Here is a 249,000-nt window from a genome sequence, read left to right on the forward strand (position 1 = left end):
TTTTACAAAAATGAGTTTGAACTTGTAGTTTGTATGTCTTTGGGTTTTTTTTTTTGTCTGCTTTGTTTTTCTAGCAATTCATGTTTATGGTATTTTACAACAACAAATATAACAAATTGGAGAAAGAGGTGGTCTCTCACCACAAATAGTTTAAGAAGCACTGATCTAAGGAAAGACAGGTAATTAAATCAAGATTATAGACTCAGTAAATGTAACCTCTATTCTGGCCTGTGAGTCCTTTGAGATGATAGAAAATATGTTTTGAAAATAAATGCATCTACCAAAGCACTGAAGAATAAGAGTCTCATCAGTGGGCCACAACATTTTATGAATTCTTGGAGACAAAAAAAGTAGGTGAATTTAGAATAACAAAGAAAAACAAAAGTACAAAGGAAAATCCCACAGGAGGAAGGCTTTTGTAGAGAACAGTTCTTCTCCCCAGGGAGTCCAAAGAATATCTAGGCTCTAGGTTAACAAAAGCAAGAAGGCTACAGAAGCCTTAGGACTACATGTGGGACACCTGGTCTCTTTCAGAGAACTGGTTCCTCTTACCTTTTCCCCATACCACTATCAGCAGGGTTTTTTGCCATCAGGCTAAAATCCAAACATTTATTAGGACTGTGTATATATCTCAGCAGTAGTGTGCTTGTTTAGCATTCATAAGGCCCTGGGTTCAATCTCCAACACTGAAAAAGAAAGTAATTAAATAGACAACTTTTAAAACAAATAGCAATGGACTAAATGTTTGTGTCATCCCCAAAATCATATGTTGAAACTCTAACCCCCAATGTGACCCTATAAGGAGGTGAAGCTTTTGGGTAATTTGGTCATAAAAGAGGGACTCCCATAATGGAAAATTAGTGCCCTTATGTTGAGAGCCACAGTTTAGTCTGAATGACGCCTGGCATTTTGCTAGAGGGAATGGTTGAAAGGTGACCCTGCTCCGGGATTAGGGTGGATCTTGCTGGGATTAGGGCAGATCCTGCTGCCTGGGGCACCCGCTACTTTGGAGTTCATGTTGAGGGGTTCTGGGAGAATTGGGATGCGGAGCCTGGTGGAGGGAGTGTGTTCCCGGGAAGTGTGTATAGAGTGCCGGTGAGAGTTTGGGAATAAAGAGTTGCTGTTTGAACCTACAAGGCTTTGTGAAGGCTTGGTTATTTGTGCCCAGCCAGACTAAGGCACTCTTAGAAGATACAATGAGGGCAGCTGTTAGGGTAGCTTTGTGATAGTGTGTGCTTAGTCTGTGTGAGGCACCTGGGCCCCTGGTTTCCATCCCCAGTGCGTGCACACCCACAGAGAGACAGACAGACAGACAGATAGGCAGACTAAAGAGCTCATTTATTCCCACCCACTCTGTTCTCCATCCTGTGAGGGTACAATTAGAGGATGCCATCTGCAAAGCAGGAAGAAGGCCCTCACCAGACCATACATCAGACAATTTAAAGGCACAAGTTAATGGCCTATATATCTCATCACACCATCCTCAGAGGAACTACATTCATCAACATATAAAAATGGGTATAATTATTTGGAGGGAAATTTAATGGAATCTATCAAAGTATTAATTGCATACTTTCTTTGACCTTATCACTCCATGTCTAAATATCTATGGAGTTGCATATGTGTTATAGGTATATGTTCAAAGATATTTATCGCAGCATTATTTTAATAATTATAAAATTTGGGGAAAATCTGTAATTGTCCATCAGTAGGGAAATGGCTAAGTAAGATGCATCTGTAAAACAAGTATAAGCAATAATTTAAAACAATGAGGAATATATTTGGAAACTAATACAAAAGCACTCTGAAGCATGTTAAACAAAATTATGTTACTAAACATTACATAGGGTGTATACATGTGCATTTATACTATTAAGTACATAAAAGCATAGAAAAAGATCTGAATGGAAGATAAGTTAATAATATTAGTTATTTCTGGAGAAAGAAATATGTTTCTAGGAAAATAGAAAGTGGATATTATGTTATTATAAACTCAATGTTATATATATATAAGGAATGTATATATTTATGGAATACATATATACACATACATATACACACATATATGTGTATGTATGTGTGTATATATATATATATATATATATATATATACACACACACATACATATATACATACATATATATTCCATAAAGTACCTGGAACTGTGTTATGACTTCTTCCATAAATAGATGAATCTATTGAATGAAAACAGATATACATTATTACTCTGTATAAAGTACAATTTCCAGATGGGTAAAAGTATAAATTTGATACAAATATAAAATAAACACATGACAAAGATTTTATTTAATTCATTAGTTAATGAGGGAACCAGAGAGATATTAATATTAGCTCAGAAAGGACTGTGATTTAAAATGATTTATATTCTCTATAAAACAAAAATCACTTACATTGCTATTAACAAGAACCATATGTGTGGTTATTAGTCTTTCAGAAACTAACTTTGAAACTAACCCTTATTTTATGTACTGCTAAAAGAATAAATAAATACTTATGCTTGTAAGCTTTCCATCACTGTGACAAAATACCTGAGAAAATCAACTAAAAAGGAGGACAGATTTATTCTGGTTCATAGTTTCAGGATCTCAGTCCATGATTGCTTGGCCCCGTACCTTCGGCCTAAGGTGAGGCAGAACATCAGGATAGGAAGCAGATTTGGCAAAGATTTTCACCTTGTGGTGGCTGGAGAGCAAGGTTGGGGGGAGGTCCCTAGTATCTCCTTGAAGACACACTTTTAATGACCTTTCTTCTACTAGATTCCATAACATCCCAACAGTGCCACAGGATGGGGACCAAGCCTTTAAACAAGGGCCCTTGGGGGACATTTGAGATCTAAACTATAGTAATCAAACTATGTTGCAACGTTTTCTTATCACAATCAGCCATGATGTTTCTCTTTCTGTATCTAAGAACCTTGACCATTACCTCTGGATTTCAGCAATTTGTTAAACCAGATAATTGGTATGATTGGAAGAAACTCAGTGATCCAACCTTCCAAGGACAGTTACCAATCTGTTCCACTTCAAAAAGTACATAAATCCAGCCATAGTCAATAACAAAATACATGAATGCAGTATCAAAGGTGCACATATACCCATATCTTTTTATGTATTTTAAACTATAACACTTCTATTTTTGCTAAAATTATGCACCTTATATCAATCACACTTAGGTACACCATTCTTTGACATGATTTGTGAATTTACAGATAGATTATGCTGCCTATTTTCCATAGGAATTTAGTGGCCAAAATATAACTTGCCTAGAGTTATCAGGATTTGGTAAAGAAGCTAGAAATGTAAGGAATTCCACACTCGTTATCTATATACATATTAGTAACTCATTCCAGTTGACAATGGGAAATGCCAATTTTATTGATTCCAAGGATAAGACACAAATTATTTTGGTGGACTGGTGATTTCTTTGTTCTTATTTGTAAAGTTACCCTACCCCGTTCCTAATTTCTACCCTCTTCCCCAAAGCAATAATCAAATATCCGTTTTTTTTTCTTTAAGGTTTTCTAGGGTATTTCAGTGAGTTTGGAGGTCTAATATTGTTCTCCTTGGGGAATTCAGTTTTCAATAATATGAATAATTATTACAAGTAACATTTGTATAGCCCTCCACTATGCAGATGCTGTTCTCAGTATTTTACATATTCTAACCAATTTCATCATCATAAGTATGCTAGAAGGATTGTATTATTACCTTTATTCTCATTTTACTACACATGAGGACACTGATACACAGAGCGGGTTTTGAAACTTGACCAAGGCCAGTATGCAGCAGAGCTGGGATTTGAACTCGGGCTGACTCCAGAATCCATGTACTTTATAAAAACCCCTCAGATGTTAGTAATTTCTGTTACTGTTCATTTACATCATGGACCAGGCAGAATTTGAGGTATTCAAACTTACATTTCAATCCCATATTTGCTTTGTAAACTTGTATATCATTCTGGGTCTCAGTTCTTTTTCTTGTAAAATGGGAATAATATTTGCAATGGCTATCTTATGTTGAGTGAAACAAATGAAATGCTGTATATGAAGGTGCTTTGTGAAGAGTTATTACTTCAGCTTTGGGCATGTCATTTAGGATGTAGCTTCAGCTGCCTTTGATGAGAATGCTGCATGAGCTAAATTATTTCAAAGCTAGAAGATGGCAGAACTATGGCCTAAACCCAGAATTGTCAGCATATAAATCCCATGTTTTTAACTATACCATTGCACTTTCCTCCGATGCCCTCTCAGTATAAAACTTGATAGTATACTATTGTTCTTCTGTATAGTTTTTGTAAAGATAAGAATATACACATAAATGGTCCCTCAAGTTTTCCCCACAAAATGTCTCTCTGGTAGACCTAAATTGGCTATACCTCTAACTTATATGCAGAGTTGACAGAGGGCAACAGAGGAAAAATAGGCCAAGCAACAAAAGCTATAATGTGGGTATCCAAGTAACTGGAAATGGTTGGCTGAGGAAGATTCTTCTTCCCTTGGCAAACTGGGGACACTCCAGCCAGGCGCCTGTGCGCCTCTGATGTGAAAAGCAGCTTGGGTGCCCATATGAGAGGGGAATGATTATCAGTCTGGCAAACTTCTTAGGGTACTCAGAGAGGAATGATAACAGGTCTCTCTAAAAGAGAAGGTTAAAAACAAAAAGTCTAGGGGCTGGGGTTGTGGCTCAGCGGTAGAGCACTCACCTAGCACATGTGAGGCGCTGGGTTCAAGCCTCAGCACCACATAAAAATAAATAAATAGATAGATAGATAGATAAATAAATAAAGGCATTTTAAAAAAAAGTCTAGCTAAAACAGACACCATACAAATAACCATGTTAGCACTCTCTTACCCCTCTGGCAAATCCTCTGCTAAGAGTTATAAATAATTCCAAGACCACCAAAGTGTAAATCTTTAAATCACTCAAGAAATATGTAATGGCTAAATATTTCCTGTCATTAAACTCATGCTTGTGCTTGGGGTTTCCTAGAAGCCCTTTACTAGGTTAAATTCTAGTAAAATGAATAGGTGAGACCTTAGAAACTATTGCATCCCAGATTTTGTATCATGGAAACACAAATGCAATACATTTGGAGATCTTAAATTCTCTGAATGAAAAAAAAGTGGGGGGAGGGGAAAAGGAAAAGAAGAAGAGAAAAAAGACATTGGAAAAGTATGAAAACATTTCAGCAAGGCCAGTTGTGCTTGAATATAGTGTAATAGAGCTTAAATAAAATGCAGAAGTCATAACTAGAACCCCTTTAATATATATCAAAATTCTTTTTCTTTTTTTATATAAACTATGAAGAAAATTAAGTACCTTTGTAAGTCTAACATAGATCCTTTTATTAAAAATGTAAATACTAAATATATTTCCCTTTTTATGCTACATCTCTGCTGCTCATTCATTTCTTCATTCACTTCTTTAGCAAACATCTCTGACCACTTAAGCTTGGTGGGGCTGGCCATTGGGTAAGAGCTTCAATTGTGGTTCTTGCTGCCTGGGCTCAGTTTAATTGCTCAACAGAGGCAATAACTATAATGAAGACTGAAAGAAAATGCTATCTCAGCTAAAATACAGGAAGTGGTGGAGCTTAAGGAAGGGGTGAGGTAAAGGAGTAAAGCACTCTATTTGGTGTTCTTTGCACTGGTTCTGTTTCCTGGGTGGAGAAATATTATTTCTCTTCCATTTTGAGCTACTGTCCTCTGTTCTTCCCTCCTCCCAGGATTCTATTTCTCTTGCTAAAAAGGAAGAAGAAAACCAAAGGAGCTAAGGGGTCGACAGGGTAAAAGGGAAAGAGGAAGGTGTTCAGTTCAGGTAGCTTGCTATGCTGGGTCTCCTTCTCTTGAAGTACTAGGGAAAGGAAGGGCTGAATTCTGATAATGTGAGAGTTGGAAGGGACCATGGAAGTCATTCTTCTTGTTTTATAGCTGGAACCATATTGCCTAACCATTTACCAGAGGACACCTAGCCAATTAGGTGCATCAGTGGAACTAGAACCCCACACTTGACTTCCAGGGAGGTTAGAATGGAACACTTTTCATCCTTTGTGCTGCGGGGTAGCCAGAGATGGAAACCTCACTACTGCCTTTAGTATTCTCTGTAGCTATTACTTTGGTTATCTTCCTATTAGGCAGTCCTTCATTTCTGGTCCTCCAAAAAAAAAAAAAAAAAAAAGAACAATTGATTAATCTAGTCACCCATAATCTTCTGTTCCTAATGACAATTACATCATGTTCACAGCTCATAGCATTTTTCATCTTGTCATTTTTGTTACTCTTCCTGTAAGTTAATAAGCTATAGTTTCCCTATATTCTTTTGAAAAAGTAGCAACCTAAACTGAACTCACAGCTTTAAAAAGTCTGTTTGGTGAAGTATAATGGTGTCCCTATGTTCTGCTTTTTAACGCATCCTACTTTGTGACTTTTGGTTTTCTTCTCTCTCTCTCTTTAATTTTTTTTTTTTTTTTTTTTTTTTTTGGTGCTGGAGATGGAACCCGCAGCGCTTTACCACTGACTTACACCCACACCCACTTTTTAAATTTTGAGACAGTCTCACGAAATTGCTGAGGCTGGTCTTGAACTTACAACCCTCTTGTACAATCTTCTTGCCTCCGTCTCCTGAGTCGCTGGGATTTCAGCCTTGCACCACTGCACTCAAGTAAGGGCATTCTTCTTGAATGCTGTCCTGTGTATGTGAAGCACCCCCCCCCCCTTTTTGTCATTTTTGTCATGATAACCAGGTGTCAGATACATGTCAATAAAACTAATCACCTTGTAACAGGGTTTGGACTGGAATTAATGCGGGTGTTATGCTCCCTGTTTCAACTTTAGCAGCCCAAGGTCCATAACTGCTGAGTCTAGCTGGTTGGCAACTGCACCCTAGGCATTTAAGGCTTTCTCAGGACCCTACGTGGTGAAATTTTGTGAGACTCAGAACTGAATTTCTCGAAGACAGGACTTATGTTTGTGATTAAAACTCTTGACCGACCCAGACCCACAAGCCCAGCAAGGCGACTGTATCTCCTCTTTTCAAGGTGATGAAACAGGGCAGGAATGTAGCGGAGCCAACGAGTTTGTCCTGCCAGACAAGTTTTTGCTTCTGGACGCCTCTGAGCCTCCGAAACACCGCAGTGTGTCAGGCTGAGTCGGCCGCGGAGTCCCTTGAAGGGAACACTGCTGCGCGCGGCCACTGTTTACCAGATTTACCGTGCGTCTTGGAGTAGTTCTTCCAGCTCTCACAGGAACTCCGGGACGAGGCTCCAAGTTCGCACTCTTGGTGGCACGCACCGAGCTGATGCCTCCTCGCACTCCCGGACCCTTTCCGAGTCCCGCAGCCTCTCGCACCTTTTTCAAAGCCCCCACCGGTGCGCGCGGAGACGGGGGCGGGGCCGCGGGGGGGAAAAACTCGAAACCGTGACGTCACCGCCGCGAGGGAGGCGGGGCTGTGGGAACCGCAGTGCAGCGCAGAGGGGCGGGGCGGGGCGGGGCCTACGGCGCGTGACCTGGCTGCGGGTGGCAGGAACCCGAGAAAGGTGTTGGGGGAGCCGGGACCTGCCGACTCCGGAGTCCGGCTCCGGGAAGGCGGGGCGGGGAGTGGCCCTGCCCAGGCTGCGGGTGCCGGGCGAAGCGCTAAAGCGGGTCAGGCTTCCTTCTTCTCTCCTCGCCTTTCCTCCCCTGCCACCTGGGCCTCTGCGTGGAGACGCGCACCTGGCAACGGGCGGCGCGCTGCGTCCCCGCCTTCTCCTCTGGGCCGGGTGCCCCGAGCCTACCCAGCACCCCGAGGCGGTCGTCTGCGCCGCGCTCCCAGGAGACGGCCTTGAGCGCTCGCTCGTTGATGCCGTTTTGGGGGTGACCCGGCGCCGCACGGCTGCGGCTCTATGGTGGGGGGGTGTTAGGGGTCGCGGCTCGGCTGGGCGTCTAGTGCGCGGCTGCAGGGTGGCCAGGCGGCCAGCGAGCAAGACCCCGCGCGCGGCTCGGATTTCGGGGCTCTGGAGGAGGCCGCCACGGCTGCGCGGGAGCGGGAGATGTTGGAGCTGAGGCACCGGGGAAGTTGCCCCGGCCCCGGGGGAGCGGTGGCGCCGCCACCCCGCGAGGGAGAGGCGGCTGGTGGGGACCACGAAACCGAGAGCACCAGCGACAAAGTAAGTAGAGCCGCGAGAGGCACTCGACCGCGTCCCGGCTTGGTCCTGGTTGGGGCTGGGACACTTGGGAGGGAGGATGGTGTCCACACAATGTCAGGTGAAGGTGCGGGCCATTTGCTGCACCTTCCTCTCTGTCTGATTTTCTTTTCTCCTTTCCCCTGTGGGTCGAGAACCCAGTCCCCGGTGACGGTGTGTTTCCCGGGATGAAAGCCACGCTGCCCGTATAGCTTGATACATAAACTTGGCCACAATTATCTTCATCCCTATTCCAACTCCCTTATTTGAGGTCTGGGACCGACGCTGAACTCAGGATGGAGCCTGTCACCCTATGAGCTGCAGTTTTCTGATACCTGCCACTTCACTTCTTTTTCTAGTTAGAGGGGGCAAAGTTGGGCTAAACTTAAAGACTTGCATCTAACATGTCATTGGATCTTGACGGTGGAGGATTAGCTTCTTGAGCTAACTTGGCGCTTTCATTTCCTATGCCCTTTCTTAGTAGTAATAGATTTTGGAGGTTTGAGACTATCGTACACGTGATATACTTGTAAACTTCCAGCCTCTTTTGAGTTCACCAGCAGATAGTGCAGATCTTCTGTCAATAGATTTCATTACCGGACATGGTAATTCATGAGGAATTTTCACTCCCTTTTCTGTAGATTAACTTGCTTCACATTTAAGAGTAAGTAGAGATAGGACTACTATTCTATTTAAGCTAGAAAAAGACTTCCAGTGTATTTGGTAATATAGTGGTACAAGTAAGAACTTTGGAAGAAGTGCAGTTTTATGATCTTTTGGACTGGATAATTTGGGAAGTTGAACCCGAGAATAGATTGTTTTATAAAACCTTCTGTTTGTAAAATTCTGTTTTGTTTGAGAAGCACAAAACATGAAACTATTCTAGAAGTATTCCTATTTTGGAAGCAGGTATCTGTATTGCAGTTTGAATTACAGAAGTGAAGAGGATTGCCCAGGGTCAAATTCAATGTCTTTTGGAACTAGAACCTAAGTTTCCTGATTCCTTTTCTTTTGGTTTGTACCATTACTTAGACTCCCTGGCAGTTCTGATTTGGGAAAGGTTCCACCTGAAAGTTAATATTGATGAACTTGATATAACTCAAGTTACAAAGCACTGATAAGAAAATATCACATAATATCATGAAGCAATAAATGTAACAGTGATTTTAGGACTGAAACTTCAGAATCAATGTGATGACATCTTATTTTCTATCCTTTAATAGGGGGGTGGAATAAAATGAGAATCAATGGTAGAACACATGTGTCAAGGAATTACACAAAATATAACAGTTTCCAGGTACTGAAAGTTGAAGTTATAAAGCTAGAAATCATGATCCCAGAATAGTTTTTATGAAAGCTGCCTTGCAAGGCCAACCAAAAATAGAATTAATTAGGTTGGGATTTATTTTGTTTTAGCACTGGTATACTTTATTTTTAAAATTTTTTATCTATTCTTTTTAGATATATATGACAGTAGAGTATATTTTGACATACATACATGGAGTATAACTTCTCATTCTTGTGATCACACATGATGAGGAGTTGTACTGGTAGTGTATTCATATATGAAAGTTATGACTGGTATACTTTAAAAAAGAGGAAATAGCAGTTTACACATGTTGACCTTCATAACTGGAGAAGCTAGCAAGCTTTTATTAAAACATGTTCTGGGAGCCATGTGTAAAATAACTTTTGAATTAGTTTTATCTTTTAACAATATAATGTATTTAAAATGGAAGCTATTTCTGTGGTGTGATTTGACTCATTAGAACTGTTTTTTTCTAGCAGTGACTGGGTACCTCACAGCTTATTTAGTTATTTATGAATGCTCAACTGTTGGCTTTCATTAATACATGCTCACCTGGATTTTGTTTTTTGAGAATAAATGTTACCTGTTTTGTTAAGCTTTCTTAGACAGTGTAACTCTACCTCATGTAGAATCATAAGGACGAACATATTCAAGGTGTGTTAAAATATTGCTGTACTTTTAGATTCATCATAAGAAACTCTTGACCTGGCAAGCTTTGAGACATTGAACTCTTATCCTCTATCTGTCTTTTATTATCAGGGTGTGTATTTGAATATACCTATATTTTCAGGTCAAGGGCTATTTTAAAATCAGTTTGCACATTGGAGGCTGGTTAATATTTGGTCCATTTAAACTCTTTAAGTGCCTTTTCTGTTTAAGTTCCAGTAAAAGCAAAACTCTTAGGGAATTAATGAAAGGAGTGGAGGAGGTGTATTGTATTCTGCTATTATTGCAAAGTCCCATGCATTGCCATTTTGTAGACTTTATAGTGCTGTTATTAACATGACATTCTCAATTGTTTAGTCCTGTAGATTTAGGCTGAGAGAAGGCTTTATGCTCCAGAGAATTAGCAAGTAAAAAAAGTGCTTCTTACCTGCAGGGTAATGTTCCCAGTCCTTAAATGCTGGATTGGTACTTGAAGATGACAGGGACCACCCCCTCAAGGAAACCTCCCCCACAAGACATATATGAGTTAAATTTATTAGACATCTATACAAAGCTCATTGTTAACGTGGAAGGCCTGGCTGGCCTCAGCATGGTGGCTTATAGGAAGAGCTTTAAAGATGAAATAAGGATGGATTGGGAATTAAAAGATGCCTGGTTGCCATGACTTGAGAGACTGAGACAGGAAGATCACAAATTCAAGGCCAGCTGCAGTAACCTGACGAGGCCATAAGCAACTTAAAGAGACCCTGTCTCAAAATAAAAGTAAAAAGAGCTGGGCAAAGCACCACTGGGTTCAATCCCCAGTATGAGAGAGAGAGAGAGAGAGAGAGAGAGAGAGAGAGAGAGAGAGAGAGAGGAGAGAAAGCCCTGGGACTCAACCAGGTAGAAACAAGGGTTGAGGCAGGGTGTTCTAGACAAAGGGCCTGTGGAACTGTTCCTTGAATTGGCATTCTAGGCATGGAAAACTAAAAGTAGATGGGAAATCCTGGAGCCTAAACTGCATGTTTGGGAGGTGGGTTCAGAAGCTGAGAGTCTTGTGAGGATATTGGGCTTTATTCATGGACTCTGGGAAGCCTCTAAAAGTTTTGCAGAGATAATAGGAAAAAAGTGCTTATTACCTGAGGGGAAATGTCCACAGTCCTTAAATACTGGATTGGTACTTTTCTGTGGCAGTGATCTGAGGAAAGTCCTGGAAGGAAGAATGATCTACCAGAAAGAAACTAAATAGAAGGGTATTAAAAATGCTATAGATGTGAGTTGTTGGGGGCTGATAAAAAGTCTAGTAGGGTGGTGGAATTGGGGTTGAGAGAGAGGATATTTCAAATACTGATGATAGGACTTAGGCAAAGGTGACCATAATAAGACTAATAAAAGGACTTACTGGGAGACATATTTTGATAGGTAAGAGACTTTCAGGAAAGAAGTAACAAGTATTGGGAAGTTGTTTGAATTAAGAGTGAGTTTGGAAGAACTGCCTTGGGCTGGGTGAGTCATTCTCCAAACCAGGGAGGTTGAGAAATGGCCCCTAAGTGAAGGGTAGGTGGTTCAGTGTGTGCTGGAAGCTGAAATGAAAGGTCCAGGTGTGCGGATGCCAGTTCTTTATTAGAGAGGGTGAGAGAACTGAAGATGGAGCCTTGGGGGATGTCCATGTTTAGAGGAAGGTTGGAGATACAGGGAAGTAACCAAGATAATGAGGGTCCTGGGTGCAAAAGGAGGAAGGATTGCTAGGAGAATATTATTAATAATAGTACCTAGGGGTAAGGGGCTGAGACACAGAACAATGAGGTTAGCCAGCAATCTTAGTAGAAGCCAGGTTTCAGATTGAGGAAAATGAGAGGAGAAATGTTGGTAGTTACTGGTAGAAAGTGATAGTGAAAAGGAATACAGGATAGCAGAGAAGACAGGAGGATCAAGTGAAGATTTTTTTCCCCTAATGGAAAGGAGATATGTTTGTTTGAAAGACATCAAATGAGGGTGAAGGTGCTCATGAGAATGGTGAGGCCCCAGAAGAAAGAAGGCAGATGTGGGGTAGAGAATAGAGTTGATAGTGATATGCAAGGAAAGGAGAGGTTGCATGCTCATACCTTAAGAAAAAAGAGCAGGAATGGAGGGTGAGCATAGAAACATTTGAAATCCAGAAGAGGAAAAAATCCAAGTGTTGGACTGGGCCCTCAATTTTCTCTGTAAAGTAGGTACTCAGAACCAATGAGCTTCAAGGGGTCTTGGAAATGATTTAGTTTAAACTGTAATACCTTTTTAGTGTAATTTTTAGGGAGTATGATATGAAATGACCAAGTAGCAATTAATAGAATTATCAAACTGAGTGAGATTCAGTTGAACACAAACTTGTTGTGTGCTAAATTAGCATAATTCTTACTTAACCCAGCAGTAGGTCCTAATATATGATGCTTGTGGGGTGATTTAGAATTCCCAGAGTACTTCTTTTATTATTTGTTTCTCACAACAAGCATACATGTTAGAAATAACCCAAGTTAATCACTGAGAAGATGGATACTGGGAGCCATTTAGGCCTGGCAATGCCTGAAGGTCAAGGATACCTTAAGCCTATCCTTGCATAGCCAGGATTGAAGGGTTTGACCACAGGTTTGCGTGGATGGGGAAGTGGGCTCCTGAAGTGCTGAATGGATTGAGGGGGGTTGAGCATTGGAAGGGCACTCTGTGACCTGAGTTAGTAGACTGAGAAGTGGAAGAGAAGGGTGTTCACCTTGAAGTTGTGGTGCTTTCAGACTAGGACCTTGGGGGTGCTTGTAGTAGATTTGGGTTTATAAAGTTGAGGGGGAAATGATCTGGAGATTAGTTCCCTTCTGTCTTTCCCCATTTGAGATTGTGCAACTTCTTTTATAATTATGCTAATAGTATTTAAATAAACTATACATTTTGGAACAATTTAGAGTTACAGAAAAGTTACAAAGAAAGCAGTATTTTTGTGTATTTTTCACCTGGTTTTCCCTAATGTGATTATATCTTATGTAACTGTGATACATTTGTCAAAATTTTAGCAAGTTACCACAGGTGAAACATTGTTAACTAGACTACAGAGTTCATTCAGTTCTACCAGTTGTTTCATGAACATCCATCTCACATTGCATTTCATCTTGTTGTTTTGACTAAGCCTTATTTTGTTTTCATAAATAATTTCTTGATTTTGGCACACTTCACTTGTCCTAGTGTCACATGTAAGTGTAATGAACATTCTTCTATATTTTTCTTCTAGATCTAGGCCATTCTCAACCTGGATGCTCCCTAATTATTGATCATTTTTAGTCAGTATTACCACCTAAATAATTTTCCATGATTTAGCTTTTATTACTTGTAGCTTTAGGGATAAGGGGAGTTTCCTTACCACTGAAGATTTGACAATTTTGAGCCTTTGAAAAACTGACAATTATGATGAATATGATGACATAAAATTTTGTATTGTGCATAGGGTTATCAGGTGAAGGAAAAGTAATAATGCCCAAATCTAGTGCAACTTAAAGGTTTCCATATATTCTCCATATGAGGAGGGGAAATGTGCAGACAACCTAGGGAGAGTGAATGATTTTGGAAAGAGGAATGGGCCCTCAGATGACTAAGTAACACCCTGTCTGAGACAGATGTAAAGTTCAAGTCTCTTCCTCCAATTGGTGTGTAGATTGTCCCTGGTAGGCTTGAATTCCAGGGAGGGTTTTCATGCAATTGGGTTGTGATCTGGAGGATCCCTTTTTAATCACACAGGAGAAATTCATGGAAAGCCCTCCCGACCCCCCATACCCACTCAATATGCTGTTCCCTTCAGTTTGAAAAAATACCGTTGCCGCATATTTTGAAATGACATTTTTTAACTATCTCATAGCAGATTCATTTTATTTAGTATAAGCATTTGAGTGCTTGTTTCTCATATATCACCAACTTAACCAAGTTGACAAGACAGTGGGAATTTATGGCTTACCATGGTGAGGAAGAACACCCACCTTCTGCAAAGCCTTGATAGTGTCTTGAGAGTGAGAAAGCCAAGAGGTATTTAATTGAGAATTGGAACTTTGGCTTCAGGTACACCTTTCAATATGGGGACCTGAGTAGATTGGGTAAAAAAAAAAAGAAATCACAATTTAACAGCTTTGGATTTATGAAAATAGCCAGGCAAGAATTTTGAGGAAATAGGTTTGATGAGTCCTAGGATAAAATCAGTACTTCCCCTTGAAGAGTTGATAATGTCTTTCAGAAATTCTTTCCTTGTTCATCAGAAAAACAGTGACCTTCTAGGTAGTAGTCACTTGGATAGTAAAGTTATGTGACGAAAATCAAATTCTAAAGTCACCCTAACATAGACAGTAAGCTATATGGAGATAGAGGTGGTAGTTCTCACATTTTAAAGTATATTTTATGTTATATTTATGATTTCTAAGGAATAACCTAGTGTTACTGTATGGATTTTTATATATCACTTATGATCTTGATTTTGAACATTTTTTTTTTTATAATTCAGAGAATTTTTCTGTAGGATGTCATCAAGTGTATCAGACTTAGGATGTGCACTGCACTGGACTGTTAGGTACAAACAAATTTTGTCTGTCATGAAACAAAAGTGAAACAGTTTGGCTGGGGTCGTGACTCAGTGGTAGAACACTTGCTTGGCATGTGTGAGGCACTGGGTTCGATCTTCAGCACCACATAAAAATAAATAAATAAAGGAATTGTGTCCATCTACAACTAAAAATAATAAATAAATAAAAAGTAAAACAATTTTAAGTAGCCCTGGAAAATTTTTGTAGAGAACATTATATACATAACAGTTTACTCTTTATATTTGTTTATGCATATTCATTTTTGTAAAGTAGATTTTCACATGTTATTTCATAGATGATGTGGTTAAATATAAGAATCTAGTGTATTTGTCTTCTTTTATTCTGTATTTGGAGATATCTTTTTATTCAAATATGGATTTTAATTTAGTACAAGTAAAACAGGTAATTTAGGAACATATGAACATATTTCCTAAGGCTTGATTTGTTTTTATGCTCTCTCTTTTTTTTTTTTCTTTTTTGTACTGGGGATTGAACTGAGGGGCACTCAACCACTGAGCCAAATCCCCAGCCCTGTTTATGTATTTTATTTGAAGACACAGTCTCACTGAGTTGTTTAGCGCCTCGTCATTGCTGAGGCTGGGTTTGAACTCGAAATCCTCCTATTTCAGCCTCCAAGCAGCTGGGATTACATGCATGAGCCCCTGAGCCTGGCTGCTTTTTGTGCATTTTGTAAATGGTTTTTGGATGCCTGCTCTAAGCGAGGCTTTACTTCAATGTCACCTCTTTTGTGGCTGTTTATATTTTCTACCTTTGAGAAGGGTGGAACTGTGTTTTGCTTATTGCTCAACAACTAATTTTAGAATTTAGTGATTCTTGGATTGTGGACTTTCATTGCATGGAATAATGATTATAAAGTATTTATCAGTATAAAATAAATTTTCTTTGCAAAATACTTGCTTATACAGAATACCAGTTTTAAGTTCTCAACAATTGTATAGATAAAGGAGATAGTCATAGTTTACATGGATGAAAACTAAAATTTGAAAGCCTTAAAAGCCCTGTACAGTATCAGATTGTATTTAAAGCTGGGATTTATTCTAAATTTTCTGACTAAAACCTATAAAAGATCCTATCATTGGAAAAGGGTCCCAGAGAGTTCCTGAAAGTGTGTGTGGGGTGGGTAACTCTACTCAGGGCAAGTGGGATCACTGACTTACATTACAGAAAAGAATTCTAGCACATGTCAGTAGAAGCACAAAAAATTATTTAGGAAAGCAAGGAATACACATTCAAGGGGGAATGGGGGCCATCTCAAGAGTGAGAGACCCTTTGGTGTTCTCAGGTTCCTTTTTTATTTTTTTAATATTTTAATATTTATTTTTTAGTTTTCAGTGGACACAACATCTTTGTTTGTATGTGGTGCTGAGGATCGAACCCGAGCGGCACGCATGCCAGGCGAGCCACTTGAGCCACATCCCCAGCCCCCTCAGGTTCCTTTTTTAAAGGAGAGTTGGTGAGGGGTGGGTATGGGAAGGTATGTGAAGGTGACATCAGTCTGATCATTTTCAGGATCTTTAAGTCCACTGAGCCAAAGTGACTGTGAGAATCCACACAGTGGATAATAGAGCATTTACTTTAATTAGTTCTTTTTAAATATACATGACAGTAGGGTTTATTTTGACAATAAGCTGTAGGTTCTTATGATCCCACGGTTTATTTTGACAATAAGCTGTAGGTTCTTATGATCCCACAGGAAGGATTTCAGACAAGTTGCACAGAGTAACAAGTAAGAATTCTTAGAAACTGAGAGTATAGCTGTTCAGGACAGGCACTGAATAGTCTGCCTCTAGGGAGGATGGTGTGGCCCTTTTGTTATTTTTAGGTCCTTTTGTTTTTGCCTTAGTTTCCCTTTCCCCTGTAGGTGTTTACCCCTTTGTTTAGCCCTCAGCAACCTCTTTTTTTTTTGGTGAGGGTCACATGACCTAGGGTTGGAGGTGAACCCATCTTGAAACAATAGTTTCCTTAAAGGGTTGTAATTAGGTCTGGCTGGGGAAGGTTTGGCACTCCAGTTTCCATTTTCTAGATGCTTGTCTGTTTTGATAAGGTTGTCTAAGGTTTCCTTCTTTGACCTTTGACTTTCTTTGAGGTGTGTCTGTTACCACCCTTCATTTTCTTTCCTACTCAGTTGCTTGTGGCTGACGAGTTAATTGATAGTCTCCATTATCTGACTTAGTAGGTAATGTTGAAAAGTCCCCTAAATTTGTAAATTTCTTAAAATGTCATATTTCCTAACCTATTTATTGGTTGGCTAATTAATAGATAATTTTTATAGGTGGATGACTTATAGGAACTTTTAAGATTTGTAGGTTTCCCAGAAATTTGAGAGTAACAGTCCTGGGTAAGAGACTGAGTTGATGAGTGACAGCCCTGGAAAGGTATAAAGAACCCCAGATTAAGGTTATATTTCTGTATCCTTCCTTTATGTCTCATTTCTACCTGTTAAGTTTTAAGTTTTTTTTCTATCCTATCTCAGTTTAATGTTTTAAAATTAATTAAAACATTTGCTTTACTCTGATGATTTTGTTTGATTTTGGACTAATTTGGCCTTTCTGAACTTATGAAATATTGGCATTGAACTAGAAACTTAATAGAAAACCTATAATTTTGTGATTTTTAGGCAGCTGGATTTAAATCAAACAAAACTGTTTTTAGTATTTTCTCAAAGATTGATTAGGAGAAGAAATCATTAGCTTTTATTTTGTTTTGTAGTTGTTTATACTTTGACTCATTTATTTGGGAAGTGTTTCAGAACTTAATGAGAATGACATTGCAATTTGAAGTGATTTCAGATATGGAGAAGAATTAATTAATCACTATATGGGAAGCAGATAAATAGCTTCCCTCTACCCTTCTGGGTTCTTTGGTTGGGATACAAATTAAATGACAATAAGACATATTAAGAGCAGAAAAGCCATAGTTAAGTACATATATCCACATGGGAGTTTCATAGAATCTGAGACTTGACAAAGGGTGAGATGATTGATGTTTTCATAGCATCCTGAGCTACAAAAAAGAATGGGGGCTTGGGCTTCCTAGGGAAGAGTGGAGACCAGTCCAGGTCCGAAGGCTGAGAGGAGGAAATGCAGGGTCGGTTGCTGGTGGCTAAAACTTGTCTTGGTAGGCAGATAAAGTGTCCAGCACTGTTGTCTGGGAGCTTCTCTTCTTCACTAATGTAAGTATCCTTAATAGATGTCAGGGTCTTTTATGACAGGACAGCTTTTCACAGCCACTACTGTGTCTGCAGTTTCTTAGAATAAGCAGCTCAAGATAAGGGCATAGAAGCATATTTTGGGGTGTTATCTTTTGGTCTCCTGCAGTCATATTGTAGAGTTATATGCCCCAAGCCCCAATATGACCATCAAATGGTTATTGACCATTCCTGTGGTTTGTCAGACTTAGTAATGTGTCCAAATGTTTACTTATTTTCTTTTCCACAAAAAAGTCAGTTATTTTTTTCATCATTATCATTGATTGCTTGTCTGCTAAAGTCTTTGTCAGCACTACAAGATTTTTAATTTTCTTTTAAACACAAAAGCAAAGGGCACAGGATGGGAGAAACAGGGTCCTGCAGGAAGAACTCACTCTTATGGAAATTTAAGCACCTTTTTGTAAACATTGAAGGCTAGGAAAGCAGTGTTGCTGTCTCCTTCTTGCCTAAGGTTGCCATTCCTTTTATTGGCCAGGACCCTTGGCTAGCTATTTTAAGATCTCAATGTGAGGCTGCTGAAACCAATCTGACTTCATCATATGTTTGGCCCAGGTGGGACCAAACACCATGGCAGTTATGGCTAGGCTCATTGCCATGTTCCTGTCCGAGCAGGCCATTTCAAATATGAGGTGGCATTGTAGGACAGTAAATATTTATATTAAGCCCATCGGAGATTTAATATTTCACCCTAATATACAAAACCCAGATCCGGGAAACAGGATTAGACTATTATCTCTTTCAAGATTGTGTTTTTAATTTTCAGTCTACTCACTATGCTCACTGTTAAACTGTCTCAGGGTACAGATTTGAAACAACTCTGTGGGCCACTATTCATGTAGAACCCAATGTAGACAGTGTCTCCTGGCATTCTACATGTGATAATCTTATTTACAATAAAGTATAATTGCATTTAATAAATTTGGTGTTGATAACAAAGGATCATATTTAAGGAACACCTAGGCCCCTATCCACTACTCACCTTGGTGACTAATCTTGCCAGAGGTAATCAGAATTTCAATGTTATATTCACTCTTTCCTTCCTTCTCTTGATAGGTTTATAACATGTTAGTATCCTGAAATATTATATTGTTTAGTTTTGAATTTTTTCTTAGCATTTAATATACATAAATGATCATTAGCACTTAGATTTAGCAATTAAGATTTTGCTAAATTTGCTTTATCCTATCATATGTATTTTTAGTAAATATTTTGTTGGTGAGCATTTGAAAATAAATTGCAGACATCTTAGCCATTCACTTTTAGTGGTAATGCATGCATGTCTTAAAATAAAGACATTCTTATAAATAGCCACAATACTGTTATCATATCTCTAAATTAGCAGTGTGTATAGCTGGGAATAGTGGTATGTGCCTGTAATCCCAGAACTCAGGCAAGGGATCACTTGAACCCAGGAGTTCAAGACAATACCAATACCCCATTCTGAAGAAAAAAAAGTCCATTTTCTTATTTTCCTAGTGGCTATCAAATGTCTTTCATTTTTCCTCCTAAGTCAAGATCCCAGCAAGGTTTACACATTACAGAAAATATTTGGGAACAGGTTTAATTATTCTTCGTTTGTATACTTGTTTTCCTGTCTGATGGAGGCAAACATTGGCATTGATATTATTGAAGAACTATTGGTATTATCCTTGTTGGCCCTGAAAAAGTGATAATGCTTATAGCAAGTGAGCATTAATAAGTTCTCAGGTAAAGTACAAATTTATGATCATAATAATAATTCACATTTGAAGAAAGCTCTTGATTTTCTCAGTGTTTCTGTTTTTCCATGGCTTTTTTCCTTTAGGTATCTTTATTCCTAATTTGGAATTTAAACTTATATAAATGATGCAATAATACATAGTTTAATTTTATATGTACTAGAATGATCTATGAGTAATAGAGAGATCAGAATGAGCCAAAAATTTAGGAAAAGTCTGAAATCAGGCCTTGAAATTAGATAGGATTTGAACATTGAAATAGCCTTTAAGAAATGGCAAAAGTAGTAAAAACAGTGATGTTGCTGACTGGCAGACATGGCCTGATTTCATTTGAGAAAACAGATGATGGTTATCGCTCCTTCAGCATGTGGGGTAAGACTGTGGATGCACAACCCACTACACTGTGCTGTGCAGACTGTGGCAGAGAGTTAGGTTGCTGGAGGGGCATATGGGAGCAGCATGAACTGGTCTGGGAGCTCTGTTCACTAGTTTCTTATAACTGCTGTAATAAATCATCACAAACTTATTGTCTTCAAACAACACACACTTTGACTGTCTTATAGTTCTAGAGCTCAGTTGTCTGTCACCAGCATGAAATCAAAGTGTTAGTAGGACGGTATTTCTTGTAGGCACACAACTCCAAAATATGACTGCAGGAGACCAAAAAATAACACCCCAAAATATGCTTCTTCCATTTATAAGAACTCTTGTAATTATATTTAACCTACCTGGATAATCCAGGATAATCTCTCCATCTCAAGGTCAGTTATTAGCAAACTTGATCCTGTTATATTAATTCTCCTTTTCATTGTAACTTTGTAGGGTTTGGGACTAAGACATATACCTCTTAAGTGAAAGGGCAATTAGTATGTCTTTTAGAGGTTCCCTGAAGAAATGATACCTAAGTTGGTATATTGTCCCCCCTTGCTTTTTCTTCTCCTCCTCCTTATTTTTCTACTTCTTCTTCTTCTTCCTCTTCTCCTCTCCTTCTTCCTCCTCACCCCTCCTTTCTCCTCCTCTCTCTCCTCTTCTCCCTACCCTCTTCTCCTCTTTCTCCTCCTCCTCCTCCTCCTTTTCTTTCAGAAATTCATTAAGGAAAACATACATACATTTAGGAGAGAACATGGGCTATCTCAAGGGAGAGCTATCTTTTGGGATAAAGTAAGAAATACATATTCAAAGGGGGAATGCAGGCCATCTTCAGAGGGAGAGAGACAGCTAGAAGTTCAGTTCTGCAGAGCATGAAATGGCAGATGGTATGGCCATAGCCCTAACTGGAGAGTAGGAGGAAGTTGGGTTTAAATCCCAGAGGTGAAGACTGGACTTGTTCTTAAGTAGTGGGGAGCTACTGTGAAATTTTAAATGGGGGGTTGGCATAATCAGATTTGCCTTTTGCTCATGCATTTTATGTCTTGTGAGACACATCTGGTTTTCTTTTTTCCAGGCATTGGGGTCTACCATTTAGCATGATGACTGTTCAGAATATTGTGTGGTATGCTGGATGATCCAAACCTCTCTTTTTTGTGGGTCATAGACCAGGGCTGCAGAGAAGGATTTGGAACACCAATTCTTTTCAGTTAAATTTGGAAAAATAAGGAGGCTTTATCCATTTTAATTAATAAGTGTATGATAGGACTATAGATGTGCTAGTTGATGAAGTAGTCAGATTTTTATAAAATATAATGTTACTAGGTTCTTTGACCCTTCCTCATCCTCAAAGAGGTTTCAGAACCACCTCCCCACCCAGTCCCACTCATGGTTCACAGAACTGCTAATTCACTAGAAAATACATCAAGCACAAAGAGGAGCAATTCTCTCCTGGGAAAAAAAAAGGAATCCACACCTGCATGGAAACAACAAAGAAATGACAGAAAATACTGAAATCAGGAGCACAGCCTAATGTTCTTTCAAGGAAGAACTGTTTGAAGATTTTTAAAAGGCGCCTCTGTAAAGCACAGACCTCTGTGGTGCTTGCAAGTTTCCTTTTGCTTGATTGTAAATTCTAATGTTGAGATACAGGGAATAGCGTGGACTTCAAGGGACCCACAATGGAGAATTTAACTGGTTTTCCAACTCACTTTTTGCGGGGGGCAGGGAGAACCACGCATAAAAGGGGTGGGAAAGTTTGTGTGATTTAATATATTTTCCTTGGTTTCATTCCAAACTGGTACTTACCTTCATTGTTGCAGAGACTTGTCTTTGGAGTCTTTGTCTTGAATGAACTGGATCCTTGGCTGCCTGACCCCTGTGCTTTCAATCCTGTTCTTTTAGTCTTCGGCATTAGGAGCTACCTCAGCCCCTTTTCCTGGACCACTCTTTAAGAATCATCACTAGCTATGACTTTGTAACAAATATCACAATGACATTCACTAAATTAAACACACTTAAAGTGCTAAGTTTGTTCAGGCTGTTATAACAAAACACTATGGTATAGGTAGCTTAAATAACAGAAATTCATTTCTCATAGTTTTGAAGGTGAGAAGTCCAAGATGAAGGTACTAGTCAATTGGTTCCTGGTGAGAAGCCTCTTCCTGATTTGCCATTGAATACTTACTTGCTGGGTCTTCCTGTGGTAGAGAGAGATTATCTCTTTTGTGTTTTACAAGGGCACTAATTTCATTCTGGAGGTTCCCACCTTTGTGACTTAATTACTGGCCATTCCACATCCTTGTCACATTGGGAATTAGGAAATTAGCATATGACTTTTGAAGGGACAGAAATAGTCAATCCATAGCAAGTACAATTTGATGGGTTTTGACATATGTATACCCATGAAACCATCACCATAATCAAGATGATGAATATCATCTTTGAGCACCAAAAGTTGTCTCCCTTTCATAATTCTCCCTACATTCCTAGGTACACACTGATTTGCTTTTTGGCACTAGAGATGGAATTTACTTTTTTTCTGGAATTTTTTTATCAATGGAATATTATATACATACATGTATTTACATATCTCTACATATACATATCACATATCCTTTTATTCATTTTTTTTTTCATTTGACATAATTATTTTGAGAGTCATCCATGTGTTCATTTCTGCTGCAAGAGAGAGTAGTCCATTATACGGAAGTAGCATAATTTGTTACTCCATTTCTTCGTTGGACATTTGGTTTGTCTCTAGTTTTTTGGCTATTGTAAATACAACTGCCATAAACATTTGCATACAATTGTACACAAAGGGATATATATTGCTGGGAGTGGTGGCACATTCCTGTAATCACCTACTTGGGAGAGTAAGGCAGGAGTGTTGCAAATTTGAGACCATCCTGGATAATTTAAACAACAGGTTCATGGTGTATAATGAGTTGAAAAGAGAAGCTATAAGGAAGTTATGGGCCTAAAGAAGGAAGGGAAGTTTGAGGATCATCTTTAAATTATGACATAATAGATGTGACAGAAAACAGCTCCAAATTTGGTTCTCATAATATACCTTCAGTACGCACAGTGCATGTGACCTTGTTTAATTGAGCATTTAAAGTACAATTTCTTCTTCTTCTGATTTTCCTTTCTAAGTCTGGCATCATTATAACAGAGTATCCATACATGAAGTGGGGTCGGGGAGGGTGAGGGAGAGAGAAAGAATTCTTACTGCTATCCTAATTCTGGTAGTTAAATAATATTGCTTTAAAATGTCACTAATTAGAATTTATCTTTTATTCTTCAGTTATTAGAATGTAATTGAAGAAACCTAGTTTAATCTTTTTTCAGGGGGGTGTATCAGGGATTGATGAACTCAGGGGCACTCAACCACTGAGCCACATCCCCAGACCTATGTTGTATTTTATTTAGAGATAGGGTCTCACTGAGTTGCTAAGCATCTCACTGTTGCTGAGGCTGCCTTTGAACTCGTGATTGTAAGTGTGTGCCACCACGCTCAGCCCTAGTTTAATCTTAATTTTTTTTTTAAATTTATGTTTCTAAAGGACATAAAGCAGAACTCAGAAGCTTAAATAATACAACTAAGTGCAGGACAGCTAACAGAGGCAGTGGAGGGGAGGATCATGGTCCAGGATCATTATTGCCAAGTGAATTTTGAAGTGGTTTGTGAATATTTTTAGTTTTTCCGAGGACCTCAATTTAAATTGTAGTCCTTTGCTTTCATTTTACATATGTGAAAATTGAAGGCTGAGTTTTCTGGGGGCTCAGCAACATGCCTTTTGTCACACTCATACGGTATAGGTAGAATGAACACTGGTAACTCCCAGTTCCTAGTTTTGTACTCTTTGTAACGTTGCAAGGTGAGGTAGAAAATCACTTCCATTAGTCACCACCTCCACTACCACTCACACCACACCTCTCAGCACTGGGAGTTACTGAAGGCGAAAAGGAGGCGGGCGGGGTGGGGGGGAAGGAGTATTGTGCCCCATTGCTGTAGCTGTGATAGACCTCCTAGTGTGGCTCACTGACATGAGGGACTGACAGGTTCTAAAAGATGTTCTGTTTGGTTGCTTATTAGTCAACATCTCTCTGTTGAAGTTGCTTTGGGTCCAGCTGATGCTCAGTGGCCCAATGGGTATTCAGCATATCTGTTTCATTTGTCAGCTTTGGTATAATAACACATTCAATTTCATAATTACTTAATGAAAAGTTGCAGCTGGTAAACTAAAGTTTATTGTTGCTTTATGAAAACTGAAAATACTCCCAAAGGCTAAATTTTTTTATTTGGTAAGCTAAAATTTCAGTTGGTAAGCTACTCAGTGAGGCATTAGAAGACTGGATTTAATCATAATAATAGCTTACCACTTATTTGAATTGACTAAATCCTTGGCATTATACTATTTTTTTCCCTTGGCATTATAGTAAAGGCTTTGTTTTATAAACCAGCAGTTATAAGTGGTGAAAAAATTTCCCAAAGCTTTGGAGCTTATTTATCTGGGGCTGAGTTTGGATTGAGACTCCCCAATGTTCTGAATTCCAGCCACTTTTATCCAGGATTGTTTGTGGCCCAACATTCTATTCAGTGCCCCATCTTCTCCTCTTTGCTTCCTATGAATATTCTCCTACTATTCTATCTCAGTTCTGTGCCCTTGCTCTGATTTTCCCCTTCATAAACCACTGTCTTTACTGAAAGCTGTTGGGTGGGGGAGCATATGGTGAAGGGAAGATGGTGTGGAAGAGGGGAGGACATGGGAGTGGTGTTCACCTTCAAAACAGAAACTTAGATGACATCTTTGTTTTTAAACTTGTTTTGAAATTTGTCAATTACAAAATGTCATATTTACATCCTTGAAATTGTACAGTGACCACTTTTGTGTAAAGGCTCGGAGCTGCTGCTCTCAGCACACACTCACAGCTCCTGTATATGCTTGCTTAGATGTCAGTTTGGGTTTCAGATAACTTCCAAAAAAATCTTTCCATTAAAGAAAACGCTTTTGATCATTGTTTACCTGCCACTAAAACAGAATAATAATGTCTCTTTGATCTACTTCATTGGAATTATCTCTTTAAGATCTAATAAAAATGATGGAAGTTAAAATGCTTAAATATGTGTAAAAGTCTATGCCTGTATAAGATATTCTTCCTACTGTTGATGCTTTGATTGCCATAAAATGAAAAAAAGGGACTATGAACAGCTGATTAAAATCTGTATGAAAATAACACTTTGTTTCCTTAATAAAGCAGCAAAACAATACATATTTGATTCTTTCAATAAATTTCTGCTTTAGAGAATATATGAGCTTTTTTATTTCTTTCATTTATGTTAATTCCTTTATATTGAGATTTTAAGAAAGATAAACTTTCCTAATAATAAAGTATAATGGCACTTGAATATTTAAGATAATTTAGGAGTTGTTTGTTTCAGATTATGTAACACTGAGCAATAAATGAATGCATTGGCAGGCATGTGCTTTAAAACAACAACTATTTTGCAAACTGATTTTCATATTTATTTACTTTTAGGAAACAGATATTGATGACAGATATGGAGATTTGGATTCCAGAGCAGATTCTGATATTCCAGAAATTCCACCATCCTTAGATTAGAACCCCTGAGATCCTGAAGAAAGCTTTGTCTGGTTTGTCTTCAAGGTATGATTACAGGAAGACAAATATGCCTTGGTACAGAAAATTAGCTTTGTTTACCATTGTCTGTGTAATAAATATGACATTTTGTAAGTTGGGGAACTATAAGAGAAAAGCCCTTCCTTATAACCACTTAATATGTGAGGCAGTCCTAAGTGCTTGATGTACATTTTTTTTCTTTTTGCTGAATGTAAAGTTACCATATAAAACTCCATAACACTTTTATTTAAAAATGTTATTGAGGGTTGGGGATGTGGCTCAAGCGGTAGCGAGCTCACCTGGCATGTGAGGCCTGGGTTCGATCCTCAGCACCACATGCAAACAAAGATGTTGTGTCTGCCGAAAACTGAAAAATAAATATTAAAAAATTCTCTCTCTCTCTCTCTATCTCTCTGTGTCTAAAAAAAGTATAAAAATGTTATTGACTACAAAATTTCAGATAATTTTATATTGCCTTCCAATATATGCTTTAGTGATATGAATTATAAAACTTATAAAAGCAAACCCCAGCAACTTGGGAGGACAAGACAGGAGTATTGCAAATTTGAGGTCAGCATGGGCAACTTAGCAAAACCTTTCTCAAAATAGAAAATAAAAAGGGATGGGTATATAGCTCACTTGTAGAGCCTCTGTGACTTCAATCCCTGGAAAAAAAATTTAAAAATCAAAATAAGTATAAGATTTATCCAAATTAAAATATGAAATGTTACATAGAGACATAGACCAGTGTTTCACCAACATTTTTGACTGTGACACACAGAAATGCATACCATATTCCAAGAGACACATAAGCTTGTATTTTACCTGCAGCAAAAATGTAATGAAGTATTTCTTTCTGGTACTGTGTGTGATGCCCTGTTATTTCTGTTTGATTGTGTGTGTGTGTGTGTGTTTGTTTTACCAAAAAGTGTTGGATACAACCTACTTGATTTTAGTACCCGTAGGTCATAATTTGCTGTTTGAAAACCACTGGTTTTATCATTTTTTCTAAATGTAATAAGAGTTTTTCTCTTTCTTGCTTTTGTGGGTAGCCATTCTGAGTCTGACACAGACTCACAACACAGATTATTTCTTTGATCTCAGAAGGTGTCAGGGCTTCTCCCCACCAGCAAGCAAGCAACGAGTTCTTCTGTGGACCCCAGCAACGTATCTCTTGATCCTGTTCAACTCTGACATTGTCTGCCTGGAGAGAGCAGCAGATCCCATAGGTTGAGATCTCAGTTCCACAAGATTGGCCCTATTTCAGACACTAGTCATTAAATCTGAGCCTCTGGAACTGAAGACCAATCAGCTACATATTGTGGTTCCCTTTTCAGGCTGAAATTAAAAAGCTCACAGAACTCAGGAAGACACTTACTTACCTGTGCCAGTTTATCATAAAGGCCATTTAAAAGGATTTTAAAATAAGCATCTAGATGAAGAAATGCAGTATGCAGTCTGGAAGGATCCCATGCACAGGAGCTTCCATGGCCCTGGAGTGGGGGTGCACCACTCTCCCGGCATGTGGATGCATTGTTGTTTACCTTCCTGCTGTGCAGAAGCCCTCCAGACCCTGTCCTCTTGGGGTTTTATGGAGTCTTTGTACAGGCATGACTGAAACACAGACAATTGCAAAGAAATGTAAGCAGGTAAAAAGGGTCTAACACTCACAGACTGATTGGGGAAACCTAGCAAGGCCCTTCTGTTCAGGTGATTCTTGACTTTCCCATGTAGTATTCATTCTTCCCAGGTACGGGTCAGGACCCCTTCTGAAATGGGGGTCTTGTCATCTGCTATTGGACAAGATAGGTCAGGGAATTTCTTTATGGCCAGCTCCAAGACAGATAGGTGAAGGAAAATTAGAGCATATTTTTAGTTTCTGTGACCTGCTTTCAGGAAAAGATATTTTAATTTCTATGGCTTGCCTTAGGAAAAAAGGAACAGGTGAAAGGAAGGCAGAAGAAGGCCCAGTGTGGGGATGGATTTGACTTTCTGAAGCCTGCTTTCGAGTACTAAACTGCCCTGGCATTATTCTCTTCTGTGGGAGTATGAGCTTGGAACTGTGGTCAAAAGCCAAAATATATATATCATAATGTCCTAGCCATATTAGAATAAAGTAATTGAATGCATAATTTTTATATTTTTAAACCAGTAGTCCAAATCTATGGTCTTTATTAAAAACACGAGTATGATATTTATAGTTTTTGTTCCCAGTTGTTTCCATGATATAGTTCAGATGTACCTTTGCTTTAAAATCTCATCAGAGCTATCTCAGATGTGAACACTTATAGTTGACGTTTTGTAAGAATGATGCTGGATTTCTCTGTGTCATTAATAAAATTATATCTTCCTTAGTAATTATTTTTTTCTGTTATAAAATACCAGTAACAAATAATAGCAGCTAATTTTTAAAAAATATTTTTTAGTTGTAGATGGACACAATACCTTTATTTTATTTGTTTATTTATATGTGGTGCTGAGGATTGAACCTGGAGCCTCACACATTCATGGCAAGCACTCTCCACTGAGCCACAACTCCAGTCCTATAGCAGCTAATTTTTATTGAACATATATAATTTGCTAGGCAATGCTCCATTCACTTTACACATACTGACTAATTCATTCTCATGCCTACCCTGTAACACAGGGGTAGTCTTACAGCTAATTTGTACATGAGGAACCTGAGATTCAGAGATCATAAATATATCAAGGGTCTTGTGGCTTGTAAGTGGTAGAGCTTCATTCTGAGCTCAGGCAGTGTGGCTTTTATGCCTTTGTTTTTACCTGTGCTAATTATGAGAGGATTAGTTCTTAAAGAAATGAACAATAGATAATACAATAATTTCAATCTCAAGAAACTTCTGTACAAAGATTATATGAATGTTTTAAAATATTTTCTATACACTTTTTAGTCTCTTTTAAATCTAATGACTAAAAAGAGACTGCCATGCAGAAAATTAGAATTTGTAGATACATAGGATTATAAATCACAATTATGTGAGAAATTTACATGAATTCTAAGGAGGAAAAAGCCCTATAATCCTCCTATCATTACTTGGAGTTATATTACTTTGGTATATACCCTTTGAAACTTTTTCTTGTGCATCAAGTGTATGTGTGTATAATGTAGAAATGAGCTCATACTGTTTTCTGCCTTGCTGTTCTCATTTTAATTTGTAGTATTATTAGGAGCAACATTTAATATTTTTAAATATACTTCAGGATCTTCACTTCTTTTTGTGTAGTGCTAGAGATAGAGCCCAGGGCCTTGCTCAGGCTAGGCAAGTGCTTTCCCACTAAGCCACATTCCCAACCCACTTCAGAAACATTTTTAGTGGCTTCGTGACACATTCCATCGTATGGCTGTTGTCCAGTTTATCCAGCTAAGCACCGAGTGCTGGGCATTTAGTTTGCTTTTGAATTTTCATGATTAAAAACATCTCTGCATTAAACATTTTGCTTTGTAACTAACTCTTTTTAGAATCCATAATTATTGCCTGAGGATAAAATTTTTTAAAAATGAAATTACTGGGGCTAGAGTTGTAGCTCAGGGGTAGAGCACTTGCCTAGCACATGTGAGGCCCTGGGTTTGGTTCTCAGCACCACATATAAATAATAAAAATGAATAAAAATTTAAAAAAGGTCCATCAACATCTATCTGTATCTATATCTATCTATCTATCTATCTGTCTATCTATGTAATGAAATTGCTTAGCCAAGGTTTGTGCTCATTTTTAAGGCTTTGTTGTATAATGCCAGGAAGGTCTAAGTGGTCTTCATGCACTTGGCAAGTTGCCTCAGTCCATTTCGTGACCTGTGTGTAGGTCTGTGCACAGGCCAATTAGGTTTTTCGCTCTATCCCTTAGTGGATGTCTTCTCTGGCCAATGTTTGGTAGTATATGGAAATACTTTAGGTTGTCACAAGGTAAAGCCCTACCTTCTTGGCAGCTGGTGGGTAGAGCCCAGAGATGCTGCTAAGTGTCATACGGTAGACTCTCTTGACAAAGAGTGATCTGTCCCACAACATTGCTAGAGCTAAGGTTGAGAAACCCTAGAAACATCCAGTTGTAGCCTTACTCATGCTTCTAAACTTTCTAATACCATCTTCTTTCTCTGCCTACTTACTGTCCACTTTGGCCAGAGGTTAGTGGTAGACTTTCTCCAAATTCCTACTCTTTGTCTGATGGCCCACCTGTTGGATACTGTTCATTCCTCAGGCTGCCTCTGGGTTCTGAACATTGTGAACTGCCTTCCCAACACAGGTTCTCAATGACTCATGATGCTTGTGTCTTTACTAAAGTAATTAAAAAAAAACCTTTCATTAACTTTTGAAATAAAAGCCAACTACTAGTTATAATAACAATAAGAATGAACAATGTGTGTAACTACTTGAGATTATTACTTTTGTTTGTTTGTTTTGTGGTGCTGGGGATTGAATCCTTGGTCTTGAGCATGCAAGCACATTCTCTTCCACTGAGCAAACCCCCATCCCTAAGATGATAACTGTTAAGGAAGATACTTAATTATGTACTCATTTCTAGTTCATATGGGTCCTGAGGACGTGGAATCAGAATGAGATCCTCAGAAACAGTCCATGGGTGGTGGTTTGGTGTGATGACTTGAACTTAAAATTTAGGCTTCCCCTGATGTGATCATTGTAATATGGAAAAGGAAATGGAGAATTTAAAATTCTGAGCCAGACTATACTTTTTTTAAAATAGGAGTGATTCCTGCCTTCCACATAATTACACTTTATTGTGAATCCAGTGCTTCTCCTTGAAAGGTGACTTTTGGTTTGTACTGTGGTCTGGTTTGAATGTGATTCTCAAAGTTCACATATAGAAAACATAATCACAAATGAAATAGTGCTGGGAAGTGAGGCATAATAAGTGGTGAAAAGCCCTCATGAATATATTAATGTCATTATCATAGGTCTGGGTTATTTATCACAAGTGAGCTTATAAAAGTGGGTTTGACCCTCTCTTGGCCTCTTGCCCTTCTACCTTCCATCATGGGTCAATGTGGTAACCTCACTAGATGCTACACCTTGATATTAGACTTTCTAACCTCCAGACTATAAGAAGCAAAATAATCTGTTCTTTATAAATTACCCAGTTTTAGATATTCTGTTATAGTATCCCAAAATGGACTAAGATACATTGTCAATGAATGTTTAAGTATGTGTTAATCTTTTATGTGTTTAACCTTATATTAGATATTCTTGGGAAATTTAAGGCAGAGTCATTTAAATTAAAATAAGAGAATTAAATCTTTGTTCTTATTGAAAGAGAGGAATTTGGGGGGGGGCGCGGAGGAGATATGTCCACATTAAAAAATACAACCAGATAGAATGTATTCCTTAAGGGCTTAGGTTTTCGGTTCATTTTGGCATGATGTGAATAGAGTAGGTTTCCTATTTAAAATCTCTGGTTCTTATCACCTGCCATTCTCTGAAGCTCAGAGCTGGACATAAGAGCTACCTGGACTGAGCAGCACCCTTCCAGCGGCTGATTGCTGCTGCTTCTGCTACGTCCTTTTCTCTAGAAGATAGTCTTGCTAATTCCACATCTGAGATTCAGTCATAAGGAGGGCTAAACATGCTTCCAGGCTTCATACAAACAAGAAGGATTATACCAGTGGCTGGCTTATTTTTCCCTGTTTATCTCTGACTAGCTTTGTGACTTAGCCCAGTTTCTAATCCATTCATTAATCCACAGTTATGACTATAAAACTAAACGGAACCTTTCTGCTATTGCACTTTTGACTCTGTACCCATTTTTAGTTCAGCCCCAAACTTATATCTCATGAGAAATGTATGAATCTCTATAGTTTGTTAAACAGCAGAGGGAAATAAAGTGTGTTAAGTTAAATTTGAGTCCCTTGTGAAGCTGGAATAAAAGTACATGGATTTAATGTTGTTGGCATTTTACATCTTTGAGTTTAGCAATGATGCAGTGAAAGGGTTATTTGAAAAAGAAGTTTTTAAACTACATAGGAGAGTGATAGAGAGCAAGGAATGTAATCAGTATCTTATAAATGGATGAAATAAGCTAATATTTCTGTTATGAAAAGGGAACGAGAATCCATGCTTTAAAGTACATGTTACTATTACTGTATGAATCAAAATGTTTTATAACAATTTAAATGCTCTTATCAGTAATTTAAAAAAATCATAAAAATCTTAAAAAAAAACACCAACAATTTTAGGTTCAGAAATATAGGTACATTCAGATTTTTTTTTGTTGTTGAGACAGGATCTCACTATTTTGTCCATACGATCTTTGGACTCCTGGGTTAAAGGGATTTTCCCACCTCAGCCTTTCCAGTAGCTGGCACTGCAGGTGTATACCATCATGCCAGGTTTTAGAGATCATAAGATGATTCAGATACCATCATCCATGAATTAGACTCATTCTGGGTTTTACATATAGCAGCTACTACATTTTTTATGACATGATCATGTAAGGAGTGATATTATTTGTAGAGTACACTGGAGATAAAGCCTGAGGCTCCTGGTGGTGGTGGTAGGAGGTGGGCAATTGGGCATCCCTGGGCCAATAGCACAGGGTTGAGGGAGAACAGTTCTCAGCACAGCAGGAGCCTGTGCCATACCAGCAGTAATACTCTTCCATGAGGAACAAAGAAAGGCTCAGGGATAAGAAAATACTTTTCCCCAACTCCCATAAATCAAAGGCATTTCTGTAAATCAGTGACAAATTCTCAGAAAGGGAAATGAGGAAAACTACCCATTTACAATAGCCTCAAAAAAAAAAAAAAAAACAACTTTGGAATCAACTTAACAAAAGAGTGAAAGATCTATATAATGAAAATTACAGAACCCTAAAGAAGTCAAAGAAGACCTTAGAAGATGAAAAGATCTACCTTGCTCTTGGATAGGCAGAATTAATATTATCAAAATAACCGTACTTCCAAAAGCACTATACAGATTTAATGCAATTCTGATCAAAATCCCAATGACATTCCTCATAGAAATAGAAAAAGCCATCATGAAATTCATCTGGAAAAAATAAGATATCCAGAATAGCTCAAGCAATCCTTAGCAGGAGAAGTGAAGTAGGTAGCATCACTATACCAGACCTTAAACTATACTACAGAGCAATAGTAACAAAAACAGCATGGTATTGGCACCAAAACAGACTGGTAGGCCAATGGTATCATAAACATGCACTGGAGAAAAGATAGATAGACTCTTCAACAAATGGTGTTGGGAAAACTGGAAATCCATATGCAACATAATGAAATTAAACCTCTTTCTCTCACCATATACAAAACTCAACTCAAAATGGATCAAAGACTTAGGAATAAAACCAGAGACCCTGCATCTAATAGAAGAAAAGTAGGCCCTAATCTCCATCATGTGGGATTAGGCCCCAACTTCCTTAATAAGACTCCTTTGGTGCAAGAATTAAAATCAAGAATCAATAAATGGGATGAACTCAAACTAAAGTGAAAAGTTTCTTCTCAGCAAAAGAAACAATCAGTGAGGTGAATAGAGAGCCTACATCTTGGGAGCAAATCTTTACCCCTCACACATCAGATAGAGCACTAATCTCTAGGGTATATAAAGAACTCAAAAAGCTAAACACTAAAAAAACAAACAAATAAAAAACAAATAACCCAATCAATAAATGGTCCAAGGACCTGAACAGACACTTCTCAGAAGATGATATACAATCAGTCTACAAATGTATGAAAAAATGTTCATCATCACTAGCAATTAGAGAAATGAACATCTACTCTAAGATTTCATCTCACTCCAGTCAAGATGGCAGCTATTATGAAGACAAAACAATAAGTGTTGGGGAAGATGTGGGGGAAAAGGTACACTCATACACTGCTGGTGGGACTGCAAATTGGTACAACCACGATGGAAAGCAGTATGGAGATTTCTTGGAAAATTTGGAATGGAACCACCATTTGACCCAGCTCTCTCTCTCCTTGGTCTATACCCAAAAGACTTAAAAACAGCATACTACAGTGACATAGCCACATCAATGTTTATAGCAGCACAATTCACTATAGCTAAACTGTGGAACCAACCTAGATGCCCTTCAATAGATGAATGGATAAAAAAATGTGGCATATATACACAATGGAATATTACTCAGCAATAAAAGAGAATAAATCATGGCATTTGCAGGTAAATGGATGGAGTTAGAGAAGATAATGCTAAGTGAAATTAGTCAATCCCAAAAAACCAAATGCCAAACGTTTTCTCTGATATAAGGAGGCTGATTCATAGTGCAGTAGGGAGAGGGAGCATGGGAGGAATAGAAGAACTCTAGATAGGGGACAGGGGTGGGAGGGGAAGGGAGGGGGCATGGGATTAGAAATGATGGTGGAATGTGATGGACATTATTATCCAAAGTACATGTATGAAGACACAAATTGGTGTGAATATACTTTATATATAGCCAGAGATATGAAAAATTGTGCTCTGTATGTGTAATAAGAATTGTAATGCATTCCACTGTCACTTATAAATAAAAATAATTAATTAAAAAGGAAAATACTTTTCCTCTTATCACAAAAAGCAGACAGCACACTTTAAGCATGAGAAGGAAGTGTGTTTGGTCTGTCCTTATCCTCAGTGATCAACCTGTTAGATCACAGGAACCTTCATTTCACCAAAATCACTGTACTTTCCAGTTTCATTTCTGTATTATCCTTTCATTACTTTTTCTCTTTGGTAGACCATGCTCTCTACACCATATTCTTAAATAGCTACTGATTTTTTTTTTTTAACCTACTATCCCAAAGGACTGAGCGTCATCTTTTCCTAGGGCTTTTGAACCTGACTGGTCTCTCCCTTCATGTGATCTCTGGTAGGATGTATGACTTTCACAGCCAGATTGACCACCTAACTCTCTAACCTCATGACTCATCCCCATTCACATTTAACAAAAATTTCTTTCTTTCTCTGGCTAACATAATCTCAAATTTTAATTTAGCTCTTAGACAGTGGCTATTGTTAGTACATAAAGTGAAGTAGGGTATCTTAAGGAATAATTAAGAAAAATTCTTAAGTTTAGCAACTCTATACTGAAACCACACTAAAAAACTTTTAAGATATCATTAAATACTTTAAACGATATCATTACATATTTTAAAAGATATCATTAAATACTAACTTTATTAACATTTTCTTTGTAGGTGGAAAAATTGGTGGATTCGTGGAATTCTTACTCTAACTATGATTTCAATGTTTTTCCTGATCATCTAATCTATATGGGATCCTTTATGCTGATGCTTCTTGTAAGTGTTTGACATTTTCTTAAGTGTCTCTTGCTCTGTTTTTCAGCATTTATATATGATTGACATAATTCCAGTATTTCATAAAAAAGAAGGTAATCCATGCTTTGTTAACAGCAAATTTAGCTCCTTTAAGCATCTTCTAGGTCATGAATAGATTTGGGCTAATCATTTCTGCCTGTAAATAGCCAGTGTGTTCAATCAGAAGAGACAAAGTGTATTTCCATGTGTTCAACATTGTGCTGAGTGTTAGACCTGTGGGCTAATCATTTCTGCCTGTAAATAGCCAGTGTGTTCAATCAGAAGAGACCAAGTGTATTTCCATGTGTTCAACATTGTGCTGAGTGTTAGACCTGACAGAAATACACACACAGCTTCAGCATATATATGATTATAGCTAGATCCTTGTCTCCAAGGAACTTAGTGCAATGGCCGAGACCTTTAGATAACCATTGACTAAGTACTGTGGTAAATAAGTGGGATAAGTCCAATGAGAACACTATTAGAAAAGCACAGTAAAAAAGCATGTAGTGCAGTCTGAGGGGAGGGATGAAAGGAGGACTTCCAGAGTCCTGGAGACTAGACAGGGAATGTGTTATGGTTTGGATACTAGGTATCCTCCCAAAAGCTCAGGTGGTGATACAGGGATGTTCAGAGGTGAGGTCATTAGATTATGAAAACTGTGTCCCAAATGGTGGCTTGATCATGTGGTAGATTTACTGGGTGGTAACTGTAGGCAGATAGGGTGTGGCTGGAAGTAGTTCCCTGGTGGTGTGCCTGTGGGGTTTATATGTTGTCTCTGGTACCTTGATCTCTCTTTGCTTTCTGCTTCCATGAGCTGAGCAGCTTTCCTCTGCTATACCCTTCTGCCACAATGTTCTTCTGCCTTAGCTCTGGCCCAGAGCAATGGAGTCTGACTGTAGATTGAACCTCTGAAACCATGAGCCAAAATAAACTTTTCTTTGAGTTGTTTTTGTCAGGCATTTTGGTCACAGTGACAAAAAAGGTGACTAAACAAGAAGACTTTCCAAGGTGGGGACTTTATGGACAAGGTGTGGAGGTAGTGGGAGAACATGGTGTGTTGCAGGATCTGAGCTTGTACATGTGGAGGGAGCTAGGGATGGGACTGCAGAGGCCAGGAGAAGCCATTCTAGGAGTCTGGGTTTTCGCTGTGTATGAGAATCCCAATGGTTGAAGACAAACAGGTATTTTGAGCTCATAATTTGTTTAATAAATGCTTCCATGATGCCTGCTGTGTGCCAGGTTTTGTGCTGGTTCTGGGGTATAATGAAAAAGGTGATTATCTCTGCCTTCATGGAGCTTGCTACCTACACTTTAAAGAATTGGTTGTAGATATATGTCTCTATCTATATCTGGTTGAAAACTATGATGAGCATTTGAAATAAAGAATAATACTATAAGAACAGAGAAGGAGCTAGGAGACTCTACGGAAGCATTGTGCCAAACACAGAAAACTGTGATATACATGTTGAATAGGAGTAATCAGTGAGGTGAAAGGAGGACCCTAGAGGAAGATCCTCATATACAGAGGATTGCTGTGTATCTCATTGTGGTGGGAGTGAGGAAAAAAGCATTTGTTCAACTAATTTATTATGTACTTTCAGGGTGCTGAGCATGGTTTGGCAGTGAATAGTGAGAGTATGCTCTTGGGATTGTGCACTGTGTACCTCTTCATTATTATTGTTGTTGTTATTTAAGGTCTGCCCTCCCAGTGCATGCCTACCTGCACACAATCCCAGGTATGCGAGCCCCCTCCTTCCCTTTTATTATTTTCTTTATCCATTTCTTAGCTAATTTGACCTCTTCCTGTATACTCACCTCTATTCTTTCAATGATCTTGCCTACTTAAAAATGCATGTACCCATCTCCCTTGTCTTCCCAACTCCATGCTCTATCCTATTTGTAGATGATAAGTTTATGGGCAACATGATAAAAGAGTTTTCCTTTTATATTATAAAAAATAAGTCTTCAAGTGAAAGCAGAAACAACAACAACAACAACAAAAACCTCATGAAACAATGTGAATTGGCTCTTCAAGGGCTATAACACCTCTTTTACACTTTCTTCCCTCATTAATTTTGTACTTCCTTGGGGATATCAAGGAAATGAAAATGAGTAAGAAATTACTTTCATAGTTCTATTAATTTGCTGGCATCTTAAAGAAAACACTTTTTCTAACAAAGGAAAAAGTATAATGGATAATTAAGAGGCCAGAATTAATGTGAGGGTAGAGAATGCCAGTTTGAAAGCCAGATAGGCATGTATGGGTGTCTGGTGTGATTGCTGGAGGGGACCTCTAATTCCTAGTTTTCTGAGTCTTTGAATCTTTGAATCCAGCAGTAAGTAACAGGACCCCCCTCAGGCTTGAAGACTCAGGCATTTAATTAGCAAGTCTGTGGAGAACAGTTGGCTGTATGATGGATGTATTGGACTGGGGAAGAAGGGACCTGGGACCAAGTGATGTCAGGGGCTCAGTAGGGCTTGGAGGCTTAAAGGAACCTTTGGGAAACCAGCATTCTGCCAGAGTGGAGAGAGTACTATGAGCAAAGTTCTCTATGGCTGGGTACCTTAGAGAAAGGTGCTTTTCCTTGAGCATTGGGCCTTTGAACCTGGAAAAATGAATAGGGATCAGATCCTGGAAAGGCCTTGAAATGATATGTGAAGACGTTTGGATTTTATTTGGAAAGCACTGAGGAGCTACTGAAAATATTGGAGATGGTTTGGCCCATTAGAGGATCTATAGAAGAAAATTTTGATATGAGATATTGCAAAGGTATCCTTGATGCATTGACTTAGGCTGATTTGGTGGGCACCCCTGGGAATAACTTACGTTTTTCCCAAACTATCCAGTTGACTGGATGAAGACTACTTTTTAGCCACAATACAGCAATATAATTAGGCCAGTATTAGCCCACATCATATGAAGAAGCGCATAGGCACAAACAGCATCAAATTGAAGCTAGCCTTTCTTAGTTTGTATACCAACTGACCATGTAGCCACTCTTTTATGAAATTCAAAATCCTCTTTTTAAAAACATTCATGCCAATTTAGATTGTGATTTTTAAAAAGAGAATCATAAACCTGCCAAAATGACTTGAGCTTTCTTTGTTTATTTTTTCTATCCTGAAAGGAAAATGTAGTTTTATTACAAGTTGTTTGCTTTGATTGGTGAGTTTAATCAGAAAAAATACAAGAGGATCAGAGGTCATGGCTCAGTGGTAGAGTACTTGCCTAGCACATGTGAGACGCTGGGCTCAATCCTCAGCACCACATAAAAATAAATAAATAAAAACAAAGGTATTATGAAAAAAGAAAAGAATATTGAAGTTTTTTTTTTTAAAGAGAGAGTGAGAGAGGGGAGAGAGAGAGAGAGAGAGAGAGAGAGAGAGAGAGAGAGAGAGAGAATTTTTTAATATTTATTTTTTAGTTCTCGGCGGACACAACATCTTTGTTTGTATGTGGTGCTGAGGATCGAACCCGGGCCGCACGCATGCCAGGCGAGCACGCTACCACTTGAGCCACATCCCCAGCCCCAATATTGGAGTGTTAAAGATGTAGTTAAAGTAGATTTGAACTCTTGTTGCATATTTAAGTTTATTGAATATATATACATAGGTTACTTTTATTCTATGTTTATGTCAAGGGAATATGAATGACATACATAGTTGTTTCTCAGTTGATGTTTTTAATGTATTTTATTTTTTATTTTTATTTTTTTAATATTCATTTTTTTAGTTTTAGGTGGACATAATATCTTTATTTTACATTATGTGGTTCTGAGGATCGAACCCAGTGCCTCATGCATGCCAGGCGAGCACTCTACCACTGAGCCACAACCCCAGCCTTTAATGTGTTTTAAAGTCTTTATATTCTTATTTCTAACGGGATAATTTATAATTTTGAAAAGTATAGAATATACCTGTTTGTATTTGCTTTATAATGTCAGTACTCAGTAATGACTAATTCGACATAGTTTTATTAAAAACTTAATACTGGGGCTGGGGATGTGGCTCAAGCGGTAATGTGCTAGCCTGGCATGTGCGGGCCGCTGGGTTTGATCCTCAGCACCACATAAAAATAAAATAAAGATGTTTTGTCCACCAAAAACTGAAAAGTAAATATTAAAAAGATCTCTCTCTCTCTCTCTTCTCTCTCTTTAAAAAAAACAAACAATACTAGGAAATGATAGCTACTATCAGATGGAATTCATACTACTGTTATTTAAAATAAAAGGAGCTTTGTCCTTCAGTTTTTAATTTCTAGTTTATGTTGTGTTCATGCAGTCTAAGTATGTAGTTACTAAAGCATATTTTAATTTAAGGGTAAATATGAATATACATTCTAAGAGGTTTTTCCCTTTTTGAAAATTACTGTAACAATTGTTAATTCATTGAGTATAATTTACTTTCAAATAGAGTGTTTACTTTTTTCCATTGTGAGAGTTGAAAAAGTATATTAAAATTATTTTCAAAAATAATTTTTAAAAAATCACCCTACCCCTACTCAAAGCTACTCAAAACTCAGATAACACAGCCATTTTATATAGTTTCTTATATCCTTTTTTTTCTTTTAATTTTCACTTTAAAAACCATGGTTGTAATAATGTTGTGACTAAAATTTTGTCTCCTGCTTTTTAAGCCAATCATGTCCAAAGTTTTGTTTTGTTAAGTGGTCTTTATCATTGTCAGCTTTGATAGATTCAAGATAATGCATCATAATTTATTTAAGTTATTATGTGATGTTTAAACACTTAGGTTATGTTCTGGTTATTTTTTTATCATGAATAACAATATCTTGAACTACTCGAGTATAAGTTCTAATTTCACATATAAGATTATTTTCTTGGAATAGATTTTCAAAGTGAAAATAGCATTCATTGGTATAATCCGTAAGTACCAGGGTTCACTCAGCATTTCCAGATCTGAACTTCATTCCTTCCCCCAGCCATCCTGTGTAAATCTGTGTTCCTTCCCAAATCTTGTTTGGTGTTGTTGCATGTTCCTGCCTTCTCTTGGCCCTCCAGCTTCCTCAACAGTCAAATCCAGTTTGTTCCAGTTCCTCGAGGTGTCCTGTATCTCTTCCTCCATTCCTCTGCTACTGTCCTGTTAGATGCTCATTCATGTGCAGTGCGATCACGTCCTCTGACCTGTGTACTCTTGCCACCTCCTTTGTCCCAGATCCTCACATCTGTTCCTGTTATTCCACTCCTTTGTGCAGGCTTGAGCTGTTTTCTAGTGCTTTTCCACCAGGCTCCTGGTCTCCCCTCATCCTCACCTTCATGTTCCAGCACCTCTGAGCAACTTGTAGTTTCCTTATCAAGTGACTGCACATTCCCCTCCTTTGGCCCAGCCCACCACCACCCACTGCTACGGGTTTGTGGACCTGTACATACACACATTTGACTCCTTCCACATGGTAGTGTAATTGAGTGCTTCTTCCCTGCTAGACTATAACTCTCTGAGAATGATGCCCTGTGTTATTTTTGAGTCCTTAGTAACTGTAAAGTAGTCAATGAAGTATTGATTGTTGTTTTTAAGACTCTTAACAAATTAATAGGATCAACAGAATTCTACCCCTCCAGTCCTACAATAAACGGCTCCCACTCCTGCTGTATCAATCTACACCAGTTGTTCGTCACCCCCCGGCTATTTTGCTGCAGCCAGACTGCAGCATGTGACTATCATTTTCTTCAGCTCACTCTACCAGAGAAAATTTAATAAACAAAAGATAATTGATTAGAAAGTACAATTTCTAGTGGTAGACAGGACTGCCGTCTTTTTCCTCTTCTCTTCATAGAAATCAGAGGGACATTGAAGCTTTCTGAAAGAGGGGGAACCTCAAGCTCTACAACCTTTCTGCACATTTACTGTACTATGGAAGTGCTGCTTGGGCTCTGGAGAATACTGAAGCTGAGTGTTGAGAGAATTTCTGTGAGACTTCTCCCCTGGGGATTGAAATGTGGAGCCTGGTAGTTTTCTTCCCTCTGGTGAATCTGAAGGGCAGTAGGCTGACTGAAGTACCAAGGTGAAAGAAATAAACAACAGTTGGTAGAAAAAGCATTTGACAGGACAAAGTTCTGGGAGTTTCCAATAGGTCAACTGGATGTAATAGGGGGAGCATGAGGGGGTCCCAGGTGTATGCTCTGCATGAAGTAGACCTCCCCCAGGGAATGAGCTTGGGGGGATTTACTAAAGATCAGTGGTGTGTGTGTCGGGGGGTGCTGTCTCTTTGGAGCTAATGCAGTACAGAGATCTCTGCATCCCATGAAACACCCAGCATTTGAACATTCTCCATAATGGACAGCAAAATACCTAGCCAGTCAGCCAAGGGAGAACTGTGAGCACACCTGCCAACAGGAAGTCCTTTGCCCTGTCTTTTAATCTCTCCTTTCTTATTGCTGACCTTGGAGAAACCTGAAGGGATAGAGAGAAAATTGAGTAGGAAGAATTAATAAAATAATAGGAAACAACTCCCTCCTCATTGCAGGCCCAAGAGGCTTGACCTGGGAAGAGAAAAGAAATTGAGAATGGATGTAATTAACTCATTTCTTTGATGAACATATATCAATTATTTATTTTATGCTCAGTACTATTCTAGATTCAGGGAACACAAGAGTGAACAAAATATATAAAGATCTTTGGCATTATTGATCTTATTATCTATAGGGTGGAAAAATGAATGAAGTTAACAGAAAAAATAAATATGTAGAAAGTGTTATGTGATAAGGAAAAAAATGAAGTAGGAGAGAAGAAATGACAAATGGGCAGGGGTAGGGTATTACAAGTGTAAGATATGAAAAATGTTTCCTGACAAAGACATCCAGGTTTGCTGATGGATTGGATGGGGGTATGACAGGGAAGACTAGTATGATTTTAAGCCTGAGTGACTTAAAGGATAAAACTATTATTAACTGAGAATTGTTTTGCTGTAGAAGAATCATGTTGGACTAGGTTAATGTTGAGATAGCTATTAGACTCTGAGTGCAGATGTCATGCATGTCAAAGGGGAGGTTAGGTCTAGAATCAGAAATGAGTATGTTTTGAGGCATTTAAAGCTACAAAGCTGGATGAAATTATATTTTTCATTTATATGGCATGGAATTTTTGATATCTGAAATCAAAATTATATTTGGCACTGTAAATGACTGAACAAGTGTGGCTTTGGCCCAGGGTGGCAGTAAGATTCTGGGGCCAGAGGATCCAATGTAACTAGTTAAACCCAACCACAGGAGAAAAATCATATGCTTCCTGTTTGTGCCTCACCAAATGCAGTTCATCCAGCAAACCACTTACACCCTAAGTGTACTTTGCTCTCCCTAATCTTCCCACATTTATATGTGAGTTTCCCTGCCTAGGTTTTCCCCATACTATATCTACTTATCTTTTTGCTTGGAGAGCTCCTGTGACATTTTCCAGTGGTCATTTTGTGGGACCATTATTCTTTTTTTTTTTTTTAATTTTTAATATTTATTTTTTAGTTCTCGGCGGACACAACATCTTGGTTTGTATGTGGTGCTGAGGATCGAACCCGGGCCGCACGCATGCCAGGCGAGCGCGCTACCACTTGAGCCACATCCCCAGCCCAGGGACCATTATTCTTTTGCATCAGTTCCCTTCCATGAGTTCTCCAGTCCTTTCTTCTCCTGATACTGTTTAAGTGTTCCATGTCAGACCTTTTCTAACAGTAAGTTCCCTAAGAGCAGGGGGTCTCTCTTGTTAGCTCCTTTATCTAGTAGAAGACACATGCATAGCAAATGCCCAATAAAAAATTACGTGCCTTTTAAACATTTTTAGCTTTTAGTTATAGGTGGACACAATATCTTTATTTTATTTTTATGTGGTGCTGAGGATCAAACCTAGTGCTTCACGCATGCTAGGTGAGAGCCCTACCTCTGAGCCACAACCCCCCAAATTACATGCTTTTGACTTTGTGCTTCCTTTGGTTTGAGGGTAACGTGTGATACCTAGGAATAAATCTATAAACATCAGTATTGCATAGGAGTGCTGCTTATGTGTTTTTGCTCACTATGGGCATCAAACACTTGATGGTATTAAATAGAGTCCCAGTCCCTATAAATACCAGTGAGTTTTTTTTTTTTTTTTTTTTGTGGTGGGTATTGAACCCAGGGTTTGCAACATGTTGAGCATGCTCTCTACTACTGTTCTCTCACTGGTGAGTTTCTTTATCTCTAAACTTTTTGAAGGTGACAGAAGGATTTTTTGAGAATAGCTAAACTTAAATTCTGGAATGAACATGGTATAATTTACCTTAGGTATGGACATTTATCTTATGCATGGAGTACAATGGCTTATAATTATAAACTTAGATATTTCTCTAAGTTTACCATTAACCAAGTTAACAGACATCTTACTGGTTTATCTGCCTCTTTTCCTTCACTTTTCCCAATTATGCTGATGTTCACCTGTGTGTCTTCTGACATTACTGTCCTAGGGGGTTCTGTGCTGGGTGGTGGTTATGTTGTTCAATTTCTATCTTTTTGTTTTAAGTTGTAGTTAAATGGAATTTATTATCTTAATTCATTTAAAAATATACAGTACAGTATTGTTAACTCTACTCATGTTAGGATTTGCATATAAGGTGTCCCCAAAAGCTCACCTGTGAGACAATGCAAGAAGGTTTAGAGGAGAAATGATTGGTTTATGAGAGCCTTAACTCAATCAGTGAATTAATTACCTGATGGGAATTAGTGGTAATTGAAGGCAGGTGGGGCTTGGCTTTGGGGTATATATTTTATATCTGGTGAGTGGAGTTTCTCACTCTGCTTCCTAAACATCATGTGAGCTACTTCCCTTGGCTACACTCTTCTATGGTATTCTGCCTCATATATTGTGAATATTAATGCATTCCTAGCCCCAGGAATACAGTCTGCTGTCCATAGACTGACACCTCTGGAACCATGAGTCCTCAAATACACTTTTCATCCTCTCAAATTGTTCTTTGTCAGGTCTTTTTGTACCAGCAGTGAAAAAGCTAACTAAAACAAGCAGAGTGTTGGACAGCAGACCTGTGGAACGTTTTGTTTTTAACCTGCCTGATTAAAACATTATTGAATAGCAACTTCCAAATTCCTCCTCCCTCAGCCCCTGGTGGCAACTGCCATTTTACTGTCTGTTTCTATGTTTGAGTACTACAGGTGTTTCATGTAAATGGAATCATTCAGAATTTGTCCTTCTTACACTGCCTTATTTCATAATTTCCTTTTGTCCATGTTGTGACAGATGATGAAATTTTCTTCTTTATGATATACTACTACTTTTGTGTGTGTGAGTGTGTGTGTTTGTGAGAGAGAGTGTAGGGGGTACTGGGGATTGAACCCAGGCCTCACACATGCTAGGCAAGTGCTCTACAACCTGAACTACATCCCCAGCAAAGATTTTCTTCTTTATGGCTGCATAAAATTTTGTTATATGCATTATCACATTTTCTTTAGTCTTTCATTTGGGATGTTTCCACCTCTTGGCTATGTTGAGTAATGCTGCAATAAACATGGAAGTACACATGTCTCTTCAACTGGTTTTAGTTCTCTTGGATAAATACACAGAAGTGGGATTGCTAAATCATATCATGAATGTATTTTTAATTTATTGAGGAAGCTTCATATGATTTTCCATAGATGATTGCATCATTTTACATTTCCTCCAAGAGTACATAATGTCTCCAATTTACCTATAGACTCACTAACACTTGTTATTTTTCATTTATAAACTTAATTTTATAGTGGCTATCCTAAAGGTGTGAGGTGAAACTTAATGTGGTTTTTTGAATTTCCCTGATGAGCTCTTTTTTTAGACTAGTTGGTCATCTGTCTTTTTTTTTTTCTTTTAAAAAAAATTCAAGTACTTTGCATAGTTTTAAAATCCAGTTTCTCATCCTCCTCCTTTTCCTCCTCCTCCTCCTCCTCTTTTGCAATTGAATTGTGGAAGTTCCTCATATATTGTGAATATTAACCCATTAGCAGATATATGGTTTATATATATTTTCTCTCAATCTCTAGGTCACCTTTTCACTCTGTTATTTATTTCTTTTGCTATACAAAAGCTTTTCAGTTTGGTACATTGTCCCACTTGTCTGTTTCTGCTTTAGAATGTACTAAGAAGTTGTTGACAAGACTAATGTCATTAAAATTTTTCTGTTTTCTTCTAGGCATTTTATAATTTTGGCTTATGTATTTTGTGTGTGTGTGTGTGTGTGTGTGTGTGTGTGTGTGTACACGCTCGAATGCGCGCTAAACCCAGGGCCTTTTGCATGTGTGGCGAACACCGTACCAACTGAGCTATATCCCCAACCCTTATGTTTATGTCTTTAACTCAGTATGAGTTGATGTGTGTGTGTGTGTGTGTGTTTAGGAATATTTTTGTATGTGTTTATATAGTTTTTCCCAGCACTATTCTTTAAAAGACCCTTGTAGATCAGTTGAGCATATGTGCATAGGTTTATTTCTGGCCTATTTCAAATTCTTTATTAGTCTGTATGTCTGTTATTATGCCAGTCCCACACTGTTTTCATTGCTGTAGACTTGTAATATGTTTTGAAATCAGAGTGCATTGCCTCTGATTTTGTTCTTATTTCTCAAGGTTGTTTTGGCTACTAGGGTTCTTTGTGGTTTCAAATGAACTTTAGGACTGCTTTTTCAAAAATTTCTGTAAAGAAGACCATTGGAATTTTACAGGGGTTCCACTGAATTTGTAGATTGCTTTGGTAGGTTTTATGATATTCAGCCTTCCACTCCACAACATTAGATATCTTTCTGTTTGTGTTTCCTTGAACTTCTTTCAACAATATTTTGTAGTTTTCAGTGTACAAGTCTTTTGTCTTCTTGGTGAAGTTTATTCATAGTATTTTGTTCTTTTTGATACTATTATAAATGGAATTGTTTTTGTGATTTTTCAGATTTTTTAGTGTAAAGAAACAAGTGATTCTTATATGTTGATTTTATATTTTGCAACTTCACTAAATTTGTTTATTACATCCAACAGGTTTTATTTGTGATTTCTGTAGGGTTTTACAACTATAATGGCATGCCATATACAAGAAGAGATAATTTTATTTCTTCTTTTCTGATTTGCCCACTTCTTGTTTCGTTTTGCTTTTTAAGTTTTTTTTTTATTTTATATTTATTGTACAGGGACACATACCTTTAATTAATTAATTTATTTTTATGTGGTGCTGAGGATTGAACACAGTGCCTCATATGTGCAAGGCCAGTGCTCTACCACTGAGCTACAACTCCAGCCCCCGTATTTCTTTTCTTGCCTAATTGCTCTAAAACTACCAGAAATATGTCAGATAGAAGTGGCAAGAGTGAGTATTCCTACCTTACTCTTGATCCTAGGAAAAAAAAGAATCTTTTAGGATTTTACCATTGAATAGGGAGGATAACATTAGCCACAGGCTTTTCACATATGACATTGATTATATTGATTAAATTATCTTTTATTATCGATTTATAGAAATGTTTATACTAAAATAGTTTTGAGTTTTGTTAAAAGCTTTTTCTGCTTCCATTGAGTGATCATATGGTTTTTATTCTTTGCTCTGCTAATATGGTATATCTATGGCAGGTTTTGACTAAAAGTTTTTATGTAAATTTGGTCAGTCCTGCTTCCTTTTGGTAAACATTTGAGTGGAATTTTTTTTTCTGTCTTCATCTTTTTTTTTTTTTAATACTTTCTCTTTTAGTCAATGTGTGTACTTAAATCTAAAGTATCTTGCAGATGGCAAAATGTTTGGTCTGCTTTTGTTTCTCTTTAAAATCCATTCAGTTACTTCATATTTTGAATGCAGTTAATCTATTTACATTTAAATGAATTCTTGATAGGCAAAGATTTACTATTAATATTTTGATAATTGTTTTCTGACTTGTAATCTTTTGTCTGCGTTTCTCTCTTCCTTTGTATTTCTTCGATTTATTGTAATGACTTTTTTGTTACAGTGATTGAATTCAGGGGAACGCTACCTCTACCACTGAGCCACATCCCCAGCCCTATTTTGTATTTTATTTAGAGACACGACAGGGTCTCACTGAGTTGTTTAGCATCTCACTTTTTGCTGAGGTTGGCCTTGAACTTGTGATCCTCCTGCTTTAGCCTCCTGAGTCGCTGGGATTACAGGCATGTGCCACTGCACCCGGCTTGTAATGACATGTTTTTATTCCTTTCTGATAGTCATTGCTCACCTGTATATTTTCTTTGTAGTTACCATCATGCTTACAAAAAATATACATATATCAATTCCCAGTTTTGGGGTTTCAGAACTTTGAATATATCTTTTACTCCCTTTTGGCTTGCAAAGACTCTGCTGAGAAATCAGCTGATAGTCTTATGGATGTTCCTTCATATGTCCTGAGTCACTTTTCTGTTGCTTTTGAAATTCTCTTTTGCTTTAATTTTTGACAATTTGATTGTGATTATTTCAGTTTTTATATTTGGGATTCTTTTTGATTCTTGAACATGAAAGTCTGTTTCTTCCCTAGATTTGAGAAGTTTTCACCATTATTTCTTTAAATAAGTTTTCTGCCTGTTCTTTTCTCCCCATAATGTAGATATTTATTTGTTTGCTGCTATCCCATAAATCTTTTAATTTTCATTATACTTTTAATTTTTTCTTATTATTTCCTATTACTGGATATTTTCAAATGTCCAGTCTTCAATTTTGCTGATTCTTTTGCTTGATCAAGTCTATTGTTAAACTCTGTTAGTAAATTTTTCAGTTCAGCTTTTGTATTATTCAGCTTCAAAATTTCTGTTTGGTTCTTTTCTATATTTTTGGTTCTTTTCTATATTTTATACCTCTTTGGTAATAATCTCATTTGTTTATGCATAGTTTTTCAAAGCTCTCTGGACATCTTTGTGACAGTTATTTTAAATATTTTGTTAGAGAATTCTTATAGTTCATTTTCTTTGGGGTCCATTTCTGGAGATTTATTTTTTTCTTTTATTTTGGTCATGTCCCCCTGCAGTATTTTGTTAATAATCATGCATGAAAACAACACAAAAAACAAACAATGACAACAACAAAATACTAGCCAACTCTCCCACATACAGGAAAATATATTTCTACTCATTCTTGCTAGAGATTCTGGATCCCCTGAAATATTTTTTGTGACTGTATCTCCTGGACTTGTGTGTTTAAATTTCTAATTAAAGAAATTTGTATTTCTTTTCTTTTCCTCCCTCTTTTTCTTTTTTAGGGAGCTCAATCTCTTGTTCCTTCTGGTGTCTGTGGGTTGTACTGTGAGTCTTCTGAAAGAGAAGTATGTTATGTTACTCTTTTTGTTCTCAATGACAGAAGACATCTAGAATATACTAAGTTTCATCTTTTATTGAATTAGATCTGACAAAAACCAGTTGCTTGGTCAGCCCATGAAAAACTGCAGTGTTGGATACATGCTCTGCTCTACTCTTTCCCTGCCTAGGGAGAACCCCATGAACTGTATTGACTTCTGTCCCCTATACTGCAGACCCTCGTCTCAGTTTCCAGGCATTTAGAGTATGCTGGTTCCTGTCAGTGCTCTATAATACATGAGACAAATGCCAGTCCCCCAGGCAAAAGAGAAAACCAGTAAGAATGTTGGATGTGCAGTCCCGTTTTCTATTTCCTTCTTCTGGAAAGGGAAAGATGAGGAGAACCAGGAGTTCCCTTCTGATCATGTGTTGCTGTATTGGGGGAAGGGACTGTGTTGAGGAGATGCTACAAATTTTTCTTTTGGCTTGGTTTCATACCTACCTGGGTACATAAGCCTCTTAATAGTTTCGTATTTCTCACAAGTTGAATTTGTTCATGTATTGTTGTGGAACCACTGTTTACATAGGAGGATAGGCTGTCTGGGGTTTCCTATATACAATCTTGCTGAAATCACTGCTTATGTTTTGAAAAACAGTCCCTCCCCTCCCCCACCATTATTTTAAATTAAGTGTGCTGGACATTATGTATAAAACAGTAGAGACACAGATTAATAGTATTTGTGCCTGGAAATCTGCATGTTATTTTTCACAGAACTGTTAGTATGAGGGTTTGAGTTAAGCTAGTGAGGATTTGAGCTGGGTTTAGTGTTTGTCATTACTGTCATCTTCAGTGTACTGCAGACTTCAAATTTCTCTAGAATTGCACTACTTTTGCCATTAGCTTAGTGTGGGGGTTAGAGTGTCAATGGATTTTCTGTTTCCGCTCCACCTTCAACTTTCAGCTGTCCCTGTGTTCCTGTATTGTAGAAGGATTCTCTCCAAGCTCTTGCTGGTGATAAAATACAGCATGTGAGGTGATCTTGGAATGTTCTATTTTGCCCTATTCAGCCACAGTCTTATGCAGAGCTTATATACCCGGATCATAGAGGTGGGCTTTCTAGCATTCTTGTCCCTCCTTTGGGTGATAGATAACCACAGTCTTCGACCTGCATTCCTATCTGGTAGGAGTTCCCTCCCTAACCCCAGCAGTAGCCGACCTCTACTCATTATTGATATAGATTCCTTGAAGCAGGATGTTTCTTGCCCTCCTCAGTGAGTAGGGCTTTTCTTTCTACCCTTTTCCCAGATGCAAAGGGTCATTGCCTAGGCTCTGGAAACTTGTAATATTGCCCCATTTCCATATATTTAACGTTTTTGTTTCTTAGACAAGAAAGGTCCCAGGGAAACAGGAAAGCATTTTTATCTCTTTTCCCCAGCAGTATCTGACTATGCCCTGAAGTCCTGTGTCATTGAGGTTGGTTATTTCTGGTCTCCTAAGTTGCACTATTCTTTCTGGAGAGTACCCAGAGGAAGTACAAGGAAAAGGCTCAAAATCAGTGTGGACTGCCCAGCTATTCCAGTCTGACGTGGTAGTTCACACTTGCCATTGAATCATTAAACATTTATTTGATTTCTTCTTACACATTTGATCAGTGGCCAGCTATTATTCTTATTTCCTTCTCAAAGGAGAGATACTTTGGGATTCTGTTTTGTAGAGACTAATCTCCGTTTTGAGTTCAACTTGTCTGGTTGACTTGTGAGTTTGTTTTTTTTTATAGCTTATCTGAATTTTTCTCGTTGTTAAGTTGGGAGTAATTTCTCCAGTTTTGTACATTTTTAGACCAGTGGATTTTAATATAAGAGATCATGAAAAATTATTGATATAATTTCAATTTAACATTGCAGCTTACTTTTAAGGCCTAGTATCTGTTCAATATTGAGAATATTCACATTATCTGTAAAAGGCTGTTCAAGTACTCTTCCCCTTTTAACCTACTTATCTGTGTGAAACTGAATTTTCTTCCATGTTCTTCAACAACAACAACAAAAAAAACATATCACAACAAATTTAATTAAGCAGATAGGAGAACCCAGATGTTTTTTTATTAAGCTAGACATCAAACACATTTGCAAAATAGTAAAAGAGTGTCCTTCTTCTCATTATTTTTATTTTTTAAAATGTAGTTTAAATAAATAAAAACATTATTTATGCTAGTATACAATAGGTTTATTATTTTCTAGTAAATTAATATTTAATCAAACACTTAATAAAAATAATAGTATTTTAAAACATTTAATAAAATAATATTTCAAAATAGTAAAGATTTTGAAATTGTTTTTATTTGAATTTTCTAACATGGTAAATATATATAGATATAACCTATATAAATAATAGCTCTTTGAGAGTCTCAATAATTTTAAAGAATATAAAGGGCTCTGGGAATGGGAATATTTGAGAAACATTGACACAGATAAATTCAATAGCAGCACATATAGAGCTCAGGAGAAGATATGAGGTAGCAATATTGCTCAGAAGTCAAAGGTGCCATGGTTTATAGAGATGATTGTGGATATGGGTAGGTAAAAGGAAAGAATAATCAGGAGAATCGAGGCAGTAGAATTTGAAAAGAAAAGAATGGTTTAACAACATCAGTAAATGCCTCTGGGAAGAAAATGTCTCTTGGATCTTCACTGTGACATATTTGACTGTGGTGAAGTCACAGGAATCAATAACTCCCTCCAAATCCCACAAACAATTTGATTCTTCCTATATGCTACATAATGAAGTTCTTCCCTCTTAATTTCATTTATTTTTGCCCAATGTAAAGTTCACATATTAAGGCAAAATCCTTTTGAAGTTTCTACTAAATGTCCAGTGAGGATTCTACTATTTGAATAATCAAAACTTAGATGTCCCTTGTTCTCTTTACGTAGTGCCTTCTTCTCTGGAACTTTGCCCATCAACTTTCAACCACCAGCCTGTGGCCCTCAGGTCTGTCTTCTAACTCAGTGAGATATCTATGCTCTACTTTGGCTTCTCCTCCTGGCACCAGGGCTTGGATAGTGCCTCTACTAGAAAATTGGGAAAATTATAGGGATTATCTTATTTATTTCCTTTTTCAGGGAACAGCATCTATGTTTTCTGTGGTCTAATGCCTGAACATAATTTAAAATGAGATTGGTCCAGTTTTCTAATTATTTACTGTGAGAGGGTGAACACTTTCTCTTTCCCCTTTCCTGGTCAGAAGCAGAATTCCTGAGCCTTACTTCTCCTTCATCACCAATTGAGTTAAGCACAGCATGTGATCCTGTACCCTTTGGTGGATTCAATGAAACACTGCATGAATGAACAAAGTGCTGTTATTCTTTTCTATTTGAATGGTAATATGTGCCATCTTATTTCAAAGAAGCCATAAATACCCATCTATTTATCAATTGAATAGTCACTGAATCTGAAACCAATTTGGCCAATGATTATTGTGCTGCAACCTGACATGCTGAGGATCCTTTATAAGCTGACTGTTTACTTAAAGATCTGTATATTATTTACAAATGATGAAAGTGTTTCTGACTCATATTTTTAAAAAATTGAATTAGATATTTAACCACTGTTTTCCACCCTCAGAAATAATACATGAATAAAAACAAAATAAAATTCTTAAGTTGTTTGAATACATGCAGCATGATTTTATTAATTTTAGCAGTAAGCTTAAGTTAGGAATAGAGAGAACTATAGTGAATATCTTATAGGACGGACACAATTTTTTTTTTATGGGATCAGAATACCAAAATTTAACCTGATCCAATCAAATGCTCTAAAGATGATACTGATGCTCAATATCAGGAGGATTTATATTTCACAAGTATGATTTTTGAATCATGATGAAAACTGTGCTACTCACCCACACTGTTTTGTCTATTGCCTTTGTAATATAAAAAATAAATAAGTAATAGAATAATTGCTCAAAGTTAGAGTTTAACCTGTAAATGCCATTACTGATGCAAACTCGTTATTTAATTTAAGGAATCAGACTGCTGACTTTGGCCTCTAATCCACAAAGCATACCAAGGAGTCATTTTGTGTATTCCTGACATTGAGGTATAATGGGAATATAGTTTGAAAATTATTAATGTGCTTTTCTCTTTTGCCTTTTTGAATATAAGACCTTTACCCTGGTTTCCCAAAGGTAGATGTTGCCTGGGACTATATTAGGCACACATAATGCAGAATACAAAGAGAAAGACTTAGTTAATATTCTGCTTCTGACACAAAAATAAAATTATGCCATGTTAGCCTTATGCATTTTATTATAGCTTTGAAAGGGGGTTGTCCAAATTTCTTTATTTTTTCCTTTAGTTTGAAGAACTATTTTCATCATTGTCTCCAACAGTGGAAAAAGAGACTCTTTTCTTCTATAGCATACATTCTCTAATAGCAGAAGGATATGACATATGAAGAATAAAAGAAAGCCAACTTCCTACTTAGTCTAGTCCAGAGATTTGCATGAAGAAGGTTGGAGAGCAAAGAAGGTACCAAAGCATATAGATACATATGTGCTAGTTTTGTTTTGGGGTCTTGGTCAGGATTAAATCAGAAGTTTCATGAATTTAGGGGGCTCATTAAAGTTGGGCTCTTGACTTAGTACTATTTATTGGGGTCTTTGGAGAGGAGACTACTCACATTAAAGTGGGTGATGCACCATGGAGCTGATGGATACCTTGAAGTTTACATTCCCTGAGAGGAGAGGAGGTAGTGCAAAGACAAGCCGATCCCAACAGCAAATGCTGGGGTGGACAGCTCAATGAGAATTTGAGTGGGACACAAGTTATAGATTTAGCAAGAGCTGAAAGCAAGCTGATGGTAACAGTGAGATGGCTGATGCTTCCTGTGTGGGATTCTAGAGCCAGAAGGCCAAGTCATGTCTTTTCAGCTCTAACCTGCAGCAAAGGAGGCAGAACCCATGATGACCACGTCAATAAAAGCCATTATCTTTTTAGAATGGGGGACAATAGAGTGTACATATCTGAAAATTTGTGAGGAGTTATTTCCACTAATGACATGAGGACAGTGAGGCCCACCAGGGCATCTGTACTGAACATTCTGGTCTCCTGCTCATGCAAATTCCATAGAGAAGAATTTGGAGAGAGGGAGAGACTACAAGAAACCCCTAGAATTTTGCTCCAAAGAAAATGAGCCATATTCACATTGGGCTAATCTTTAATCTGAACTGGATAATTAACTAATTTGTTCTTTCTCATTTACTGAGGCCCAAACAGTAAACATTATCTGAGGTTAGGAGTTTGCTAGAACAAAATAAAGAAGCTTCCTTTTCTCTTCATGTTTTACTTGAATTAAAATATATCATTTAAATTAATGATGTAAACATTTAATGTAAATTTTAGACAAATTATCTTATTTATTTTACTCTCATTGAAAACAAAAATTTAAAATATGGGAAGTACTATTTTAAGTTATGTTTATTCACATATGACTTAGCAAATTGATATGTGAGTACTATCATTTTTTGCCACTCAGCTACCCTCTGTTTTTTTTCTCATCTTCCAATCACACCCATCATACTATCACTAATCTTTCAAAGAATTGCTTTTTATAAAACTTATGCAGGGGGCTGGGGATGTGGCTCAAGTGGAAGTGCGCTCTTCTGGCATGCGTGCGGCCCGGGTTCGATCCTCAGTACCACATACAAACAAAGATGTTGTGTCCGCCGAGAACTAAAAAATAAATATTAAAAAATTTAAAAAAAACTTATGCAGGAAACAGACTTCCATTTTTTCAATGCACACTGAGCAATAATCAAGGTGGTAGGGGAGAAGAAATTTATTCTGCCATCCCTGTACAAGGAAGTACCAGAATATCTTTAAGATACAGTCTCTTCTCTCAAGTGCACCATTTAATCAAGAAGAGAAGTTAGGTGTACATATTGAATAGCAAACCAGGTGTCCTATGATGGGAGATATGTCAGTTAGTAGTGGAATACATGAATGCCACAGAATTTAACAAAAGGAAGAGGAAAGTGCAGCCTGAGCACCTAAGAAATGGTCATAAAAGATGAATTTTTGAGGTGCACTATGAAAGAAGTTTAGAAAGATGTAAAGGATAAGGGAGGAAATTCAAGGATCTCATGAGTGGGCCTCATATTTCCTGGTGTACTAGACCCAGTCAGGTATATGCTATAGAAGGCATGGAACAATCCATGGTCAAGACCTCACTCTATGACTTACTATGTGAACATCTATGAGGGACTCTGGCTCTTTGAGTCAGAATCATAGCACTTTAAATGAAATAACTTAGAAAGGGCTGATTCCATACCAGTTGCAAAGCTCAACTATGTAACCTAACTCTATGTCCTTCTGTTCATCATTGCCTTTCATCTCCTTGATGCAGCATCTCTTTTACAGATGATTTTGCTCTGGATAGAGTCTTCCCTTTCCATGATTATCTTGTATCACATCATTCCAATTCCAGTTTAAAAATTTGGAAAGTGATATTAAAACAAAAGTTTCTTAAAGGAATCACTAAATCAAGAGTACTTAACTGCCTCAGCCTTAAATAAAAGTAACATTTACCCTTTTCACAAGTTCCTCCTTAAACCCCAAATACTACATGCTATTTCTCATGAGTGTAATAGTTAAAATGATTGCATATACTACGGACTTTGTCTTACAGACATACCTTTATTATCATTTGTGAATATAGTCCTTTTATAGTGCTGGCTGTATTCTATTTAAACTGCATAGTGTATCAGGGGGAATTAGACACACAGTAATTTTGTCATGAGGCTTTTGTAACCCTGTCAGGTCAGAGAAACTTGAGCTTGGCTCTTCCAGTGTTTGCTTTACATCTCCCTAGCCCTAAGGTTAGGTTGGAAATGAGGAGTTAGGCACAGGTGGAATTAATAAATTTATTGAGTTCAGATTATAATTAATGAGATGAGGTAACCACTCATAATCAAGTTTTCTGCTAGAAATAAGAATTCACCTGCTTTCTGAATGCCTGTATGTTAATCCACAAGCCGGAAGAACATATTTCTTAAGAATTTTGTAGATTTGATATGGAACATGGGAACTTGCCAAGTACAGCAGGTGGGTTATGAATTGACAAGGAGGGATCAAAACACATACACACACACATCTTACTCACACTTGTTTTATCTCTCTCCCTCACTTTATAGAACATATAGAAAGTGGGGTAGCTAGAAAGAGCAGAAATGGAGTATTTTAATAGGCTTTCCTCTTGTCCTGGATTCTTTTTTGTTTCATTAATTTTTTTTTATTTAATTGATTTTATTTATTTTAAATACACAATAGTAGAATGCATTTCAATTCTTATTACACATATAAGCACAATTTTCCATATCTTTTTATATAAAGTATGTTCACGCCAATTCATGTCTTTATGCGTGTACTTTTTTTTGCAATTCTTACTATATATATATATTTATGGGGGCAAATATTTTGGATGTTCATGAAATCCCAAAGCCAGGAAATTATTACCTTATAGTCCACGAAGACAAATAAATAAAAAATAAAAAGATCCAATTGCATTTTAAACCACATATTGCAGTGGTCTAGAGACAACCAGGCAAATTCCGAAGTCAACAGCTGTTCTCTGTTCTTAGCACAGAGCAAGGAAGATATTCTTTTAAGTGTTAAGATTTAAAATACTGACTAGCAACATGGGACGTTGTGAGCTAGAAAGTGTGATGTGAGTAAATTAGATAATATTTTAGATTACACTTTTGTAAATAATAAAGATATGCCATTACTAACTACATTTTCAGAAATTATTTAGGAAGTTTACCTAGGGGAAGTGAATGCCAGAAAGGGTTTTATAACTAATTAATTGGGAGATTCAGATAATGTCATTATTGGATAATTAATTAAGATGCCTAACATTTATGCAGAATTCTGTCAGCTTTTATATTGCTGGTGATTCACTTACTCCATTACATATCAACCTGTGTGTAGCTATTGTGGTATGTCAGACAGACCTTGACATGTTACTGGATGTGACTAACAGCCAGGGAATCTATGACCTTTTTATGTAGCAAAAGCCTATGATCCTGAGCTTCAAGGATCCAAATGAAGTCCTTTTACTTAATTAAAAAAATTCTTTTGTAGTTATGGATGGACAGAATGCCTTTATTTGTTTATTTTTATATGGTGCTAAGAATCAGAACCTAGAGTCTCACACATGCTAGGCAAGCGCTCTGTCACTGAGCTACAGCCCCAGCCCCTTTTACTTAATTCTTAAAGATTATCACACATGTGCAGGCAGCAGCTACCCATTGTTTTAAGGACACAGTGCCTAGAGATTTTTTTCCCTTATTTTGAGAAATTTATACACACACACACACATATATCTATATATACATATAGATATGTATGTTCATATATGTATAATTTATAAATTTATATTTTATCAATATATAAATATTAGATTTATTTTCACAATGACAAGCAACCTCTGATGACTGTTATAGCTAAATTTAATTAAAACAAAAAACTTACATTTCCTTGCATGAAATGTCATTAAAGCCAATAGCACAGCTCTCAGTTGTCATTTTCCTTGACCTGTTGGCAGCATGGAAAGAATTTCTCAACTTGAAATTAAGGACACTGCCCATACCTGAATTTTATTTAATATATCTGAACACCTCTTCTCAGTGGTTTTGTGGTTTCTTCTCCATCTCTTGGACTTCTCCATGTTGGAGTACTTTAGGAAGCAGTAATGGGCTTTTTATTCTGTCTGTGCTCTCTCTCTAAGTTCATTGTTCTTTCTGCTTGTTGCTGTCAGATTTATAACTTAACCTTGGAAACCACATATGGACTCAATACTTGTGTCTTCAATTCTTATTATACATCATCATTTGTACTTCTTTATGCATTGATGATGTAGTGTGTTCTAAACTCATCTCAACCTTAGTCTTAGTCTTTACCATTTCAGTTAAGTGACAATTCTGCCCATATGTCCCAATCAAAATCATTTTAACCAATCTTGATTTCTTTCTTTCTTTCCCTCTGCACATCTATCTGATCCATCAGAAAACTCTGGTAGCTCAACCTTCAACATATTTATTTGACATGAACAAATAATTGACTACTTCCTACCAATTCCAATCTTGCCATGGAAATTGAAGCTACCATTGCCTCTCTGAAGGGTCATTATCATAGCCTCCTATCCAGGTTTCCTGTTCTGTTTTCAGTAGAGTAACAAAAATCTCTTCTCATTTCAGAGTAAAAGTCAAGTCATTGCATTGACTATAGTTAGACTGACCATAACACTTCCTACTTGGGACACTTTTGAGAATGAAAAAAGAACTAAAATAAGAAATAACAGGTATAAATGTGAATTTTATTGGGAAAACTTGGATATATAATCGCCCTACTAATAAGTCTCCTTGGTAACTTCCCCCCATTTTATTTGTTTACTTTTGTATTCCAATTTATACTTAGAGTTCTTTAAAATTATCTATCCTATTAGAATATGAATTCTAGAAAGACAGATTTCTTTTCTTTTTTTCCTTATCTGTAACGTCTAAAATGTGGTCAGTAAATAATTGAATGTGAGTAAATGAGATATGATCCTACTACTTCAATTCTACAAAATATTTCTTGAGTATTTTTCAAAGTACCTATGAAGGCCTAAATTAAGATATGTACGAAAGTTCTTTAATGAACTTATGGAATTATCAGGGGATGCTTTCCATTATTCAAGATACAAAGACTATTGTAAAAAAGAACTTATTGTATAGCAGACATTGGGATGGTTACCAGCTACAAGAGACAAGGCATGCATTCGTTCAATCCTGTGGCTTCAGTCTCTTGTGGGAAAAGTAGACACATACACACATCAAACTATGCAGCGTGCAACACCTCTGGAGTGGAATTTATGAGGTTGGGGTACTTGGTGTGCTAGAGGAAGGTGGGAGAATATCTGTGTAGCTAGTTAGAGAATATATATTGAGTCTTCACTGGGAGAGCCAGTCTATGCTCTGTATCTGAAGTAAGTCATAAAATCCTTATAAAATAAATATAAGGTAGACATTATTATTATTCTCATTTCATAGGATTGAAGCACTGAAGAGTAACTAGTAGGGCAAGGCTATGCAAATACTCAAGCATTGAACTTGAATTTGAATCGTGGCAGAGCTGGGCTTGGAGCTTTTTCATATGACTAGGATGCTATATTAGCTCATAAAGAAGTTTATCTGAGACAATTCCAGTTTATACCTGTGCTCCAGACATAATTAATGTAATTCACTTTTGCTTTCCAAAATATCTGTTTGGTTGAAAACTCATGTGGCTTCTTTTTTTATAGGTTGTAACTATTTATATTATGTTCTCAAGAGAGTATTTTTTTAGCAAATTTGACTTTCCACTTGTCATTTGCTGTTTTTAGAATTAAGTCATTTTAGTTTGTATTAAAATATTGATAATTACAAGCAAATATGTAATCTGCATTCAAAGAAAATTTCTGCCTTTGTGTGTGTGTGTGTGTGTGTGTGTGTGTGTGTGTGTGTGTATGTGCATGTGCATTCACATGCATTCACACCTTGTTGAAGGAGTTCAAAGTGAACAAGGATCCAGGTAAGGATGAGAGATGAACATCAGCCCAGTAATGTAGATGCTAGTATAGCAAAGTGAGATGTCATCAACTAACTGTCAACAAGATATATCTGTGAACTCCAAATCTTGTGATTGCATAACATGTATGTGAAATATTTTGAGCATGAGTCACAAACTCAAGTAACATATATTTATTCTAAAACATATACACAGAAATGAAGAAGGGTGTGATAGAAAAGAAAATGCATTTGAAGAAAATCAAATATAATTAAACTACTTTTTATTTGTGATTGATTAAATGGAAAGATATGGAGAACCCTTTTCTTTTACTGGTATAATAATAATTTAGCATAAGTAATATGATTGAGTATCCAATTATTTTTAAACTACTTGCTTACAGTTTTTCATGCAGAGATCTGAAATCTGGCTCAGTTTATCTGATTACTTGTTTTTATTTTCTGTCATATGCTAAAGAGGCACCTCACAAAGAAAACCAGATGCAAAAGCAAGGGATAAAGTTTTGGTTGTACTTCCCAAATTGTAACTATCATTTTGATACCAGCTACTAATCGTGCAAATGATTTTTATTAAAGTTTGATTAGTAAGTTTCCTGATATTCACAATTAGGTTTTCTTTCAATTAATTTAGAATATGCTGCATTTAACATATTTATTATACAAACATAAAACCTACTGTAACCATTTGCAAGATTGATAAACAGGTTGGAAAATTCTTTTTATAAGGTTCTTTTAAAAGTCTTTTTGTTTTAGAATAGATTTGGATTTACAGAAATGTTGCAAAGAGAGTATGGAGAGTTCTCACTTAGCCCATACCCGATCCATCCTATTGCCAACACCTTGTACTACCAGGGCACATATGTCACAACAAACAAATTACCGTCAATGCATCATTATTAACTGCAGCACAATCTTTTTTCAGGTTTCCTTGTTTCTTCCCTAATGTCCCTTTTCTCTTACAGAACAGGAAACTGAATCCTTATATTTGCTTAGACTTGATCCAGACTGACTGTATGCAGACTTGTCTTGTTTTGATGTCTTTGGCAGTTTTGAGGAATGATCTGGAGGTTCTAGTATGACAGCTTTCACAAATGTCTCAAATCACATTTAAATTGCTTTTTATAACACATATAGATATAGAAAAATTCAAAAACAGTCATTTTAAGCAACTGTCTTCTGATCACTTAAAAATGAAGCTTCTTTATCATGCATTATTAAAACTTCACCCTGAAGTAGAATGGACAGATTTTTTTTTTTTTTTACCATGTGAACCATGTTTTAAAATTCAAGGCATAATATTTGTACATCTTTATGGGTTACAAGTATGTTAACTCAGTACATGTACACAGTGTGTAATGATCAAATCAGAGTAAGAAACACTTTCTTCAAACACTAGGTCATTTCTGTGTGTTGGGAACTTTCATGTTCCTCTTTTTTAGTTAGTTTAAATATATCATAGATTTTGGAAACCAATAGTTGTCCAACTGTGCTACAGGAATGGAGAACTGATTTCTCCCATCTTACTGTGTCTTTGTGTCCCTTACATAATTTCATGAGTCCCTCCTCTGACTGCCATTGTCAGTCTCTAGTAACTACTATTCCACTTCATTCTTCTATGAGATCAATTTTTTCATTTTGACAAATGAGTGAGAATATGTGATATTTGTTTTTCATGTCTGGCTTATTTCACTTCATATAATGACCTCCAGCTTCATCCATGTTAATACAAGTGACAGGATTTCATTCTTTTTGTGGCTGAATAATATTCCATTGTATTTATACATACCACATTTTTCCTTAACACTCATTAGTCAATGGACACCTTGATTGATTCCCTATCTTGGCTTTTGTGGACAGTGATTCAGTTAGCAGAGTACAGGTATCTCTTTGGTACAATAATATAGTATCCTTTGGATATAAAACCAGTAGCAGGATTCCTGGAACATATGATAGTTCTAATTTTAGTTTTTTAGGGAATCTCCATACCTTTGCCACAGTGTTTGTACTAACTACATTCTTATAACCATTGCATAAAAGTGCTTCTCTACATACTTAACAGCTTTTATTATTTTTGGTCTTTTTGATTATTTTTTCTAACTGGAGTGAGATGATTAGTGATATTGAGAATCTTTTCATGCACTTGTTGGCCACTTGTTTGTCTTCAGAAATGTCTATTCTTATCTTTAGCCCACTTTTAATTGGATTATTGCTATTTTTACTTTTTGGGTGTTAACTCTTTTGAATTCCTCGTGTATTGTGGACACGAGTCTGTTGTTGCATGAGCAGTTTGCAAATACATTTTCCCATTCTGTAAGTTGTCTCTCCATTTTTGTTGATTATTTCCTTTGCTGGGCAGAAATTTCTTAGTTTGATATAATCCCTTTGGTCTATCTTCACTTTTGTGGCCTTTGCTTTTGAGGTTCTCTCCAAAAAATCTTTGCCTACAACAACAAATTGTTTTTAGCCTATGTTTTCTTGTAGTAATTCCATGGTTAGATCTTTGATATTTTAAGTTGGCATTTGTGTGTGGTAGTAAGTAGGGAACTAGTTTCATTCTTCTGAATATGTACATCCAGTTTTGCCAGCAACATTTATTAAAGATGATGTCCTTACTCCAGTGTGTGTTCTTTGTACTTTTGTAAACAATTGTTATAAGTTACATGTACATACATTTCTGGTTTCTCTAACTTTTTTTATTGGTGCGTATGTTGGTGTATATTCCACTACTATGTTTTTTTGGTAGGTTGGTTGGTTGGTTGTCATTATAGCTTTTTTTTTTTTTTTTAAAGAGAGAGTGAGAGAGGAGAGAGAGAGAGAGAGAGAGAGAGAGAGAGAGAGAGAGAGAGGATTTTTAATATTTATTTTTTAGTTCTTGGTGGACACAACATCTTTGTTGGTATGTGGTGCTGAGGATGGAACATGGAACCCGGGTCGCACGCATGCCAGGCGAGCGCACTACCACTTGAGCCACATCCCCAGCCCCGTCATTATAGCTTTGTGGTGAGTTTTGAAATCTGTATTGTTATGCCTCCAGCTATGTGTTTTGTTCAGGATTTTTAAGGCTATTCTGAGTCCATGTGGTTCCATATGTATCTTAGGATCATTTTTTAATTAAAGTGAAGTGCACCATTGTATTTTAATGGGAATTTCATTGAATCTATGGATAACTTCAGATACTGTGATTATTTTAATAATATTAGTTCTTCTGGACCATGAACATGGGGTATCATTCCATTTTTTATATCCTACTTAATTTCCTTCAGCAATGTTTTATAATTTTTATTATAGAGATTTTTTACTTTCTTTTTAAAATTCATTCCTAATTTATTTTTTATAGTTATTGTGGACAGGATTATTTTCTTGAAATTTTTTTAGCAAGTTCATTGTAATTATGAAAGAATGCTAGTTTTCTTGCATGTTGATTTTGTATCCTCCAATTTTACTAAATTTTCTATTAGTTATAACAACTTTTAGATGGAGTATTTAGGTTTTTCTGTGTATAAAGTCATGTCATTGGAAAACATGGATAATTTGACTTCCACTTTTCCAATTTGGATGCCCTTTGTTTCTTTTTCTTTTTTATTCAATATAATAATGGAAGTCTTAGAAAGACCAGTTAGATATGAAAGGATGTGAACCGTATTGAATGCTTTTCCTTCATCAATTGAGATGACCATGTGGGTTTTGGCCTTCGTTATGACAAGTGTTAATCCATCCTTATATCACTAGAATAATGCACTTTAGATAATGGTGTATTGTCTTTTTGATGGAGTGTTGGCTTTGGTTTATTAGTACTTTGTTGACAATGTTTGTATTTATTAGGGATATTGATTATATAGTTTTTTGTTGTTTTCTTGTTTTTTTATGGTTTTGCTATCAGGGTAATTTTGGCCTCTTAATATTTGGAAGAGTTTCTTCTTTTTTAAAAAATTTTAGAATAGTTTAAGAAAAATTAGAATTAGTTTTCTTTCTTTCTTTTTTTTTTTTTTTTGGTATTGGGGATTGAACTCAGGGGCACTTGACAATTGAGCCACATCCCCAGCCCTATCTTGTATTTTATTTAGAGATAGGTCTCACTGAGTTGCTTAGTGCCTCCTTTTGCTGAGGCTACCTTTCTGACTTTGAACTTGCAATCATCCTGCCTCAGTTTACTGATCCACTAAAAGCGTGAGCCACCGTACCTGGCAGAATTAATTCTTTTAAAAACATTTTGTAGAACTCACATGTAAAGTCTTCAATTTCTGGACTTTTATTTGATAGTTGACTTTCAATAGTACTTCATTATCATCATTAGTCTGTGGGCTACAGAGAAGACTTTTCCTGTGACTGTGGGGTGAGTGCAGGTGACTTCAGGCATATGTCACTGGTTTTCACAGTGCTAGAACTTCAGGATACAGATTGGACTGAGTGGACAGAATTTAAATAGTTATTGTTAATTTTTGAAATTATATTTTATGTTCCAAGGATCATGTTGGGAAGTCAACACATTGGGAAAATGTGTCTTCTTGTAAGACACATGCACCACTAATTTTTATTTCAACAGTTCTTTTAAGATCTTGATTGAAAATTTGATATTATTCTGGGTTATGCAAAAAATTTTCTTGCTTATTCCCCACATCATTACTGAGGTATTGTAAGAGTTGTATTGTTTTAAAGATCTTTTAAAAGTGAATTGTATCAGTGACTTCCAGAAACATTTTTTTAATACCAGGAATTGAACCCAGGGGTGCTTAAACACTAAGCCACATCCCAACCCCACTTTAAAAACATATTTAGAGACAGGGTCTCACTAAATTACTTAGGGCCCCTGTAAATTCCTGAGGTTGGCTTTGAACTTGCAATCCTTGTGCCTCAGTCTCCCAATCCCTGGGATTATAGGCATGTGCTACCGTGCTTGGATTCCAGCAACATTTTGTATACTTCTAACTTTGATTTCACCAGAATCAGCATGTTCATGATAAAGAAGTGAATGGATTACAAGTGTAGCACTATGTATATGCTTTTTCCTCAAAATTCTTTTTTTAAAATTTCAGTCAAAATACTTGCTTCATTAAAACCACTTAAAATTATAAAACTCCTTTATTATCAAAAATATATCTTTACATTCTTAAGTCTGTGGTGAAAAAAAATTAGTTTTGATGTATTTTATCTTTAAAATATAATATAACAAGTACATATGTTAAATGATTGTAGAAATATCTGTACTTTCATCCAACTCATCCCAGTAACAATCTCTTCAAATTTTCATCTGTATATGCTATACATTACATCTTCCATAAGTAGTTATTTCACCTTCAAAAGGGAATTTTAAGTCTGTCATGAAATTTAGTTTCTCTTGTAAAATTAATTTTTTAACAATACTGAAAAATTATAAAGCTGTGTATTCTTTTCTCAGACTTAGCTTTCATATATCTTATTAATTGTGATGACTTCAGACTAAAATTTAAAAATATCTCAAGGCACACTCTATGTAAGATTTATTATTAATGGTGATAAATATAAGGCTGTATTTCATATAGCTTTCTTGATAATTTGAAAGATTGATTCTACTTTTTGAGTATGATTATATCATTAGCACAGTTTTCTATAGTGGATAATGTGCTCACACTAAGGATGGAAGAAGTATTAGATTTTCCATTTCCTCATTATACTCTTTGGCTTGCATGATTCTTATGTACAATCTGTTGCTAATTTTACCTGAAAAAAAATTGATCCATTTGTCCATTTCATGAAGATGAATTTGGTAAAATTAGATTATAGGGTCTGACCTGTTAATCCACTTAATTTATGCATGTGCATTCTTAAAGCAAGATACTACTTTGTTGTAGGTTGAATAACAGCCCTCCAAAAGACATGTATGTGTACTTCTAGCCTCAGAATCTGGACTCATTTGGAATATGGATCTTTGTAAATGTAATTAAGATAAGGGTGTCAAGATGAAATCAGCTTGGGTTAAGTGAGACTTAAAACTAATGACTTACTTATAAAAGACAGGAAGGAAGGTAGAGAGAGAAAGAGACAGAGACATAGGAGAGGAAGAGAGACATACACAGGGAAGAAAGCCCTGGGGAGATAGAGATTGAAGTATTGTGACTACGAGGAAAGGAATACACAGAATTGACAGTAGTCATCAAAAATTTGAGTGAGGCAAGAGAGGATTCTTCCTTTGAGTTTTCAGAAGTAGTATGCTCCTGCTAACACCCTAGTTTGGAATTTACACCCTCCAGAACTGTAAACATATAAATTTATGTTGCTGTAAGCCACCAATTTTGTAGTCATTTGTTATGACAGATCTGGGGAACTAATATAGGCCCCATTGTCCTCTTATCTGTCCTGCGACTACCTCACTCTTTCCAGAGAATACTTACAAACTCATGCATACCTGACCTATAAAGTGAGTGAGCCTAAGAGTGCCAACCCATACATTAGTTATCAGTTACTGAATTAAAAGTAGAGAAATCTTCATATTGTCTTGCACAACACCTGGTGTGTAGGCACCCACTTTGGAGACTACCAAGAAAAGGCTTTTTAAAATTTCAAGATGTATCTATTTGATTGTTTGAAACTTACCTCCAGAATCTCATTAGACAATACACTAAGGCCACACAGCAGCATGTTGCAATTTTTTGAAGAGCTAAGAAAATATGATGTGAAGAAGAACATGGGATCAAACAAAGGGGCTGGGGATGCAGAGCAGGGAATCTGAATCCTGGCCCAGGAAGTAGCTCTTTCCCATTCACATAAACCACTAATACAGTTCTTCAGGGCCACACAATATTAATAAGTTGAAAAAATTTGAAAATGTTTCTATTTATTTTTAGATACAATTATGCCATTGTTGCATTTTAAATGATCATGATGGATCAAGTGCTTACTGTAAAATACAAATGATGATAAAGGAGATTGTGATGGCATTATATATTTCCTCCTACCTCCAAATGTTTGTGTTTTTAAACTTCAGTCTCAGTATATATAGATTTTTTGTTTCTTGATTCTTTCACTTGCCATTTTGTTGCATGAATATTAATATGCTTAGCAACTATTGTGTTGCAGGTTGACTAGCATTCCACCAATATTCATTTGATGAAGTCCTAACCCCCAGTATCTCAGAATTTAAAAGATAAATAGGACGAAGATTAAAGAAAAAATTGTTTATAAAAACTCTCACTGTTGTGAAGTGTGCGATTTTCCTGAGGATGCATCCTCTCGAAGCCCACGTTTGCATTCCTACCCCGGAAGAGGGACATGGGGGACACCTACTTTTCCTCCTTCACTCCGTGTCTCAACTCTGCCCCTTCCTTAGCCCTTTGGTTTCCCAGAAATCCCTCCTCTGACAAGTTTAGTTCACCCTTTTTGGGTTCAGGCACTTTGAAGACATTTGGCCAGCTCCCTCCCATCTGGACAACATGTATTTTCTCTTTCACCTTCTTAAAGGAAAATGCAGGCCATTCACAGGCCCCCTCTTTCTCTCTTTCTCTCCTTCTCCACTCATCTACTATCTCAGGCTGATCTAGCTTCAACATCTCAAACTGATCTTTAGGCTTCTCAAACTCCAGGGACACCTGTGAGGCTATCTGGTATTCATATAGCTCCTCTAAATTGGCAAGGGAGATGGGGAATGTGTATATGTGGTGGGGGAGAGGGCTCAACAGTACTCTCCAAACTCCAGGTAAATTCTAGCCTTTCTGGAGTTGAGTTACTCTAATTCTTGAAAAATAGCTTTTCCCAACTCATAGCACTTTCTCATAAGCAATTTAGCAGACTTACTTGGTATCTAGATAGGGGCTCCCATTTGCAGTAGTTCTCAGCCATTGGATTTGAGAATAAATTAAGATAATCACATTTGTCATCCAGTTAACTTAAAGAATTAAGTTAGGATATGGAAATACTTAATGCATTGATGAAAATCTAAGTCTATTCATTTCTATAAAAGCATATATATATATATATATATATATATATATATATATATATATATTTGGGATACTTCATCTAAAAAGAGGCCTGTCAAAAATTGTCAGCAGGGCCCTGGTATAAAGAACCCTTTGGATGTGTGAGACAGGATATGAGGAGAATATTATATGGGATAGGTAGAGCATATTGAAAACCTAAATCAAGGGAGCAAAAATACCAGGGATGAGGAAAGGATAAAAACATTTCCTGGATTGGAGGTTGATTAGATGCTTCCATGGAGTACATGGTATTCCTCCCCAAAGTCTCATGGTGAATCCCGAGCTCCAAGTACCTCAGAATGTGATATCATTTGGAAACACAAAATTAAGTAAAAATGAGTTCATTCAGGTGAGTCCTAATTCAATCTGTTCTTTTCCTATAAGGAATACATCTTAGGATGCATGAAAAATGCCAGGGTTGCTTAGACACAGAGGAAAGTCTGTGCGAGGACGCAGTAAAGGGGCCCATCTGCAAGCCAAGGAGAGAGACCTTGGAGAAACAAAGCCTGCTGACACTTTGGTCTTGGACTACCATCTTCCAGAACTGTGGAAGATGAATTTCTGTTGTGTCTAAGCCACCCAGTCTGCGGTAAATTGTGGTAGCTCTAGCAAACCAATACAGATGCCAAGTGTGGGAGAAAGAGAAGGGGTTAAGACCTTGATTCACTAAACTGAGAAGTGTGTAGTGGCTACAGGTAGTGACAGTCTTGGGAGGAGGAGTCCAGCCTTGTTTCTTCTCCCCTTACTTGCCAATCAATCGCTTGACAATTAAGTGTTCAGCTTAACAAGTACAGAGTCCTATGTTGACAGAAGATGAGGTCAGAGGGCAATAAATGTAGCAGCCCAAAGCAAGGGTTAATGTTTAACGAAAACTTGTGTTCAAATCTCAGCTGTTATTTTGGGCAGTTATGTAACCAGTCTTATGAACTGATCAAAACCAGCAGCTGTCACTTGGGCGATTCTTTGGTTAATGTTAACATTTTCCAATATTCTAATTAATAAAATCTCTGGTTTTGTTTAGAGATAAGGATAAAAAAAACATTTAGAGGATTGGTTTGTAGGCTGTGGATTTTGATTTGTTTTTCAAAATACTATCTCTGGTATGTTTTCCCAATGAGGTACTTCAGATGTTACTGACCACTCAAGGGACTAAAATAAAACTAACTATAGATCGAACTGCTTATGCTGAAGGATTTCAATATCCAATTCTCTGAAATTCACTCACCCTTTTGTAAAATGAAATAATTTCACCAAGGCCATATGCACAAAGTAAGGACTAAATTTAAAGATATCTATAAAGTACTGAAAACAATTTTGGGCATACAGCAGGAACTTAAAAGTAGTTATTTTTCAATACAAGGTGATATAAATTATGTGGCTCAACGAAGAAAATAGCCTCTATTTTGTTGTCAGACCACTAACTGGTAAATTGATGCAGAGATTTGCTGGTGAGTCTCAAGCATGCTGGTGCCCTGCAGAGTGTATCAATTAGGTGGACTGATGGAAATGACGTGAGGCTCTGGTTTTGCCAGCTGCTTTGCCAGCAGTGTCGATGGGGACTCATCATATATATTCTTTATTCTTGAGTTTTTAAATGGTGTTTTCTTAATCAACCAGTTATGAAGATTTTGTTATACTTCATCCTTTTGAATCCAGGGAAGCAATTTCCTTCTAACTTTGTCCATGTCTGTTAAAAAGTATATATTTCTATCAAAAAAAGGGGGAGGATTGGAGCCTGCTTTTGGAGGTTTGAATTGTGAACATTGTGCACAAGAAAGTTTGTCATCTTTGCGCAAGAAAGCTGAGAGCTGTGAAGAGAACATTTGAGATTCGATACGGTCCTGTGGTCACTGGACCAAGACACTCTAGAGCAGAACATTAAATTCCTTTTCAACCCTGTGGGCATATATGATTTAGGGTATTGTTTAAACTCTGAACATACCTTTTCAATTTGTTAAATTGCCTCTTTCCCCTCCATCATTACTATTCGTTGATGTCTTGCCATGTACCACTGGAAATATCCGGAGAAAATTCAGGGTAGTGACTTAAGAAAAACGGTGCCTATTATAAGAAGTCGACTATTGAAATGTAAACTGAGAAAGTCAGTCAGAATGTGAACATTTGGGCTGTGTGATAATCTTCTCCATATTTGGAAACATTCTAAGTGGACTAAGTTGAAAGAAGGAACCTATATTATTACAACTCAATTTATAAACAATGATTGATCTTTCTCTTTTCTAAAACTGTAATTTGAGCAAGAAAACATGTTGCCTTAGCTGTTGCCATATCCTTCAGAAATAAGAACAGCTGTTTTGCCAGCAGTGTGGATTCCTTTTTCTATAGTGTTAGTAGCATCAGAAAAAAAAAAAATTTCTTCTTCTGATTTCGAAAGGACCAGCTGCTCTGATGTTTTGGGAATATTCCCATATGTTCTGAACGGGAAAAATGAAATGAAGCCAAACCAGTGACTTTTGACTTCATAAAAGAGACAAAGCTTTTCAAAACTTCCTCAACCAGAAAGTTTATAATTAGAGTATTAATTTCCTGGAGGGATTTTTGCTTCTTTATGTAATTAAAGGACAAATTTTTTAACCATTCTCTCATAGGATTTTGTTGTGTAGTTGGAATTAGTAGTCCAATGAGCCAAAAATAGTTCCCAATGGTTGACTGAAAAACTAATTTGAGAGCCACTAGAAATGTATTAAAACATGAATTAGTACTCAAAATCAGAGTGTTGCAGCTCATCAGAGAAATATGTCAATATGCTTTTCGAATGACTAGCTTCATATTTGTATTTAAGCTCCCTGGCACTGCTTTGAAGACATCTGTTTTGTGAATGCAAACAGTTAAACTATCTAAAGAACAAACAAACTTCTCTCCCAAGAAACCCCGACTGGGACACTAAATGGCCTATAACTTGTGAATCAGCTGCAAGATGCTAGCTTAGAGATCAACCATGGTTTCTCACATCTGTGGTGATGGTCTTGCATTAACCTGTAGAGTCTCTCAAGGCTAGCTTTAGAAAAAGAAAAATTATAGTCCCTTTGTTCAGGCCTGGACAATTCACAAAGTAGGCTGAGAAATGGATCCATCGGCATGGGCATATATGAGATGTTTCCAGGAGGGCTGGGCCTGGATCTGACCTGTCCACCTGGAAATTACATATGGTTTTAGACATAAGAAATATGTATGTAAATTTTAAATTTAATGAGCTATTAAACTGAACTATTTGTTTGCATTAAAGGAAAAAACAGCACAGATAAATAGGCTATTGCATATCTTTATTGAGAAAATAGAAATGAAGGACTTCTGGTTTCTAAGACTCAACACGTGTTAAAGCATCATTTTAAAGCCAAAGTGCTCTGGCAGTTCTTTACCTTCTATAGACTCTCAATTTCTAAGATAATTTTGTCATACTTTAATGTCAATTGTTTTTGTTGTAAAATAATAGGTATATTAAACATATCTTTGTAAAATACACACATTTGTATTAATCAACTCTTAATTGTTGTGAGCAAAATATCTGACAAGAGCCACTCAGAGGAGGAAAAGTATATTTTGGCTCATAGCTTCAGCCCATAGTTGGCTCGACCCAAGACAGAAACATCATGGCAGAAGAATGTGGTGGAGCAAAGTTGTTCAGCTCATGGCAGAAGGAAAGCACTCAATGACCTTCTTCCCCAACTAGTACCATTCAGTAGTCCATTTGGCTTTCAATAGATTAATTCACTGATGAGATCAGAGTCCGTGAGTCAATCATTGTCTAAAGGTCCTGCCTCTGAAAATTGATGCATTCAAAAAATTTCAACATAGGAGCCTTTTGGGGGACATTTCAGATCCAACCCTTCATTGTGTGAGTGTGACAAGGACTGGCATCCTCACTTCAGCATTTCAGACAAGCCCATTTCCTCAGTGTTTGTTCTTTAGATAGTTTAACATTCTTCTCCTTCTCTACCATATTTTAATGCACAGACAAAGAAACTTCCCTATTGCTTTTATCCTCCTGAGAATCAAGATCCAAGTGTAAAGAAGCTGTTTTTTTAGTCAGACAAGTTTCTTAAGTTAGGTTCTGTTGGGGAAAATAGATATCTATATTGGTTGTTTTCTGGTTAATATAGCATAATGATTAATGATAGCAATAATAAGTAATAATGATACTATCAGCTGACACAGACTATTAACTGTATTCTACAAGCTGGTTGATTATATAATTTTATGTTTTCAATAATATTTATAGCAGTTATTTTTAAGTACAATCTAATTTTTAATGAATCAAGAAAGTAGATCCCAGATAGATTATCTTGGTTAATGTTGCATGACCTTAACTTTGCCGAACTCCACAAGCAGAACCTTTATTGTTTTTGTTACATTACACTGACTTCTAGATTAAGACCTCTCTAGACACTATAAGGAGGAATGTGCTATTTTTATTTCAACCACAGTCAAATCTTGAGAATATTAGGTTTATTTTCTTCCTTTGTATACTCATATCTTCCAACTCTTCCTCCCTTTGGCCACAGGTATATAGTGATGCTACCACATGCTTTCCCATGTATAACATTACTAGGATATTTTTCTTCAAAGATGGAACATTTTATGATAATATTATAAAAAAGAATATAGGAAGTATGCAAAGCTACACAGAGAGTGAATCATAAATTTCTGAATCCTCTTTTTTGTTTTAGGTTTGGGGACAATTGGGGTTTGGCCTAAAACAGTCTTAATCTCTTGGCTGATGTCTTTACTTGAGGGTGACACTGAGGAAATGGGCTTGTCCGAAAAGCTGAAGTGAGGTTGCCAGTCCTTGTCACACCCACACAATCCATTAACTCAACATCAAGCCGAATCTTTGCTGATTCTGATTGTTCAAAATTCAGAAAGCCTATGCTTGTAAACATGTTCTTAGAGAAGACAGCATGAGTTTTTGTTGCAAGTGCTTTTAAAGTGGTGTGTCAGAAGAATCAAAGGGTGGTAGTACTTTAAGAACTAAGTGCTCTGGATCAAGTAGGACTGAACATTCTTTGCATAAATGACACTCACAGCTTGTCCTTCTTATTAGGGATTCTCACAGCTAAGAACATTTTGCTGGGAGAAATGTCACATCTGCTGCTACTCTTTGAGGCTACTTAAAAATAGAAGATTTTTGTTTCCTTGGGTAATTAATCCCAAAACATAATCTGGCATGATAGACTATGTTTGCATGTGTCTGTGTAGCACATGTATATGCTCATATGTCTATGTATACACATGGATGTATATGTGTGTATCTGTGTCTGTGTGTGTGTCTCTGTGTGTGTTTGTGTGCATCACAGGATGAGACTTCTCAGTATACTGACTGGTTTTTCAGTCATCTATTTTTGCAGGTGCAACCAAAGGATCTGACCAGAACATTTTTAGAGAAGAAAAGGTATATTTGGCACACACAGTTTCAGAGGTCTCAGTTCATAGACGGGCAGCTCCATTGCTCTGGGCTCCAGCTGAGGCAAAACACCTTGGCAGAAAAGCATGAGGAAAGTAGTTCAGGACCTGGCACAAGGAAGTAGAGAAGGAGAGACAGCCTTCACTGTGGACAAAATATATACCCCAAAGACACACCCCCAGTGACCCACCATCTCCAGCCATACCCTACCTGCCTACAGTTTCCATTCAGTTAACCCTTATCAGAGGATTAATGCACTAATTAGATTAAGGCTAATAATCCAGTCCTCTTACATCTAAGCTTTTTTGCATTGTCTCACATATGAGCTTTTGGGGGACATATTATCTCAACCATAACATTCTGCCCCAGCTTCCCAAATCTCATGTTCATCCCACAATGCAAAACAAACAAACAAACAACAACAACAAAAAAAAAAACCAGTCCAGTTTCAAGAGTACACATAGTCTCAACAGTTACAAAATTTCCCAAAATCACAAGTCCAAAATATCCTCTAAGACTAAAAGCCCTATAAAAGCCCCTATAAAAATCAAAAGCAGGTTACATATATCCAATATATAAAGGCACAGAGTAAATATTTCCATTCCAAAATGAAGAAGTATGTACATAGAAAGCAGGGATGAAACCAAGGCAAGATCTAAATCCAACTGGTCAAACAAGTTTTATAGTGTCATATCCAGCATTTGGGGCGCATGGCATCTTGATGTTCTTTCTAAGTGGCTTACGTTGCTCTGCCCTATGGCTTTTCTGGTTGCGACCTACCTGGTCTCTCTGTTGGCTTGTTTTTGCTCAAGTCTTGTATATTTCCTTAGCAGACATTCTATGGCACTGCTATTCCTTAACCTTGGAGGTCTACATGCAGCTTCTTCCTTCTCACATTTCTATGCATTGCCCTTTCAGAGACTGCCTGCAGGGACTCCAAAGATATTATGTTTTGACTGGCCTCCAAGGCCTTCCTTTGAAATCTTGGAGGAAGTCTCTGTGACTCTCTTACTCAAGAATTCTTTATTACTGCAGAACCAGCACCACAAGATCTGTCACCATCTTAAGCAATAGCCAAGACTCCAGGGCTCATGGCTGCAGCAGCCTCTGAGTACCTGGGTGGCTGAGCATGGTAAACTGTGTACGCATGTTGTTCTCCTGTTCTCTTCTCAAAAGAAGTTTTACTTTTCTACCCTTGAGCCTGAGATGGGTGTGGTCTTGCCAATTCCTAAGATGCCCTCAAGACATCTTTTCTATTGTCTCTGGGTAAAGTATTTAGCATTTCTTTAGTGACTATAAGGTCTTTTTTTTTTTTTTTAAGAGAGAGAGAGAGAAGAGAGAATTTTTTTCAATATTTATTTTTCAGTTTTTTGCAGACACAACATTGTTGTTTGTATGTGGTGCTAAGGATCGAACCCGGCCGCATGCATGCCAGGCGTGCGCGCTACCACTTGAGCCACATCCCCAGCCCACTATAAGGTCTTTAACCACAACTTCCTTACCCCAGTTTTACACTTTCCTGAGCATGCTGCAAGTTTTTAAAATCTTTCTGTTTTGCTTTCTGCTGCTGATTATCACAATGAACTTGGCTAAAAGCTGCCAGCAATATCCATCTTCTACTTGAATGTTTATGCAGCCTAGGAATTTTCTTCACCAGTTTAAGAAGTACATCCCCTTTAAATTCAGCCTCATAGAAAGTCTCAGGACATGGAAAATATAGACAACTTCTTAGCTGGTACATAACATGAATGCTTTTTAGTCCAATTTCCAATAGTGTTCTCCTTCTTCTCTGAAATCTCATGAGCCCAGTCATTACTGTTCATAGCCCTATGAACATTCTGGTCTTCTGACCTCCCACCAGATTCACTCAATAAGCTCTACTTACAACAAGCTATGAGTTTTCCAGATTTCCTCTCTACACTTTAAAAAATCCCTTCCCCAAATTCCAAAAAGATCAAAAAGCTTCTGAACCACATGGTCAATCAGTCACAGGAATGACCTCATTCTCAGTATCAATTTCTTACAGTTTCAGACCCAGTCCATAGACAGTTCCATTGCTCTGGGCTCCAGGTGAGGCAGAACACCATGGCAGAAGAGCCTTTTGGAGTAAAGCAGCTCAGAACATAACACCAGGAAGTAGAGAAGGGAAGATGCTTCCCACATCATGGACAAAATATATACCCTCAAGGAACACCCCTGCCCTACCTGCCTACAATTACCATGCAGTTTATCCCTATTAGAGGATTAATGCACCAATAAGATTCTCATAACCCAATCCTTTTACATCTAAGCTTTCTTGTATTGTCTCACACATGAGCTTTTTGGGTACACCTCATCTAAACCACAACAATTGGAAATGCTACAATGTGTAAACCTAATTTTAAAAATCTCAATGGTGAAATAATCTCCAAATTATACAATTTATGTACAAATATTTTATATTTTTAAAAATTTGAAATTGTCAGAGTGGAACCGGTAAAACCTTAGAAAGAACCAACAGAATCTCTTGCAAGATAGTGCTTCCCACTTGCGTGGTTTCTGTACCAGCCATTATCTAAAGGAGTTTATATTTAAATTAAGCAGAAGTAAGAATTTAATATTTTTCCTTACTTGCAACCTAACAAGTTAGCCTGCTGCAGTCTCACTGATACTGTGTCTTAGTCAGTTCAGGATACTGTAACAAAAATACTATGGATCAAATAACTAAAAAACAGCAGAAGTTTATTTTTCACAGCTCTAGAAGTTGGAAGTCTAAGATCAAGGTGCCAGCTGGTTTGGTTCCTAGTGGGGAGTCTCTTCCTGATTTATAGATGGATACCTTACATCCTTTTACATCTAAACTTTCTTGCATTGTCTCGCACATGAGCTTTCGGGCTCTATCCTGAGTGAATTAATGTTGATTATAAAAAGCATGAGGCTTATGAGGTCCATTTATTTTTCTCACCTTCTCTTTGCCTTTCTGCCATGAACTCATCTTAAAAATTATCTCCCCAAAACTCCACCACCAGATATCACATTGAGGATGAGGGCTTCGACATGTGCAATTTGAGAGAACATAAACATTCAGTTTAGAGTGTTGGTAAAAGACAGAAGTCTTCTGGGTTAGAGACAAATCTCAGCTTATTACTCATTTTATTATTTCACCTATCACAGGCAATACCTGTAATCAGATAATCAAAATTTTTGTACCATTCCCACAAGCCCAAATTCCCACAAGGTGATGTGAAGGGGGCCATATGATATAACACACAGTGGATTTAGTAACACACAGTGAAATCCTGAACTCAGGGAAAGGAACATTTTATAATAGTCAGTAAACAAAGCTACCTTCTACTTTGGAGAAAACACTATCTCTATCTTCCAAGTCTATGCAAACGTTCTTGAAAATATAGTCTGGAACAAAGAGCAATCAGTGCCTTTGATTTTAAGACATGCAGAAATGCAAGTGACTTATGGCAAATTATCTCTCAAAAGTTTATTTTCCATTTCTTAGTCTCTATTTTTTTTTATTCCCTGTCCAATATTCCTGCCATCCTATCACCTTGCACTTATGACCAAAATTACACAGAGGAAAATGTCCAATGTATTATTTCTATGGTCAGTGTTACTTAATGGTCAATTTGGATCAGCTTTAAAGCTGACTGATCATTAGTGCAGAAACTGGTTATTAAGGCTGTCAAAACTAACAGTCATGTGAAAACAACCTACAGAAAAAATTTTCCCTTAGAACCATGGTTTGAGGGTCAATGAGTAAGGGCTGACTCAGGTGAAGCTGGCCCAGATGGTCAGGATCTGGAGACCTTAGGATTCAGTTCCAGAACAATGGACTGAGTTCGGAGTAGCAGCTGAGCAGCCATAAGAGCAGCAACTGAAACTATAATCTAAGGAGCTACATTAGAGAAAAAGCCCCTAAAAAACAGGCTTTTGGATTATTTTCTGCTTAGCCTGGCACCTAGATTCATTTTACACTCTTTTGGCCTCTCTATATCCTCTGAGTGGTCTGCTCCTAGGAATGCCATTGCATTCTCAATGGCACCAAGGGGATTGAAAGATTGAGGGGACAGAAAGATAGGGAATTTCTTTTCCATATTTTGCTTGGGCCATGCTTCTAATAGCAACTCTCTACTGCTAAAAGAGCAGCTCCAGCTCCTGCCAGCAAGCCTCTCCTGCCAGTTAGTCCCTCCTCCATGGCTCCAGGTCTCATTGAATTTGTTATTCAAGACTAGAGTGATGTTTGCAGCCACTGTTGGTGTTCAGTGCCTCAAATGTCTTTAGTGATTTTCAGCCCTCCTTGCATCTCTAGAAACTTATTGAATCTTTCAAGTCCCTTGATATTTTTGAGGTGTATTCTGTCTCATATTGAACTGGGGCTTTAACTGATACAGCTAGAGAAAGAAGAACCACCCTAGTTTTTAGTCAGCTTTTTCGTGGCTGTGACCAAAAGATCTGACAAGAACAATTAGAGGAGAAGGAGAGGTTTATTTGGGGGCTCATAGTTTCAAAGGTCTCAGTTCATACAAGGCTGACTCCATTCCTTGGGGCTGGATGTAAGGCAGAACATCATGGGGGAAGCATGTGGTGGAGGAAAGTGGCTCAGGCCATTGTACCAGGGAGTATAGAGAGAGCACCACTAAACCAGGGCAAAATATATACCCCAAAGGCATGCATGCCCCCAAGGACCCACCTCCTTCAATGACACTCTACCAGCTTTTAGTCACCACTTAATTCCTATCAGGGGATTAATTCACTGATTGGGTTAAAATTCTCATAACTTAATAATTTTATCTCTTACCTTTCTTGCATGGTCTCACACATGGGCTTTTGGGGGACTAACACATATCTAAACCGTAACACCTAGTCTCAAAGGATCTAAGATAACAATAAAAATTCAATTTTTATTTTTATGTGTCATTTTAAGCCTGATGCAAACCTATGAGGTATACACTGTTACTAGCTCCATCAGAGAAAGGAGAAAACTATAACACAGGAACTGAGCATAAGGGAGCAGACAGCTGGACACGGAAGCCTTTGCCCTTATCACCACACTGTAAGACCTCCCTTTAACATGGCGATCTACTTTTTACCTCTTTGAAAGACAGAGGCTTAATCATTGCTGTGAGAGGCAGAGGCAGACAGTCTTTTAGGGGGGAAAAGGCAAGAGGAAAATTATAACTGGTATAAAATCTCACACAGTTTTAGTATAAGACTGGTCCTGGGCTGGGGTTGTGGCTCAAGTGGTAGAGTGCTTGCCTAACACATGTGAGGCACTGGGTTCTATCCTCTGCACCACATAAAAATAAAAAAAAAATAAATAAAGATATTGTATCCACCTAAAACTAAAAAATAAATATTAAAAAAAGACTGGTTCTATATGCAGATCTAGATTGAATCAGGTTTTTTAGATTAAGACTCTCTGTAAGAATTCAGGGGCACAAGACAAAGAGTCAGGTTGTCATTACTATGTCAGGGTTTTAAGCTATAAAGTCATATGTCCTTTGTGAATTGATATATTAGTCTAATAAAGGGAAAAAACATTTCACAGTGAGAGCATTTAATGCTATTCAAAACTAATTAGAGTGTCAACATATTTTGAAAGAGAACTGTATATAATTAAAAAAAAAACTGAACTGAGTCCAACAGAATGAGAAAAATAAAAATAGCAAGTTGAGTGGTGATCTGACTTTCAGATGTCTGGCACTATTAACTTTCCAAAACAACAATGAACATGAAAATAAGGCTATTAATCCAGAACAATAAAAATAGCTCAAAACATATTTGAGATCATTTAATTGTTAAAAGGAAAAGCACTGTCTCATTGGCTTATGATTACATAAAACTCAATTCTGGACTTTGGCACTAAAGCCCAGAAGTCCTGGAGAAATAACAGGGTAAATAGTGAAAAAGTTGATGACAGAATATTTTGAAGTATCTGTATACCAGTTTATTTTAGAAAGACAACTGGCTGGTCTCATTGCAAATGCCATGTGGTCAGAAGAGAGAGAAAAAATGTAATGAACAGTCGTGAGAGACTGTAATGAGAAGTGACAGCCAGTAACAGATATCCCCAGTAGGCAGGAGGCTGAAGAAATACCAATTAGATGAGCCAAACACCCAGAGATCATTATTGTGTTGGCAAGCATAGCTCAACCTTCCCTGACACCTTCCCAGTGTCCTGCTTGAAACAGTCCAGCCAGTGAAGGGTGGGAGCCTGTGTTTACCTGCAGATTTTACTCCCCTCTAAGCCCTCCACATCTGCCACCTTCCTCACTCTGGTAAAGCCCTACCTTGATTCTGTTTTAGCAGCTGTTCTGGAGGTAAGATAAAATTTAGGAAATGCTGCTTACTACTTCCTCCTCTTGGAGGTTATCAGTGAACACGTACATCCCCCAAATACGTGAGATGTGAAAGTAAGAAATATTTAATTCTGCTTAACTTGGCCTGTGAGACTAATTTGACACTGATATTTTCTTACCTGAAAATTGGAATATTCTCAGGAATATCCTCTGGGAAATAATGCTGCTGTAGTCTATCACTCTAGAGCAGACACAGGTGTATCATGGAGTTACCTGTGTCGGAGAGGGAGAGGGAGAGGGAGAGGGAGAGGGAGAGGGAGAGGGAGAGGGAGAGGGAGAGGGAGAGGGAGAAGGAGAGGGAGAGGGAGAAGGAGAGGGAGAAGGAGAGGGACATAGAGAGACAGATAGAGACAGAAAGACATAGACAAAGACAGAAAGACAGAGAGATATAACTGTATACAGAGAGGTAGCCTCTGGGAGAAAGATGAAGTCAACATAAGTGACCCAGAAGGAAGGAGAGAAGTAAATAAGTGCCTGACCTAACTCTCCTCCCTCCCTTTTGTCTTACTCTTGCCTCAACTGTATGGCAGTGACAGTATCACTGAGGGCTAGAGGACAAGGTAGATCCCAAAACAATTCCTGCAGGTCAGCATTGCCAGGGTGAATAATGGTAGGGAGTGGCTATATAAGGGGCAAAAAGAAGATATTCAGCAGATCACCCTGAATTATCACATTGAAATTTCCTAAACCAAAGGAAAATAATCTGCTAAATGTGCATGAAATTTAAGAAGACAAGCATAGAGATCTCACCTGGACTCTAAGAATAGAAACATTTTGATGTATATAGTGTGATGTTGTTGACCCTTACTATGTAACACAACTCATAAGGGAGAGGTTCTGGCAGACTCTAAATTAAATAAAGCTGTGGCCTAATTTTGTGCATGCAAGTAGCTACATGAGAGTTTCGAGTTGTGTTTCATTAAAGTACTGCTCAGCAAAAAGGTCAGAAAATGAAGCTATGTTTTGTTCACTGCCTGCTGAAAAGCGCAGAAAGTCACCTGACTGGACTTGCAAAGTAAATGAGAATACAATGAGAAAACTTGATGCCATAGGCAAATATTTTGGAAAAGAACAATTTGCAGTTGTTTAGTGTATAACTATGGATTATGTTTGTACTATAAAGTACATATTTTGTCATTCCAGAAAAGCAGTATTTTAAACACAAGAATCTAGAATCAGAAGGATTTGAGTTAATCTTAGCTCCATCACATGGCTGTCCCCACCCTTCATGTTCATCCATCTCTGCAAAATGTGGTTTCTTTGTCTTTTAAAGAGGGTGTTGCTGTTTTGGTTAAATTACAACCTAATGGGAGCTAATTATTTTTTGAGCCCTTATTTAATGCCAGGCACTGTGCTAAGGATTTTATATGCAGTATACCAATAAACCTAGTGAAGTTGCAGTCATTATTCTAATCATTAAATGAAGAAGCTGAGTCCCCTGTCTTGGCCTCACACCTGCATGTAAACTTTCAATGCATGGTTTGGTAATAAATACTTCATAAATATTCAATGTTGAAGTTATCTATTTAAGGCCTTTTATTTTATTTTAAGACAAGTTCTGGCTAAGTTTCTGAAGATGGTCGTGAACATGTGATCCTTACTGAGCCTTCTGAGTAACTAGGATGACAGAGAAGGTGCGGGGTTTTAGAGTCCAGGAAAACACTGAAGATCATTTACTTATTTATTTACCATTTACTTATTCATGAAAAGTGATTAAACTCGTATTATACTCCGGGAAGATCAGAGATTATGACAAGATATTACCAACAACTTAGTCATAGAACTATTATATAAACTGTATTTCTAGACCAATTTTGCTGCTGGATCTTGCATATAGAAGTACCCTTAAAAAGAAAGCGAGAATATACTGTATATTTACAAGTTCTAGAATGGGTGAAAGTAATCTGTGAGGAAGGGCATGAAGAAGCCTTCTGGGTGAGTAACATGTTGCGTTTCTAGATAGAGGTGTGTGTTACACCTAGGATTTGCTTCATAAATTGTAGGCCCAGTGCAAAATGAAAGGATTGTTTTCTTCTTCAGAAGTTATTAAGACTTTTAAAATGGCAATATCAAAGTATTAAACCAAGTGCAGACCCCTTCTAAATGCAGGACTCTGTGCAGCTACCCAGGTCACATACCCATAAAGCTGGTCCTGGGCATATAGTGTATACACTTGCCAAGTATTGCACTGAATCCTTAAGATCCAGATGTAAATTATATCTCAATTTAAAACTGTAAAATTAAGAGTAAAATTGAAAAAAAAAATCAAGTGTGATAAGAGTAAGATTTGAGGTCTGGATTTTCAAGGATCATGCGAATGCATGATCCTTGAAAATGCATTAATTAAATGCATTAATTGAATGATGTATGAATGTGTGTGTGTGTGTGTGTAGTGTGTGTGTGTATATGTGTGTGTGTGCGTGCGCACACATGCATGCATATGCCTGGCCAGGCATTGCCCTTATATTCAAGTGGTTTACAGTTGGAGGAGTTTTCTCCTTACATGAAACTTTGGTTAAAGCAAAGCTTTTATTTTGGCTTCCATTCAGACTGTGCTTTGATCTAGCTTTCTCTTCTTCTGTCTGACCCTCAGCCATCCTGAAATGTGTTTGTTTTTCTACCAAAGCAGAAAGTTCTAAACCAGAGTTTCTGGGTTCCTAGCTTCTGACTGTAACCCCATGTCCCAAGGTTAGATGCCCTGGGTCTACTCTAGCTCATCTGTTCGTGACTCCAGAAATGCATCAGTTGTCTCCCAGTATCACTTCAGACTTCAGCCCCCTGTCCAAATCTAAAAATCAGGCAATACTTTCAATATTATGGTAATACTTAGTCTTCATTTTCAATAATACCGTTTATGCCTAAAATTCTATTAAAAGTCAAATATTAAAGATGACATGGGGAGAAACTAGCCTGTCTCTGGTTGTAAGGCGTGTCTCTACCAGTGCTATTGGAAGAAAAGAAATGATAACATATGGACTTCATGACAATATGTGGTCATAAATCAGATGTGGCTGAAATAATGGGTGATATTTCTCAATTTCAGTCAGGTAGAATAGTGAATAGTGTAGAAAGGTATCTACAAGTGGCCATTTCAATGAACACAGACAATAAGAAGGAAGGATGCAACTAGGCAACTCGGAATCAGTCTGCAACTGTGTCCTTGTAGCCAGTAAATTCTCCATTATAGTGGGATTCAATACATAGGAATTTTTATTTTTAATTGAATATTCAGAGTAGGCAAGTTAAAAAATTCTCTAATTCAGAAGTTCCATTGGTTTGTGATTTCTTGAGATGCAAACTAATTATTTGGGGAAAGGTTACTTTATTTTTTAAATTCAACAGCTGATTGTGATTTATAATACCTTGCCTACAACTATTTACATAAGCAAACTTATTTACCAGTTCTGAGTTACCTAAAAGGCAGCAGCCTTATTTGGGCTTATTTTGGTAATATTACCTAAATTCTCACTCCCTTTTTCTGTTTTTTTTTTCAATGAAAAATGTTTACCATTTTTATTATTAAGATATGTGGTCTTCAACAAGATCATGGGCCCATTATTGAATCTGAACTACAAAAATCAGCAAATGTTTAAGTATTTGTCTAAAAGGTATTTGTTTTTTACCATAAACACTGTTTTTTAAATGATTATCAATTTATCTTTTTTATATTATTGAATATATAAATTGTTTCAAGAATGCTCTCATTGTTTTTTTTTTTTTTAAATATTTATGTCCCAGTTCGGTGTACAGAGAATTCAGTAAAGTTTTTTTTCTACTCTTGATAATAATTCTAACTATATGTCAAAAACAATAAAAAAGTTGAGCATAAAAAAAGAATGCTCACAAGTGTGTTAAAGTATTTATGAGATTATATTGATCTTTCATAGAAAGAGAAAAACAAGATCCTGGAAATTGTAATTTTAACTTGTTACAGTTTGTATAATTTACTTTCTTGGCTGTATTTTGAAGTCTCAAAGAATTCAGCAGTATTTTGTGTGTGTGTGTGTGTGTGTGTGTGTGTTATTTTTTTTATTTGTATATGACAGCAGAATGCATTACAGTTCTTATCACACATACAGAGCATAATTTTTCATATCTTTGGTTTTATACAAAGTATATTCACACTAATTCATATCTTCATACATGTACTTTAAATAATGATGTCCATCACATTCCACCATCATTTCTTTACCCACAGCACTGCTTAGTGCAATGTCCAAAGAGTCCAAGGCAGTGCTGGATTCAATATACTCATAAAATGAAAGACTAATTCTGGAACTGATATTTTATAAGAACTGGGAAAGTAAATTGATTTTGAAGTTCATAAGGTAAATGTGTTTCACAATTAATCAATGTTAATTTTTCTTAAACTTTTTAAAAAGCTCCTAGAAAAGCTGATTGAGATGATTATTTCCATAGTATAGAGAAAAATTCTAATTCTTACTGAAATCACTATAAAATACTATAAAATTTTTTAGTCTTATAAAATTACTATGAAGTTTTTTAGTCTAGAATTCAAGTCAGCTAGACCAGGAAGTTTTAGTGAGCATTTGAAGTCTAGCTGGTGAATTTCTGCACTTCTTGTAAACCTGTGTAGTGTGGATGGACAAATATTACCCACCTGATAGGCCACCCTACTGTTATTATTCTTAATCATTTGTTCCTGTGAATAAGGGTTATTTTATTTTTTGGCAATTACTCTGTTGGCAAAGACATACCATGAATGCTTAATGCTCTTTTTATCAAAAACAGCTCTAGTGATTTCTGTTTGGGATTGCTTCAAGTGAAGTTACTCCCTTTGTATGAAATATAACTATCTAGAGATTTCACTGGTTTGTAACAATGTCATGATAACTGTTGAAGCAAAATTTCATTCACTAACAATTTGTTGTGGGACTGCAAAGTTCTTCCCCAAATACATATGAGATCCTTCAAGAATATTTTCCATGCATCCCAAATTAGCCTTTTTAATTTCTTTTTTTTTTTTTTTTGATTGCTGCTGCTGAAGACCTGCCATGGATAGTCTCTACATGCAGACACACACACAATCCACTGATTAAGGATTGAAAACATGACTGCTTCTGTTTTTACTACCAAGTCTAGGGATCTGCAGTCAGAGGTGCCATCTAACCAGAGGAGCATTTCCACTGATGTGGCTGCTAGGCAGGGCTATAACACTCCCTTCTGCCAAACAGGGTTTGCTGCCAAAATGGGCAGCCAAGCTGATGGCTTAGGTCATCAGGGGTTTCATTCCTCCTTGTTCTTCCAAAGTGGGCATGGGATTGACATCTCTCCTCTAGAATATGATCAGTTATAGGGATTCCATAGCAAGATAAATTAGACCCCAAAGTGTTAAGCTCCTTTAGTTAGCAAAAAATGTCCCTTTCCTCTTTAAAGTATATATAAGCCCAGAGTCTAAGCAGAGAGAGCTGGGAATTGTTAGCTGTGTGTCTGGAGCGCACATCTCATTTTGACACTCAAATTTATGCAAATTCTTCTCAAATTTGCTATATCCCTCTCTTGAGATTCTCTCTCAAGCCCCTGCTTACTCTACTTGAAACTCACTGTCAGTTTCTTTTTTGCTGGTATCCTTAATTTGCTAGATATTCTTACATAGTCAGCCCTTCTTCTCCATGATATCTGCAGCCATGGAGTCAACCAACCATGGACCAGAAATATTTGAAAAAATTGTGCCTGTGCTGAACATGTACAGACATTTTTTGTCACTAGTTTCTAAACAACACAGCATAACAGCAATTTATATAGCATTTATATTGTATTAAGTATTATAAGGAATTTAGAAATGTTTTAATATATATGGGAGGATGTGAGTAGTGTATATAAAAATACTATACTACTTTATGTAAGGGACTTTGAGCATCTGCAGATTTTGGTATCCATGGGGATTCTAGAATCAATACCTTTGTATATCAAGGGATGGATGATTGTGTAGAGCCATATCTAAGCTGCTCCTCAGCACCTGTATAAATTAATTAAATATGGAGGGTATTTTGCAAAGGTTTCACATAACTCAAAATTTCCAGTCATAACAATACTTCTCATCCAGATGGCCTTTAGATGTGATAATTGAGTATATACACTTGTTGATTGTTAGAAGTTCTGGGTGGACCTGTAAGTGCGAGATTTCTTCACATTATTTGGATCCACTTCTCAGTGAAGATAGAACGGAAGTAAAGGGCACCCTCCTACATACCATATAGCAAAAAATCATTGTCACTCAAAGAGTGTATTATTAATCTTAAGTTAGAAAATAATGTGCCTAACTTAATTTTTCTGAAATTAAAGTGGGTGTTATGGTTTAAATGTGAGGTGTCTCCCAAAAGCTCATGTGTGAGACAATGCAAGAAGATTCAGAGAAGAAAGGATTGGGTTACAAGAGCCTTAAGCCAATCAGTGAATTAATCACCTGATGGGAATAATTGAGTGGTAACTGAAGGCAGGTGAGGTGTGGCTGGAGGAGGTGGGGGCATTGTGGCCATGGCTTTGGTGTATATATTTTGTATTAGGCAAGTGAACTCTCTCTCTGCTTCCCAATCCTCTTGAACTATTTTCCTCTGCCATATTCTTCTGAAACAATATTCTGTCTCACCTCAAACCCCGGAGGAATGAAGCCTGCTGAGTGTGGATTGAGACTTCTGAAACTGTGAGCCCCCAAATAAATATTTCCTCCTCCACAATTGTGCTAGTTGGGTATTTAAGACACAGCCGCAAAAAAGCTGACTAAAACAGTGGGTACAACAGAATTCTCAGAGTGGATGTCAGGGACATGAAGAAAAACAGCCTGGGAAACTTCTGCTTATTGTTTCTCTAGGGTATTAGTTTATACTAATTTTATTGTGTTCTCCATTCTGGCTCCTCCAAACATCATGGTTTAATTATACACCCATCAGTTTTCTGAGATCATGTCTCAGGTGGGCTTGTCTATTTTATCTTATTTAATTGGAGCAGTTGGCATGAGGCATTTTTTGGCCTCTTTCTAAAAAGTCTTTTCTATCACTTTAGAGATTATAGCTGAGGCTCTAATGTCCAATTTTACCTCAACTTCGCTGGTCAGTGGAAAATACCAGCATCTGCTCACAAGAGAAGAGGCCACAGGAGATTGGGCAGTGACCTTCATAAATATAAGTAAATATTCTTCAGAATATGCTGATAATAGACACATCTGGTGTTTGAAGCTGTAGCAAAGCAGAAACAAATTTGGATTAGTTGGCATCATGTGGCAATTCCCAAGGTCAATAAAAGGTGAGGTAAAATCACAGAATTAGAGAATGTTAGAAATGGAAGGGAATCTTCTAAATTAGTGGTTTTTCAGTTTTGTTGACTAAGAAATTTGTTTTATATCCTGGTTCAGTAGCCTCAAGAGTCCTGCAAAACATGTTTGAAACAATAACTTTGCAGACATACATACAAAACTAATAATATTTATAGTCATACCAGGGAAATACATTCTCCATTTTCTTCTTGACTCACTAGATTAGTTCTATGTTCCATACATGATGGTGACCAGAGATTGTAAAGTACTGTTCTATATCACTTTGACCAGCATTTCACTCTATGGAGGAATGACATAGTCCTAGTAAGTAAGTGAATTTCACAATCACTATGGCTACGTAGGCCTAGAGTCCAAGAATTCTGATTCCTCTGACTGTGTTCTCTTTTCAGCACCCATGTATAATCAGTGGCCTAAGGCATTTTTTTAATGTTTCTGTTAAATACTATATATGTTGGGCTGCATCAAGATTATAACTGTAATTATTTAGTAATTTTGAATATGGATGGAAATTAAGATTCTATTGTCTAGAAAATGACACATGTAAAACCTCTTAGTATGCATGCAAATAGAATAGGCAGAAGCTCCATCATATGAAGAACAAAATTGGGAGCTACTACTGAGAACTAAGGATTTCTTGTTCCCTGTAAGAGTCGGATTTCTTTGGTTCTTGATGGGACCTCTTGATAATGAATCAGGGCCCTGTGTGGCCTCGAGAGAAATGAACTGGGAGGTGCGTCTTACATGAGTAACAGAAAGCTTCTATTTGTACAGGAGCATCAGTGTCCATCAGGTAACTTCTCTTGGTTAAAGTGCTGCTCTGACTCTCTTCCTTCCTTCCAGGAATCAACTGTCTGGCAAGTAGCACATATTTTGAATTGCTTTGCTAGTGGGTGGTATTGAGTTGTAATGAACTCCTGAAGGCACATTTTGACCCCAAGATCCATTTAAAACCAATGGTTGACTAGTTCTTTTGCAAAGTGTTGTCATCAGACCATTAGTATGAGGTACATGGTGTACATATTAAAAATGTAAAATCCCAAGTCTTGCTGCAGTTCAAACATTCCATACTTAAGGATAAGCATGAAATTCACACCTTTTTAAGCGTTTCTTTTGTGCATACTGGCTGAGGATGTAGGCAGACACAGTGTCTATTGGGCTCATAACTATGGTTTGAATAAGGGATGCTATTAAGATGTGTGGTTTTTAAAAGACAATTAGGTTATCAGGACTCCTTTCCTCCTAAGTCAGGGTAAACTCTTATAAAAGAGGCTCTATGTAGTGTTGGAACAGTTTGCCCTCAGTCTTCTGCCCTGTGAGAATGGAGCATTCTCCAGAAGATGCATTAATGAAGCAACATCTTGGAAGCCAAGAACAGCCCTCATCAGACAACTGAACCTGCCCTTGATCATTGATTCCTCAGCCTATGGAATTGTGAGGAAATAAATTTCTGTTCTTTCAATTACTTGGTCTGAAGTATTTTGTTGCAGCTGCATAAATAGACTCAGACACGTTCATCACTCCATCTCTAGTGACTAGTACCTAACAGACACTTAAGAATGATTTGCTGCCTGACTAGCCTGCCCCCTTGTTATGGTTTAGATGAGGTGGCCCCAAATAGATCAAGTGTGAGATAATGCAGGTACCTTCCGAGGTGAAATGATTAGGTTCTGAGAGAAGTAATCTACTCCATGGTTTAATCCACTGGTGTGGATTAACAGGGTGGAAACTGCAGGCAAGTAGGGTGTGGATGGAGAAGGGAGGTCTCTAGAAGCATGTGCTTATGGTATGTGTTTTGTCCTGGTGAGTGGAGCTCTCTCTCGCCCTGTGCTTCCTCGTTGCCATGTCCTGAACTGCTTTCCTCTGTCAGGTCCTTCTGCCTTGGTGTTCTGCTTCACCTCCAGCCCACATTCTATGGAGTCCATTGGTAACTGACTGAGATCTTTGAAGCTGTGAGACCCAAATAAGCTTCCCGTCTTCTACATTGTTCTTGTCAGGTTTTTTGTTTACAGTGACCATAAAACTGACTGAGACACCCCTGCTTCCTCACCATCAGTGTCTGGTGAGTCAGTGACTCATCAGTTGGACTCTGGAGCCAGGCTACCTTCACTTTGTACCAGTTGTTCAAAGTTGAACAAACTGATTAACATCTCTGTGCCTAACCTTGCTTCTCTGCTAAAAGGGAGATTAAACTACTACCTACCCCACTTTTGATTAAGACTGAGTGAGTTAATACATTAAAAGCGATGAGGACTTTAGACAAGGAGGAAGAGCTCCCTAAGTATATGCCACACAATTGTTGGTGTGTGCTAGACAAGTTCTTTTTTTTCCATTATAATTTAATTTTATTGGATTAATAGGCTAATATATAGCTTGATTTTTAATTGGAAAACAATGTAGAAGTTTTAACATTATTCAAACCAATGTTTTAAAAATGATCACTTCCTTTCCTCCCCACTTCCCTCATAAGATGAAGAAAAAATATACATTAGCATCTCTATTCACCACAGTTATAATATGGCTCATAGTTATGCCTCAGGCCTGGAGGATAACTGGGAGAAAAAAAAAGGAGTTTATTTGTATGTGAAATGAAAGTATCTGATATTTCCTTTTTTCCCTACACTTGCATTAACATCATTACTTATGATTTCTCAATATTTGAATGTAACCAAAATCGTGATTTTCTTATAAGTAAACCAGTATTTTTTTGTTTTATATTTTACTGCATTAACCAGAAATTCAAGAACATTATATTTAAAAGATGAAAACAGGCTAGGCAAGTTCTTTCTTGTTATCTTCTCTATTCCTAACTACCTTGTCAGGTTATTTTCATAAATGAGGAAACTAAGTGAATGATATTTTAGTGACTTGCTCAATTTGCAAAGTCTTGTAATTATAAACCTGAATTCAGGCTCAGGTATCTGAGGAACAGGCACACCATTGCCATCTCAAAAACAGCTGCTCTCTTCCCACCTCTCCAGTTCTAATGTCACCTCCTTTCTGTGGAGAGAATTTTACTGCTACAAGAACACTGACAGAATGTTATCAGGACTTGGCTCCTTATACACTTATGCTGGCCCAATTAATCATGTACAAGTTGTTATCTGATCATCCCTGCATTATATGTAAGGAAAATTAAAAACATTACCTATTCATTTTTCTAACCCAGGGTTCCTCAGTCTCAACAGCATTGACATTTGGGGGGCTGCATAAGTCCTTGTTGTTGGGGCTGTTCTGTGCATTGCAGAATGTTCAGCGTCATTCTTGCCCACTACCTACTACATGCCACCCACCCTGTGTCACAATCAAAAATGTCTCCAGACATCTTTAGCCCACAACCAGCACCAGCTTCATGAATGAAGGTTCGAAAAGTGAGAAATCTCTAGAGAGTTTTGAATTAAAGAGACAAGACTCTAATTACCAGTTCCAGGATGGCTCCTCCTAGCTCCAGTCTCCAGCTACCTATTATGGTAGCGAGGTTTACTGAAGAGGCTAGCGAGAGAGAGAGAGAGAGAGAGAGAGAGAGAGAGAGAGAGAGAGATAACATGCCAGGGAGTGGACTTTTATTGGGGAACAAAAAATTCTGGGGAAAATCCCATCCAATGAAAGTGGGGCAGCGTCCCAAGGTCAGGGGCGACAATTGAGTCTTTGGGGTAGTGGCCAGACATGCCTCTGCACGGACAAGCCCTCGGACCTGAGAAGGGTGGGGAAAGCTCTGGACACAAGATGTGCCTAAGTGCATCTCACCAAGCCAGGGAGGTAACTCAAATCACGTGCGAGGATGGCCTCCCACAGGTATCTCTAGATATGTCCTGGGGAACAAAGCACCCATGGTTTTGTCTGTTCTATCTTATTCTATCCCCCACTTTCAATCACCTCCATCTGACTTCCTGTCTACTGTTTAGCCTCTCCTCTAGTCTTCCAGTTAGCTGTAAGGACAGACAAGAGCAGTAGTCCCTTTCAAAATATATTCTTTCCTGATGTCTGAAATATCAGTAATAGAAGTTAAAGCATAGCCTCAAAGAGTCTTAAAACACACAAACCTATGGAAAAAAATGATATGTTACCTATATCAAAAATTATAATGGTTTAGTTTTATGGAATCACTTTTGTGTGGCAAGCAGATGATAGGATAAACATGGAACATGATAATTTTTATATACATATGCATAATATATACATATTATATATACATATTATATATACATATATATACATACTTCAACAGAATTTAATATAATGCTTTATATAGGCCATAATAAATATTTGTTGAATTAACAAGTGGATAGATGAATGAATGAATGAATGAATGAATGAATAATGGGTTAAAGAATGAGTAGATGTGGAGACACCAAGAATAGATTATTTTTCAAGAAATATTATTGAAAATCATTGTTGGAAATAATTTTACTTTTTTAAGCTGAAGAGAATATCTGGATATGTTCAAATTTGTTGTAAAGGTAGGAACCAGTGGAGAGGGAGATTTTATTGATTCAGCATGAATTGTAGTACTTAAAGGAATTAAGTCCTAAACAAATGGATAGGAATGAGATCAAGTTGCCAATTGGGAGGACTATATTTGAAAAAAAAATATTATTTCTGTCTTTACTTTTTTCTTTTAGAATTATTTATGTGGAAAGCAAAATATTTTTCAAATAGAAGTAGGAGAGCCGTAGTACACAAATTCATCTCTGTTGTTGCATTGAGCTTGGAGTGGCTTGAGTTAAACTGATCTACTCTTCTGCACTTGCCACTTGCAATTAAGGACTGTTCAACTTCAGCCATCAACACCTGCTATTTGTCTTAGATTTTTTTTTTAAACTTGACACTGTTTTCAAAGATTCTATTTCTAAATTACAGATTTCTGTTTAGAAAGCACACCCCCTAATTTGTAAAAGGAGATGGTGTGTAGTCAAATTTAAAATGCAAAAGCTGGCTTGTGAGTTTATATTTTAGTTTTTAAAATTCTGCATATAAAAACAAAACTCCTATGGAAAGAATCCAGTTTCTGTGCTGGATGAGGACATGTTGTACTGGATGCTGAAATCTGGATACTTGGAAAGCAATTTATAGATTTGTCTGTGAATAGCTAAATTTAATCTGTTTGACCCCAGTTACTTCTGCAGGATGAAGATGCTCACTGCTGGACACTGCCTGTTGTGGCTGCCCCTGCTTCTGAACTCTTATGGTGCCAACACCATTGTGCAGCACTCAAACTTCCAAACTCCAGATGGACTCCAACAGTGCCCACCAAGGCCCCAATGTCATTGTACTTTACACCACACCTGGTGCCCGACCCCTCTACTGAGGATGGACCCCTGATGCAGCTGCATGTTGCCCCCACCCCTGTCAGACTCTGGAGCTCCACCCTGCTGCTACCAGACTTTAACATGGATACTAGACAGTGACACTCAGTACTGGTGCCCACTTCATTGCAATTGCAGCCAAACCCTTGTCACTATGGCAGATGAAAACACTCATGGCTGGATGCATCTGTTGTTACAACCACTGTTTCTGGATTGTTTCACTGTCACTGCCACCATGAGTAGGAATCAAGGAACTCCCAAGTCACAGCTGCATGCTGACACCACCACAGTCACCCCCACCCCACGCCAATACTCAACTCCTGACTTTGATGCCTGTTGCCCTATGCCTAAAACAGCTGGATGCTGCTCTTGCCACCATATGCCACCATTTCATGATGGTGCCATTGCAGTGAATTGAGCCCAAGGATGCTTCTCTGCTCAAGATGTATAAGAGCTGGGAAACTGATCATTCTCCATTACAGTCACCTCACCAAGTTCCACTGCATGCTGCCTGCCTTTTGTCACCCAGGACCAGACACCAGTCCTCAGGACCCTTGAGGAGTTGTGGCTCTAACTCAGGGAACTCATCCAAATAAACAAGTGAGCACTCTAAATAAAGGTTGCAGTCCTCACAGCAGGTAGTGGGTGGGGCTAGGTGGGTCCAGCTCACTGGTGAGAGGGTGGGGTTAGAGCCTGGGAGCTGCTGGCAAGGTCTAGACCTGATCCTGTAGGGCAAGATAGAGAGGGATCTCTGGCTGCTCTGGGAGTCTAGCCCTGGAAGAACCTTCTGGTCCTTTCTCTTGAACTTTCCATGGTGTCTGTTTCCCCTACTCCTCGACTCTTCCCTGAGGAGACTCTGTGTCCTGGACATAGGGTCATCTGGGCACAGGGTCTGTGGGTAGTGGTGTGAGGCCCCAGTACATTGCAGCAGGCTGGGGGCAGCCAGACTGGCCATACCTGGACTTGTAGGAAAAATAGCCTATTGGGAAAATACCCTCCTAGATCTACCAAATTTAGCCTAACACTGGCTACTTCCAAGAGATTATCAAGAAAGGAAAAATAGAAGTAAGCAAGTTTGTCTGGCTAAGGGGTGGTGTGAGGAGAAGTAAAGACTTCAGATTGGGTAGAGCTGGATTTAAATCCCTCTTAACTGGGTGACCTTGACCAGGGTGCAGAACTAGGAACTTCAGAATCTCAGAGACTATTACTATTGCTGTGTAACAAACCACCTCAAAATTTAGTGGCATAAAACAGCTACTCCATTATGTTCATGGATTGTGTGGGTTAGGAATTCAGACAGGGCTTAATGAGATAGCTTTTCACTGTTTCAGGATGTCTGGACTCAGCTGCAAAGACTTGTCAGCTGGTATCTTGACAGGGGGGGGGGCAGACTCATCTGAAGGTGTCTTCACTCACATGTCTGTCACCCTGGGCACCTGCACATAGTCTCTCCATGTGGCTGGGTCTTCCTCTCTGCAGGACAGCCACAGGGTCATTGAACTCCTGATATGGCAGCTCAGGACTCCAAAGATAGATCATCTTTGCACAGATTTTTTTTGTAGGACAGGTAGCCAAATTCTTATGTTGTTTAACAGAGTGCTGAATGAGAGGAGATTGCTGCGCTCAGCATGTTGCCTCTGGGCTGATCTCTTAGGGATGAAGACAGTGGTAAAGAGGAAGAGCTGGATATTCTGCATTAAGCTAGATGACAAGGATTACCTTCTCACTTTGGCTGTGAGCAAGTCATGTGGTTAGCAAGTATTTTTCCCAATCTCTCTTACTTGCCCATCCCTGAGAGGTGAAGCAACCAAACATGCTTGTTGATTAATTAGAAGATGTATGTAAACTAGGACATATAACAATTCTTAAATTATTCAAAAACTTACCTGAACACAGATTTCCCAAGACCTTTCTCTCAGGTGCATTCTGGTGGGCCTTATCCATGACAAAAAAATGCAGTTTTTCCTTTAAGTGTAGAAATTATTCTTGATGTAAATTTTGGGTAAGTCTTTGATGATTGGAAGACTCCTGAGTTAGATGGTCCAGCCCTAAGGTAGATCCTTGATCTACAAAGGTAGATTTCGAGAAGGGAAGTACAGGCATCCAAGGAAGTGTGCAAGATGATCCATTGGGATAATGTAATGTCTACTTCAATCCCTTGGACATATTTTGAAATGCATATTTTGTGTGTATTTTATTGAATATTAAATATGATAACATAGTACTATATACATGAAAGTTACGAATGACTAGTTAAATCAATCTATGTATTTTTAATTTTTTTCTTTTGCTAATGGAGCAGACACTGCTTTAAGGCCTATGCCATAGTGTCACTATTATGCCTTGTAGCTAATGCTTTTCAAATGTCAATATGCATACCTTTTGCTAAGGGAAACAGTTTTTCTCAGGAAAATTTGGTGAGACTGATTTATGTACTAAAATGCCAAGTTTACTAATTTTCATTAGCTTGAAAACTGGACCTGTTATTGAATCATGTTATGCTTTTTTAATTCTTGAATGAAAGTAGTTTCCCTCAGAACACAAAATAGTATATAAGAATCGCCTTGATAAACCTTGAACTAGAAGGAGAAAAACTGGGGTTCCTAAAGGATATTTGCAAGGAGACCATACAGCCTCGTAGTGGGTTATTCATAGGATGCAATGTTTAGTGGCTAAGAACGTGAGCCTTGGTGGTCAGACTGCCTGGGTTCCATCTGGGGCTTTATACTGTCCACCAGCTATAGTGCGACCTTGGACTAGGTAGTTAACCTCTCTGTGCCTCCATTTTCTCATGTGCATAATGGGGATGTCATAGATCCTTCTCATTCTGAGAATAATCCATAGAAAATGCTTAGGGCAGACTCCTGCACATGTTAAGAACTCAATCAACGTTAATGATTCTTCTCTATTCCAGGGATGTTTCTTTCTAAAGAATTTAATTTTGGTCTAGACTCTGCAAACCTCAGTTCTCTAGATATAGTCTATGTATAATCCTGTTTTCAACATTCCTCACTTTCATTTGGTGCCTTTGTCATTTCAGTATCTGCTGTGTCACCTAGTGTTTCATGTGCTGGAAGCTTGATCCCCACTTGTGGTGGTGTCCAGGTGGTAGAACCTTTAAGAGGTGGGGCCAAGTGGGAGGTGAATTAGGTCATGGGGTTTCACCCTCATGAATGGACTAATGCTGTCTCACAGGAGTGGATTAGGTCTCATGTGACTGGATTAGTTATTACAAATTGTTGTTTTAAAGGGAGGCCATCTCGTGTGCTTGACTACTTCTGTAGTGCTTGGCTGCCTTTCTGCTTCTCCATCATGTCGTAATGTGACCAGATGTTGGCATAATGCTATTTGGACTTTCCAGCCACCAGAATCATGAACCAAATAAATCTCTTCTTTATAAAGTTCCCAGCCTCAGGTGTTTTGTTGTAAAAACACAAACCACACTAACACCGTATCTCAATCCCTTTTAGAACAGGGATTCTTACTCATTCATCTTTTATGCCTAGAAGTTATCACAGTGTCTGATTCTCAGAGCTGTCCCAACAATTTATGGCATTCCTTAGAGCTTGTCTTAGGAGAGCAATGTATTAAGTCCAAATTGCATTGCATTTGGCCAAAGGCATAAGCATACTTAAGAAAAATACAGATCTTACATGCCAGCTTTGGAAGTCCAGGAAATAGTTCCAGAGTATCAAGAATGTGTCAGGAAGTGGAGGGGACTGTGTTGTACTGGTGTGTTCAGGCCCCAATAGAGACATTCCAATTTAAATTTAAAAAACCTATGTGCCTGCCAAAGAGACCTGTAAACAGATTTGGGGTTCAATTTTTGAAACCTGGTATAGATTAAAACATGATTTTTGAACTTAAAAATTTATATTTGTTTGCTCTATTAAAGTATGAACTTAAGGGCAAGAAGAATATAATTTTTCTTTCTCTCCTCTTGCCTAGTTTCATTATGAAAATTATTAGAAAATCCTTCTGTTTGTTTCATAAAATGAATCAAACCATTTATATCATTGCTGTGTCATTTTAAAGTGTGTTATCTAAAAGAGGTCCAAATTTAAAAGCTGCATGTAAATACATGCTCATGGTTACTATGAAACACTGCTTTTATTGCTTAGCTTTCAGGGTGAATTATTCCCAATGCATTTCATCCATAATGCTCACACAAAATTTTTATTATCTATTTATTTATTTTTTTGGTACCAAGGATTGAACTCAGGGGCACTTGACCACTGAGCCATATCCCCAGCCCTATTTTGTATTTTATTTAGAAACAGGGTCTTGCTGATCTCCTTAGTGCCTCACTATTGCTGAGGCTGGCTTTGAACTAGCAATCCTCCTGCCTTAGCCTCCCGAGCCACTGGAATAACAGGTGTGCATCACCACACCCAGCATAAATTTTATTTTAATAGTGTTTGCTCTCAGGAAATCTTCAGCAGTTGAGACCAGTGTGTCCATTATCTTCTATGTGCAGAATAGCATTTTCTGAGCATCTCTAGTGATCAAAATGCCTCATGACTTTGGCCTCCTGGTTCCCCATCCCTCTTCCTCATGCTGCTCACTGTCAGGAAACCAGATACACCTCATGTGACTCATGCACAGTGGTCAGTGCTCACTCTACCTGTTTGTCACCTGAGTAATTGCAAGGGGCTATGGCTGTGGTTAGATGTTGTTCATTAAAGATGAAAGGCTTGTCCAATCAGCACCTGTGTCAGGTGACACTTCCCTTAGTGTCTGGAACAGTTCCATTTTGTTTTCTGATCCTATGTATCTTCAGTCATGGGATCTAATGCAGCGGATGTTTACTTGGCCCTTGGACATGTTTTTCTGCCTCCTATTTGGATGGTACCATCTTGATTACCCTGGAATTTAGGTGAGTCTAGGCAGGATGTCTCCTCATCCTTCCCTACCTCAATCTCCACTCCATTCCTTCTCACTTTTCCCATTAGCCAGCCAGAGGGGGCATGTTAGGAAAAGAGAGAAATCATGGATTAATCATAATAGACAACATTTGTTGAACGCTAACCATACAGTAGGAACTGGGCCAAGCGCTTTGTAAGCATCATTTCACCTCACAAATCCCCAGGAGGAAAATAATATTATCATCTTCATTTTCCAGACAAAAAAAAAAAAAAAAAAAAACCCAAAACCAGTGGCTTAGAGAAGGGTCCAGTAGCTCACCCGAGGTCATATGGCTCTTGGTGTCAGAGACAGGGTTTGAATCTGAGCTTTTGACTTCCAGAACCCACTAGGGTGTGTTGCCATCTTCAGAGGTGGCTAAAAGCCAAGGCAGAATAAGCTTAGTGCAAAGTCTAGAGGATTTGGAGGAAGGTCTGGAGGAGGGAGGTTTGAGGGCTGGGCCTCTAAAATAAACAAGACATTTTAGGAGTGTAGAAAATGAGGAGGAAGGCCTGACCTTACAAAGGCATGGTGGCAAAAAAGCAAGTGTGTGGGCCTAGGAGGGGTCCCATGACAGGGGTGGGGCATAATGGGAGGTGTGGGAATCCAAAAGTAGAAAATGGGCTGTGGTGTCCCAGCTGGGAGAGGAGGGCTTCCTCCCCACGCACACTCAGGGCTCAGTGTGGTGCAAAGCCTTTCTCTTTTCCTCACTGAAGAGGCAGTACTGTGGAGGAAGAGCTGAGGGCAGAGGGCTGCTCTTCAGCTGGTGGAAGCACATGACCTGCGTGACCCCACGGTACAGCGGCCCCCAGAGAACAGAGGGGGCCTCAGAGGGAAAGGGCTTCCGGTATCCAGCCCTCAGTGCTGCCTGGGAACACCAGCACAACAGCTGTGCTCCCTGCCTCTTCAGCCTGCCCTTCCCCACACCCTTGACCTTGTGCTGCTTCAGGAGAGGGGTCAAGAGCAGCAGAGCAGCAGCTACTAAGGGGTCCTGCTGCCCACTCACAGCTGGTAGTGTCTGAGGCCAGGCCTCCAGTGACCTGAGGAACATAGAAAGTCCACATTCGGTCTTGTTGGAAATAAGTAGCCTCTCACGCTCTGAATGGAGTTTCCCATGAACCTGGTCCTAGCCCAGTGACCTGGATGATCTGAGGTGTGGTTCTCCAAGCACACCTTGGCCTCCCTGTGAAGTCCATCCTTCTGGGAAATTCTTGAGGGACTGAGAAACGTTGGGACATTGTTTCCTTTTCTTCTTAATATATATTGTGAAGCACTTGGACCAAATCTCTCCCTCACTGCAATCTCTTCAACACTCTTCTTTTCAAAAACAGTATTGATGTTCTCCATCAGCATCACCCCCTTCCTAGCTCCTGGCCCACATTGCCCTGTTAATGGGCATCACCAGCCTGCTTTCTCTACTTTTCAAGTCTCTGTTCCAACATCCATATTTCTCCTGCCTGGAAATATTCCATATCAGTAGTTTCATTTTAATGAGAGCCTCTAATCATTTTATGTGCATGTGGGGGCTAGTCAGAGACAACTGTATACCTGTTTATACAGCTCTAAATAAAAAACCTAACTCTGTTGGTTTCCTCATTTGACAAATCATTGGGCTTCCAGGAACTGGAATTTTCAGATGCTCCCAATGTCACATGAAGTCAATCTCTAGGTGTTATATGTGAGGTTGCACAGAAACAAGCACTCCACAACAGGCAGACTTCACTGGAGGGCGGCGGGTAGGTGAGCATCATGGATAAGGAACACTAGCTGACCCCCATAGCTTCTGGTTACCACCTTCTGAGCAAACCTACTTTTCCTATCCATAGGATAAGAAAGATTTAAATCATGCATCCAGTTGAGGGCAACAAAATTGATAGGGAGGTTGAAGGGATAAACTCTAAAACAGCCCTCTTGTGATGGACTGAAGGGGTTGGTTGGTCTCTTCAGTCAAGTTTAGAGGTGGACAAGAGCCCCACCCCCAATAATGTGGTACCCAGTCCATTCAGACCCTTGTAGACAACCAGTTCTTTGTCTCATCCCAGATGCCTGCAGGTCACCCTCAGATCCTTTTCTTCCTGGGGAATAGTTTCAATAAACATAAGACAAATCAAGTCATTACTCCTTTTTTCCCTCCAAGACATACTGAAAACTAACTGTATGCCAGATATAGTGCTCCAAGACATACTGAAAACTAACTCTATGCCAGAGTTGAAGACTAAGCCTGCCCTGCATCCACAGTACAGTTAGTGGCAGGGGTCGGGGTGGGATGCAGAAGTAGCCAGGCCAGTAGTCAGATGTAATGAAAACTTCTCAAAAACCCCTAGTGTGGAGCAAGGGCAGTTCAGTGGACAGTTGGAAGAGGTTTCAGAAGAAAGGTCTTGAGCTGAGTGTGAAAAGACTCTTCCAAGTGACCCCAAACCACAAACCAAGGGCTCCCTGTTTTGCAGCTTTAAGGTAAAATATTGTTCTTATGTTTTATCAATGGGCCCTGCTTTTTCTCAAGAGAGAGTTGATCACTGCCAGCAGTCTTGGCTTTGGCAGGGAAAATGTAGAAGGAATCCATCAGGTTCACAGCAAATGGAAATACAGATTCTTAGAAATGTTGCTTAAGAAATAGACCAGGGGTCATAGAGTTTGGCTGGCTTTGTCCAGGGCATTCAAGGAATAAAGCCCAGACATTTTGTCAGTTTTAAGATGGGAAGAGAAGTCTGTGTTATAACACTGTGCTTAAAATCTAAGCAGATCATCTTGGGGTTGAAATCGGGGAATGATCTGAGATTAATACTGATTTAGGCATATAGGCAAATGCCACATGCCAGAACATACTGTAGGCTAAGGCATTTAGGCCAATGGATTACTAAAGGTAATGAAGCCTTCTGGGGGATTTCAGGATTAAACATAAAGCACATCAATGACTGTGGGGCTGGGTGAAGAAGGAAGTGATGGAAGAGTTACTTTTCTATGCCATGAGACTATGGCTTGGTGTAAGCTGACAAATTTCCTGTATTAGTCAGCTTTCCATTGCTATGACAAAAATACCTGAGATTAATCAACTCAAGTGAAGTAAGGTTTGTTTTGGCTCACAGTTTCGGATGTTTTGGTCTATGATCAGTTGGCTCTGTTGTTTCTGGGCCTGTGGTGAGGCAGAGCATTATGGTGGAGAGGATATGGCAGAACAAAACTTCTCACCTCAAGACAGCCAGGACGTAGAGTGTTGCAGGGGTGGGAAGGGACAAGGACAAGACATACCCTTCAAAGACATGTCCCCAGAGACCTGCTTCCTCCAACTAAGCCCTACCTCCTGAGGCTTCTACCACTCCCCAATAGCACCACCAGTTGGTACCAAGTCTTCAACACATGAGCCTTTGGGAGATATTCCAGATCCAAACTATAACAGTCCTTAGCCAAAGGAAACAGAAGGCTGATGTGCTAGGGAGATATACCTATATCCGTCCATCTGGAGGTCAGATTGCCCAGAGAGGTGTGGTAGACTTTAAATCTAGAGCAGCCAAGTGGTGCTGGACCCTCACTGATTGAACCTGTGTCCTGTTTTGTTTTCCAGTCATTATTTTATAATTCAATGGAAAAAACAATCTTACACAATTGAATATGTAGACCACTTTTAGAAATGCATATGGTATGGAAAGCAAGATACATTTAAGTTAAAAATCATTCATTTCCATAAATCCATAAGCTCAATAGAAAAACCAACAAGAAAACCATCCAAATATGTATTAATGTTTAATCCATCCATGGAATGCCATATTCCCATATCCTCTCTGGTGTTGAGACCAGGGTATTTGAGATTTTTGTAGAGAAAGACCCTATTCTTGCCTTCTTTGTGCTCTCAGAAGCCAGATTGTCAAGTGAGAATCCATCCCTAGGGGACTCTTAGCTCACATGAAGAAATGCCAGTCAGTCTTGAAATATAAGGACTTAAAGTTGGGTCAGGGAAAAATATACCCTAAAGTCCAGCTTTAAGAAGGGCACATGCATCTCAAGTGGCCATTTCTCCGATGGCAGGTCAAGGTTTGTTTGAGAGTGTCCTGGAGCTAGAGAGGTGCATCCCCCATATCCTTTGTCTGAGCAGTGCTCTGAGGTAACCACCTCTGGGTTCTGGGACCACTCGTATCAATATATAAATAAGGGGCTTGGATGCCTGCCATTTTGTACCTACTTTACTAAGTGGAAAGTATTGTGTGGGAAGCATTGTAGTATCCTTGGCTTTTTAGTCCACTGACTCAATTTAGAAAGAGAATAGGTGAATGCTTCCTTGCTTGGTGATACAGAAAATATACAAAGAGCCATACACATAAGCTGGTTATTTGCCTGAGGACCTTTTACCAGGCTGTAGTGAGTTTACTTCTAAGTGACCAAACGGGGGCTTTTTTGGACAGCAGAATTGTCTTGGGTTGCAAAATACTCTTCTCAAGGGTCAGAAGGATTTGGTGAGGATGTTTGGGGATGACGATTCACAGGTTTTAGCTTAGGGGAGAAGACAAGGGGCACAACATTGAACCACCAAAGCAGCTCCCCTCTGTCCAGGTGTTAACCAGAGCTGGATCTGCTGAGCTACTGATGGAACGAGAAAGGAGGCCTTCAGGGCAGTAGGGATATATTCTGAGCAGGGATTAGAATATTTTGATGTTTGAGGTGGTTCTTCTATGGGTCTCAGGAAATGAAGGTTGAAGAATGCGTGGACCAAGTCTAGAGTCGGAAAGAGGCTTCAGTTACCTGCAGGTTGAGGTCAGATAGTTCACAATGGCCAGGATACAGGGTATGATGGTTGACCACTTCAGTGGAAAAGAGAGGCAGGCAAAGCCCAGCAATGGGCTGGCTTTGGGCAGCGTCATTCCTTCTACTTGTAAAAACATAATTTCTTAACAAAATTGTTCCTCCAGAAGCTGTTCTGCATCCTTGTTTTCTTCTATAGTCACCATAGGAACTAAAAAACATCAAGATAAGCCACAAAGATGTCAATAATAATCACAATAATAGAAAGGCTAATATTTATCAGACATCTAGTCAGTAATGATGATCCTATTTTCATTTTATAGAAAAGGAAAATGAGTCTCAGGGAAATTGATTTATTTGCCCAAAGGCATAGAGCTCGTAAGGGGCAGAGGGGGGATTTCCAAGTCAGCTTGTTCTGACTCCAGAGTCTTCATTCTCCCTAAATGGAAGTGGGGGGTGGGTGCACATGTGTGCATGGCACTCCTGCTTATCCTACAGGTTACTTGCTAGAAAAGATCAGAGTAGGTAGGATCCAAGACTTCCACCGTGCTGTGAGGACAATGGAAACAGGTTCTTCCCTGGAGAGGAATCCTTACTGGTTAATTAACATCCCATGTAGTATTGTTGAGAGAACACAGAGAATGTTGTCAGGAAATCCAGGGTCACCAAATATTGGTGTGTCACTTTGGGAACATCACTTAACTCTCTGAGTCATCCTTGATTCCTGTCCAGTAAAATGGGAATAACAATTCCTACATGAACAGCCTTCCTGAATTTTCTGTAGGATCAGCCGATGCATTTAGTGCTTTGGCAACTTTAGGGTGCATCAGACAAATTATAGTTTTACCTTTTTAATCACAAATGTAATTCTTTTGTCATTTGCAGAGAAACACATTCACATATCATTTATTTAAAACCTACTGTAAGATAATGAAAGCTTTGGATAGGACATAATGTCTGGTGCTTTGCTGTTTATAGACTCGTTTTGTTGTTGTTTTTAAATAGGAAGCTCTTCTTATTTACAAAAGGAATTTGATTTTCTTGTTTCTAGACTACGAGACTTCAAACACAAAAAAGAAAGGGTAGAACATCCATAAAATTATTCACCCAGAGGCACTCACAGCTCACATGTTAGTGTGTTGGGCTGATCTGATGTCTTGGGTCCAGATAACTGCATTGGTGATTTTTATTATCAGTATTGTACATCCACTCTGATTCTAAAATATTTACATGGATGCTGAAAAAAATTGTAAAGGGCAACTATTCATTTTAGTTAAAACAGTTTTTCTATGGGCTATAGAAACTTTGTTTGAAACTTTTGCTTTTAATTCAGAGGAGGGGGGAGGCCCAATAACTAAGATTTATTGTTGTGTCCAGAGCTGACACCTTTCAGTGTTGCCTCCTTTCTTCATGGCACATCATTTCTTTCTCCAGTTGGTGTTTTCTAACACTGTGTGTGTCTTCTCTTTGCTGATGGGTGTGTTGAATATGAGTCTTCTGCAGAGGAAGCCTTCTATCTGCAGTCAAGAGAGCTCACTTCTTTCAGACTCCATGGAAGCAGAGCCCGTCTCCCAAATACTGACATATCCCCAGTTAAGCAGCACATGGTGTGCCCCGGGTTAACAATTGTGCCAATTTTATGAATGAAGGGGGGCACCACTGCCATTAAAAGTTGTGCGACCTTGGACAAAAAATGAGAGTTTGGATGTCTCCAGTTCAAATATTTCTACTTCAAATATTTTATGATTCTAGACTTCTTGAGATTTTCTTTCTAATACCATGTGGTCACTTAACTGGCAACAAATGTGTACCTTTGCCAGCCCCCTAGTATGTATGAAAAACTAGCAGTTATCTCTCTTTAACTTTTCATGAGTTTCCAGCTGATTATGCAATTTTCTTAATTATTTACCTTTCATGTTAGACATTTATGTTTGTTGAATAAATTAGTTAGTGAAGTAATTAAAAGAGACAGTGAGCCTGTGGTAGGGCCCTAACTGAAACTAGACTTCTTGCCTTGCTGGTGAGTGATTGGAACCAAGAGCAGTTCCTATCCACGGGCTCCCTTACTACACTTACCCGAAAGACGTGGCCACCATGGATTCAAGAATTAGTGTTCCTTTGTGGAAAATGATTTCACAAATGTATTACATTTAAAGACACCTCTATTCAACATGCTTGGGGTGCTGCAACAGAGCAGAAAATGGTTTTATTTGCGTACTTATATTACTTTATTAGCTTTCAGTCTATGGAGGAATGGCCTTGCTTTGAAGACCTGCTTTGTTTGTCACCAGAAGCTCCTGATGATTGTCCCTGCAGTGGGTGGATGTACTTAATATCACTGTTTCATTGATGACGAAGCAGAGTGTCTTGGCCAATATTTTGCTCTGTGGGACTTAGTGACTGGAACCCCTTTCCACATTCAGTTTCTACTGGCTCTCAAGCGATGTTCCTGGCCAAATGATATCAGGGCCTCACAGGTAGTTGGTATTCCAGCAGCTTTCCCAAGTGGAGACTGCTCTGAAAGGGCTTCTCTCACTTGTGGGTTTCTGGGCACAGTGAAATCTCAAGCGTCCTCTGGCTATCCAGTGCTGACATACTGCAGTGTGCCCACAGGTCAGGCATAGACCATTCATCTTTCCACTTGTACTTAATTTTCTAGATTTAGTTTCTACATCCTTCTTACTCAATACACATTTTCAGAGAATTCAGTTATCAAAACAAATAATTCTAAGGGATTTTGAAGAGAAAACTTATTTGTGCATATTTTAAAATCCATACACTTTAACTCACCAGGCCATCCTTTCCCAAGGACTTTACTTTTATGAGCAGGATATGACATGAGTTGACTCTAAATTAACTCATTATTGGTTGACTGGACTTTGGCATTTCTTCCTTCTTCATTAGCTGAGTTTATCCTGTTGTGTTGGTGTACTTTTTAATTTTTAAATATGCCTTTCTTGGTGGGGAAGGAGAAGGAAAGAGAACAGGAAGGCACTAGGGAATGAGATCAATCAAATTATGTTTTGAGCATATACAGATCTGTCAAACAAATCCCACTGTTATACATAATTATAATATACCAATAAATCATAAAAATAAACAAATACAACCTCTTTTTATGTGACATTAGAGTGAGAAAATGGTTTTATTTGTGTACTTATATATTTTTAAAACAGCTTTATGGACATACAATTGGAACACAACAAGCTACGCATATTTAAAATGTATAGTTTGTGAAGTTTTGACCTGTGTACACCCATGAAGCCATCAGTGTATCCATTGCCTCTAGAAGCATCCTTTTACCCTTGGTCATCCCTTCATCTAACCCTCCCCAATCTCTCCCTCAGCCTCCTCAGGCAGCCACTGATCTTTGTGTCCTTGTACTTTAGTTGGCATTTTTTAGAATTTTATGTAAATGGATTTTGCAGTGTCTATTCTTTTTTCCTGGCTTCTTTCATTTGGCACAACTCTTTTGATTCATCCATATTGTGACATATATCAATAGTTTATTCCTTTTAATTGCTCATCAGTGCTCCATTATATAGCAATACTGTCATTTGTCCATTTAGCTGTTACTGATAGAATTTTGGATTACTGCCAGTTTGGGGTTGGAAATAAAGCTGCTATGATTATGCTTGCACAAGTCTCTGTAAGGACATAGGCTTTTGTTTTTCTTGGGTAAAGACCCAGGAATAGAATACCTAGATCATATGGTAGATGTATATTTAAGAAATTGGCAAGTTGTTTTTCAAAGTGGTTGTGCCATTCTTCATTCCCAGCAGCAGCATATGAATGGTCCAGTTTCTCTACCACTTCACCAACACTTGGTGTCATTAGCCCTTCTAATTTTAGCAATTTTAGCAAGTATGTAATATGGCTTTAATTTGCCTTTTCTAATGTCTAATGATGTTGAATATTGTTTCATGTGCTTGTTAGCAGTATATCCCCTTTGGTGAAATTTCTGTTCACATCTTTTGTTTAATTTTGGTTGGATTGTTTGCTTTCATATTGTTGAGTTTTGAGTGTCTTTTTACATCCTACTTGGAAGTCCTTTATCCAGCATATGGAAATATTATAATATTTTCTCCATCTGCAGCTTGTCTTCATTCTCTTAACAATGTGTTTCAAAGATGTTATTAATTTTGATGAAATGTTATTTATCAATTTATTCTTTTATGGATTGTAGTTGGTGTCAGATCTAGGGGTCTGTTTTTCCTTTAAGTATTTTATAATTTTAAGATTTTTTTTATTATTAGCTACACATGACATTACAATGATCTTGGCAATTCATACATTTGAATCAATTGGGGTATAATTTCTCATTTTTCTGATTGTACAGATTGCAGAATCACATTGGTCATACAGTCACCTATATACATACAGCAATCATAAAGTCTATTCTATTCTGCTGCTATAATTTTAAGTTTTGCTTTTCATTCTAGGATCCATTTTTATTTCATATTTGTCTAGAGTGCAAGGTACAGATTTGTAACTGAAAGTTTGGTCTTTGTCCTCAACACCAATCTAATGATGAAGACAAGGCCTTGAGAAAAAGGAAAATGTTTTATTGCTTGCTAGCAAAGGAGAAACAGAGGGGACTCCTGTCCCAGAGCCTGTGATTCTGCCCATTATGGGGAACGGGGTTTTTAAAAAGGGGATTCAGAGAAAATGAGATTAGGGAGAGGAGATCAGGAAGGAAAAGATCAGGGAAAAGAAGGTCAGGAAAAAAGAAAAAAAACATGTAAGTTTTAGAGTGACAAGGGATATAGTCGAAGCATCAACCAAACCCCTGTTACAGGTTGATGTTCACCTTTTTTTTTGCATGTGAGCATCTAATTACTTCAGCACCTTTGTTGACAGGACCATCCTTTCACTGTGAGTTCTCTTTGTACCAATACCATATTGTCTTGATCACAGTAGCTTTATAAAATAAGTCTTAAAGTCAGGTAGTGTTAGTATTTTATTTTTTCTTGCTGATACTTTTCACATACAAGCTTTGACCTTGGGTCTCCAGTATTAGGACTAGAGTGCTGATTGTAGCCATTTGGAGACTCAGCAAAAATTTGATCAATGCAATCAAATATGCTCTTGAATTTGAGTTTTACATCTCACTAGCTCTGGGAAAGTTCCTTGTCATCTCAAAGTCTCAGGCTTCCCTCAGTAAAATGGGGACAATCATATTTACCTCACAGTACTATTTTAAGGATAAAATTTGAACAATAAAATGTGATATAATCTTGATTACTATACATAATTTTATTTTAAAAATTTAATGTAACAAAACATCCAGTATTAAGTTATGTAAGACAGGTAAGATATCTCTGGCATTCTCATTTCTCTCATTTTATCTTATATATTTTTGTAACAGTGGTCCACTCTGTGCTTTGAAGGTAGCCCTCGCTGCTCTGCCACTGCAATTTATTTTTAAAATGGACATGTTTCTTTCTCTTCCTCTCTCCCTGTTCCTTTCTAATCTCTCCCCCTCTCTAGTCTCAGGGAAACAGGATTACCTTTCTTCCCATTGTAGGCAGAGTGATCTGTCCCTAAAGTACACTCCCACCATAGGAATGAAGTAAGCCAGACTTTGGGGATGGTACCAGAAGATATCAGAAATGACTATCTCCCAAATTAGCCAATGAATTACAACTCCCAACAGACAACAGGAGGAATGTAGCCTTTGAATCATCTCCTTAAAAGCCTCCTTTTTCTGCTTATGTGCAGAATCACAGCCTTTGGAACAGGAGTCCCCTGTGTTTCTCCTTTGCTAGCAAACAATTAACATTCTTTTCCCCTTTTCTCAAAACCATGTCCTCATTGTTGGATTGGCATCGGGTTAAGGACTGAGCTTGCAGCAGTAGTTTCAAGAGTGAGATACAGCTTTGAGGCTTGAACCTGTAATTTAAACATTTTTTTTTTTTTAGTCAGAAAGATGTGCTGCTGTTTCTCATGCATCCATGTTACATTCAGATGGATGGATTAAAATACTAATCAAGTGATGGTTAAATACAATTGTGCCATAATGGGAACCTGCGGGAGCAGAGGTGTGCTGTCTCCTTTGAGGCGTAGAAGACTTTAGCCCAGGAAGATCCATCTGCCTGAGGTGATGCGCACATGAAGGATGAATGAGGATTACAACTTTAAATTTTTTCTTCTGGAGACTTACAGAAGACATCGATCCATCTCTGTTGTGTCTAGGTGAAGCATAACTTGAATTTTTGTTGAAAGTTGAATTAAACAATACAAAAACCCTCCATGTATCACAAGAGAAAAACCTAATTACTGGATTTAACAAAGCGTAAAGTTATGTACAGGTAGTTTGCAATTGAAGGAGGCAGAACACACAATGTCAGATACATCGTATTGTTCAAGAAGAACAGGGACCATACCATCAAATACTGGCAAAGGTGTTGGAAATAGGAACTATATTTGGCTGGTCAATGTGTCAATTACTAAAAACTACTTTTGAAAGTTATTTGTCAATACCTAATAACATTAAATGGGTATATACCCTCGGATCCAGAATTTCCTTTTCTTGGAAACTGCACACAGAGAGACTTGTACGAAGCTGTGCACTGCCACACTATTTGTGATAGTGAAGACTTGAAAAACAACCTCCTCACACATACTCTCTCCCTCTTTGCATTTCTGAACCATGGCATTTTATCCCTGAAGGCATTTTTAAAAGCAGGGTTCTGAGGCAGCCATAGAAAAATGTTAACATGTTTGTGTTTGCCAATGGGCACATGTAGGTCTGTTACATAAATACTTCTCCGTATTTATGAAGAGTTAAAAATTGCAAGTAAACACAAAATTTTTTTTGAGAGACATGACATTTGTTTTCTCCTCTTTGATTTCCTTTTCCCCTCCCAGGCTTGAGTTCCTTGCCTTAAGACTCAGCCTCCTTCCCATTTTGCACATTGTTGGATTTAAATCTGTCTTTGGCTCTTTTACTCATGTGATTTCAAGTATCTCCAAGGTACCTAGTTTGTGTTCAGAGTTTCTTCTGACATGGCTTGCCTCTGGTTGTCTCTGTTCAGTATCATGAAGTTCCTTAGGTCTAAGCTGACCTTTATTTCCCAGCTTCTTTGATTTTAGTGGAAGTTTGGGTCGATGATTGGAATTTAACTTTTATATTTCATGGACTTGTTTTCCTAATATTGTTCCATCTGTCTGCCTTAGTATGTAAGATATTCATATGTAGGAAGGAATGTTTGTTTTGTTGTAAGACAGATATTTCAAATGCAAAGTAGACTGCACACTTTTAGATGATAATTTCCAAAGCATGTGATAAGCAATTCTTAATCTTCAAAACTGAGGCTTGGGGGTGCCCCCTCAACTTCTTGTCTACATAGTATTTTTAGCTGCCAGAAGGCCTCTCTGCCCATGTCAAACTCACTTTGCATGCACAAACTTCAAGTTCCTTGTTTTCTTTCATCTGTTTCTTCTTTGGTAAACAGACGACTCAGAAACTTCCTCTGCCTGATCTTTCTACGACATACTGCAAATTTAGCTCAGCCCCAGCTGGCTGTGTGTGTGTGTGTCTTTGGCTATTCATAGAAAGGGAGGGTTTATTTTTCCTTCCTTCTAGAAGAGCCTGGGTCTTCTCTCTTCTCATGAGTCTGAATCCGTGTACAAAGGGTTGTTGGGAGTCAGAGCTAATGTGTGATGGAAAAAAGACCTTCCTTTTGTGATACTTGGACAAGCTTTTGAAGCTATGTTGATGAGCCAGTTCTGGTGTGTGCTACACTTAATGTGCTTGTTTCAAGTTATTTCCCCCCTTGTATCTATGGGTGTTGTGAAAATCTATGTGCCACTCACTATCTTTTGGTCACCATAGAAAGTCCAGTTGGACAAAAGATAGAGACAAATGGTGAGTGTGCTTAGCTGGGCACTGTGCCTAGAAGTGACTTTAATTTTGAACCAGAGATGACCCCCAAGGCAACCAGTAAGGCTTATGTTTGGCTGGGTGATGGACCTGGAAGTCTGGCCCAGGGCTTCCAAAGTTCCTAGATAAGCGGGAGTCACCAGGGACTGAGCAAGGGGGTCCTGAGCAAGTTATGTTTATTTCTCATTTCAAAAGAAATTTTTTTTTCCTTGTCTATTGAGACTTTCTGTCTAGCCTAATACATAATTAGATGAGCTTGGGGGAAATTCACTAAGACATTAGTCTCGTTGCATTTGATAATTTTCATAAATCACTTGACATAATGAATATCATTATTGCCACTACCCTGTTGTTATTTTTGTTCAAAAGTTCAAAATTCGGAGACTATACTATGAGTTTCTTCAGGGTGGGAAGACTGGATGTTTTAAGCTTTGTATTCCTAACATCTAAACAATGTCTGGCATATAAGGGTTTTTTTTTTCTTTCTTTCTTTTTTTTTTTTTTTTTGGTGTTGGGGGCTGAACCCAGGGCCTTGTGCATGTGAGCTCTATCCCTAGCCCCTAAAAGTTTTAAAATAAATGTTTATGTCTAGAAAATATGGCTGAATAAATCATTATAATGCATAACACAAAATCACCATGCTTAGTTTTTCCTTCTTTCCCTCCTTCTTTTTCTACTCTTCCAGCTTTCATCCCTTTTAGACCAAAGTTTTAGATTATTTCTAACATCATGTGTTGGGGCTGCTTCCCATAATACTTCCTTCATGTCTCCCTCAATCCAGTTTTTAGGGGTTGGGGAATGGGAGTCTCACTATCTCATTGTGTTGCCCAGGCTGGTCTTGAACTCCCGGGCCCAAATGATCCTCCCACCTTAGACTCTCAGGTAGCTGGATTACAGGTGCATGCCATCACACCTGGTTTCCAAATTTGTTGTTTTTCAGAAACAGTGTTTTTTCCCCTTAGGCTTTGTCTGTAATGTCTTAAGTTGTTTTAAACATGATGCCTAATCTCTATCTGATTCTGTCATCACCTCAAGTTCTTGCTGGTGATGTCTGCTGACTCTTGCTGTGGTGAATTGTGTTCACCAGGGTCTTGTGGCTTAGCATGTGAGTTCGACTTTGATGGAGATCTAATCTCTGGGCGTCCTGGGTTTCCTGGATAGAGAGCACATCTCTCCAGCTACGTTTTGTTTTAGTGTGTCTTAAACCCCACTTTTATGCCTATTTTCAACTTGAAAGTTCCTGTACTATGAAAGTATTGTAAATTCAGAACCCCCAAACACAGAGGGTGAACTCTGGGATTGCAGATGTTCAGTGGAAACATCTTTGTTCCCCCACTAAGAGCCCAGGACAAGGCGTCTCTTTGTCATCAGCCCGTGTGAATGTTTGGCTGTTTTCAAGTTTGTCATTTCACTGCAAGGGTCTTTCCTTGTGTGAAGGGCTCAGTTCTGATTCTCTGCCTGTCTCCTGTCCCCTGTAGGTTGTTAAGTCCCACACCCCTGGTGTATTGACTTCTGCCTCCAGCTTTGGTTCCCAGTTTACTCTCCCTTTCTGGCCCTTTCTTATTTAATTTTTTATAAGCTCTTTTAAAGAATGTCTACTGTATATTTGTCACATTTTTTTTCTAGCATTTCTTGGGGATTATAATGAAAAGGCTTTTAGACTGTTAAGGCAACCTGTAAGATAGTGTTTTTACTTTCATTCCTATCAAGAAAAAAGTTTCCATTTGGGTGCTAGGACACCTAATTCTTTGACATCAATTTGCTCTGTTGGGCAAATTGTACATCCTATGCAGGGCTCACATTTTTTTTTCCCCATTAAATGGTGATAAGGTTGAAGAACACAGTTGTAAAAGGTCTGTCTCCCCTGATAGGAATGTTATGAGATCAAGAGGCAGAATAGATGAGAAGGCATTATAGAAGAAATAAAATAAAAGCACTCAATAATTTCCAGATAAGTTTGTTTTTTCTTCTAGACACCCTAGGGTTATCTTTGACCTTGAACCCATTTTTTACTGATATATTATTACCAGTATTCCCTTTTCTTCCAAACCACCTCCTTCTATCAGTGTATCTCCTGCTCTATTAGTTTAACTGTGGCAAAGTAGGGAGGCCTTATAGTTTGACAGAGTATGTAATGCAACCTTCTGGCCAATTTCAGCTTATTAAATGTGGTGATTACTGTGGCTCCATCATCCACCCCTCAATTTGTGATCCTTGTACACAGCTCGGTTCCTTGCTATAGAACAGGTGTTAGCAACCCTTGGTTAGTAGTGGAAATACACTGTTATTTTGGTTAAGATCTTAATAGCACATGTGATTTTTTATATTCTGCTGCTTCTGTGAGCTAAACGACGGCTGCCTGAATACAGTTCTTCTCTGAAATTACCTGTCCATGTCACTAAAGGGGAGTGGCAATGACCATCGTTGTCCTGGAAGCTGCAGGGAATCTTTGCATCTTGACAGTAACGCTGGGATTCATAAGAATTTTTTAAAAATATTTTAATATTTATTTTTCAGTTTTCAGTGGACACAACATCTTTATTTTATTTGTATGTGGTGCTGAGGATCGAACCCAGCGCCCCGCGCATGCCAGGCGAGCACTCTACCACTTGAGCCACATCCTCAGCCCTCATAAGAATTTTTACAATATGATCTCACAGAGCACACCCTTTTTATATTATAGAAAATTTAGCTTGAACAAGTTGTGTCATATCAGTAGAGCTAGAGTCAGTAAAGCCAGTCATATAATGACAGACCAACCAAATTTGCAAGGCAGGGAGAGATGTTGGAATTTTCTTGTCTTTTCATTTAAGGCCAAGTTTTCAGAGCATTGACTTTGCTTCAGGTCAAATGAAGTCATAATTTGGGTTGGAATAGTCCTTGTTTTAATCACTTGGGCAACGTTGAATTTGTTGAACCAAACTCTGGATCTAATTCAATTCACAGAAGAACATATAATTATATAACTTTTATCCCAAGCCCCAGAAGTAAATTTTAAGTAGATATAATGAAGATTCAAAGGGAATGTGGAGTTAAAATGGAAATTTCTTAGGTATACCAATAGAATAAAAAGGAATAGAAAATATTTGTCTGATCCTCTCATTTGTATAGTTCATTGCGTAAATGAGTATATTTGATTCTCAAATAAGCAAATGCACTTTCAATCTTTATTTTCAAAGACAGGGTAATGCAGTGTTATAGGTTTACCATGATCATGTATCTGACTGAACTCATATCATTATTTTATACTTATATGATTGCCTTTTTTTTAGTTTATTTTTTTAAATTGGTAGTGGACACAATACTTTTATTTTTATTTATATGTGAGGATGGAACCCATTGCCTTCCACATGTAAGGCAAGCGCTCTACCACTGAGCCACAACCCCAGCCCCATAATTGCTTTTTTGGAGGGGACAATACTAGAGATTGAACTCAGGGACACTTGAGCACTGAGGCACATCCCCAACCCTATTTTGTATCTTATTTAGAGACAAGGTCTCACTGAGTTGCTTAGCACCTCACTTTTGCTGAGGCTGGCTTTGAACTTGTGATCCTCCTATCTCAGCCTTCCAAGCCTCTGTGATTTCAGGCATGTACCACCAGGCCTAGCTATGTGATTGCTTTATTTTGCCTTGCCCATAGCAATTGTCTACAGCCATTCATAGACAACATAAGTTTCCATCTAATTCAAATTCATCTTTTTATCCACTGAATGTTAGTCCATATCTTCATAAAACCATTTTCCAGAACCTCCAACAAATGGCCAGATTGGATGATCAATTCTTGTCACATCCCCTGTCTGTCATCTGCTTTAGATATTATTGAGCCATGAAGAGCGGAGGGCCTCAATGGTCAGAGCATAAAATAATATCCTTGGGCTAGTCAAGGGTTGGTAAGTTGATTGTATAATTAAGTGATAATGGAAATGGTGATTAAAATCAATGGTGAATCCAAGAATCTGGAAACCAGAACACATGCTGGTTTTAGGAGAAACCATAAAGATGTAGCATCCAGGTTTTGGTCACCATTGTCATGGAGTAGTTGATGGAAGTTTGTGGAAGAAGCCAGGCATGTAGACTAGTTCATTTCAGCCAGTTTATGCTAAGCACCAGCTCTGATGGTACTGTGAGAATAAAGGGGAACAAGAGCCGTTCTTTCCCTTCAGAAAGTTTCAGTCTTGGAGGAAAGAGATCACACACATATCTATGCTGATGACAAGAGTGCCCACGGATGGTGCACTAGCCATGCACCTGCCTCTGCTTACCTGGGCTTTATTTGCTCACATTATCTGGACTCCTCTTATCAGCCCTCAAAGGTAGATATTATTATCTCTAATTGCAGGTGGGGAAGCTGTATTTTTTTCTCTGCATGCCATCCTGCTCTCACCCTATCTTTGTATTGTGTCTCTCAGCACAATGTGTTAAGTGCCTGTTCAAGGACAGAAACTGGGGTCTTATAGGCAAAGGTCGGACCTTAGCTCTGTTACTTACCTTTGGGGTCTTGAGGAATTTATCAATCTATCTGAGTCATACTTTTCTCATCTGTAAAACAGAAACTAAATCTGCCTCCAGCTCTCAGCTTAAATATCAACATCCTTAGAAAGGCCTTACCGCTTTTACTCCCATCTCTATAATCTCCAAGTCCCGTTTTGTTTGAAATCGCAGTCTTTAGCACGACATGTGAAATGATCTCATAGGTTGTTTATTTTTGTGACTATTGTCAGCCTTCCCACTGGAATGCACATTTCATGAAAGCAGGGACCAGGCCTCTTGTGGTCACCCCTCTGACCCCAGAATTTGGTTTTGGCTGAGAGTAGGCATCCCATCAGCACTACGCAAAGGGGCAGGAGTCTAGGCAACAATGGATAAGGATAGAAAGGAGAAAGTGACTGTAATTAAGTTTCATGGCCTTATGAACAATTCCACTGTGTTCCCTCAGAAAGAAAGTAAATCTTTGAAAGTTTTGCACTTTGTTGCTAAGGTAGGTTTGGAAAAAAAATTTTTTTTACCAAACTAAACATCTGAAAATAAATTGAGGCTCATCATCTAGTATATAATGGTTTATCCTTGACCTGATCTGGGCCATAATTAGGCAAATGTCATGCACAGACACAAAAAAATGGAATCCTTTGTGCATGTGACCATGGTGTATGCTAAGAGAAAATTATAACCAGACTTACCTCAGTTTGTGTTTGGTCTTCAAGCTCATTCCCCAAGCCTTAACGTCAGAGGGAGCCACATGTTTTACCATCTACAAAAGGCACCTCCTGCTGCCAGAGACCTGTTGTATAACTTTGACATTGTTTATTTCAGGATTCTGAGAAACGAACCCCTCTTCATGTGGCCGCATTTCTGGGAGATGCAGAGATCATTGAACTCCTGATTCTGTCAGGTAAATAACACCTGTATTCAAATGTCAACTCTAGATAAAAGTTTAATTGACCCATTTACTAGACTGACTACTGCAGTAAGCCCAGACAAAACTTTCTTTATTATATTCATGGAAGTTTATTTGATCAGCAATTTAATCTGTGAAAGAAAGACAATGCAAAAAACCTCATGTTTGAAAAATGACTTCTCAAAACAAACAACAACAAAATAGAAAAATGACTTCTCTAGTAAAATATTTATATTACTTTGAATGTTCAAATCCTGGGTATCTAGTCAAGTACAGCATTGTGGACAAATGCAGTACATTTGGATATCTTTTGATTGGTATTTTAATTATAAAAAATGAAAACAAGGCTGGGGATATAGTTCAGTTGGTTGAGTGGTTGCCTTGCATGCACAAGGCCCTGGGTCCAATCCCTAGTACCACCACACCAAAAAAAAAAAAAAAAAAGAAGAAAACTGGTTTAGAGTCTATATAAACATGCATACTACATGCATGTGGTTTGTATTCACTATAAATAGATTTTGTATATTTGCACCTTGTAAGTGCTATACATACTTATGCTGAGTATATAAATTTTCTAAATGTAAATGCATACATATGTTTAAATTGTACTGCAAAATAATACCAAGCTAGCTTATGGCTATAGAACTGTGACCATGTAATAAAAGTATAAAAATGTGGAAGGTAAGGGACGATGTCAGTTTCTGAATAGTTCTGCCTGTGAGTAGGCAGGCTGAATGAGGATGCCTTCAGGGAAGGGCATAAAAGGGACTATTACAAGTCTCCATAAAATGTTTTATTTTTTAAAACCTGGAAGCAAATATGTCAAACATATTAAATCTAGTTTGTGTGCATACTGTTCTTTGTGATATTATTCTCTTTGTTTTTCTATGTATTTAAATGCTTCATCAGATTTTAAAATGCTAAAGCTTTTATTTCTGGAAACCTGTTTGCTCAGTACATCTCACCAAACAGGTTTCCAGAACCATTCTGTGCTTTCTCCCTTGAGTGTTTGCTAGACAAATCCCTGGGATGAATCTGAGCGCATGCACATGCATCATTGTAGATTATGTGCAGAGAGGCTATCTTTCTTCTTCCTTGTTTCTGTTTGGGGAGATTAAAATCTAGAGGAAATGCCTCTGCCCATGGACTAGGCAAAAGGCCTTTAATAAGGCTTTGCCCTTGTTTGCGATAGTAAAGGAAAGTCGTTGAATTTTAAAGTAAATTGTACCAAGCTAGGAGCTACAACACGTATTCAAGCGGAAGGGGAGAACATCGTGGGAAAGAATTGTGCTGTGATACACCAGGAAGATTCATGTTACCCTTAGTTTCGTTGCGTTCACATTCTGGAGGTGTTTCCCCAGGAAGCAAGTCATGTGCCTAATGCTCCTGACAGTCATGTAGAACTGGGGTTAGACTTTGAAGAATGTTGTGATAAGACACCTAACAGTCCCAACCTGCTGTACTACCATTCAAATATATCAGTTGAACATCCTTATCTGAAAGTCTAAAATCCAAAATCCAAGACACTTTTGAGTGCCAATATGATGCTATAAGTGGAAAATTCTATACCTGAATTCATGTGATAGTTGAAGTGCAGGTGCAATAAAAATATTGTGTAAAATTACCTTCAGGCTATGTGTACAAGGTATATGTGAAACAAATGGATTTAATGTTTAGACTTAGATCTCCCTTCCCAACATATTTCTTTATATTGCAGATATTTCAAAATATGAAAAAAATTCCAAAATTTGAAATACTTTTGGTCTCATCATTTTTAAAAAATATTTTTTTAGGTGTAGTTGGACACAATGCCTTTATTTTATTTACTTATTTTTATGTGGTGCTGAGGATCAAACCCAGGGCCTCGCATGTGCTAAGCAGGCCCTCTACCACTGAGCTACAACCCCAGCCCCTTGGTCTCAGCATTTTGGACAGGGATGTTCAATCTGTGTTAAGAGCTTTCCTCAGCTGGGTGTGGTGGCACATGCCTGTAATCCCAGCAGCCCAGGGAGACTGAGGCAGGAGGATCACAAGTTCAAAGCCAGCCTTAGTAACTTAGTGAGGCCCTAAGAAACTTAGTGAGCCCCTGTTTCAAAATAAAAAATGAAGAAGGGCTTGGGATGTGGCTTGGTCATTAATGCCCCTGGGTTCAATTCCCACTGAGAGAAAGAAAGGAAGGAAGGAAGGAAGAGAGAAAGAGAGAAAAGAGCTCTCTCACCATCTCAGAAGAATGTTTGTTTCATGAATGTGCAAATTCAAATTCAAAACTCTGTCTTAGACTCTGTGGTTGTTTCTATATCTGAAAAGGAAGGTTTTATTTCTGCAGCATGGAATGGACCATCTGGGGCGGGTGACTGTTGAGAAACTTGGGTTCACACCACCTTTATGTAGGTATATAATCTCTTCTCCTCTGTGTGGCTTATTCAGTAGGTCTTGGAGAAGCTGTAGCATGTATCTTGATTATACACCTGTTTGGTCTTAGAATTACAGAGCTCTTAATGTCTTTGGTATAATTTTGGTTCCACTCACTATGGAATTTTTCTTTCTCTTCCCCATCAAATTAGGAAGACTTAGGGTATGGGCAAGCATTGGGGAAGTCCTTCAGCAATTCAAAAAATCTGAGGTCAACTTTTAGGATTCACATTGTTTTTACTTTCCCTAAGCAGTCCTTTATTCAATTTAAATTTTATACTCGTAAAGAAATATCACTGTGAGAGTATAATGATTTCAACTTTTGAGCTTACATCTGGCAGCTGACCCTTTAGGGAATCCAACCGCACTATTTTCCAATTTTATAATGAATGAGGTGCTAATGATTCCCATGTTGGACAAATAATTTGGCCTTGCCAGAACAGCCTGTTTCAGCTATATTCTCTGCTGTTGTATAAACTTACAGAGCATGATGAAACCTAAACCCATTGAATTTCTACTGAATTTTTTCTGCTTTTAACCAGATGGATGGAGCCTGAGAGCCCAAGGTCTTGAGGATGAATGGAAGCCTTGCAGATTGCACCTTCTTATCACTGTCAGTCCCCCTCTTACTTTGGCTTCTGTTTGGATCTGACTGAGTTAGGAATAAGGCAGAGAGAAGGTCGATGAGATCAATAAGAACCCTTCAGTGATGAGAGTTAAAGAGACCCAGGTTGAGATATAGGAAGAGAAGCACACAGAAAAATGATGACAGTAGAGATATACTGTAGAGAAAACCAAGATTGGGTAAGGGTTTCAGAGTTATGGGAAGTGTGCATCCTGTAATATGGGAGATTGTCAGGTGTGCCTAGTAAACAAAACAGTTAATTTATTAGAATTTATGCCACCAAATGAGTGGAAGTCTTGCAGAATTATTTCCTGTGATTTTTCAAAATTTGCTTACCACTTGTGATGCAGCTTGCCTCCAGAGCTAGTGGCACATCATTTTTTCGATTCCCTTATGCATAACAAATACACATTGTTTGAGGATGGATTTGATATATTTTTTTTAATCTGGTGAAAATCAACAATGCTGATTTTGGCTTACAAATGTCATGCAATTATAAAGCAATGGACTATTTCTTGTGGGTGTGTAAACTGGCTCTAACAGAAACTCCAAGGGGAGTTTTTTTTAAAATACTTTGAGCAATTGCCAGATACATGGAATTATCATACACTTCTCCAAGGCAATTGCTTGGAAAGACAGTGCTCTCGTGCTATAATAAGATTTCATCTCTATATTAAAAAAATTCAACATCGACTTGATCTCATCATAATATAATCATGTTTCATATGATATTTCTTTTATGTGTGTTTATTTCAAAAATTAAAAGCCAGACTTTGCATAAGTCAACCTTAAGCTTTGGCTATTGTCTTTGACCTGTAAGAATTTTCAGTCACTCAGCCCACATTTATCACGCCACTTCTTTTTTCTTTGTTCCACTCTTCCTAATGACAAGGCTAATGGAACAGAAATGCTGTCTCTGGAAAAGATGCCCAGAGTTCCCTTTACTCCTGATCTCTTGGAAGTAAAATTAAGAAGTAACAGGGAAAAGATGGAAAACATGCTTAATTTGTATTTAGACTGATCGTTTTTAGCTGAGCCTTTGTTTCTGAAGTGTCAGTATAGCCTAGTGCTTATTTTCATGTTTAAGCTTTAAAATGTCCTTGGGTAAAAAGCGTTTGCCTTTAAATCATTAGACATGCAGACTGTGTCCTTCCGTGCACAATGGTGCCTGACAGACAGGTAAATAACATGGAGCTTCCTTTCGAAAAATCAGTTATAAATATTCAATTCAGAGCCCAAACCGTCTGACGCCTCCCTCTGAGAGGTAAACAAGACTCTGCAAAGTGTTTAGAGAAAGAGGATGGGGAAGCCAGCGGCAGGAGGACACTGATGAAATACGCATCCAGTCCCTGTTCGGATAACTTGGCTTTTGTCATAATAAATTCTCTCGGGGTGGGCCGTGGGGGAGGAGGTTTCCTGGCAGCTGCCTGTTCAGCCTTTTGCAGGAGGGGAGAGGTGGAATGCAGGACCTGCACAATGACTGAACCCAGCCATTTTCCCTAGATTCCTAATTGCGTGTCTTTCAGTTTCTCAAGAGACTCTGAGGCTTTAGGAACCTACATGACGCAGACGTCCTTCCACCCCTGTGTGTGTGCTTGGGGTCATTTTTCTCCTTGAAAGAATTTTCATATTGAAAGCTACATTTGGATCTGTATAAAGCTACAATGTTTTCGAACACATAGATAATAATAATTGTAGTAACAATGCCAGTGTATAAATATGTCTTAAACAATAGAAAAATGGGCAAAAATATGAACAAGTAATTCTCAGAAAGCAAATTACAAGTGGGCAGTAGACCAACATACTAGAAGATGCCCGACCTTATTAAACACAATAACCATAAAGGGGGACACCATTTCCTTCCTATCAGATTTGTAATATTCATTTAATTTAAAAACAGCATTATTGAAATATTGATCTACAGTTAACTATACATATTTTAAGTGTACGTTCATGAAACCATTGGCTCTGATCAAAACAATGGATGTATCTACCATCTCCAGAAGTCTCCTTGTGTTCCTTTGTTTTATTTTTATTTGTTTGTGGGTGGTAACACATTATGAGATCTATCTACCCTCTTAACAAATTTTCAAGTGCATACTACAATATTATTGATTCAGATTCACTTGAGTGAATCAACGAATCAGTATCAAGTGTAGATGAAAACGTGGGAAACTGAGTCATCTTATATATTGTGAATACCTAGATGGGCACACATTGGAAAGTTGAGAATACCTATTAAAACCAGAAATGTGCACCACCTATGACACCTAAGTCCATTTTAAATGATCTTTCCTAGACAAATACTTGCACATTTGCAGAAGTAATTTTATGGATGTTATTTAAGCATCGCTTGTTATTTAAGCATGTTATTTAAGCATCACTTATATAATGGAGTATTAGAAATAATTAAGGTACCATCAGCAAAGGAATTGTCTAAAAATACATGGCATGTTTACATTGTAATACACGTTGCAGTTAAAAGGAATTAACTGATTCCATAAGTGTCAACCTGAATAAATATAAAAAGGCTCTAGTTAAGTGGAACAAGAAAATTCAGAGTGTTAGTGCAACATAATACAATGTATATGAAAAATACATATTGTGACATATTTTTAAAAATCATCATGTAGCATTTTAAATATTCAAAAACTATTGTACTGACCACCCAGCTTCATTCTCAGAATTTTCTGTGGATACACATATTTGTGTCTGAAGACAGAAAAGCAACTGGAAACTTAACATATTGAACTCAGAGCAGTGGTTAACCTCAGGGAGGAGGGGGGTGTTCAGCACTGGGGGGTCATACTTGAGAGGATTTTTCCTATATTTGTAATGATTCGTTAAAAAAACATTCATGTATTATTCATATAATCGAAATGTGAATTCAAATATAGGTCATCACACTGTCATTGTGATAGGTAAATTTTCCTAGTTTCAAAACATCAATTCTGTTGAAGAGACATTGCTGGGTGTCTCTTTTAATCAGAAAGTATCCTTCAAATGCCAACTATTCATTTAGGTCTGTCCTATGCTTATAGCTGTTCCTTAGTCCCTGACTCTTCTCCCATAATTGTTATCAAATATAACAAATAGTTACCAAATATTTTATATATATATATATATATATATATATATATCTCATGTGCCCCGTGCCAGGCAATTATCTCAGGACTTTTGGGTTAAATCCTTATAGACTGTTTAGTGTTTTTACAAAATATAGGTTTGTTCTATCTGTGATATTTTAATACTTACTTTTATCACATCAACAATAGTTTCTAATCATGTCTTACATTATAGAGCACTCCTCCAAACCACCATAGGTACATTCTATGGCTAGACTTTTAAACTAACTCTTCTTTGTTTAATACCAAAATTGTTTTTAGTATTTCACTTTTGTGACCAACCTTTAATAAAACACCCTTGAAGATTAGTCTTGACATTCGTCTATAGTTATTTCCTTTAGGAAGATGTTATAGAGTCACCTAACACACACATCAAAAGTCAGAAATGGGTTGTATGGGAGAGAGAGAGGGAGAGAGAGGGGCGGGGGGGAGTGGGGGAGAGGAGGAAGAGGAGGAGGAACAGGAAAAGGAGGAGAAGGAAGGAAGGGAGAGGAGAAAGAGGGAAGGAAAAAGAAAGGGTGGGGGGAAGAAGAAAGAGATGGAAGGTAAGATTCAGACTTGCAGTGGCAAAAGCAGAACCACCAGTCTGAGTATAAAATACTTGTAGGGCATGTGCCTTGCTGCCTTTGGTGTCTGGTCGTCTGGCTGTTGAGGGAGCTTCTGGAGTGAGATGCTTAGCTTCACAATATAATGATAATCAAATGGCACTGAGACTGCAAAAGGTTCCCCAGATTCTGGAGCTCTCCCACCCTGGGGAGGAAGGGTTACCGTGGTCTCCTCGGTATGCTCATCTTGCCTTACGGTGCAACAGCTGGGATGAGCTATAATGATTGTGGAGGGAGAAGAACATGAGAAAAAAGTAACATAAGACCAACAGGTAACATATCATTAAAATTTGAAATTTTCCTTTCAAATCAGACCATATACCCAAGGTCATCTTCAGATCCAGAGGCAGCACTTGCTTTTTCCTCACCTGGAGCAAGCCTTAGGAAAATCTTGGCAGTATATACTGTATGGCTGGGCCACTTTATATGGAAAGGGTGGAGAGTGTTGTTTTCTGTAAAGGGCTGCTAACCCAGAACAAAAATAATCTAAGAAAATGCAACTGAGTTTTACCACCCCTCCCATTTTTACTAAACACAAAACCTCAAATGTCCTAGCTTTCTTTAAAAAATATTTTGTTAGAAAATATTTGAAGCATGTAGAAAGGTATGGAGAATGATATAATGAACATCCACATACTTTCTACCAAGCTTTAGTAAATCTTAACATTTTGTCATATTTGCATTGTGTCTTTTCTAAAAAGGACATTTAAAACATTGAAGGCCCAGTTATAGCCATCTGGTCACCCTAACTTCATCCCTTTTCCCACTCTTCCTCCCTAGATGCAACCACTGTCCAGAATTTGCATCTGTTCTCTCAACCATATTTTAGCTTTTATTTCATATCCGTGTACCCATAAACAACATATAGAATTGTTTTTGTCAATCTAAACACCTTATATAACTGGAATTATGCCACAAGGTTTTGTTCTGCAACTCAATTCATTTGTTCAGTGTAACAATTTTAAGTACATCTGTGTATATACAGAACTTCAGGCCGTTCATTTCCATGACCATGTGGGATTCCATTGTACAAATCACCACAATGTACTTATGCATTTTCCCCTTGATCAGCATTTAGAATTACAACTTCTTATTGTGTAATCATGCTGCAGTGAACATTCTTACATGTGTAAGGATATGATTGGGGTGGAATTTCCAGGTGGGAGGGGATATGCTCAACATAAGTTTTACTAGGTGATGCCACCTCGTCATTCCCCCAAAGGAGCTTATACCAATTCACCCTGCTACTGGTTTTATGCTGAGTCTTCTGTTACTCTATATCCTTGTTACCTCTAGGCATTGTTATATTTATCTTTGGATATGAAATGGTATGTTAATGCTGCTTTCATTTGCTTCTCTCTGGTGAATTTTGAAAAAGTATCTTTCCATATGTGTCTTGCCAATTGGGTTTCTTCTTGCATTAGCTTTTGAATTTACAAAAAAAAAAAAAAGCAAAAAACAAAATTTACTCCTTCAGAGTCTATGGAGACTATGAATAATGGACTTGAAGCCAGTCCTCCAAGACTGCATGAAATCTGAATGGTGTTTGTTGTGACATGGGTACCAAAGAAACAGCCTAAAAATAAGTAACAAATGTGCATTTGGCTCACAAGAGAGATACACAACTTGAACACAATATGGTTAGACATTTTTATGACCCAAGAAAAGACATAACAAAAAGGTGGGTAGTTTTAGAAGGGTTGACTAACTTCTAGAAGTTTGGAAGAGGAAATACTAGAACCTGTAAGGATAAATGTTGTTTTCTTTCTTTTCTTTCTTTTTTCTTTCCCCTTCCCTTCCCTTCCCTTCCCTTTCCTTCCTTCCTTCCTTCCTTCCTTCCTTCCTTCCTTCCTTCCTTCCTTCCCTCCCTCCCTCCCTCCCTCCCTTTCTAATTATGTTTGTTTCTAAACCAGAAAGGTAGGCTTAGTAACAATAATCTGGCACTCTGTTGGAACTCAGAAGAGAAAATATGAATTTTTAAAAATTTATTTACTTATTTATTTAAATTAGGTATATATGACAGCAGAAAGCATTTTGATTCATTGTACATAATTGTAGCACAACTTTCATTCTTCTGGTTGTACAAAATGTAGCATCACACCATATGTGCAGTCATACATGTACCTAGGGTAATGATGTCCATCTCATTCCACCATCTTTCCTGCTGCCATGCCTCCTCCCCTTACCTCCCTCCCCTTTGCCCAATCAAAGTTCCTCCATTTTCCCCATCCACTCCCCTACCCCATTATGGATCAGCATTCATTTATCAAGAGAGAACATTTGGCCTTTGCTTTTGGGGGGATTGGCTTATTTCACTTGATTTTCTTCAACTCCAGCCATTTACCTGCAAATGCCATAATTTTATTCTTTTTTAATGCTGAGTAATATTCCATTGTGTATATATACCACAGTTTTTTAATCCATTCATCTTCTGAAGAACATCCAAGTTGGTTCCACAGTTTAACTATTGTGAATTTAGCTGCTATAAACATTGATATGGCTGTGTTCCTATAGTATGCTGATTTTAAGTCCTTTGAGTATAGACTGAGGAGTGGGATAGCTGGGTCAAATGGTGGTTCCACATCAAGTTTTCTAAGGAATCTCTACTGCTTTCCAGATTGGTTGCACCAATTTTCAGTCCCACCAGCAATGTATGAGTGTACTTTCCTCCCCCCACATCCTTGCTAACTCTCATTGTTGTTTGTATTCTTAATTAAAAAATCTAAATTTTTAAAAATTATATTTAAAAATTTTAAATTAGAGCTTTATAGTTATGCACGGCAGTTGGGTTCATTCTGACAAACTCATACATGCACAGGAATCAATTTCAGTTCATCATCCCTCCTTTCCCCTCCCCATAAAATTTGTTTTAAGTAGTGAGACTTTGATTTTAAGATCCACCATTTTTTCTGTTTTAACAATATCTGGGTTTTGTTTTCTTTAGCATTCTCTGACACTTGAGTCTCTCTTTCTCTTAAAATGATACTTGCTTGTACAAGTTCTAGGTGATGATTCTTTGCATTCTTAAATCTCTGTGTAGGGCTTCTCATTTTGGTAGGGCAATGGCCATACTTTTTACCCCCTGTGAAAGTCTGAGTTGTAGATCTAGAGGTAGATGAGCATTAGAGGTGATTTGGAAATAAGAACTGCTAATATTTTTTTTTTAGTGTTTTGCAATTTACAAAGCATCTTCATATTCATCTGATTCTCCCAGGTACCCAATGCAATGAATAGAGAAGTGTTAGTATTATTGTTATTGGTAGACTCATTTACAGATGAGGGGCTCTAAATCACTGGGGCCAGTAGGCGTTAGAATCAGAACTTGAATCTGGGTCTTCTGACCACGGATCTTCCAACACCACGTTCAATTTACCCCAGAGCATTTAGCTCAGAGCATCCTGCTACTGGGGCCAGAGATGCGTGCAGCCTTTGCCCACCCACACTGATTTTACTGTGTTCCTTATCGAAGTGAGGGAGGTTGAAACCTTTTAGGCAAGCTGGTGCTAATGAGATTAGCTTTCAAATAATTTTTAACCTTGATATATACTAAGCAACAATTCATCAGTGGCTCTTAACCTTGACAGGATGTTACAATAATCTTGGATCCTAGGGAGCATTTTAAAAATATTTGTGCTTGATGCCATCTCAAACCAATGAAATCAGAATGGAGGCTGGAAGGAGAGGTATTTTCTCTCTTTGCTTTAGACATTGTGTTCTTGTTTTCTGTGGTTAATTGCTGTTAATGGTGTTTGTTCTTCAGTTAAGACAGTGTGAGTTCTATGATTTGTTATTTCCTTTGGTTCATGCCTTAAACTAAACGTCAAGCTTACTTTTACCCATGAAAGTCTCTTGCTGCCTTTTTAAAGTTCTGTTTTTCAGCTGCCAGCTGGCATTGACCTCGAGGAGATTAGTCAACCTCTGTTTCTACTTGACTTACTTTCTCGGCTCTTGTCCCTCTTTTCTTCCCCTCCCCTGCCTTACTGTGTAGTTTTTTTGGTTCATGCCTCCACTCTTTGACCTTCTGAGCTTCTTTGTTTGCTGTCCTACAGCTAAAATGGGCTCTTCTTGTGGCATCTACGGAGACATTTTGCAAAGTTTTCTCGTCCTCCCCTTCTGTAAGCTCTTTAATAGAACGTTTCATCTCTGACCAAAAGACTGATCAAAACCCCGAACCACAAAAAAAGGAAGTTTGTTGTGGGTATTTTTGCTGTTCAGACATAGACTTGGAGGGCTTGCTGTCACGGAGAACTGTGAGAGTCTCCTGGAAGAAGAGCATATCCTGCCTTTGCTCCATGATGATGACATGGCTTCATAAAATTTATTGGGTGTGAGGAGTATCTGAGTGTGAGCTGGTTCCACCTCATGCTTGAGCCTCTCTGCCCACTCCATAGCAGGAGGGGGCTGTGAGCAATCTACATAGGCTCCATGTTGTGTCTGTGCAAAAGCTTTGTGGAAGCTGGCATTTTCCTATCAAAATATCTGGCTAGTCCTAGAGAAAACATTGGAATTTTTAGATAAAACATTTTTACAGGTCCTCTCATCCCAGACAAAATATTGTCAGGACATGATGGATGCCAAAAAAAAAAAAAAAAAAAAGAAAGAAAAAAAAAAGAAAATCTGGCGGTTATATCAGGCAAATAGGAGCAAGAGAGAGCATTTGAGTAACACTGGCAGAAGGTTCTTTGACTCCATTATTCCTCTAACTTGTGCCGTTTGGTTCCAGGAGCTCGTGTGAATGCCAAGGACAACATGTGGCTGACTCCGCTGCACCGGGCTGTTGCTTCCAGAAGTGAAGTGAGTGACTACCTTATTTAATCTAATATCTACTACCTCTAGGAAAAGAAGAATTCTTTCCGCTGAATTAGGGATCCTCAGTGGTGAGCAAAAAGCTTTTGACTCTAAATGAAAGAGGGTTACCAAAAATGAATCAATGTTTACTTGAGCACCTTCTGCATGTCAGTCATGTACAAGGGAAATTGCTTGGGGTAGTCCAAGCTGCACAGCATGAACCTTGACTTCAGTGAGCTCTCAGTCTGGAGGTGGAAGCAAAACAGGAAGCAGATCAGTACAATATCCGAATTGAATTGAGGGAGGAAGTGACTGATGGCTTGCTTGAGTTCAGGAAGCCTTTCAAGAAGATGTCGATGGAGCTGGTTCTTAAAGGATGAGCAGGGCTTGGCAGTCCAGGAGAAGGCGGGAGGGCTGAGCTAGGTGGGTAAACATGCCAGAGGAAAGGAGGAGTGAGTGAATGACTGACTGGTGGCTCAAGTGGATGTAACTGGAGTACAGAGTGTAGGGGAAGGCAAGTTTGATAGTGGGGGCTGGGCCAGAGGGCAGAAAGCCTGGTGTTCTCTGAGCTGTAGAGAATGATCACAGCAGTTAGTTGGTTCTTTTCAGGTCACCGAGTCAGGCAAACATGTCACTGGCATGTATGTTCCATGAGGACGGGGATCTGTGTTTTATATCTTGATGTAGTCCAAGCCTGGTGCATTCTAGAAATAGAATGACACTGAGACCCAAGAAATAATATATTGTTGAATGCTGGAAATCCAGGTGAAGGTGGCTAACAGGTTTTCATTTTTTTATGTGGATCTAGAGACAGGAAGAATGATTGTGGAAAACATGGCAAGTATATCAGCTGGTTCAGGGGGAGAATAAAGGATGGGAAGAGAAGACCACTCTGGGGTTCTGCAGGGAGTGCTAGAGAATGTCAGCCTGGCAGCCTGGCCAGGTGCCTACCACCCAGAGACAGGATTCTCACCTCAGAGGCACTGGGCATCAAACCAGCCTTTGTGGGCAAGTTTGCCAAGTGAAGGTCCTCCTCCAGTACTGGGGAAGGAAATGTTCCAGATACACCTAGGAGCAGGGCGATGAGTACGCCGAAGTAGCAGGTGTCTATGGCTGGCATCCATGTCAGCTTTTCCTCTTTGGCACCTATTGGGAAATTTCAAAACATACCTGGTAGGCGACAGTTTCATGTTCATAATCTTCCTTGCTATGCTATGTGGTTTGCATAGTTTTTAAAAGAGAGGTTGGTTGTATTTGCTTTCTGATCAGCCCACATGGAATGAAGTAGGTAATAATCCTAAAATACCTTGTTCAGATGCTGGGGAATTCAGAACCTTCTTCTGGTCCCACATTGCCTTTCTGTTTTATCTGAGAAAATAGTGTAGTGGGGCTGTTGGTGTTGGTAGAACCAGCTTCAGGAGGACAGTTCCTTCTTAGGGGAGTATTTCCTGGCCTCAATAGTAAGGCCACTTGATCTTTGGTGAATTTCTTTTAAGTGTCTTCGAGGTGGGGGGTGGGGGGGAATACAGATAGAGAAACAGAGAGAGAGAGAGAGAGAGATACAGATAGTGAGAGAGAGAATGAGAGAAGGACTCAAGACTTATTCTCTCTCAAAAAGATTGATTTAGCGACAAAGAGAATGATGGAGCAACATAGAAAATGAGATCTATGATCCCACTCTTAGGAAGCATGTGGGAGAGAAGGATAAAAAATAGATGGTTTCAGGCCGGGCACGGTGGCTCACGCCTGTAATCCCAGAAGCTTGGGAGGCTGAGGCAGGAGGATCGCAAGTTGAAAACCTGCCCCAGCAAAAGTGAGGCACTAAGCAACTCAGTGAGACCCTGTCTCTAAATAAAATACAAAATAGGGCTGGGAATGTGGCTCAGTGGTTGAGTGTCCCAGAGTTCAATCCCCAGTACCAAAACAAACAAACAAACAAAAACCCAAAATCAGATGGTTTCAGTACCATGTGACCTTCCCATAATCTCTACCATAGGGAAGTGAAACATTCAGCAAGTCTCTACCTTTATTAGCTCAACAAGCTGTAAAAGTTCAATCCTCAAAGCATCCATTTTTTGTCAACCATCAGCCCACTTTCTTCACAAATGTTTAGTGTGTTTGAACCCAGTCAACCCAATGCTAGATTGACTTGCAAGTCTAAGGCATCAATTGCTTATCCAAGTAACCAGCTCCTTCTGCAGTTTTGTCTGGGGCAAGGGTGGGGGGAATCCCTTGCAGGTATCTCTTGACAGGAAGGAACTGAAAACAGATAAACCCTGAATTATCATGATCATATACAAGGTCATAGAAGAAAATGTCTTCACAATAATATATGTTATGCTCTTTGAAGAGTTTCTTATGAAAACTGGAATTTCTGTAACTGTTCGTCGAGTTGATTATGCAATGAACAGCTGAACTCCAAGCTCATCACTGTGCTGTGAAGTTCTAGTTTAGACTCCCTTCTTCTTTTAAATTTGGTCCTCTTGTCATTATTTTATGCCTCACTCAATAACTAATAATTGAGTGAAATGCAGTAGGCGTGAGGGGAAAGGACAGAGAAGGTTTGGATTGGTATTTTGTCATTTGGCTGTCAGCACTTGCTAAAGGGGACATCTGGTTTCAGCATGAAAGCTGGCACATCTGCCTGTTGCTCAGATTGACAAGCACTGAGATGACTTGCATGGGTAGGTATTGGAAACCGTTTCTTCATTGAAAAGCTTCTAAATGTTACACCACCTCCAAAGCCTCTTTGCTTCCCATGTCTGGCATATCTGGGTTTCCCAGGTTGTAAACAATTTGGAGCCAATTTGGAGCAGTCTCATCTTCTCCCAAAGGGTTCCACTGGCTCCATCTTCCTTTTTCTCTGAACCTTCCCCAAAGTGTGAAGAAATGAAGAGCCTATAACCAAAATATTAGGGAACCCTATTTTGCAATGACTAGCTTAACATAGATGAGCAAGATTTGGGGCTGCCAGAGAGAATATTCTGAAGTATTCATGTGAGCTCTTTTATATTGTTTCTCCGGCTTAGCTTATTCTTATTGCTTCTTTGCTTTTTTTTTTCCTGGATAAAAGCAGCTATAGGGAAAGGAATAATATGTCTACAAACCCAGAGAGTCTAACACATGCTTAGGGAAGCTTAACATATGTTTGTTGAGGCCCACTGGGTGGAAGGCACTGTTAACTGCCATGTGGGGACCTTCAGGATGTACAAAATGTGGCCTCTGAGGATACCATGCTTGGGGCTGGCAGCCAAGCCCACCGTGGCCTACATGTGAATGCAGTAGGCCTTTCACATGTACCCTTTCTGTAAAAAGCTACTAGTAGCAAAGAGGAGACTTGCAGAATGTTTCACTTCCCTATGATAGAGATTATCTTTTGGTTAGAAAAGTTAAAAATAGTTGTGTCCTATTTTTGGTGCGTAGGCTTGGGGACATTGTGTCCATGTAAGTGTTGTCACTGAAAGCATTTATTAAGCATTTGCTATGTGCTAGACAGCATGTAAGGACTTTCTATGCATCATTCCATTTTAACCTCTGAGCCACCCTTTGAGATATTACTCTTCGTAATGTTAATTAGGAAATAGCATCTCAGAGAAGTTAAGTAAAGAGCCTAAGTTGTCACAGCCAGCAAGGAGAGGAGAGTGACCAGAGAACCTGCTTGCTTAACCAAGCAGTTCTCTTTCCTCCACCCCATATTTTTTGATGCATTATAATTAATAATGGTGGGATTTGTTGTTATATATTTGTGCATGCATAACATATAATAATATAATTTCCCAGTAGCTCCCCACTGCATCCCCCTGGTCCTTTTCCTCTACTGTACTATTCTCCCTTTGAATTTCATGAGATACCACCCCACCTTTCTCTTCCTTTTTCCTCTCTATCTTCCACATGTGAGAGAAAACATATTACCCTTGACTTTCTGAGTCTGGCTTATTTTGCTCAATATAATGTTCTTGAGTTCCATCCATTTCCCTGCAAATGATATAATTTCATTTTTCTTTATGATTAAAGAAAACCCCATTGTGTATTTCTGCCACACTTTTAAATCCATTTATCCACTCACAGACATCTGGGCTGGTTCCATAGTTTGACTATTGTGAATTATGCTGCTATGAACATGGGTATGCATATATCATTGCAGTTTGATGACATTCATGCTTTTGGATAAATACTGGGAAGTGGTACAGCTGGATCATATGGTGGGTCCGTGCCTCGTCTTTTGATGAACCTCCATATGATTTCTATAATTTAACCACCATGTCTTACTGCTTCCCTCACATCATATAAGCATCCTCTGAATACTGTTCCAACCAAAAAAAATGCATCTATTTTTGGCTTTTGTGCAGTTAAAAATTTCAAATATAATAAAGATCTTTTCCAGAGTTGCAGCATTATAAACATTTTAGTATAGCTTAATGTTTTAAAACTTATATTTCATTCTTTCCTTTAAAAACATTGTCATTACTATGAACAAAATGCTAATAGACTGGAGAATTGGAAATATTATATGGAAGATTAGAATGTGATGGCTTTCTTCAAATCATTTTATGGTTTTAAAAAGATATTTACATCTAGAATATATTAGACTTGGATATATTAATTAGAATGTAGAAGTGTACTCCTATTTAGTGTGCGTTTAATCCATCAGGGGTGCTTGTTGAAAGACCCTGTTCTGGGAGTTCCTCTGTGATGGTCCTGATGGAGGCTATGATTGGGCCCTACATCTGTACCTTAAAGAATCTGATGCCTCTGTTCTACATACCACACTTTGAGGCCTGAAACTGAAGACTGGGAATTCTTTAGTGTCTGCCTTTACTAATGTTGAGAGTCAATTCTTCATGAATAGTGCCCTTAGAATTCTCCCACGTCTCCACGTCTCCAGTAACTGCTTCTGTGCTACTAGTTCTTAGAATAATTGTACTCTAATAATAATTATAATAATAATAATAAAGGAGGAGTGTAGACTGATGATAGATACTTCTAGAAGAACAAGCCTATTAATTGAATAAATTAGGTACCAATTTCTATAATCCCTACAGAATACGAAATTGCTATAATCAATAGGGATAAAAGCCCCCAGTGACTACATAGTACAGGACTTTAAGACTTGAGTACAGGGGCTGGGGATGTGGCTCAAGAGGTAGCGCGCTCGCCTGGCATGCGTGCGGCCCGGGTTCGATCCTCAGCACCACATACAAACAAAGATGTTGTGTCCACCAATAACTAATAAATAAATAAATATTTAAAAAAAAAAAAAAGACTTGAGTACAGTCTTGGAGATGTCAGTCCACACCACAGTAAATGTCCTGTTAATACTTGCAGATTAGTATGTACAGAGTTTTCTGATGACTACAGCAATGTATTTATTTCATCCAATTTTTTAAAATATATAATATATGTGTAAGGCACCTGCCAAGCTTTGTGGAGAATACAGAAAGTTGTCTGTATTTAGATCAGCCTCTGATCTAAGCAACTTATAATTTATAAAATTTGACATTGTTTATGCCTGCAAGAACTATGTATAATCATAGCCATGACTTGTCCATGAGAAATATGACCAACATAAATGTAATGCACATTTGAGAGTAAAAAAACAATATGGAGGGTGAGAGTTTTTAAAATGTGTGTCTGTTTGTTCTCCATGTGCCACAATGCATGTGTCTACTTTTTATTTTGAGGTTGGAACCTGTAAAAAATGGAAATCAAGTGACTTCTAATGCCATCTCCAGTTTCGTCCCACATGACATTCATGAGTGTTCCTCCCTCTAAGATTCCTGCAGTTTGCTAGTATAAGGCAGTTTGCTGTGGGTGTCAAACAACACCTGTAGTCCTAAGACTCAACATTAGCAGTGCTAACACCTCCATTCAGGACAAGTGCCTTTTGCTCACTGGCATTCACTTGTTAAAAAAGATTCAAAGTCTTTAAAGAAGCACTATTTGCAGTGTGGCCTACACATTGATGCCCACAGCTTTTGTCTTACGTGTTGCATTAAGAGTAAACATTCAGGGCTGGGGATGTGGCTCAAGCGGTAGCGCGCTCGCCTGGCATGCTTACGGCCCGGGTTCGATCCTCAGCACCACATACCAACAAAGATGTTGTGTCCGCAGAGAACTAAAAAATAAATATTAAAAATTCTCTCTCTCTCTCCTCTCTCACTCTCTCTTTAAAAAAAAAAAGAGTAAACATTCAGAGACTTTTAGAGCAATGTAATAATTTTGTTCTTGTTAAATTTAATAACAAAACAATCAAGTTAATAATTTTTGTGTCTGTATTTTTTCATATTATTATTCTACTCATTGCTTTCTATGTATTTTATGAAAGTATTGACTCTTGATGCATTTGAAATAATAGAAATAATAAAAAAAAAACTAGTGCTGCACCAGATATCATTGGAAAAGCCACAGCTGAAGTATCTTTTCTTGATTCAGAAAGTATTCAACTTACCTTCTGCCATGTTAGGGTTTTTTTTTTTTTTTCATTTTCTTTATAATTTCTGTTAGAGAAAATTCCTGGATATTAATTTTTGACCCATGTGTGATACCATAGAAGAGAGACTCCTTTGATTTAAAAGAGTTTTAATTTCCTAAATATCCATAACACTATTCCCTTGTAAAACCAAGTTAAAGAACTTCCAAGATTCAATTTTTTGAAAGAGAAATGCACTTCTTAAAGCAGACGTTGTCTTTTTTAATCACAACTTTGGTGTCACTCAACTATTATATTAAAATCCTATTAAATGTATTAAGCCACTTTGGTAGACTAAAATTTCAGATCTTAAAAGTATAAATAACTATGGAAAACAAACATTTGAATGTATTTATGCCAGGATGCTTGGCCAAGACTGTCCATTGAGTAAGTTCTGGCCTAGCAGAACATGCTTGAGAGCCAAGTCAGCCAGGCTGACAGGTCGTCACCCTGCCTTTAAAATGAAGATAGTACATGTACGTGTATAAAATATACAGGTAGTCATCCTGCCTGTAAAATGAAGCTGCCTCTGAATGAAGGGGTCAGCCTAGATGGCCACATACCTTCTCCATTTCTAATATTTTATGTGTCTGTGAATCTAGTTCTATAATCATTTAAAAGACTATATTTTCACTTAAAAACTAGATTTGGGGAAATTAAGTAAAAGTCTCCCTTTACAATGCTAAGTATTTTTTCAATGGAATTCTTATTAGGTAGATGAAAACTATGCAACTCATACATAAAAAGATATAGAAATAAAAATGGAGAATATTAAAGTTGAAACAGTTTACAAAAGTAGAGAAATAAAAGTTTTGGCTCTTCTAGGTATCCTTGAGCTGTGCGAAGGGCTTGGTATGAAAGGCAAATGTGGTGAAATGCCTACTCACACGGGAATTGCCTGAAGTTCCTACAATACAGATTAGAGATCCGGCCCCTTCTCTTTTTCCATTCTTCCCCCTCTGATAATGAACTTGAACCTTTTCCTTTACTGATTGTTGCCGTGCAGTCCAGATGTCAGTCAGGATCGTGGTGCCTCCTAAATAGATATGATTGTCTAGGAGCTCGTCACCCTATCTTGTGCAAACTCTAACATTCTCCCAGTGGTTTAAAAGAATTTTCAGAGATTTCAGCTGCTGACTCTCTGGTTCCACAAGCCTGCTCCTCTTGTATTAGCTTGGTTTATTTGTCAGCCGTCCCCTCTTCCCTCTCAGGTCACTGATGTGCACCTCGGGTGTGCTGGGCCCACATCCTCCCCTTGCTTTCTGTCCTCACTTCTTTCTTCTTGCAGCACTCCAGATGCTGTCACTCATGCAGAGCCACACAGCTCTGTGACCCTCTTCTCAAATTCCCCATTGACCCTTACTGCACAACAAGGGCCTCGCTCAACACAGCACCCACTGGCTCTTTCAACAGCACCTGCCTTCCTTAGGAGGTAATTTGGCTTCAAACAATATTTTCCTGATATATAATAAAATTTAATTTCAATCAGTTATTTTCAATTTGCAATAATTCAAACAAGAGGCTAGACCAAGGGTTTGGCAAACTTTTTCTGTCAAGGGCCAGAAGCAAGCGAGGATTTGGGGCTTTGATGGTGACACGCAGATTAGAGATCCGGCCCCTTCTCTTTTTCCATTCTTCTCCCTCTGATGATGAACTTAAACCTTTTCCTTTACTGATTGTTGACGTGCAGCCCAGAGGTCAGTCAGGATCGTGGTACAAATAATCGTATGTGAGCAAATAAACAAGTCTGTGTCCCAATAAAACTGTGTGCAAAACAGACCAAATTTATCTGAGTAAAATATTTAAACAATATTTTTGCAGGTATTGACTACTTAAGAATAAAGACCTTTCCCCCACAAACTTTAAAAGCATGTACTTCTATGGAAACTATAACCGGTATGCTAATATATGCTATCTTTGCTTAGCATGTTGCTTTATGTGAATTGCAAATTATTCATAAGCTTTCATTTAAAAGTAGGGCTTTTCCTAGACAATGTCACACTCACTCACTCTAAATTACTTTAAAAGTAATCACATTTTGTTACCCTTAAAATGCAAATTTCTCACGAATACTTTGATTTTATCTCCAAATAGTATAAATTTTTGAAATGATCCTGTATGTTTTGTTAGTCTATCCCAAATTTACATAATATTCAACACAAAGAATGAATCTATATAAGTACAGTAAAGTAATAATGCAGGCAAAGATATTCAAGTGACAGCGTGTATTGTTATTTTGCTGGGAATATGTGAAAAGGATACTATACCACTTTTGGAGTATTGCTTTGAGATGGTTATCTCCAAACTCTTGGGTTGTATGTCTGCAAAACTTTTGGTATGCATCCTCAAAACACATATCTCATTTATTTATAAATTATATGTATGAACTAGCTAATATGTCAAGGCACCATATCCTTGAGGTGAGACTTTTCCTTTATCATACATAGTCCTACATAACTATTTAGATAATAGTCTCCTAATGATTTTTCTCTATTTTGGCCAAATTCTTGTCAGATCTGATTAAATTTGTCATTGTTTTTACCTTGTAATTGTCAGTGAAAGAAAACTTTCCATAGGAGTAAGAAGCTTGGGTTCTGTGCCTTCTACATTGTTAAAGTTTGCAAATTACTAATATTATCTTTAATTCTTGGGTTCTTTGCATGGGTCTGTTCATTTTAGGGTTCTCTTGGTATGAAGGTACATGTTAGAATCTATAAATTGATTTAGCAGGCTATTGTATCAAAGTGAATTCATGGCTCCCACCCACACTGTGGAAGCCCTCTTCTTCCCAGAGGTAATGCCCGACTAATGTAAGCGAGATTGGCCCCTCTGCTATACTAACCAAAGCTAAATATCAGCTAAAATGATTTCCTTTTTAAAGAAAATAAATATAGATAGAAGTTACAGCATTTTCTTCCCACATTGCAATCAATCATGCATCTAAATAAACCTACACTTTATGAGAATAAAATTGGTAAATTTTTATTTTTTTCTTATTCTATTAATTTTCTTATTCTATTCTTTTCTTATTCTATTAATCTTATATTGTGGCATATCTTATGATTTATCTTTTATTTTTGTTCACTCAATTTAGTTTATAGGCTAGAACGCAGCTAATGTTTCTTTCTACCTTTTATAGCTATAGCAGCATTTCACATGTAGCATTTGAACATTAATAATGTATATATACATGTTTCACTCTAAAATGGGCTCAGGAATATTTAGTAGTACTTTACCAGTCTTTCTGAGGATGAGTGGCATATCTCTTTTTAAAAATTTTTGGTAATCTTAAATTATTTGTGTGGGCCCCATCAGTTTATTGGTTTTATTTATATCATTTAAACAGAGTATACACCAGTTTTCACACTGTTCATTTAAACTGTATTGTCTAATTTTGCACAGTTATTTATTTATTTGCTCTCATTCTGCTGTCCAGGTTAGCTATTTGTCTCAATATGTTACTACTGATTTATAAAACATCCCTTTTAATTCCCTCATTTTATGTTCCTGATAAGAGTGTTAATTTTGCTGAGTTCAAATCATTTAAAAAGTGGGGCACTTTTCTATGGCTGTATGTTAAAGACTGGGAAGTCAATCCTCTGGGGAATGAGGTGGCCAAGGGTGAGTTCTTGGTCCATGATGGGTAGCAAGAGTGTAGTATGGATGAATTTCACTGGTTTATTAATGCCACCACATTGACAAGGTGTCCAGGAAGGAGCCCATTACCTGGTCCCAGGGAAGTCTCTAGAATTAGAGAGAAGCAACCAATAATCATTTCCTTCTCAAAAGGAATTATATCATTCACTTGACTGAAGAGAAGGAGAGCTTTACAGAAATGCTGGGGCCCATTAAAATCTCGGGGGTGGAACCAGGCATCTGTGTTTTTAAGAGCTCCCAGGTGACTCCATCATATAGCCAAGGTTAAGAGTTATAGATCAAGAGGCTAGTGAGCTGATTGGGCCCACAGAAGAAAAATAAAAACGAGAGGCTCAGTAAAGTTTAAGGACTTCAGTGTTGGTAAAAGAAGTTACTCATTAAAACATGAACAAGTTTGGGAAAAGATGGAACCATTTCAGAGCTTTTCAAGCTGAAATGGTAACAGACATATGACTTCACTTCACTGTTTATTGATCATACAAGACTGAGGGTTAAGATGTTGGCAGAAAGAACCAAAGATTTACAAACTGATGCAAGAATGTTGGAAGCCTTTTAACTTTGGGAGTTTTGAAGCTTGTTGACAAACACCTCTAACTTTAGCTGATCTTTTGGGGACCTTTGGCCTGTGGATATTTTACCCAGCTATGCTCACCTATATTGGAGTACTCTTTTTTTGGCCCAAGAATACCTTTTAAAGAAATACCTTTTAAATAAACCTTGGAAACTTTATTTGATTTTACAGATGTGTTAGGACTCTTGGCCTGACAAAGAAAGGTAAAGCAAGTCTATCTTGGTCTGTGTCTCTCTTTGGTCTTTATCATATACTACTTTGCTTGTCTGGAGCCAGTCTAGGAAAACAGGGAGTCTTCCCTGTCCCTGCATCTGGTGAAGCATTTATGGAAAGTGTTGACTGAGCATTTGTCAGTGACCCTTGCAAACTCTGCTTTTGTTGTAGGAAGCAGTGCAAGTACTGATTAAGCACTCTGCTGATGTCAATGCAAGGGACAAGAACTGGCAGACTCCCCTGCATGTGGCAGCAGCCAATAAAGCTGTCAAGTGTGCAGAAGTGATCATTCCCCTACTGAGCAGTGTCAATGTCTCTGACCGAGGGGGGCGCACAGCTTTGCACCATGCGGCTCTGAATGGACATGTGGAGGTGGGTGTTCTCATCTTTAGGAACTGGGATGCTCCTTACAGACCCTGAACTTATTGCTAAGACTTTTAGACAATGTAAGAATAATATTTGTATACCAAACTTAGGCAGTTATATCCATTCTTAAATTTAGAGACCATATGAATTGAAAAAGTCTTTGGTCTTTTAATTTGACACATGCCATGGAGTCTTCTGTGCATTCATCTTCCTGGTTTGTTGAACTCCAGATCTCTGACTTGCATTTAGGGTTGATGTTAACATCAGATCAAGCTTAGATCACCTGCAGGCAGCAAGGAACCCTCACCATTACAGAGTATGTGCTTAATTTCATTATTGGTTGTCTTTCAGATGGTCAACTTACTCTTGGCCAAAGGGGCAAACATCAGTGCATTTGACAAGAAGGACCGGTGTGCCCTGCACTGGGCAGCATATATGGGTAAGAATCCCATGCATAGAAAGCAAAATGCACATAACCTAACTAAATAAGCTACAGGTCTCTTGTTGATCACGTAAGTTTTCTCTCAGGCAAGTCTGACTTCAAGTTTGGGCTCCAATTAAATGATTTGGCTCATTTTACTGGCACACATAGAGTGCTCTAGTTGGGCACTTGCTTTGTCAGAGATTTATTTACCTTGTAAAGAGGAGGAGTTTGGATCATGGTCTGGACCTTTCTGAATGTGCTTCATTCCGGATTGGAAGTCTGCACGGATTGTGCTTATTTTAACTTGGTATGACAGCAAAATAAGGTGCTTAAGAAAGAGGACTGGCTAGCAAAGCAAAGACACAAGGGCTGTTTGTCTTTTTATTTATAAATGTTTTGGGAGGAAGGAAGAGAGGAAAAGCCTGGGTTGTAGTGGGTGGAAGTGCTGTGGACTGAGCTGGGAGTACAATCCTAATTTCTGCCTGCTCCACGCTGCTGGAGAACATGAAGGAAGAGGTTACATCTCTATGCTTGTCCTTTCTTTGCTTTTGTTCCATAAACCCTCTGACATATGATATACCTCACAGAGTTGATTCTCAATGTGTACTTATAAGAAATGAAGAACTAAGATCCTTCCATTGAGAGAACATCTTAAGGTTAGAAAAGAAGATAGGATTCTGTCAGCACCAAGTTGTAAACAACCTGAATGCCTATCCATGGGAGGTAGTTTTGGTAAATTCTGGAAGTTCTCAGTGGGACACTGTGTTAACTATGGTATTGATTCCCATGCGTGTTTATTAACATAGAGATTCTGCAAGGAAAACAGATAATAAGTAGTATGAATTATAGCATCCTCCTTTAAAAAATAATCTATGCTATAAAAACAAATCTGGAAAATGTTATATACTGAAATATTAGCTGATTATCCTTAGGAATTAGTGATTGTGGGTGATTTTGCTTTCCCTTTAACACCTTTCTGCCTTACTGAATCCTTTTAAACAAGTATACAAGCCTTTTATCATCATTTAAAAAATTAACATTAATTGTAAGGGGGAAAAATGTAGGTTGGAGCAGGGATGAAATAAATTATATGGTTATCGATGGCTCTGAATGACTCCTAGGGCTTCAAAAACCTTAAAACTTTGGGAACATTAGCATTTTCTTAAAATGGCACAGACTTTTGAGTTAGCTGAAGCAGACTCGATGTTAACTTGATTCCTCTTGTATTGGAGGCAGGGAACACTTGCCAGGGGACAGGTGTTTAGGCAGGATAGACTGTAAGCTAGAGCTAGAAAGGGCTCAGAGAATATGGGGTTTCAAGCTCATTCTTTGATGATATAGAGTTTAAACTTTTGGATAAAACACCTTAAAGAATTACAGTCATGGGGCTGGGGTCGTAGCTCAGTGGTAGAGCACTTGCCTAGCATGTGTGAGGCCCTGGGTTTGATACCCAGCACCACACAAAACTAAATAAACAAAATAAAGGTATTGTGTCAATCTACAACTAAAAATATTGATGTGTCATCAGAATACAGATAGAAAGACAAAAAACAAACAAACAACAAACCCCGTAGATGACCATCTTTAGGGGATAATGAGACAAAACCAAGACAAATAGCTTGAGATAGCACCACTAGTAATGGAATATACCTTTCTATGTGTATAAATTCTGGGAGAAGAAAAAGTTAAATTTTAATAAAACAAACCTCTACCAAACGTCTGTCTGTCGGTCTATATCTCTGTCTCTATAGCTTAACCCTTCAGCTATCAGCCGTGGTTCGAGCAATGACCCCGAAGCGTCAAACAAGCTTCAGTCATGAAATCAAAGCAAATCATACTATACACAGTGAATTAGGGGACAGAGTAAAATATTCTTGAAAGAAATACACATTGGAGTTGAAATTAGAAGAGTTTTCTATTTAGCCATTCATGAGAGTACTTTGATGTCAAGCCATATGAAATTGCAATTTTTATGGGTGAAAAACCAACTAAACAACAGCAGACTCCTATGATTTAGCAATAATGTGGGGATGTTCAGATTAATTAATTTTTTTCTTTTTTCAGGATTTTCCACACCAGATTATTACTGTTAAACTTTTCAGTGATAAATGGCAATTGTTTTTTAAAAAAAATCATTGCTTTCATTTTAGCACAAGTTTTAAAAGACTGTAGAATTCATATGGAACTATTAGTTGGTCCTGGTCCTTCTTTGTTGACATGATGACAGGAATTACTGCTACCACATCTTCTGAAGTCTTGCATATGAATCATCTTCTTTTCTTCCCACAGCATTTACATAATGTCTGCCACATAGAAGTTGCTCAGTAAATATTTGTTGAATATTTGCCATATGGCAGCTTTTCATAAATAGCTCAGCAAAATACTGGTGGCAAAAAAGCTAATGGTGAAATGAAATGATCCTTTGGTTGAAATGAGTCATCAAATGCCCTGTGAAGGTTAATGATGCTCTCTGCTGCTTTTGTCAAGGCCACCTGGATGTTGTGGCATTGCTCATTAACCACGGTGCTGAAGTGACCTGTAAGGATAAGAAGGGCTACACCCCACTGCATGCTGCGGCCTCCAACGGACAGATCAATGTTGTCAAACATCTCCTGAATCTGGGGGTAGAGGTGAGCGACAATTCATGCATCCCTGCATGGCCTGTGGGAGGGTGATTCTGTTGTTTGCCATTAAATACTGTTTGCATTTTAATTCAAGGAGGAGGAATTTATTTTCTAGCATCTTTTCTTTCTGAGTCTACATTGGTAACTAATAAAGAACAATGGGGGGGCATAGACTAAGCAGAAGAAAACCAGATGCAGTCTAACTTTCTATAGCAACCTAGGTAGGGAAATATATAAACATTTATATTCTGTGTAACATATATTAATCAGTCATTTGTATAAGACACTGATGAGGGTTCCTCATCTCATGTGTGAGACAATGCAGGGAAGTTTAGAGGTGAAATGATTGGGTTATGAGAGTCTTAACCTAATTAGTGTGTTAATCCCCTGGTAGGGATTAACTGGATGGTAACTGTAGGCAGGAAAGGTGTGGCTGGAGGAAGTGGGTCATGTGGGACATGCCTTTTAGGTATATATTTTGTCCCTGGAAAGTGGAGCTCTCTCTGCTTCCTGATGTCATGTTCCCAGATGCTTGTCTCCACCGCACACTTATGCCATGGTGTTCTGCCTTACCTCAGGCCCTGAGGAATGGAGTCCTTCATCTATGAACTGAGACCTCTGAAACTGTGAACCCCGAAGATAAACGTTTCCTCTTTAATTGTTCTTGTCGTGTCTTTTGGTTACATCACCAAAAAAGCCGACTAAAACATCATCCTACCTTCAGAATCTAGAATTTGAAATTGTGCCTTATAGCAGGAAATCATGAATGGATGGTAGGAACAAACATCAGACATGTCTCAGACATAGAGCTAGGCAAGTTGGCCTGTGCCATGTGCCTTCAACATGCAGAATCAAAGCAAGGGTGAGGCTTTGGTGCATCCTTCCCAGGGAGGAAAGGAAAACCAAGTTGCTAAACTGAGACCAATATGGTGACACTCAGTACCCAGAGCAGGTCTTAGAAAGCAATAGGGAGCCATGAACTAGACACGCCTCAGGGAAGATCCACTGTTCTGCTATTAGAATACAGCCTGGTGATGTGTCAGACTCCGGAGCAAAGCCAGAGTGGGCTCTGAGCTGACCTGTGTGTATGGGTTCCAGAGCCACCTCTCCTGCCCGCTCCTGCCCTTCCTCTTTATGTTCACTTTGCCCTGGCCTTGAGTTTGGGGCTCTCTTCTGGCTGCTGGATTCATGTCTTATGGCATTTTGAAAGCAGCTCTGCTTTTCATCCTGTGTCCTTTTCCTAGATAGAAAATGCTTTTCCACAGGATGACACCTCTAACTCTTCCTCCTGGGTCACTTTTTGTCACATTCACTTTTTTCCCCCGATCTTTACCTCAGGGTGACAAGCATTCCCAGGATAACGTGCTGTGGTGAGAGTAAGCTCTGAGTAATTATGTTGATGGATGGATATTTCCTTTCTCCAGTCACAGCTATTAGGCTTTTTGTGGAAAATGGAGCAAATTGGCTCCAGTGATTTTAATTGCCCTGTGTTGGACTCTTTTGCAGATTGATTAGATCAATGTCTATGGAAATACAGCACTTCACATCGCCTGCTACAATGGACAGGACGCTGTAGTTAACGAGCTGATTGACTATGGTGCTAATGTGAACCAACCAAACAACAACAGCTTCACCCCTTTGCATTTTGCTGCTGCCTCCACTCATGGTGCTTTGTGCCTGGAATTGTTAGTAAACAATGGGGCAGATGTTAACATTCAGGTACAACACTTAGTCTTTCTCTGTGTTAAATACCTTTGCATCGAGCTCTATTTGAGCAAAACTAACTGCTGTAAATTATACCATGTATAAATGGATTGCAGCCTTGAGCATCTCAAGGCACATGGCATTTTTCTGGACTGGAATGCTTCAGAAATAGCTATTTTGCTTCTACAGGTGTCATGGGATCAGATGGAAGGCACTGAGGCTCTAACCATGTGTCCTTGGTGGCTTAGTTAATGCTCTAGGGAAAATACTGGGTCACAAGGATGTTGACTCAGCCCAGATTCTAATGCAGAGATTAGGGCACAGCTGCTGAGAATTCAAAGGAAGGACTAATGATTATAGGCCTGTTTCCAGAATGTCCCTCAAATACTTTCCTAGAGCAAGCTACAAATACTGGCAGTGGCTTCAGTGATGTAGCAATGACTTGGTCCTAATGGTCATTCCTTTATTTAGCAAATTTATTAAGGGTTACCTAGTGCCCTTTGTTTGGAAATGAAGGAATACTCCAAGAGGATATATGGTTTCTGCCAGCAAGGAATTTGCAATATAGAGTACCCTGAGAGAGTAATAAAGCATTATGGAGTAGAAGAGATGGCCTGCTTCTCATCTGAGGATAAAAATGGAGGTTGATTTTGAGCTGAGAAGATTATCAGTTGAGAGGAGGGGCACAGGGATAATTTGAGAGAGGTATTAATATAGAGAACAGCAAAAGCACAGGAGATAGGAATTGTGAGTAGGAAAAGCTCAGCGTACACCTTAGGAAACTAGTTAGCTCGCTGTGATGGCCAACCAAAGCAAGCCTGTGCATGCACCATCTATCATCTAGTTACACTCAAATGCCCTTGCATTGCAGCAGAACATCCTTCCTGCACCAGGAGACCATCTTCCTGAGCAAACAGGAATCCTAAAGCAAAGTCCTAGTACATTCCATTTCTGATTTTGAAAAATTATAATTTCTAAGGTTTAATTTAAAAAATATCATACTGATCTATTTTAATGACCTTGTCTGTTTACCATTAAAATCTTTTTACATTTTTTCTCATAATTTCTAGTATTGCATACATATGGGGCAAATGTTCAGAGGAGAAATTTGGCATAATTGAATATAGAGTTTAAGTTGGATAAAAGAGAGGAACCAGAAATAAATAACCAGAAATGAAACACAACCAAGGAAGATGGCTCATCTACCAGCTGAGGAATTTGGGCTTCCATATGCTATGGGACGGGAGCATTAGAAACAGTAATCTGACCATAGAACACCAAGGGTAGAAAATGTAAAGGAAAAAAATATATACATATATATTACTCCATAATGATTTGAAGTTTTTATATGGCAAAACAAAGCAACAACAACAACAAAACTAACAAAGTCAAGAGGAACAACCAGGGAAAATTTTCTGCAATTAACATGCTAGGCACAAGTTAATATGCTTAATTTATAAAGAGCATATACAAACCAACAAGAAAATGTCTGATAATCTACTAGAAAATTTAGGTAAAGGCAGTTAACAAGAGAGAGAAAATAATATCCATTAAACTGATGAAAAATATTTAGTAATTAGAAAAATGAAGACAACAGAAATAAATATTTGCCTGTAAGATTGGAAAATATCAAAAAGAATAATGAGACTCAATGTTATCACAGAAAAAATATAATGCAATCAGTAACTATGATCCTGGGCTGGGGATGTGGCTCAAGCAGTAACACGCTCGCCTGGCATGTACAGGGAACTGGGTTCGATCCTCAGCACCACATAAAAAGTAACTATGATCCCATTTTTTAGTTTTAAAAAATTATTTGTCTGTGTATATGCATAGAAAGATAGAAAAAGAAAATATTTAGATTATATACCAATATGCTAGCATCAGTTATCACTACAGAGTGATTAAAAATTATGTAGAAAAATTTTGTCACTGTAGGGTGATGAAATTATGATTCGTAATTTTAGTTTCTGTTTTGCATACTGTTTTTTATCTTCTGGTTGTGATGCAATGGACACATATTATTTTTATTTATTTATTTATTTATTTTTATATTCAAAATAAAAAGTTAACTATTCTTATTTTGGAAAAAAAGAAAATCTATGTGTAGTGAACCTAATGAACCTAGTGAGAGTTAATAGAGCAAAGTAGATAAGCTCTCAGTTCTGAAGATATAGTGCCTAGATTTCAATCCCAGCCTTGACTTTGAATAACTATTTAATCATAAGCAACCTCTCTGCATGTCTCAGTTTTTTTATCTGCAAAATTCAGGAAACAATAGTATCTTCTTCATGGAGCTGTTGTGAGAATTAATTGGAGTTATCACACCTAAATCACATAGGCTAATGGCTATCACACATTAAGCATTTAATAAATGAATACCATTGTTAATATTCATTAAAACGGAATTCAGGAGAAAGCTGGTATTAGAGGAAACCTGTTGAGTTTAGTTTTTGAAGAGATGATTTTGAGTCCTTGGTACAGCCAGTCTGAGGACCTAGTAATGGAAAATATGATCCTCCAGCATGGGAAAGCAGTAGAGAATATAAGAAAAATTTAGGTTGTCTTGTTCACATAAAGGTGATAGTTGAAACTGTGAGGAAAGAATGAGAGCATATGATAGCATGAGTTAGCGAGGGAAGGGAGGACTTCAGGAGCCCATTACTTAGGATCAGGAGAGAGGGAAGAGTCAAAGAAAGGGATGAAAAAAGAAGAATAAGAAAATACTTTGTATATAATCAGTGACTTGAAAAATTGTGCTCTATATGTGTAATATGAAATGAATTGCATTCTGCAATTATGTATAACAAATTAGAATAAATAAATAACTTAATTTTAAAAAAAGAAGAAGAAGAATAAGAGAAGGAAGAAAGAAATGAAGGGAGTATAGGATCTTCCTAAAAGTGCAAGGTGGGCAGGAAAGGGAAAACGGAACAGATGAAGAGAGCTTCAGAGTTCCACCTCCTGTTAGTGGATCCCACCCAAGTTCCCAAGAAGAGGTAAGGAAGGTCCTTGGGTGCTGAAGAGACAGAGGAGCTGCAGCGCAAGGTAGGGAGAGAGTCTTTGGGTGGGATCACAGAACATGGTTGCAAGGGGCAAAAAGCACTCAGGTTGACCATCAATGTCCAGGGCTGTTGACATCTTCTTGCCATCCTGGTGTATGAGGGTTTTCCTGTGGATCCTTTAAAGGAAGGAAATTGTTAAAATTAAATAAAGTAATATCTTTACCACCCTCCACTTAATGAACTCATGGCTCACCATTTCCTCTGAAAAACATGGCCCCATTTTCTCCATGTGCCCAGTGTTTAAAGCTAGAAGGCTACTTTCTGGCATACTGGCCTACACCTTTTAGCTAAGGGATTGGTGGCCCATTCAGATTGGATAAGGGCTTCAACTGTATATGTACAGTGATTTTGGTAGTCTTCTCTTCTTTCCCACAAATGGACCTGAAAAGTATATTTTATTAATTTTAATATTCAGGGTTTTTGCTATGGACTATTGATCTTAAACAGAATATAGGAAATGGGATTTTAAAATATGAGACTTGAGTTTATTATCTAATCAACATAAGGGATGTTTTGAATAAAATCTAGCCTTCCTCAATCTCCTTTCATCTATTCTGTCTACATGCTCTGATTTCCTAATGCCCTTTGAATCCTCCTTAGTGATTCCAGATGCACTCTGGATGCACAGATCATCTAACATTTCCGTAGAGCCATCCTGTCTGACTCTGGAGGTAGCTTTCTAATTAAAGTTGTTATCTCTGTGTACCACATTGCTCCTTGGGTTTTGAAAATGTTTGTAGATGCAAGACAATTTGTATTTGTTTAGATTTCCCAAAGTTTGAGGGAAATAGCATATTGAAATGCAGCCAATACCCACCCACATGTTCACTTTGTTTTCCTCTATTCTTATAAAACACTAAAAGTGATGTCTTCATGAGCAGTTACAAGATTGATGGGAAGAGGAGGAGGGATATGTGATCTGCACACATTTTACAGTCCTTCATTTTACATAGATTGACCACGGCCCTACCTTTGACTTTGCAATATTAGTTTAAATAATAAAGACATGACATTTCATAAAATCATCTACTAAAGGTTCACTTGTAATTTACAAATAGGAAGAGCACACCATTTTTCTTATTCGTTAGAGACCACATTGTAATTTCTGTTGCATCTTAAGGGTACTTTAGCATGCATTCAAAGTGAGGGTTAAAGAAGGCACTATACCCATAGCCAGGCTGCATAAGACTTAGGAAGACAGGTTCAGAAATTGCCATAGCCTGGTTTGCTACCTCCCAGTCACTAACATTTAGCCTACCTGTGGTCTCAATTTCTTTCTGTCTCTGGGCCCTTGGATCATTTAGCCCTAATATTAAATGTCTGCTAAAGTGGGCCCATTTCCTTCTTTATATCTACCAGGACCCAATTATAGAGTGGGTTGTAGTAGACAAGTTGAAGGTGCAAAGAGGAATAGCAAGAGTAAGCAGTGATAGGATGTGGCACTTGGAAATCTGGAGAGGAAGTAAGGAAGGGAGAGGAATGAATGTTTGAGCCAACCATGTACCATCTCTGGCGTTTAGAACCATTAAAAATAAACTGGTTTATGTGTAGCTTTTTCAAACCAGCCTTTAGATGACTCTTTTACTGAGTTAGGAGCGCCTGTGGGATTTCCAACTGTGTTTGACACTCCTGCACCCCAGGTTGGCCTCAGTGTAATCCCATAGGAGGCTTCATTGCCATCCTGCAGGGCCACTGAGTTGTGCAACTTTTGGTAGCTCCATGGCTTAGAGAATGTTGTGCTTTCTGGTCCCTGGGGAGTACAATGCCTAGAAGTTTTGGGATGGTTTGAGGGATGTTGGAGGATAAGGAAATAAGGTTTAGTGCATTTCTGAGAGAAAGAATGGTCCAGAAGATTGAAACACTTCATTTAGTTCAAGGATTGGTCTTCCTTGGATGAGATTGAGTTCTGCCCTGAAAAGGTACTACTGTTTGTTCTAAAATACTCTTAATGCTCATTGGTTTTCCTTTATGTTTTAGTGCATAGTCATACCTGAATCAACAAAAGAGCTTCTTGTTTAAATTAAGTGAATTCTCAAAATAAAAGTTTCTAAGCCTCAAATCTATGTTTCTAGAAAAAAAATGTTTCTAGAAAATTGGACCAGAAATTAAGAAAAAAATTTATCAAAGGAAAGCCTATGAATAAATGAAGGACTTGAGTATAAGCTCTCTGATGAGAATGCAGGCAGTGTTTACCCTTGTCTGAAGTTCTTGATTCAAGAATAACAGCCAAGTCTTCTACACAAAAAGTTTCTTAGGCAAATAATGAAATCTAGTAGGATCCCTAGTTTCAACCTGAATATTCTGAGTTCTGACTTCTAGAGGCTAAATAAAAGGAATGATCCTTTTGAGTTCCATTGCTTTTCAATGACTTTTTGAAATAATGAGCTGCCTCTGTATCCACTCATGAACAAAGCTGCCCCTGAATGGCTGCCATGATACTCTTCATAGTTCTGGTCCCCATTTTCCCTACCTCTGCCACCTGTATCCCTATGGGGGGAATTAGCAGTATTTGTGCCTTTAGCAGTATTTGTCCCTTTATCAGAGGCACATGCACTTCTTGGGAGAAGAAGGGCGTGGTGTTTGCTATCCCTGAAATGGCACCAGCTTTGCAAACTATGCACTGCAAAGACCAGTTACTTCTGCTTTGGCTCTGTCTGCAATTTCACTAGCTACCAAGCCGGTCCTCCTTGGTAAGGCTTTTAAACTCTTTTCCAGGCATGGGAAAGTTCTTATATATTCATGAATATATTTTCTAAACGCTGAAGTATTATGACTTTATATATATTTAATTAAATGATAATTACTTATGTTTTCATATTAAATTTAAGAGAAAATTCTGGAGCAAAATTTAAAGAAATAGCACCACCTAGGGACAAGTTAACGTCAACTCTGGAATTTCTCTCCTCTCTTAACATTCTTGGACTGTCATCACTTTTTTTTATTGGAAGAGTATGTTTTAAATCCTTATTCCAAAGTAGTTTCCAGGCTTTTCAGTTATTTGGATGGTAAATAGGAGTCTCGTGGATAGCGATGATGACGTACCATCATGCTCTCAATTGCTTCTCCTTTTCCTCTAAAAATATTATTCTCAATAAAGCATCAAGCTTACTTCCATCCTCTATTCTCAGTATTTTCTTATTCAGGTCATAATCATATCAAATGGATTCTATTATGACTTTCCTCCACCATCTATGTGACAGTACTTTATTTTCTTCTGTCAAGATGCAATGACTACTCTGATTAACTCTTTCTTTGGTACTGACTTTATGTGACTCCTTTCCTCAGGAATAGGATCAGAGGATAAAATTAAAATTCTTCTGTCAAAACATTGTGGGTTTATAAGCTATTTAAGTTCACAGTCTAAAGCAGTGGCTCTAAGACTTTAGTCACTGTGTAGAGTTAGACATGGCCGCAATTCCAATTTGATAAGGGTGGATTAGGGCATAAGCCCTAAATCCTTTTTTGGTGGTGGTGGTGGTGGGGTACCAGGGATTGAACTCGGGCACTCAACCATTGAGCAACATCCTTGTGTGTGTATATATATATATATATATATATACACACACACACACACACACATACACGTACATATACACACACACATATATATATATATGTGTGCATGTATATATATATATATATATATATAAAGATATTTTCTGAGATATTTATATTGCTGAGTTGCCTAGCACTTCGCTTTTGCTGAGGCTGACTTTGAACTCACAATCCTCCTGCCTCAGCTTCTGGAGCCTCTGGAGCTTCTGGGATTATAGGCATGTGCCACTGCACCTGGCCTAGAATCCATATTTCTAACAAGAATTTTGGTGATTCAGATATGGGTGGGCTTTGGTTTACCCTAAGAAAATACTTATTTAAATGATTGTTTTTCAATGTGGAGTTTTTAAAATGAAGTCATTTTAAAGCATAGTTATTTAAGTTTTGTCACAAAAACGACCATGCATTTTGAAACTTCATAACTTAACCTTAGGCTTAGAGAAATATGTCTAATAAAATTTAGAAAAGTAATAGTGACATGATTTTTTTTTAAATACTTGAACGAGAATACAGATTCTCCTTAACTTATAATAAGGTTAAGTCCCCGATAGATCCATCATAAGTTGAAAATACATTTAACACTTCTAACCTACAGAACATCACAGCTTGGCAACATAGTACACTGTTGAGTGCCCACTGTTTACACTCATGCTCTCATGACTGAGAACTTCTATTCCCTCTTGCTGCCACATATTGTTAGTCCAGGAAAAGAACAAAATTCAAAATTTAAAGTGCAGTTTCTAATGAATGTGAATTGTTTTTGTATCATCATTAAGTCAAAAAATCATTTAGGGGAACCATTTTAAGTTGGGAACAGTTTGTCCATTCTCTCTATATGCTTTTGGTCTAAAATAACATTGGTATTTTCTTTTGGGTTCTTTTTCAGAAGAATTAAATATGTAGGACTTTGGTCTTTGTTAAGATAATGATCAATATATAGATTCTGTACATTTTTAATGTTTTAGCTTAATATGTGTTGTGAAGTTCCATAATTCCTATCATAAGTAGCAAATATATAAATTCAGCACATATTTCCACCTGATCATTAAAATGGCAATTTCCTAAATAGTTGCATGGCTTAATTCTGTGATTTCTATTGAGTTATCCAGAGCCAGGGATTCTCTTTTGGAATAGTCAAAAGTGTTGTTTTTCTATGGAACTGGAATGTAGGGGAAGGTGGAGGGTTCCTTGTTGGTTTTGACAGTTGCAGTGATTAATAGCAGTTTTATCAACCACAGGTCAAATAGGAACCACACAAGTTCATACATCATTTGTCTTTTTTAAAGTTGAAAAAAACACCTTGAAGGAAACTTCCTTTGTCAGTGGATTACAAGAGAGGAGGAAAAAATATTTTGGATGATTGCCTCTCCAAACCTCTTTAAAATGTGATGTTATACAGTAACTTGAGAGGCCATTCATGTTTTTTCTTTTTCTTTCAAAATTATCAGTCTTTGTAATTATTGATCAGACTTTTTAAAAAATTGAAATTGATGTTTTTGGGGCATTGTCAACAATATCCAGAGGGTTGTTTGAGATTGACGTCACCAGCACATAAACACCTTCCTTGTTTCTCCCTCTCTCCTGTTTTTAGAGTAAAGATGGCAAAAGTCCACTGCACATGACAGCTGTCCACGGAAGGTTCACCCGGTCACAAACCCTCATTCAGAATGGTAAGAGAGATGCTTCCATGGTGTCATTATTTGAACAGCTTTTTGGTCTGAGTTTGACTGTCAGTCATCTTAATGTGAAAGTTGGTGCTTTATTTCGGAGTTTTAGTAAGCACAGATTTACACAAGTCCTTGACAGACTTTGCTAAAAGCTCATTATCAGACATAGCATCAACATTCTCCTTAACAGAACATAAAGCCATAGTTTCACAGTCAATTCCCAGCCAGGCGTGTGAGCTTTGAAATTGGTAATGGTATACAAAACTACAATTATGGGGCTGGGATTGTGACTCAGTGGTAGAGCACTCGCCTAGCATGTGAGAGGCCCTGGGTTTGATCCTCAGCATCACATTAAAAAAAAAAATAAGTAAAGTACAGGTATGTGCTCAACTACAACTAAAAAATAAGTATTTTTAAAAACCCTATGATTATGTACTTTTTACTCTGAAACAAATAATGACATGTAGCTTACATTTTCTAGCAGCAAATTATTTTTAGATTTTAGAATTCACTGTAGCTCCCTAAGCTAAAGTTCATTGAGTCACTTGGGCAGAGGTAGGAAAAAGGAGAGGACTCAGAAGAAAGGCAGGTAAGTATGTGATAAAAAGGATCATAAAATCCCAGGCTTGACAGAGACCTTGGAAAGTCACATAATATTGTACTTTTCCAGGCTTACAACAAAGGTGTACTTGAATCATCATGGGCTGTCTCTGAAGCCAAAGTACCAGGGAGTGTCACGAACTATCATATTTCATGTTACTGTTGTAGGTCACGGCCAGCATGTGTGGGTTGACTTTGATAATACAACTTATGTTACCTCAGCAAATCTTAAAGACAGTTAAAGAAAAGAAAAGCAGGTTGAGTTCATCTCTTAAGCTGACATTCTAGGTCAGTTTGGTAGTTCCTAAACTTTTTTTTTTAGCTGACCCATATTTTCACTTCTCAAAACTCTAATGTAAGTCAGTTTTCTTAGATCTGTATTTTTCTCATCTTGTAAGAATTTTGGATGACATGCCCTAGAATGGTTAGTGCATCGAGTTATTTCTTAGGTGCTTATGTCATAAAACCAAAAGGCCTCTGGCATGTGGATAAAAGGCCAGCCAGTGAAATTATGCTTAGGAAGCAAAATATCTACAGCAAAGCAGAGGAAATTTATAAGCACTTCAGTGAAGCTGTAGGAGAAGAGAAATCCTAACAAGTTTCCAGTGAGCCAAGGAAGGTAAAATGGAAATTACTATACAACATCCATTATTTATAATCTGAAATATGTGCCATGCCTTTGACATCCATTTTTTTGAAGGGAACTGGATATAAATATTGGGGAGAGGTGACCCTAGTCTTCCTCTTTTGAACACTTTTTCTTATCCCACTGTATTTCTAGACTGTTTTATAGAAATGATGCCTATCCCCTTAAAAAAAAACCCTTTTAAAAAATATAATGTGAATTTAATCAATGGGCCTTAGCTCTGTGGCCTAAAAATCTTTGTTTCTCATTAAAGCAGCCTCAAGCCACAAAGACAATGTTGGAGAGAGAACAAGTTTTTCACCTTTTAAATGCCACTTTCCTAGAGGTCTATCCTTTGCCCCACCCCCTCGTCATCCCCAGAGCCCTCCTGGGTCATTCTAATACGCTTACATCAGTCCTAGAGGACTGCTGGCTGCTTTGACCTCTTCATGAGCCAGCATAGGGGCTCAAGGTCTTCCATGTACTTCTTGAGCATTCTTGCTGGACTTTAGAGTTGGAGCAAGACCTGAAAGAAACCCCATCTCTTACCCTCTGTGTTCAGGGGGTCTTTGTTTTTGAGCTTGTCTCATTCTTGGTTGGCCTGACTTATTGCTTGTGGATCAGGTGGGGCCCAAAGTCCTGAATCAATGAAGAAATAGTAGCTACCATCTATAGCCCATGATATATAATGATAAAGCTAACATTAGCTTGTGTCAGGCACTTACGTAAATCCCATATAAACCCTTTCAACCACCCTATGAGAAAGAGGTGCTCTTATTAACGCCCTTTTAAAATGGAGAAACTGAGGAAGAGAGATTGACATTGGTATTGGGAGGCAAGACCATTACGTTGAGGAAAAGGATCAGAACACAGGTCATCTAACATCGCAGGTGCAACTCTTAACCACTGCCCTTGTCCACACATTCTCTGGAAGAGCAATGATGTTTAAAAAAAAATTTTTTTTTAACTATTTACTCTTAGAGGCATGTATCTTTGGAACAGGGTTGTCCCTGTGAAGGGAATTTGGTATTCCCTTCTCTCAGCTGACATTTCTTTGTCTTCATTATACATGTGAGAACTGTGAGTTCTTCCATTTGACATTTTGGACTTTTTTTTTTAATGCCCTTGGGGAGAATAGGAAGTTCTTTTTTTCCCTCCTGTTTATTTGCTTCCTTCTGGGAAAAATTCTGAGCTACAGCTGAGACCCTTCCTCCCCAGAGGCTCACACTTCAGGGCCTGTTGTCAGTCCTCCAGAGTGGGTCACAACACAAACACACAGGAGACCCTCTGTCCTCCAGGAGCAGGGGGTGCATTACCACAGGGCCAAAGGCTTTCTGAGCCACCTGCATATACACTGAGGAATGTCCTTTGTATTTATTTGTCTGTTTTGTTAAGTTGCTTTGGTGTTTTGACTTGGTACATGGCAGCTCTGATTCCCATGCTGCTCTCTCCAATCAAGGTTATTAATTCTATTAACTTTGTTTTTCTAGAATCATTCAGCTTTTATAAGATAATCATTTTAAAAATAACTCTTTTTACCTCTGTTGTCAAATCACAGTTTGTTCTCTGACACTGCATTATCACAGCAAAGAGGGAACAGAACTGAAAGACGACACAATTTGGTACGAGGAGGCATTTGATCCAGCCATTGGCACTGGGCAGCTGTCTTAGATGCTGTCCAGCAAGTTATGAAAGTTCAAAAATGATGGTTTCTTCACAAAGCTTTAAAAATAAATAAGAGTTTGTGCAGGAAGAGTCAAATACTAGGTTAGGATGACTCACAGTAAGATTTTTGACCTTTTGGCTCACAATCCATTTGAGGCAACTTAATAAAACGACCATTCTTGTTTGTGCGGTGAAATAATAATTTCAGATGGGTGCTTACATAATACTGATTAATTATCCCTTCTGACATGCTCTGCATACTTTTAAACTTGCAAATGTTTATTTTCCTCAGTAATTATCAATGATCAATTACCAACATTTAACTTGTAACCCTCTGTTGAATGGTAAAGATACTTAATTTGCATTCCAAGCAAGTCTTAAAGATTTTAAAGTGGACTTGGAAAGATTTATGGAGTGATTATAAAATAGAAATTTACCTATCTAGGTTTTACTTTAATAGAAAACATTTTCAGATAACAAATATGCTGTCTTTTATTTTTCTGCTATTATGCTTTCCTGGAATGTATTTTAAATAAAACAAAAGCTTATGATGGGCTGGGATTGTAGCTCAGTGGTAGAGCACTTGTCTAGCATGTGTGAGGCACTGGGTTCAATTCTCAGCACTACATAAAAATAAATAAAATAAAGGTCTATCGACAACTAAAAAAAATATTTTTAAAAAAGTGTATGGGGATGATAATTATCTATATTTCTATGGCTTTTAATTGACTTTTAAAATGATATTAACCACAGTAAAAAGAGACTTTATCAGCTCAGACCCTCTATTCTACACTGCCTGATATTTTTCACTGTTTTCTTTCTGTACTCAATTTTTTTATACTTGAAGCTGGTAAACTAATACATCCTAAGAATGGTTTGATGGCTTTTGGCTGGGAAGGATGTGTAGTGACAGTGTTTTTCAGAGCAAGGCTTCTCTGAATTCAGGGACCCTCTCCCCATTTCCCAGATCAGTTCCATGTTTGAACCTCTCTGATCGCTGTGGACAGTCCTCACACAGATCCATGCACCCTAGATTGCTCTTTGGATTTTTCTGTTTATTTAAGAATGTATACAAAGTTACACAAAGGTAATTATTACTTTTATAGAAACTGTCACTATCTATTTATTTGAACAAGTTGTTTTAATAATAACCATTGTACCACAGAAGCAAAGGTTTGAAAAAAGATCAGAATTTTAGGTTCAAGTTGCCATTTGTATCTTTCTGTCACAGTCAAGGTCAAGAAAGAATTACCTCTTTTGCAAACAGCTATTGAATTGCACACCCCATGTGTGCACTAGATTGACTTTCAAGTGAATTCTTACACATAGAAGTCTTGGTGATAGAGTGAAGCATGTGATCTTCCCTGAGTGCTGATGGCACTTTTTAAAGCATTTGCTCCCTCCACAAGGCCCACACATTTTTCATAATTTTCACTTATTTGCAAAGATTCTCTTTCATTAATTCTGTGTTTTACCAATGTAAAACAAATATTTTTCAGAAAATAAATATTTTCACTGAAAACAAATCTTGGGAGGTTGTTGGTCATAATGCCCCAAAGAAGAATTTATGAGAATAAAAGGCTACTCAGATATTATTATCTATCAAGAGCCTTAAAAGATATTCATACTTTTGTGATCCAGTGTTTCTTCTTCTAAAAAATGTTGCAGAGAAATAATCTGAACTTTTTTGTAGAGATGTTCATTTCTGTTTTTCTTAATAGCAAGAATTTGGGAATACTTCATTGCCTAGTAATTGGGCATTTGCTAAGTAAATTTTCTTAACACTAATATTCTAGAGCCAGTTACAGTTATATTAATTGGAAAAAAAAACAATCTGGAAAGTATTGTGATGTAACATTAAGGGAGAAAGTAAGATACAAGATTTTCCAGACTATGATCTCATGGGAAAATTTTACACATGCACACACACACACACACACACACACACACACACACACACACATTCCAGAATATTAATATTGTCTATCTAGAATAATCATGAAATTTATATGACTTCTCTCTTCCTTTTTGTATTTTGCTGAATTTTCTAAAGTTTGTATGACAAGAAAATTACTATCTCAATCAGAAATGTTACTTAAAACAAATGTATCATATCTTTCTAGATTGAACAAAGCCATTTACATAATCTTTACATTTCTTAGGATTTTAGATTTCTCATTCTGGAAAATATAAGTATATATGCACAGTTTAGATATACACACTGAACATTATAGTATTAGCTTACCTTATAACAGTATATTTTAGTTTAATATTGCTTATTTAGATCAATGTAATTAATAGTGGAAGCATGGTCAAAATTAATAGAAATTTGTAGATTATTTTGTGAAACACAATTTTCTGATAACTCCTACTCTAAAATACTTGATATCTAAGAGCACGCTGTGATAATTCAATAACTTAACAGATTTTCATAATGATGCAGAATTTTTTTCCTATACAGAATGGTCAATGAATAGAACATCAGAATAATTTACTTCTTTGCCCCAATATACTGGGTGTTTTCCTTTATTAAATTACAAGTGCATATTAGCTCAGATAAGGGCAAGCATACATTGTGCCCCTCGTCCCTTGATGTGCTTATGCCTCCTTTACTTCCTCATCTTTTTTTCTGTAGTTTCTTCAGATATTTCCATTTTTAACTGAAATATAATTTACATATCATAAAAGTTGACCTTTTAAAACATACAATTCAGTGGATTTTTAGAATTTTTTCAAGGTTGCACAACCGTCACCACTATCTAATTCTAGAACATTTCCTTACCCCAAATGGAAACCTCGTGCCCATTAGCAGTCACTCCCCATTCCATTCCTCCCTCCTCCAGTCCCTGGCAACAGCTAATCTATTTTCTGTTTCTTTGAATTGTTCAGGTCCTTTTCTTGGACTTTGATTCTTTCTGGCATTTAGAGAACATTTATTTAGTCAGTCAACTAAAACACCATTACCAAAATAAACTCCAAATGAATCAGATGTTTCAACTAACAAATGAAACCTTTCCAGTATAGAAAACATGTACTAGTTTCTTTGTTACCAGAATGTAGAGAAAGCCCTTCTAACAATTTAAAACCCAAATAATAAAAGACTTATATATTAGCAAAAAAATATTTCTACAGGATAAAAACACCATAAATAAAACAAACAAACAAAAAAATGAAAACCTGGGAAAAACTACTTGTGACATGTATTACTGACAAATTGGTAATTTCCTAAATGTTTAAGACCTATGGAAAAAAATCAAGGAATAAAAGGCCACACAAACATATTTTTAAACATGGGCAAAAGTCACAAAAAATTTTTATAGAAAAAGTAAATGGCTCTTCAATACATGGAAAGATGTCCAACTTCTATTGTAATAAAAGAAATGCAAATAAAAGCTCCACCGAGGTTCCACTCGACAAATGGCAGATATCCAAAACCTTGACAAGGCTGTGGGGAAGCTGGTTGGAGTGCAGAATTGCACAGAAAGAAATGTGGCAAACTCTGTCAAAGACACATATTCATTTGTCCTTTAGTCACGAAATGTCCCTTCTATGAATTGGCGCTAAAGATGCATCTGACCAATATGAAACAGTGTACACTAATGTTATTACCTGCTATAATCTTCCTGATTATAGCAAAAACTAATACATCCTTGCAATAGAAAATGATGAAGCTCTATAGAAAAGAAGGATTAGCTCTAAGAAATGATCTCTAGGAGTGAATTCCAGGATATAGTAAGTGAAAGGAGAAACACAGACACATAAACCAAGAGTAACAAAACAGTTACTATAGGAAGTGGTTGGAGATGAAATGGAAGAAATAGGAATGAGAGTGAGAGGCTTTTTAAAAGTATAATTTTGACTTTTGAAATGTGTAAATGTTTTACATGTTGGTAAAATAAATCAAACCTAGTAATTTTTTTCAAAATAAAAAGAATCAAATGAATCCAACTATATACCAAAATGATAAAATAAGTACAGAGAGTAAAGAATTCAGGTCAATTCTGAACAAAGTACTCCTTGTATAAGCTAAAGTCATTGTGGGAAAGTCTGTTTGGAATTGGATATTTGCACAGTCTCAAAGTATCACCACATGAATTGCTTATAAATTACAAAGGGGAAAGACCTATCTGTACTGGGGTATGCTGGAAGGCACCTTTTTGTTTTTTTCTTTCTTTCTTTCTTTCTTTCTTTTTTTTTCTTTTTTTTTTTTTTTTTGCAATGCTGGGGATGTTACCCAGGGCCACACTTGCTAGGCAGGTGCTCTACCACTGAGCTACATTCCCAGGCCTGGAACCATCTTAATCAAATAATCATAAAAAATTTTAATTGAAGTACAGTATACATATCCTACAATTTATCATTTTTAAGAATTAACAGTTCAGTTGCATTGAGTGCATTCACATTGTTGTGCAGTCATCAGCACCAACCATTTCCAGAACTTTTCCTCCTTTCCATCCTGAAACTCTGTGCCCATTGTTAATAATCAAACTTGGTATCACCCAGCAATGGAATGACTCAACCTTGGTGTGTGCTGAGATGTGGTGGGAGGGTACTCATCAGCTCAATGGCATTCTTGCTAAAATGTTTAGCCCGAATCTAATAATGAGAAAACCCTCAGACAACTCCAGAAAGCAGAACGTCCTACACAACCTGATTTGGTCTCCAAAAATCACTATTTATTTATAATATTTATATATTATAAATTATGCCAGGTGTGGTGGCACATGCCTGTAATCCTAGTGGCTGGGGAGCCTGAGGCAGGAGGATCGAGAATTCAAAGCCAGCCTCAGCAAAAATGGGGTGCTAAGCAACTCAGTGAGACCCTGTCTCTAAATAAAACACAAAATAGGGCTGGGGATGTGGCTCAGGGGTTGAGTGCTCCTGAGTCAATTCCTGGTAACATAAATAAATAAATAGATAGATAAATAGACAAATAACATATAGTTATATGTCATATAAATTATATATATATATATTTATATTTATATTTATATATCACCATTTATTAGTTTTAAAAAAATAAAAGGCAGGAGGATTATTTTAGATTAATAGAAATTAAAGATACAACCAACTGCAGAGTCTTTGATTGGATCTCATATTTAAACAACAACCAAACAACTATAAAGTATACTTGGGGGACAACTGAAGAAATTAGAATATACACTGTACATTACATAAAATTATACCAGTGTTAAATTTCTTGGATATAACAGAGAATGTGTTTATGTGTGAGAATGTGCTTGCTCTTAGGAAAAACATTCTTGGGGAGAAATATCATGATGTATAACTTATTTTGAAATGGTTCCTCAGATAAATGATCAATTATATTTATTCAAACTTATATAGACACACATGAAAATGGGAGAGAAAGAAATGTGAAATTAAGGGGCTGGGGTTGTGGCTTAGTTATAGAGTCCTCGCCTAGCACGTGTGAGGCCCTGGGTTCAATCCTCAGCACCACATAAAAATAAATTAATAAAAAATAGGTATTGTGTCCAATTACAACAACAATAACAAAAAAGAAATGTGAAATAATTAAAAGTTGGGAGAAAAGGAGACAAAAATAAAATAGGATGAAATATTATATTAAAAGAATTATAATTAACTTGATAGCTACAATATATAGACATTTTCAGTTTGTAGTTATGTTTTTACTTTTACTTACTCATATTTTAAGTTAAATAATCAAACCACATGGGAATTTTTTCTTTATCTCTGTGTTCTTTTTAGTTCTTATGCTTTAACATGAAATTTCCATAGGTCTTTAATTTTTTAATTGAAATTAAATGTCTTCAGAGTTACATTTTATGGAATTTGATTTTATTGTTTATTTAGAGCAGACATCTAATTGTAAGATCTTTAAATAAAACAATACGGACAGATTTATAATTTTTTTTTTTTTTTTTAGTTGTAGATGGACACAATACCTTTATTTTAGTTTTCTGTGGTGCTGAGGATGGAACCCAGTTCCTTCCACATGCAAGGCAAGCACTCTACCACTGAGCTACAGGCCCAACCCTGGACAGATATTTTTACAAAGCATTTCTAGTAGACTTCTCTCTCTGCAGATATAGTGCTACTGCCACTTCAGATAGTGACTTGTGTTCTTAAAAAATATTCTTGTACTTGAGAGCAGATATGCACAGTGGAGTAGAAAAGAAATTCAACATCTGGCCGACATGAGTGATTAGCAAGAATGTAGTAACTGAATAGCCTGATTCCTTGTGTTATGCTGAATTAAAATCTCTCTTTCAGGAGGTGAAATTGACTGTGTGGATAAGGATGGCAACACTCCTCTACATGTGGCTGCAAGATACGGTCATGAGCTTTTGATCAACACCTTAATAACCAGCGGAGCTGACACTGCCAAGTAGGTTACTGCAAAATACAGTGGTGTCATTGTCATACACAGGCATGCTGCCAAAGGGGTGCTGCTGCATGTGGAGTGTCCCCATTTGTCAGATTAAGGTGGATCTGTACTATTAGACTAACCACAAATTAAATTTGAAATAAATTAAGTGACTTTAATGACAGTCGCAGGGAAGAATCATTTTATTTTTCAGCTACATCAGAACGAGGCCCTTTCCAGTGGTTTCAATTAAGGAATCTTGAACTTGTTTCCTAACTCTGCTTTCTAATTTTCTTCTGTTTTTTTTCCAATGCTCAATGTTAACCTAACAGGAAAAAAAAAAATTGGACGAATTTGAAATTTCTTCAGGATTCTTGCTTAGTTTTTTTGTGATGATTATGGAGTACAGTTGAGTTCATCTCTCACATAGGGAAGGAGAGACCTACTTCGTTTTACATATAGCTCAATATAAATATAGAAAGCCACCACATAGTTCTGTCACAGTGCCAGGTCCTGGGGGGGATTTCAGAAGAAGTTACCAGATTGTGTCTTTAAGGTACTCATAATTTTGTTGGGGACCAAAATTCACTTAGGACAAATAACTATGCAAAATAGTCTATTATAAGGTCATGAATGGAAAGGTACTGGAGTGGCAAAATGTTTGGTGCATATGCTGTAGAACAGAGAGAGGAGGGGGAAAACACAAGAGTGGCAAAGGTTTCTGAAAAGGCTTCAAGCAGCAGACGAGTCTTAATATGTCTGGAGGATGAGGATCATCTGAGCGAAGTAGAGGGCTGCAGCCAGCCCACACAAGAAGGAAAACAGGAGCAACCTAGGAGGGAAAGTGGTTGCCTCCAGAGTAGAGGAATGTGACAATGCTGTGCTCTGTCCAGGGGTGCATGGGAGCAGGATCGTGGGGAATGCAGGTTTGCTGGGCTCTCCCTGGGCTCCAGTCCAACCTGTCTCACTTTTGAGCCCACTGCACAATCCCTCTGTGCTTCGGCTTCCTCATTTGAAAAATAGGAGTGATAATAGTACCTATCTATAGGTTTGTTATGAAGATTAAATGATTTAATTACTAATTAAGCTTTCTGGTATATGGTAAGATCTATATGAGATATATAAATATATCTGTTAAGGTTATTAAAAAGATAATCCATTTGAAAAGCTCTTTGACCGGTATGTGGCCTGTAGTAAGCTACCAATAAATGTTAACTATTATTTTATTACTTAATAATATGTGATAGAACCAAATTAAAGAGGACTTTAAATGCCCAAATGTAGAGTTTAGCCTTCATCACACAGACTGTGGGTTACAAACAATAACTGAATTTTTAGAAGAACACGAGGGCAGCATATGTTAGGAATTCTGTTTATTTGTCAAATGTTGTGCAACAGAATTGAAAATCTTGCTTGAAAATGAACCAGAATTTAAATGGTCCAGGGAAGTTGTGATGGGATCATGTTTTAAATCAGATTCACAGAGGACCTGGTGTCCTGGGCTTAAAGTGAATTATGTGGAAAATTACATGGTGCACTCTGGTGCTCTATAATGCTTTACCTTCATCAGTTCAACATTAAGTTGAACTGGGTTCTAATGACCTTCTGGGCTCCCCAGTCTAGTGGCAGAGATAGAACAAAAGCAGATGACTGCAGTACTATAAGGTTTGTTACAATGGAGGTTTGGACCTGGCTGTGGTTCACAGAGTTTGAGAAACACTATCTGGGTCCCCCACAAGAGTTGACATTTCAGCAAATGGAAAGATGTGTAAGAGTTTTCCAGGTAGATAGAACGGTAGGGTAGAAAGAGAGGAAGAAGCAAGGAAGGACCTTCCCTGAATAAGGAACATAAATTTATCAACATAAATTGATAAAGACATAAATATATGAATGTGGTAAAAGCAAATTTCTAAAGTGGGTGATCTGATGTGTGGGCAGGTAGGAAGAAACGAGGTAGAAAGGCAAGAAGAGCCTCATCTCAAGGGATCTTGCATGTCCTGCCAAGGAACTGGATTCCATTCTGAGGCATCGGAAGCTGCTAAGGGATTGTAAGTGGGTGGGGCTAGCTGTGTCTGATGATCCCATTTGTGTATAAGAAAGATCATTGTGATTAGGCATCCAGACGTTCTGGAGGCTGTCCAGATGGAGATCGTTGGCAGACATTTGCAGACTCTTGCAAATGTCCCAGGAGGAAAAGATGAGGTCTTGGGCTAAGGAGGAGGCTAAGGGCCTGCAGAGGAGGGAAATGCTGAACAAATAGTATCAGCAGCAGGATGTCTCTTCTAGAAGAGATAGGAACCCACTGTAAGCCAAGGCCCTTCTTGACTTGACTATTATAGTAGTCCCTAAAAGAGGCCAGCTCAGTTTTGTGGCAAGAGTGTGACACCAGGACTTAGGAGGCCCTTCCCAGTTTCTGAAGTTCTCAGCCAGGCCCCAATCCAAAGCCAGAGATCAGAACTGCTCAGTGTTAATTAAGCAGAAGTAAAATTCTTACAACCAGTTTTACCTGTCATGTGCCAATATTTTCAGTAGTGTGTTTCCTTCAACTTTAGGTTATTGGGGAAGTTTTTGCCATCCATTTGCATCCATTTTAGAGATAAACATAAACTGGGACCGATATTTAATTAAAATTCCCCAGAAAAAAAATCATTCAATAAATACAAAGTTTATTTCCTTGTAATTATTTTGCTTTCAATTTGTGCAAACACACTATATAGTAAAGTGCCTTGGAAATGACATTTTTGTTCAAGTGGCCTTTCCTTCTCTTGGCTGTGCTGTGTCCAAGGAACAGAGACAAAGAAAACCTTGTCCCAACCTTAATAAGCCATGTCTGCTTTCTTTTGTCACAGTATGTCTGGGGATATCTTGGAATAAGCTGTGCGACATTGGTTCAGTGAGTGTGTACCTGTGTCTGGGTTTGTGCTTCTATGTACAAGAGTTGGAAATCCACCTTAGAAAGAATATTAAAATGAAGGGGAGGGTTTGGGGTTGTGGCTCACTGGTAGAGCTCTTGCCTAGAATATGTGAGGCACTGGGTTTGATTCTTAGTACTGCATATAAATAAATAAAATAAAGATCCATTGACAACTTAAAAAAAAAAGTGAAAGTAATTGGAGGAGGTTAATTTGCTAAAAGCCCCTCAGAAAATCTCTGGGTCCTTTTTGATTTATGTAGCATAACTTAATAAAGAGGAGAAAAACAGGCTTTTCCTTCTATAAATAAATTAACTAATCGAATTTATTAAAATGCCCCATCTCCATTCAGAATCAATATGGCCAAATGTATATTAAAAATTTTTTTGTAGAAGTTTTATCGTCATTATTTTCTTGTGGACTTAGTTGAATGTCATTTTCAGCCCTCAGTTAGAATGTTCTTTTGTTTGTTTGTTTTCTTCTCTGCTTCTCTGAACTTGAAGTCAGGGCACTTTCTGCAGCATGACTCAGTGCTCATGGGACTTTATGTGGCCTCAGAGCCCTTTGGTTTTCTTCTTCGCCTCTGTTAAGTGTGGGGCTCTTGTCTCCAGGATTTTAATTTGCCTTCCACCTCACCAGGTCTTTTCCTGCCTCCACTGCAGCAGATTTGTGATGCTACAGTTATGCAGATAACTGGCTCTGGCACACATTCATCAATTATTCGTGGAGAGCCTGTTAAGTGTCACACGTGGTGCCAGGTTCTGGGTTGAAGAGGTCCCTATCCTGAAGGAATTTATTATCTATGGGCTGGGGGATTTAAACAAACAATCACAGCTATGCTAAGAGTGTGACATCAAAGCAATTGCCAGTGCCTCTGGGACCCGGAAAACATATCTGGGACATCATATCCTGTCTGGCAAGACTAAGGTGGGCTTCCAGGAAGAAGCAATGTTTAACCAAGACTGAAGGATGAGTAGCAATAATTAGGCTTTGATAGAGTATTTTAGATCGTCAATATAGGCTTATTTTTATTATGATGTTACTTGAATATGTATAATAATATGTATAAATGTAAATTCCTTTGGCTTTTGACACCAATATATCAACAATTCTTTAAAATTATAAAATATATGCAAACATGGGCTGGGGCTGGGGCTCAGTGGTAGAGCATTTGCCTAGCAAAGCTAGTGCAAGGCCCTGGCTTTGATCCTCAGCATCACATAAAAATAAAGGTATTGTGTGCAACTACAACTAAAAATAAAAAAAATAAATATTTAAAAAAGTATATATATATTCAAACAGCATTCGTGTTGATTGCACAATTTGACAATACTGTAGTTGAAAATGCTCATGAGTGCTTTACCTGTGCCAAGCACCACTCTGAGGGGGTACACTTAACTGTTACAGCATCCCCAGGTGGGCTATTAAAAAAAAAAACTTATTTTCAGCCCTTGATTGAAATGTTTTGGTTTTTCTTTTCGCTTCTCTGAACTTTAAGTCAGGGTACTTCCTGCAGTTTGACTCAGAACAGATGCTGAGTAGGGTCAGGACAGAGCCTAGTTCTTGTGGGGAAAGGAAAGACATTCACTGAGATTCTAGAATACCCATACGTTGGACAATGGCCAGATCCAAAAAGGGTCTTTCTGGCCATGTTAGAGTATTTGGATTTATTCTAAAGGAATCACTGAAAATGCCTATAGACTACAAATAGCAATGATCAGATACCCATTGTTGGCAGAGAAACACAAATGCCTATCACTTAGTGGAACATAAGAAATATCTAGGCGGGCATAGATAAAATTCATAAGAAGCTTGATTTTTAGATTTAGGCTGACAATTCAAGTAAAAATCATAAAAATCATCCTTTTCTAAATTTAGGATATGTTTTTGTCTTACCCACTCAGTGAGCAAAACTAAACCAATCCTTCTTCCCTAGAAGATTTGTGAGATAAATGTTGTAAAATATTTAGAAAGATGGAAAAATAATAGAAATGCTGACTAATCACATTCATTTTTGGCTTCTAAGGAGTCACACACCTGATCTTAAGAAAGCACAACCTGATTGCACCTTAACATTCAGACTGCTGATTACCCCTTGAAATAATAATCACAAGGGTAGTGATAATATTAATATGGATGGTAAAGGCTTACCACATGCCAGATGCTCTAGCACTTGGGGTGCATTATCCCAACGAGTCCTTCCAATTGTTCTATAATTCAGACGCTGTAATTGTCTTTATTTTCCTGATGAGGGAATCATTATATACTTGCCAAAAATGAAAGAGTTAGCAAGTAGCAAAAGTGGGACTCAAAACCAAAGTTTCTGACCCCAACACCTCAATTACAGTGTTCTCTTCCACACAGCCAAGAGGAAAGACTCTAGAAAAGAGAGGGTTAGGAAGGGGAAGCCATAAAAGAACCCATATTCTAATGGCACAAACGCCTTTTTTTCACCTTGTAGCTCTCGACAAGGACAGTCTTTCAGACCTCATTTATTCTGAAATAACTGGGTAGGAGATGCCAGCTAATAGCCAAATTAGAAATAGCTAAATACAAATGGGTTCCATTAATTTTATGACTTGTCAAATAAATGTAGCGATTTAACTGGAATTGATCTCTTTCCTGTAACTCATGCATGCTAACTTTAGGGTTCTTTGGCACCTTTTTTCTTGATGGGCCTTGATGTATACCTGATGAAATAGGAGCGATGCTTTTTATTTGACTAAGACAGCCAAGTCCTAATTTTCTTACTAAAGGTTTTATAATCCTTCCTTAATAAGCAGTCTTATTTCATGACAACAAAGAAGTAGTTTTATTTTGAAATGTATGGATAATTTCTGACAAGATTCTGAGATTCTAAATTCTGCTTTTCTCTCTTTTTTCCAATTATGACTTGATATTTATTTTCACTATTTGAACCATAGTATCATATTCAGGTTCAAATGCCAATAGTACTTGAGTCTACACAACTACGTTTTCAAAACCTACATTGAGGTAGTGACTTTATTAACTAGAATAAAAAATGTGTACTAAACAAAATTTGTGCTAGAAATTTTAAATTAGAGTAATTCTGTATCTCTTTTGTAAGTAAATTGAAAACAATGGAATAATTAGCTAATGTAGGGTATAATGAATTACCCAAAGACAGGGTAAGGTAGCAAGGTTAATGACAAGTATTGGTAATGAACTTTATGGGATATATTACAGTGTTGCTGCTGTTAAACTTGTCACTTTTTGTTTCTCTCAATTGGCTTCTTACAGACTTTGATGCTATTTTCTCTTTTGGTTGTGTTCTTTTATGTAAAGATATATTTTACAAAAATGTATATGTGATGCCTTGTGTGTGTGTGTTAATGTGTGTATGTATTTCAAGAATGAGGTAGGTTCAAAGAAATCTTAAATCCAGTCCTTGATTTCAACTATGTTCTTTCAGGAACTTGAAACTATCCTATTCATTTTCCTTTTCTAAAAGTCCAGAGATACTGAATCACAAATTTTTAACATTTTACTCCCCAAAACAAATAAAATGGCTAGGTAAAATTATACTAGCTTAAAATTCCACTTAGGTGCTTTAAAACATGTTATACATTTTTTAAAAAAAAATAGTATGTGTCTATTAAATAAAGAGGGAACAATATAAATAACAGTATATAAGGAAAATCTTTTCCCCCATCCCCCAACTCCCTTTTCCTTTTCAGGAGCATCAAGGTCATCGCTGATGCAATTGCTTTTCAGAATTTTTTTTTTTTTTTGTAAATGATGAGAGAGGCAATTATAAGCAATTCTCCTCCACATGACACTGCCCGGAAGACTGGCAAATTGCATTTCTTGATGAATGCCAGCTATTATATACACTGAGCTGGAAATCTCCATATAGGGAAAGGAAAACTAACAGAGGGAAAATGGAACAAAAACACTAATAAATAGAAGTTAACATGGAAAGAGGGAGTGGTGGTTAATTGCTGACAGACTCACATTTTGCAGAACACTGAATACCATGAAATATCTGTGGATATGTATATACTTTCACACATTTGCACACCTCATATAACTACTGGGATGGCAAATAAAATCTATGTAACCAAAGCTTAACAAATTCAAATCATACTATTTCTTTATGAAGCATGAAATCTGAAAATGGGCCACCTTGTTCCAGAGAAGAAACTTAGGTGATTAATGCTGCAGGGTGTAGATAACCATAGTCCCATAGTTGCTCATGTTATGTAGAGGGTTTTTAAAATCTGAAAGGTATTATTTGATTAAAATGAGATGTTGTGGGAAATGGTCACCAACATGATAAATGCTATGAGCACACAGGAACCACCTTGTGATTCTGTTTGTAATGAACTGTGATTCAGCATGTGGCTTTGGGTCCTTGTTCAAGGAGAGGTGGTAGGGAAGAGGAGGAAGAGGATTTAATTCTGAAATCAGAAAGTGCTGCCATCAGAAGGCTGCCTGTCCCTTAAAGGATCATCCTGAGGACTGTTATGGTGGGGGTCAATCTAATGAGTTATTTTCTAGACTCTTTCTGCTATTCTGTTGGGAAAAATATGATAGGCTTATAAAATATACCCAAAGTAATGTTTGTCACTCCTAGCTGTGTTTTTGTGTAGTGGTGTGTGTTAATGTGTAACATTAAAAAAAAAAAGCCTTATTAGAAAGATGGAATTTAACTGGAAAAAGGTAAACATTAGATTTTATTCCTGTAGAAAATTTTATTTTCAATAATAAATTTATTATTAACTCTTAAAGTGCTCATCACCTCATGGGCCAATAATAAGTATTTTTTTTATCAAATCAAAGAATAAAACAAGTGTTTTTCAACATTGAGAGTGTATCTTGCTCATCACTGTTATCACAAGTTCTTAGCACAGTATCTGATGCTTAGAAAGTGTCCTGCAGATGCATGAGCAAATTAATGAATGAGACTTAAGCCACTAAGCTGAACAAAACAGGAAGGAAACTAATTTTAAAAAGTATTTGTTTATGTGACACAGATTTTCTTAAAAATATATATTTCTATGGTTAGAGGCTTTTAATTTTCATTCAGATCCAGGATTTTATTACTTTAAGGTAGAAAATGATTGCATTGGGCTGGGGTTGTGGCTCAGCGGTAGAGCACTCGCCCAGCATGTGCGAGGTCCTGGGTTCGATCCTCAGCACCACATAAAAAACAAACAAAGTAAAGGTATTGTGTACAACTAAAAAATAAATATTAAAAAAAGAAAATTATTGCATCATTATTTATTGAATCAAAGAATTACAAAATTATTTCAGCCAAGAGTTCCTGTGTCAGAGAACTTCTAGAAGGGTGATCTGCGTGTATCTTGAGATCTGTTGTCATGAGCTGCTCTGTTGTTGTTCTTTTTTCCTCCTCAGGTGTGGAATCCATAGCATGTTCCCCTTACATTTAGCCGCCCTAAATGCTCACTCTGACTGCTGCAGAAAGTTGTTATCATCCGGTAAGTAAATCCATTGCCAGAGATGAGGCTTAGTGTGTCCCGTACATGAATCACGTGGCGTCAGGTGTCTGGACTGAGTGAGTGGCTACCTGTGCTTCGTGTAAACACCTGACTTGGCAGGATGAGGTGGTTCTAACTGCATGTGACAGCTCCCAGATATGCTTGGAGTTGAACCTGTTTAATGTCAATATTCCTGCCCCCAATTGAAAGTCTCATCTGATTTTCAAGTTAAAGCTTGAAATCTAAAACGAGAAAGAGGCAGGCATGGCCAGGAAATTTAAGTTATAGGAAAAGAAAACATCTTTGAGACTTAAAATGGTAGCTTAACATTCAATATTTTCAGCAAAGGAAAATGGTCAAATCCCCTACATTTTAGTGGGAGAAAAGATCATGTTACCTCCCTCCTTGATGGGCAGTATAAAATCGCTAAGGCCAATTTCCCTCCACCCACATCTCATTTTTATTTATTTTTTTTATCATGAGACTGTTTGGAATCAAGAAATTATTTCTACTGTGGAGCTTTGCAAATTATGCTTTTCACCACTTTTACCAACCTCCATATATTAAGAAGTTCCTTGGCTTTCAAAAATGGTAGAGATCTGCAAGGCGAAGATTGTTCATTAATTCATGCATCAGATATTCCAAAGGCAATTTTCCCCTTTAAGTAGTTTACCTATAGTTGATTTTGCTTTCTCTGCTTCTGGCATGTTTAAAAATAATCTCTGCATGAAAGCCTGTTTCCCAAATCTTAAACCAACAGAAAGGTTGGAATATACTTAAGAAAATATCTATTCCTACATGTTAGGATTACTCCTTTACCTTCCATGTTTTCTCCATGTGTTCTGTCTGCCTGTCTATTGCCCTACTTATCTCAAATTGGTTTCATAAATTTCTATCCTGGGATTGAAAAATGGGGCTGTGGTTCACCCAGGGCTGATGTGAAAATAAATCCTTCTTGACTTCATGGTTCTTCCTATAAAATTGCCAAGCTTGAGCAGTTACCATTCGTTTCCATGACAACCTCTTTCTGACTACAATTGCTTGCTTTCTGGTTTTCCTACTAACTGATTTTTCTGTCTCTGCAATGTTTCTTGTGGTTTAACTAGGACAAAAGTATAGCATAGTATCCTTGTTTAGTAATGAGCACGTGCTGTCTGCAGGCTTTGAAATAGACACCCCAGATAAATTTGGAAGAACGTGCCTTCATGCTGCTGCTGCAGGAGGGTAAGTACTTAGCAATTTTTGTTATTCCATGACTTAATTGCATAATACATCTTAATTGACTCAAGTTGTCTGTGAACCAGAAGCAATTTCTGTAGTAAATTGGGTAAGAATCATTTCTACCAAATACCAAATATCACTAGTTGCTTTTCCAAAGTACCTACTTACATTTTGTTCTTCCAAAGAAATATTGTTAGCCTATCTCATATAGCAAAGAAGGGCTTTTGTTGTTTTCTTCTTTCTGGATCTCTTTTCTGCTTCTTCCCCGCACTTTCTCTAACTGTAGATATTCAGGCTATAGAATATTTATCTACTTGAGTCCCCTCCACCAAAATAAATTAATTTGAAATTTGTTCCTAAATTTTTTGTTGTTGTTGCTGGTAGGTGGGTAGTGATTAAGAGAACCTAAGATTGAATTAATTTATGCTCCTTTATAGGCATTTTTGTCCTTACTTCAAATCAGATTTTTAAGTCTTTATGATGACTAAATAAATACAAAGTTCAAGAGAAAGAAAGAGGGTTGGGTATATAGCTCCATTGGTAGAGTTCTTGCCTTGCATGCACAAGGCCCTGGGTTCAATCCCCAGCACCACAAAAAAAAAGGGGGGGGCAAGAAATGATTTAATCTTTGCCTTTTTTTTTTCCTGAGCTGTAAAGAGAATTTTCCATTAGCTACTCTCATTTTCATATCAGTGTTTAGATTAATGCTCTGATTAAAAACATTGTTGATGTATGGCCACACATTGTCCAAGCATGGTACCTCTTGGATGGCCTTGTGAGGATGAGGTGTTGGTTCTTCATCAGTTTCCTACTCCTTAAGGAACAGCAGTGCTTCTCCATTTGTGTTACCTATTTATCAGAGGTGGCTTAACTGTGTAGCTTTAGGGCCCTGATTTACATGGGTAAAAAGGCGCCTTCCTCACCCCACCCTGAAAACCAAATGAGCTTCATGAGCCACACACCTTGTATCTGCCTCTGTCTTTGATCCTTTGCCATCTTTCATTAAGTGCTTTATATCAACTGGCATGCTACACCAACACTTACTTATCATAAGAAATTCTTATAGTTTATGACTGAAACAGCTGGTTCTCTGAGAAAAAATGGCTATAAAGGTTGGAGGTGGAGTGGGGAGAGCCCTCCTTAGGCTTATCATTAAGGAGATAATTTTTCTTCTTTCGGAGATAATAAAACAATAAATCCAGACCACTTCTTAGCACCCCAGTTTAGAACAATTATGATTATCTCTTCTATGCCTACATTTGAAAATATATTAGACCTGTCTAGAAAGTGAATTCATGTCTGAAATCCCCATTAGAATTAAAATTTAGCTTCTGCTCTTCAATAGAAAAATCCACTTTAGTGGGTCCTTTTCTCTCTATTAAATATGATTTATTGCTTCTGTGAATGCCAGAGAAGTTTTGGAAGACAATTATGCTTCATTACATCACTTTCAGCCTTGGTTCTACACATTTGTTTACCAGGATTACAAAGACAGGGAAATGCAACTGTTCTATTTTTCATTAAAGATTATCTAGTTGAAAGTGGTTATCATGGGGGATTCATTTTGCTGTAATAAAAGGTAATGCTCAGCCATTCCAACTCATTGTTTAAAGGTGACATGAATTTATTATAGGTTGAAGTGATTGTTTCATGGTCTCTTGATGGTTTTGAAAAAGAATTTTAGGATAAATGATAAAACCATCACTGAAGGGTTTAATCATGATTACATGATTCATTAAAAGAATCATTAAATTCCTTAGTGATGGAATTGAAAATGTTCTACCAAGCTCTTTAAATTATTGATTTATTAGCTTTGAAAAAGGAACTTTAGATCGTTACAATATAGAATTACTATTACACGTTTCTCTTATTTCTTGGTAGCAGAATTTAAACCTGGTGCTACCATCTTATCTTATGCTGCACCCTGCAGAAAATAGCTCTTTCTGAAGATAACCTAGTAACTAACCTTTACCGTGTTAATGATGTTTTCCTTGTCTTTCTAGTAATGTGGAGTGCATAAAACTCTTGCAGAGCAGTGGAGCAGATTTCCATAAAAAGGACAAGAGTGGGAGGTATGTACTCAGGGCACTCTGCCTCGAGTGCCCCCATAAAAGGACTGGGGATCATTGAAAAATTGAGAAATCCTGTGGCATTGAAATGTCAACAAGAAGCTGGCTGGGGGCATTTCATCTGCAGAAGGAAATCCCATGTTGGAGGGAAATGCCAGCAAACCAAACATAAGATGTAAGGAAAGCAACTCCTCTCTCAGCTTCAGCTTAGAAGGGCCCGTTTTCTTCTTTTATTAAAAAGAAAAAAATCTCCTACATGGATATAATTTAGAAAATTCTGTTTGTAGCAGAGTAAAACACTTTAGCCTTCTGAACTCAGAATCCGGTCATAAGGTCTAGAGCATTTTTAAGTATGTATTGGACATTTCATCATGGGATAAATTTTTAGACATATTTACAAAATCAGACATATATACCCCACCAGTGGGTCACAGAAGTTTTCCTACCTCTGTGGTCCTTTATATAGCTAAACTGTGCTATGATGCTACCTGGTACATGAATCCTTTTTTTTTATACACACACACATCACATGCATGTGTGTGCACACCCATGCACACATACACAAGTTATGCATCACATAATGACATTTCAGTCAATAGCAGACCACATACATGATGGTGGTTCCATATAGCCTGGATGTGTAGTAGGTCAGACCATCAAGGTTTGTGTTCACACAATGACAAAAATCACCCAGTGATATTTTTCAGAACATGCCTGGTCATTCAGCAACATTTGACAGTATATTCCCCTAACATCTCTCTACCCCTCTTCTCCACTGGCATCCTAGCTTTTGGGGGTTTGGGGGTTGCCTCAAATTTCTTCTATGACCAACCTACCTAAGACAGCTCCTACTCATCCTTCCAGATTCATGTCAAGTGACATCTTCTTGCAACTCCAATGGGAGTGCTCCCCTGTCTGCTCCCCTAACACCCCACAGACCCCACAGCTGCAGCTCACATCACATTGTAGTGGTAGACTCAGTTCCCTTGTCTTTCTCTCCACCTGACTGTGAGTCCTGAGGACAAGGACTGGATGTCATTTTCTCTTTATCTTTGGGCCTTGTCATATGGTTGATGCCTAATAATTTTCAGTATGGCTACTTAAAACAAAAACAACTTAATATATATAACTTATAATTTCCTTCTTTTGGACCAAAGAGGAAAAAATCAACTTAAAAAAAGAGCCCTTAGTTGGGCCAGGGTTGTGGCTCAGTGGTAGAGAGCTTGCCTAGCACGTGTGAGGCACTGGGTTCCATCCTCAGCACCACATAAAAATAAAGATATTATGTCCATCTACAACTAAAAAAAAAAATTAAAAAAGAGGCCACAAGTTTACCATAAAATGTAAAATAGTTTTTCTTTAAAATTGATTAATAATTCTTGAACTAAAGTTATTTCTTGTATTCTGTTTGATTCTTATTCCCTGGATATCAGTTAGTCATATCAGAAAAACTGTCACATAATTGAGAACTAAAAATAAGTAATTTAAAACATATTTCTTCAGTCTTGCCTGGTCAAGGTGCTTATATTTCCTGATTGGTATTAATTTGCTTTCTCATGATAACTTCATAAGGTGTATGGAAAGGCTTACTGTCTTCTTTTTTATCGGATGAGAAAGCTGTACCCAGAGATACTAAATGAGTTGTATATGTACACAGAATTTTAGACCTAGAAAAGACCTTAGGGGACAGCTGCTCAAAGGTCCTTACTGAAGTAAGGATGAGGAAGCCCAGACCCAGACAGCAGATTTGGTCCTGTTGCAAATCTGCTCAGAGTAGAACACATGGTTCTTCCTATGAACCTACATCCCTACTCACCAGGAGCTGATGTTTAGAGAAGATGAGACAAAATACCAGTAGCTAAAAAACAAGGCAAGAGTCGGGCATGGTGGCACACACCTGTAATCCCAAAGGTCTGGTAGGCTGAGGCAGGAGGATATCAAGTTCAGAGCCAGCCTCAGCAAGAGCAAAGCACTAAGCAACTCAGTGAGACCCTATCTCTAAATAAAATAAAAAATAGGGGTGGGGATGTGGCTCAGTGGCCAAGTGCCCCTGAGTTCAATCCTTGGTACACCCCCCGCCCCCCACCCAATCAAGACAATATGTGATAAGAGCTCAAGAGACTCTGACAATAGCTAAGCAATCACAAACTAAAGAAAGACCACTAACATCTGGAACATGCAGGATAAGTGGGATTTTGATGGGTAGACAAGGTTCAGGAAGGGGCCCTCCCACGAAGAAACCAAGATGGACAGAGGTGGAGGGAAGTATAGACATGACCTGGAAAACCTGAGATCATTCAGTTTGGATATACCAATGGGTATATCTAGGGGAGGGAGATACTCTATAAGAAAAATTGAGACCAACTTGAAAAGGTCTCAATGCCAGGTTGAGGAAGCAAGCTCTTGTCGGTGGGGAGGCTTGAGGGTTTTAAAACAGAATTGTTGTATGTAGGAATTGTACATTAGAAAATCCAGTTCTTTGTTCATACCAACTAGAAATTAGGTGTGGGCTTAATTAAAGCTCAGAATGGTCTTAATGGGAATGGTCTTAATGGGTCTTAATGAGATGATCTTGCAATGGTCCCCAAAAAAAGAAATAGGGTAGACCTGAACCAGGGGAGGCTATAGGAATATAAAGAAAGAATGGACCCAACATGACTGACCTTGTCTTAAGGCTCCAGTCTTTGTAGCCTCTATTTCAATTTATACAGTCATAGGAAGGCATATCCTTTAGCCTCTACACTGAGAGCCAAAGAGCTTTCCACACCCATAGGAATATTGCCACCAGTGCTTGTGTTGATGATGGGTGTGTTTTCCAGGCTGAATGAAGTAATAAATCCCTGTTTGTTTTACAGGACCCCTTTGCATTATGCAGCTGCAAATTGTCATTTCCACTGTATTGAGACATTAGTGATCACAGGAGCCAATGTTAATGAAACAGATGACTGGGGCCGGACCACTCTGCACTATGCTGCTGCATCAGACATGGATAGAAAGTAAAAACAGCCTTGCTCATGCTTCCTCTAGGGGTGGGACTAGGGACGGAGAGGCTCTGCTAAGTCATCTTCATATTGCCTCCTGGAAACTGCAAATAAAGACTTTCATTCAGACTCAAAGGAGTTAGAATAGCTTCATCACTAACCCAGGTTTTCCCACTCTCTGTCTTTATGTTTGATTATTACATGTCACTGAACAATTTCCTCTCTTCTCTGTTCTTTGGGTAGAATGCCAAGTAGAGCTGTCAAGCCCAGGTTTTCAGTCCATTCAAAGTCTTATAATTTATTTGACATATATCGTCGTTTTCCTCGTGACCACTTAAATGCTTCATTTTCCACAAATTTACATTTGCTAATATATGTGTCATATGAAAAAAATTTCACCTATGTATCATTCTCATAGCCTTCAAATGCAGCCTCAGTATAATTAAAATAAGCACTTTTGTTCCAAGTCTGGGCATGAACTCCTTTTTAGCAGCTAGTAGAGGTGAAATTGGTTGTCCTGGATGTGTTTGGATTCTAGGTGGCTAGGAATAGAAGTCAGACATCAGTGACTCAATTCAAGGGGGAAAGAAAGGGAGGTCCCCACAGTTTATGAAATTGTCCTCAAAGACTTAAGGTCGGGGGCTGGGGATGTGGCTCAAGTGGTAGCGTGCCCGCCTGGCATGCGCAAGGCACTGGGTTTGATCCTCAACACCATATAAAAATAAAATAAAGTTATTGTGTCCACCTAAAACTAAAAAGATAAATATTAAAAAAAAAAAAGACTTACGGTCAGGCCTCCTTCATAGGAATGCTTTTTGATGACCATGTGTGGAGAACTATTAGATTATTTGCTATCCTGCTCTGCACAATTAACTCTGGTACTAACCACTGCTTTTGTAGAGCATTTTATTTAATTTACTTTTTTGGTGCTGGAGTTTGAACCTGGGACCTCACACTTGCTAAGCATGTACTTTACCACTGAGCTACTCTCCCAGCCCATTTAAACATTTTGAATGGTGACTCACAGTAAGAAATACATCTTACATCGTGAACTAATGCAATCATTCACATATGTATGTGCATATAAAACAGAAATAAAATTTATAGAAACATATTTACATTTATTATTTGTGATGCATTCTGATATTTTCTATTCCATTTCATAATTAAGAATTGCTGAGAGCAACCCACTAAATTTATTTCAATATTTAGTAATGGGTTATGATCATTAGTTTGAAAAACATACAAGCATAAGAATGCTCTTCATTTTTATATTTATTTAAGTATTATATAAATGTTATTTATTATATAATGATTTATATGATGATTATATTTATTATATAATGATGATAAGGTCAGATATGTCCCTCGGGATCCCATAGCTATGCAGGTTATTAATTCAACAAACATTTATTAAGTAACTGCTGTATATAAGGCTCCATGCTATTTGCTTAGAACAAATAGGAATACTGGAAGAGATGGGACATTGGTGTTTTCCATCTGTTAAGGGCTAGAAAAGGAATCCTGGATAATAAAGAATCATTCTGACAGATGAAGGGCAATTGGGACTACACTCCTGGATAAGTGAGATGCTGATCTGGCTAGGAGGTAGCAAGGAGTGTGGTAGGTGTTAGACAGGTTTGAGCTAAATTGCTTCCTAAGACTGTGTTTACCTTTGTTAGTAGAAAATAAAGAGTTTGGCCAACCTCAGACTCCAGTACCACTCAGGTGTGGCCCAGATTTGTGGTCACCCTGTCCATCAATGCAGTCAGTACCCTGACTCCAGAGGCAGTCAAGATCTAGGAGGGTGTCCATTTTTCCTCCCTATGCAGCAGGAAATGGTGACTGAAAGAGGAAACTGAGAATTTCCCAGCCTTTAAGCCTGTGGGGAGGCCTATGGTGGGGGACATAAACCCATCTTCCAGCCATTTTCTCAAAAGCACTATGATTTCATGACACTCGGGAAGTGAAGGAGCTTCTGGTTCTGGCCACTCCAGAGGAAAGTTCAAGATAAGTGCCAATTCAGCAGTGTGGCATGAGGAAGGACCTATACACTGAGCCCCAGGACCATGTTCTTGGCAACCCAACTCCAACTTTGTCACCCACTGCAAGTCTGTGCTGCACTGGCCCATCAGGTGATTCCATTACTTCCAGGACCCTGATTCCCAATGCAGCCTACTGGGTAGCACCTCGAACTGGGTTCAGGAGGATACCATGCCAGGAATTATCCCACCAGGAGAGATGAGCACTGCCACAACCTCACCCAGCGGCCTTCACTGATTACTGAAGGTCCAGTGGACCCAGAAAAGGCCATGGGCAATCGAAGGGGCCCAAGGAGCACCCACTTGGGACAACAGTCCCAGGTGAGGCTCCCTCCAACCTCACTCCTCCAGGTCCCCACTCACTGATATTTTGTCCAGTTCAGAAGCAAGCCCAGAACTCCACCAGTGGGGAGGAGGGAGAGTTCTTAATAGCTGAGCATGGAGGAGCATGCAGGGCTGCTTAGTGGGTTATGGGAAGCTTGAGCTTGAAACCTCACAGCTGACTCTGGCAGGGTGCCCTTCCATCCAGGAAAAGCCAAGACCCATGACAACTGGAACCTCCAAAGAGTGAATGCTGAGTGGATCTCTGGGTCTGTAGGTGTCTGTGTTGGATTGGACTGGTGAAAGGTAACATATCTTACACTTTAGGAACAGTAGGAGGCCTAGTATTGTCCCCAGAACAGCTAAGGATGAAGACAGTCAAAAAATTGGAGAGCTGGGGTTGTGGCTCAGTTGCAGAGTGCTTGCCTAGCACGTGGGAGGCACTGGGTTCAATTCTCAGCACTGCACAGAAATGAATAAAGGCCTGTTGACAACTAAAAAAAAAAATAAATTTAAAAATTGGAGAATCTTTATATGAATAAAACTCGATTTTGTGAGCACACGGCTGGGTTTTTCTGGTTTCCACACAAAGAGAAAGGACTGTGCACAGAGGGTAGCATTCCCTCCCAGCCTGCCCTGATGAACCCCTCAGCTGGACTCTGGGGGATGCCTTAAATGCATTCTCAGCAGCTGTTCCCTCCACTGTTCCCAGAGGAAGTGCAGGAAGACACACAGGCCACGATCCCAAAGCTGCCGCCACCTGCAAATGCTGCTCAGCCAAGAAACTTGCCCCCCAGCAGTTCCCCTTCAGAATGGCCTGGCCCAGGCAGGAGAGCAGACAGAACTCTGACAGCTCAGGGGCGGGGCATGGGCTGAGGGATTCCTGCCATTGCAAGAGCTCCTGGCTGTCAAACTAAGCCCCGCCCACCCTCACCAGAGCAAGGCTAGATACAAACACTAGCTCACACCTTCAAGGGAGGACAAGGTGTCCTTCCCAGCCTCAGCAAGCGAGATCCTGGAGATGCCACCACCACTTGCTCACCTGCTGGTGCACCGCCTATCTAATGACATCGCTTTCCCCTTCAGAGGCCCAGGGAGGCTACCCCCTGCTTCAAGCTTGGAGGTATGGGGGGCGCTTCTATTGGGGCCATGGCACTTCCCGCCTTTTCAGAGAAGAGCACTCCTGAAGAGGCACCGACCTGTCCCTGTACCGGAGGTGCAGGTACTGCCAGCCAAACACCTGCTCATCACCCTAGTCCGCAAGTGCTCCACGCCCCAAGAGCTACCCTCAACCCGCAGCAAGAGCCTTCTCAGCCCTCTGACTGCCCCCACGTCCATTGGAGTTCAGCCCATCAGCACGTGCCTATTTCTTCCGCATCTGGTGCAAGACTTTGCACGTGCATGCAGACTTTGCACGTGCATGCAGACTTTGCACATGCACGCGGAATTTGCATGCACGCGGAATTTGCACGCGCGCGACAGTTCCTGGCCCAGGCAGGAGAGCAGACAGAACTCTGACAGCTCAGGGGCGGGGCATGGGCTGAGGGATTCCTGCCATTGCAAGAGCTCCTGGCTGTCAAACTAAGCCCCGCCCACCCTCACCAGAGCAAGGCTAGATACAAACACTAGCTCACACCTTCAAGGGAGGACAAGGTGTCCTTCCCAGCCTCAGCAAGCGAGATCCTGGAGGTGCCACCACCACTTGCTCACCTGCTGGTGCACCGCCTATCTAATGACATCGCTTTCCCCTTCAGAGGCCCAGGGAGGCTACCCCCTGCTTCAAGCTTGGAGGTATGGGGGGCGCTTCTATTGGGGCCATGGCACTTCCCGCCTTTTCAGAGAAGAGCACTCCTGAAGAGGCACCGACCTGTCCCTGTACCGGAGGTGCAGGTACTGCCAGCCAAACACCTGCTCATCACCCTAGTCCGCAAGTGCTCCACGCCCCAAGAGCTACCCTCAACCCGCAGCAAGAGCCTTCTCAGCCCTCTGACTGCCCCCACGTCCATTGGAGTTCAGCCCATCAGCACGTGCCTATTTCTTCTGCATCTGGTGCAAGACTTTGCACGTGCATGCAGACTTTGCACGTGCATGCAGACTTTGCACATGCACGCGGAATTTGCATGCACGCGGAATTTGCACGCGCGCGACAGTTCCTGGCCCAGGCAGGAGAGCAGACAGAACTCTGACAGCTCAGGGGCGGGGCATGGGCTGAGGGATTCCTGCCATTGCAAGAGCTCCTGGCTGTCAAACTAAGCCCCGCCCACCCTCACCAGAGCAAGGCTAGATACAAACACTAGCTCACACCTTCAAGGGAGGACAAGGTGTCCTTCCCAGCCTCAGCAAGCGAGATCCTGGAGGTGCCACCACCACTTGCTCACCTGCTGGTGCACCGCCTATCTAATGACATCGCTTTCCCCTTCAGAGGCCCAGGGAGGCTACCCCCTGCTTCAAGCTTGGAGGTATGGGGGGCGCTTCTATTGGGGCCATGGCACTTCCCGCCTTTTCAGAGAAGAGCACTCCTGAAGAGGAACCGACCTGTCCCTGTACCGGAGGTGCAGGTACTGCCAGCCAAACACCTGCTCATCACCCTAGTCCGCAAGTGCTCCACGCCCCAAGAGCTACCCTCAACCCGCAGCAAGAGCCTTCTCAGCCCTCTGACTGCCCCCACGTCCATTGGAGTTCAGCCCATCAGCACGTGCCTATTTCTTCCGCATCTGGTGCAAGCCTTTGCACGTGCATGCAGACTTTGCACGTGCATGCAGACTTTGCACATGCACGCGGAATTTGCATGCACGCGGAATTTGCACGCGCGCGACAGTTCCTGGCCCAGGCAGGAGAGCAGACAGAACTCTGACAGCTCAGGGGCGGGGCATGGGCTGAGGGATTCCTGCCATTGCAAGAGCTCCTGGCTGTCAAACTAAGCCCCGCCCACCCTCACCAGAGCAAGGCTAGATACAAACACTAGCTCACACCTTCAAGGGAGGACAAGGTGTCCTTCCCAGCCTCAGCAAGCGAGATCCTGGAGATGCCACCACCACTTGCTCACCTGCTGGTGCACCGCCTATCTAATGACATCGCTTTCCCCTTCAGAGGCCCAGGGAGGCTACCCCCTGCTTCAAGCTTGGAGGTATGGGGGGCGCTTCTATTGGGGCCATGGCACTTCCCGCCTTTTCAGAGAAGAGCACTCCTGAAGAGGCACCGACCTGTCCCTGTACCGGAGGTGCAGGTACTGCCAGCCAAACACCTGCTCATCACCCTAGTCCGCAAGTGCTCCACGCCCCAAGAGCTACCCTCAACCCGCAGCAAGAGCCTTCTCAGCCCTCTGACTGCCCCCACGTCCATTGGAGTTCAGCCCATCAGCACGTGCCTATTTCTTCCGCATCTGGTGCAAGGACTTTGCACGTGCATGCAGACTTTGCACGTGCATGCAGACTTTGCACATGCACGCGGAATTTGCATGCATGCGGAATTTGCATGCATGCGGTATTTGCAGGAGCTCCACAGTTCCTGGCCCAGGCAGGAGAGCAGACAGAACTCTGACAGCTCAGGGGCGGGGCATGGGCTGAGGGATTCCTGCCATTGCAAGAGCTCCTGGCTGTCAAACTAAGCCCCGCCCACCCTCACCAGAGCAAGGCTAGATACAAACACTAGCTCACACCTTCAAGGGAGGACAAGGTGTCCTTCCCAGCCTCAGCAAGCGAGATCCTGGAGATGCCACCACCACTTGCTCACCTGCTGGTGCACCGCCTATCTAATGACATCGCTTTCCCCTTCAGAGGCCCAGGGAGGCTACCCCCTGCTTCAAGCTTGGAGGTATGGGGGGGCGCTTCTATTGGGGCCATGGCACTTCCCGCCTTTTCAGAGAAGAGCTCTCCTGAAGAGGCACCGACCTGTCCCTGTACCGGAGGTGCAGGTACTGCCAGCCAAACACCTGCTCATCACCCTAGTCCGCAAGTGCTCCACGCCCCAAGAGCTACCCTCAACCCGCAGCAAGAGCCTTCTCAGCCCTCTGACTGCCCCCACGTCCATTGGAGTTCAGCCCATCAGCACGTGCCTATTTCTTCCGCATCTGGTGCAAGGACTTTGCACGTGCATGCAGACTTTGCACGTGCATGCAGACTTTGCACATGCACGCGGAATTTGCATGCACGCGGAATTTGAACGCGCGCGACCTTTCCTGGCTGATCAGGTCCGGAGACTGAGCTGGGGTCAAGTAGGCGGAGTCAGTGCACAGCTGATCCTGAGCTCTGGTGGGCCACTGACAGGGGGCGGAGTCATTCCTGGGCGGAGTCGGAGTTCCAGCAGGGGTCAGCCTGAGGCGGGATGGCCCTGTGACTACCCTCTGCCCAAGCTGGCCTGTAGTTCAGCAGGGCGGATCAGGCCTGGGCCTGACCCGCACGGGGGTCCCCTGGTGGTGGGATGGAACTGTGCTTACCCTTGCCCAGGCTTCTGCGCAGCAGGACCTGGCTGATCAGGTCGGAGCCTGAGCTGGGGTCAAGTAGGCGGAGTCAGTGCACAGCTGATCCTGAGCTCTGGTGGGCCACTGACAGGGGGCGGAGTCATTCCTGGGCGGAGTCGGAGTTCCAGCAGGGGTCAGCCTGAGGCGGGATGGCCCTGTGACTACCCTCTGCCCAAGCTGGCCTGTAGTTCAGCAGGGCGGATCAGGCCTGGGCCTGACCCGCACGGGGGTCCCCTGGTGGTGGGATGGAAGTGTGCTTACCCTTGCCCAGGCTTCTGCGCAGCAGGACCTGGCTGATCAGGTTGGAGCCTGAGCTGGGGTCAAGTAGGCGGAGTCAGTGCACAGCTGATCCTGAGCTCTGGTGGGCCACTGACAGGGGGCGGAGTCATTCCTGGGCGGAGTCGGAGTTCCAGCAGGGGTCAGCCTGAGGCGGGATGGCCCTGTGACTACCCTCTGCCCAAGCTGGCCTGTAGTTCAGCAGGGCGGATCAGGCCTGGGCCTGACCCGCACGGGGGTCCCCTGGTGGTGGGATGGAACTGTGCTTACCCTTGCCCAGGCTTCTGCGCAGCAGGACCTGGCTGATCAGGTCGGAGCCTGAGCTGGGGTCAAGTAGGCGGAGTCAGTGCACAGCTGATCCTGAGCTCTGGTGGGCCACTGACAGGGGGCGGAGTCATTCCTGGGCGGAGTCGGAGTTCCAGCAGGGGTCAGCCTGAGGCGGGATGGCCCTGTGACTACCCTCTGCCCAAGCTGGCCTGTAGTTCAGCAGGGCGGATCAGGCCTGGGCCTGACCCGCACGGGGGTCCCCTGGTGGTGGGATGGAACTGTGCTTACCCTTGCCCAGGCTTCTGCGCAGCAGGACCTGGCTGATCAGGTCGGAGCCTGAGCTGGGGTCAAGTAGGCGGAGTCAGTGCACAGCTGATCCTGAGCTCTGGTGGGCCACTGACAGGGGGCGGAGTCATTCCTGGGCGGAGTCGGAGTTCCAGCAGGGGTCAGCCTGAGGCGGGATGGCCCTGTGACTACCCTCTGCCCAAGCTGGCCTGTAGTTCAGCAGGGCGGATCAGGCCTGGGCCTGACCCGCACGGGGGTCCCCTGGTGGTGGGATGGAACTGTGCTTACCCTTGCCCAGGCTTCTGCGCAGCAGGACCTGGCTGATCAGGTCGGAGCCTGAGCTGGGGTCAAGTAGGCGGAGTCAGTGCACAGCTGATCCTGAGCTCTGGTGGGCCACTGACAGGGGGCGGAGTCATTCCTGGGCGGAGTCGGAGTTCCAGCAGGGGTCAGCCTGAGGCGGGATGGCCCTGTGACTACCCTCTGCCCAAGCTGGCCTGTAGTTCAGCAGGGCGGATCAGGCCTGGGCCTGACCCGCACGGGGGTCCCCTGGTGGTGGGATGGAACTGTGCTTACCCTTGCCCAGGCTTCTGGGCAGCAGGACCTGGCTGATCAGGTCGGAGCCTGAGCTGGGGTCAAGTAGGCGGAGTCAGAGCACAGCTGATCCTGAGCTCTGGTGGGCCACTGACAGGGGGCGGAGTCATTCCTGGGCGGAGTCGGAGTTCCAGCAGGGGTCAGCCTGAGGCGGGATGGCCCTGTGACTACCCTCTGCCCAAGCTGGCCTGTAGTTCAGCAGGGCGGATCAGGCCTGGGCCTGACCCGCACGGGGGTCCCCTGGTGGTGGGATGGAACTGTGCTTACCCTTGCCCAGGCTTCTCCGCAGCAGGACCTGGCTGATCAGGTCGGAGCCTGAGCTGGGGTCAAGTAGGCGGAGTCAGTGCACAGCTGATCCTGAGCTCTGGTGGGCCACTGACAGGGGGCGGAGTCATTCCTGGGCGGAGTCGGAGTTCCAGCAGGGGTCAGCCTGAGGCGGGATGGCCCTGTGACTACCCTCTGCCCAAGCTGGCCTGTAGTTCAGCAGGGCGGATCAGGCCTGGGCCTGACCCGCACGGGGGTCCCCTGGTGGTGGGATGGAAGTGTGCTTACCCTTGCCCAGGCTTCTGCGCAGCAGGACCTGGCTGATCAGGTCGGAGCCTGAGCTGGGGTCAAGTAGGCGGAGTCAGTGCACAGCTGATCCTGAGCTCTGGTGGGCCACTGACAGGGGGCGGAGTCATTCCTGGGCGGAGTCGGAGTTCCAGCAGGGGTCAGCCTGAGGCGGGATGGCCCTGTGACTACCCTCTGCCCAAGCTGGCCTGTAGTTCAGCAGGGCGGATCAGGCCTGGGCCTGACCCGCACGGGGGTCCCCTGGTGGTGGGATGGAACTGTGCTTACCCTTGCCCAGGCTTCTGCGCAGCAGGACCTGGCTGATCAGGTCGGAGCCTGAGCTGGGGTCAAGTAGGCGGAGTCAGTGCACAGCTGATCCTGAGCTCTGGTGGGCCACTGACAGGGGGCAGAGTCATTCCTGGGCGGAGTCGGAGTTCCAGCAGGGGTCAGCCTGAGGCGGGATGGCCCTGTGACTACCCTCTGCCCAAGCTGGCCTGTAGTTCAGCAGGGCAGATCAGGCCTGGGCCTGACCAGCACGGGGTACCCTGGTGGTGGGATGGAACTGTGCTTACCCTTGCCCAGGCTTCTGCGCAGCAGGACCTGGCTGATCAGGTCCGGAGCCTGAGCTGGGGTCAAGTAGGCGGAGTCAGTGCACAGCTGATCCTGAGCTCTGGTGGGCCACTGACAGGGGGCGGAGTCATTCCTGGGCGGAGTCGGAGTTCCAGCAGGGGTCAGCCTGAGGCGGGATGGCCCTGTGACTACCCTCTGCCCAAGCTGGCCTGTAGTTCAGCAGGGCGGATCAGGCCTGGGCCTGACCCGCATGGGCACCCCTGGTGGTGGGATGGAACTGTGCTTACCCTTGCCCAGGCTTCTGCGCAGCAGGACCTGGCTGATCAGGTCGGAGCCTGAGCTGGGGTCAAGTAGGCGGAGTCAGTGCACAGCTGATCCTGAGCACTGGTGGGCCACTGACAGGGGGCGGAGTCATTCCTGGGCGGAGTCGGAGTTCCAGCAGGGGTCAGCCTGAGGCGGGATGGCCCTGTGACTACCCTCTGCCCAAGCTGGCCTGTAGTTCAGCAGGGCGGATCAGGCCTGGGCCTGACCCGCACGGGGGTCCCCTGGTGGTGGGATGGAAGTGTGCTTACCCTTGCCCAGGCTTCTGCGCAGCAGGACCTGGCTGATCAGGTCGGAGCCTGAGCTGGGGTCAAGTAGGCGGAGTCAGTGCACAGCTGATCCTGAGCTCTGGTGGGCCACTGACAGGGGGCGGAGTCATTCCTGGGCGGAGTCGGAGTTCCAGCAGGGGTCAGCCTGAGGCGGGATGGCCCTGTGACTACCCTCTGCCCAAGCTGGCCTGTAGTTCAGCAGGGCGGATCAGGCCTGGGCCTGACCCGCACGGGGGTCCCCTGGTGGTGGGATGGAACTGTGCTTACCCTTGCCCAGGCTTCTGCGCAGCAGGACCTGGCTGATCAGGTCGGAGCCTGAGCTGGGGTCAAGTAGGCAGAGTCAGTGCACAGCTGATCCTGAGCTCTGGTGGGCCACTGACAGGGGGCGGAGTCATTCCTGGGCGGAGTCGGAGTTCCAGCAGGGGTCAGCCTGAGGCGGGATGGCCCTGTGACTACCCTCTGCCCAAGCTGGCCTGTAGTTCAGCAGGGCGGATCAGGCCTGGGCCTGACCCGCACGGGGGTCCCCTGGTGGTGGGATGGAACTGTGCTTACCCTTGCCCAGGCTTCTGCGCAGCAGGACCTGGCTGATCAGGTCGGAGCCTGAGCTGGGGTCAAGTAGGCGGAGTCAGTGCACAGCTGATCCTGAGCTCTGGTGGGCCACTGACAGGGGGCGGAGTCATTCCTGGGCGGAGTCGGAGTTCCAGCAGGGGTCAGCCTGAGGCGGGATGGCCCTGTGACTACCCTCTGCCCAAGCTGGCCTGTAGTTCAGCAGGGCGGATCAGGCCTGGGCCTGACCCACACGGGGGTCCCCTGGTGGTGGGATGGAAGTGTGCTTACCCTTGCCCAGGCTTCTGCACAGCAGGACCTGGCTGATCAGGTCGGAGCCTGAGCTGGGGTCAAGTAGGCGGAGTCAGTGCACAGCTGATCCTGAGCTCTGGTGGGCCACTGACAGGGGGCGGAGTCATTCCTGGGCGGAGTCGGAGTTCCAGCAGGGGTCAGCCTGAGGCGGGATGGCCCTGTGACTACCCTCTGCCCAAGCTGGCCTGTAGTTCAGCAGGGCGGATCAGGCCTGGGCCTGACCCGCACGGGGGTCCCCTGGTGGTGGGATGGAAGTGTGCTTACCCTTGCCCAGGCTTCTGGGCAGCAGGACCTGGCTGATCAGGTCGGAGCCTGAGCTGGGGTCAAGTAGGCGGAGTCAGTGCACAGCTGATCCTGAGCTCTGGTGGGCCACTGACAGGGGGCGGAGTCATTCCTGGGCGGAGTCAGAGTTCCAGCAGGGGTCAGCCTGAGGCGGGATGGCCCTGTGACTACCCTCTGCCCAAGCTGGCCTGTAGTTCAGCAGGGCGGATCAGGCCTGGGCCTGACCCGCACGGGGGTCCCCTGGTGGTGGGATGGAACTGTGCTTACCCTTGCCCAGGCTTCTGCGCAGCAGGACCTGGCTGATCAGGTCGGAGCCTGAGCTGGGGTCAAGTAGGCGGAGTCAGTGCACAGCTGATCCTGAGCTCTGGTGGGCCACTGACAGGGGGCGGAGTCGGAGTTCCAGCAGGGGTCAGCCTGAGGCGGGATGGCCCTGTGACTACCCTCTGCCCAAGCTGGCCTGTAGTTCAGCAGGGCGGATCAGGCCTGGGCCTGACCCGCACGGGGGTCCCCTGGTGGTGGGATGGAACTGTGCTTACCCTTGCCCAGGCTTCTGCGCAGCAGGACCTGGCTGATCAGGTCGGAGCCTGAGCTGGGGTCAAGTAGGCGGAGTCAGTGCACAGCTGATCCTGAGCTCTGGTGGGCCACTGACAGGGGGCGGAGTCATTCCTGGGCAGAGTCGGAGTTCCAGCAGGGGTCAGCCTGAGGCGGGATGGCCCTGTGACTACCCTCTGCCCAAGCTGGCCTGTAGTTCAGCAGGGCGGATCAGGCCTGGGCCTGACCCGCACGGGGGTCCCCTGGTGGTGGGATAGAACTGTGCTTACCCTTGCCCAGGCTTCTGCGCAGCAGGACCTGGCTGATCAGGTCGGAGCCTGAGCTGGGGTCAAGTAGGCGGAGTCAGTGCACAGCTGATCCTGAGCTCTGGTGGGCCACTGACAGGGGGCGGAGTCATTCCTGGGCGGAGTCGGAGTTCCAGCAGGGGTCAGCCTGAGGCGGGATGGCCCTGTGACTACCCTCTGCCCAAGCTGGCCTGTAGTTCAGCAGGGCGGATCAGGCCTGGGCCTGACCCGCACGGGGGTCCCCTGGTGGTGGGATGGAACTGTGCTTACCCTTGCCCAGGCTTCTGCGCAGCAGGACCTGGCTGATCAGGTCGGAGCCTGAGCTGGGGTCAAGTAGGCGGAGTCAGTGCACAGCTGATCCTGAGCTCTGGTGGGCCACTGACAGGGGGCGGAGTCATTCCTGGGCGGAGTCGGAGTTCCAGCAGGTGTCAGCCTGAGGCGGGATGGCCCTGTGACTACCCTCTGCCCAAGCTGGCCTGTAGTTCAGCAGGGCGGATCAGGCCTGGGCCTGACCCGCACGGGGGTCCCCTGGTGGTGGGATGGAACTGTGCTTACCCTTGCCCAAGCTTCTGCGCAGCAGGACCTGGCTGATCAGGTCGGAGCCTGAGCCGGGGTCAAGTAGGCGGAGTCAGTGCACAGCTGATCCTGAGCTCTGGTGGGCCACTGACAGGGGGCGGAGTCATTCCTGGGCGGAGTCGGAGTTCCAGCAGGGGTCAGCCTGAGGCGGGATGGCCCTGTGACTACCCTCTGCCCAAGCTGGCCTGTAGTTCAGCAGGGCGGATCAGGCCTGGGCCTGACCCGCACGGGGGTCCCCTGGTGGTGGGATGGAAGTGTGCTTACCCTTGCCCAGGCTTCTGCGCAGCAGGACCTGGCTGATCAGGTCGGAGCCTGAGCTGGGGTCAAGTAGGCGGAGTCAGTGCACAGCTGATCCTGAGCTCTGGTGGGCCACTGACAGGGGGCGGAGTCATTCCTGGGCGGAGTCGGAGTTCCAGCAGGGGTCAGCCTGAGGCGGGATGGCCCTGTGACTACCCTCTGCCCAAGCTGGCCTGTAGTTCAGCAGGGCGGATCAGGCCTGGGCCTGACCCGCACGGGGGTCCCCTGGTGGTGGGATGGAAGTGTGCTTACCCTTGCCCAGGCTTCTGCGCAGCAGGACCTGGCTGATCAGGTCGGAGCCTGAGCTGGGGTCAAGTAGGCGGAGTCAGTGCACAGCTGATCCTGAGCTCTGGTGGGCCACTGACAGGGGGCGGAGTCATTCCTGGGCGGAGTCGGAGTTCCAGCAGGGGTCAGCCTGAGGCGGGATGGCCCTGTGACTACCCTCTGCCCAAGCTGGCCTGTAGTTCAGCAGGGCGGATCAGGCCTGGGCCTGACCTGCACGGGGGTCCCCTGGTGGTGGGATGGAAGTGTGCTTACCCTTGCCCAGGCTTCTGCGCAGCAGGACCTGGCTGATCAGGTCTGAGCCTGAGCTGGGGTCAAGTAGGCGGAGTCAGTGCACAGCTGATCCTGAGCTCTGGTGGGCCACTGACAGGGGGCGGAGTCATTCCTGGGCAGAGTCGGAGTTCCAGCAGGGGTCAGCCTGAGGCGGGATGGCCCTGTGACTACCCTCTGCCCAAGCTGGCCTGTAGTTCAGCAGGGAGGATCAGGCCTGGGCCTGACCCGCACGGGGGTCCCCTGGTGGTGGGATGGAACTGTGCTTACCCTTGCCCAGGCTTCTGCGCAGCAGGACCTGGCTGATCAGGTAGGAGCCTGAGCTGGGGTCAAGTAGGCGGAGTCAGTGCACAGCTGATCCTGAGCTCTGGTGGGCCACTGACAGGGGGCGGAGTCATTCCTGGGCGGAGTCGGAGTTCCAGCAGGGGTCAGCCTGAGGCGGGATGGCCCTGTGACTACCCTCTGCCCAAGCTGGCCTGTAGTTCAGCAGGGCGGATCAGGCCTGGGCCTGACCCGCACGGGGGTCCCCTGGTGGTGGGATGGAAGTGTGCTTACCCTTGCCCAGGCTTCTGCGCAGCAGGACCTGGCTGATCAGGTCGGAGCCTGAGCTGGGGTCAAGTAGGCGGAGTCAGTGCACAGCTGATCCTGAGCTCTGGTGGGCCACTGACAGGGGGCGGAGTCATTCCTGGGCAGAGTCGGAGTTCCAGCAGGGGTCAGCCTGAGGCGGGATGGCCCTGTGACTACCCTCTGCCCAAGCTGGCCTGTAGTTCAGCAGGGCGGATCAGGCCTGGGCCTGACCCGCACGGCGGTCCCCTGGTGGTGGGATGGAACTGTGCTTACCCTTGCCCAGGCTTCTGCGCAGCAGGACCTGGCTGATCAGGTCGGAGCCTGAGCTGGGGTCAAGTAGGCGGAGTCAGTGCACAGCTGATCCTGAGCTCTGGTGGGCCACTGACAGGGGGCGGAGTCATTCCTGGGCGGAGTCGGAGTTCCAGCAGGGGTCAGCCTGAGGCGGGATGGCCCTGTGACTACCCTCTGCCCAAGCTGGCCTGTAGTTCAGCAGGGCGGATCAGGCCTGGGCCTGACCCGCACGGGGGTCCCCTGGTGGTGGGATGGAACTGTGCTTACCCTTGCCCAGGCTTCTGCGCAGCAGGACCTGGCTGATCAGGTCGGAGCCTGAGCTGGGGTCAAGTAGGCGGAGTCAGTGCACAGCTGATCCTGAGCTCTGGTGGGCCACTGACAGGGGGCGGAGTCATTCCTGGGCGGAGTCGGAGTTCCAGCAGGGGTCAGCCTGAGGCGGGATGGCCCTGTGACTACCCTCTGCCCAAGCTGGCCTGTAGTTCAGCAGGGCGGATCAGGCCTGGGCCTGACCCGCACGGGGGTCCCCTGGTGGTGGGATGGAACTGTGCTTACCCTTGCCCAGGCTTCTGCGCAGCAGGACCTGGCTGATCAGGTCGGAGCCTGAGCTGGGGTCAAGTAGGCGGAGTCAGTGCACAGCTGATCCTGAGCTCTGGTGGGCCACTGACAGGGGGCGGAGTCATTCCTGGGCGGAGTCGGAGTTCCAGCAGGGGTCAGCCTGAGGCGGGATGGCCCTGTGACTACCCTCTGCCCAAGCTGGCCTGTAGTTCAGCAGGGCGGATCAGGCCTGGGCCTGACCCGCACGGGGGTCCCCTGGTGGTGGGATGGAACTGTGCTTGCCCTTGCCCAGGCTTCTGCGCAGCAGGACCTGGCTGATCAGGTCGGAGCCTGAGCTGGGGTCAAGTAGGCGGAGTCAGTGCACAGCTGATCCTGAGCTCTGGTGGGCCACTGACAGGGGGCGGAGTCATTCCTGGGCGGAGTCGGAGTTCCAGCAGGGGTCAGCCTGAGGCGGGATGGCCCTGTGACTACCCTCTGCCCAAGCTGGCCTGTAGTTCAGCAGGGCGGATCAGGCCTGGGCCTGACCCGCACGGGGGTCCCCTGGTGGTGGGATGGAAGTGTGCTTACCCTTGCCCAGGCTTCTGCGCAGCAGGACCTGGCTGATCAGGTCGGAGCCTGAGCTGGGGTCAAGTAGGCGGAGTCAGTGCACAGCTGATCCTGAGCTCTGGTGGGCCACTGACAGGGGGCGGAGTCATTCCTGGGCAGAGTCGGAGTTCCAGCAGGGGTCAGCCTGAGGCGGGATGGCCCTGTGACTACCCTCTGCCCAAGCTGGCCTGTAGTTCAGCAGGGCGGATCAGGCCTGGGCCTGACCCGCACGGGGGTCCCCTGGTGGTGGGATGGAACTGTGCTTACCCTTGCCCAGGCTTCTGCGCAGCAGGACCTGGCTGATCAGGTCGGAGCCTGAGCTGGGGTCAAGTAGGCGGAGTCAGTGCACAGCTGATCCTGAGCTCTGGTGGGCCACTGACAGGGGGCGGAGTCATTCCTGGGCGGAGTCGGAGTTCCAGCAGGGGTCAGCCTGAGGCGGGATGGCCCTGTGACTACCCTCTGCCCAAGCTGGCCTGTAGTTCAGCAGGGCGGATCAGGCCTGGGCCTGACCCGCACGGGGGTCCCCTGGTGGTGGGATGGAACTGTGCTTACCCTTGCCCAGGCTTCTGCGCAGCAGGACCTGGCTGATCAGGTCGGAGCCTGAGCTGGGGTCAAGTAGGCGGAGTCAGTGCACAGCTGATCCTGAGCTCTGGTGGGCCACTGACAGGGGGCGGAGTCATTCCTGGGCGGAGTCGGAGTTCCAGCAGGGGTCAGCCTGAGGCGGGATGGCCCTGTGACTACCCTCTGCCCAAGCTGGCCTGTAGTTCAGCAGGGCGGATCAGGCCTGGGCCTGACCCGCACGGGGGTCCCCTGGTGGTGGGATGGAACTGTGCTTACCCTTGCCCAGGCTTCTGCGCAGCAGGACCTGGCTGATCAGGTCGGAGCCTGAGCTGGGGTCAAGTAGGCGGAGTCAGTGCACAGCTGATCCTGAGCTCTGGTGGGCCACTGACAGGGGGCGGAGTCATTCCTGGGCGGAGTCGGAGTTCCAGCAGGGGTCAGCCTGAGGCGGGATGGCCCTGTGACTACCCTCTGCCCAAGCTGGCCTGTAGTTCAGCAGGGCGGATCAGGCCTGGGCCTGACCCGCACGGGGGTCCCCTGGTGGTGGGATGGAACTGTGCTTGCCCTTGCCCAGGCTTCTGCGCAGCAGGACCTGGCTGATCAGGTCGGAGCCTGAGCTGGGGTCAAGTAGGCGGAGTCAGTGCACAGCTGATCCTGAGCTCTGGTGGGCCACTGACAGGGGGCGGAGTCATTCCTGGGCGGAGTCGGAGTTCCAGCAGGGGTCAGCCTGAGGCGGGATGGCCCTGTGACTACCCTCTGCCCAAGCTGGCCTGTAGTTCAGCAGGGCGGATCAGGCCTGGGCCTGACCAGCACGGGGGTCCCCTGGTGGTGGGATGGAACTGTGCTTACCCTTGCCCAGGCTTCTGCGCAGCAGGACCTGGCTGATCAGGTCGGAGCCTGAGCTGGGGTCAAGTAGGCGGAGTCAGTGCACAGCTGATCCTGAGCTCTGGTGGGCCACTGACAGGGGGCGGAGTCATTCCTGGGCGGAGTCGGAGTTCCAGCAGGGGTCAGCCTGAGGCGGGATGGCCCTGTGACTACCCTCTGCCCAAGCTGGCCTGTAGTTCAGCAGGGCGGATCAGGCCTGGGCCTGACCCGCACGGGGGTCCCCTGGTGGTGGGATGGAACTGTGCTTACCCTTGCCCAGGCTTCTGCGCAGCAGGACCTGGCTGATCAGGTCGGAGCCTGAGCTGGGGTCAAGTAGGCGGAGTCAGTGCACAGCTGATCCTGAGCTCTGGTGGGCCACTGACAGGGGGCGGAGTCATTCCTGGGCGGAGTCGGAGTTCCAGCAGGGGTCAGCCTGAGGCGGGATGGCCCTGTGACTACCCTCTGCCCAAGCTGGCCTGTAGTTCAGCAGGGCGGATCAGGCCTGGGCCTGACCCGCACGGGGGTCCCCTGGTGGTGGGATGGAACTGTGCTTACCCTTGCCCAGGCTTCTGCGCAGCAGGACCTGGCTGATCAGGTCGGAGCCTGAGCTGGGGTCAAGTAGGCGGAGTCAGTGCACAGCTGATCCTGAGCTCTGGTGGGCCACTGACAGGGGGCGGAGTCATTCCTGGGCGGAGTCGGAGTTCCAGCAGGGGTCAGCCTGAGGCGGGATGGCCCTGTGACTACCCTCTGCCCAAGCTGGCCTGTAGTTCAGCAGGGCGGATCAGGCCTGGGCCTGACCCGCACGGGGGTCCCCTGGTGGTGGGATGGAACTGTGCTTACCCTTGCCCAGGCTTCTGCGCAGCAGGACCTGGCTGATCAGGTCGGAGCCTGAGCTGGGGTCAAGTAGGCGGAGTCAGTGCACAGCTGATCCTGAGCTCTGGTGGGCCACTGACAGGGGGCGGAGTCATTCCTGGGCGGAGTCGGAGTTCCAGCAGGGGTCAGCCTGAGGCGGGATGGCCCTGTGACTACCCTCTGCCCAAGCTGGCCTGTAGTTCAGCAGGGCGGATCAGGCCTGGGCCTGACCCGCACGGGGGTCCCCTGGTGGTGGGATGGAACTGTGCTTACCCTTGCCCAGGCTTCTGCGCAGCAGGACCTGGCTGATCAGGTCGGAGCCTGAGCTGGGGTCAAGTAGGCGGAGTCAGTGCACAGCTGATCCTGAGCTCTGGTGGGCCACTGACAGGGGGCGGAGTCATTCCTGGACTCAGCCTGAGCCCCAGCAGGGCTCAGCCTGAGGCAGGCGCTACCTTTGACTACTACCCTCTGCCTCCTCATGTCATCCTGGGAGGTCTGGGCCAATCTTGAGCTCCCAAGGATGTTTGCTGATGAGGGAAAACAGTTTTCCTCTGTTGGATATCCCTGAGGACTCCTCAGCACAGGAAGAATGACAAGGCTGTTGCAACCAGCACGACCGGAGGTGCAGGTACTGCCAGCCAAACACCTGCTCATCACCCTAGTCCGCAAGTGCTCCACGCCCCAAGAGCTACCCTCAACCCGCAGCAAGAGCCTTCTCAGCCCTCTGACTGCCCCCACGTCCATTGGAGTTCAGCCCATCAGCACGTGCCTATTTCTTCCGCATCTGGTGCAAGGACGTGGACTTTGCACGTGCATGCAGACTTTGCACGTGCATGCAGACTTTGCACATGCACGCGGAATTTGCATGCACGCGGAATTTGCATGCACGCGGAATTTGCATGCACGCGGAATTTGCATGCACGAGGAATTTGCACGCGCGCGACCGTTCCTGGCGCAAGCCTGCCTCTTGTCCAGTATTAACGGTTTTCCTCACGTTCTGCACTCATTCCTTCCTCAGCTGCGTCCTGGCAACAGGTCTGACAGCTGTTTCACCTGAAGCTGCGTGAGCAACGGAAGAAGGCCTTCTTGAGATCAAGGCTACAATTACCCACTAGCGCCTTCGCTGAGACTGCCGTGGAGACTTCTCACAGCAAGTATTGTCCCTCACCGCTGCCCCAGGCGCTGAGGGGCAGAGACATGCCAGAAGGGTCCCACCAGGAGCCGGGTCATGGGCCGCGCCAACGACGACATCCCTATACTCGTTGGCTACTGAGGGCTTCCTGGGCTGGTGGCAGCACTCGCAGGTCATCTTGCCGCCATCCTGCAACTGCTCCTCAGCGGTTGCGCAATGTGCCTGCTAGGTGCTTTTCCAGGGTCCTGCGGACCCTGCGATCTTTTCTGGGAGACTTGGCTATTGCCTCCTCCCTCCGCATGCCAGGTCTCCTGAGGAGGAGGCTGCTGTCAACTGCAGCTTTCATGAATTCCTGCATCCCAGGCTGCAGACTCAGACAGCCGCCTTGTAGGGTGCAGGGGCAGGAAGTGGCTCCATGCCAGCTTCCAGCAGCCCAAGAACCTTGCCCAGGGAGGACTGTGATCACAGCCCCTGGAGACAGTGGCCAAGTGGTGGCTGAGCAAGCAGAGCATCCTGTAGACAGAGACCATCCGAAGGGGCCCCCTCAGGTCACTGGAAGAGCATCTGCTTTTAGGCCCCTGGGGACCCATAGCTGTGTGGCTGCCTTTGTGCCCAGGCCTGGGCCTCTGTGGAGTAACCGCTGCACCCAGAGCTCCCGAGACAGAGCTGAGAGCTCCCGGGCCATCTGCATGAGCTCCTGCCCCAAAAGAAACCCCATCAGCAGCTCCTACAGCTCCACGCAAGGTCTCCAAGCCCTGAAGAGGAGGGCTCCAGACCCATCCAATGGGGAGCCGCCCCTGGGATGTTCTTCATCCCCAGGGATTCCCCCAAAGAAGGCCCAGGGTGAGAAGGTGGCAGAAGGCAGGGCGGGACACCCATTTCCCAAGAAGAAGTCCTCACCCACGGGAGACACCAGTAGGCCACGGAAACGCAAGTTTCCTCTCCTGCAATGCCGCCGAGGGGAGCCTCTGAAGCTGCCACCACCTCTGTTACTGGCCTGTGCAGTGACGGCTGAGGACCTAGACAGGGAGAAGAAGAAAGCTCTGCAGCGCATCAACGGCCTTCTGATGGGTGAGACCCAGGCCATTGGGAACAGCTGTGCCATGGCCCCACAAGCCCATGGGGGGGTCCCCTCTCCACCGGGAGGGGCCAGGCCTCTGGCATCAGTGGGCCTCAGCCAGACCTTTCCCCATCCCCCCAGCAGCACAACCATGGTGGCCCACACCCCAGGGTGGGTCAGCTCTGCTGTCTCTTCCCAGAGCCATCCTCCCATCACCAATCTCACAGGACCGCTCTCCCCCAGCCTGCCAATTGCTGCTTTGGCCCTTCCTCCCAGGCCCTCTCTCAGCACATTGGCAGGCTTGGCTGCACAGCCAGTGGCCCCCTTTGGGGTCACACCCTTCAACGCCACTCTGCCTCCACAGCCCCCACATCTGGGGCCTCCCTCCACCTTGGGTAGGAGCTTCCGGCGCTCTCACCAGGGCCCAAAGCCCTACTGTACTCACAGGCCCTCACCTGCAGCAAGCTCCAGCTCTCCAGCTCCAAGGGTGCGAGGACACATTCTGCAGGGGAAGCAGCCTCTCACCCCTGGAGCCACCGTCCCACCCAGTTCTGGGGTTCCTGGTGGGATGAAGCCTGGAGCCCCTAGCTTTGTCAGCTGTCGTCAGCATGGACACGTAGGAGCTCCAGGTCCAGGGGCAGCTCCGATGCCACCCTTGACTGTGGGCCCAACAACCGTGGGCAGCCTAAACTACTCAGCCCTTGGGTCTGACCAGCATAGAAACTCCACTGTGGGTCCTCGTGGCAGCACCCAGACACATTCAGTGACCTCAAAGGCAGATGGGAGGAGAGACTTGTCCTTGGGTCGGACATCACGCAAGCAAATATCAGGCTCAGAAAGTAGAGAAACCCCCAAAACTAGAGAGCACCGTGGGGCAAGTTTGGGAAATGACACCTCCAGTGCCCCTAGCCAGAGCACCACCATGGCACCCAGAAAACACCCAAAAGAGGGTAAAAAAGGGCAAGGAAAGAGAGGAGTTCCTACCCCGAGTGCCAATCCTCAAAGCCTGCCCATCCAGAAACACCAAAGCTCACCTCAAAGGACAAGTACTACGAAGGGTATCTCTAGTTGCCCTGCAGTCCCTGGGACATCAAGGAGATCAGAGAGCCCAGACTTGCTTTCTGACCTCATGTCAGCCTTTGGGGCCTGGTGTAGCTCCTCCCAAAGAGGAGAAACCCCAAGCACCAGGCAGCAACAAGGAGCAGTGTTGGGACAGAACACCTCCAGTGCCCCTAGCCAGAGCACCACCATGGCACCCAGAACATACACAAAAAAGGGTAAAAAAGGGCAAGGAAAGAGTGGAGTTCCTACCCCGAGTGCCAATCCTCAAAGCCTGCCCACCCAGAAACATCAAAGCTTACCTCAGGGGACAAGCACTCCCACTGAAAAGGGTACCTATAGTTTGTCTTCAGTCCCTGGGACATCAAGGAGATCAGAGAGCCCAGACTTGCTTTCTGACCTCATGTCAGCCTTTGGGGCCTGGTGTAGCTCCTCCCAAAGAGGAGAAACCCCAAGCACCAGGCAGCAACAAGGAGCAGTGTTGGGACAGAACACCTCCAGTGCCCCTAGCCAGAGCACCACCATGGCACCCAGAACATACACAAAAAAGGGTAAAAAAGGGCAAGGAAAGAGTGGAGTTCCTACCCCGAGTGCCAATCCTCAAAGCCTGCCCACCCAGAAACATCAAAGCTTACCTCAGGGGACAAGCACTCCCACTGAAAAGGGTACCTATAGTTTGTCTTCAGTCCCTGGGACATCAAGGAGATCAGAGAGCCCAGACTTGCTTTCTGACCTCATGTCAGCCTTTGGGGCCTGGTGTAGCTCCTCCCAAAGAGGAGAAACCCCAAGCACCAGGCAGCAACATGGGGCAAGTTTGCAACCGAACCTCTCCAGTGCCCCTAGCCAGAGCACCACCATGGCACCCAGAGGGCACACAAAAGAGGGTAAAAAAGAGCAAGGAAAGAGTGGAGTTCCTACCCCGAGTGCCATCCCTCAAAGCCTGCCCACCCAGAAACACCTAAGCTCACCTCAGGGGACAAGTACTACCACTGAAAAGGGCATCTCTAGTCTCCCTATGGCCCCTGTGACATCAAGGAGATCAGAGAGCCCAGACTTGCTCCCTGAAATGATGTCAGCCTTTGGGGCCTGGTGTAGCTCCTCCCAAAGAGGAGAATCCCCAAGCAACAGGCAGCAACATGGGGCAAGGTTGGAACGGAAAACCTCCAGTGCCCCCAGCCAGAGTACCACCATGGCACCCAGGAAAAACACAAAAGAGGTTAAAAAGGGGCAAGGAAACAGTAGAATTTCTACCCTGAGTGCCATCCCTCAAAGCCTGCTCACCCAGAAACACCAAAACTCACCTCAGGAGACAAGCACTACAAAGGGTATCTCTAGTTTCTCTTTGGTCCAAATGACATCAGGAGGATCAGGGAGCCAAGACTTGCTCCCTGAACTCATTACAGCTTTTGGGGCCTTGTGTATCTCCTCCCAAAGAGGAGGTACCCCAAGCAACAGGCAGCAACATGGGGCACAGTTGGTACAGAACACCTCCAGTGCCCCTAGCCACAGTACCACCGTGGCACTGGGGAAACACACAGAAAAGGGAACAAAGGGGCAAGGAAACACTCATGTTCCTACCCTGACTGCCATTCCTCAAAGCCTGCCCACCCAGAAACACCTAAGCCCACCTTGCGGGACAAGCAGTACAGCCAGTAAAGATACCTCTAGTTACTCTTTGGTCCCAATGACATCCAGAGGATCTGGGAGCCATGACATGCTCCCTGAACTCATTGTAGCTTTTGAGGCCTTGTGTATCTCCTCCAAAAGAGGAGGTACCCCAAGCAACCGGCAGCAACATGGGGCACAGTTACAACAGAACACCTCCAGTGCCCCTAGCCAGAGCACCACCATGGGGACCAAGGGACAGAATGCAAGGCACACCCCAGGGAAAGCAACCTCTGGTGTGGCCACAGTTACTGCCATCCCCCAAAGCCTGCCCACACAGAAAGGCTTAAGCTCTCCTGGGGGAACCAGCACCACATCCTCAAAACCAACCTCTACTTTGATGTCCACCCATACTCCATCTGTGAGCCCTGGGAGCCCAGACTGGCTCCCAGATCTGATCTCTGCTTTTGGAGCCATGGTCATCAGCCCACGTGGAGAAACAAGAAGCGCGAGAAAGCGCTAAGAATGCACTTGGGCTTTAACACCTTCAGCCCCCCTGCCCAGGATAGGACTGACACTGCCTAGATCCCAACAGTCCTCCGCTGCCCTCAGCTGCGCCTCAGCTGGCCCTGCCTCCACTCCATGGGGCCACTGGGCATCCTATCACCTCCACCATAGGATGGTGAGTCTGGCATGCTGTAGCCCTTGAAGACCTGTGAGGGCACTCAATTTGGCCAGGGCATCCACCCCAGTGAAGCTCCATGTGTCACTCAGCAGGAGTGAGACTTTTAATATCACCATCTTGAAACTTTTTACGAGATAATAGTTTTAAAACTTGTAAGGATAATACAATATAAAACTAATAAGAGTAAAAGATTTAATTTTATAATAGTTATAAGTTAAGGAATATAATTTTTATAATTTGAAACATTTACTTATTTACTATTTTATAATAGTTATAAATTAAGGAATATAATTTTTATAATTTGAAACATTTACTTATTTATATATAGTGTTTTTGTTTACTTTAGGAATAGAGTAATCTTTATAACAAAAGCCTATCTTCTGAATTTAATTTTAAATAAACTTGAATAATTGTCTTAACTTGGAATGATATGAAAGAATTTTAACTTAGGTATGGTGACCACTTGTTCAATCTTAGGCAAGATGTTTTGATTTTGAAACTAATCTTAATTTTTTACTTGAATATTATTTTATGAAAAATTATACAGAATTTTTAAATTAATATTAACTAGTGAACGTAATTTATCATTATATATGAAACATGAAACAGACAAGGTAAGAGAGCCTTTAATTCCCTCTTAAGGGAAAGAGGCAAAACATTTTTAAACTTTAAATAAGTTAGGCTCTCTTTGTTGTCTTCTCAGGAGAACATAAAATTTTATAACATTTCGCGGTAGTCATCATGAACCATAGAGTGAAGCTGCTTGAAGAGGTATCCCATCGGCTTATAGGAGGGTGCAGTTGGCTGAGTGAGCAGGCCAGTGGTGATACCCTGTCTTTCATCCATAATGAGGTGGAAAGGGTGTTTAGGGTTAGGAAGAGAGAGAGAGTGTAAGAATATGTAAGAGCATTCCTGAGCTTTTGAAAGGAATTGGCTACTAGCTTAGGGGAGGTGAGGGTCCAATGAGGGGTCTCCTTAGTGGCCTTGTATAAGGGGTTGGTAAGAAGTGCAAAGTGGGGAACCCAATGCCTGAAAAAGTCTGCCAGACCCAGGAAAGAGAGGATGTATTCCACTGTTTTGGGTGGTTGTAGGTCATGGAGAGCTTGAATTCTGTCTGATGTGAGGCTTTTAGAGGTTGAAGTGAGAAGTGCACCTAAATAGTTAACTGAAGAGGTAGTAAGCTGGGCTTTGGCTGGAGAGGCCCAAGAGTCCAGGGACCCCAGGAAATTGAGGAGCTGAGCAGTGTGAGTTCACAAGCCTTGAATGATGAACCGCATAGAAGGTCATTCACATATTGTAAGATTGTAAGAGTGTGCTGCCCCCTAAGTCACAAGCAGTTAGATCCCATGCCAAGCCTTGCCCAAAGAGATAGGGACTATCCCTGAAGCCTTGGGGTAGGACTGTCCATGTCAGCTGATGATACCTTCCCATGTGAAGGCAAAGAGCTAATAAGAGTCAGGATGGAGGGACACTATAAAGAAGGCATCTTTAAGATCCAGGACAATAAAGTGAGTGCTCAAAGGGGGGACATGAGAAAGAAGAGTGTCAGGGTGGGGAACCACCAGGTGGATAGGAATAACTGTCTCATTCATTAGGCGAAGATTCTGGACTAAGTGATAGGCTCCTGAGGGTTTGCATCCTGGCAACATGGGAGTGTTGCAGGGGGAGTCAGTAGGAAAGCGGGGTCCCTGGGCAAGTAAGCAGTCTATAATGGGTTTAAATTGCTCCCTATAGGTTTTGGAGATGGGAAAATGGGGACATAAAGGAAGTTTAGTTTGCAGTTTCAGCTAAATATGTACTGGCTTGTGGTGGGAGGCTATGACCGGCTTGAAGATGTCCCAGTCCTGGAGATCGACTAGATCAGGGGACGATGGCACAGTAGATACTGTCTGGTTATTAGAGAGGTAAAGATTAGAGGCAGAAGAAGGACATGGGTGGTAGTATTCTCTGGATGTATTTTGGACCGTGGCTCTTAGTAATTTGAGAACATCTCTGCCTAGGAGAGGAATCGGACAGGATGGAATGACTAGAAAAGAGTTTGTGAATGGGTGTCCCTTCAGGGCACAGGTCAGCTGAGCAGTTCAGTTTGGGGAGGAGGGTTTGCCTTCAATCTCCATAACTGAGTCCTTGGAAGAAAACACAGGCCCAGAGTGGGCAGGCAAGACCGAATAGGTAGCCCCTGTGTCCACAAGGATGGTTGTGGACTTAACCACTTCCTGAACTGTTATCCTGGGCTCCACCTAGCTGGTCATACTCCGATGTAGAGGCAACAAGGAAGGGCCAACCATGGGGCAGTCACTCTTCAAATGTTCTGTGTGCTTACAGATAGGGCATGGCCTGGAAGGAGGGTGTGGCTTTGGGCATTGGTGATTTCAGTGACCTTTGCATCCACATTTGAAGCAAGTACCTGGTGTAGAGGAATGATGGAACCTCCATGGAGCTCTTGCTTGAGCTGTAGGCCTCAGGGCTCTGGTAAGGCCTGGGTTTGAAGTGTTACCTTTTCCTGTAATTGAGCCTACCTAGCTAGTTCAGCTGACTCCTCCTGAACATTATAAACTTTAAAGGCCATTTTCACCAGATATTGGAGAGGGTTCTGAGGGCCCTCCTCAGCTTGTTTGAGCTTTTTTCTGATATCATAGGTTGACTGAGTCTGCTAGATGTGGGCTCACTCATGGGGGTAAGGATGGAGGACAGAACAACTGAGATGTCATGCCAGACAAGATCATAAGTCTGGGAGAGGTATTGGCATTTTTAAATATAAGTAGAAATGTCAGCAGAGAAGGACCCAAGATGCTCTTCAATCTGGGAAAGATCTTGAAGTGAGAATGGGACATGTACTTGGACAATCCCTTCAGCATGAGCCACTTCCCTGAAGGGACAAAGGAACTTTGGGTTATCTGGTAAGAGGGTCTGGTGGGAGTGGGTGTGGACACTGACAGGAGAAAAGAGGGGTGAGTGGGTGGAGGTAATCATGGCTTCAGGAGAGGAGGAAGGAGGGGGGTGAGAGAGATGGAGGGGGAGGGGAAAGGTTGTGTCAGTAGAAGAGGTGGGCAGAGGAGCCTTGGCTGCAGGAGAAGAGGGAGTTGTATGGAGCGAGGGAGGAGGAGCTGTGGTGGCAGGAGGAGGGGTGGGAGGGGTAAGAGGGGTGGCAGGAGCAGATTGGTGTGTATTGGGAGGGGGAAGACAGGTAAGGTAGGGCTGAGAGCAGCTCGGGTGGTTCTGAGGATGTGGAAAGAGAGGTTGAAGAACAATGGGAAGGAGTTTGGGATTTTCCTAGCAAGGAAGACTGGATCAGGAGAACAGATAGAACAGAGAGGAGGACAGAGCAGAGAGTAGAGGGAAGGGGACAGGATCATATCTCAAAAAGCCTGAATGTTTTTGCCCACTTTCCTGTCCAGCAACAAAAATTGTCCAATTCAGTGAGGGTTTCAAATCAAAGTTCCTTCTGGCGGCCATTGTGACTCATTGTTTAAGTCTGGTTCTTTTTCTAACATTCTCTCTCTGGGTTCATGTTCTGCCTTAAACCCCTTCAATCTTTCAGCTGAATTCTCTCAGATTCCATTGATATTTTTAAAAGATTAATGTTTTGCATAGTTTGTCTGGCAAGTTCAAATATTTGGCATCAGTGCCAAGAAAGTTATAGAATGTAGGACGTGTCAGGTTTCCTTGTATTGTGAAATTTCTTGTATTTGTGCTAAATTTGCCCTGCCGCTGAGATGGATGTGTCTCTGCTATTTATTTCTTTATTTATATATTTTTAATCTAGGATGGAACACAGAGGAGCTTAAGCACTGAGCTAGCCACTTTTTTTCATTTTCATTTTGAGAGAAGCTATCACTAATTTGAATAGGGCATCACTATGTTACAGAGGCTGGATTTGAAATTTCAATCCTCCTACCTCAGCCTCCCATCTTCTGGGATTAAAGGCAGGCACTGCCATGCCCAGTTGTGTCTCACATTTGTTTTGGATCCATTCTTATCATCTGCCTTCTCCTGGTGCAGTCGGCTAAGGATGGTTTGGTGTGTGGTGTTGAGTTTCACTCCAGATGCACTCCATTGCCTCTATTCCTTGTTGCATCTCTAGCTGTGACTAGTGAGGACTGACCCTGGGCATTGAGTTCCACAGTGTGAAGGAGTGCGGTTCTCTGTTTGTCAAGAGAGTGGGGAGCCTCTGGTGTTCCTGTGGTGTGATGTAGACAGAAGGGTCTGTGGGTCATGCCTCTCTACTTCCTCCTGCAGTTGGTAGGGAAGTGCCTACCACTAGAAGAGGTTTTCTTGAGCACTGAAGGACATTGGTTTTGTCCCTTCAAATCTCATTTTGGAACAGATATGTGTATGCAATTATCCAGACAGCTCTTCTGAGGAATTGGAATGCTTATGACAGAAAAAAGATGTGACTCGGGTGCCAATTCTGTGTCCAAAAGAGACTGAAGATGAAAGAGCTGCCAAAAATAGTGGGCCCAATTTGAGGGCCATATTGTTTTGAATATTGGCAATGAACTTCACCTAAATGCCCAAGACTGGTAGAAAATTGAATGGAAAGGGGCTCTGCTTTTTTCTTGGTTATTTTAGCATGGGGGCTTTTCAATCTTGTTTACCTTTTTAAAGAAACAACGATTTCATTGGTCCTTAGTGTTGTTATGTTTGTTGTCAAGTTCATTAATGTTGGCTCCGATTTTATTTCCTTCCTTCCTTCAGTGTTTGCTCCTCCACCATAGCCTGGCTTTTACACCATTTCCCATTTACACAGTGCACGCTGTCGGCTTCCTCAGTAGAGGGCGCTGAAGTGACACCGCAGGAAGCAGAGGCCTCTTGTGGTTAAGCTACTGCACCATTGCTCTGTTGTGCTGGTATGAGTCCATGTGAGGGCAGCGTGGATCAGGTGAGGAGATCCTCAGATCCTCAGGAAGGCTTTGGTCTCCAGGAAAATTTCCCAACACTTTCCAAGCTGATCTTAGGTGATGGTGCCCTAGTGAATGGTCCAACTGTAGTGGGAGGCACCTGGCTCTGAGTTCAGAACTTGGCAGTCCCTGGCTCTACCCATGCCCACCTGAGTGGTAGCACACCAAACACACTGCCCTTACCAGGCACATATTCCCAAGGGTCCCCCATCCCTTTCTGTTCAGAGGATGCTGTGAGAGCCATGGCTGCTGCTCCCTCAGGTAAGGAAGGTCAAGGTGGGCTGGGGAGTGGACAGCCCTGGATGCTCCTACCATGTGGTCACCCATGCCCACCGGCTTGTCCCCTAGAGATGAAGACCTGGCATAAGGCAGAAGCTGCTGTAGAGTATTGAAGCTGCTGCTGACCTTGAGGAAGAAGGTAGGTGCAGGCCGCACATCTGGGAAGGCACAGCCAACTTGGGTGGGGGCCAATGGTTCCTGGAGGGGTGCTCCCTGGTGACAGGAGCTGCCACACTGTAGGCAGGCACACCCAGGATGAGCATCTACCTCTGGAGGCCTGGAGGGGTGACCCATGTGTTTAGGGTTCTGGGGCTGGAGGTATGGGGTACCTGTGGTGTCTTTAAGCTGTGTGCATGGGTGATGCAGTGTGAAGATCCTCCAGGTTGGGGGCATACCTTGAGGTGTCTGGTTGGGACCCCCTGTTGTGCAGGAACAGTTGTGTGGGTCTCAGTGAGGGGGCCTTAAAGGAGAGACAAGCTCCTGGGGACAGGTAGGCCTGTTTGGGGAGGACCATGCCAAAAAGGGCCCAGTGTTCAGCAAAGAAGAGGTTCAGTTTGGGGACAAAAAGACTCCCTCCTGCACGCACACATTCGCAGTACCCAGAGCCACCACCACCAGGAGACAGACGCCACTTCTTGGGGGTCTCAGGTCTGTGGACTGCTCCATTGGCAGGCAGCGTCCCATCATCTTAACCACCTTACACAGGAGAATGACAAACAGACTTCTGCTGCCCTGCTGCCCATTTACTGTCCCTTGGGCCATGGTGGAGATTAGTCCAGCCTCTGGATTTATAGCTAGTCACCTCTGAGGTCCCTGTAGAGGTAGGGAACATTTATAGTGGTGGGGCTGAGGATGGCATCTGCAGGTCTGGACTGAGTGTGCATGGGTACACACATGGCTGTGTGTGTGTATGTGTGTGTGTGTGGTGTGCATATGTGTGGAGTTTGGGCTGCAGTGTGTGAGTAAGAGAATGTATGTGCATCTGTCTGCAGATGTCCAAGTGCATTTCCTGACATTGCATGTGAATCGGTGTGAACTGTGTTTGTGAGTTTGTTTAGTGTAATGCATGAGTATATATGAATAAATAAGGCTATGATTTGTGTGTGTGTGTGTGTGTGTGTGTATGTATGTGTGAGATTTGCCCTTCTCTTGTCACCCCCCACCATTGCTCAGCTTGGCACCCCTTTGCAGCCATGTTTGCATCTTGTGAGCTGTCAGCTCGAGATCTTGCATGGTGTAGACATTTTGGGCCAGTCTGGTCTGTGTGTGTGTGTGTGTGTGTGTGTGTGTGTGTGTGTGTGTGTGTTAGGGGTGGCATCATGTGGTAGACGAACTGAGCACCACTGAGGCTCCCCTCCCCGTGCAGATGCAAATTGAGCACTTACTCACATGCTTTCATTGAGAGTACAATCCAGTCTGAGGACAGGTAGATAAATAGTAAGTTCCATGGCAGAAATAAAGGTCAGAAAGACAGGGAAAGGGCTCACCAGAGGTGGTGGTCAGCTTGGCCTCGCTGAGGGGATAATGATTGAGCAGAGAGTTGAAGGAAGGGAGGACATACGCTTGTTCAGGAAGGGTGTTCCTGGCAGAATTATCAACACCTGCAAGATCTTGAGCTGGGAAGACAGAGTAGGAAGGTGGCCAATGAAACCAGAGCAGAGTGAAGGAGAGTGATGATGCGGTCAGAGAAAGAACAGGGTCCACCTTGCAGAGTCTCGTGGCTGCTGAGGTGTTTGGCCCTTACCCTGGGTAAGATGGGAGCTCTGGGGGAGTTTGGACCAGAGGAGGAACATGGAAGTATCAGGGACCAGTAGGAAGGAAGCACGGTCACTAGGGTGTCAGGCCAAAGAGGAAACTTCGGCCTATTCTTTGCAGAATTTTGCCTCTGAGCTGGGAACCCCAGGCTCAGCCTCCACTTTTCAGCATTCAGAGTAAGGCTGGCAGAATCCTTGTTCATTGAATGGGCACAGAACTTCCAAGAAGGACATTTCTGGGTCCCTTGAGTCCTGTAGGATTGACTCAGTTGAGCCTGTGTGTAGGCTCATGGGGGCAGAGCTTCTCATGAATAATGCAGTCCCACCCATATGATGTGTTTTGAGGCTGTTTCAGGACTCTGGCAGCACAGCTCCTGGGAGCTTTGGATAGTGTTGGGTGTCTTGTAGCCTTGATCTTCCTGGTTATCAATAGTGAGAGTGGCAAGAGGGGATTGGCTTTCTTGTTTGCTTGTGTCTCCTGTGCCATGCTGTTGGGTCTCCCTGCAGAAGCCTCATGAGGTGCTGTAGTAGCTTGGGCGAGGATTTTGTCATGGGTTAACAAGTAGGAAAGGGCACTTTTGTCACCCCCAGGGGCCTGCAAAATTGCTAATGCTTCGGGCACCTGATGCAACAGGACATGGCCTGAGCCTTGTTCCCAGGCCTCTGTCCCTAACAACCAGGTGATTCCTAAAAAGTCCCTGCTCACATCCCCCTGTTCCTGCTTTCTAAGCACAGGAGGTTCTAGAGCTGACCACCACCTCTGGTGAGCCCTAGGTTCTAGCCACCAGCTGGCACCACGCTCTGTGACCGGTCCTCCCTGGAATTTGCCAAGGCTGTACTTAAGATATAATAAAACAGCAGCTGATAAGGCTTGCTCCCCTCCAGGAAGCCCAGGATTCAGTTAAAGACATCCTGAGTAAATAAAGGCATAAAAACAAACAAACAAAACAAAAAATTACCATATGATACCTAGCTGTTCAATAGACAATCTCATTTAACCACCCCCATGCTCTGTGGAGTGAACAACACACCTTCACTGGTGCATTAGAAAACTGGGACATGGACATGGCAGGTATCTTGCCTAAGGTCACAGAGCTAGTGAGTGGTTCACCCAGGGATCTGTCTGCAAACCGTGCTTTACATTGCTCTGCAGCTGCAACCAACAGCCCACAGGTGGTTGTGACCTATGCTGGGAGTGTGAGTTGGAGTTGGCAAAGGGCCAGAGTTTGGAATCAGACAGTCCTGGGTTCAAATTGTGGTCCTGCCCATTTAGTAGCACCTGAACCTCTGGAATGACAGTCTCTTTTCCTTTGTGCAGCAGTGTTGCTGACCCGTTCTCGTGGTGCCATCTGTATGCAGGAAGGACTGCTTCGCTCACTCCAGTGGGAGCAAGATGGACTCAGCTGCAGGGGGTCAGTTTCTGCCCTCTGCTTACAGATGACTTTGCAGATGCTCTCAGAGCATGAGCTTGATCACCTGGATAAGGCCTTGGTAGGGGTGCTGCAGGCCCCAGAGCTGTGCTATACGTTGAATGCAAGGGGTATTTCTTGATGTCCAAAGGGACAAGCTCTTTGGGGGGTGCCTCCTGATCCTGCCATGGAGTTGTCCTGAGCCCTTGGGGGAGGGGTTTCAGAGTTGAAAATTCAGATGGGTCACTGTGTTTTTCTTTTAGTGATATGAGAAGATGGAAGATACATATTTTTATGCTTTTTCTGTTCCTGATATTTTAGGAGCTCAGATTGTGGGTGTTCTATGGAATGCAACAGTTGCTGCCATACCGAGGCCACATTGAAAAATCAGATAGCTGAGGCCCTAGGAGTCAGACACTCAGTGATACTGGGGTCTTTGAAAGCATTCCCTGTAGTTATTCTTCAGTCAATTATGCTTAATTAGTAGACTAGAATTATAGAATCTTCAGTTCATCAAACACCAATCCTAAGTGCTTTGCCTTGTCTCCTATAATCCACAAGGCTGACTTCCTCCGGTGTAGGTGAAAGTAGCAACTCCTCTTTATTAGCAAGGAAGTTGAAGCTCTGAGGGTTTAAGGACTTGAGCCAAGGCCAGACAGCTATGAAGCAGCAAAGCAGCGGTCCACATTTCAAATTGGATAAACCCTAACAATGTTAGCTAGATCAATAAGTAAACAAGCATAACTTTACAGGAGAAAGAAAGGCTGACAAGTGCGTTGCTTTAGTTCACATGTTTGGGAATTGTGGGCTGAACACAACAGATTCAGGCACAGCTTTATCCAGAGGTTGCAGTGTCATCATCAGGACACTGCCTCTCTCCATCTCCTGACACTGCCTTCTTTGCCCACCCTGTCTCTGGGGGTGGTGGCATGCTGCCAAGCAGCTTTAGAGACACAATCTTCTAGTTTGGCATTGGAGGAAAAGACAGTGTCCTAATGATGATAGTGAAAGTCATGGGCCAGCCTGGGACACTGCTTCTTTCTGCCCATCATGGTGGGATGGATTGATCTCAGTGGTCAAGCCTGGAGGGGCTGAATCATTGTGCGAGAGAAAGAAAGAGTCACCAAAAATATTCAAGGGTAAATGATGAGACAGGGAGATGAAAGCCAAGCAGGCAAGCCACAGATGTCCCCACTGAAGGGGTGAGAGCAGCTGCATTTAGAGCACAGCCCCTTGCAGTAGAGGTGGCTGATTTTGCCCCTGTGCCTGTCTTTGGTCTTAAGTGCTGCCTGCAGGCTTACTATTTGCCAGGTGTCCACTCCTGTTATGAGGAGTGGACACAAAATCCTCCCGCAAAATCCTGTTATAAGGGCTCCTGTTTCATGGGGAGCTCTTATAAATGATGGCTGGGCAAATCCCAATTTCCACCCTGTGTGATTTCCTGCAGAGGACTCAACTCTGGGGTTTACCCTGTAGAAAGAACATATTGTTCTGCATATTGTTCCACTGGATCATGTGAGCAGACCCTGATATTGTACAAACAGACACCAACTGGCTGCATGGAGAGAGCATCCTCAGCTTTCCTGGGTACCTCCGAGTGTCCAGAGTGCAGTACCCAAGCCTGGCTCAGATTGCCCAGGTCTTAATCAGTGGAGGCAGTTGTAACTACGACCATCAACTGTGTGGCCTTGAAACATCGGAAACTGATTTCTCACAGATCTGAAGGCTGGCAGGCCAAGATCAGGGGGCCAGGATGGCAGGGTATGGTGAGGGCCCTCCCTCAGGTTGCAGCTGACCCACTTCTCATTATATCCTCACCCTATGACTTTTCCACAGCTTCCAAGCCCTCCTTTCCAATCCTGGGGGAGCTGTGGAGACAACAGTGAGCACAAGGAAGGCCCCTACCCTCTTGATGCCCACAGTCTAGTAGGAGAGACCGAGCAAGGACAAGTAAACTGATGAAGAAATAGGATGAATTCAGAAATGGTTGAGGAAACAGAGGAGACAGAGGGTCAGGGTGTTCCTAGGTGGCAGTCAGAATGGGCTTCTCAGAGGAAGTGTCATGAGCACTGAGAGCTTATTGATGGACAGGAGCTGCTGGGCCAAGAAGTGGGAAGGGCAGCTCAAAGGTGCTCAGGCAGCAAGCAGCTGGCAGCCTCTGAGGGAGCAGGGGTGGAATGGAGATAAGTAGGGACAGCCCAGGGACAGAGAGGGAGAGGTGGGCCACCCTAAATCTGAGTCTCCCCTCAAGGCCTTCTGAGGAGGGGTCAGGCAGGGCTTCTGAGCTGTCACCATCAGACAGCTTCTCTATAAAGACCCCAAAGCCCCTTGAAGACCATGCTGTGCTGAGCTTGGAGAGAGGCAGGTTGGGAAGGAGGTGCTGGGTCTGTTTGCCCCAAGCTCTGGTTGCCTGCCCTCAGCCTCTCCCAGTGCAGAGTGACAAAGCACACTTCTTCCTCCTCTTGTTTTTTACTTGATAACTTTTTAGAGAATTTTTAAGCTCAAAATTGAGGGGGAAGAACAGAGATTTCCCAAATGCTCCCATCCCTGCCCAGCCTCTGCCTCTGTCACCACCACTACCCACCAGAGAGGCACATTTGTTCCAGTTCAGAAACCCACATCATTGTCACCTAGAGTCTGGAGCTAACCTTAATCTTTCCTCTTGCTGATGCACATTCTGTGGGAATGGACAGTTGTAGAATGACATGAACCCACCTTTGGCCATGACCATGATGTTTACTGGCTGTGATCTTAGGAAGCAGGTGCGTTGGCGATCAGGACAGAGCAACCTGAATCCATGTGGAGCTTCACTGATGCAAAGTGCAGTCTCCTCACAGGCCTGATGGGCCTTGCCTTCCTAGGTCAGCAGCCTCATTGGAAGCTTGGGAATGGTAAAAGTGACACCTGCACTGCATGGGTGCTATGAATCTTTGGGCTTACACAGGAAGCACTCACTTCCAGGAGGCACCCATAGGGGTTTGTTGAATGAGTGGATAACGGTACTCTCTTCCAGACTTGGTGTGGGACAGCCTGGATTTGAATTCCCCCCCTGGCACTTGTAGCTGAGTATTCTGTGGCAAGTCATTTCATCTGACCATGACTCATTTTCCTCATCTCTAGAGGGGGGATATAAGCATCACATTGAGTTACCATGAAGAGATGAAGAAACCATATCCATGAGCATGGGCCAGAAACACAGTGGTAGGTGGTGCTACTAAAACAAATGTATGCACACTTACTATGCGGCAGCTACTGTCTTCAATTCTTGAAAGGTACTGCATTCCTCCCAAAATTTGGACATTCCTCAGAAGGTGCTGGAGCTGCTGTGTAAAAGATGTGTATTGCTTCCAAGCCCTGGCACATGGCCATCTCCTGCTTGGTGCTGGGAACTCAGTCAGCTCTGGGGAAAGTAGTGTTTTCAGAGGAGCATCCTGCCTGGATGTTTAGAAAACCGAGTAGGATGAGCCCAAAGAGTGTCTGCCTCAGGTCTGGTTCTGTGTAACTATAGGCAGCCTATAGCTCTGGCCTTACCCTGTGAGCATATCCCCTCCCTGTGAGAAAGTTCTCTGCCTCAGGCCTCACCACTCTGAGGCTTCAGGAAAAACAATTTCCACATTTAGGAAGGAGTCTGTGGATTGCATCTGGGAGCATTCCAACCTGCATGTAGCCAGAATAGGGACACCTGGGGAGAAATGAATAGGGTCCTGGCCCTGAATAGCTAGGCAGTAGGTGGTTTGGCTCAGTCATCACTCAAATGTATGTGTAGCACCACCATGGGCCATCATTTGGCCTATTATTTAGCAATCAATTCAGACAAACCTACTAGTCCTCCTGGAGTTCCAGTATTGTCAGGAAGTTAGTCAAGCCCACCAGCCGTCTTGGCAGATGAGGGGCACAGGATGTTAGAGGTGTCAGCATCCTCACCATCTCTAGGTATAGAAACCTGCAGCCAGATGTTTGTGAGGAGTAGCTTCAAGGAAAGAAGGGGGTGTTCTTTGGGCCAGTCAGGAGGGCTCCTGTTTCATGGGGAGCTCTTATAAATGATGGCTGGGCAAATCCCAATTTCCACCCTGTGTGATTTCCTGCAGAGGACTCAACTCTGGGGTTTACCCTGTAGAAAGAACATATTGTTCTGCATTGGATTCTGGGCACCAAAGGAACAGAGTAGTGGTTAGGGCCTCAGAGCCAAGCCCTGTGGGGATCCCTTTCCAACACAGCCAATCCAAACCCAGGTTGCCACTACTTTTCTGTACAGAGACCAGAGAGCAATTGTGGGGAGCCCCTTCCCCACACATGTGCCTCACAGGTTGCCCTTCTGATCTGGTGCATGGACTTGCCTGGCTACTCTTTGGGAACCCATGATGCAGGGACCTTGGGAGGTTCCAGTTAAAAGAGAGGCCCTGTCCATCATGACTCCCTGTTTCACTCCACATTCCACAGCACCCTCTGCTCCATCATCAAAATGCAGCTGTACCTCTATCCAGAATATTTTTGAGGTCCCAAGACTTGGACAACCTGAAGCTTCTCAGGACCTTCCTGTTGATCATTATGCCTGAATCAGAGGGGAACTTCCATGTGCTTCCCCAGCTGAAGAACACAGATCCTGTAAGTCTGAGCTCTTTGATGATGGGGTCTGGGATGGATGACTGAAGGTGTGTGCAGAGGAATCTCAGCTGGTGCCCCTGGGATCTGCCATATGTTCCCAAGACACACAACTCTGACATCCTTCAGCTGGTGGAACCTAGTCTGGGAAGATGGCCAATTGTGGAGGAGGGCCAGGACTATTCTCAGAGGCAGGGTTCTCGTGTGAATTGGGAAAGGCCCAAGGAAAGTCAGTCATGTTGGGTGTTTTCTCCCGCAGCTCTAGCACCATATCAAGTGATATAATTGCCTCCAGCAGCTGTGGCCCAATTTACTTGCTCACATTTGGAAGAGGATATCATCACATTCCCTGTGAAGGAGGAGAAATAGCCCTCAAAATCAGAGGTTGGTCCGACACCAGCATTGACCCCACAGGAAGATATGGAGCCACCAGTGGCCACTGAACCTTCAAGAAGAGGAGGAAGCTTAGCTGCCAATAAGCAAGTCAGTGGATATTGAACACTATCTTCCACTTGGTATATATGTATGGTACATATGGTGCTCCAAGCTGCCATCCCATCCTCTGAAAGAGAACCACCATTCCTGGCAGCAATATAAATTCAGGGTCCAAAACAATAGAGGCAGGAGGTCAAGAAACTATTAGGCCACAGTCCTCCAATCTCCTAGAATGTATCCTCACTTCCCTAGTTCTAAACTTTTCAAAGGCATCTCCCACATGTGAGCTCCTGAGCATTACCCAGTGCCAGAACCCCCAGCACAGCTATCCTTTCCCTCCCCTCTGAGATTATCTATTTTATTTTATTTTTTTTAATTTTTATTGTTGGTTATTCAAAACATTACATAGTTCTTGATATATCATACTTCACACTTTGATTCAAGTGGGTTATGAACTCCCATTTTTAACCCGTATACAGATTGCAGAATCACATTGGTTACACATCCATTGATTTACATATTGCCATACTAGTGTCTGTTGTATTCTGCTGCCTTTCCTATCCTCTACTATCCCCCCTCCCCTCCCCTCCCCTCTTCTTTCTCTACCCCCTCTACTGTAATTCATTTCTCCCCCTTGTGTTTTTTCCCTTTCCCCTCACTTCCTCTTGTATGTAATGTTGTATAACCCTGGGGGTCTCCTTCCATTTCCATGCAATTTCCCTTCTCTCTCCCTTTCCCTCCCGCCTCTCATCCCTGTTCAATGTTTATCTTCTTCTCATGCTCTTCGTCCCTACTCTGTTCTTTGTTACTCTCCTTATATCAAAGAAGACATTTGGCATTTGTTTTTTAGGGATTGGCTAGCTTCACTTAGCATAATCTGCTCTAATGCCATCCATTTCCCTGCAAATTCTATGATTTTGTCATTTTTTAATGCAGAGTAATACTCCATTGTGTATAAATGCCACATTGTTTTTTATCCATTCGTCTATTGAAGGGCATCTGGGTTGGTTCCACAGTCTTGCTATTGTGAATTGTGCTGCTATGAACATCGATGTAGCAGTGTCCCTGTAGTGTGCTCTTTTTAGGTTTTTAGGGAATAGACTGAGAAGGGGAATAGCTGGGTCAAATGGTGGTTCCATTCCCAGCTTTCCAAGGAATCTCCATACTGCTTTCCAAATTGGCCACACCATCTGTTTTATTTCTCTTCAGATCATATAAATCTTTCGCCTTTTCTATTTTATTTTTTGTGATGCTAATTCTTATGGCATTGTAAGTATTTTTAGTGGCATTCTTTTATGTTGACCTAAAAGTGCTTAATCCATTCCCCAGGCTGTGCCACCACCAGTACTGCGTAGCTGCTGATGGAGCCCACGCAGAGCTCATAGGTGCTGTGAGAGAGGATACAAACAGGCCATCCAGGAGGAGGTGAGATAGATGCCCCAGTTATGGAGCAGGAGGGACTGACTAATGAGTGTTGAAGATTTTAGGCCATTATAACTCATACTATGATCTATTTTAACTGTCATGTGGCACTACAAATCCCACTCATATAAGATAAAAACCTTAATATGTACATTCTTATTGCTCCACAGATCATGGCTCACCATCCTCTAATTCTTCAAGACACAATATTGAAGTTAGAACCATTAATGACTCAGTAATGGTCTGTACTCTTCAAATAAAAGGAAGAGTCTTACGTTTTGCACTCAGGCTTGGAGGACAGCCATGGGCAGGAGGCTGGGAAGTGAAGCCTTGGCGATTGGAATCTGTGGAGGTATTGGTGTCTGAAGTTCAGTAATGGCAGTGGTGGCAAAGACAACTGAGGAGTCTGTAGGTGGCAACGTCAAGCCAGGCATCCAGAGAGTTGCATTCTCATCCTCTGGCAGTGGCAGGAGTCTGGTCCCAGTGCAGTGATGGTGGCTGCGGCATCACTGGTGGCCCTGTGGAAACTCCAGTGGCTTCAGTTTGGAGCTCTGTTAGCGGTGATGGTGACAGCTTGGGACAGCAGGCCTCAGAGTCAGAGGGTGACTGGATGCTGTGATGGCCTCTGCAGTGGCTCCTCCAGGCAACTGGTATTGCCCCTTGTAGGGCCTGCCTGCCCACAAAGCAGGGCCCAGGATCAGGTGGTACCCAGACACCTGCTGAGGACCTTATGCTGCCCATTCCAGCAATGCCTGGCATTGGCCTTGAGTCCACCAGGCTGCTCACGTAATCCTTGAGTTCACCCTGCCCCTCCCTGAGTTGCAGCCTCTGAGGGATGAGTAGGCCTGCTGCCAGCTGGGGCAGCCTTGGGAGAAGGCACCCACCCTCCCCAGCTACATCTCCCCTGGGCTGGGGTAGCAGAGTGCAGAGGTGGGAGGTGGGGGGGCCTAGAAAATCCTCACCCTCCAAGTGCATCCCTGGGCTGGGACAAGGTGGAGGGCACAGGTGGCAGTGGGAGTCTAAGGGCAACGAGTTCTCTGTCTTGGTCTTCTGCCACCCCGAGCCACAGAAATGCACTTTGGGGGTGAAGATGTCCTAGGACCTCGGCTTTCTGCACCCACAGTCCACTCAGGAAGTGGCTGGGGATGGTGAGGTTCTCTCTCAAGACCGCCCCAACCTAGCACACAACGTAGTTCCTCAGTAGAGAGGCTATATCAGGCGATGGGGTGAGCAGACACACATTGGGCTCATGGACAGAGCGAGACATGGCAGCTGTGGGCAGCATAAGGTCCTCAGCAGGTGTCTGGGTTCCCCTGATGCTGGGCCCTGCTTTGTGGGCAGGCAGGCCCTACAAGGAGCAATACCAGTTGCCTGGAGGAGCCACTGCAGAGGCCATCACAGCCTCCAGTCACCCTCTGACTCTGAGGCCTGCTGTCCCAAGCTGTCACCATCACCGCTAACAGAGCTCCACACTGAAGCCACTGGAGTCCCCACAGGGCCACCAGTGATGCCGCAGCCACCATCACTGCACTGGGACCAGACTCCTGCCACTGCCAGAGGATGAGAATGCAACTCTCTGGATGCCTGGCTTGACGTTGCCACCTACAGACTCCTCAGTTGCCTTTGCCACCACTGCCATAACTGAACTTCAGACACCAATACCTCAAGCACAACACATCTTCATCGAATAGCTTAGCAAGACCTTCTAGATAACTTGCAAGAGCTTCTCTATCAGCACTTGTTTTTTTGCCTTGCACGTTTTCTTTATGGAGAGGGGCTTCTTGGCAAAAACATAATGGACCAAACTCTGGCAGTTGCAATGAAGTTGGCCCCAGTACTGAGTGTCACTGTCTAATATCCATGTTAAAGTCTGGTGGCAGCAGGGCGGAGCTCCAGAGTCTGGCAGGTGCAGGAGCAACATGCAGCTGCATCAGGGGTCCATCCTCAGTAGAGGGGTCGGGCACCAGGTGTGGTGTAAAGTACGATGACATTGGGGCCTTGGTGGGCATTGTTGGAGTCCATCTGGATTTTGGAAGTTTGAGTGCTGCACAATGGTGGTGGCACCATAAGAGTTCAGAAGCAGGGGCAGCAACAACAGGCAGTGTCCAGCAGTGAGCATCTTCATCCTGCAGAAGTAACTGGGGTCCAGCTGCAGGACAGTGAAAGTGGCATCCAGTGGCCATGTGGGGAGTCTGGTTGGCTGCATTGAAGAGTTCCAGGCTGGCATGGCAGCAAGGGCATGAGATAGTGGGTGTCAGAGTGATAAGGTAACCAGTAGCTGGGATGTCCTTTGAGGTGGAGGCTCCAGGCCCTGGTCTTGTGCATGGTCGACTGGCCTGCTCAGAAAGAAGAATGCAGGAGGCGGTGGTACCCAGGCAGTTGCCCAGGACCTTATGCTTCCCACAGCTGCCATGTTCGCTCTGTCCATGAGCCCACTGTGTGTCTGCTCACCCCATCGCCTGATAGAGCCTCTCTACTGAGGAACTAGGTTGTGTGCTAGGTTGGGGCGGTCTTGAGAGAGAACCTCACCATCCCCAGCCACTTCCTGAGTGGACTGTGGGTGCAGAAAGCAGAGGTCCTAGGACATCTTCACCCCCAAAGTGCATTTCTGTGGCTGGGGGTGGCAGAAGACCAAGACAGAGAACTCGTTGCCCTTAGACTCCCACTGCCACCTGTGCCCTCCACCTTGTCCCAGCCCAGGGATGCACTTGGAGGGTGAGGATTTTCTAGGCCCCCCCACCTCCCACCTCTGCACTCTGCTACCCCAGCCCAGGGGAGATGTTTTTGGGGAGGGTGGGTGCCTTCTCCCAAGGCTGCCCCAGCTGGCAGCAGGCCTACTCATCCCTCAGAGGCTGCAACTCAGGAAGGGGCAGGGTGAAGTGGCTGGGGATGGTGAGGTTCTCTCCCAAGACCGCCCCAACCTAGCACACAACCTAGTTCCTCAGTAGAGAGGCTCTATCAGGCGATGGGGTGAGCAGACACACAGTGGGCTCATGGACAGAGCGAGACATGGCAGCTGTGGGAAGCATAAGGTCCTGGGCAGCTGCCTGGGTACCACCGCCTCCCGCATTCTTCTTCCTGAGCAGGCCAGTCGACCATGCACAAGACCAGGGCCTGGAGCCTCCACCACAAGGACATCCCAGCTACTCGTTACCTTATCACTCTGACACCCACTATCCCATGCCCTTGCTGCCATGCCAGCCTGGAACTCTTCAATGCAGCCAACCAGACTCCCCACATGGCCACTGGATGCCACTTTCACTGTCTTGCAGCTGGACCCCAGTTACTTCTGCAGGATGAAGATGCTCACTGCTGGACACTGCCTGTTGTTGCTGCCCCTGCTTCTGAACTCTTATGGTGCCACCACCATTGTGCAGCACTCAAACTTCCAAAATCCAGATGGACTCCAACAATGCCCACCAAGGCCCCAATGTCATTGTACTTTACACCAAACCTGGTGCCCGACCCCTCTACTGAGGATGGACCCCTGATGCAGCTGCATGTTGCTCCTGCACCTGCCAGACTCTGGAGCTCCGCCCTGCTGCCACCAGACTTTAACATGGATACTAGACAGTGACACTCAGTACTGGGGCCAACTTCATTGCAACTGCCAGAATTCGGTCCATTATGTTTTTGCCAAGAAGCCCCTCTCCATAAAGAAAATGTGCAAGGCAAAAAAACAAGTGCAGATGGAGAAACTCTTGCAAGTGATCTAGAAGGTCTTGCTAAGCTATTCGATGAAGATGTGTTGTGCTTGAGGTATTGGTGTCTGAAGTTCAGTTATGGCAGTGGTGGCAAAGGCAACTGAGGAGTCTGTAGGTGGCAACGTCAAGCCAGGCATCCAGAGAGTTGCATTCTCATCCTCTGGCAGTGGCAGGAGTCTGGTCCCAGTGCAGTGATGGTGGCTGCGGCATCACTGGTGGCCCTGTGGGGACTCCAATGGCTTCAGTGTGGAGCTCTGTTAGCGGTGATGGTGACAGCTTGGGACAGCAGGCCTCAGAGTCAGAGGGTGACTGGAGGCTGTGATGGCCTCTGCAGTGGCTCCTCCAGGCAACTGGTATTGCTCCTTGTAGGGCCTGCCTGCCCACAAAGCAGGGCCCAGGATCAGGTGGTACCCAGACACCTGCTGAGGACCTTATGCTGCCCATTCCAGCAATGCCTAGCATTGGCCTTGAGTCCACCAGGCTGCTCACATAATCCTTGAGTTCACCCTGCCCCTCCCTGAGTTGCAGCCTCTGAGGGATGAGTAGGCCTGCTGCCAGCTGGGGCAGCCTTGGGAGAAGGCACCCACCCTCCCCAGCTACATCTCCCCTGGGCTGGGATAGCAGAGTGCAGAGGTGGGAGGTGGGGGGGCCTAGAAAATCCTCACCCTCCAAGTGCATCCCTGGGCTGGGACAAGGTGGAGGGCACAGGTGGCAGTGGGAGTCTAAGGGCAACGAGTTCTCTGTCTTGGTCTTCTGCCACCCCGAGCCACAGAAATGCACTTTGGGGGTGAAGATGTCCTAGGACCTCGGCTTTCTGCACCCACAGTCCACTCAGGACGTGGCTGGGGATGGTGAGGTTCTCTCCCAAGACCGCCCCAACCTAGCACACAACCTAGTTCCTCAGTAGAGAGGCTCTATCAGGCGATGGGGTGAGCAGACACACAGTGGGCTCATGGACAGAGCGAGACATGGCAGCTGTGGGAAGCATAAGGTCCTGGGCAGCTGCCTGGGTACCACTGCCTCCCGCATTCTTCTTCCTGAGCAGGCCAGTCGACCATGCACAAGACCAGGGCCTGGAGCCTCCACCACAAGGACATCCCAGCTACTCGTTACCTTATCACTCTGACACCCACTATCCCATGCCCTTGCTGCCATGCCAGCCTGGAACTCTTCAATGCAGCCAACCAGACTCCCCACATGGCCACTGGATGCCACTTTCACTGTCTTGCAGCTGGACCCCAGTTACTTCTGCAGGATGAAGATGCTCACTGCTGGACACTGCCTGTTGTTGCTGCCCCTGCTTCTGAACTCTTATGGTGCCACCACCATTGTGCAGCACTCAAACTTCCAAAATCCAGATGGACTCCAACAATGCCCACCAAGGCCCCAATGTCATTGTACTTTACACCAAACCTGGTGCCCGACCCCTCTACTGAGGATGGACCCCTGATGCAGCTGCATGTTGCTCCTGCACCTGCCAGACTCTGGAGCTCCGCCCTGCTGCCACCAGACTTTAACATGGATACTAGACAGTGACACTCAGTACTGGGGCCAACTTCATTGCAACTGCCAGAATTCGGTCCATTATGTTTTTGCCAAGAAGCCCCTCTCCATAAAGAAAATGTGCAAGGCAAAAAAACAAGTGCAGATGGAGAAACTCTTGCAAGTGATCTAGAAGGTCTTGCTAAGCTATTCGATGAAGATGTGTTGTGCTTGAGGTATTGGTGTCTGAAGTTCAGTTATGGCAGTGGTGGCAAAGGCAACTGAGGAGTCTGTAGGTGGCAACGTCAAGCCAGGCATCCAGAGAGTTGCATTCTCATCCTCTGGCAGTGGCAGGAGTCTGGTCCCAGTGCAGTGATGGTGGCTGCGGCATCACTGGTGGCCCTGTGGGGACTCCAATGGCTTCAGTGTGGAGCTCTGTTAGCGGTGATGGTGACAGCTTGGGACAGCAGGCCTCAGAGTCAGAGGGTGACTGGAGGCTGTGATGGCCTCTGCAGTGGCTCCTCCAGGCAACTGGTATTGCTCCTTGTAGGGCCTGCCTGCCCACAAAGCAGGGCCCAGGATCAGGTGGTACCCAGACACCTGCTGAGGACCTTATGCTGCCCATTCCAGCAATGCCTAGCATTGGCCTTGAGTCCACCAGGCTGCTCACGTAATCCTTGAGTTCACCCTGCCCCTCCCTGAGTTGCAGCCTCTGAGGGATGAGTAGGCCTGCTGCCAGCTGGGGCAGCCTTGGGAGAAGGCACCCACCCTCCCCAGCTACATCTCCCCTGGGCTGGGATAGCAGAGTGCAGAGGTGGGAGGTGGGGGGGCCTAGAAAATCCTCACCCTCCAAGTGCATCCCTGGGCTGGGACAAGGTGGAGGGCACAGGTGGCAGTGGGAGTCTAAGGGCAACGAGTTCTCTGTCTTGGTCTTCTGCCACCCCGAGCCACAGAAATGCACTTTGGGGGTGAAGATGTCCTAGGACCTCGGCTTTCTGCACCCACAGTCCACTCAGGAAGTAGCTGGGGATGGTGAGGTTCTCTCCCAAGACCGCCCCAACCTAGCACACAACCTAGTTCCTCAGTAGAGAGGCTCTATCAGGCGATGGGGTGAGCAGACACACAGTGGGCTCATGGACAGAGCGAGACATGGCAGCTGTGGGAAGCATAAGGTCCTGGGCAGCTGCCTGGGTACCACCGCCTCCCGCATTCTTCTTCCTGAGCAGGCCAGTCGACCATGCACAAGACCAGGGCCTGGAGCCTCCACCACAAGGACATCCCAGCTACTCGTTACCTTATCACTCTGACACCCACTATCCCATGCCCTTGCTGCCATGCCAGCCTGGAACTCTTCAATGCAGCCAACCAGACTCCCCACATGGCCACTGGATGCCACTTTCACTGTCCTGCAGCTGGACCCCAGTTACTTCTGCAGGATGAAGATGCTCACTGCTGGACACTGCCTGTTGTTGCTGCCCCTGCTTCTGAACTCTTATGGTGCCACCACCATTGTGCAGCACTCAAACTTCCAAACTCCAGATGGACTCCAACAATGCCCACCAAGGCCCCAATGTCATTGTACTTTACACCACACCTGGTGCCCAACCCCTCTACTGAGGATGGACCCCTGATGCAGCTGCATGTTGCCCCCGCCCCTGCCAGACTCTGGAGCTCCACCCTGCTGCCACCAGACTTTAACATGGATACTAGACAGTGACACTCAGTACTGGTGCCCACTTCATTGTAATTGCAGCCAAACCCTTGTCACTATGGCAGATGAAAACACTCATGGCTGGATGCATCTGTGGTTACAACCACTGTTTCTGGATTGTTTCACTGTCACTGCCACCATGAGTAGGAAGCAAGGAACTCCCAAGTCACAGCTGCATGCTGACACCACCACAGTCACCCCCACCCCACGCCAATACTCAACTCCTGACTTTGATGCCTGTTGCCCTATGCCTAAAACAGCTGGATGCTGCTCTTGCCACCATATGCCACCATTTCATGATGGTGCCATTGCAGTGAATTGAGCCCAAGGATGCTTCTCTTCTCAAGATGTATAAGAGCTGGGAAACTGATCATTCTCCATTACAGTCACTTCACCAAGTTCCACTGCATGCTGCCTGCCTTTTGTCACCCAGGACCAGACACCAGTCCTCAGGACCCTTGAGGAGTTGTGGCTCTAACTCAGGGAACTCATCCAAATAAACAAGTGAGCACTCTAAATAAAGGTTGCAGTCCTCACAGCAGGTAGTGGGTGGGGCTAGGTGGGTCCAGCTCACTGGTGAGAGGGTGGGGTTAGAGCCTGGGAGCTGCTGGCAAGGTCTAGACCTGATCCTGTAGGGCAAGATAGAGAGGGATCTCTGGCTGCTCTGGGAGTCTAGCCCTGGAAGAACCTTCTGATCCTTTCTCTTGAACTTTCCATGGTGTCTGTTTCCCCTACTCCTCGACTCTTCCCTGAGGAGACTCTGTGTCCTGGACATAGGGTCATCTGGGCACAGGGTCTGTGGGCAGTAGTGTGAGGCCCCAGTACATTGCAGCAGGCTGGGGACAGCCAGACTGGCCATACCTGGACTTGTAGGAAAAATAGCCTATTGGGAAAATACCCTCCTAGATCTACCAAATTTAGCCTAACACTGGCTTCTTCCAAGAGATTATCAAGAAAGGAAAAATAGAAGTAAGCAAGTTTGTCTGGCTAAGGGGTGGTGTGAGGAGAAGTAAAGACTTCAGATTGGGTAGAGCTGGATTTAAATCCTCTTAACTGGAAGACCTTGTCCAGGGGTGCAGAACTAAGTACAACCTTGGGTTTGCATCTGGTAAAGTAAAGTTGGTGAGGAGGATAAGCCAGGGGTAAAATTAAGCTGTTGAGCAGTACCTAAACTTTGGGAGCCAGGAAGGCATTTGACATGATTTCCATGCAGAAATATATTCTGAGATTAAAGTCAACCCACTTAGAGGTGCACCTTTGGAAGGCAACTGACCTGTGAGCAGGCGGTTGAATTGACTTCATTCTTTAGATGAAATAATAATATATGGAAGATCATCAGCCGATGTTGGGTCAGGCTTGTGAAATTATAGGCTGTTTTCAAATTTGTTTAAAGTTACATTGAGTTAGACCTACATAGTTCAAGCCTCCTGGGATATCCCCCACCTCTTGTCACACCCCCACATAGAGCACTATCTACAATCCCTTACTCTAATTTTTAGAGTGTCACCAAATATGTCAATGCATGTATGTACATATGCAGAGATATACATTATGTAATACTTTGTTCCTTTTAGCCTGCTTTGGAACCTCCTGAAAATAAAATCTCTTATTCTTACGTACATTCTTTTGCAGCTTTCCCTCCTTAATTTGTACCCCTTAAGCTGAGCATCAGGAAGAAGGAAACACCAGAGAAACTCAAAGATCCGAAGGACACCAACCCTGCTCAAGTCACTCTGGAAGCCGACTAACCTGAATGTGCCCAAAGCTTGAGGAAACATCAGCCCTGCTTCAGCCACTCTGGGTTGGATGTACAAGGTGAAAGATAGACTAACCAAAAGGAAAATGGACGGTTTCACTCTTATACTGCCATTGCCACCCCTTACTTCTGTCATATACAGAGTCCTTTGTTTTGTCTTGACTCTAGGACTGATAACAATCAAACACATAGTTAATAATATCAGAAAACAAACACATGTACCAGTTCAATCCTGAAAGGGCATTGCAGTTGAGATCCAAGCTCACTATTTGGAGGATGGTTTCCTTTTCTTGGTGGATTCAAAAGCTTAATTGACATAGCATGGATTGTGCTCTGAACTTGTGTATTGCTTCCATGTTTGTTTCCTCTTTTCATTAAAACTAGTGGTTCTACAATAGAAGCAGGTTTCCTTTTTAAAAAAGAGAAACAACAACTATGATATTACATTATATAAAGCTTTAAGCCAAGAAGATAATAATGCCCTTTGACTTAGAGGATTAAATAATGAGCATCAAAGGGGGTAATGCTGTAGTTTCCAAAAGACTCCCACCTTAATTGTAACACACAAGTCTCTCTCCTAATCAAGAAGAGATTATTTTAAGAAGTCAACAAAATTTCCAGAGCACTCATTGTGCTTTGAGCTCCTTTTTGTTGTAAAGGCCAGGTTTCTCTTTCTTGTAAGAGTTAGGCCTGCAGGGCTGGGGTTGTGGCTCAGTGATAGAGCACTTGCCTCACACATGTGAGGCCCCTTGTTCAATTCTCAGCACCACATAAAAATAAAGGTATTGTGCTCATCTACATCCTAAAAAAAATAGTCTCCAATCAAGTTTTTTGATGTGCGAAAATTTCTGTTTTCTGTGTAAAACATTGTGAAACCTCTGTCCAACCTATGAATGTGGAACAAAGTTAAGTTATATTAAACATTGTGCTGTGTAACCACCCACTGCAATGTTAGAGAATTTCCAGACCTGGGGTCCAGAGCTTGTTTGGTGTTATCCCCTCTGGGTTGCTGCAGCTTAAATAAATCTGCTTCCTCCAAATTCCTCAGGTGTCCAGACTCATCTTTCCTGCATCAATGCCTGCTTAAAATGCTAGAATGTCCTAATTCTTGAAGGGCCTGAAGAGACAGTCTCTCAGACTCTGTCACAGTATGAATTCTAGGAAAAGTAATTCATCACAATGAATCTAATTTCAGGTTTCATTATAGGGACTTCCTGGATGTAATATCAAAGTTGCATGATAAAACTTGTATACGTCTATTGAGTTGCCATAATATACTCCATAAAGATATATAAATGATATATTTGAATAAAAATTTAATCTGGGGGAAAATATGCTTTGTGAGAAATCTAAAGCCATGCTTGCATTTTGTGTTATTTTAAATATTATGCTGTAATAATATTATATTTTATTATTACATTTTTAAATCTGAAAAAGACATCAGAATTTTGTACCATAATATTGTCAAAAAGGGAAAATTGTATTGATTAGAAATATGCTTTCCTGTTTTTAGAGCTAACAGTTGAATTAAAGTTTTGCACCAGACACCAAGTCCATCAGAACCTCAGTCTGGTGAAACCACATCTTGGTGCCTGCCCAGGCCAGTGCCCAAGAGCAGGTCCCAGAAGGAAATCAGGCTGGCTCTTCCCAGAGCCCTCTGGACAGAGGTTGGCCTCCTCCACTCTTAGTGTTATTTTTTCTGATTGCTTGGCTCCTCTCCATGCTCTTCAAGCTGTCCTCTCCCATCTTTGTTGTTCAGTGACATCACCTGTCATTCATGTTTTTATAGACCTCTGAGGAAGAGAAAATCCACATGGATTTCAGAATGGCTCAAGATGTAAATGACTGGTCATAATTGGACACCCTAAAAGGGGATGGTATTGATGGCACAGGGGTATATATAAATCTCATGATGGGCCAGAAAACTCATTTACAGAGCAGCCAAAGGTCTATGTAGATCCATAAAATGGCCACAAACAACCTGAAAATATAGGTAGTAACTCATCTGGAGCAGTCATAACCTCTTTCTGCTGGAGAAATATCAGTGGCTTCTTTTGGAATTGAATTAGGTGTGAAAAATAGCTCCTATGCCATTTGGTTAGGAAAAATGGTAATGATGATGAAGGTGATAATGCAATAGCTTATATTCATAGACCACTTTGCATACATTATTTCATTGAATATTCACAAAGTCCTTTCACTGACTGTCCTAGTCAGTTCTAGCTGCTACAACAAAATACTCTAAGATTAAGAAACATTTATTTCTCCCTATTTGGGAGGGTGGGAAGTTCATGGTCAAGATACTGATAGATCGAATTCTTGGAAAGAGCCCTCTTTTTGCTCAAAGCTGGCTGCCTCTCACTGTATTCTCAATTGGTGGAGACCAAGTAAGGCCTGGTCTCTTTTTGAAATTCGGAGCCTGAGCTGGGGTCAAGTAGGCGGAGTCAGTGCACAGCTGATCCTGAGCTCTGGTGGGCCACTGACAGGGGGCGGAGTCATTCCTGGGCGGAGTCGGAGTTCCAGCAGGGGTCAGCCAGAGGCGGGATGGCCCTGTGACTACCCTCTGCCCAAGCTGGCCTGTAGTTCAGCAGGGCGGATCAGGCCTGGGCCTGACCCGCACGGGGGTCCCCTGGTGGTGGGATGGAACTGTGCTTACCCTTGCCCAGGCTTCTGCGCAGCAGGACCTGGCTGATCAGGTCCAGAGCCTGAGCTGGGGTCAAGTAGTCGGAGTCAGTGCACAGCTGATCCTGAGCTCTGGTGGGCCACTGACAGGGGGCGGAGTCATTCCTGGGCGGAGTCGGAGTTCCAGCAGGGGTCAGCCTGAGGCGGGATGGCCCTGTGACTACCCTCTGCCCAAGCTGGCCTGTAGTTCAGCAGGGCGGATCAGGCCTGGGCCTGACCCGCACGGGGGTCCCCTGGTGGTGGGATGGAACTGTGCTTACCCTTGCCCAGGCTTCTGCGCAGCAGGACCTGGCTGATCAGGTAGGAGCCTGAGCTGGGGTCAAGTAGGCGGAGTCAGTGCACAGCTGATCCTGAGCTCTGGTGGGCCACTGACAGGGGGCGGAGTCATTCCAGGGCGGAGTCGGAGTTCCAGCAGGGGTCAGCCTGAGGCGGGATGGCCCTGTGACTACCCTCTGCCCAAGCTGGCCTGTAGTTCAGCAGGGCGGATCAGGCCTGGGCCTGACCCGCACGGGGGTCCCCTGGTGGTGGGATGGAAGTGTGCTTACCCTTGCCCAGGCTTCTGCCCAGCAGGACCTGGCTGATCAGGTCGGAGCCTGAGCTGGGGTCAAGTAGGCGGAGTCAGTGCACAGCTGATCCTGAGCTCTGGTGGGCCACTGACAGGGGGCGGAGTCATTCCTGGGCGGAGTCGGAGTTCCAGCAGGGGTCAGCCTGAGGCGGGATGGCCCTGTGACTACCCTCTGCCCAAGCTGGCCTGTAGTTCAGCAGGGCGGATCAGGCCTGGGCCTGACCCGCACGGGGGTCCCCTGGTGGTGGGATGGAAGTGTGCTTACCCTTGCCCAGGCTTCTGCCCAGCAGGACCTGGCTGATCAGGTCGGAGCCTGAGCTGGGGTCAAGTAGGCGGAGTCAGTGCACAGCTGATCCTGAGCTCTGGTGGGCCACTGACAGGGGGCGGAGTCATTCCTGGGCGGAGTCGGAGTTCCAGCAGGGGTCAGCCTGAGGCTGGATGGCCCTGTGAATACCCTCTGCCCAAGCTGGCCTGTAGTTCAGCAGGGCGGATCAGGCCTGGGCCTGACCCGCACGGGGGTCCCCTGGTGGTGGGATGGAACTGTGCTTACCCTTGCCCAGGCTTCTGCGCAGCAGGACCTGGCTGATCAGGTAGGAGCCTGAGCTGGGGTCAAGTAGGCGGAGTCAGTGCACAGCTGATCCTGAGCTCTGGTGGGCCAATGACAGGGGGAGGAGTCATTCCTGGACCCAGCCTGAGCCCCAGCAGGGCTCAGCCTGAGGCAGGCACTACCTTTGACTACTACCCTCTGCCTCCTCATGTCATCCTGGGAGATCTGGGCCAATCTTGAGCTCCCAAGGATGTTTGCTGATGAGGGAAAACAGTTTTCCTCTGTTGGATATCCCTGAGGACTCCTCAGCACAGGAAGAATGACAAGGCTGTTGCAACCAGCACGACCTAACTTGACATTCCAGCTAGGGGTCAGGACAGAGAATCAGCAGATCACGAACACACTCCGGAAACCAGGGATGATGTGATGGTATGCAGAAGCCCACAGGTATGCTCGGGCTCACTCCGCCAGCCAAAAATCCTTGTGAACAGGAGGACAGTAAAGAACCCTAGGTGGTTAACGAAAGGCAGAATATTTAGGAAAAGCTTGCTCCACCAGATTGGTGTTGATTCTGGAAAGAAGACAATGATGACAGGAGCATGTGGATGCACAAATTCATGTGTCTTGTGTGTTATGAATAAAGGGCTTGAACCTGGTGTCCTGTCACGTGGAGGCTGAGGCAGAAGGATTATGAGTTCAAAGCCGGCATCAGCAACTTAGCAAGGCCATTAGCAATTCAGTGAGGCTCTGACTCGAGATAAAATACAAACAAACAAACAAAAAAAAAAAAAAGGGCTGGGGATGGGCTTGGTGGTTAAGCACCCCAGGGCTCCATCCCCAATAAAATAAAAATAAATCATGTGGTTGAACCCAGAGAGGAAGATCCCCCTGAAATACATTCAAATAGCTATATGCAGCATTCGGATATTGTTCTCCTAAGTCTTTGAGTTCTAAGTAAATAAAAGTAGGAAAATAAAGAATCACATCCTAATAGGTAAAGTGTATTCTTTCAGAGAGAGGCCAGTGTTGACCAGCTATCTACTTTCCTCATTTCAATTTGTATAAAATCTTACTTCCCGAAGGTATCATGAGAGAAAACAAGCTATAAAGTCATGTTGCAAAATTAGGTCACAAAAATATACATGTGTGATATGTGTGTGTGTGTGTGTGTGTGTGTGTGTGTTTAAATTTTTTATTTGGTACCAGGGATGGAAATTCAGAGGCACTCAACCACTGAGCCATATCCCAAGCCCATTTTGTATTTTATTTGGAGACAGGGTCTCATCTCACTGAGTTGCTTAATGCCTCACAGTTCCTGAGGCTGGGTTTGAACTTGTAATCCTCCTGCCTCAATCCCCCAAGCCACTGGGATTACAGGCATAGGCCATCATGCCCAACACCAAAGTACCATTTTGGAAAAATAAAAGAAGTCAGGGATTTAGCACAAGAGGTATTCTTCACACGGTGAATTGTAAACTCTGAAGGGTGGCAACTGGGAACAGAGTGACAGAACTCAAAGGAGAGATCAGGAAAGACTTGCATTGATACAACACTTGATAATGTCACAAAGGTCACATTTCTATTTTTTGGAGAAAGACATATGATTCCGTAAAAGGTGGTGGGAACATTGTGAAGATGCCTAATGATGTAGTTAAGAACATGAAATCCAATCCCTATCTCAATCTTTCCATCCAAAAAAACTCCAGATGCTCTGATACACTAAATGTATAAATCTTCAAAGTCCAGGAACAAAATAAATGAATGTTTACACAATGGAGGAGGATTTCTAAACCTCAATGTGGAAAGCAAGAAGGCAAAGTTGGTTACTAATGCGAGTTTTGTATGTATATGGAGGTGTAGTGTGTGTGGACACGTACACACATACACCAGCACACATTGCTCTTGTGCTTTGGTGGTATTAAAATAAATCTTTGAAATAATCCAATTCATACAGACAGGAAGTAGAACGGTGCTTACTGGGATAAGTTACAGGGAAAAGTGGCAAGAGAGTATTTAATGAGGACAGGTTGAATTTGTGAGTAGAAAAGTCCTGGGGATGGACAAATGATAGTGATGGCTGTATCTTAATGAGATTCTCTTTGGTGCCATAGAACCATACTCCTCCTTAAAAAGTTAACATGTTAAATGTCTCATATCGTGAACGTGTACAACTGCAACTGTGTTAATTTTGTTTTGAAAATACCAGGTATATTCTTTGTCTAAAGATTTTTTTTTCTTAGCTCTCGATAGATCTTTATTTTATTTATTTATCAAAGGTGCTCAGAAAGGAACACAGGGCCTTGGACCTGCCAGGCAAATGTGCTTCGGCTGAGCTGCAGTCCCAGCCCAAGTGGTAACTTACTAAAAAATAGAGTCTGAGATATAATCACACAGGAATATATTTACAGATATGTAAAAGTATTTTTAAGAAATAAAACATCAGAGGGGATAGGGTTGTAGCTCATTGGTAGAGTGCTTGGCTAGCATAGGAGGGGCTCCGGGTCTGATCCTCAGCACCACATCAAAATAAATATATAAAATAAAGGCATTGGGTCTAAATACATCCCCCACTGCCCGCCACCCCCCCCAAAAAAAACCCTTTAAAAATCTATAAAAATCATATAAAATGATTACAATGGACCACATCAGGGTATAATAAAAAAGTTTGCCATAGTCACAATGAATGACTTGTTTAAATTGAAATTCTTGGGCTAAAGATAGGCATGCACTTTAAATTTTGGCACATTTTCTGAAGCTTCTCTACAGAAGTGTTATGGCAACTTTGCATTTCAGTTCTCAGAAGTTGACAATCCATTTTCCAACACTGTTGAGATTCGATTCTCTCCCTCTCTTTATTCTTTGTATTTGACAGGCAAAAACACACATGTACTTTGTGTTTCCTTTGGATTACTAGATTGTGACGTGGAAAGACCTCTGGATCTTTGGTATGTCATCTTAAAAACAGTCAATATTGGGTTTTCCCATTGTTCTCAGTTATTTGTTTCTCCTCATTGACTTGTATGAGCTAGGTATGTGATGAAGCTCTGGTGAGCTGTGCAGACACCCCAAGGAACATCACCAAAATACTGTTTTCTAGCAAGTGGCAACAGTTTTGCCTCTTGCATGGAGCCCTTTGGCAGAGTGAGAATTCTGGTTCTTCTTATTCATTAGCAATGGAAGCCAAGAGTTTTCCAAGGCTCCAGCGGGTGTCTGCCTGTGGGCAGAAGTGGTCCTGGGTAGAGCATGGACTCAGGCTGGGTTCCAATGTGGCAGGATGAAGCCAGGCCTATAGTGGGCCCTGGCTGCATTACAGGCTGGCAAGGGGGATCTTGGCCAAGCCTGAGCTCCTGCAGAGGTGGGCCGGTGGCGGTAGGGACCTGTGGTATCCTGTGCCAGGGCTTCCGCCACAGGTGGTCGTGGAAGATCTGGAAGGGATCCTGAGCTCCTGAGGTTGTCTGGTGATGAGTGGAGGTAGTCCTGGGCCGAGCCTAAGGACCTACAGACTTCAGCAGGTGGCAGGTAGAACCTGGGCCTTCCCTGGGGCCCGGCTCTTGGGCAGAGCTTCAGTTGCAGCGCAGCAGGGGTCGGCCGGTGGCTGGATGGAAGGTGGTATACCCTGGGCACGGTTGCCAGGCAGGTCGGCGAGGCCTTCCTGAGCCAAGCGGAAGCTACAGCGGCAATCTGGCGGGGGCAGGATGAACCCTGACCTACCCTGTGCCCAGGCTCCCTTGCAATTCTGGCAAAGTGAATCTGGCTGGAGTCTCAGCTCTGGCAGGGGTCAGCAGGTGGCTGCATGGATCAAGGCCCCTCTAGAACTCCCGCGCAGGTGGAAGAGGCTGATCAGGGCAGGGCGGTGAGCTCCAGAAGAGGTCAGCCAGTGGTGGGATGGACCCGGGCTTACCCTGAGAACAGGCTCCTTGCAGTTCAGCTGGGCGGATCAGGTCTGGGCCTGACCTGCGCAAGGGTCTGCAGGTGGCCGGATGGAACTTGGCTTACCCTTGCCCAGGCTCCTGAGCAGCTGGCTTGGCTGATCTGGCAGGAGACTGAGCTCCGGAAGGTATTCCCTGTGGGCAGAGGCAGTCGTGGGTCTGGCCTGAGCTCTGTTGGGGGTCAGCCTGTGGCAGGATGGAGCTAGGCCTACCTTGGGCCAGGCTCCCATGCCTGACAGAGAGGCTGACCTGGGCTGGGGCTGAACTCTAGCAGGTGTCTTCCAGTAGGCACAGCTGATCCTGAGCTCTGGTGGGCCACTGACAGGGGGCGGAGTCATTCTGGGCGGAGTCGGAGTTCCAGCAGGGGTCAGCCTGAGGCGGGATGGCCCTGTGACTACCCTCTGCCCAAGCTGGCCTGTAGTTCAGCAGGGCGGATCAGGCCTGGGCCTGACCCGCACGGGGGTCCCCTGGTGGTGGGATGGAACTGTGCTTACCCTTGCCCAGGCTACTGCGCAGCAGGACCTGGCTGATCAGGTCGGAGCCTGAGCTGGGGTCAAGTAGGCGGAGTCAGTGCACAGCTGATCCTGAGCTCTGGTGGGCCACTGACAGGGGGCGGAGTCATTCCTGGGCGGAGTCGGAGTTCCAGCAGGGGTCAGCTTGAGGCGGGATGGCCCTGTGACTACCCTCTGCCCAAGCTGGCCTGTAGTTCAGCAGGGCGGATCAGGCCTGGGCCTGACCCGCACGGGGGTCCCCTGGTGGTGGGATGGAAGTGTGCTTCCCCTTGCCCAGGCTTCTGCACAGCAGGACCTGGCTGATCAGGTCGGAGCCTGAGCTGGGGTCAAGTAGGCGGAGTCAGTGCACAGCTGATCCTGAGCTCTGGTGGGCCACTGACAGGGGGCGGAGTCATTCCTGGGCGGAGTCGGAGTTCCAGCAGGGGTCAGCCTGAGGCGGGATGGCCCTGTGACTACCCTCTGCCCAAGCTGGCCTGTAGTTCAGCAGGGCGGATCAGGCCTGGGCCTGACCCGCACGGGGGTCCCCTGGTGGTGGGATGGAAGTGTGCTTACCCTTGCCCAGGCTTCTGCGCAGCAGGACCTGGCTGATCAGGTCCCGAGCCTGAGCTGGGGTCAAGTAGGCGGAGTCAGTGCACAGCTGATCCTGAGCTCTGGTGGGCCACTGACAGGGGGCGGAGTCATTCCTGGGCGGAGTCGGAGTTCCAGCAGGGGTCAGCCTGAGGCGGGATGGCCCTGTGACTACCCTCTGCCCAAGCTGGCCTGTAGTTCAGCAGGGCGGATCAGGCCTGGGCCTGACCCGCACGGGGGTCCCCTGGTGGTGGGATGGAAGTGTGCTTCCCCTTGCCCAGGCTTCTGCGCAGCAGGACCTGGCTGATCAGGTCGGAGCCTGAGCTGGGGTCAAGTAGGCGGAGTCAGTGCACAGCTGATCCTGAGCTCTGGTGGGCCACTGACAGGGGGCGGAGTCATTCCTGGGCGGAGTCGGAGTTCCAGCAGGGGTCAGCCTGAGGCGGGATGGCCCTGTGACTACCCTCTGCCCAAGCTGGCCTGTAGTTCAGCAGGGCGGATCAGGCCTGGGCCTGACCCGCACGGGGGTCCCTGGAGGTGGGATGGAACTGTGCTTACCCTTGCCCAGGCTTCTGTGCAGCAGGACCTGGGGAGCCTGAGCTGGGGTCAAGTAGGCGGAGTCAGTGCACAGCTGATCCTGAGCACTGGTGGGCCACTGACAGGGGGCGGAGTCATTCCTGGGCGGAGTCGGAGTTCCAGCAGGGGTCAGCCTGAGGCGGGATGGCCCTGTGACTACCCTCTGCCCAAGCTGGCCTGTAGTTCAGCAGGGCGGATCAGGCCTGGGCCTGACCCGCACGGGGGTCCCCTGGTGGTGGGATGGAACTGTGCTTACCCTTGCCCAGGCTACTGCACAGCAGGACCTGGCTGATCAGGTCGGAGCCTGAGCTGGGGTCAAGTAGGCGGAGTCAGTGCACAGCTGATCCTGAGCTCTGGTGGGCCACTGACAGGGGGCGGAGTCATTCCTGGGCGGAGTCGGAGTTCCAGCAGGGGTCAGCCTGAGGCGGGATGGCCCTGTGACTACCCTCTGCCCAAGCTGGCCTGTAGTTCAGCAGGGCGGATCAGGCCTGGGCCTGACCCGCACGGGGGTCCCCTGGTGGTGGGATGGAAGTGTGCTTACCCTTGCCCAGGCTTCTGCGCAGCAGGACCTGGCTGATCAGGTCGGAGCCTGAGCTGGGGTCAAGTAGGCAGAGTCAGTGCACAGCTGATCCTGAGCTCTGGTGGGCCACTGACAGGGGGCGGAGTCATTCCTGGGCGGAGTCGGAGTTCCAGCAGGGGTCAGCATGAGGCGGGATGGCCCTGTGACTACCCTCTGCCCAAGCTGGCCTGTAGTTCAGCAGGGCGGATCAGGCCTGGGCCTGACCCGCACGGGGGTCCCCTGGTGGTGGGATGGAAGTGTGCTTCCCCTTGCCCAGGCTTCTGCGCAGCAGGACCTGGCTGATCAGGTCGGAGCCTGAGCTGGGGTCAAGTAGGCGGAGTCAGTGCACAGCTGATCCTGAGCTCTGGTGGGCCACTGACAGGGGGCGGAGTCATTCCTGGGCGGAGTCGGAGTTCCAGCAGGGGTCAGCCTGAGGCGGGATGGCCCTGTGACTACCCTCTGCCCAAGCTGGCCTGTAGTTCAGCAGGGCGGATCAGGCCTGGGCCTGACCCGCACGGGGGTCCCCTGGTGGTGGGATGGAACTGTGCTTACCCTTGCCCAGGCTTCTGCGCAGCAGGACCTGGCTGATCAGGTCGGAGCCTGAGCTGGGGTCAAGTAGGCGGAGTCAGTGCACAGCTGATCCTGAGCTCTGGTGGGCCACTGACAGTGGGCGGAGTCATTCCTGGGCGGAGTCGGAGTTCCAGCAGGGGTCAGCCTGAGGCGGGATGGCCCTGTGACTACCCTCTGCCCAAGCTGGCCTGTAGTTCAGCAGGGCGGATCAGGCCTGGGCCTGACCCGCACGGGGGTCCCCTGGTGGTGGGATGGAACTGTGCTTACCCTTGCCCAGGCTTCTGCGCAGCAGGACCTGGCTGATCAGGTCGGAGCCTGAGCTGGGGTCAAGTAGGCGGAGTCAGTGCACAGCTGATCCTGAGCACTGGTGGGCCACTGACAGGGGGCGGAGTCATTCCTGGGCGGAGTCGGAGTTCCAGCAGGGGTCAGCCTGAGGCGGGATGGCCCTGTGACTACCCTCTGCCCAAGCTGGCCTGTAGTTCAGCAGGGCGGATCAGGCCTGGGCCTGACCCGCACGGGGGTCCCCTGGTGGTGGGATGGAACTGTGCTTACCCTTGCCCAGGCTTCTGCGCAGCAGGACCTGGCTGATCAGGTCTGGAGCCTGAGCTGGGGTCAAGTAGGCGGAGTCAGTGCACAGCTGATCCTGAGCTCTGGTGGGCCACTGACAGGGGGCGGAGTCATTCCTGGGCGGAGTCGGAGTTCCAGCAGGGGTCAGCCTGAGGCGGGATGGCCCTGTGACTACCCTCTGCCCAAGCTGGCCTGTAGTTCAGCAGGGCGGATCAGGCCTGGGCCTGACCCGCACGGGGGTCCCCTGGTGGTGGGATGGAACTGTGCTTACCCTTGCCCAGGCTACTGCACAGCAGGACCTGGCTGATCAGGTTGGAGCCTGAGCTGGGGTCAAGTAGGCGGAGTCAGTGCACAGCTGATCCTGAGCTCTGGTGGGCCACTGACAGGGGGCGGAGTCATTCCTGGGCGGAGTCGGAGTTCCAGCAGGGGTCAGCCTGAGGCGGGATGGCCCTGTGACTACCCTCTGCCCAAGCTGGCCTGTAGTTCAGCAGGGCGGATCAGGCCTGGGCCTGACCCGCACGGGGGTCCCCTGGTGGTGGGATGGAACTGTGCTTACCCTTGCCCAGGCTTCTGCGCAGCAGGACCTGGCTGATCAGGTCGGAGCCTGAGCTGGGGTCAAGTAGGCGGAGTCAGTGCACAGCTGATCCTGAGCTCTGGTGGGCCACTGACAGGGGGCGGAGTCATTCCTGGGCGGAGTCGGAGTTCCAGCAGGGGTCAGCCTGAGGCGGGATGGCCCTGTGACTACCCTCTGCCCAAGCTGGCCTGTAGTTCAGCAGGGCGGATCAGGCCTGGGCCTGACCCGCACGGGGGTCCCCTGGTGGTGGGATGGAACTGTGCTTACCCTTGCCCAGGCTACTGCACAGCAGGACCTGGCTGATCAGGTCGGAGCCTGAGCTGGGGTCAAGTAGGCGGAGTCAGTGCACAGCTGATCCTGAGCTCTGGTGGGCCACTGACAGGGGGCGGAGTCATTCCTGGGCGGAGTCGGAGTTCCAGCAGGGGTCAGCCTGAGGCGGGATGGCCCTGTGACTACCCTCTGCCCAAGCTGGCCTGTAGTTCAGCAGGGCGGATCAGGCCTGGGCCTGACCCGCACGGGGGTCCCCTGGTGGTGGGATGGAACTGTGCTTACCCTTGCCCAGGCTTCTGCGCAGCAGGACCTGGCTGATCAGGTCGGAGCCTGAGCTGGGGTCAAGTAGGCGGAGTCAGTGCACAGCTGATCCTGAGCACTGGTGGGCCACTGACAGGGGGCGGAGTCATTCCTGGGCGGAGTCGGAGTTCCAGCAGGGGTCAGCCTGAGGCGGGATGGCCCTGTGACTACCCTCTGCCCAAGCTGGCCTGTAGTTCAGCAGGGCGGATCAGGCCTGGGCCTGACCCGCACGGGGGTCCCCTGGTGGTGGGATGGAACTGTGCTTACCCTTGCCCAGGCTTCTGCGCAGCAGGACCTGGCTGATCAGGTCTGGAGCCTGAGCTGGGGTCAAGTAGGCGGAGTCAGTGCACAGCTGATCCTGAGCTCTGGTGGGCCACTGACAGGGGGCGGAGTATTCCTGGGCGGAGTCGGAGTTCCAGCAGGGGTCAGCCTGAGGCGGGATGGCCCTGTGACTACCCTCTGCCCAAGCTGGCCTGTAGTTCAGCAGGGCGGATCAGGCCTGGGCCTGACCCGCACGGGGGTCCCCTGGTGGTGGGATGGAACTGTGCTTACCCTTGCCCAGGCTACTGCACAGCAGGACCTGGCTGATCAGGTTGGAGCCTGAGCTGGGGTCAAGTAGGCGGAGTCAGTGCACAGCTGATCCTGAGCTCTGGTGGGCCACTGACAGGGGGCGGAGTCATTCCTGGGCGGAGTCGGAGTTCCAGCAGGGGTCAGCCTGAGGCGGGATGGCCCTGTGACTACCCTCTGCCCAAGCTGGCCTGTAGTTCAGCAGGGCGGATCAGGCCTGGGCCTGACCCGCACGGGGGTCCCCTGGTGGTGGGATGGAACTGTGCTTACCCTTGCCCAGGCTTCTGCGCAGCAGGACCTGGCTGATCAGGTCGGAGCCTGAGCTGGGGTCAAGTAGGCGGAGTCAGTGCACAGCTGATCCTGAGCTCTGGTGGGCCACTGACAGGGGGCGGAGTCATTCCTGGGCGGAGTCGGAGTTCCAGCAGGGGTCAGCCTGAGGCGGGATGGCCCTGTGACTACCCTCTGCCCAAGCTGGCCTGTAGTTCAGCAGGGCGGATCAGGCCTGGGCCTGACCCGCACGGGGGTCCCCTGGTGGTGGGATGGAACTGTGCTTACCCTTGCCCAGGCTTCTGCGCAGCAGGACCTGGCTGATCAGGTCGGAGCCTGAGCTGGGGTCAAGTAGGCGGAGTCAGTGCACAGCTGATCCTGAGCTCTGGTGGGCCACTGACAGGGGGCGGAGTCATTCCTGGGCGGAGTCGGAGTTCCAGCAGGGGTCAGCCTGAGGCGGGATGGCCCTGTGACTACCCTCTGCCCAAGCTGGCCTGTAGTTCAGCAGGTCGGATCAGGCCTGGGCCTGACCCGCACGGGGGTCCCCTGGTGGTGGGATGGAAGTGTGCTTACCCTTGCCCAGGCTTCTGAGCAGCAGGACCTGGCTGATCAGGTCGGAGCCTGAGCTGGGGTCAAGTAGGCGGAGTCAGTGCACAGCTGATCCTGAGCTCTGGTGGGCCACTGACAGGGGGCGGAGTCATTCCTGGGCGGAGTCGGAGTTCCAGCAGGGGTCAGCCTGAGGCGGGATGGCCCTGTGACTACCCTCTGCCCAAGCTGGCCTGTAGTTCAGCAGGGCGGATCAGGCCTGGGCCTGACCCGCACGGGGGTCCCCTGGTGGTGGGATGGAACTGTGCTTACCCTTGCCCAGGCTTCTGCGCAGCAGGACCTGGCTGATCAGGTCGGAGCCTGAGCTGGGGTCAAGTAGGCGGAGTCAGTGCACAGCTGATCCTGAGCTCTGGTGGGCCACTGACAGGGGGCGGAGTCATTCCTGGGCGGAGTCGGAGTTCCAGCAGGGGTCAGCCTGAGGCGGGATGGCCCTGTGACTACCCTCTGCCCAAGCTGGCCTGTAGTTCAGCAGGGCGGATCAGGCCTGGGCCTGACCCGCACGGGGGTCCCCTGGTGGTGGGATGGAACTGTGCTTACCCTTGCCCAGGCTACTGCACAGCAGGACCTGGCTGATCAGGTTGGAGCCTGAGCTGGGGTCAAGTAGGCGGAGTCAGTGCACAGCTGATCCTGAGCTCTGGTGGGCCACTGACAGGGGGCGGAGTCATTCCTGGGCGGAGTCGGAGTTCCAGCAGGGGTCAGCCTGAGGCGGGATGGCCCTGTGACTACCCTCTGCCCAAGCTGGCCTGTAGTTCAGCAGGGCGGATCAGGCCTGGGCCTGACCCGCACGGGGGTCCCCTGGTGGTGGGATGGAACTGTGCTTACCCTTGCCCAGGCTTCTGCGCAGCAGGACCTGGCTGATCAGGTCGGAGCCTGAGCTGGGGTCAAGTAGGCGGAGTCAGTGCACAGCTGATCCTGAGCTCTGGTGGGCCACTGACAGGGGGCGGAGTCATTCCTGGGCGGAGTCGGAGTTCCAGCAGGGGTCAGCCTGAGGCGGGATGGCCCTGTGACTACCCTCTGCCCAAGCTGGCCTGTAGTTCAGCAGGGCGGATCAGGCCTGGGCCTGACCCGCACGGGGGTCCCCTGGTGGTGGGATGGAAGTGTGCTTACCATTGCCCAGGCTTCTGAGCAGCAGGACCTGGCTGATCAGGTCGGAGCCTGAGCTGGGGTCAAGTAGGCGGAGTCAGTGCACAGCTGATCCTGAGCTCTGGTGGGCCACTGACAGGGGGCGGAGTCATTCCTGGGCGGAGTCGGAGTTCCAGCAGGGGTCAGCCTGAGGCGGGATGGCCCTGTGACTACCCTCTGCCCAAGCTGGCCTGTAGTTCAGCAGGGCGGATCAGGCCTGGGCCTGACCCGCACGGGGGTCCCCTGGTGGTGGGATGGAACTGTGCTTACCCTTGCCCAGGCTTCTGCGCAGCAGGACCTGGCTGATCAGGTCGGAGCCTGAGCTGGGGTCAAGTAGGCGGAGTCAGTGCACAGCTGATCCTGAGCTCTGGTGGGCCACTGACAGGGGGCGGAGTCATTCCTGGGCGGAGTCGGAGTTCCAGCAGGGGTCAGCCTGAGGCGGGATGGCCCTGTGACTACCCTCTGCCCAAGCTGGCCTGTAGTTCAGCAGGGCGGATCAGGCCTGGGCCTGACCCGCACGGGGGTCCCCTGGTGGTGGGATGGAACTGTGCTTACCCTTGCCCAGGCTTCTGCGCAGCAGGACCTGGCTGATCAGGTCGGAGCCTGAGCTGGGGTCAAGTAGGCGGAGTCAGTGCACAGCTGATCCTGAGCTCTGGTGGGCCACTGACAGGGGGCGGAGTCATTCCTGGGCGGAGTCGGAGTTCCAGCAGGGGTCAGCCTGAGGCGGGATGGCCCTGTGACTACCCTCTGCCCAAGCTGGCCTGTAGTTCAGCAGGGCGGATCAGGCCTGGGCCTGACCCGCACGGGGGTCCCCTGGTGGTGGGATGGAACTGTGCTTACCCTTGCCCAGGCTTCTGCGCAGCAGGACCTGGCTGATCAGGTCGGAGCCTGAGCTGGGGTCAAGTAGGCGGAGTCAGTGCACAGCTGATCCTGAGCTCTGGTGGGCCACTGACAGGGGGCGGAGTCATTCCTGGGCGGAGTCGGAGTTCCAGCAGGGGTCAGCCTGAGGCGGGATGGCCCTGTGACTACCCTCTGCCCAAGCTGGCCTGTAGTTCAGCAGGGCGGATCAGGCCTGGGCCTGACCCGCACGGGGGTCCCCTGGTGGTGGGATGGAACTGTGCTTACCCTTGCCCAGGCTTCTGCGCAGCAGGACCTGGCTGATCAGGTCGGAGCCTGAGCTGGGGTCAAGTAGGCGGAGTCAGTGCACAGCTGATCCTGAGCTCTGGTGGGCCACTGACAGGGGGCGGAGTCATTCCTGGGCGGAGTCGGAGTTCCAGCAGGGGTCAGCCTGAGGCGGGATGGCCCTGTGACTACCCTCTGCCCAAGCTGGCCTGTAGTTCAGCAGGGCGGATCAGGCCTGGGCCTGACCCGCACGGGGGTCCCCTGGTGGTGGGATGGAACTGTGCTTACCCTTGCCCAGGCTTCTGCGCAGCAGGACCTGGCTGATCAGGTCGGAGCCTGAGCTGGGGTCAAGTAGGCGGAGTCAGTGCACAGCTGATCCTGAGCTCTGGTGGGCCACTGACAGGGGGCGGAGTCATTCCTGGGCGGAGTCGGAGTTCCAGCAGGGGTCAGCCTGAGGCGGGATGGCCCTGTGACTACCCTCTGCCCAAGCTGGCCTGTAGTTCAGCAGGGCGGATCAGGCCTGGGCCTGACCCGCACGGGGGTCCCCTGGTGGTGGGATGGAACTGTGCTTACCCTTGCCCAGGCTTCTGCGCAGCAGGACCTGGCTGATCAGGTCGGAGCCTGAGCTGGGGTCAAGTAGGCGGAGTCAGTGCACAGCTGATCCTGAGCTCTGGTGGGCCACTGACAGGGGGCGGAGTCATTCCTGGGCGGAGTCGGAGTTCCAGCAGGGGTCAGCCTGAGGCGGGATGGCCCTGTGACTACCCTCTGCCCAAGCTGGCCTGTAGTTCAGCAGGGCGGATCAGGCCTGTGCCTGACCCGCACGGGGGTCCCCTGGTGGTGGGATGGAAGTGTGCTTACCCTTGCCCAGGCTTCTGCGCAGCAGGACCTGGCTGATCAGGTCGGAGCCTGAGCTGGGGTCAAGTAGGCGGAGTCAGTGCACAGCTGATCCTGAGCTCTGGTGGGCCACTGACAGGGGGCGGAGTCATTCCTGGGCGGAGTCGGAGTTCCAGCAGGGGTCAGCCTGAGGCGGGATGGCCCTGTGACTACCCTCTGCCCAAGCTGGCCTGTAGTTCAGCAGGGCGGATCAGGCCTGGGCCTGACCCGCACGGGGGTCCCCTGGTGGTGGGATGGAACTGTGCTTACCCTTGCCCAGGCTTCTGGGCAGCAGGACCTGGCTGATCAGGTCGGAGCCTGAGCTGGGGTCAAGTAGGCGGAGTCAGTGCACAGCTGATCCTGAGCTCTGGTGGGCCACTGACAGGGGGCGGAGTCATTCCTGGGCGGAGTCGGAGTTCCAGCAGGGGTCAGCCTGAGGCGGGATGGCCCTGTGACTACCCTCTGCCCAAGCTGGCCTGTAGTTCAGCAGGGCGGATCAGGCCTGGGCCTGACCCGCACGGGGGTCCCCTGGTAGTGGGATGGAAGTGTGCTTACCCTTGCCCAGGCTTCTGCGCAGCAGGACCTGGCTGATGAGTTCCGGAGCCTGAGCTGGGGTCAAGTAGGCGGAGTCAGTGCACAGCTGATCCTGAGCTCTGGTGGGCCACTGACAGGGGGCGGAATCATTCCTGGGCGGAGTCAGAGTTCCAGCAGGGGTCAGCCTGAGGCGGGATGGCCCTGTGACTACCCTCTGCCCAAGCTGGCCTGTAGTTCAGCAGGGCGGATCAGGCCTGGGCCTGACCCGCACGGGGGTCCCCTGGTGGTGGGATGGAAGTGTGCTTACCCTTGCCCAGGCTTCTGCGCAGCAGGACCTGGCTGATCAGGTCGGAGCCTGAGCTGGGGTCAAGTAGGCGGAGTCAGTGCACAGCTGATCCTGAGCTCTGGTGGGCCACTGACAGGGGGCGGAGTCATTCCTGGGCGGAGTCGGAGTTCCAGCAGGGGTCAGCCTGAGGCGGGATGGCCCTGTGACTACCCTCTGCCCAAGCTGGCCTGTAGTTCAGCAGGGCGGATCAGGCCTGGGCCTGACCCGCACGGGGGTCCCCTGGTGGTGGGATGGAACTGTGCTTACCCTTGCCCAGGCTTCTGCGCAGCAGGACCTGGCTGATCAGGTCGGAGCCTGAGCTGGGGTCAAGTAGGCGGAGTCAGTGCACAGCTGATCCTGAGCTCTGGTGGGCCACTGACAGGGGGCGGAGTCATTCCTGGGCGGAGTCGGAGTTCCAGCAGGGGTCAGCCTGAGGCGGGATGGCCCTGTGACTACCCTCTGCCCAAGCTGGCCTGTAGTTCAGCAGGGCGGATCAGGCCTGGGCCTGACCCGCACGGGGGTCCCCTGGTGGTGGGATGGAACTGTGCTTACCCTTGCCCAGGCTTCTGCGCAGCAGGACCTGGCTGATCAGGTCGGAGCCTGAGCTGGGGTCAAGTAGGCGGAGTCAGTGCACAGCTGATCCTGAGCTCTGGTGGGCCACTGACAGTGGGCGGAGTCATTCCTGGGCGGAGTCGGAGTTCCAGCAGGGGTCAGCCTGAGGCGGGATGGCCCTGTGACTACCCTCTGCCCAAGCTGGCCTGTAGTTCAGCAGGGCGGATCAGGCCTGGGCCTGACCCGCACGGGGGTCCCCTGGTGGTGGGATGGAACTGTGCTTACCCTTGCCCAGGCTTCTGCGCAGCAGGACCTGGCTGATCAGGTCGGAGCCTGAGCTGGGGTCAAGTAGGCGGAGTCAGTGCACAGCTGATCCTGAGCACTGGTGGGCCACTGACAGGGGGCGGAGTCATTCCTGGGCGGAGTCGGAGTTCCAGCAGGGGTCAGCCTGAGGCGGGATGGCCCTGTGACTACCCTCTGCCCAAGCTGGCCTGTAGTTCAGCAGGGCGGATCAGGCCTGGGCCTGACCCGCACGGGGGTCCCCTGGTGGTGGGATGGAACTGTGCTTACCCTTGCCCAGGCTTCTGCGCAGCAGGACCTGGCTGATCAGGTCTGGAGCCTGAGCTGGGGTCAAGTAGGCGGAGTCAGTGCACAGCTGATCCTGAGCTCTGGTGGGCCACTGACAGGGGGCGGAGTCATTCCTGGGCGGAGTCGGAGTTCCAGCAGGGGTCAGCCTGAGGCGGGATGGCCCTGTGACTACCCTCTGCCCAAGCTGGCCTGTAGTTCAGCAGGGCGGATCAGGCCTGGGCCTGACCCGCACGGGGGTCCCCTGGTGGTGGGATGGAACTGTGCTTACCCTTGCCCAGGCTACTGCACAGCAGGACCTGGCTGATCAGGTTGGAGCCTGAGCTGGGGTCAAGTAGGCGGAGTCAGTGCACAGCTGATCCTGAGCTCTGGTGGGCCACTGACAGGGGGCGGAGTCATTCCTGGGCGGAGTCGGAGTTCCAGCAGGGGTCAGCCTGAGGCGGGATGGCCCTGTGACTACCCTCTGCCCAAGCTGGCCTGTAGTTCAGCAGGGCGGATCAGGCCTGGGCCTGACCCGCACGGGGGTCCCCTGGTGGTGGGATGGAACTGTGCTTACCCTTGCCCAGGCTTCTGCGCAGCAGGACCTGGCTGATCAGGTCGGAGCCTGAGCTGGGGTCAAGTAGGCGGAGTCAGTGCACAGCTGATCCTGAGCTCTGGTGGGCCACTGACAGGGGGCGGAGTCATTCCTGGGCGGAGTCGGAGTTCCAGCAGGGGTCAGCCTGAGGCGGGATGGCCCTGTGACTACCCTCTGCCCAAGCTGGCCTGTAGTTCAGCAGGGCGGATCAGGCCTGGGCCTGACCCGCACGGGGGTCCCCTGGTGGTGGGATGGAACTGTGCTTACCCTTGCCCAGGCTACTGCACAGCAGGACCTGGCTGATCAGGTCGGAGCCTGAGCTGGGGTCAAGTAGGCGGAGTCAGTGCACAGCTGATCCTGAGCTCTGGTGGGCCACTGACAGGGGGCGGAGTCATTCCTGGGCGGAGTCGGAGTTCCAGCAGGGGTCAGCCTGAGGCGGGATGGCCCTGTGACTACCCTCTGCCCAAGCTGGCCTGTAGTTCAGCAGGGCGGATCAGGCCTGGGCCTGACCCGCACGGGGGTCCCCTGGTGGTGGGATGGAACTGTGCTTACCCTTGCCCAGGCTTCTGCGCAGCAGGACCTGGCTGATCAGGTCGGAGCCTGAGCTGGGGTCAAGTAGGCGGAGTCAGTGCACAGCTGATCCTGAGCACTGGTGGGCCACTGACAGGGGGCGGAGTCATTCCTGGGCGGAGTCGGAGTTCCAGCAGGGGTCAGCCTGAGGCGGGATGGCCCTGTGACTACCCTCTGCCCAAGCTGGCCTGTAGTTCAGCAGGGCGGATCAGGCCTGGGCCTGACCCGCACGGGGGTCCCCTGGTGGTGGGATGGAACTGTGCTTACCCTTGCCCAGGCTTCTGCGCAGCAGGACCTGGCTGATCAGGTCTGGAGCCTGAGCTGGGGTCAAGTAGGCGGAGTCAGTGCACAGCTGATCCTGAGCTCTGGTGGGCCACTGACAGGGGGCGGAGTATTCCTGGGCGGAGTCGGAGTTCCAGCAGGGGTCAGCCTGAGGCGGGATGGCCCTGTGACTACCCTCTGCCCAAGCTGGCCTGTAGTTCAGCAGGGCGGATCAGGCCTGGGCCTGACCCGCACGGGGGTCCCCTGGTGGTGGGATGGAACTGTGCTTACCCTTGCCCAGGCTACTGCACAGCAGGACCTGGCTGATCAGGTTGGAGCCTGAGCTGGGGTCAAGTAGGCGGAGTCAGTGCACAGCTGATCCTGAGCTCTGGTGGGCCACTGACAGGGGGCGGAGTCATTCCTGGGCGGAGTCGGAGTTCCAGCAGGGGTCAGCCTGAGGCGGGATGGCCCTGTGACTACCCTCTGCCCAAGCTGGCCTGTAGTTCAGCAGGGCGGATCAGGCCTGGGCCTGACCCGCACGGGGGTCCCCTGGTGGTGGGATGGAACTGTGCTTACCCTTGCCCAGGCTTCTGCGCAGCAGGACCTGGCTGATCAGGTCGGAGCCTGAGCTGGGGTCAAGTAGGCGGAGTCAGTGCACAGCTGATCCTGAGCTCTGGTGGGCCACTGACAGGGGGCGGAGTCATTCCTGGGCGGAGTCGGAGTTCCAGCAGGGGTCAGCCTGAGGCGGGATGGCCCTGTGACTACCCTCTGCCCAAGCTGGCCTGTAGTTCAGCAGGGCGGATCAGGCCTGGGCCTGACCCGCACGGGGGTCCCCTGGTGGTGGGATGGAACTGTGCTTACCCTTGCCCAGGCTTCTGCGCAGCAGGACCTGGCTGATCAGGTCGGAGCCTGAGCTGGGGTCAAGTAGGCGGAGTCAGTGCACAGCTGATCCTGAGCTCTGGTGGGCCACTGACAGGGGGCGGAGTCATTCCTGGGCGGAGTCGGAGTTCCAGCAGGGGTCAGCCTGAGGCGGGATGGCCCTGTGACTACCCTCTGCCCAAGCTGGCCTGTAGTTCAGCAGGTCGGATCAGGCCTGGGCCTGACCCGCACGGGGGTCCCCTGGTGGTGGGATGGAAGTGTGCTTACCCTTGCCCAGGCTTCTGAGCAGCAGGACCTGGCTGATCAGGTCGGAGCCTGAGCTGGGGTCAAGTAGGCGGAGTCAGTGCACAGCTGATCCTGAGCTCTGGTGGGCCACTGACAGGGGGCGGAGTCATTCCTGGGCGGAGTCGGAGTTCCAGCAGGGGTCAGCCTGAGGCGGGATGGCCCTGTGACTACCCTCTGCCCAAGCTGGCCTGTAGTTCAGCAGGGCGGATCAGGCCTGGGCCTGACCCGCACGGGGGTCCCCTGGTGGTGGGATGGAACTGTGCTTACCCTTGCCCAGGCTTCTGCGCAGCAGGACCTGGCTGATCAGGTCGGAGCCTGAGCTGGGGTCAAGTAGGCGGAGTCAGTGCACAGCTGATCCTGAGCTCTGGTGGGCCACTGACAGGGGGCGGAGTCATTCCTGGGCGGAGTCGGAGTTCCAGCAGGGGTCAGCCTGAGGCGGGATGGCCCTGTGACTACCCTCTGCCCAAGCTGGCCTGTAGTTCAGCAGGGCGGATCAGGCCTGGGCCTGACCCGCACGGGGGTCCCCTGGTGGTGGGATGGAACTGTGCTTACCCTTGCCCAGGCTACTGCACAGCAGGACCTGGCTGATCAGGTTGGAGCCTGAGCTGGGGTCAAGTAGGCGGAGTCAGTGCACAGCTGATCCTGAGCTCTGGTGGGCCACTGACAGGGGGCGGAGTCATTCCTGGGCGGAGTCGGAGTTCCAGCAGGGGTCAGCCTGAGGCGGGATGGCCCTGTGACTACCCTCTGCCCAAGCTGGCCTGTAGTTCAGCAGGGCGGATCAGGCCTGGGCCTGACCCGCACGGGGGTCCCCTGGTGGTGGGATGGAACTGTGCTTACCCTTGCCCAGGCTTCTGCGCAGCAGGACCTGGCTGATCAGGTCGGAGCCTGAGCTGGGGTCAAGTAGGCGGAGTCAGTGCACAGCTGATCCTGAGCTCTGGTGGGCCACTGACAGGGGGCGGAGTCATTCCTGGGCGGAGTCGGAGTTCCAGCAGGGGTCAGCCTGAGGCGGGATGGCCCTGTGACTACCCTCTGCCCAAGCTGGCCTGTAGTTCAGCAGGGCGGATCAGGCCTGGGCCTGACCCGCACGGGGGTCCCCTGGTGGTGGGATGGAACTGTGCTTACCCTTGCCCAGGCTTCTGCGCAGCAGGACCTGGCTGATCAGGTCGGAGCCTGAGCTGGGGTCAAGTAGGCGGAGTCAGTGCACAGCTGATCCTGAGCTCTGGTGGGCCACTGACAGGGGGCGGAGTCATTCCTGGGCGGAGTCGGAGTTCCAGCAGGGGTCAGCCTGAGGCGGGATGGCCCTGTGACTACCCTCTGCCCAAGCTGGCCTGTAGTTCAGCAGGGCGGATCAGGCCTGGGCCTGACCCGCACGGGGGTCCCCTGGTGGTGGGATGGAACTGTGCTTACCCTTGCCCAGGCTTCTGCGCAGCAGGACCTGGCTGATCAGGTCGGAGCCTGAGCTGGGGTCAAGTAGGCGGAGTCAGTGCACAGCTGATCCTGAGCTCTGGTGGGCCACTGACAGGGGGCGGAGTCATTCCTGGGCGGAGTCGGAGTTCCAGCAGGGGTCAGCCTGAGGCGGGATGGCCCTGTGACTACCCTCTGCCCAAGCTGGCCTGTAGTTCAGCAGGGCGGATCAGGCCTGGGCCTGACCCGCACGGGGGTCCCCTGGTGGTGGGATGGAACTGTGCTTACCCTTGCCCAGGCTTCTGCGCAGCAGGACCTGGCTGATCAGGTCGGAGCCTGAGCTGGGGTCAAGTAGGCGGAGTCAGTGCACAGCTGATCCTGAGCTCTGGTGGGCCACTGACAGGGGGCGGAGTCATTCCTGGGCGGAGTCGGAGTTCCAGCAGGGGTCAGCCTGAGGCGGGATGGCCCTGTGACTACCCTCTGCCCAAGCTGGCCTGTAGTTCAGCAGGGCGGATCAGGCCTGGGCCTGACCCGCACGGGGGTCCCCTGGTGGTGGGATGGAACTGTGCTTACCCTTGCCCAGGCTTCTGCGCAGCAGGACCTGGCTGATCAGGTCGGAGCCTGAGCTGGGGTCAAGTAGGCGGAGTCAGTGCACAGCTGATCCTGAGCTCTGGTGGGCCACTGACAGGGGGCGGAGTCATTCCTGGGCGGAGTCGGAGTTCCAGCAGGGGTCAGCCTGAGGCGGGATGGCCCTGTGACTACCCTCTGCCCAAGCTGGCCTGTAGTTCAGCAGGGCGGATCAGGCCTGGGCCTGACCCGCACGGGGGTCCCCTGGTGGTGGGATGGAACTGTGCTTACCCTTGCCCAGGCTTCTGCGCAGCAGGACCTGGCTGATCAGGTCGGAGCCTGAGCTGGGGTCAAGTAGGCGGAGTCAGTGCACAGCTGATCCTGAGCTCTGGTGGGCCACTGACAGGGGGCGGAGTCATTCCTGGGCGGAGTCGGAGTTCCAGCAGGGGTCAGCCTGAGGCGGGATGGCCCTGTGACTACCCTCTGCCCAAGCTGGCCTGTAGTTCAGCAGGGCGGATCAGGCCTGTGCCTGACCCGCACGGGGGTCCCCTGGTGGTGGGATGGAAGTGTGCTTACCCTTGCCCAGGCTTCTGCGCAGCAGGACCTGGCTGATCAGGTCGGAGCCTGAGCTGGGGTCAAGTAGGCGGAGTCAGTGCACAGCTGATCCTGAGCTCTGGTGGGCCACTGACAGGGGGCGGAGTCATTCCTGGGCGGAGTCGGAGTTCCAGCAGGGGTCAGCCTGAGGCGGGATGGCCCTGTGACTACCCTCTGCCCAAGCTGGCCTGTAGTTCAGCAGGGCGGATCAGGCCTGGGCCTGACCCGCACGGGGGTCCCCTGGTGGTGGGATGGAACTGTGCTTACCCTTGCCCAGGCTTCTGGGCAGCAGGACCTGGCTGATCAGGTCGGAGCCTGAGCTGGGGTCAAGTAGGCGGAGTCAGTGCACAGCTGATCCTGAGCTCTGGTGGGCCACTGACAGGGGGCGGAGTCATTCCTGGGCGGAGTCGGAGTTCCAGCAGGGGTCAGCCTGAGGCGGGATGGCCCTGTGACTACCCTCTGCCCAAGCTGGCCTGTAGTTCAGCAGGGCGGATCAGGCCTGGGCCTGACCCGCACGGGGGTCCCCTGGTAGTGGGATGGAAGTGTGCTTACCCTTGCCCAGGCTTCTGCGCAGCAGGACCTGGCTGATGAGTTCCGGAGCCTGAGCTGGGGTCAAGTAGGCGGAGTCAGTGCACAGCTGATCCTGAGCTCTGGTGGGCCACTGACAGGGGGCGGAATCATTCCTGGGCGGAGTCAGAGTTCCAGCAGGGGTCAGCCTGAGGCGGGATGGCCCTGTGACTACCCTCTGCCCAAGCTGGCCTGTAGTTCAGCAGGGCGGATCAGGCCTGGGCCTGACCCGCACGGGGGTCCCCTGGTGGTGGGATGGAAGTGTGCTTACCCTTGCCCAGGCTTCTGCGCAGCAGGACCTGGCTGATCAGGTCGGAGCCTGAGCTGGGGTCAAGTAGGCGGAGTCAGTGCACAGCTGATCCTGAGCTCTGGTGGGCCACTGACAGGGGGCGGAGTCATTCCTGGGCGGAGTCGGAGTTCCAGCAGGGGTCAGCCTGAGGCGGGATGGCCCTGTGACTACCCTCTGCCCAAGCTGGCCTGTAGTTCAGCAGGGCGGATCAGGCCTGGGCCTGACCCGCACGGGGGTCCCCTGGTGGTGGGATGGAACTGTGCTTACCCTTGCCCAGGCTTCTGCGCAGCAGGACCTGGCTGATCAGGTCGGAGCCTGAGCTGGGGTCAAGTAGGCGGAGTCAGTGCACAGCTGATCCTGAGCTCTGGTGGGCCACTGACAGGGGGCGGAGTCATTCCTGGGCGGAGTCGGAGTTCCAGCAGGGGTCAGCCTGAGGCGGGATGGCCCTGTGACTACCCTCTGCCCAAGCTGGCCTGTAGTTCAGCAGGGCGGATCAGGCCTGGGCCTGACCCGCACGGGGGTCCCCTGGTGGTGGGATGGAACTGTGCTTACCCTTGCCCAGGCTTCTGCGCAGCAGGACCTGGCTGATCAGGTCGGAGCCTGAGCTGGGGTCAAGTAGGCGGAGTCAGTGCACAGCTGATCCTGAGCTCTGGTGGGCCACTGACAGTGGGCGGAGTCATTCCTGGGCGGAGTCGGAGTTCCAGCAGGGGTCAGCCTGAGGCGGGATGGCCCTGTGACTACCCTCTGCCCAAGCTGGCCTGTAGTTCAGCAGGGCGGATCAGGCCTGGGCCTGACCCGCACGGGGGTCCCCTGGTGGTGGGATGGAACTGTGCTTACCCTTGCCCAGGCTTCTGCGCAGCAGGACCTGGCTGATCAGGTCGGAGCCTGAGCTGGGGTCAAGTAGGCGGAGTCAGTGCACAGCTGATCCTGAGCACTGGTGGGCCACTGACAGGGGGCGGAGTCATTCCTGGGCGGAGTCGGAGTTCCAGCAGGGGTCAGCCTGAGGCGGGATGGCCCTGTGACTACCCTCTGCCCAAGCTGGCCTGTAGTTCAGCAGGGCGGATCAGGCCTGGGCCTGACCCGCACGGGGGTCCCCTGGTGGTGGGATGGAACTGTGCTTACCCTTGCCCAGGCTTCTGCGCAGCAGGACCTGGCTGATCAGGTCTGGAGCCTGAGCTGGGGTCAAGTAGGCGGAGTCAGTGCACAGCTGATCCTGAGCTCTGGTGGGCCACTGACAGGGGGCGGAGTCATTCCTGGGCGGAGTCGGAGTTCCAGCAGGGGTCAGCCTGAGGCGGGATGGCCCTGTGACTACCCTCTGCCCAAGCTGGCCTGTAGTTCAGCAGGGCGGATCAGGCCTGGGCCTGACCCGCACGGGGGTCCCCTGGTGGTGGGATGGAACTGTGCTTACCCTTGCCCAGGCTACTGCACAGCAGGACCTGGCTGATCAGGTTGGAGCCTGAGCTGGGGTCAAGTAGGCGGAGTCAGTGCACAGCTGATCCTGAGCTCTGGTGGGCCACTGACAGGGGGCGGAGTCATTCCTGGGCGGAGTCGGAGTTCCAGCAGGGGTCAGCCTGAGGCGGGATGGCCCTGTGACTACCCTCTGCCCAAGCTGGCCTGTAGTTCAGCAGGGCGGATCAGGCCTGGGCCTGACCCGCACGGGGGTCCCCTGGTGGTGGGATGGAACTGTGCTTACCCTTGCCCAGGCTTCTGCGCAGCAGGACCTGGCTGATCAGGTCGGAGCCTGAGCTGGGGTCAAGTAGGCGGAGTCAGTGCACAGCTGATCCTGAGCTCTGGTGGGCCACTGACAGGGGGCGGAGTCATTCCTGGGCGGAGTCGGAGTTCCAGCAGGGGTCAGCCTGAGGCGGGATGGCCCTGTGACTACCCTCTGCCCAAGCTGGCCTGTAGTTCAGCAGGGCGGATCAGGCCTGGGCCTGACCCGCACGGGGGTCCCCTGGTGGTGGGATGGAACTGTGCTTACCCTTGCCCAGGCTACTGCACAGCAGGACCTGGCTGATCAGGTCGGAGCCTGAGCTGGGGTCAAGTAGGCGGAGTCAGTGCACAGCTGATCCTGAGCTCTGGTGGGCCACTGACAGGGGGCGGAGTCATTCCTGGGCGGAGTCGGAGTTCCAGCAGGGGTCAGCCTGAGGCGGGATGGCCCTGTGACTACCCTCTGCCCAAGCTGGCCTGTAGTTCAGCAGGGCGGATCAGGCCTGGGCCTGACCCGCACGGGGGTCCCCTGGTGGTGGGATGGAACTGTGCTTACCCTTGCCCAGGCTTCTGCGCAGCAGGACCTGGCTGATCAGGTCGGAGCCTGAGCTGGGGTCAAGTAGGCGGAGTCAGTGCACAGCTGATCCTGAGCACTGGTGGGCCACTGACAGGGGGCGGAGTCATTCCTGGGCGGAGTCGGAGTTCCAGCAGGGGTCAGCCTGAGGCGGGATGGCCCTGTGACTACCCTCTGCCCAAGCTGGCCTGTAGTTCAGCAGGGCGGATCAGGCCTGGGCCTGACCCGCACGGGGGTCCCCTGGTGGTGGGATGGAACTGTGCTTACCCTTGCCCAGGCTTCTGCGCAGCAGGACCTGGCTGATCAGGTCTGGAGCCTGAGCTGGGGTCAAGTAGGCGGAGTCAGTGCACAGCTGATCCTGAGCTCTGGTGGGCCACTGACAGGGGGCGGAGTATTCCTGGGCGGAGTCGGAGTTCCAGCAGGGGTCAGCCTGAGGCGGGATGGCCCTGTGACTACCCTCTGCCCAAGCTGGCCTGTAGTTCAGCAGGGCGGATCAGGCCTGGGCCTGACCCGCACGGGGGTCCCCTGGTGGTGGGATGGAACTGTGCTTACCCTTGCCCAGGCTACTGCACAGCAGGACCTGGCTGATCAGGTTGGAGCCTGAGCTGGGGTCAAGTAGGCGGAGTCAGTGCACAGCTGATCCTGAGCTCTGGTGGGCCACTGACAGGGGGCGGAGTCATTCCTGGGCGGAGTCGGAGTTCCAGCAGGGGTCAGCCTGAGGCGGGATGGCCCTGTGACTACCCTCTGCCCAAGCTGGCCTGTAGTTCAGCAGGGCGGATCAGGCCTGGGCCTGACCCGCACGGGGGTCCCCTGGTGGTGGGATGGAACTGTGCTTACCCTTGCCCAGGCTTCTGCGCAGCAGGACCTGGCTGATCAGGTCGGAGCCTGAGCTGGGGTCAAGTAGGCGGAGTCAGTGCACAGCTGATCCTGAGCTCTGGTGGGCCACTGACAGGGGGCGGAGTCATTCCTGGGCGGAGTCGGAGTTCCAGCAGGGGTCAGCCTGAGGCGGGATGGCCCTGTGACTACCCTCTGCCCAAGCTGGCCTGTAGTTCAGCAGGGCGGATCAGGCCTGGGCCTGACCCGCACGGGGGTCCCCTGGTGGTGGGATGGAACTGTGCTTACCCTTGCCCAGGCTTCTGCGCAGCAGGACCTGGCTGATCAGGTCGGAGCCTGAGCTGGGGTCAAGTAGGCGGAGTCAGTGCACAGCTGATCCTGAGCTCTGGTGGGCCACTGACAGGGGGCGGAGTCATTCCTGGGCGGAGTCGGAGTTCCAGCAGGGGTCAGCCTGAGGCGGGATGGCCCTGTGACTACCCTCTGCCCAAGCTGGCCTGTAGTTCAGCAGGTCGGATCAGGCCTGGGCCTGACCCGCACGGGGGTCCCCTGGTGGTGGGATGGAAGTGTGCTTACCCTTGCCCAGGCTTCTGAGCAGCAGGACCTGGCTGATCAGGTCGGAGCCTGAGCTGGGGTCAAGTAGGCGGAGTCAGTGCACAGCTGATCCTGAGCTCTGGTGGGCCACTGACA

The 249,000-nt window shown here is 43.6% G+C and overlaps 1 protein-coding gene across 1 annotated transcript; it reads left to right on the top strand.

Annotated features, from left to right (window-relative positions):
- The first annotated feature begins 34,896 nt into the window (after nucleotides 1-34,896).
- Nucleotides 34,897-173,861, top strand: LOC144257311 (uncharacterized). The gene is given in 13 exon segments (XM_077803516.1): nucleotides 34,897-34,957; nucleotides 113,983-114,061; nucleotides 125,558-125,628; nucleotides 136,704-136,904; nucleotides 137,250-137,337; nucleotides 139,810-139,952; nucleotides 141,453-141,665; nucleotides 149,862-149,940; nucleotides 159,083-159,197; nucleotides 167,468-167,550; nucleotides 168,657-168,774; nucleotides 170,775-170,843; nucleotides 173,696-173,861. Coding segments are annotated over 13 exon segments (1,431 nt in total). The 5' UTR covers nucleotides 34,897-34,930; the 3' UTR covers nucleotides 173,841-173,861.
- The last annotated feature ends 75,139 nt before the right edge of the window (nucleotides 173,862-249,000 follow it).

Source organism: Urocitellus parryii, chromosome 10 (assembly GCF_045843805.1).
Source record: "Urocitellus parryii isolate mUroPar1 chromosome 10, mUroPar1.hap1, whole genome shotgun sequence".
In the NCBI taxonomy this organism is placed as follows: domain Eukaryota; kingdom Metazoa; phylum Chordata; class Mammalia; order Rodentia; family Sciuridae; genus Urocitellus; species Urocitellus parryii.